Source organism: Lucilia sericata, unplaced genomic scaffold, assembly GCF_015586225.1.
Source record: "Lucilia sericata isolate MDLA Ls3-8-SP2 unplaced genomic scaffold, ASM1558622v1 Contig000002F_arrow, whole genome shotgun sequence".
NCBI classification, from domain to species: Eukaryota; Metazoa; Arthropoda; class Insecta; order Diptera; family Calliphoridae; genus Lucilia; species Lucilia sericata.
In genome coordinates this window covers 172,125-382,634 of record NW_023994043.1, presented here as the reverse complement: position 1 = coordinate 382,634, position 210,510 = coordinate 172,125, and the positions used below count along the sequence as shown (strand labels likewise).

Genomic DNA, 210,510 nt, shown 5'->3' with positions numbered 1-210,510 from the left:
TGCGACCCAGCGGTAAAATACCCATAACGTAAGCGTTTTTTTGTGGCAGTCAGTTGTGATGCTTTCACTTATTCTTCCACTTAGATTTAACATAAAAGTGTCCTAGATTGCCTAATAGGTGTTATTGAAAAAAAATATATTTTTTTTAGTTTTTTATTTATTTAAAAATTATTCAAGTTAATTTAAAAATGATCATCAAATATAGGAAATATTATATGTAATTCAATTAAACTTCAATAAAAATGTACATAATTAAAAAAAATTCACAAGAAAAGAAATAAAATTAATTTATTTTTGTTTCCTTAAAAAAATAAAAACAACATTAAAAAAAATATCGCCAGACTCTATACAATCGTAATCTATTGGATTACTTATAGATTGCACTCTTAGTACTTATGTATATTGCTCACTTAGAATGACATACTGATGTCATCGTGTATTTCACAAGCCGACAAATTATTAATCTCAGGACACGTTATCGCGAATACCAGATGTGATGGAGGAATTCGGATTCAGCGCGGCTCAATGCTTTAGAAAATTGTAACTTGGTCTCAAAGTTTCGACTTTTTTTAAATGTTGTCGACCTGTGTTATCTACATATGTTGAAAATCCAAAAAAAAATTATCTTACACCTTCCATACAAAATTAAGTAACTTTTTGAATAACACTTCAGTATGTTCTACATATATTTGCTATCTGACACCAATTGAAGCGGTCATTTCGAAAAGGACACGAGTCACAAATTATTTTTATAACACCAAAAATTTTATTTCAAAATAACTGTTTATCAACTTTTTTGGTTTCCGTACATCTGTCACAGATTTTCACTGCATGCTTTAAATTTACATATTTCCCAATTAAATGGCAGGATGCAAGGTCATTATTTATACCCAAACCAGAAAACCTAGCTACGCACATATAAGTGCTATCGACCGATAAGCCTTACATCCTTCCTACTCAAATTCTTCGAACGGACAGTCGATACTATGGTTAAAAGCAGTATACCAGACAAAGACCTTAAATATAAGCAGCATGTTAAGTAAAGGGACGATCGATACAACCACGAAGTTGTCAACTACATAGATGAATCCTTCGTTAGCAAACTGTATACAATGGCGGTATGCATTGACATCGAAGGCACCTTCAATAACGTACACACTAATACTCTTATCCAATCCTTAGACCAGTTTTATGTTGAGAGGGTGCTCCGTAACTGGATCAACTACATGCTAAGGAACAGATGGATAAGATGCGAGATGTACGATATAACTATCAGGAAAATGTTATTTCGGAAAATCATATCAGGAAAATGGTATTTCGTGGGTTACCACCTAAGGATCCTAGCCGAAAGGACATAGACCTGACTGCTATTCAGACGATGTTGTAATACTTCTAAGGAGAAAATATCCAAATTACTTATGTAGAAGAGCTAAGGAGGCTCTGAATATGGCCTTGAGATTCGCTCAACCTCAATGTTAACACGGAAATCTGTCCTTTCACGAGGAAGACAAATATTTATAGAGGATAGGATCAAGGGGGCACATCGGTGCTGGGCGATATGTAGGAGACATATACTCAAGAAATGGGGTCTTAGTCCTTTTATGACACATTGGCTTTATAAAAGTGTAATTAGACCACTTTTAGCTTATGCATAAATAATCTGGTGGACTTCTTCGGAAAAAAGTGTAATATCAAACTACTACTGGGAGTTCAGCGCACATGCTGCTGGGGTTTAAGTGGTGCCATAAGTACTAAGTCAACAAATGATCTGAAAGCGTTGCTAGATATTCCACCCATTGAAACATATTTAAGATATGAGGAATGGATCATAACTTTAGACGAACTGGCCATAAGCGGTTATAGGGCACATTATCAAAGTATTCTGGATACATTGGAAGGCTATAACAATCATCGGACATGTCTGATCGCATGCCAGACACAGAATGTGTCTGAAACTTTGAAACACTGATCCCTGATAGAATGTCTTGGTCAAGCGGAACATTACAGCCAATACCCGTAGGAATCCGTTGTTACACGGATGGCTCTAAAGTGGGAAACGGTGGGTAGAACCACAAAAATCCTAAGGTGTGAACCTAATGAGAGCAAGAGTAGAAGCCTTCCCAAAATGAACAGGTCTGAGGTTAGTATGATGGTACGTACTCCGACTGGACACACTGGATTACGGGCACAGTTATTCAAAATTGGACGTGTAGATTCAGACGAATGTAGAGCATGTGGTGAGGACAGTAAAACTCTGGAGCACTTCCTTTGTCGCTATCAGGCATTCGTCGAAGTTAGATCCAAATATCTTGGGAGCGATATTATTCCGGATATAACATTCCTTACGAACACTGATTGGAAAATTATTAGGAACTATGTCCAGAAAACTAAGTTTCTGAACATTGAAATATAATATATTCAGTTAACACAATGTTTATTTTTACCAACAAACATTTTTTCTTCCATGAAAAGGAGCGCCCAACAGGCCCCATAGTCTCAGGTGTATCTCTTCAGATTTGATGTAATATACATCATCCTATCAACCGAACCTAACTTCTATGTTTAACTTTTTTTAGGACCATCGATTTTCTTTTAAACCAAACGCATTTTTTCTTCTAAAATTTTCGTATAGAAGAACCTTTTCGAAATTACTGCTTCAATTGTAGATGCAACTAATCCGAAGCCGGTATTCAATACCTTACATTTGCACAGCGATGACCTAGGCCATACGATAGGTTCAACAAAAAAATTTCCCATGGTGGCTGGGAATCGAAAGGTAGTTACATCATATTTAATAATAAGGATAGTTTTATTCTACAACCACCTTTTTCAGATTAGTCCAATTCTATATGATGAAAATCCCACCTACAACTCGCTCCTTTTTTTTGAAACATCCATGTGTACGGATGTACTTTCATAGATAGTAAAACCGAAATTTCTCGAGAAAACGGATTTGGGAGTACAGTAATCGATATTATCTGGAAGACTAGATATCTTCTCTTACTTAATAGTTTGTTTGTTCATACGTCTATTGCATTCAATCTGAAAGCACTGCATAGTGAAATTTTTTGACCAACAAGTCAGTTGGAATTCAGTTTAGCAATGCAAATAGAGATTAAATGGATGTTGTTCTAAGTAATGTTCTAAAATTCGAACTAATTGAACAAATTTGAAAGCCGATAAAAACAGTTCCTTTGGACCGAAATGGTAGAAATTTGACAGTCTTAAGTACACTTGATGACAGAATTTTCGAACATAATAATATGTTCGAAAATTCGAAGTGATATTCGAAAAATGTCAAGTTTAATAATATTATTACTCGATGTAATGACTTGATTTAAAACACACAAACAAATTCTCATTACTTATATCGTTTTAATTGCGTATCGCTTAACACTACTATACTAAGTTTAAAATTTAAATATATTACTCTATTCATTCATAAAATAATGAGTAAAAGTTCCATTAGTTTATTAAATATTAAAAACTAAATATAAAGCAAGAATTTCACATCACTTCTGGAATCTTCAGATGAAAACTAGAATCCATCAACGTTTCACCAACAACATAAAATCTTATGGGAACAAGTTAAAACTTAAATAAATATTTGTTTTTTGTAAATTTAATTTACAATTCAAACTCACATCAAACCTGTTGTTACAACCAACTCCAAAAGCTCCAACCTCATGAATCAATATTAAAGAATTTATTTTTATTTACACGAAAAAAGCCGGTCTTCTTGACTCCACTACCTAAGTCAACAGACCATGTTCAAAATCATGCGCTCTCGCTAGTTACCACTTCATAATGTCTCTCAGAGTCCGTTAAAGTTTGGACTCTGAGATTGTCTCTGGGGGTCTTAATGAATGAGAACAACTACTGGCGTCAGGTCTGCTACGTCTGCGCAACTTTCATTCAAACATTTATGTTGTGTTCTTGTGTGTGTTTGTTGTTGTTTGGAGCTCTTTGTTTGCGTTTGTGTTGTATGTACATTTCTTTTTTTGGCTATTGATCTTGGTCTTACGGTTTTTATAGAAGAGTGTGTGCAGGTTTGTGTGCGAGTATCTGTGAGTGTGTTTTAGCCATTTCAAGCTGCTCTTAACCATGCACTTTCTTGTTTTTATGTCTGCTAAAAGTCTATAACTTTATACTGTTGACTGACTGACTTACGGACTATTTGCTTGTTTGGCTTTTTTGTTGTTGGTGTTTTTTTCTTCTTGTTACAATAGAGGCCGAGATACTAAAGCTAAGAAGAACAACGGTGACAAGCAGCAACAACAACGACAACATCAAAGTATACACACGTACATAGATACTTTAACATACAGAGACAGAAACAGTAGCAGTTTTAAATACTTCTTTCTTGTATAGTTTGGTCTGATGTAGACAGTGAAGAATGGTTAAAAATCTTTTAGACCACAAACTAGGCGAATCAGTACGTTACATACTCTTAAAGCGTTTACTTCGTATCAACGGATAAATTAGGAAAAATTCAAATTAAAAAGAAACGGTAAACTATATGTTAATACAAAATGTAAACACAGCTTCATTTCAAGTAATTCTAATCAAATGATACATACCAACAATAAAAGTACGAAAGGATTTTATTTGTTTTTATCATTTATAAAAATAATAAAATACAAAAGCAAATAAAAGTGTGTTTGTGTTTTTGTGTGTGGATTGTGATCGGTGCCATTTAAGTGCAAATGCAAACAAAACTTAGATACAAATAAATATTTTATCATAAATAGAATCTCTAAAATGTCATATTTAATGCATGAATTGATTGATAAATAAATGTTAACATCAATATTTGATTTATAACAAATAAAACAAGAATAAATTTAAAAAATAACTTAATAAATAAATCTAAAAAATACTAACTTTCTCATAGACAGAATAAATTAAAAAAATCTTCCAAAAGCAGAAGATCGCCACAGGATATAAAATGTATGTATTTAAATGAACATGGATATATATTTTTATTAAATACACATATAATAAAAACATATAAATAAATAAATAAATAAATTCCCAAAAATAGTAAAACAAAAGGGCACTTAGTAAAAATCAACTCAATTTTTAATGGTAAAATTTTAGCATTTACATACTATAACTCTGGTTACGAAAAAAATGTGTCGACTATTACTGGAAAATTGACTCAAGACTAAATTACTTCTATTGCATAGTATAATACCATTATAAAGTACAGAAGAGAATTAGAGTATTAAAATCAATTCTCTCTTCCTGCTGGTTACTTGGGTCACTAAATTGAATTCGCTCTAAATTACAAAGGATACGTAAGTCTCAAATGTCACAAATATATGTACATATGTATATAAACTGAAACTGAATACCAGTAGAACTATTTCCGGCAATATTTAGTATAAAGAATAATTTATTTTTTAAACTTAGAATTATTCTAAACTTGTTTAAAAAACGTACATAAATTGCACTAAAAGTAAATAAAAAGGACCCGATATATTTTTTCATATTAGATCTCGATGAACCCAGAAATATTTAAATAATCTCTTTATAAAGAAATTTTCAATATTTATATTTCAATTGTAAAGTGTTTATTAGGTATTGACCCTATTTTATGGTCGATCCTAATTGCTTTTAAAGTAATAGATTTCAAATGAAAATTGGAAAATATTTGTATGTGTATTAAAACAACAAAAAATCTTTTTTTAAATTCTATGTAGACTCAAAAACTAATAGGAAGCTACATATGTACATTAGGGTGTCCCGTGGAATACCTTTCAAACGATACGTACTTAGTACATTAATACAAGAAAAATACAAAGCATCTTTTTCAATGAGTCTCCTACCAGCGATTGAAAATCCTGAGTACAATATATTTCGAAATCTTTTCGAAATGGGTATCAAAATTTCCTTAATTTTGAGCTTATCACGAGAACAATAATTACAATTTGTTTATATTTCTGGTCAGCAAAATTACTTTTACTGCATAATAAGGGGCATATAAATTCCAAAATGATCTAAAAAAAAGTTCTGAAATGGACCAAACCTATTGTCAAACAATTTTTCTAATATTTTTTTGTATAAACTATAAGTATTGAAATTTTTGACATCTATTTCGATAAAAGACGAAAAAAATGTGCCTCTCAAACCCACTAAAAATCATTTTGTGGACCAAAAATACTCTAATTACATAATTTTAAAAATTATATTAATTAATTTATCGAATGCTTTAAGAATTTTTTCCGGTTATGTTCTGTTTAAAAAATTAAAAAATTTGTTTCAAAAATTACCTGTTATGAATGAAATATACAAAAATATGCTCTAAAAAGTCGATACCAAAATTAGTTAAATTGTCTGAAATGGATAAAAAAAACTCATGTAACAACACGTCGCGCAGCAAAAGATACGTTATTGTATACTTTAGGATGTTCTGGCAATAACCCAGCAACAAAAATAAGGCAAAAGATGTAAAACTATCACCACAAATAACTACATACTGTCTGAATTACATAGAATGAGTAACAACTTACAAATAACATATTATGTAAGTACTTACTTTTCAGCCAACAAAAGAAAAAAATATTTTTTTGTGAAAACTAAAAATAGACACACGCCCACTGCGTAGACTATTTTTTTATCAGAAACAAAACTACTTACTTAACTACCTATTGGTAGGCGATCGTAGTAATAGTTACCTATCTCTCTATTGACCTAAAATGCTAATGTGTAAAATGCACTTTTACCATTTTAACCTCTCACTATTTAATTTGCTGGGATACTTGAAGTATTTTCAATTTTGGTGAAAAAACCAATGAATTTTACTTTAGCTTGTCATTGAACGGGTGTTGTTCGTTTTTGACAAATTCGAATAAAATCTAATCTTATTTTAGAATCATTAAAATAACACGCTTATTAAATATCATTGGTTTTTCAACAGTGACAATTCTACATCTTTTTCCTAACCCTAAAATATCTGGGTTTATATTTAAAGGAATTCTTGGATTATAGATGCGAAAAATATGTAATCACATTTTTAGATGTAAAGTATGATATTTTTTGAAGGCCTCATGAGGAGTGTTTTATTTAACTATTTATAAGATAGCTGAAATCGTTACCGATATTAATACGTCCTTTTATCAAAAGGCAACAAATTTCATTCCGATAACGTTAAATTAACTCAGGTATTGATTCTGAGTTCAACGATAGTTCCAAAAGTTGATTAAATGAATTAACATCGAAATGTAAATTAATTACTACTTCAAATTTCGTAACAAAATTTCAGAAATAATTATTTATAAACCAATGCTTTTGCAGAATATATTCATACATACGTACTATGTATGTATTACAAATGATTTAAAGAAACATTTCTTGACTATTTGGTAAAAAAAATTAATGCTTAAACAATTTAAAAATCTGGACCATAAGATACATACATACTTAAGTATATGTTATGTTTAAAAACAAATTGTGTTAAATATTATTATTACTCTTTTTTTATACAACTCGTTTATTTTCATGTTCAAAAGTTTCACTTTGCAAAACTCATTTAAACGTTAATGTGGTACATTATAGTAAGTGTTAATTTTGCTATGAGTTCTTACTATAAAACATACACACATATATTTGTATGTACAAATGTATGTGCATACATATAAATCCCACTACGAAATGCTCTAATTATTATTTTATATTCTATTCTATTTAATTATTTATCACAAATAAAGTGCTTCTTCGAAATAAGTAACGAATAGTATGTTGAACAGACATGTTATACCCGTATCTTCGTTGTTACTTAAATTGACTGTATTAAATCCAAAAGATTAAATAAATACATAATATGTACCTCTTATTCATCATTACATACACGGATTGGCTAAAGTTTGTCATGTAAAGAGTAATTATAAAATGTGGTTTAATTCATAACTGCAACGATTAATTTAATCCACAAAATAGGTACAATTGAAAAATAAAAAACTACAAAAAGTAAATCTTAAACATTTACAATATCATCCCAATAAAAACGTTTATTACCATGTAAGGGGTTAAAATGCTAAAATTTACTTATACAATAGCATTTTAAGTCATTACTTTAACACGGTGATGTCATTGGAGGCAAGTACTTACCACAAACAATTATAAGTAATTAGAAAAATTTAGTCATTGTAAATCGCATGAAAAAACGTATACAGCTTCTATATCTTCACTGGCAAGATGACTAATGAATTAGAAAGTATTTATATAACAAATTATCAGTAAGACCTTATTAGATTACTTCTATGTAATCCAGACGATATGTAGTAGTCATTGAAAAGTATGTTGTTTGGTAAGTAATTACAATTGAAAGTCGTTACCTAGTTTTTGCTGGGATAATTTATATTATAATTCAAATGTTAAGATAAATGCAACTTATAAATTTATATCGAATTACATCACTAATATTAATAACATGCATTTGATTAAAATACATTCTCTTTAAAATTTGTAAATTGCTTCCAATAAAAGTAACTTTTGTAACCTACTGTACCTGTTTTAAGACATTGAATTATTTATCTGTTTTTGTTCTTAATATTGTACAAGTATTTAGATCTTGTAAAACAATACATTATACAATTACTTCAACAAATAATTCAGGTAACATTATTATTTGGTATTTACAAGTTTCAAATGGAACAAAACGGTTTATAAAATCTTACATGAGTTTTATAATTTATCTCTTTTCTAAAATACTTTTAATAATAAACTCACTGGAACTCCATAAGATTTTTTCACATACACATGTACATACTGTTTATCTGCACAATTTTAATGACAGTGAAATATATTTATACATACATAAATATGTATGTATGTACATATGTATGTAGTATGTATATTGCACTAAATGTAATGTTAACCAGTTTTTTAAAGAGTGTTTTAAATAAGGGCATTTGAATTCCTTTTTCATTTTGATTTAGCTCATGGTATACATTTTTGTATAGAATTGTTAGAAATACACACAAATTTTTTATCAGACCTCGAGAACTATTATATTAAATGTGTCAAGAATTGTTAGTTCTTGAAAGAAAGAAAGCGGTTATATTGATGTTCTTATATTCTCACAATAACTTTTATCAAACTTCCAATTTTTCACATTTTCCCTATGAATATACTTTTTGAATTGTTTAAAAATCAGCTGTAGTTATTGAGATATTATCCGTTGAATTTGACGGAAGGACAGACATCGTTAAGTCGAATCAGAAAGAGATTTTGAGTCGATTGGAACATCCTCGGATAGGTGTGGATACAATATTTTTGTTCGTTACAAAGCATTATACCATCCTCACTTAGTAGTGTAGGGTATAAATAGCATGAATATACCGAAAACCTGGAGTTTTCAAGCTTTAGATAAAGATATCTTAAAGTATAAAGAAGATATGTCAGATGTTAATCCTTAATTTTAAAGCTGGCGTACAACATTTTATAAATGAAGTTGGCGCTCTTATAATGTCTCAAAAAGCGCAATTTTTTTTTCAATGTTCAGTATACGATATCTCAAATCCCAGATTCGGATTCAGCGCTAAATCCTTTAGAAACATCTAACTTGGTCTCAGGGTTTGGACATTTTAAAAATTTTGTCGACCTGTGTAATTAATCCAATTACTAAATACTTATGTATATGTAACTCAAGTACTTAGTAAGTATTCGTGTATCGTTTCCCTTAGCTAAACTTTTATTTCAATGACATCTTAACATTTTTTAATCCACACGATATATTCCATGAATTATATTCTTTTATAACTCTGTCTATAAATGATCCATAGCAGTAGAATAACTAAAAGAATGGCTCAGGTGCACACATTTATAACGATGTAAACGTTTTTAGTAGCGGCGCTTAATAACAAAACTGTTTAAAGACATAAACACAGATTTATGATTTCCTTCTGTGATGACTTTTAGTGTCATTAGTGACTATTAAAATAAATATATCTATCTACAGAATCGCAGTTTGTTGTCGTTTTTATAAATATGTAGATATATTTTTAATTGATAAAAAAATGCTCATGCATCTAGTAGATCTGCCCTTAAAAATTTGATTTGCTTTTGGTGATTTGAGTGAACCTTTCAATGAAAGTTTAAAGTCGAACAGATAACAAATCCCATTTAGAAACAAAACTACTTTTACTATTTCTTCATAATTATTTACTTAATTTAAAAACTTTAAATCGATTTCAGGTACATACAAAATTGGGCATATCTAAGAAAAATATGTTTTGAGGACAGGTCTAATACATACATAGAAAAATACACACACTTTATTCTAGAAAATCTTAGAATCTGTTGCCTTCCATAAATTTGTTGGATTGGATTTTATAAAAATAGAGAGTCTTTCAACTGACTATGTATTTAGTAAGTTTGTGTATTTTAAGTAAAAATACATAGATATGTATATGTATGTATGTACAAGTCTTATATATGTATGTCTACATTTCATTGTTGTAAAATATTAGTAACCAGTGTTACCAGGAAATTTGTAAAAAAGTAAAGCTATATTTCTTTTTTGCTTTACTGTAGATCCGGTGTAATTAATAAAAGTTCTAAAGGTCCCTAAAGTTCTTATTATGTTCCAATCGTTTATGGACAAATTGCAGATGAATATTTTGTTAGTCATGTGGACAAATTTTGTTAATTTTTATTATCAAATCACTATCTGAATAACTATCTTAGTCAATTAAGACGAATTCGCCTGTAAACTTCCAGTTCGAAATTTTTAAAGCATTCTATATATGTATATAGTTGGAATTAGTCTATTATCAGTCAGTATTAATATATATTGACCTGATATTATGCATATACACTTTTCGAAAAAGTTCATCTCATCATTTAAATCAGAGAATTAATTCGCAGCTAGCTCAAACCTCAATATATAGAAGTGTTGCGATAGCAACACTGCACAGTGGTATAGGAAAAAAAAAAGAGGGAAATAATTCGGTAACTTCTAAACGGTTAATCCGATTTTAATGAAATTTGGTGTGCACAAAGAGGAGGTGTTGTCGAGTTTAGGTTTTGAATTTGGACCTTATAGGCCAACCAGGGGCCCGGCGGGGGGTCATCAAATTAGGACACCTCGGCTATGTTAAATTTTTAAAACGATCCTATTTCTTCATTTGAGTTCCGATTTAAAAAAAATTTCGTATATAGAATCTCCTCATCGAGCACTATAAAAAATGTCGTCGTAGCAGTAAATTATCTCTTATAGTTTAGGAGATATTCGCATTTGAATATTAAAATTTTAAAATTTTTACCGTCCTTACTTTAGTTTTTTTGATAATAGCAGGTCCAAATATTTCCGATTTTCGCCATTTTTTTTATTTGCTTAACAACAAGTTTATATACCAAGCAGTGAAAGAATTATGTAAAAATCATGACTGAGTCCAAAGTTATAGGCATTTAAATTTAAAAAATTAAAAAAAGGCGATTTTTTGTCATTTTTTTGGGAAAAAAGTATCTTTTTCTTTTTAAGTTATCTAAAAAGTTTCTAAGAAGATGTATATAGAATTTATAGTTTTTGGAAAGCTGACTTTACATAAAATACGATAAATGAAACAAAACCTAAAAATTTTTGATACCGAGGGGACCAGGTCCATCCAAAAAAACCCTATTTTTTATGGAAAATTAAATTTTGAGCAAAAATTCTCAAATCGCATAGTCGATATCAAATTATGGTGACCTGTTTTATATGACCCAATATGTTCTTAATCATTTTGTAACGGGTTTCGATAACCCCGCCCCTGGTATGGATATAATAGGCAAAAAACCAAAAAATCCCATTTTTGGGATTTTTTAAAACTTTTTTGGGAATTCCGGGATTTCTAATAAGAAAATTCGAAATTTTTATTTAATTTTGGATTTTGAGTAAAAAAATCTACCTAACTGTAAAATTTCATCAAAAAATATTCATAAATAAAATTTTTATTGCAATTTGAAAAATTTGTATTTTCGCAAAAACTGAATAAAAAACATTTTTTAATTTTTTTTTAAAAAAAGTATTCCGCGAATTTTTTAATTTTCAAAAATTATATACAGTTTTGAAAAATAGACAAAATTACCTTTCCATTGATATATAACATGCCTACCTAATGTTTTTTAAGTGACAAATTAATTAGGGAAAACTCAACATCTTTTAGAAAATTTACCTAGCACTATTATTTTCATCCATATATGTAACAAATTTAAGAGTTAACCTTATGGATGAAAATAATAGTGCAAATTTTCTAAAAGATGTTGAGTTTTCCCTAATTAATTTGTCACTTAAAAAACATTAGGTAGGCATGTTATATATCAATGGAAAGGTAATTTTGTCTATTTTTCAAAACTGTATATAATTTTTGAAAATTAAAAAATTCGCGGAATACTTTTTTTAAAAAAAATTAAAAAATGTTTTTTATTCAGTTTTTGCGAAGATACAAATTTTTCTAATTGCAATAAAAATTTTATTTATGAATATTTTTTGATGAAATTTTACAGTTAGGTAGATTTTTTTACTTAAAATCCAAAATTAAATCAAAATTTCGAATTTTCTTATTAGAAATCCCGGAATTCCCAAAAAAGTTTTAAAAAATCCCAAAAATGGGATTTTTTAGTTTTTTGCCTATTATATCCATACCAGGGGCGGGGTTATCGAAACCCGTTACAAAATGATTAAGAACATATTGGGTCATATAAAACAGGTCACTATAATTTGATATCGACTATGTTTGCTCAAAATTTAATTTTCCATAAAAAATAGGGTTTTTTTGGATGGACCTGGTCCCCTCGGTATCAAAAATTTTTAGGTTTTGTTTCATTTATCGTACTTTATGTAAAGTCAGCTTTCCAAAAAGTATAAATTCTATATACATCTTCTTAGAAACTTTTTAGATAACTTAAAAAGAAAAAGATACTTTTTTCCCAAAAAAATGACAAAAAATCGCCTTTTTTTAATTTTTTAAATTTAAATGCCTATAACTTTGGACTCAGTCATGATTTTTACATAATTCTTTCACTGCTTGGTATATAAACTTGTTGTTAAGCAAATAAAAAAAAATGGCGAAAATCGGAAATATTTGGACCTGCTATTATCAAAAAAACTAAAGTAAGGACGGTAAAAATTTTAAAATTTTAATATTCAAATGCGAATATCTCCTAAACTATAAGAGATAATTTACTGCTACGACATTTTTTATAGTGCTCGATGAGGAGATTCTATATACGAATTTTTTTTTAAATCGGAACTCAAATGAAGAAATAGGATCGTTTTAAAAATTTAACATAGCCGAGGTGTCCTAATTTGATGACCCCCCGCCGGGCCCCTGGTTGGCCTATAAGGTCCAAATTCAAAACCTAAAATCGGATTAACCGTTTAGAAGTTACCGAATTATTTCCCTCTTTTTTTTTTTTCCTATACCACTGTGCACTGTTTGTAAATAACCAACCTACAGGCCAAGTGATATTAAAACTTCTTTTTTTTTTGTTAGTCGTTGTCGCTTTTTTCTGTAAAACTATTTTCTCGTTGTTGATTTTTTTATTGCAGTTTTGAACTTGTTTTCTTCTTGTACTTGTTCTACTTGTTACTTTTTTATTCTTATGATCATTTTTTTCTTTTGGTATTTGTTGGGTTAGTTGGTGTTGTTTTGTTATGTTTGTGCCAACAATTGTTTGTTTGTAAGTTAAGCTTTTTTAAAAGCAGCACTTGTTCTTTTAGTTTTTATTTTTAATTTTCCAAACTTACTTTTTTAAAGTAAATACTGCGCACATATAAAAATACATATGTACATATACATATGTATGCATATACACTTGTGTTCTTATAATTAAAACATTAAAAACATTTTTATTAAAATACCCTTAATAAGATAATTGATGTAAATTGTATCAACGCATTCCATTTGCTACATCTACAAATTGTATTATCAAAACTAATTTTGAGACATTATTTTTCTGGATTTTTCATATAAAATTTATTCAACTCCAGCTAATTCTTTATGTTAAGAAGTCTATTTATTACACCCTGTTACAATTTTGAAACACGATGTACTCGTAAACCCACAGTCCATGTGTAGCAATTCTGTTTACTCAGTTTTTTTCACAATCTGCTCCTTTATAGCTTTAAAATGACTTTAAAGTTAAAATGTCGTATAATTTCAGTAATATACATTAGGGTAATAGCCATAGCTGCCAAATTTGACGATTTATCGCCATTTTGACGATTCTTCGTTTCAAAAATAGCAAAGTGACGATTTGACGATTTTTTCCTTGAAACTGACGATTTTTTAAAAATTAAAAATATTAAGGATTTTATATATTTTTTTTTATTTTACAGTGAAAAAAGGAAATTAATATTAAACTTAAACTAAAATAGAATTTATATTATAATGAAAACTAGAAATTAAATTCTAGAAGAGCTATTATGAAACATTCTAAGCCGATAAAGTGTGTTTTGATTTTTAAGCTCTCAAAGCTTAAACATATTTTACATCTAAATGTGTATGCTATGCACATTATTTCTTATAACTTTTGAAGAGATCAACAGATCTGAACCAAATTTTCACACTGTATAAGTTAAATCCAGTACAAACAAGTTTTGTAAAAGAACTAAATTATACGAAGAAATCTCACCAAGTTTAATCTTTTTATATCTACCCAGCAAAAAATAGTGCTTCCTCGGAAGATTTGTAAGGCAGAGAGCAGTTGTTACTGCTTGGGATTCCTCTCGTAGAGGCTCTGCCTAAGGAATCCAAAATGTGCATATTTCATACTGTTGAAATTGCGCTGATTTCAGTGAATTAATATTATTTTTCAACACTGAACATTGATTTAAATTTAGAAAGATGCAAAAATTAAGTGACTTTAGAGCTGTTGAGAAGCAATAGAGGAAGGAGTTAAAGATGCAGTAGTTATATTTATTGCTTCCAAATCAAGAATATTTTTTGCTGGGTAAGTACTTGCTTACAGAAAACTTTAAAAAATTTTACAAACAGTTTTTTGCTTAAAAAGATTAAAATATTCCTTGTGCACCAAAACAAGCAATATTGTGATGCAACAAAATTTGAGAAATTTAAGGAAAAAGATGAACAAGTTTCTATACCTAAAAACTATATGTGTACACTATGTAAATTTTAGCAGTATTTATGTTTGATATTTTTAAAAATGCCAGAACATTGAAAACATTATGAGAACATTAGAAAAGAATTAACATTACTGTCGAATATTCTTCAAAACTCAAAGTTTATTGAATTTTGAGCAATAATATTCCGTATTTTTCGAATTTTACATAAATATGTATTAATATTATAAATTTTTTAATATATTTCATCTTAAAATATTACAATATTTTTAATTTTTTTATACAAATTTTAAGCTTTTCATATTCTCCGATTTTTTTGACGACTTCTTAAAACCAAAATGACGATTATTTAAAAATTTATCGGGAAATTGACGATTTTTTCAAAAATTAATCTGACAGCCCTGGTAATAGCTTTTATATGATTTTTTTCAAATTGGCCTTATCCATTTGACATAGGGTATAAAAACGTATATCTCTATTTTCGAGCGGTAAAAAAAATGTATATTATTATAAAGCAGAGATTCTCAACTTTAATGTCATATCAAAATTCACATGATAATACCACTAGACAACACTGAAAATGCCTTTTATATAAAAATAACTGATTCCTATGTATTTCCACCCGCTGAGTTTAAAAATTGTTATGAAAATTTCCGGTGAGGTCTAGTTTTCGAGATATTGTGGTTTGTGTAAAAACGTTATTTAAGACATTTGTTGGTATTTTTTACTTAAATTCTCAGAACCAGACCAATAATCATAGAGTTGTTCAACAACATGGTAATCGAGTATAATCATGTTGACAGTTATTGGAGGATACCTTGGATGTCCTGCAGCGAATTTGAAAGTTGTACTTTTTTTGTTTTATCCTTATAACTTTAATTTAAGTTAAATGAGTTTGATTTCTTTTTACAATATAGTACCAACACATAACAATATTTTTAAATAGCAATTGGAAATTCAGTGAAATATTATTTTAAATAATTTCGTGAATTTTGAATAATGTGTTTTTTTATTTTTAACAATATATGTTCTTCTTACATCATGATACATAAAACATATATACAAATATGAAACTTAGGAAGCAATAAGATCCTCACAAACACCATGACAAGCACTTACAAACTATATTTTTTAAAACAAAGGACATCGCATTTATCCAATTCACTATCGGTATCGTATTGCATATGTCATTAATATTTCGCAGACAAAATTTTTAGACACTTAAACAGAAGAATATCGAAAACTTACGGCATACACGTATTGTGAATTGTGTAATATTTTGAATTCATGAGTATGTAAAAATAACAAACAAAAGTTGAATTCAATCCCAAATATTTCACTGCGAATTTTGACTGAAAAATGGTATTATTGGTTTGTGTTGTTAGTATTTTATGGAAAAACTCAAATGAATTTAGCCCAAATTATTATTATAAGAATAAAACAAAAAAACGGCTCAATTTTCGACTTCCTTGCAAGGCAATCTAGTTATACTGCAATAACTGTCATCATGATTATACTCTTTAGAAAGATAAAAACTATGGAATTTAGTTCCAGTTCTGCAAAATTCCAAAAAAATGGCGTAAACAATGTTCAAAAACAATATATCAAGGCTTAAAAGTAAGTACTTACGTATGTAACTACTTGTAAGACATTAGTGGACTCCTACTAAGTAATACAGACGTTGTTGAGTAAGTACAAGTCATTACCAAGTTTTTGCTTGAAATAGAACTACATATATCTACATTTTATAGTAACATAATTATATAACCACAACTATACAAAAAATTAAATGAATGTTTTAATAATATTGCTTACTATCAAGGAATGTGTACCATTGCCTTTACGTTTCCTAACTCTAAAAAAGATTTTTTAGAGTTAGGAAACGTAAAGGCAACATGTTTCTAGAATAAATTTTTTAATTTTATATGTATGTATGTGTAGCTATGTTATATGTACATGCATACATATGTATATGAATTTTTTTTCTTATGAGAACTCTATATTTGACAAGAGCTTGAGTAACTTCAGAAAGTCTTAAAATTTGTTTGTATGAAGCTTACTTCCTAAGTATTTTTGAAATATTGACGTATTTTTCTAAAATTTGAATTTAATTTTGGGAAACCTTCTCAAAGAATTACAGAAACATGTGTGTATCACTTCCTTGTTTGTTCGTTGTTTTAAACAAACACCTCTTATTGTGTGTCTTTTAATTAAAGACAAGTTTTATATATCTACTTTTTTATTTGAAAAACGCATACACTGTAATTACTGCATTTATACTGCTACCATGTTGTTGTATTATAAGTTGTTTTCGAGCTATAGTGCATTATTTTTCCTCGACACTAATATTTTTATATCTCAATATAGATTATACTGATAACAAACAAATGCTTAAAGATTGTTATATGTTTTATCTCAGAATCACTCTATAGCCCATAGTGCAATGTCTGCCTATCCATAATTTTAGATCGCAGATCATAATTATGAATAAAATTTGTAATGTATCTTAGGAAGAAAAGTTGTGACATAATACATATCGCACACCATATTTATGGTGACCTTAATAATAATAGTAGGGAGAATTCAAAATTAGTTCAAACAAATTAAAAATAATCGCACATAAATGTTTCATACGACACTAAAAGCGCCTTGCAATGAACACCTTTCATATGATATCAAAATTGAGTATAGCTTCTTTACAAAAAAAAAAAAAAATATATAAAAATTCAAACAGGACTTTTTTCAGTAAAAAAATTTTCATTGTCAGTGGCAACATGAGCAACTTTCATATATAATTTAAATAGCTGGCATTTTGCGTGTTGGTAAAAGTCATTATACATATATCAAGTGTAAATTAATTCAATTTAAAATCTGAACATTTATTTTATATAGTATTTACTTACACTTATTTTATATACTTGAAATTTTACTATTTTCTCAGGATATTAAAATTAATTTGAATTGAAAACAAACAGAAAAATAAGGGAAAATGTAATAGTTCCGTTACAAAGATTTTTCTACTAAATTTTCCAAATAAAATATACAAACAATAACTTCAATCCCAAAGCAATCTCCCCATCAACTAAATCCATTGGTTAATACAATGGATGTGTGTTGGTAAAAAAAGAAGGAAACATATTTTGTTTCTACATTTTGAAAATATTCTTTACAATATTTTCCCACAATCTTTTGATATAACGTATTTAGCACAATGGTTGTGCCACTATAATGTTGTTATTGTTATTCTTTGGGAAATGTTTGTTTACTATAAACACATATTTTAGAAAGTAGCCAGTTTCCATTATACTAAGTATATGTATGAGTATGTACATTAGGGACATAACTATTTATATGCAGTTTTTGTGGATACCTAAATTTACATGACGTAACTGTGTGGGTTATATGATTTTTTTTAAGTAGTAAGTCGGCTTTTTTATTACTCATGATTTTGAAAAAATTTTAAATTTGATCTATAAACCTCCAGACAATCGGTCCATAATAGACCATTGTTACATTAAAACAAAAAAGTGCATATTATTCGGTGGGAGCAATTTCTAACTATATTAATACAAAAGTACATACATTAATAGATGTTTGTGAACGATTTATGATTTGTTTGTATTATCGATAAATCTGATATTTTAGCAATGATTCGCAAATTTAAGGAAGTAATTTCTTGTTTAAAAATGTTGTTCTGAGCGACCGAGAATTTTGCACTTTTTCAACCTATTATGTTCGTATTTCCACTATTGTTTTTTATTTGCTATTTTCATTGATTCATCTTAACAATATATCAACACATTTTTATGCTTAAATAAAAATTCCATAGAATATTTCTAATGTTAAGTTTTTTCCTTTTCTCCATTTTCCTTAAATTTATCGATATTTTCGCATCTTGCTTCTTAGAATATTTTGTGAATATATGCCCAGCAAAAACTAGGTAATGGCTTTAAATTGTAATTACTTACCTAACAAAATACCTTTCAATGACTACTACATATTGTCTGGATTACATAGAAGTAGTCGAATAAGGTCTTACTAATAATGTGTTACATAAATACTTTCTAATTCATTAGTCATCTTGCCAATGAAGATATAGAAGTTGTGTACGGGGTTTCATGCGTTTTACAATGACTACTTTTTCTAATTACTTGTAATTGTTTGTTGTAAGTACTTGCCCACAGTGGGGCAGAATGGAAATTTTTTGGAAATAAATCTGGCATTTCTAAACGGCTGATCCGATCGGGATAAAATTTGGTGTGAGCGTAGCCAAGGAGTATTCGAGTTTAAGTTTTGAAGATGAACCCTGCAGATGCCCCAGGGACGGCGCTGTGGCGGCTCAAAGTAGGGTACCTACGACATGTAAAATTTTTAAACTCGTGCCATTTTTTTGTTTTTCACCCAAATACAAAGATTTTTATATTTTGTGAAAGCGCTCGACGAGATCTTGAAAAAACATGCTTGGACATACTACTTATCTCTTATAATATCCGAGTTATAGGCATTTAAAAATTTAGTGATACAAAATTTACCATACCTTGGTCCGCCTTTTTTTGAATACCGGGCGTAATTTTGGACCAAATGGACTCAATTTTTTCTTGTTAGTTAGACAACAAAATTTCCAATAATATACAAAAAATTTCAGATCAATATCGTTTACAGATCCAAAAATATACGTTTTTTAATTTAAAAATTCAAAAAATTTTAGATTTTTGGCGTTTTTTTGCCAAAAATGTGTCTTAACTCTTTTATTAATAAAATAAAATTTTTATTAAGAACATATAACAATTTTATAGTTTTCTAAAAGGTATCTTTACGCAGAACGCTTTGGCGTAAAAAACTTGTCCTATTTTTTGAAAATGTTGCCACTGCGTCCTTCCGAATATGACCTATATTTTATCAAAACTTCAACTTTGGGCGACATGTTCTAAAATCCCAAAGCTGGGATCAGAAAACTGAAAGCAGTTTTGGAAACCTCAATATGTTTTCTATTTACTCCAAAAGTATTTTCCCAGCCCTGAAAGAAATGTGGACCCTATGGGCAAAAAAGTAAAAAATCCCATTTTTGGGATTTTCATTCCTATTTTTGGGAATTGCGGGATGCCCTTTGACCTTTTCAATTTTTTTTTTGCATATTCTTATTTGAAATGACAAATTTAACAAGCGTTGAAAATTTCATTGAGTTTTGTTCATAAATAAAGATTTTGTCATATATTACATATTTGTTTAATTTCTAAAACTATGATTTATATCAAAATTTTAATAGGATCGCAGATAGCTACAACAATTTAGTCCATATTTATCCCTTAATATCATTTTTTAGTTAGATATGGAAATTCTCGACCCTTTACAAAAAATTTCAAGCCAATATCTCAATTACATTCAAAAATATGTTCATTTAAACCTGTGTCCTTTAATTTCATCTTTTTCATATTTTAGTATTAAGTATGACAGAACATACATTTGGTGTTGAATAAAATATTTGGACAATTTTTAAAAATTATTTAGTTAATTATTTTATTATAATATTGTATATAAAATAAAAAAATTATAATTTTATTATGAGCCACGCACAACAACACCTAAATCACCCCACACAAATTACCTTTCCCGCCCACCGAAATATAAAACACAATTTAATACAATATCATCAGTTAGTATAATAGCTTTTTTTATTTGAACTGTTTATCTTAAACATAATACAATTAATTCTTACAACCTACTTATATAGTTAATTCCTAACACTACTTATTTTCTATAAAATAATCTGTCATATCGGTATACATATCCAGAAGGTAATATAAGTCCTTTAAATCTTCCTTGTTTTGAGATGATAGAGTTTCATAACAAATCCATCTTTTTCGCATAGTTGAAAGAACAGGATCAGAAGATAGAAGTAAACTATTAAAAATATCTTCATTCTGTGATTGCCTGGAGCATTTTCTTGAGCTGAATAGTTGAACATGCTTAAAATCTCGATTCCTCGCTTCCTGGGCTTCTTCTGTTAACTCTCCAAGTGGAAGAATATTCGATTCAATTATTATTTGACCATGACACAATACTTTGTGTACTGTTGGTGTTAGTTCCCGCCTTGGATACAGAGATACAAGTAATTTAGAAATTTCAGATGTGTATTCCCCAAATTGATTTTCATTAATTTTATGTTTACTATTCAGTGCCATTAAAATAGTTTTAACTCTTCGAAGCAACTCCTTGTCGATTCCAGTTATTTTTGAAGTAATTTCAAAATCACGAAAAAACCTTCTCGACGTATTACCGTCATTTGTACTACCGCAACTTGAAAGTGGTTTGTCGATGTTTAATCCCATCTGAACTTTAAATTCTTCTTGGATTATGCTTTTTTCCGCAGCTCTCAGTTCTTTCAATTCTTCATTATTTTTTGTTGATTTAGTAGGATAGTTTGTTTTTTTTTTCCTGGATCGCCTTGTATGATGGTAATATATTGTGTCCTTTTTCATGCAGAGCTTTCCTTAATATTTGGTACTTATTTCGACTGAGACCCAGTTCCAACATAAGCGCTATTGCTTCCTCTTCAGTAAAATTTGATTATGATGTTGGAGTTGGTATACTTTCCACAATTCGCTTAAGTCGTTTTGGTGATGCATTAGGAAGAATAGTTGCAATATGTACGACATCCATATGTTGGTTTTCCTTTTTCAGCATTTCGTTAAATGTATCAGCAATTTCCTCATTTGAGATTGAAAAAAGTTTTTGTGTGACCCTCTTTTTTTTTACCTTGAACATAAGTCTTCGTATGACTTGCAAAGCGCTCCTGTTGATGTGTTGTAAGTTGAGATTTCCGTAGTAGTTTCCATCCAACTACAAAATTTTAATCGAAATTTCTTTTGATTTCCATCCACAGACTTACTTTTTACATCAAAAAGTTTTAAAAAGTTTTCAATTTTTGATATGCCTGTTTTGTCTACTTTTCTACTATATGTAGTTTTTATATAATTTGAAATGTCTTCAATTCTTTCTGGCCCTTTTGAAGATATACTCCATAAAACGGAACACAACTCTTCGTACTTTAATGTAATCTTCATTGTAGATTTATTAAATATGGTACTTAAAATCTGAGAAGTTTACTTATATACCAATTCTTGTCATTTCCGATACAGCTATTCCAAAGTAAAAAATTACGAATTGTCTACCTATTAACATTTAGGACTATATTACTATAACCTGTAATTCAGTCATTGATATTTCTTATTAGTGAATGAATCGAAATTATCATTACCTGTATATTTTTACCTACATGATCATAAACGAAACAGAACGAAATGATCTGTCGAAAAAATTTAGGTAAAAAATGGTTATAAATTTTTGAAAATTCAAGCATAATAGGACCTTTCAATTATAAGGATAAGCAAACAAATAGAAAATAGGTAAATATAAGATTTAAATATGTGCTGTCATACTTAATACTAAAATATGAAAAAGATGAAATTAAAGGACACAGGTTTAAATGAACATATTTTTGAATGTAATTGAGATATTGGCTTGAAATTTTTTGTAAAGGGTCGAGAATTTCCATATCTAACTAAAAAATGATATTAAGGGATAAATATGGACTAAATTGTTGTAGCTATCTGCGATCCTATTAAAATTTTGATATAAATCATAGTTTTAGAAATTAAACAAATATGTAATATATGACAAAATCTTTATTTATGAACAAAACTCAATGAAATTTTCAACGCTTGTTAAATTTGTCATTTCAAATAAGAATATGCAAAAAAAAAATTGAAAAGGTCAAAGGGCATCCCGCAATTCCCAAAAATAGGAATGAAAATCCCAAAAATGGGATTTTTTACTTTTTTGCCCATAGGGTCCACATTTCTTTCAGGGCTGGGAAAATACTTTTGGAGTAAATAGAAAACATATTGAGGTTTCCAAAACTGCTTTCAGTTTTCTGATCCCAGCTTTGGGATTTTAGAACATGTCGCCCAAAGTTGAAGTTTTGATAAAAGATAGGTCATATTCGGAAGGACGCAGTGGCAGCATTTTCAAAAAATAGGACAAGTTTTTTACGCCAAAGCGTTCTGCGTAAAGATACCTTTTAGAAAACTATAAAATTGTTATATGTTCTTAATAAAAATTTTATTTTATTAATAAAAGAGTTAAGACACATTTTTGGCAAAAAAACGCCAAAAATCTAAAATTTTTTGAATTTTTAAATTAAAAAACGTATATTTTTGGATCTGTAAACGATATTGATCTGAAATTTTTTGTATATTATTGGAAATTTTGTTGTCTAACTAACAAGAAAAAATTGAGTCCATTTGGTCCAAAATTACGCCCGGTATTCAAAAAAAGGCGGACCAAGGTATGGTAAATTTTGTATCACTAAATTTTTAAATGCCTATAACTCGGATATTATAAGAGATAAGTAGTATGTCCAAGCATGTTTTTTCAAGATCTCGTCGAGCGCTTTCACAAAATATAAAAATCTTTGTATTTGGGTGAAAAACAAAAAAATGGCACGAGTTTAAAAATTTTACATGTCGTAGGTACCCTACTTTGAGCCGCCACAGCGCCGTCCCTGGGGCATCTGCAGGGTTCATCTTCAAAACTTAAACTCGAATACTCCTTGGCTTCGCTCACGCCAAATTTTATCCCGATCGGATCAGCCGTTTAGAAATGCCAGATTTATTTCCAAAAAATTTCCATTCTGCCCCACTGTGTTGCCTCTAATTACATCACCGTGTTAAAATAATGACTTAAAATTCTATTGTGTAAGTAAATTTTAGCATTTTAACTCCTTACATGGTAATGAAAGTTTTTACTGGGTGTGTATAATATATATACAAACGTATTTGTTTGTCCATGTTTAAAAGTTACACGAAATGGAAACCAGTAATTTTGATAAGATCATTCAATTAAGAAAAACAATGGTACTAACCAATCACATGATATTTAGCTATTTTTACAGGAAAATATATTTGTCTAATTCACACATATGTATATATATTTGCCCAATCCGAACATGCAATTCCACAAATTCCCCGAATTTCTTGTAAAGAAATAAATAATAAGAGGACCCAAATGACTCTAAAAGGATGAAATATATTAAATACCCAATCGAATCAGATATCAATTTAGAACCTTTTAAACATTTTAAAGTACTAACACTATAAAAATAAAAAATATAACACATAAAAAGTATAGTTTTAAAGTTGCTTGAGATACAAACCAAAAAATGAAGAACCAAAACCATATTGTACTCAGCAGTAAAATGTTGAAATACTTTTTGCATTTCCCAGCAGTTTTACAAGATTTCAAAGTATCCCTTTTAGCTGGCTTAGTGTTTCATTACTTAATCAATTACAAATACTTATAAGTAAGTAAGTGGTGGTTAAAGGACTGATGTAAGGTAAAGTCAATATTTCGGGATAAGTTCGGTGCTGTTGCCGATACCCCACAGAGGAGTGACTGTGGGACTAAGCGTTGGAAATGAGTTCGTGTTAATTGTATATGATACGGGATGAATGTGGGGTGTGTGTCGTATGTTTTTTTCTTATGAATGTGTCGAATTAATAAGAAGTTTGCTGGGTTGTATGATGATGGATGAAAGGTATCGTATACAAATGATACCATTGAATTTTCCTTCCTTGTCCAGATATGTTCAGAGTAAACTCTGTTCATATCAGAATTACCACAGTGTGTCACTGTGAGTAAGAACAAAGTCTCTGCTTATTTGATGGATTCGTACTTCGATCTACCGGTTACGTCTCTAGGTGCTGTTGCCGAATCTACAGAGGCCATCCCATCTGCGTGGTTTTAAACGGAAGTGATGTTTTACATCTCGGAAGTTAAGCAACGGGGCAGCAATGGTCAGAGATTAGATAGCTAAAGTACTCGAGCAAAGTGCTTGTACATGGACCGACTTAGCCATCCCATCTGCGTGGTTTTAAACGGAAGTGATGTTTTACATCTCGGAAGTTAAGCAACGGGGCAGCAATGGTCAGAGATTAGATAGCTAAAGTACTCGAGCAAAGTGCTTGTACATGGACCGACTTAGCCATCCCATCTGCGTGGTTTTAAACGGAAGTGATGTTTTACATCTCGGAAGTTAAGCAACGGGCAGCAATGGTCAGAGATTAGATAGCTAAAGTACTCGAGCAAAGTGCTTGTACATGGACCGGCTTAGCCAAAAATTGCCACCTGATTTCTTCATTGAAGATTGAAGGGGCGGTGGTGAGTCGTCACAAAGCTCACCCAGTGGATGAAAATGACCACCGTGAGATAGGCTAACACGGTAGGTCCTCACGTAAAGCACTTCGGCATTTCTTGTCCCTTAGTAGTGAAGTGAGATTATAATTTGTGACTAATACACGTATACATATGTATACATGTTAAAAAACCAACTAACAAAGCTAATTCCGTTAGAAGCAGTAACCTCAAATGGTTACCCCGAATTGCAGGGTTGTATTTATATCTATGTATCCGTATGAATATGTATTGATGTTGTTAATACGTAAGTTGTAGATTCTGGATTCTATATTGTGTGTGTATGTGAGTTATTTTTTCTTGTTGGTTGGTTGCTCTTGCTTGGTGCAAGTGCAACTTACAATACGTCAACAGCAACAACAACAAGGGACCGACCAGCAGCAGATACAAAAACAAATGCAATGCAACAAGAGTTGATGTAGCAACAACATGTGCTCACCACCATCACTACCACCACTTTGTTGTTTATTTAATAAATTCAATTTAAACATTGACCCAATAATGCAAAAAAGGCTTTACTTCTGTTTGTATTGGTTTATGAAAGTACCAATCTGTATTGTAGTATATACGGGTGTGTATGTATGTCTATTTGTTCGAAATAGTATTCCAACAGTTTTACAAATAATGTATCCCTTATAGGCAATGTTTTTTTTTTTTTTCAAATTTGTAACTACTTGATTGATTCGAAATATTGAATTATTTGACACTTATATTTTCTTTTAACTGCGAAGAACACTATCATTACTTTAGTGTCCCCAAGTAAACTAGACAGAAGTTATTCTGAATCTTTTTTCCTGTATTATATCTTAGAAAGTGGTTATTCATTTAGTAACTGAACGTTATTAATATATGTACAGTTAAATATAATCGCAGTTAATACAGTAGTTACAGGATATGTAAAATTAATAGTTCGGGACAGCCATCCTGAATTGCAGGGTATTATATTTTCAAAAATATTTGTATGCAAGTATGTTTGTGTTTTATATTAAACAATGTTTTTCAATACAATAAGAAAAACCAAAATGAAAAACACACAAGTGGGAATATATTCCAATGTTATTTTTTTCCATCGTGTTTATATTTTATTATTTTATATATTTTTTAAATTTTTCTTTAAAAAGTATGTCAGTAAATGTTTATTTTATTAAATCAAAAAGATAAAAGCGGATTTGAAATGGCCACACAAAAGAAGATCATATTATACTTACCACACACTCATATCCAATGCTGGTTAAAAATAAAATAAAAAAAGAATACTTAAACAAGAATAGTCAAAAGAATATTTAAGTGTCTCAGAATGAATTAAAGACAACAACAACATCAATTTACTTAAATTTTTAAACAATTTTTCTTTCGATACAAAGTTAAAGACTTAAAAAGTGATTTTAAGTGCAACACTCTAGAGCTGGAATCATCTTATAAAAGGCCAAGTTAATAATACATATACTAACCTCATAACTTATTACTTGCAATATTCTTACAAAAAGATACTTTTTTAGTTGTTTTAACTGACTTTTAAATGCTTAATGAAGTTATTTGTGAAGTTGCACACAATTGAGTTAATACCTTTGCACTTGTTTGTATTAATACAAACATACTTACATATGTACATACATTATTCATCCACGTAAATTCATACCAACGTCCATACATACAATTTTCGATGTTGCACTTACTTAATTTGCACAAAATTAACTGTTGTATGAGTGAGTATTAAAATAAATAATATTGTATAGTATTTCCCAAGATTAAAAAAATAACGTTGCACTGCTACTGGATTCCATTAAAACAATAAAAAGAAAATTGCAAAATTCCTTGTTTTGTAGTTTTTTTTTTTTTTGTTGTTTTTAATGAATTCAATTCAGCAGTTTTCACACCAAACAATGTATGAACTTTTGAATAGTTTGTGATGAATAATAATACAATTAAATTCATTTGATTTCAAGTCTTTGAAGTTAAATAGTTTTCTTGGCTCACCCACCGCCAGCTTAGAGAATGTACAACTTTTCAAGTATTTGTTGCATGTGTGATGTTTTGAAATTGGCTGCTTAAACGTTGAATATTTGCGGGGAAGTTCACGAAAGAAGTAGTTGTAAAAGGTTTACTACTATATATATATGTATGTACTTACGAACATTATTATGTTGATCGATTGATAAGACTCAAAAATAAAAACTATTATAGAGCATCATCTAACAATATAAATAAATAACTAAAAGTCGGGAATTTTTTTTAAATTTAATTTAATTTTTTATTTTCAAAATTAACCTAGCCTTTTGGCCATAATCGGTTAAAAATTTCTACTTAAAATTTAATGAGTTAATTCAAGTCAAAATCAAAACTTGTATATCGCTTAATCTTTGTCGTACGAATTTAGATGTTTTTACTAATTTTGTAGAGAATACATTTTCCAATATTTTGTAAAAGGTCATTTTCACGAGTCGTTACTTGTTTTCGAATTATGGAAAAAACCCGGTAGAAAAGTACCGAAATTGATACAATTTATTTCTATGGAATTTTTTTAAATTTTGATGATATTGATATTGATCTATATAAACATTTAAATAATGGCTTAAATGGCTTTTTTTAATTTAAAATTAATTGCTTCTCATGAATTGCTATAGTTCGCTTGTTTTTCAATATTTTAAACTTTTTTGGTTATTATTTGTAAACATTGAATTTAAAAGAAAATATAAAAATTTGTGTATTTGTTGTCTTAGTTCTTGACTTATAGTCGTCGGAAATAGAAATATTTTAGCATTAAACGTTGATTTTACCAAAATTGATTAGTACCTTGTAATCACTTACCTATTAACATGCTTTTCAATGACTACTACTTTAAAATCTTTAAAAAAGTGCAAAATTTTGGAAGGACTTAGATTTAAATGTTTATATTTTTGAATCTAAAAACAAAACACGCATTTAAACATTTTACATGTTGAAGGTATCCTACTTTGAGCCCCCATATCGCCGCCCCTACTCCTTGGCTACGCCCGTGTAAAATTTTATCCCGATCATTCTAGCCGTTTATAAATGCCACAGTTATTTCCAGAAAATGTCCATTCTGCCCCACTGTGATGGGAGGTACCGTGGACATTGGACCGATTTTGCTCAAAATTGAAATTTTACCATATCTTTATGATATAATGTGGTTCGGTTTGACAACATAGCGTCGTCACATTGGTAACACATTATTATTTTTTTGATTTGATAACGTCGTGTATTTTGTATATTTTTGCTGTTGATTTGACAACTATCCGCACATACTTTGACAACGGATGTTATTAACACTTTGGTGTCAATTTGGTACCAGGCGTGTATTATTTCCCCCTATTCTTGCATAAATAAGAAGAAAATACACATTTAATGTATCTTGTCCACGAGTCCTTATAAAGCACAATAAAAAACATGCATTTGCATATTTTGGTTTCCCTGCTTATTACAATACATATTAAAATTAAAAAAATATTTTGAACATTATTATTAACAAACTAATTATTTTTTTTTTTATTTTCAGGTGCGTTTATTAAATAAATTAGTATTTAATTACAATCGTAAGTAATTTTAAAGTAAAATTAAGAAAAATAAAGATATTTTCCAATTGTTCGAAAGAATCTGCTATAATAAAAAAATTAATAATTTGGTCCATGAATCAGAACAAAATTTGATTTTCAGAAACAAAATATTTATACATAAAATCAATTTCGAATGCTTTCAAGGTTCATATTGCGTGTCTGTTGCTATAAAAAATAATTAAATGGCAAATTTATTTACTTTTTAATTCTTTATAAAGCAGAGCATGCAAATGCTGAATGTCACATATAAAAAGCAATTTCTTTCAACATGCATGTTTTTGTTGTATCCATTATTAAAAATGAAAAATGATAACAAATCGTAAATAAGAATAAAATTATAGCCACTGCATTATAATCATTGTGTTACAATTTGTTTTTCATTTGTGTTCCACATACATACATAGGTGTTTTATACATTTTTGATGCTAATCGTGATTATTATAATTTTGTTGCAAATGTTGTTGATGATAATGATGTTTGTTAATTAAAAAAAAAAAACTAAAAAATAACTATTTTTTATATGGCATATTGTAGAGTTTTTTTAGAAGGTACTTGTACCAACCATTAAGTACAAATTTACGTTTTATTACCATTGTCGAGAAGAACATGATGCCAACAATGGTAGTGATTATAATTAAAAATAAAATAGGAAAAAAGCAAAACCGTACAACTAAAAAGTCTTGCATAGTTTTACAGAGTAATTTTGGCATTTTAATTAATTATCGAATTAAAACACAACTACAATAAAATTAAAAAAAAAAAACTGAAAAAAAAAAAAAAACAATAGAACCACTCTGTACTTCCAGCAAGTATAATAAAGTTAATGGAAACGGTGGCATCAAAAATTTAAAACAAAAAATTTTGTTTATCTTTACAACTTTAAGTAGATTTTTAATTTATTATTGCGCTAAATAAAATATGCAAACGAAAAAAAACAACAAGAGAAAAATTATGGCAATTTTACGTTGTAATCCAGACTTTTTCTCCATAAGTTTTGTAATAAAAATTATTTATTTCAAAATAACACAAACTATGACAATAATTTTTATGGTCTCTTGCCTCTATACAACAAAACTTTAACATCTTATGCAGTTTTGTTGAGAAAATTTAGATCTGTTTTCGATACCTATTATTTAAATTATGTAGATTTTTAATATAATGGCTCAGAGTCCTCAAATGAATTTATGAACTAATTAACGTCTTTATAAAAAAACGGAAGTAAATTGAAATCATGGACGGATCTTTGTCATTTTTAATAGGGTTCGTCCTTGAAATAAAAAAGGTGTGTGTACCGTTCAAAGTTCTCTGAACTCTAATATATCGACACACATTTAACAATATTGTCTATTCTATATTCTTGCAATTTCCAAAACATGCGATTTTTTTATAATTTATACTATAAAATTAGACTCTTTTGGAATATCAAATGTCTTTAAGTTTAGAAACATCGCAGCAAATACATAATTATTTATTTACATATTATATGTGTGTCATAGCAATATACTTAATATGAATTGTTAATCGAATACATATAGAAATTTGCACTAACCTGTAAACGTAACGAGTAATACAGGGTTTTTCTAGAAATTTTGAAGAGAAACCCATTAAATCCACTTGCAAAGTAAAACGTTAAGCTAAACTCCATAATAAGAAATTAAAATTTATGAGAGCATCATCCGACTTTGTGAAAATACACACTATGCATGAATAATGGTGGGGAAAACGTCAACAATCTAAAAGAAAAAGTTACTTACTTGTAAGTATTCTGACTGACAGACAGCAAGACAATGTGGCTGAGAAACAGACAGACAGACAGACAGACAGACAGCCTGAGAGAAACATAATATGCATTAAAGCGAAAGTATTATTTATTTACTTTATACAAAAGAAAAAAGTTTAAATAAAAACATAAATAATAAAAAACAAATAAAGGTGAAAAGAATTTTAAACTTGAGGGAAGAATGTAAATCAAAAAAGAAGGTGGTGCTTATTAAACAATTCATTAAAAGAAAACAATAACAGAAACCAAATAAAAACAAAAGAAAAGAAAGAAAGAAATAAGAAAAGAGAAGGTGGTCTATAGGACGCCTTAAAAATAATGATAAATTATGAGATAAGTAATAATAAATCACAAATGTTTCAAATAATTATACATAATACATTTTTTTTAAGGAGAATCATTAAAACCAACAAAACCACTTATTTCCAACACCACCGCCACAATACATTTTAGCCAAATTATGTGGTATAAGTTTTTAAATCGATATTCACATTTACGGCTAAATTCACTTAATCAAAGAGAACATCCAATTTATGGTGAGTGTATTTGGCAGGTTACTTTCCTACGGTACAATGAAAATTACAAGACCACTAAAGCCCCCTTCACACGAGCACACAAGTAATATGATCTGTCAAAATTTTGTGTAGAAGAGAACGGATGGGATCGTCTAAACGCAATATGTAACGAAATCATCACACATTGAAAGAAAATGGGAAGGATGGAAAATTTGACAGTCGTATGGCTCTCTTCATTTTTTTAAATGATTCAAAAAAAAAAGCAAGTCGCATTAGATTAGGGATGTATTTTTATATAAACACATACAAAAAAATGAAACAACTGTTTCCATCTTACTTTGTTATTGTTTTATACTAAAAAATATAAATCATACGACTTTTATTCTCTTTTTTGTCATACGGATGGAATTTCATTTTACTTTTTCATTAGATTTGTCGTACGTAAAGTATGATCGCCTGAAGGGCCTTTAAATAATATTATAAAACTTAGAGCGACATTTTATTTTTTGCTATTAATAAAAATTTACATGATTTCTATAAGTAAAGTAAATCTGTTGCAATTCGCTATCTAACATTATTTAAAATCGTCTTCTCGGGTCCCATATTTTAGGATTATCTATATATATAAAAATGAACGTGCGTTTGTATATTTGTTTGTTTGGACTTCATAGGCAGCTAAACGGCTGAACCAATTTTTCTAAAATTTTCACAGTGTCTTCCTGTATGTCTGGAAGGAACTATAGGCTACTTTTTACTTCAAAATGTTAAGTGGGCCACGTGCCACGCCCACATTCAAAATAAGTATTAAAAGTCGCATATCTAAAAAACTGCAAGAGATGGAGTCCTCAAAGTTTGTATGGACAACTTAGACATTCATAGCAATATTTTTGGATAAAATGGGCGGAATGGTGGTCGTGGCACCTTCCATATGAAGAAAATCTTAAATAAGTATATGTGAGAAATTATAACAGATAAAGTCCTCAAATTTTGTCGGAACCACTTTAGTGTCAATATGATTATTTAAGGAAAAAGGGGGCGTACTAGCAGTAGGGGAAGGTGCCACGTCCCCATATGAATTAAATACAAAAATTCGCTTATCTGGGAAACTATTAGAGTTAGAACCTTCAAATTTTGCACGAAGAACTTTAGCATCCATGCAAACTATTAGAGCCAAAATTCTCAAATTTTGCAAGAACAACTTTCACATCCATGTAAATACCTAAAATCTTAAAATTTTGCACGGAGAAATTTAACATTTATTTGAACATTTTGGGGAAAATGGCCGGACATTCATTAGGAATCTCCCATATGAAATAAGTAGAAAAAATCTTATGTCTGGGAAACTATTAGCGCAAAAATCCTTTGACATCAATGTGCACATTTGGGTAATATATTGGTGGACTAGCAAATTGGAACCTCTCATATGAATTAAATAAAAAATTCATATATCTGAGAAACTTTAAGAGCTAGAAAATTTCAAAAATACAAAATACAAAATTTCGTACATCTAAGAACCTATTATACTATTCAAATTTTTCGTAGGTTACATTAAAATCTAAATTAACGTTTGGAAAAATTGGCGAACTTGGCATCTCCAAAATGTAAAAAATATATCTGGAAAACTGTTTTTTTTATATGTATATGTACATTGATTTTAGGGTAGCAAAGAACACTGGGTATAGCTAGTTAGCTATAATCCAAAGATGAACACTATTGAAAATGGTTGAATTTAGTAACTGATTTCACCTTAAATTCGGACTTCCATTCAAACTAAGTATTAAGCTTCCAATTATATTAATATAACAGACATTTGAATTTAACTATATTTATGAGATTTGGTATTGTTATTTCAGAAAAATATTTGTTAAACACCTATACATTCTATTCAACACTCATAAATCTTGAAAGTCTTTGAAAAAATTTTGTGTTGACTTACCCCCCGATATCGTAATTTTTATCGGTGCATGTTTTAATATTTTTAAAAAATGTGAATTATATTGGAGCATAATGGAACCATATTTTTAAAAAAAAATGTAAATGGAGCAAATTTAACAACGTACATATATGTATATAAGTACATGTTATTACTTACGCGATATTTTATGTATTTATCAAGACAATTAATTGTTTGATAATAGCTGATATTTCATTGCATTGATAGCATGGATAAATATCTAATATCAAGTTTTAATGCTTTGTGTTTTCCTCTGGCCACTGTTTATTGTCTCGATATAAAACGGCGTAAATATGAAATGTACACAATTTATGCTACATTAGATTAAAAGTTTAAGGTCGCATTTACAAAAGTTAGTTATCGCCAAATATTGACAAAATATAATTAGACTTTTATGTGTGTATATAGGATGTTGACGATTTACAAAATTAGTTTTAAAATATACAAATTTAGTTGTACAGAATTTTACATATGTATGTATATATACATACATTAGAGGCGTCCAAAAATATAAATGTTGCTTGGATGGGACTCATTTTGTTCATTAGCGTCGAAAAATTTAACCAAATCAGATAACGGGAACCCGTGAAAAGTGTAAAATTGGGTAAATAATAGGACTTTTTTAATTTCTTCAAAAATGCATCCTGGGTATTGCAAATGTGCATACAGACATAGAGGAGCTTCAATCATTGTTTTCCGACTTTGATATTAGACTCATTTGACAACTAACAGAGAAAATAGGCCGAATTTTGGATAAAGATTATTAGTTTAAAAAATGTTTATAAAGAAGTTGCTTTAGTTTTTGCCAATTCAATATGAATTTCTTTCTGTGTATTTAAATGATATTTAACGAAAAAAATTTGGAAAATTTTATTACATATTTTTTAGTCAAAAATATAGAATACCTTAAATAAAAAACAAGTAAGAAATTATAGTCGGGCGAGGCCGACCATATAATACCCTACACCTTTGACAAAAATATAATGTGATTTAGTTGCCATAATAAAGCATTTAAGTTGAATTGTACCTTGCCTTAGATATACATACTTAAGCCGTTTATTGTTGAGTAAAATTGTGGACATTTAAGTGAAATTTTGATGGGGGCTTTTCATAGGGGCTAGGGTCATATGAGAACCTATTATTATGGAATTCGTGGGGGTCATCAAGTCTTGTATACAACTTGGTTATTGCAGCTTTTTGTCGAGATATGAGTATATTAAACATAATTATGAACTTAAAAGCCCTATTCGTCGGGTTCAGTTGTATGGGGGCTAGGTGAAATAATGGACCGATGTAAACCATTTTCAACAGGCTTCATCTACGGTACCATAAAAGATCATGTGCCAAATTTCATTGAATTATCTCCAAAATTGCGACCTGTAGTTTGATTACAAGTTTTAAAAGCCCTATTCGAGGGGTTCAGTTGTATGGGGGCTAAGTGAAATAATGGACCGATGTAAACCATTTTCAACAGGCTTCGTCTACGATACCATAAAAGATCATGTGCCAAATTTCATTGAATTATCTCCAAAATTGCGACCTGTAGTTTGATTACAAGTTTTAAAAGCCCTATTCGAGGGGTTCAGTTGTATGGGGGCTAGGTGAAATAATGGACCGATGTAAACCATTTTCAACAGGCTTCATCTACGGTACCATAAAAGATCATGTGATAAATTTCATTGAATTATCTACAAAAATTGCGACCTGTAGTTTGATTACAAATTTTAAAAGCCCTATTCGGCGGGTTCAGTTGTATGGGGGCTAGGTGAAATAATGGACCGATGTAAACCATTTTCAATAGGCTTCGTCCCTGGGACAATAGAAGATCATGTACCAAATTTCATTGAATTACCTCCAAAATTGCGACCTGTAGTTTGATTACAAATTTTAAAAGCCCTATTCGAGGGGTTCAGTTATATGGGGGCTAGGTGAAATAATGGACCGATGTAAACCATTTTCAATAGGCTTCGACCCTGGGACAATAGAAGATCATGTGCCAAATTTCATTGAATTATCTCCAAAATTGCGACCTGTAGTTTGATTACAAGTTTTAAAAGCCCTATTCGAGGGGTTCAGTTGTATGGGGGCTAGGTGAAATAATGGACCGATGTAAACCATTTTCAATAGGCTTCGTCCCTGGGACAATAGAAGATCATGAACCAAATTTCATTGAATTATCTTCAAAATTGCGACCTGTAGTTTGATTACAAGGATTACAAACCCTATTGGGGGGTTCAGTTGTATGGGGGCTAGGTGAAATAATGGACCGATCTTCACCATTTTCAATAGGCATCGTCCCTGGGACAATAGAAGATCATGTACCAAATTTCATTGAATTATCTTCAAAATTGCGACCTGTAGTTTGATTACAAAGTTTACATGGACGGACGGACAGACGGACGGACATAGCTAAATCGACTCAGAAACTGATTCTGAGCCGATTGGTATACTTTAAAGTGGTATAGGACCAATATTATTGTGCGTTACAAACATCAGCACAAACCCAATATACCCTCCCCACTAAAGTGGTGTAGGGTATAACAAATTTAAAATATGTATCTTCAGCGTGGAAAATTGTATAAACAATTCCACATTAATACAACATCAGTTGCTTTAGTTTCGGGCACAAGTGTACATGTACCTTCTTCCAATCCATAAACGCACTTACGTCTACCCATGGGAAAATTAATTGTAGGATTGTCCGAAAATTTAACACACTAAGGATAACAAAGTCCTCTTTGAGATTTTCATGATTTTTTCCAATACTCCTTCCAAAGGATATATATGAAATTTTGGAATTATAATAAAGGTCCTTGACGCTTTCATTGAATTTCAGAAGTTTTTGTGTAACAGCATTTCATTTTATTTGGGAACATAGACATCTTATTCTTCCTCATTTTTAGTGGAATTTGTTAAAATACATTATATAAAATTCATATTAATTTGGTCATCACCTGTTCAAAACGAAACTTATTGTGTACATTAGTTGGCTTTTATACGCATGGTTACATCTTATTCATTGTACAAACTTGTATATTCGTATATATAAATGTTTTAATGAACAAAATGTACATAAATATTTTATGAATTAATGAATGAGTTTGTGAATGTTTGTATAATGCTGTTGTATATGTATGTTTGTCTTAGTATAAGATCATTAAAATTGTATGTGGTATCGTTTTAATTAGTATAAGTAATCATTAAGTGTCGCTGGCGCTGATACTAATGCTAATGATAATAATGATGACAATGACGATTATAAAAATAATGATTGACAATAATTGTAATAATGGGGAAGCTGACTTGGCATAAGTATTTGTTGTGATAGTAAAAAATCTGGCAGTTTGAAATATAATTTATAAACTTGAAGAAAAAAACAAATAATTTTACTTTATTACAATTAAAAATTACTATAGATACCTTTGTATTTATGATCTATAAATGTAAGCATTTTCGTATATATGTATGTATGTGTGGTATGGAAATTGTATTAAAAGTGTGTCATAATAAATGAAACCTTTCTTGGGGAAGGCAACAATTCAACAACTTCTCGTATTATATTGCAATTTTCTTTGACCTCAAAAGTAATGACCAATATTTTATTATTGTTGTTATTATTGTTTTCCTTTCTTTACTACTTACAAATTTACCACATTTTGCTTTTATTTAACTTTTTTTTGTTGTTTTCATTTTATGTTGTCTTTACAACTTGTGAAAGTGAAATAAATCCCAGCATAATAATAATGGTTAAAACAAAAGAATTAAAAACTGTAATAACAATAAAATTATCAACCTCTCAATACACTCGTAATTCATGCATGAAAATCGGTTAAAGTGTCAGTAGGTTCTTCTTTACTAGATAAAAAATGGCTTTAAAATAAAACACATTCATATAAACGTGTGTTCATAATAAATAATCACAAAGCTGTCATACACAAATACATACATATGTATATACCCAGCTAGCATTTATTTAAATTTTGATCACATACGAGTCATTTATTACTCTTCTGCTCTCATTTTCAGATCATAAATGATACTTTCGTCGGGAGAAAACGGTACCCTATCCGCTAAAAGAATCTTTTATGAGCATTCCTTCTGATCAGTTCCGACTCATTTTTGATTTTTCTAAGTCATTTTTGAGTCGAATTACTGGTCCTTTTTGAGTATTTTTCGAATCATATATTAGTATTTTTTTATTCTTTTCTAAATCATTTTTGTCTATTACAAATACAATAATTCAGAAAATTTGAAGATTTGAAAATAAATTTATAAACAATCATACATATTTCAACATCTGGATGATCTATTTATGATAGCTGCACATTTTGTTAATGCTTTTCTAATAAATCACATTTTAATCATTAGTAGTTACGAATCATTTTTGAGCCGTTTTTAAGGGTACAAAAACAATTACATAACAATTTTAAATCTTCCAAATGCTTGAAATATGATCACAAAATAAGTTCGAAAACGATCATATTTTAAACACCGGAATGATCAATTTATGATTGCTATTTTGCTGTTGTTTTTCAAATAATCAGTTTTTAATCATATATCGGGATCATTTTCGAATTATTTTTAAAGCGCGCAAATTATTAATCACTTTTAGAGCATCTTGACTCCTTTTGAAAAGACTCAGTTTTCTGATTAATCATCCAACAGTCTTACAAATGCTAGTTGGGTATACATTCATCTGTACGTATACTGAGATACTCAAACTCACACAATTTAAGTCAAAAATCAATTAAATGTTCATCGTTCGAATGAACAATAAAAAAAGTAAAAAAAAACGCACAATTTACAAAAGACAATCTTCACACATAAAGTATCACTGAGTAACGATGACATTGCAATTTTTAGCATTATTTCATCGGTATGTTTAAGTAAAATTTTTAATACATCACGCTCAGACACATGTATACATTGACATACAGACATGTCAAAGAATTATTTCCACATTCGTGTTTTTTTTGAAGTCATTACTTTTTATAACCTACGGCAATATAGTGGGGAATGGTTGAAATCAGTCCATTATTTCGCTTAGCCCTCATATAACCGTACCCCCAGAATAGGGCTTTTGAGCTTATAATTATGTTAAATATTGTAGAATCTCTAAAAAATCGGCAAATTTTAGTTTTATATAAATTTAAATGATATAAATCATTTGACCCTAGCCCCCATACAAAATTTGTACCGATAGGACCATATTAACCTTTGCTGGCATAGACAATCACTTTTTTTGCATCAAATTGTTAAAATATTTCAGAATTAAGGTAAAATGCTTTATTATTAAAAAAATAATCCACATTTTTAACATACTTACTGTTGTAGGCTATCATGCCCGATTATACATTCTTATTTGTTTTTACTCCTGGACCTAAAGTATATAAAGAGGACCCTGAGTTAATTGTGAACCTATCCCTTGAGTTGCAGCAATCATGATATTAGCAATTTGTATTTAAGACTGATTATTTATGGTTACATTGAGGAATTTTCTAAAATATCATGTTCAGAGATTTTTAACTAAACTATTGATATTTTTATTAATTCAAAATTACTGACTTAAAGGAGCTTAAAGATACGATAAATCGGTTGATACGCATACCTCATGATTTTGGAGGTGTTTGGAAAATTTCAGAAACAGATTCTTGTTTTATCACTTCCCAGAAATGTCTACTTTAGTTTATTTTGTATAACTGTATAATGCTTAGTCCATTAAATAAAAAATCACATGTGTGTTATTTATAAATACTTTCAATAACTGAATATAATTGATTTACTAAGTAATATTGCTCATTTGCTACAAGAATGTCACAGTACATTTCCAATAATAAATTTTTTAAAGAGAAGGGTTATGAATCCAATAACACGTCATGTAAATATTACAATGTTATCAGGTTAGTATTTTTGTTTCAATATAATTATATGTATTTAGAATTTGATTTGATACTTTCACAATTTCATATATTTACACGACCAATTAACAGATTTAAAGTTTATGAGAGCATTTAAAAAAATCTAGATTTATAATTTCATTTCATCAATCTTTTACCTAAATATGTATATTTTTGTTACTTTGATTTAAGCTTTAACAATTATTTGTGAGTTTTTGTTTGTGTTCACACACAAGTACCTCTTAAAAACCTTTCATGTTTCTTTTCATACCCGCATAACAAAATTATGATTTTTTCTGAGGCTATAAAAATGTTTTGGTTTTTACACATATAATTTTATTATATTTTTTTTTAGCTGGCTTTAAGCAAATAACAGCAACTGTATGACATTAATCTGATTACTATGTAGTACTTCACTGAGAATCTTTTTTTGTAAATCATCATATTAATCAAAATAAAAGTGAAATATGCTTTAAGCATATTTAAACTTTCCTTTTCAACAAAGCTATACACACAAGTGGCACACGATCCACATCACAAAAGCAACAAAAAGAAACTATTTAACTATTCATTGATGATGGCAAAAATAAAATCATTGTTGTTTTTATGTTTTTGTATGGACAACAGATAACGATATACATACTTTAATGAATTTTTATTAAATATCAAATGAATTATTTTTAAAATTAAACTTAAATTGTGATTGTTTACGATGCTTATTTGATAAATTAATATTTCTAAACTTACCCAATAAGCACTCAAAAATTTTAAATTCAAGTGCTTGAAATTTTAATTCAATTTTAATTCCAGTTTAATTTTCAAGTAAAAGTCAAATAATGTTTTCAAACCAAATTTTCATGTCAAACTTGAAAATAAATTAAAAATATTAATAATAAAAATGTTCATATTTTTACTTCAATAATAATAAATTAAAAATATTAATAATAAAAATGTTCATATTTTTACTTCAATGCAACAAAATAGAACAAGCCTTGAATTAAACTGTAGTAACATTATAATGTTCGACTTGAATTCAAGTTTCCTTTTCACTGGAGAATGCTATTGAATTAAAGTGTAATGCAAGTGTATCTCAACACTTGAAATTTGAATGCTTGACTGGAATTAAATTTGATTTACACTTGAATTCCAGCAAAAATGCTTATTGGGTAAACATAGTACATACATGCATATGATCAATATAAAAATATCTTAGAAAATAATTTTATCATACTATAAGCTAATTTGGATTTTTATATCCTCCACAACAATCGGTGGTGATAGAGAGTATATCGTCACCTTAAACGCAAACGGCCCTATCTAACATTTTTAAAATTTTACAGGAGAAGCATAAAACTATTTAAATTGAAAAGTGTGTTTCTATCAGCGCGATTTATTTGTAGTAAATAAACAAATTGTTTAATAGTGAAACGTATCATTTGTTATGATAGTTGACAATGGCGTATATAAAAATGAATAAATTGGACTTTTTACCTTTAATATTTAAATATTTTTAGATAGGGCCTTTTGATTTTTGTCAATAAAATCGATAATTATGGTCGCAGCAGTTTAATTTTTGGTGTGGACATTTGTTTTGATGCAATACATTAGAACCTACAATGAAATCGATTTTGAATTTTTGGTTAGTTAGGGCCATTTGCGTTTCAGGTGACGATATATAAGTTTGTCATTCCGTGTGTAACACCAAGAAATATTCATCTGAGACCCAACAAAATATATATATTCCTGGTGCTTATCAAATTCTGAGTCGATATAGCTATGTCCGTCTGTCTGTCTGTGTCTGTCTGTCTGCTTAAAACACGCTCACATTAAAACAAAGCAAAGAATTAAACCAAATTCACCAAAAATATTCATTGTTGTCCTAAGCAGTTTGGTATTGAAAATCAGCAAAACCGGTTCACAACGTTAAAAATTTCAGACTACCTCGAAAAAAATTACGTTTCTTGTTCGTAATTTTTAAGTCGTTTTCTCAGAAACTACAAAAGATAATTCGATGAATTTGACACATGCTATTTTTTTACCCAGGGATTAATTTTGTTGAAAATCAAAACAATCGATCCAAAATTTCTCATAGACCCCATACAAAGGTACATATTTCCTGAAAAGGACTTCCTCAAATATATCGATATCAACACAATAACACATATAAATATAATATGAACAGAAATTATACTAGAAACGTAGATTTGTATCGGTCCACAATTCCATATAAGGCCCACTTCCGAAAATCATTCAAACGCGCATATTTTACTGATAAATAAAGTTATCGGGATAAAATTCGAGTTGAATACACACAGAAAAAGGATCGATAAATATGATAAATATTTAGTTATATTAATTAAAATTTTATCGCTGTTATTGAAAGACTGTAAAATTAACTGATTTTCTATATTCAGTACTAAAACAATATAATTATAATCGAATTGTGGTTTTAACAATTTCCAAATCAATAATTTGAATTGAAATTCATTTGTGAATTCAGTAAATGAAACAGACTTTTATTTAGAATTAAAACGTAAGAACTAGGGTTCTATAGTTGAAACGAAAAGTCGACTTTTCGACTTTACGACTTTTTTCATTTAGTTAAAAGTCGACTTTTCCACTATAAGTATTTTATAAATAGTCGACTTTTCGACTTTTCGACTTTTTTCGACTTTTTTCGACTTTTCGATTTTTTCGACTTTTTGACTATTTTCGACTTCTTTTGGCTTTTTTTCGACTATTTTTTGACTTTTTTCGAGTTATATTAGAGAGACTATATTAGAGTTTTTTACTTTTTTCCACTTTTTTAAGATTTTCGACTATTTTTGACTTGTTTCTACAATTTTCGAGTTTTCGACTTTTTTCGACTTTTCGACTTTTTACGACTTTTCGACTTTTTTCGACTCATCGACTTTTTTCGACTTTCAGACTTTTCGACTTTTATTAACAAAGTCGACTTTTCGACTTTTTTCACAGACCATAGTCGAGTTATCGACTTTTTTGGAACAAAATAGTCGACTTCGACTTTTCGACTTTTTTCGACAAAAAGTCGATTGTTCGATTATTCGAAAGTCGATTTATAGAACCCTAGTAAGAACATCAGATATTAGTCGCTGCAACTGAAAAATAGTAGAAAGTAAAAAATATTGAGCACTGCAACCAATTATCAATTGACAAAATTATTTAAAATTGAATAACGGTTAAAGGGACCAAATTCGATGTTCACAACCAATAAATTGGTAATAATAGTTGACGTATACAAAAATAAATAAAATACAAAGAATTTATAATTAAAAAAAACGAATTACATTTAAGGATTCATTAATGCTAGAAAATCGGACAAAAAAGGTAATGTTTAATATATGTTATGTCTTATAATCTATTTTGAGATATTTTCTTATAAGTTTTAATAATTTTATAGCTGCGGAAAGGCGTGGAAAGGTAATACTTCTTTGGACATGTTAGACAGGCAAAAAAAGATGAAAGCAAAATCCTTGGCACATAAACATAGCGTTTATCACCAAATTATCAAAACTAAAGGGGAAAGCTGTATTTTTATATATATATAAGTTTTGTAAGTTTATACAGATTCATATTTTTTGTAAATATTGTAAATAAAATTAAATGTATTTTAAGATACACAAAGTTCACAAATTGGCTTTCAATAAAAAATTATTCAAATACCAATAATTTCAATCCGTATTTCCGAATAATAAACAAAAATAGTTGTGTACACCATATATACAGTAATAGTAACCGAATTTTTCAATAATTACAATCGAATTTTAGTATAGTTGCTAGAACCTACTGAATTCGATTGGAAACAAGTTCGGTTATCATAACGAATCTATTTTCTCTGTGTATGTTTTGTATATGTATAAATCACTCTACCAATTGTTTTCCAAAATCCGTCCATAATTGGTCATAGCTCTCATATTTCATTAACTACCCAGCAAAAATAAAGCGAAGTACTTCCAAAAGAATAACATTTATCACCACTTCAAAAGTAGCAATTAGTGAATAATTTTACCTTCTGTGGAAGTGATGTTTATTGACTTCCAAAGGAGCGAAAATCGGTTCACAAGTTAAAAGTTATGAATAAAAATTTCAGACTATTTTTTCAATGCTGAAGATATTTTTTGTTCTTACATTTTTGTGAGATAAAAAATGTTATTTTTGTGCTTCTGTTTTAAATTTATCTATTACACTTATTACTGTTAATATTATTTAAGTCAAATTAGTTGTATTCCATAATAATACAATTTCACTTCCAAATAACTTCCCAAAAAAGAGCATAAAAATTACTTCTTAAGAATGACTTCAGAAGTAGTGAATTTGGAATCAAATAAAAAGGACATCCCTCCTATGACAAGCCTGTGTTAAAATCATCACTTCTTCAGGTAATTTTCAGTACTTCCATGGAGTAAATTCTACTTATTTTTCGCTTCTTGGAAGTTCTTTTTTTGTCGGGTAATAAAGAATAAAGCTTTTGGAGTAAAATTCGACAGAAATATGTTTTGTATATATATAAATCATTCAGCGAAATTTTTTCGAATCAGTCCACAATTGGTCATAGTTCTCATATAAAGTCCACTTTCGAAAATCACTTAAACGCGCATATTTCATTGATCCGTTATAGGTCGTAGCTCCCATATAAGGCCAACAACATCGTTTAAAAAGTCCATATCCGAAAATCACTTAAAATTAATTTTTTTCCACCTAATCAAAATAAGTTCCACATATCAAAATATGTTCCATATATGTATAAATTACTAAATGATAGTACCCTAACTACGGAAACTACGAGTTATCTAAAAACTAGACAGTTATATGGGTTTTAATAAAATGTAGCGAGCTGGTGGAGGGTATTTAAGATTTAGTATAGCCCAATATAGGACACTAACTTTTTATTTACTAGATTTTATTTAAATATAGTCATACTCGAAGCAAATATAATAAAATCAATTTTTATAAAAAAGTCAATGACTTTCTAAATTAATTTTTTTAATTGTTATTGACTTTTGTTGTAATTTTTTTGAAATTTCATTGTATGTATGTATGTGTGAATTTTTATTAGCTAAAAACATATAAGTTGAAATGTATGTATGTATGTGTACATTAGACTTGCTTACACAATTTTTAAGAGATTTTATTTTCCTCAAAGCTTAATTAGAAATATGGTTGAATATTGAAAAAAAAAATTAGTCATAAAGAAATACAATAAATACCATATGATATTCCATACTAGCTTTGATATTCATGACAAAAATTAAAAAACTACATACCTACATACGTCATATATGTCTCATTTAACTCTAAGTTGTAAATTTTTTATAAATCGGATGTAGAATTTCATCGTGATACTACTGTTTATAACTAATTTATTTACTGCTTCAAATGAAGCCTGATCATTGCTAAAATTGGCAGTAACATTTAGACTTAAAACTAAGTTGTACCGATTTTTGTCGAGATATTAAAACATTTAACACATGAGCTCATAAGCCCTATTCAGAGGGGTTGTATGGGAGATAGTTGAAATAATTGACCGATTTCAACAATTTTCAATAAGATTCCTTGGACCAAGAACAAAATATGTGAAAAATTTTATCAAATTATTTTATCTTGAAAATTGCGACTTGTAGTCTACTCACAATATTCACATGGATACACAGCGGGACAGACGGACGGGCGGACATAGCCGATTGGTATAGGACCATATTTTTGGGTGTTACAAACATCAGTAGCCTCCCCACTATAGTGGTGTAGGGTATACCAAGTAAGAAAGTATATTCGGGCGTTACTGACCATATGATATCTTAGACCAGTTATGATTATTAAGATATTTATTTGTGCTGATATTAGTGTGGAGTGGAATTGTGGACATTCTAGTAATTTCCTGAATGGGACTTTGTATGGAAGCTAGATTTAATTGTGGCTCGATCATTACAATGCAAGGTCATTAAGGCTTGCATAAAACTGAGTTTACATATATCTAACATAATTATGAGCTCAAAAGCCCTTTTCGAGGGGCTAAGTTGTATGAGGGCTAGGTGAAATAATTGACTAATTTTAACAAATACGTTTCGTCCTTGGATCAAAAATGTGTATGTGCCAAATTATATGAAATTATCTTAAAAATTGGGACCTGTAGCTTACGCTCAAGCTTTACATGGACAGCCAGACAGACGGGCGGCATGGCTTAATCGCCTCAGAACATGATTCTAAGAAGATTGGTATACTTAAAGGTGGACGAATATTTTTCTGTGTACAAACATCAGCACAAACACAATATACCCTCCCCACTAAGTGTAGAGTATAATAAATGTGATATACAGTGCTCTAAGAGCAATTGAATGTACTGATCTTTTTTTCTATATTTTCCCATATCAATAAGCATTTTAGAGGTATTCCTACAGCAGATTCTGAAAAATTCTATTTCACAAGTCACTCTAATGTTCAAGTTGTATAAATAAATATATTTATGTATGAATGAATGTGTATATCAAATTTCATTTAGTTTATAGCAAGTAATTTATTTTAATGTCACATGCAAATTTTCTCAAAGTATCATTTGACTGTTAATTCAGATTTTCACAAAAAAAAACAACAAAACTGTCGAATTGAAAAATAAAACATTCATGCCAACATATTTGCAACAAAACAAAAAACGTTAAGCTGTGCGCTTAAATTTTGAGAAAAAAATATTTAAAAAACCAAATTAAAAATCACTAGAATGCAAAAAAAAGCTATTGCACACACAAACATAAAAAACAAAATACTCTCACGGTGTGTGTGAGGTATATTGTAAATTGAATCCATTAAAAATAATTGAACATACAATACGTGCGTATGGATACACACACTCATGTACCTGTGTGTCGCATCCATACAGTAGCATATAGATAGACAGTAGCATACAGATACTAATACGTATACGTATGTACGTGTCCCCGTAAAACATACATACAAACTCTCGATGCGAATAAAGGTTTATGAATATTTCGTTTCTTTTTTTATTAAATTCCGTGTGAAAGTGAATTTCAATGATAAAATAATAGAAATTTAAGAAAGAAAAAAAATTAAATGCCAAATAATAATAAAAATCAGTGAAAACTGTCATCATGCCAAAATGTTGGATGGAATGAAAAGATGAGTAGTTTTTTAAATGCCGTTTATAAAATTAATTTATTTCAATTTGCTATAAAAATATATGTATATGAATGTATTTATTTTTTGCCATACACAAATATCTTTTGTACTTTAAATTAATAGTCTTGATTTTAGTCCATATGTACAAATAAGTAAGGACATACAAACGTATGTATATACATACGTATGCATGTACATGTATGTAGTATGTACATTGTACATATGTGTGGATATTAATTATTGTTTTTTATTCAATACAGAATAATGTAATTAAAATTAAATATTAAATTAAATATTATATAAATTAAATATTAAATATGTTATTGATTATCATGGCTATATGTAATTATTGTCGTAGCTATAATTGGTAAAAATCCTTTCCGAATAACCGCGTTAATAATATACATCTTTGTCTAACGTCTTTTGAAATAACAATTACAATTTTTTACAAATGATTTCCAATTAAAAAAACTTATATGATTCAATTTATACTCAATACAGAATTATATACATAATTTGAATCTTAAAACTGTTTCCTGTTTTTCGACGAATAAGAAACAAATGTAATTGCAGAGTATGAGCAAGTTTGTAAGCCATTATCTTCCTTAACTCCTCTCCTCGTACACACTAAGACTTTCTGCATGAAAACATGCTTAATGTAAACGCATGAGTTCATTTTTATGGACATCCTTGTGTAGGTCCTAGGTCAAATGCTGCATTTGATATGAATAATCAAAAGTAATATTTTAACATTTTGTTAGCAAAAGTGATTTTTGAACATTATGCCATATGGCATAGAATGTATTTAAAGGAAATAAAGAACAAAACTAAAATATAGTTTTTCATTAAATTTTAAAATTTGTTCTTTATTCCATTCTCTCTTTGCCAATCTAACATCCCCCCGGGGCATGTTTCCTTTATGAAAGACCCTCATCTTGGTGTATTGTAATCCCGGAGTAAAGAGCTGCAATCAATACATCTAGTCTACCGGGACTGTAAGCTGGTGACGTCCTCGGCTAGTTCTTGGAATGGTTTGACATTGGGTCGAACCAGAGAACTACATAATCTGGTACTGGGTGGGTGGCTGGTCGGTTGGTTGAGGTTCCTTCGGGATCCACGTAGTGGCTGTGGTTTAAACCCAAATCCGAGGGAAGAGAAATTATCGGTTAATGGACTGGTGCCGAAGTCAACAGAGTCACAGAGGAGTGACAGTGGGACTAAACGTTGGGAATGAGTTGGTATTAATTGTATATGATACAGGATGAATGTGGGGGTATACGAGCCTTTCCAACCCGTATACCTAGAGTGAGTGTGTCGGATGAATGAGAAATGTGGTGGGTTGAATGGTGATGGATGAAAGGTATCTTATACAAGTGATACCATTGAATTTTCCTTCCTTGTCCGGATATGAGAAAACTCTCTTCATACCAGATTTACCACAGTGTGTTCTTTGTGAGTAAGAACAAAGTCCTCTGCTTATTTGATGATTCGTGTTTCGGTCTAACGAAAAACGTCTCTAGGTGCTGTTGCCGACTCAACATGTTCGCTTAACATCAAATTTGGCATTATTTGGTCAGTAGAAGTTTTTTTAGTATTTTTTGAAAAATGTACTTTTTAAAAGTTTGAAGTCCTTTAAATAGGACACAGGATCACGAAATGAAAAACTAAAAACGCAGTTTTTCTACATTAAATTTATAGTTTCAGACGTATATCATCCGGTTCGTGTCTAATTTTGAGTGTCGGACGGTGTTATCTACTAAAGTTAACAACTAAAGATTTTTTTTAATAAAATATATAAAAGTATAAAATGGTATTTTTTTGCCCAGGGCGATCTGCGTAAGGTAAAAAATGGGCAACAATTCAAACGCCGATGTCAGCAAAACCAAAAAAATGTTGTTAACTGATGTATCTTTAAAATGTATTTTACTTATTTATTAAAAAATTATTAAATACACTTCGATAATATGGTTATTTCATTACAATTTATATTTTTTTAAATTCCCGAAAAGCCTATTAACATTACAATACATGTTTATTGATGATTTCCGATACAACATGTTATATCCGATTTCCGATATAAACTCATTAACAAGTACCAGCTGAACAAACAGAATAGTTATTGAGCAAACATTTAAAACTGTGGCCAAGAAATGAAAGTAAGAAAGTAGAACGCCTTAAGAAGAAATTGTCTAAAGTTTAAAGAAATCACATGAAATCATCGAATAAATGACACTAAACGCTGCGATACGGCAATTAAATTTAATTTAAATTTTGAATTCATCGCAAAAGAAGAGACATTTAAGAAATACATTATTAGAGTGAAATTTTATTGCCCATTTGACAACTTGTCCGTCTGTCTGTCCATATGCCTGTATTTAGTTAGTTGTTTATTTTATTACCTTTTGTTTAACTAATAATACTATTAATGCCAAAAAAAAAAATAAGCAAAACAAAATTAAAAAAAAAATATGAATCGACCATAAAAAAAACGCTTATGGCGCTTTACTAAAATCGAAACTTTTTTCGTTTCTATTTTATTGTTATTTGAATTTTGTTATTAAGTATTGTTGTTGATTTTTTGTTTAAATACAAAATAAAATGGAAAATTATATACAAACATATCGACGTGAAAGCAAAGCATTCCCCAATATATTACAACAAAAAAAATGAACAGATGAAACAAAAAGTGAAAAAAAGCAGCTAAACACTAAATTTAACATGGTACCAAAATCGAAAATAAATCACACATTCATTTACTGATCGGGGGTTCTTAAACTTTTTCTCACGAGGTGAATGCGCAGTGGTTGCCATTAAATTGTAAATAGTGTCAATCTGAACATTCCAACAAAATCGAAAATAAATCGCACATTCTTGTGGTTTTTAAATTTATTTCACGAACTCAATCCGCATCGATCTAAATACTTACTCTGTCGCTTTAACTGTGGATCATTCCATCATATTAGACCATGACTACAACGTCCATAAATGTAAAAATATTCTTCAAACTTCATATGAGACCTTGTCGACAATAAATCATTGAGATATCTCGGTTCTAAGATAGAACTATAAATATATATATATTTTTTTATAAATGTATCACTCTGTTAAATGTCTAAATTCAATTTGTGCTCTCACATTAAGCTTTCCGAAAATCACAAATCTGCAGTCTAAATCATATACCGGCGGATAGAGAGGCAGATAAAAAAACCACCACTACACACACACTATTGGCATTTTTTCAATGAAATTGCACTGAAAAAAATATTTGGTTATTTTTAATTTTGAAGATTAAATTGCATTACTGTAAAATGCGAATATTTATAAACAAAATGTAATCAATGTACTTAAGAATGATAATTTCTTCACATAGAAACAACATTTCTACTTAAAATGTACAAAAAAAGTATGAAACAAGATGAACTTATTTACTTTCATTGTTATGCATTCTAGAAAATTATTTAGGGTGTACGTTGTTTTTGTAAATTATGCTCTTGCTTTTGCAAGTTGTTTTTGTTTTTTCAAGTTGTGTTTGCAATTTCTTTAACAAAGCGACATCAACCTGCTTTGTTGAATGCTGCCAAGCAACTAAATAAAATATTTGTATTTTTGATGCTCTTGTTTAGAGGTTCGTATGCGATCGTGTTGTGTACATGTAATTTGCCGAAAATCTTCGTTGTCAGAACAATACTAGCGCCGACGTCTGGTCTAAATTATAAGTCTTAACATTCTTCGGAACGCTTCACAAAATCTCTGGAATGTTATGACGACCCTCATTTGGGAATCCACTCTACTACAATATACATTCCATATATAAATATGTAGATGTGTACATTTATGTATATGAATGTACACATATGTATAAGTTAACGTGTATACAAAACGTGAATTTGATTTTTATTCGTCATCATAATTCTAAGCATGATTGTAAAGAAAGCCGATGAAAACATGCCAAAACACTCACACAAAAAACCATAAAGAAAGAATGAATATCAACATAAAGGGGAGAAAAAAGTAAAACCTAAAAAACTACCTCAACAAACTGAGAAAATGAAATCAAATGATAACTCATACAGCAAAATAGTATGTAGTATAATTGGCAAACTTTTCGTTTCGTTTGTTCTTTTTTTGTGTTTTTTTTTTTTGTTGAACTGCCTGCTCTTGATTTTCTGTTATCGACCAATTTCAATTTTTATTGGTTTAACTGAAACAGAATCAAAAAATGAATAAATACAACAACATTTGTTGTGTGTATGTGTGTGTAAGAGAGTTTGTTTAATGTGTATTTTATTGAAAATGTTTTGAGTGGATTCGTTAAGGAAGTGGGTCACCTAAATATTCACATATTACGGTCTTTTTTAAATCTGTCTGTCAGTCAGTCATCATGTTAGTAAGTTAGTCTGCCATTAGTTAGTTCTTGTTTTGTTGTCAGTTTGGTGTTTTTGATGGTTGTATTACCAACCACTAATTTAACCACTCACCGCCACAAGTCACCCGGCCGGGCCTTTCGATTTTATTTTGCCGCACAGTGTTGCCATATATTAAGATTTAGCACTAACATGTGGAAAATTTCCAAAATTTTTATAAATTTTAATTTATAAAGTTCGTTTCTGATTCCTTCAACAAAAAATTTCACATAATCGTAGAAGGGGATTATCTGATTTTATATTTAGACAATAAACCAGAGGAGTGATTCTTTTATGTATTTAAAATTGTGTGTTCTTATTTAATTAATGAATTTTCACATACAATTTTCACATACAATCCTCATTATAACAATATAATTCTCATTCAGTTAACAATATTTTTTCCATATCACCATGTCAAATTAATTTAGATTCGAAAAGACCCCTTGTCACATAGATCGAACCACCCATTAGAGACCATAAATAAATAATAAACAGATTCTACTGCTGAAGGTACCAAACGCATCCCGTACCCTTGAGATTAAGGTCATTGAATCTGGACACAAATCATCTATATAATTGATCTGGGATCTATAAAACTATTCTTCTTTTACTTGTCCTGCTTCTTTCATAATTTCTAAAAATTCCTTTAAGTTTCTTTTAAATTTAGAAATTTTTAGTCATTAAATTGGGAGATCAAATTGCAAATGTTTATTTGGTAACCCCGCTTGTTTTCAACTATAACTTTGTTCCTCACCTTTCTCATACTCTTGGCCGTTGTTTTTGTCAGCCAAACCCATTTTCTTTTTATGGCGGAAGAAGGTTTTATAATAAAACCAAAAATTTTTATTCAGACAATCGTCATTATCTTCATCGTTATTTACCAACATTTTAAATTGACCGAAATAATAAATACCAACACTAGAACACATACACTTAGGCATACATACATATACAGCTGACCTTAGTCCTACGGGGTTTGTTCGAATTAATACTTATAAATTCTTATATTGGTATAAACAAGTTTTATTATTGTTATTCCAAACATTTTATTTGTAATATTTAATTAGTGTTACATCAAATTGCGTATATCAACCGCGATAATCGAGGATTATTTGTAATTCCGCTGAGTTCTCTGCAAGTTTCTTAATCTTCACTTTTTTGTTCATCAACATTTTTGTTTTTATTATTTATCATGATTATTACCGCTTTTGTGTTTTTGTTTTTAAACGATTAATGATTTGAAATGCTTAAAATAATTTTCATGCCTGAAGTGGAATACACAGATTTTGTTGTATTTCATTGTTTTAATTTTGAACTGAACTCTGCTCCAGTTTGTTTCATTTAAACACGAAGATGCATTTTTAAATTCACTCAATAACCCTGAAGTACGTATTTTGTTGTTGCTTTTGATCTGGTAAATTTCTAGCCATAATTTTTGTTATTAACTACGGTTAAGATGCACAACAGCAACAACAACAAAATCAACTACAAGTACAACAGAAGCAGCAGCAACAACAATAAGAGCAACGACCACAACAGTTAATAGCATTTATTTCTTAAATCGTTTTCCATGAGATTCAACGCCAAAAGACATACAACACAACCAACCATTAAGTTATTGGTAGATAAATGAATGAACTAACGAATGAATGGATGAGTGCATGAATTGCACTTTTACACTGCAGATGCAGAAGATTCTGCTTTGGACGCTGTTGCTCTTGCTGCTGCTATTACAAATGAAAATTTGCTGCAATGTGCTGGGTAATGATGGTTGCTGCTTTTTGATTCTTTTCATTGTCTGCTCCGTTTAACTGCACATTGCTTTTCCGTTTGTTGCGGTCACAACCGTATTTCCCATTTAACATTTACTGGCCGAAATCGTGTTTTGCTGTAAAATATTTTGGCCGTACGAAATACATTTAGTTTTTTTCCACTTAAAAAAAAACATAATAACAGCAACAATTTTAAATAAACTGATGTTTGTATATGTCCAATATCTGAGCGTGTGTGTGTGAAAATCTGTGTACAGAAGTATTCTCGAAATCGTAATTCTTTTGGGGGCTTTCGTGGTGCTTAATTTTGTAATTTAATGTAGTCTTAACATTTAGCAAACCGTTAAGAAAACATGTCTTGGTTGTTTTTTATTTTTGTTTCTTCTTCTTAATTACGAATAAGCCAAACAATCATGTATTTTCCGGTAAGTATTAAGGTATTATAATCATTTATATTTTACACCGTTTGCAAAATATTTTTTGTTGAAAAATAAATTTAAATAAATGTTTGTACGTACTTTTTGTCTTAATGTTTTTTTCACTTTGTTCAAATATTTGACGAAAAATACCCCACACTACTATAGTGTTATGCGTTTGTGCCGAAGTTTGTAACACTAAAAATATTGGTCCTACACTTTAAAGTACAGCAATCGGCTCAGAATCATACAACCAGACCCCTCGAATAGGGCATTGAAGTACATGTTCTAGTATCTCTATAACAATAGTTTTATATATGTTTAAATAAAACTGATGATTTTCGTAATGATCAGGACTCATTTGATCCTAGTCCCCATACGAAGTCTCCGTCAGAAAATGACCTGAAAGTCATTATAAATATTAATATCACAATGAAATCTATCAACATTTATTAGGACAGGGATAGTTCCGAAACCTAGACTAGGTTTTTTAACCGGAGTTAGTGTGTTTAGTTCTCAATGAAAGGAAATAGGAATAATTGATTTTAATGTTATCAGTGTTGCCAGGTTAGCCTTTTTACAGCTAAATTTAGCCTTTTTATACCCACCATCAAAAAAGATGGGGGGTATATTGATTTTGTCATTCCGTTTGTAACACATCGAAATATTGGTCATAGGCCCACAAAAGTATATATATTCTGGGTCCTCATTAAATTCTAAGACGGTCTAGCCATGTCTGTCCGTCCGTCTGTCTGTCTGTCTGTCTGTCTGTGGAAAGCACGATAGAGTCCGAATGGAAAGAGTTAGAGGGTTGAAATTTCACATAAATATTTCTTATAGGTAAGGTTTGTTTGGTATTGAAAATGGGCAATATCGGTCCACGTTTTAGAATAGCCCCCATACAAGTGGCCCCTCGAAAAGCAGCTTTAACAGCCATAACTTGTTTAAAAATACGAATATAGCGATGAAATTCGACATAAGTAAGTTTCTTATGATCCAAAATCACTATGCAAAATTTTATGAGGGTCGGTCTATAATTGACCCTACCCCCCATATAAAGTCCCCTTCAGAAAATGACTTTAACGCTCATTACTGGCTTAAAAATACTAGTATATAGATGAAATTCGACATAAGTAAGTTTCATACGAGTCAAAATCTATCTAAAAAATTTTATGAGGATCGGTCCATGATTGACCCAACCCCCCATATAAGGTCCCCTATAGAAAATTACTTTAACGCTTATAACTGGCCTAAATATACGTGTATATAGATGAAATTCGACATAAGTAAGTTTCATTCGAGTCAAACGAGGTTTGATGGTGGGTATATAAGATTCGACATAGCCGAATATAACACTCTTACTTGTTATTTATCATTTAGCCTCGAAATTTATGTTTTAGCTTCTGGCTTTTTCTAGCACAGAGAACACAGATTCATTGTGACTACCGAATTTGTTTCCAATCGAATTCAGTCGGTTCTCACAACTATGCCATAATTCGATTGTAATTACTGTAAAATTCGTTTACTATTACTGAATATATGGTGTACACAACTATTTTAAATTATTATTCGGTAATCTGGATTGAAATTATCGGTATACGCAACTGAAATATTATTTATTGAAAACCAATTTGTGGATTATGTGTATTTTAAAATAAATTTTATTTTGTTTAAAACATTTACAATAAAATATGAATATGTATGTATGTATGTATGTAAATACAAACTTATAAATATAAACCAGCAACATTTCCCTTCTTGTTTTGAGATTTTGATGGTATGTACTTGGGATTTTGCTCTTCATACTGTCCAACATTTCCAAAGCTACCTTTCCACGCTTTTCCGCTGCTGTAAAATGATTAAAAATTATTGAAAATAACCACAATAGATTTTAAGATATATAATGGACTAAACATTACCTTTTTTTATCAGCATTAAGTTATCTTCAAATGTAATTAGATATTTTTTAAAATTGTAAATTCGTTTTATTTTATTTATTTTTGTTAACGTCAACTATAATTATCAAATAATCGGTTGTGAACACCGAATTTGGTTCCTTTAACCGCAATAGTTTTTTAAATAATTTTCCCAATTGATAATTGGTTGCAATGATCAATATTTTTTACTTTCTACTGATTTTCGGTTACAGCGACTAATATTTGACGTTCTAAAGTTTTAATCCTAAATAAAATTCGGCTGCATTTACTGAATTAACAAAAGAATTTAATAACCGATACAATTCAGTTCAAATTATTGATTTGGAAATTGTTAAAACCACAATTCGATTATTATTATGGTCGTTTAATACTGAGTATAGAAAATCGGTTAATTATACAGTTTTTCAATAACAGCGATACAATTTTAATTAATTTAACTAAATATTTATCATGGTAACCGATTTCCAATCGATCTGTTTTCTGTGTGAGCGTTTTTCCATTTTCTTATTTAGCCTTAATAGGACTAAATAAGAAATAACTACACCTAATTAATACCGTTAGGCACTTAAATTTAATATGATTAATGCGCGCACATAGACTATTTAAAAAACTTAAAAAAATAAAAAAACGCAAGATTTTGGTTACATTTGTTTACAACTGTATATATTTGCACCTAAAAGTACTAATGAAATTATTATAAGATTTTTTAAATGTCCAAAGTCTTGTGACTCTTGTTTATAAAGGATGGCTCTGTAAGTTATGAACAGTTTTGAAATTTATGAAAAAACTCTGGTAAATTTCAAAGCATTTTTTTAATTTTTAAAATTTTAAATGTTCATAAAGTTTAGAGATAATAAGCTTGTGGTCTGAAATTATGGACATACATGTGTTTTGGTATATTATACCGAAATGTATCAAAACATTTACTTATTTCAAAAGATTAACGCAAATACGAGGCATTTTAATTCAGTTTCATCGATTCTTAAAAATATTTGATTTTGCTCATGCATATATTCTTACATTTATTGTTGACTAATGTGCTAATGTTTGTAACGTCTACAAATAATGGTCACATACACAGAAAAAAAATTCTTAAAACATAGATAAAACATAGATTTATAGTTTATTTAAACCTCAGAAGTATAATTTAATAAATATATTTTTATTTTATTTCAGATTTATGTTAACATGTTATAATCTCTCCGGAAATATTTCCTAATTAAGGTGTGTATTTTAAAATAATTATGAATTATGTTGTATTTATTGTATTATATTTTCCATCAAAATATTTTAAAACAAATAAGAAAGTATAGTCCATGTGATACCCTACACCGGATATAAGTACATGTATTTTAAATCTGATTTTTTTTTATAAAAAGAAGTATTTATGTAAAGTTTTGCTTAATTCCGATATGTTTAAGTATTTTTTTGATGAAAACCAGATTTTCTGAGAGGGGCTTTGAAATGGGGCCGATCTTTTTAAAAATTGTGTAGAGATTTATGTTTGTAGGAAAAATTAAATTTTATGAAACGAACGATCAATACAATAGGCGTCCTTGTTACCGGTAATTTGGGTACAAGATTATACAAGGATAGCTACATTTTAATATTATTATTTTTGTGCGTTACAAACTTCAGCACTCCACACTAAAAGGGCGTTCACACGATCACACTTTACGTACGTAAAGTCTAATGAAAAAGTAAAACAAGTCGGACGGAGCCGACTATATGACACCCTACACCAGTGATTATATTAAAAATGTTGATTATTTTTAATAGTATTTATTTTCATTTTTACCTTAATTCAGAAATATTTTAACAATTTGTTGACAAAAGAGCGTTTTTCAAAAAGAGGGGTGTAATGGGGACAGGAGAACTACGTTCTCCTTTACGCAAAATTTAACAGATATCTTATTTTTGCGATAGTGTAAAGGCACCTTTAGAAGTATCCTTTAATACTTTTCATCATTTGAAGCATGGATGCGAATAAGGGCGTAAGACCACTTTGCCCAAATCGCGGTTTTTGACATTTAGTGTTCAATTGATACATACTTACATCTATTCATGGAGAGATTTTTTGAAAAATCCAATTTTTTTCGACAATATATATTTAGCTTTAAAAGAAGGATTTTTGTAATTTAATTTTTTGTTTGAGGTAAACAAATATCAGAATTATCAAGTATTTTTTCGTAAAAATCGTATACATAAATATTTATTCTAATCGCATCATATTTACAGAATAGGAGGAATACATTTCAATTCCATGAATTCCTTTGTAAGATTGCAAAAAATATTATTTTAACATTAATTTCAACATAGACATCAAAAAGGGCATATATCCCTTAGTTTTAAGTTAAGAAGTTTTTCGTCCTTAAAAGGCATTATTGTAATACTAGTTACTATAGTTGTCATTGTCCAAATAGGAAAATGGTGTTTTCATTTTTTATCCTTTAATAATTTAAAAGGATAATCAAGGACGTCCTTGAAACTTTAGCAAATTATACTCTGGTCTCTAATGTTGTCCAAGTTTTTTCCAATTTAGTTAATAATAAGTATATGAAAAAATCACTTCTTTCTGAACATATTCAACAAAAATATATGGATATATGCCCTTTTTCCATTTTAGAAAAATTTCAAGTGTCGATTTTTGAAAGTTGTGGCTTAATTTTTTTACTGAAAATTTTCAGAGGGATAGCTATAAATTATATCTGAGGATATATTTAAAAAAAAATATGAAAAATATACGATTTTAAGGTTTTATGATTTTTTTTGTACTCTCCTGTATAATTTCCCAAATGGTTTATAAGCCCTTATTCGGCACCATGCTTCATTTAAGTATATTCGCTGAAGGCTATCGGATGTATTTAAAACATTTTCCGGTCAAATCCCCAACACGCAAAGTTTTATCTCCAATGACTCTACCTCATTGGAAAATTTGGGTATTATTTATATGAAAAATTGTATTTATCTATTGACAAAACATTTACGTACTAAAATAGTTTTTTCCTAAAGGATAATAAGGTATTACTGTACACATAGTATGTGCGAAAAAAATATTTATAATGAAAAACTTAAATTATTTGTTTTAAGTACAACTTAAAATATTTGATCCGTATATTTTTCGAATATACATACATATGTATGTATATGTACTTATATATGTATGTATATTTTAATATTGTGCATCCACAGAATAAAAAAAAGAATCAACTAAACCACACCACATTTAAGCCAAAACTATTTTAGAAATTTCAATTACATTAAACGGCAAAAGAATGCATTTGATCAACTGCCAAATTGTGAAGCAAAAATAACAAAATAACATATGCAGTCTTGTTTATTACTGTTACCAAAAACACTGGAAAAAATTATATTGTATAACTTATTTTAGTCTTCCATCCGATCAGCTTTTCTAAATATTATATTAAAAAAAATTGCAAAATTTCATTTTATTAAAGTATCCAGGTTTGAAGCTGTAAATGATGAATAGTCATTTTAATCCATTATTTGGAAATAAAGTTTTGGTATATTTAGATGTTTATTATTATTATTATTATTATTATTATTATTATTATTATTATTATTATTATTATTATTATTATTATTATTATTATTATTATTATTATTATTATTATTATTATTATTATTATTATTATTATTATTATTATTATTATTATTATTATTATTATTATTATTATTATTATTATTATTTGATATTGCAGTGTATTTATCCATGTGATATTATAGTTTGACATATACAATGTGTTGTATTCTTAATTTTTTTTTTCAACAGATTTCACATGTTGTATATACATGAACGTAAATGTGGTTTACATATACATACATAAACGTGTAGGTAAGTTAGGGTTATAATCAAATTTAGTTCTAACTGTTCTATCAGTTTCTTCAAGACATTTTAAAACGAAAGCCTTACCTAGGATTTTAAATATTTCCAAGCTTAGTTTAGGATCAATTTCATATTTTCTATCATAGTAGAGAAGTTATCCCCCTAATATAAATGAGTATATATATATTTATAGATTTTAAATGTGTATATATATTTTTAATCGCAATAAAACATTTTATATAAAAATTTTCCAATTGTTTAAGTAAAAATCCACATATAAGTAAATACATATGTATTTACAGTAGACTAAATAGTAATGGAACTATTGTGTAAAATCATTTGTTTGGTAAATTCCAATAAATAATAAAAAATATGGGCCGTTCTAAAGTCTTTCATTTAGTTTTATCTATTTTCCAAAAATGTCTGCTTCTTACTTTCGATTTGAAAGGGGAAAATTTAATCTATATTTAGGTAAAAAAAAAAATTATTAACATTTTCTAGCTAAATCTGGTTTCATTTTTCAAATCTCATTTATACTTTTAAAATTTTTTTAAACAAATCAAGGGATTTGAAAAATTAAACCAGTTTCACCTAGTAGAAGTTAATATGTTTCTCATCTAATATTCGTAAAAACATGAGTTTTAAATTTTGCGTTAACAACAAAAAAATTGATTTTACACCGAAAATAATTTGGATTATGTCAGTCTTGTAGCAAATAAGAGATACATATATCCACAATTTAGAGTTTAACCTTACATTCTCGATGAAAAGTACAACCATTTTTATATATGTATTTTGATTCAAAATAGTTTATCGGTTAAACACATTAGGTTAATTTTTCTCCAAATAGTCTAAAACTTACTAGGAAATATTTGTTCCAAAAATTTTTTTATCCGTGAACGAATTAGCAAATATTAACCAAACATTTTTGACCTTTGGAAAATATATTAGGAAAATTTTGATATGATGCTAACCCGTCCTAGTGTAATTTTTATAGTTAACAGTTTGTTTCTTTTATACAAAGTTTAAAGTTTTGTGTAACAGAATTTATTGTCATTTGTACCAATTGACATCACATCCACTGTAAACCTGCATTTGTGAGTGTGCAATTGTAGTATAAATTTGAGAACATGTTTGAATTTATAAAATACATTTTTTTTTGTTGTATACATATTTCCATGTTGCATGAAATAAATGTTTTTTCATATCATTTTACTTTTTTTCTGCATTCTGTTCCTAAACAAATATGTATAATCAAAAATATACAAATGTGTTATACTTATTCGTAAATGTAGTATGTGGAATAGATATTTTACAATAAATTTATATACATTTATTATCCTTGTATTTTTTTTTCTGTATATATATAAGTAAGTATAAAAAAAATTAAGCTGAAAATATATGCATGGGTCTATAAATGCATAATGTTGGCAATTGTAGTAAAAATGTAGGTCCTTGCCAAAACAAGCAAATTGTGGGTTTTCTTAAAATACAAGTGAACATAAAATAAATAAATACATATGTATATAGATAAAAATGCTTTAACAACCTGGTCGAATCTGAAGTACTCTTAGTGGAAGTATCTCTTCATATACAATATTTTAAAAACATACTGAATGCATTTTTGAAAATATATCATAGTTTAGGAAGTTAATTATAAATTATTTCATTCAAATTTAAACAAGTTCAATGTTATGGACATAGTGACACTTTTAAAAGTAACGTAACAGTCATGGCTACTGTGACACTTTTAATAAAGAAAAAGGATAAATAATTATTTGCTTGTCTTGAGCGTGGTGTCAACGTTTCAATCCGTAGGGGAATGTTCAATATGTCTTAACGATACACATACATATAAAATATATATGCATATAGATGTTTAAAATTTTGCAATGTGTGCTGATTTTTAAAATATTTGAGTTTATATGAGAGGAAATTGATGTAGAGTGGCTTTATTGCAGAACTACGATTGAATAGTTTGTTAAAAACAGATTAAATTGTTTGCATTTCGAACAAATATAAAAATAAACTTAAATAAAGATTTAAATAGTTTATCATTATTATTTTTATGTACTACTTACTAAGTTATGAAAATGTGGCAATTATGATAATTATATTTAGCTAATTTAGTATTCTGACTTTTTAGGCTGAAACCGAACAAAGTATATCAAACTCTAATCCCGTCTGTCTATATAAAACACATCCACTTTATAACAAAGGAATAAATTAACATTTTGTTATGAAATGATTAGAAGTAGTCTAATAAGGTCATTAATAATATGTTTAATAAATAATTTCTAATTTATTAGTCATCTTCTGAGTGAAGCTTTGGAAGCTGTATACATCTTTTGATACGATTTTTCCAATTACCTACTTGTGAGCGATTGCTTTCAAAGTAGGTAATTCACTTTCAAAGTCTAAAGAGGAAGTATTGTCGAGATTAAACTTTGAATTTGTATCTTTGAATCGGGTAAAGATGTCGCCCAAGTAGTGTATGGAAATACTTTTATTTTTAAAATGAATTTACATATAATGTAAGTTTTTACACATGTATGTACATCAAAATATATACATGCAAATGTATGTACATATATAGTATGTTTAAAATATACGAGTGAATAAAAAAGTCAAATACTTAATATAATTTTTCTAATAATCTGCAACATTTATGAATCCAAAAATTTTAAAACAAGCTCTTTTCAACATTATTTTCTTAAAAAAAATGTGACAATATTCCCTAAGGCGAAACAAGAAAAAAATCATAAAAAATCATATATAAAATATTGTCCATAAACATTTTGGGAACATAAAGTTTTTAAGAAAAGAATAAATTCATAAATAATTTATATCTTGGGAAAACGATGTTTTTTTATAGAACAATAACCATTCAACCAAATAAATTCTTTCACAAGTTTAAGAAAATCCTAATGTGTCAAAATAAATACATACGACATACATTTATGATAAATAATTATGTAATATGTATATACATATGTACGTATGTATTATTTAATATTGACAAGAAAGTTTAATCTTTTTTTTTTTTCATTTTCTATAGTTTCAACAGTATAAATGTGAACATGTTGATCATCTGTTGTTGTTTTATTACCCAATGTAACTAGAGTGTACAATTTTAATATGACTTCTAGGCCGTTTAAAAAGCTACTGGTGTATAATTTAATAAATCGTGTTATTATTTCTATTGCTAAATTATGCAATATTATATTGTATTAGAGAGTTGCCAAGAGCTACTGAGGAGTCTAAAAGAAAACGGCTTCAAAAACAAGGGACAAATAACAAGACTAAATCTATTTTATGTATGTATATTAGGGGGTCCCGTGGACCACGTTTTTATAGAACTACCTTTTAAACGATGCGTAATCATGCGGTTGATAACACCGTTATATACTTTAAAAAATATATATAAAAGATATATTAAATAGAGACTGAAGAGATGAACATTGTGTTCTCCATTTTTCTCATCGGGTCAAATTTCTTGTTAAAGTTTCAGAGTATATGCGATTTTTAAAAATATTAAAGTAGGTAGTAATCTCACCAATATAATTTATGAATTGTTTTGAGACTTCCAAGATCAAAATGAATGAAATGTTTCTTCAAAAATTTTGTCCTGAAAATTTCTCAGAATTTAATACCAATCAGAATTAATTACGTAATTTGCTTACTTTTAATAAGAAATGACACCTCTATCTTCTTTTGAACAAAAAATATTGTTTTTCAACTAATGTTAACAAATATCTTTCTAATAAATTTGGCTTGTTTCTAAATTTAACGAAAAAATAATAATATTTATATTTCGAATGCAGAAAAAATGAATGAATTCAAACTTGAAGAGATCATTTTAGCGTAGTTGTTTTTCGCACTGGGTAAAACTAGTAAAAAATAAAAGAGAGAAATCTAGCCTCGAAAAGGCTGAACTGCCCATCAGTTCGACAAAGAGTCAATGCATACGAAAAAGACAGTAATTTCCACTAATAGTTAATCACCTGGATGATCGTAATTCGTATGTTTTGGGTCATTCGTCACGAATGTACCCTTTGTAATCGAGAATGAAGACAGTCGTCACTTTAGTGCAGACGTCGGCGCTAGTATTGTTCTGACAACGAAGATTTTCGGCAAATTACATGTACACAACACGATCGCATACGAACCTCTAAACAAGAGCATCAAAAATACAAATATTTTATTTAGTTGCTTGGCAGCATTCAACAAAGCAGGTTGATGTCGCTTTGTTAAAGAAATTGCAAACACAACTTGAAAAAACAAAAACAACTTGCAAAAGCAAGAGCATAATTTACAAAAACAACGTACACCCTAAATAATTTTCTAGAATGCATAACAATGAAAGTAAATAAGTTCATCTTGTTTCATACTTTTTTTGTACATTTTAAGTAGAAATGTTGTTTCTATGTGAAGAAATTATCATTCTTAAGTACATTGATTACATTTTGTTTATAAATATTCGCATTTTACAGTAATGCAATTTAATCTTCAAAATTAAAAATAACCAAATATTTTTTTCAGTGCAATTTCATTGAAAAAATGCCAATAGTGTGTGTGTAGTGGTGGTTTTTTTATCTGCCTCTCTATCCGCCGGTATATGCTTTAGTGTCCTCTTTGTAAGCGGGAGCGGAGACAGTCGTCTCTTTACTGTCCTCAAGTAACCTAGAGATTATACTCTTAAAAGTTGTTTTTTTTTTGTTGTACTTCCGAAAGTAGCTATTTTACCCATCTTTTGGAGAAATGATTGTTACTTTCTACTAATGTGCCACCATCTGGTTGACTCAAATTTATATCTTTCGGGTCAATCGTCACATTATTGTCCCATAGTATTCTAGAGAGTAGACACTTGAAATTTTTAAATTTTAGTTCCATTAATATCTTACCACCTCCAATTCGTATGTTTTTGGTCTTTCGTCACAAATAAACTCTTTGTAAACGAGAATGAAGACAGTCGTCACTTTAGTATACCCTTTGTAAGCGAGAGCGGAGGCAATCGTCTCTTTACTGTATCTTTGTAGGGTGTTGAGTGACGATTGACTTCCTCGTAGGACAAGCCCATGTTAAAATGGTTGGTCACCTGGGTAGTCAGGTGGCTAGGGGCCACCACAAGTGGTAGGTTAAGTGGTCAGTTCGGGACTGTCCCGTCGAACTGCTGGGTGGCAACTCTTACACATACATATATGTACATATTTATACATATTCAAACACAATTGTTAGGGCTTTTATTTAATTATTTATTTAGAAAGACACGCACTTATTTTTATCAATGTGTAAATTTCTAGTTCGATTGTATTTTGTATTTGAGAGTTTGTGCTGTGTTTGTATTGATGTTTGGTATTTTTGTAATTTCTCGTGGGAGAACTTAAAAAAGGATATCGAGTACGCACATACATACATATGTATGTAAATATCTACAAATAGATACAAATATTTTGTTTATAATATAATTGTATCATTTGCGAAAAGAAGATCATAAGTCGAAATTTTCAGTCATATGTACATATGTCTTCCTCGTTAAGGCATGAATCAGCACAATATTTCTAGACACTATGACTCTATCACCTAAATGGCTAGCACGAAATAGTCGAAATATCGTATATAACAAAAAGAGTCATACAACGACATAAAACAAACAAGCTAGTTTTTTCAAAAGTAACATATTTTTTTAAGTTTTGACACTCTTGCTGCAAATGAGCGATAAGAATATATTATACAAGCATTTGTTTTTATATGTAAAGTGAGTGTGTAATGTTTTTGTCTTCACTTTTCAATTCATTTAAACTTTTTCTATATTCATAATAGTCTGTCTCCTCGGTGTGAAAAAAATACTTACAAAAATAAAAAAATACACAAACTTCTTTATTCTTTCAACAATCATCAAATTTATGTGTAATGTGCGTTAAAGGACATACGTACTACGTTCCTGCAGTTCGGAATGCCTTTCTCGAACTGTGTAGTCATTTTATTAGATATTAATTTATGTCTCGGTTTCGATTACAAAATTGCTTCTAATGAATCCAATAACTACATTTTAAATACAGTAAAGCTTTACTGTAACTTCTTTCTAGATTTGTTAGTAGTAATAAAGTAAATGCTTTACAATAAGGTTTCCCATAGTTTTTTGCTTCTATCCCTGACCGTTCGTGAGCTGGACCGATTTTAATAAAGGTATTTTTTTAATTTGCAATTTTCAAAAAGTAGATAAAATTTCTTTACTAAGCTCGTTGAACCTAAATAGTGACAATTTAGTTCATGTATTCAAAGCTCCAATATGCTGGCTGGGATGTATTAAAATATCAATAGAATTTTTTGATATTTGACAATTCGAACAACAATTGATTCAGAAGAAAAAAGATTTCATACAATAGAAAAAGTGAGTAAATAAAATATTTACACTCGAATAAATGTAAATTCAAATCATAATTTAAATAGAAATCATAGATTCATTTTTTTTTTTTTGTTGCTTTCATTAAACAAAGAAATAAACCGAAGCGTTCAATTTAATGGATTGTCTACGAATCATGAAATATAAGTTCGGGGACTAATAAAACAATGAAAAATTGTGTCATATCCTGATTATATTTTCTCCAGTTGTTGAAATGCTACTGGTAATCCCCCTATGCTTGCCCATTACTCTGTTGAAAACATGATAGAAATCGAAAAGATAATGGAAAATATCCACACACATTCTCTGTTAATCGGTTAAATAAAGAAAGCAAACTGTAAGACTACTAAACGCTCTAAAAAGGATTTAAGTTCTCAATATATGTGCACAAAAATAAGCAAAAGAGGTTGAAACATTATATAAGTTAGGTGTGAAACTAAATCCATTATTGTATTCAAAATGCAGCCATAAGTAAATTTGGTTCGATTTAATTATAAATTATCATAGGATATTGAAATTTGGTCAATATATTACGAATAATCTTCTTCCATAATTTTAGATACATTGAATAGTAGTGCATATAAAACAACTCTATCCTACAGCTCCATTTATATAAAGAATAAATAGAAATATTTAACATATTTCTTCTGTAGCACTATATATAAATATGTAGTTTCCTGTATCTTATACTTAGTATATAAGAATCAAATGTATGTATGAATGTAGATAATATACACACTTACATACATATGTATATAAGAATATAAGAATTCATGCAACAAAGACATAACATTCTTAGTAAAAGTTTATATTCTTATTTTAAAATACATAGATACGAGTATAAGAATGTACATTAGTCTACCACCGTTTTAAAAGATATTTTTAAAAATTAAGTCTTTTTAATTCAGTAGGTCAAATTTAGTTATTTTTTATACAAAATTTGAAACCATTTGATAATAGGAAGAATTATTTTTAAACTTTTGAAACATATTTGCGATTAAAGGAGTTTAATTTTGAGTCTTACGACGATATTTATAAGGTCATTAGTGGTTTAGTAAGCACTTTTTCCATGCAAGACAGTTATAATCAGAAAATTATATTCTCAAAAAAATCAGCTGTAGATTTTACGCATTATAAAATGTTGACTAAAACCTAATAAGACCCATTCGAGTTAAATTTTTTTTAGAGCAACTCTACTATGTACCGTAAGAGAAAATCTACTACCAAAGTAATGGCTACACAAATAAATATTACTACAGTTTGATATAAAATCTCTAGATACCTTCTTTTAAGTAAGTATATTTGCTTTGTTCTCCTAATAGTCGTCTTGGTAGGGAGTAGAAATTATTTGTATGTGGTAGTTTTGTGTCAGCAACTCTTAAAATTGCAATTGCAACTTGGGCATCAGTATGAACATACAAATGTATGTATTTATTTATGTACATATATGCATTTACTTGTATGAATGTATTTCAGTATGATCTTGAACATATACATAATATATGTACATAAGTAGCAGTATTTGGCAAGAAAACTTGAAAAAACCTTAAAAGCAAATAAAATTATTGTTGCGAAATCAACGAAGACTCTAGTTATTATGTGTGTATGGGTTTTCTAAGATAAGGCTGCACAGTTTAGTAAGTGTAAGATTGTGCACAGTTTTGTCGTTGACAAATACCTTTTGGGAAACATGTTCCAGTGAAATGTGTGAAAAAGGAAACTAGCCAACAGAGCAGGGTTTGAGAACACGTATTAAAATTTTAACTTCCAAAAATATTTATACTGACAAACACGTACTTACCAATTTGCTTTTTCTTAAAGGTCTATTAGTATTTTTTTTTAACAATAAACTGTCTTTTAAAAAATGCATTATGTAGCATATAAAATATTCTATTAACTAATTTTTTAATGACACCGAAATTATCATGACATAACAGAGCATCAAATCTTGATACAAGACATTTTTTAACAAACTGTTGTGCTGTTTAGGCCTTTAGTGCACACGACGAACCATAAAAAACATGTACATATTTGCATATTTCCCCGATTATAACTATGTACGTCACGTATTTATTTCTTTTGCAAATTGCTTATAATATATTACTTAAAAAGTCCACACAAAAATATTAAGAATCACAATCTTACATCTTACATTTTCTCTGCTATCAAAAAAGTTCCCGCGCCAAACGAGTTGAAATTTGTCCCATTTTTAATTTTTTCGGAATTTTGATCATATCTCCCATACATATGGATCGATTTTACTGGTTTTAAATAGAAACATTTTTAATAGCACATCTAATCTAAGATTTGAACTCATATCTCAGATATCTGGAACCTTCAAAAAACATATTTTAATAAGCGGACGGACATACATTTGGTTTGAAAGATTTATTAGTATTTCCCCTTACGTGGTAATAGGTAAAATTTTTGTATAAAATTAGTCATGACTCTATTGTAGAACATCTTGAAATCTTAATATTGATACAAGTGTTTTTCGAAAGTAAATCCTACACAAAACCCATACTACATATGCCAACTCAGCTCATAAACCTTTCACCCGTATTTTCCTAGTTTTTATCCTCTGAGAGCTGGTTCTGAAAAAGTTAATTGAGGAGGTTTTGAACATAATTACTTAGCTATACGCCCTTGATGTTTTCACCAAATTCTATATATTTCAAAAATTTTACGATTAAAACCATTAATAAGAAATAACCATTATTTACAATATCATTAGATTCACTCAACCACAAAAATTGTTATACAAAATTGTTTCAATATACAGTGACTGTCATTAATATTCGGTTTTTACATTTCCGTTTTTTCTGTTCTTAATTTTTAAATAAAAATTAAGGTATTTAAAAAAAAATATTTTGTACTTATTGTTGTACATATTAAGAGCTTTTTATGCGTACCAAATTTTTCATATACATCGATTAAATATAATAAAAAAAATTAATAACATGGAATATTACATAAATCTATGCTTCATTAATAGTCGGTTTTTTCTTCTTACGAAAAAATTAATCGCTGCAACTGTCCAAAAATTGTGTAAATAATGGGCGAATTTATATTAAAATGTTCAAATAAGCTCATGTATCACGTGGAATCATTTTATAAACGTTTTTTTTTTTTTATAAAAAAAACAATCGGTCGTAAGGGAAAAAAAATCATCTTTAGAAAAAAGATTAAATTGTACTTTTGCATTATGAAAATGAAAAAAAAAAAACCTATAAAAATATTGGTGAAATATTAAATATGAAGCAAAATTAAATATGACAGATATAGAAGAGTGTCTAAACTTAGAAAAAGCAAGACAAATCCGCGTTAAGGGTGCCTAAAATTGTTTCTGAAGTAAAAGAGTAATTAATAAAGACTGTTTCAGAAACAACAATTCATCGAATGTTTTAAAATCGGGGATATAATGGCCGAGTGTCTAGTAAGAAACCTATAGTAAATAATAAGGAAACGTACTAACTAAAATTTGTGAATGAACGTTTCAAAAAAAGATTTAATTTGGTGGGACGACGTTATATTTCTTTGATATATTTCAAATGTCGGAAGAACAATGGTGTGTCGGAAACCAAATGAAGAGCTGAATGGAAAAAACGTTACTTACATAGTAAAACACGGAGGAGGTCATGCGATAGTTTGGGGCTCTATATTAACAAATAGAGTCGGAAACCTAGCTTTTATCGACATTAACATAAACAAAGATTTGTAATTGACTATTTTGAGGGATAATTTAAAGCAATCAGCAGAAAATACGGAAATTGAATGAACATTTACATTATACCAAGTTAACGACCCTAAAAATCAAAGGCATGTTGTCTTTGAATGGTTGTTTTATAATTGTCCAAAAGTGATTGAAACACTAGCCCAATCTCCCAACATGAATTCCATAGAAAATTTATAGAAGCATTTAGAATGGAAAAGTCGTACAAGTCCAATTTCTTTTAAAAATGAACCCAAACAAAGACTACAAGAGGAATGGGATAAAATCAGGGTAGATTATTTAAAAATATTATCTCTAATATGCCAAACCGTCTATTTGAAGTTGTATAAAATAATGGCTAATCTACCTGATAATAGTTTTATTTTTAAAATCATATTTTAACAAATTAACTAACAAGTTAGGAAAAAACCCGAATATTAATGGCGCATAAATGAATGTAATATTCCATGTTTTTAAATTTTTTTTATAATAATTAATGGATGTATATAAAAAATTTGGTATGTATAAAAAGCTCTTAATATGTGCAACAATAAGTACAATTTTTTTTAAATACCTTAATTTTTTTTTCAAAAAAATTAAGAACAGAAAAAACGGAAATGTAAAAACCGAATATTAATGACAGTCACTGTACATACCTGTAACAATTTTATAATTTTTTTTGTTGTAACAAAAATCCTCAAATTTAAAATATTATTTTTCACTGTTTAAATTTCAATTACTTTTTTTAGTTGGCACCAGTTGTTGCCTTAAGATTGCACAAAGCTTTTACACAGAGATATAAATTTGTTCCCAGTAACATCTGTGGATGTTTATGAATTGTCTGCGAGGAGATACTTAGATAGTTTTCCTTTTAGTTTTTTGGTTTGCTGACCCTAATTGAAGTTTTTTTACAAAAATTATGTTTTACTCCTGCTGTTTTGCTAATAACTTAAATGCAGACGCATTATATGATCTACGAAATTTATTTCTAAGCGTTTTTTAATGCACTTTGAACTTTTTGTTATTGTTGTTGCAAACAAATTTCCTCTGGGTTTTATATTCAAAATTTACTTTTCGTTTCTTTCGTTTTTTCTCTATTTTATTTTTGGTTTTGTTTTTTAAAAATGAAAATGCATTTAGTGCCATATTTTCCTGAATGAATGTACCACAAGAAAAAAACAGAAGAAGAAAAACTGAACTCTTAAGAAAAAAATCTAACAAACCACACTTTATTCACAAGGCTTATGTATTTTATCTTTTACTTTCTTTTGACCACTTGACTAAGAGTTTCAGTATGACAAATCCGCTTAAGTACATTATATTTTTGTTAGTTTTTTGTTTAATTTCCTATTCTTTCAAATCTTTTTATATGCATATTGACTGGATGAGTAGTTGTTGGCCGAACATCTTTCTTTGTCACATTAGAGGCCGGCCATGGTCGGTTCATGCATTTCCAAGAAGTACCCGTATAGTGTTTTTGCTTAAATGTCTGACCACTTGTCTCTGTCCTCTTATTGCAATTGTTGCTTCAAAAGTTTATATTTTCTTGTATTTTTTTCTTCACAACTGGTTGATGTTGAAGGCACTGTAAAAACTGTTTGCGTTGTAAGTGTGCTGATATATGGTAGGTAGGTAGGTAGGTTGATAGGAGGATGTATACTACATCAAATCCGAAGAAATACACCTAGGCCACTATCGGGCCTGTTGTGCGCTCCAATTCAAGAAAAAAAAAAAAAAAAAAAAAAATTGTTCACTGAATGTATTATTTTTCCATGTTCAGAAACTCAGTTTCCTGGACGTAATTCCTAAGAATCTTCCAATCGGTGTTGGTTAAGAATGTTATTTCTGGAATAACATCACTTCCAAGATACTTGGATCTAACTTCGACGAATGCCTGACAATGGCAAAGAAAGTGCTCCAGAGTTTCACTGTCCTCTCCACATGCTCTACATTCGTCTGAATTCGCACGTCCAATTTTGTATAGATGTGCTCGTAATCCTGTGTGTCCACTGAGAATACGTACCATCATACTAACCTCAGACTTGCTCATTTTGAGAAGATTTCTCGTCTTGCTCTCATCTGCTGATATATAGATATTAGTTTTTTTTATATTTGTATGCACCTGTATTGTGGCAACTGTTAACTAAGAATAAAATTTTTCTTTGAGCGTCCTTAAGAACTTCACATTTATTATGCGGTCTTAGTCGGTTGCATTAATTTTCCCAACCAAAAAGAAATAAAGAACTTTTAAAACAGATTTCTTCAAGAAAGTTAATGTTTAAATAAAGTGTTGAGTATTTAAAAAAAAGTATTTTTAAATGTTCAAGGTAAATTTAAGGTTTTTATTTACTTACATACATACCATATGTATGTAACAATTGAAAGGAAATAGAAAATAAATTGCCACAGTTTTAGGTTTTTATGTTTGTATGTGTATATGAATTCATGTTCATTTTTACTTTAAATGTCAACGCTATTACTTTACAAACATGTTAAAATTTCAAATACATATTTATAGAACTAGAATAAAAAAAAACCCTCATAGTAGAAAATATTTGTAATAAATTTTGATTGGTCAGGGTAAATGGCATAAATCAATTTTTGGCTTTGGTTGACATGAGAAACGATTAAATTAAATGTTAGCAAAAAATAGTTTTCGTGTTTTATGTACATATATATGCATGTATGTATGTATGTACATTAAAGTGCTCCAAGCTTATATGTCAGAAATTTTTATTTTTTTTTTCGAAAACATATTTTATATTTTTTTTATAATTAAGACATATTTTTATAATATTACAAAAAATATGTTTTTCCCGAAATTCCGTTAATTCAAATCACAGTTACAACTATAAGAGAAATTGACCTACTTTTTAGTGTTTTATTTCCCAATCAATTGTTAACAAATACCTTTAAAACTTTAATATTTGTTTAACAAAGTTAAAAAACAAAAGTTGGAAACTGCCGTTTAAAAAAAATCTACTTTTTTGTTGTTCAAAAAATATTTTCATATTTTTGAAACCTTAATTCTGTGTACATTATTGAATATTTTCATTTTAAATAAAATGGGTAAATTTTAGCAAAAACTGAAGAAATCAAATTTCCCCTTGGAAATGCAACTTAAAGCTTCATAGTTTTATAACTTATAGAACAATACTCTGAATGAGGGCTAAGGTAAAAATTCGAATCATCATTTTGTTGGAGCACTCTAATTTACATAGTGTACGTATCGCGATAAAAAGATCATAACTCAAAAAATTGGAATAACGTACTGCAACCGTAAAAAAAATATTTAATATATAAATTTGCATAGAATGTAGTGAAAGTATTGTAGTCAGTCATGCCTGGTTACACCGAAAGACCCAGTAAATATAGTATTAATATGAAATTATGTAGTTTATAAATCGGCCGATATATCTGTGGCAAAAATCTGTATCAAAATGTTTCTGATTACAAAACATTAAGGGAATACGAGACATTTTAAAACAAACTTTTAAAATTGGATTGTTCTTATGTAGCCTTGTGTGACCAAATGTGGCTTGATATTTCCCAAACTTTATATGATATACTTTCTGAGCATATAACATATATAATATGATATTTGAATCAAATTTAATCGAATTATCTTTAAAATTGCAACCTACTATGTAGTTATATACAAGATTTAATTGAACAGACAGAATGGCATACTCCTGATTAAAAAATTTTGTCATTAAAATAAAAATTCGCTATTCTTGGAACGTTCGTTTATAATATAGATATTTTTTCATTGTATGGTTCACAATAAAAAATCAAAACATTAAATTAAAATACACACCGAAGAGTTCAAGAAAAGTTATTGAGAACATGGGTGTCATAAAAAATCATTGATACTTACATAACTGATTGTTAATTTTAACATTTCTAGAAATGTTTAGGTGTTAACGTTTTACCTCTTTTACAAATTTATAACATTATCTTAAATTTTAAATCGTAATATATCAAAAAATGTTTATGTTACATACTTCAGGATATTTCTACATACATCCATTATTGTTAAGATATAACACAGAATGGATGTTGTAACTCAACATACAAATAGTATATATATTTTTTGACATTTACCTAGTAATCCATCATTTGTAAAGATAATGCGACAAAAATTTTCACAAAAAATAAAAAGTCCACAATTTGTTTTTTTTTCAAACCAGAAAAATATGGATGCTATACTTGCCAAACAGATTAAGTGCTTTAAATGATAAAAATACAAACAATGCTTTTTATACCCTACACCACTATAATGGGGAGGGTATTATACGTTTGTGCTGATGTTTGTAACGCACAAAAATATTGATCATCGGTATGAAAATCACTTTCTGAGTCGATTAAGACATGTCCGTCCGTCCGTCTGACTTTCAAGATATTTTGATAAAATTTTGTCACAAGGACGATGCCAATTGAAAATGGTTGAAATCGGTCCATTATTTCACTTAGCCCCCTACAATCTGACTTTCCGATTTGGGGTTTTTAACTCATAACTAAATATACTACTATACTAAAATTACAACTATGTTTTATATAGGCATAAATCCATTTTTATAACGATCGGCCGTCGTTTGACCCCAGCCCCCATACAAACCCCCTCTAAAAATAACTTAAGCGTACAAAAATTTACTTATAATCATTAGTATAGTATATAAATACATCCCTCCTCCCAATTTGTTGATAATCGGCCCATATTTGACTCTAACTCCCTTATAAAGCATCTTTTAGAATTTTTGTTTTTCATCAATAAATTGCTTAAATACATCGGAATTAAGGTTACATTCAACATAAAAGTTTCTTTATGAAAAATACTACTTGTTATTTAATAGCATTGAGTTAAACGATAAGTTATTATCAAACATTATTGTGTAGCTGAGTTGAAAGTTTTTACGTGCACATTTGTATAAGGTCTCTAAAAATAGAAAATTACTAATATTTTAGTAAAGTAAGAAAGTAATACAAAAATATTTAGCAACAAACCAACAAATTAGAGTATTAACTCTATTTAATTTAATAGAATGAAAATTTCCACAGGTTTTAAGTTCATAACAATTAATATGTACATACATATGTACTATGTTTGATCCAAAGGACATAAGATATACATACATATATAAAAAAATGAAGCAATATTTTTAAGATGGCAGTTATAACATCCTAAAAAAGCAATATACTATTTTTTATAAAAAGCAAGACAGCTGAAGGATAGAAGTTATTTTTGCCTTCCTGTTTTACACTCTAAAAAGGAATTTAACTAAAATAAAAAAACATCAGTTCTTTTTTGAAAATAAGCATTTTAGACTCGTTAGCAATGTTGCTGCACAATAACAAAAAAGAACTCAAACTTTACAACTCAAAAGCACTAAAGACAAAAATTGGATAAATAAATACTAGACTGAATTGAATACAGTTAAAGTCAACAACAATTCAGCCAACAAACAGCCGAAACATCTAAAATAAATCCTTGTGTGGCAATATTAGTGTGAATAAGAGTAGTCCATCCCAGTAGGTCAAGGTGGTTGTTCCGAAGTAGAGATTGTTTCAGAATTAGCTTTATCACACATATCATTCTAACTTGACGATGCAATAAATTAATCTGGTTTATTTAATAACAACTTTCTAATGTATAGTACGAAAAATAAAGGTTTGATGTGACTTCTTATTAGATTACTTACATACACTAATATGTGATTGAAGTAGAGATTGTCTTTCTCATTACAAAGAATGCATAGGAGTTAAGTGCTTCAAAAATAAATAAATTGTATTCAACCATTGGGCATTGCGAAACAATTACTTTCAAAAATTGGCTGACTCCTGGCAAAACTACTGGGTAGTCCATATGTGTATGAACACAAGTGTGTAAAAGAAAAAAAGCAAACAAACTTAAGCTTAAGAGAAAAGTAAACATGGTAAAGAAATAAAGAAAGAAAGGATAATAAATTTTGGTAAACAAAAATAAAAAGAAGATTTTGAAATCGGTCAAGGAGAAAAACGCATTCAACCATTTTTTCACACACTCATGAATAAGAGGATATCAATGTTATCATACGCTTCCTATATGTAAGTTTGTATTTTTGTGTTGCTCATACAACATACACACACAACGCCAAACGCTTGTACATGTGATGTACATCCGCGTTAATGCATTTGTGGCCAAAAATGTAGATTTACAAGTATTCAAAAAAAACTTTTACCCCGGTATACATAAGGTATACATATTTACCTCTTATACATAGGTTTTAAATACAAATTTCCTATTATAATATTATTAATCATTTATGAATCAATCACCTATTATTGTTACCAAAAATAAACTGTTATACCTACTATTCTATCCACCTCTGTATGGCTATATTCTAGTTCAACATACAACGTCTAACGACAATCAAATGATCGGTAACAACAACTAAATAAATCGTCAAATTTCAACACATTTTGTGCATTCCTCTTAAATTTCAAACTAACTTTGTACATATGTATATGTATGTGATATTCTCCATTAGGAGAAAAATGCCTTCTAATTTGTTTATTATAAATGTTAACAATTCCAAAATACTTATTTTTCCTCTGTTTTTAAGAAACAATAGCAAATTTTTGACACCGCCTAATTCATAAAATCAAAACTATGAATTAAATTTTTAAAAATTTTAAAATTTTTTATGAAAACACTTTACTGCAGGAAAATTAGGCAAAAAAATGAGCAATCTGGGGAATTTTAGATAGCTAAATGAAAATTGACACATAGCTTCCCCTTAGCATAATTTGTAAGGATTTAAAAGTCACCGAAAATATCTTGTGCGCTAAGAGAGATATTGGATGCCAAAGGTTACAAAAAATAGTTTTTGCCGAATATCTAGCTTAGTATGCGTCGGACGCATTGTAATGTTATTATAATTTATATAGAGAATTGAATTTTCTACATTTTGATTGAAAAATATTTTTGCGTATCATTCGTTGTTTTCGAGCTATAGTGCATTATTTTTCCATTGCACTAATATTTTCAAATCTTAATATAGATTGTACTAATAACAAATTAGTCATAATATTTACGTCACTCATAAGCAGTTAATACATGCTTATACATTATTACACGTTTTATCTCAAATTCGCTCTATGACCCATAGTGCAATGTCTGCCTATCCATAATTTCAGATAGTATCACAAAAATTGGTGGTGACAATCCACATATTTAGAGTAATATTTCCACCGAATTTTATTAAAATCAGACTACATCTTCACATCTTCAATTTTTGAATTTTCAAAAGAGTAAAAACACTGTAGTTTTAATTAATATTGGAATCAAATTAAGGTCGGTTTTTTATATTAGAGTTAGTTGAAGTCGTAGTCTGATTTCCATGAAATTTGGTGGAAATATATTTCTGACTTTGTAGACTTTGTCCCCTAATATTTTTCAAATTATATTCATAATTCTGATAATTGACCCCATCGGAAATTTCGGATAGACGGACATTGCACTATGGGCCAGAGAGTGATGCTGTGATAAAGGATATAACAGAAATTAATTATGTACTTTAGCTAATATTAGAAAGAAAAAATTTTACATTATTTATATTGCAGTTAAAAATATTAAGATTTTAAAATGTCATTGTAATGAAAAAATAATGCACTATAGCTCGAAAACAAAAAATGTTATGCGAAAATATTCCGCAACCAAAATGTAGGAAATTCAATTCTCTCTTTTAATCCCTTACTAATTATGCTAAGGAGAAGCTTATTTTCATTTAGCTATCTAAAATTCCGCAGCAAAACCCGTATTTTCCTGGGCTACTTCAGAACTTGACAATATTAACGCCCACACAACTACAAGCTTTCCATTTTTTCATCTCTTAACCACCACATTAGATCCATTTACAAAAACATATGTATGCGTTACATACATTCGTAACGAACACTCAAACCTTGTTCATACTTACAAACTTATAAAGTGTCAACATAACAAAAATATCACCAATTCATTCATTTATGAAATTAAATAATTTATCTATTTTTTGTTTTGTTAAAGGATTACTTTTTGTAGCTTATAATTTATTTCCTGCCCCAAACAAGCATTAAATTTGTTATGTCCAGCTGCTGATACAGAAATGGTAGATGTCTTTGTTTAACATTCTAGGTCACTGTACCCCTAGAATATCGTGTATGTGTGGAAAGTACCACATAAGTATAAAAGAATGTTTAGAATTATTTATATGTATGTAGACCTTTGAAACTGTTATTTACTACAATGTATTTAAATAATTTAGAAAATGTTAGCTTCTACAGAATAAAAAACCGCTGCCTTCTACTACATAGAAACAGAACTTCTTAAAGGTACCTTAATAATTCTTACTATAAAGTTATTGCCAATTTTAAAGTTTTAATAAAAAATGGCTAAAGTTCGAAATTCGTCAACATTTATATGAACATTTTAACAATTAAATATATTTGAAGCATAATGTTGAGTTCTTTTCCAAATAGTCATGATTGGAAAAAAATGTAGGTCCTTTTTTATTTCATATTTTTTACTGTTATTTTTCATTTAGTTATTCACAGTTCCGTGCAACATTTGTGTGTATGCATACAGTTATGTGAATGTTAAAAATGAAGAATAAAAAATATTGTATAATGTTATCGTACAATTGAACTTATTTATGAAACAAATATACATTTAAATTTATGTATTGGGGAAATCCTATTTGCACTTTGGCAACAGCGAACCTTTTTATCTCACAAATATTTTTTAAATCGATTTTTACCTTACCTTAACAACCTCAAATTGACACTAGACTACATGCACTGATAAAAATTTAATATCAAATCATATGCGCAATTTAATAGTGTCACTATTTGATTGATTTCATCAAATCAATCAGTATGTCATACATATGCGACATTATAGATAAATTACCAAACATTTTATTAATTTTAATTCGAAACAATATACATAAATATAAAAACATATAAAAAATAAATAAATATTTTTAAAAGAAAATAATATTTATTTAGGTATTTATTGAGTTAATACTAGATTAAAATTTTTAAAAATTTATTTAGGCACAACTTCGCCTAAATATACAAATTGAAAACAATAAAAAGAAGTAGAAAAAAAATAAATATTATTCATAATGAATTTAATGTGAACAAGACCCATCCATAAAAGAAACATGTATTTTAACAAGTTTACCAAAATATCCATTAAATGTATTCTGTACATTTTTTTAAATTAAGCAATTTGTTTCTTTCTCTGCAGGTTTGCATGAAGTCCGGTTATTTATAAATTTTAATATTATTTAAATCTGTATGTAAAATTTTTTATGTGATGGCTGGTTGTGTCATCAGTGTAAAATATGTTTGCTTTGTTATCGATATTGTATCTGTTAATTTGTATGTATAAAGCTTATAATTTTCTCCCAAAGACAATTAATTAATAAATATTGCATAAATGGCTAAAAATGATATTATGCAAAAATTAAAAAAAAAATAAAAAAAAATTATTTAAAATTTTTAGAAAACTTACTACTTAAACAGTCTTGATGTGAATATTTCGTCATTATTTGTAATTACAAAAATCTTTACGCAAAGTTTTAGTTATTCAATTTATCACGCTTTATAGAGTGAAATTTTCAGTCAATACACATTTTCCAATCTTTTATAAATTTTAAAGTTTAAAATGATTTAAAAACGTTTCCTGGATTTTTACAGTTCTTCCTAAGAGGAAAAATTGTTCCTAAGTTTTGAAATTTTCAAGCTAAAGTAATTTGTTCCCTTAGTACGAATTATTAAACCGGTCCTTAAAAACAAGCTTTTTCTGGGCAATTAATAGTACAATTTTTCTAGGAATTTGAATAATAAATACTAGCGACTTCTGATTAAAAGTCTTTGTACAAATTTAAGTCTTAGTTTGCATAATAAAATTTTCATTCAGCATTTTTCCCCTTTTGAAAACATGCCTATTTGCACAGATAGGCATTTTTGTTCAACAAATTTTTGTTTTGATTGCATTGATTTCTACGAATAAAGAATTTTGATGTACAGCCAAGTCTCCTACGAACTAAGAAGAGAAATCTCACTCAATAAAAACGAGTTGCAAATTACCCTGTAATTAAATATTGTTGTTTGGAATGATTGCATTGTGTTTGATTTTTTTCTTTATTACTGGATTTGCTGCACAACCACACGTATACTTAATATTGAAAGTTTATAAATCAATACTCATACGTCCCGCAAAACACTACTACTAAGAGTTCTGTTAAAAATTAGCACAAATTATTATTTACTTTTTCATATTTTTTAACATTGACAGAGAAATTAAATTCCTTTATTTTCCCAAACCTTTAATTTAATTAAAGTAAAAATTTTAATGAAACAAAATATATTATTGGGGATAAGCATTTAGCCGTTTGTTTATCCGGAAAAAATTCCTAACATTTTTGAAAAATTAAAAATTTTATAGTAAATTATATTTATAAACTCAATGAGAATTAAAAAATTGTCTACAGTCATTAAAGTTTTAAGTTTATGTTATTTCATAAAACACTAGTTCCATTTTGTTCTTCTTAGTAGAAAAATAATTCATCATCTAACAACTCTAATCATTAAATGTCCATGTATTAATTGTCATATAAACTTTTTGTATTTTTAGATAAAAAAGAGACATAATTTTGTTCCTCATTGGTGTAAAAATTTTATTATGTAAGTACATATTCTTATTATTTATTAAAAAAAATAGTATAAATTATGTAACATATTGATTACATTTATATTAAACATTCTTAACAGTCTATGTTATGACAGCTTTGCTTTTCTAGCTTTTTTCATTTTTTAGTTATATGACTTACAAAAAAAATGCTATCATCGTTTAAATATCTTCGTACATACTTTAAAAATTCGTTTTAATAATATTGTTGATAAAAAAGATTTAATCCCCAGGTTTTAAAATATCGTAATATAAGAATGTTTTCCTTTTCCATTTTTATAGACATTTATAGAAAGAAAGAAAAAAAAAAAACAATTTCTAAAGAATCTAAGAATTATAGTTGTAAGACCTCATACTGACACAGATTTATTCACTTGCCTAGAAGTACACCCAAGTATTTTACTTCAAATCATTAAATTTACAACATCTTTATCATTTCTTGTCATCTTCAACTCAAATTCGAAAAACGTCGAACATTTTGCAGATTTGCCAACAAAATCTATTTGTATATACATACATACATATCTTGTATCTTACATACATATAAATATGTATGTAAGTTAGTATGTATGTATGTACGTTTTAATATAAATCTACTGCGTTTTATAACAACACGTTCATTTAAATACAACCTGACAACGAAAAACTTTTAGCACTTAGTTACTCGTACACACTTCCTTAACACGTTTTGTATTTAACACCTGAAAAGTTTCATGATTTTAATTTGATGCATTTATTTGTCAATCGACATTGTTCAAGCAAATACAGACGCACTCTTGTACACACGGTTTAATTCTAAAAAGAAAAATAAGAAACTGAGCATTTTCCATTGGAGATGAAAGAAAAATATCTTTACTTTGGTTTCCTACTGAAACATTTGCATAATTTTTACTTGCACCTTAGCCAGTTTAAGGTTTCTAGAAAAAATTATTTTCTCTGAAATACAAAACCTTTGGGTATACAATACTTCCATCGAAATATTTAATTAAAACTTACAGTTGCAAGAAATTTGTACTGGCTGTAACTTAATTCCTACAATTTCAATTATGAAATTGTTGCCATACCCTACTGTAAATCTTTCGTAATATAAATACATATAAGTATATCGAATAATTTCAGAACAATTCATAATAAAAATTAATCGATCTCTCAAATTGCCAATCTAAATGTATTCAGGTCCGAAGCATACATGACATATATAGATCCACCTTCAAAAAGCCACTTCAAATAAACTTTTATTTGGTATAGGATTCCACATTATCAGTCCTATCTTATCGACAATATTTTACTAACTTATTTTAAATAATGTACATTTGTAATAAAAGAGTTGTATCAATAACTGTTTATAAGATTCTAAAGATAATTTTTTGTAACGGATATTGTGTTATGAAGTAATTCTGAATAAATATTATAGGTTTATTGTCATAACAGCAATAATGAGTAATAAAATTCAAACACGAAATACAAAAGTTTAAATTACAATTTAAATGAAAATATTTTTTGCGGGGTGTGAAAAGTTTTTTAATTTTTGTTAATTAAATGTGACACCTGGCTCACAAATACCAACATGCATGAGCTCAAACATGAAGATTCTTAAATGTTAGGGAGGCACAATTTTAATTAAGCATTAGAATTTGTAAGCCCAAATTTAGACATAAGTTTTAAAATTAAAAATCGCTTTATTTGTTCTAATGTGATTGTTAAACTCATTGTTATAGAGTGGGTTTATAAAATGCGTTCTAAAAAAATTTCGGGCGATAGGACTACCTTAACTAGTGGCATCACAGCTCTGTAGATAAAAGTGGTTTTTGCAAAAATTTTACCATTTAAACAGAAAATAATTGAAATATGTATTTAATTATCGTTCCAATAAGATATAAAACACAAAAATCGGTTAAAATTGGGAAAGTTATTACAAATTCTTCCGATCCTTTAGTGTCACAAAACACTTATCTGTGAAATATTTAAAAATAAATTAACAAATTTTGGGAAATATTCTAATAAAACCATGTCATTACATTCGTATTAACTTAAACGTGAGCTTTTATCCTCGTTAAATAGCGTAAACTGTATTTGGAATATAGTTATAAATGGGAAACCCTTCAAACTGTAGTTTCAAAAATCCAGTTTTAAACTTTTAAAAATTTTGTTAAGCTAATTTTAAAATTTTATGAAAATATCCATGTGACTTATGAACAATAAAGAAGGGATTAAAATAGTAAAGAAATTAGGTCGATATCTCTCACATATTAGCGGTACCTGCGAATTGAATTTTGAGGATTTCTGAGAAAACATTTTTTTGTTAAAATTTTTGGAAAACTGGTTTTATTCTTTACTGTTATCCATTTCATATAAAACTTTTTCAGATAATACAATTTAAGATAATATGACACATATGTACATATATAGAATAATGTTAACCCACAATATAATAAGACATAAGTGAAGGATAAATATTGGGAAATCATCTTGAAACCATAGTGAAATATTATTTTGTTGTTTAACCGATTTAAATGAAACTTAGGATAATGAAGATCCATATTTATGATGACAATAAAAAAATTCAAGTTAACCTTTAAACGTAAGTATATTTTTATAATTATAAATACAATATAAATATTCGTTCTAATTTTGCGAAAAAGTGGTGGATGATAGAAAAAAACAGATTTCAAAATCGGTTTCAGCAGCTAAAAATTGGTTTTAAATTTTTTCACAAACCTTCATTTCGTTGGCGTGTGTTATTATTTAGTACTAATATGTAGTTTTGGATTCTGTAGTTATTACCTTAATATTAGTGTAAAATATTTGTGTTTGAAGCTACTATAATATTAGCATCAACATACATTTATATACATAATATGTACATATATTATATGTAATATATTAGGATTGCACAAAAATATTCGCATAAAATATTATCAATTATCTTTTAAACTCCACATCATTTGATTTTCTCATCTGGATTTAAATTATATTTTAATTTATCAAATTTATGAGAAAATAAAAGTTTTAATGTTAAACTTTGGTTTTAATGTTGACGTTTAAGCTGGATAAAACTGATGAATGACTTTATGACTATAGTTATGTTTAATCCTCATTACGATAAGAATACTATTTTCATTATGTCGGAAATTTTATTTTCATATTTTGTAAGAAAAGCAATAAAAAAATATTAAAGAATTGATTGTTTTTTTTTACAAATCGGCTTTTGTAAATATTTTTGATTTCTTAAATACTTAGTACTAAATTATATTTATTAAAAGATATTAAAGATTTTACTAAAGGCTACAAAGATAAGTAATCATACATATTTCCGGTATGTGTTTCCATAATCTTATTAATCAAAGATTTTCAAAAAATTTAATCTTCAAAAATTTTCCAACAATGAAAAGCAGGATTAATGTATATATTCACACTTGCATGAGGACAACATGCAGGTTTGCTTTTATTACAACATCATTTAAAATTCTCTAATGTGAAAAAATAAAACTTGTACAACTGTTTTTATTGTTCCAACAAACAGTATTAAAAACAACAACAAAGTTGTTAAAATTTTGTCAAAATTAGTTTTTTTCGGTGTCAACATTTTACTGGAAACCCAGTAGTTTTACAATGTATACTTTTAGGTAAAATTTTTCTTGAATTTATATGTAATTGGTTGAATAGAATTTATAAAACTTGTATGTATTTATTTTGAAAACATTGGTAAAGCTTAGAGAAAGATTTTGCTTACTTTATATATCCTAATATAATCTAGCTGGAAGTAATTTTAAATCTATTATATTATCAAAATCTAGTGACCAATCGAAATACAGTATGATTAAAATCAGGGTCCTAAATGACATTAATTCGGAGCAATCACTCCGAATTGCAGGGAATTCTTTATTAGTAAGAGTAACATATTTTTGTATGTATGTACATTAGAGGTGTCCAAAAAGATCAATTTTCCTAAGTTCTAGTTTTAGCCAATTTTACAATTTTAATCTTAACCGACTTGATTAAAATTTTAACCCATTCAATTTTAGACACTATAAAACAAAATTGGACCCATCGGAGAAAAATCGTTATTTTTGGACACTTATAATGTACATAAATAGATAAATATGTATGTACAATGTACATACATATATATAAACTAAAATCTCAGTTTTACGTGTATGTCAAGGGTGATAATTCCATTTAGATTTAATACACAAGGTAAAAATAAAATAAAAAATAATGTTTATCTATTTGAATTATTCCAGGCACACACAACAGTTATTCTTTTTTTGCTAAAGAAAAATATAGCACATTTAATGCTTTCAGCTATAAAAAAAAGAAATACTTCAATTAATAAGTTTGCTTAAACGTATTCTCATACGTATTTTAGTGACACCAATAACAACAAATTGACAGTAGTTATAAATAGTTAGGAGTAAAATCTAAATGTCAAAGTTTTAAGTTTCAGGGATTATTGATGAATTAACATCTGAGTTTGTGTGTGTGTGTGTTATGTATTAGCTTACAGACATAAGTATTTATTTAATAACTTTGATGATTTTATATTACGTGCAAAACAATACATACAAATATGTATTTGTACATACATACACATATGTATACATATGTACATATGTATGTACGTTGGAAGGTTGTTTCAGAAATTAACCTGTAAAGAGAGAAAACTTATTCTTCAAATAAGACATTTTGTATATTAGAAAATTGTTATATTAAAAAATGAATTAATGTAACTGAATAGTCCTCATCAAACATTCTACGCAACAATTGTAATGTCATAAGCCAAAATGTCAGGTTAAAAGACAATACGAAAACTTAGTTAGAACTCATACATACACATGTGTTTGTAATCATGTTTTAATATAATCAAAACATTAATTAACAATTTCATAAAGTATTACGACACAATAAATTCTGCATTTTGTATCGCAAACCCTCACTCGCGTGTAATTTTTTGTAGCTATTTATCATTTCTTACTTTATTCATACTTTCATCAAGTTAATTTATAAATACCTAAGTACATACATTTTAATGTTAAATAACAAGACTTTAATCGTCTTCGTTTATTTTTAAAAAATTAAGGAATAATTAATAATGTTCTTTATCCTTATACATACTTGTTGAATTTATCATATTTTTTATTCCAAAGATTTCAAAGAATACATTTGCTTTCTATATTAGTTGCCCGGAGTTTATACTTTAAAATATGTGTTGTTGATTTTTTTTTTTTGCTGGCAAAACAAATTGAAACAAAAAAGCATGACAAAGGCAGAAATAAAACTTGGGCCCATATGGCTGCCTTCATTATTCTATTCTGTATACAATGCTAGAAACTCATATGTACGTGTGAATGAGTTTTTTTGTTCTTATCAACTAAAACACTCAAATAACAAGAAATATTTAGACAAACTGTAAATATCTAAGTGTTTAAAAGAAAGTACATTAGGGAGTTATTTTATGATTTTTCGTTTTGGGAATTTCCCGGCGACACTTAGACACAAACTTGCCAAACTTTGAAATTAAGTTTGACAATGTATGTAATTCTTAGGAAAATATGAATTTTTAATTGTTTTTCCAACATTCACCACTATAATGGGGTGGGTGTTTTGTGTTTTTTCAGATGTTTTTAACGCATATTGGTCCTTGAAACTAGAACAACTAGCACAAAATTGAAACTAGCGCAACTAAATTAGTACATATATGTATAAAATACACAAAGCGCCTGTCAAACCCTTTAACATTATATCAACATTATATTTAAGATAATTCCTTTATGTGAAATATAAAAAATGGAAATTCTTTAAAAACCTTTTTATCCTTTGAACCAAATATTTGTTTTAAAATGAACAAAGCTTTCGGTAGGAACATCAGCACCAAGATGTATTAATTTACAGGTGAAGTCAATAAGGCAGCTGATTATTTTGTTTATTTACTTTTCCATTTGTTTGTTTCAAATAAATTCAAATAAATTGTTTCGTTAGAAACAAATTTCTTAAAATGTTTGTTTTTTATAATCCGCCAACATTTTTATGCAACAGCACCGAACTTATCACGAATTATAGAATTTAACGTGCATCGGTCTTTTAACCGACATTCTCTTCCCGCGAATTTGAACTTAAACCACTGCCACCACGGGCACACCGAATGTACCTCTCCAATAACTGGGACAAAACAATGTCAAAAACTCTGCCCTGCGGGCTACCGATTCCCGTGGTAACAGATTAATGTCCCGGCAGACTAGATGTACTGGTAGTACTTCATTTCCCCGGAATTGCAATAACACCAAGATGGGATCCTTCATCAAGGTAACATGCCCCCGAGGGATGCAAGTGCGCAGAAAGTTTTAATAGAAGTCAATATGTTCAAGCAGAAATGAAATGTAGATTTCGAAATTTATTGCGCAATAAGCCGCATCCATAGATCTCCTATCTTTTGCAAGACAATTTAATAATTGATTTAAAGCTAACGCTAACTTTAGTGATTCCGAGGTCACGCTTGTGCCGCAGCACCACGCACACGTCACTCAATTCCTTACGAGACCTTCTGTGCGCTCACATCACAGTTATCCAAACATACATTTTATAACAATTATATCCTCATTTTATAATTTTCTTTTTAATATAAGGAAAAATTCAAATTGAATTGTTTTTTTTTAGTTTTATTTCTGACATTTAGAAAATATTTTTACAATATTTTTTGCTTAGTTGTATTTGTTGTAGAATTGGGAATACCTGTAAATGATTATGCCATGATCAGTACCTTATTTTTTTAATACAAATGTACATAAATCATTTTTTAGGATTTATTTCATATGCTTAGGTATAGTATAGTCGGTCTTGGCCAATTGTACTTTATTACTTGGTTAATTTCTTCTCTCAATGAATTACAACAGATTTGTGATCTTCATTCAAACAAATTTCTTCAACCATTACAATTTTGTTTAACTCGTTGACGCTCACCCAAAAAATGATGAATCTACCCAGATGCACACTTACATAATTTTTTTCAAAATTTGAGTACTTCGTTAAATTCCACGAATACTGCCCGAATATAAATTGTAATCAATAATGTTGTTGGTATAATAAAACATATTGTTTTATTGTTTAAATGATGTTGACGGATTAAAAAAAATATTGACAGTAGTTCGTTTATCGTCATCACTGTTATAGTCACATTAGTGACATTGTCAATTTTATTAGATTTAAAGGTCTCTGTCGATCAATTTCATATAAGAAGATTACTTTATAGTCCATTTTTTGATATTATCACTTTTCACATATATGCCATCTATCTATCCCTGGCTATTAAAAGTCCTGTTATATGAAAAAACTTCACGATATTGTCACATACTAATTTTTTTTAAATATAGTAAATTAACTAATAACTATGAAGAAGTTTTTGTTGAAGAAAAACGATTTTCGGTTAAAGAAATTTTAAATACAGTAGATATTTTGCGAGATTTGAGCTTAGAGCTAGATATAAATTCAAATTCTTTATTTGAAAAAAAAAGATGATAAAAGCAACATCTGAAACGAAAAACAGACTAAAATTAATGATTTTTTAAATAATATAAACAATATTTTTATGTAATGAATTTATGAAAATAATATTTATTTCTTTAATAAACATGAATTTTTATACCCACCATCAAAAAATATGGGGTATATTGATTTTGTCATTCCGTTTGTATCACATCGAAATATTGGTCATAGACCCACAAAAGAATATATATTCTGTGTCCTTATTAAATTCTAAGACGATCTAGCCTTGTCTGTCCGTCTGTCTGTTGAAAGCTCGATAGAGGCCGAACAAAAAGAGGTAGAGGGTTTAAAAAGTTGCACAAATATTCCATACAGGTAAGGTTTGTTTGATATTGAAAATGGGCAATATCGGTTAACGTTTTCGGATAGCTCCCATACAAGTGGACCCCACGAAAACAGCTTTAGCTGGCATTAGTGTTTTAAAAATACAACTATAGCGATGAAATCCGACATTAATAAGTCTTGTGCGAGCCAAAACTTCTCTCCCAAATTCTACGAGGATTGGTCCCTAACTGACCCTACCCCCCATATAAGGTCCCCTTCAGAAAATGATTTTAATGCTCATTACTGCCACAAAATAGCGAGTACAGCGATGAAACTTGACATGAACAAGTTGTATGGGAACTGAAATCTTTCTACCGATTTTGATGAAGATGGATCGATAACTAATCCTACCCCCCATTTAAGGACCACTTTAGAAAATTGCTTTAACTTTCATTAATACGATTCAGATTCAGATCGGTCTAATAAGGTCCACTTCACGCTCAATAATGCCTCAAAAGTTCGTACAAATTACAGTAGTTTTACAGGGACTGAAATTTCTCAACTGAATCTCATTATCGGTTTCCTTTTCGGCAATGATTTGATGGTGGGTATATAAGATTCGGCATGGCCGAATATAACACTCTTACTTGTTAATTTTTTTATATTCACAAAAAAAATTAATATATAAGTTTTTCTTTATAAGCACATTGAGGCATATACAAAAAATTTTGTTTATAATCACTTTAGCGATACACTATATGACGGCTATAGACGTCATTTGCATCTACGAGTGAGCGTGCTCGACGTCTATAGCCGTTATTTACGTCAATGTGTTAAAATATTGATTTGGTCTAACGTTTCCTCTTTTCTACATTGATCTAATAAACATAAGTAGTTTTTAAAATTATTTCTTTTTTAGTTTTATTTATTAAGAACTAGTTGGGTTTTTGTTTCTTTTTAAATAAATATTTTTTCCTTCCGTTATATGCAAATTCAAAAAAGGAAAAGAAAATACCCTAATATACCAACATACCAAATATATAATTATACACTTTCATATAAATAAGTATACTTATACTTTAGTATTTATAAAAATGAAACATGAATTGGTGTTAAAGTAGCATTTGCTTATTCTCCTTCCTCCTCCTCTTACTTCCTTTTCTATTAAAGAATTTAAAACAAAAAATATTAAAAAAAAATTGCAACCCCTATTGGAAATTTTTAAGAATTATTTCTTTTATTACTACCTCTTGTTTGTTGGACAAGCTCTAAACAATTGTTCTACAAACAATTTCAAATTACTTCGCTCTATAACAGTAAGTACCAATTCAGTCATGAATGAAGTAATGACCACCCATTACCAAGTAATATATGAAATAACTACTAATCATTACTAAAATTTTATAATTTTCTCCAGGGTTGTTGTTAAAATTAATAAATTTGTATTGTTTAAAAATAATTCCAATGTGTTCCCGAAATTAGATGCGTAACGAGTATTTATAACTTACATGTAATGGCCTCCACTCTAAATATGGGTTGGAAACCATTCTAAATTTGGATTGGAAATCAAAAAAACGTCTTCACGTTGATAGCTTCTTTTTTTGTCTGTACTAGATAAATCATTTCCGATATTGTCATTGGAAATACATTTTCAAGTGGGTATACTAAAACATACTATTTATCATGTGTTTATATGTACATATACATATATATTTAAAATTCTACATGTACATGTGAGTTTGTGATGAGATTTTAAAATGTCTTCCTGGATTTATACAGTGGATTTGTTTTTGCACGTACATATCAAAAATTGTCTTAAATCGATACCACGTAAACAGTCTTCTAAAAATGTATAAAGTTAAAGTTATGATAAATTTTTTAAAGATTTTCATTTTTAAAATCTTTATATTTTTTCCGAAAAAGATTAATGAACATAAATTTTCAGGCCTGTCACAGAATTCCATTCCGATCGAAAGTGGAATTATAACTTGTAAATAAATCGATAAAAACTTAGTTTGTTATATTTTTATGAAAATAGAACACCTACAAAAAGTAGGATTTTATATAAGTTGCAACTTTATGTTAAAATCTCTCATGAAGTGAGTTTTAAGTTTCGACTATTGGGGAAAATGGTAGATACAATTTCACATGTGTATTTAATACATATGTACCATTAAATAAAGTCAAAATATCGTTGGTCTTTAATCGTAGATACATTTAATATCGTTGAGTAATATGACGTGTTATAAACAAACAAATATTATATTATAATATAAGAAAAAACAATAATAATAATTTTGTAACTCGAAATTAATATTCTTCACACGCCCTCGTGTGGTCTTTTTATAATTTTTGTCAGTAAATGTCAACAATCTATGATTTTTGCACACTGAGAATTTTAATAATCTTTTATTATTTTTTTTTAATACTTTTACATAGTTTTTTTTTCTAAGATTTTCAAAATATTATTTCATTTATTTGTTATGTTACAATACAATTACATTTATTTTAGATATTAAATGATAATTTCGTAAAAAATTTAGTATTTGGTATCACTGTAACTACAAAATTCTGTTGTTATAATTTTCTCACAATAAAGTAAAGAAATTAAAAATGTATGACAAAAAGTGTGCACATTACATTATAAAAAAATGAAAAAAGGCCTGAATGTATGAACTTTGACAAGACATAAAAGTATAAAAGAGAAATACCTTTGAGGGATGGAGAAATAATATCCATTTAACAAGATCATGTAACAAAAACATTTTAAAATCATTTAGTAGTGAAACATAAACAAATTATGTATTTGTAAGTGGACAACTATGTAATTATAACATATATATAACATATTTCTTTACCACCAGATTTCTATTGAATTAAAAGTATTCAACTCCATTTTAATTAGAGACCTAAATAAATCTTTAGTTTTGAAAATATTCGCATAATATATTTTCCAATGTATATAACAAATGCTGACACCAAACCATAATGCCCCGTGTAGCTAAAGTATTGTATGTATACAATCTAAATAGAATTGATGGAACAATACAATGTAATGCCATTTTATATAGTGGTTATGGCTCGAAAAAAAAATATTGAATTAGAGATGACAAGGACATGAGAGCAAAACATAATATTAAAGTTGGACTGATACAGAAACAGATACTACGAGAACGTGACATGAATAGTAAAATCTTCAAAAGAATTTTATATAAAACAGTATAAAATAAAAATTGACGAAAAATCAGAAAAAAATCTATGCTATAAACAACAATGAAAGTAAAAAAAAATCATTCAAAAAGTTTCCAACAAAAACTTAATAAATAATAAAAAAACCAACCATCAAATTCACAACAGGATAAACGAAAAGAAATAGACTCTAATCTCAATTGTAATCATAACTTTGTAGGTTTAGATGATTTTTCTTCTTTTTGTCAGATTTGACCTTTAAGTACAAAAAATAAATTGCATTTTATTTCGAATAAAAACCCTACAAACAGTATAAATTGCACAAAAACCAAAAGACAAAGTCCATGTTAGTAATATATTCCCCGATGAACGTTTATAATATAGTGTTCGTACATCTCGTACACAAGTATAAATTCAAACACATCCCCATAAACATCTGTGAATACTAATGGACCATTATCAATAAGAATTGCAATCGATATTGGTTGAATGTTGGATGGTTTAAATGTTAGAATGTATGAGAAATTCTTTCACACTTTCGACCACATTGAAAACTAAATATGTACGTTGAACTATTCACTCACACACGTACAAATGAAATATTGTATTTTAACACCTTAAGGTTGCGATTGACGGAACTTAACACCACCATAATACATCTTGTGTCATTACAAATATAAAGTTTCCTTCCTTTATTTACAAAATTTATAGTTGAGCAATTTTAAGGATCACAGTTTAAACCACAAATTGCCTTAAACATTTAACGAGGCATTTCACACTTGTTAACATAAATTCCTAACAATTTCCTATTTCATCTTATTTCCAAACTTCAATAAATTCGTATAAATGTTGTAGAACTGATTTATTAGTTCTAATACCCATCTCCTCCAGAATTAAGATTAAGTAATTTATACTAATGCTGCAATTTTATGCCTTTTGTTTAAAAGGAAAAGTTCAAAATTAACTAGTCATGTCAGATGATTTTAGAAATTGAGAGCACAAAAATGTTTCAAAAAAATATCTAAAGTTGCGTTTTACTCAGGAATAAACATGGGTTTCTAATCAGTTAATAAATAGTACGGTTCCTGTATAAAATACTTTCAAAAAAAATCTCCAAACAAATATGTTATTGGATGAAATTCACACATATCTCTCCAGGTTGCTTAAACGCTATATACGTCATTATAAAGGCCTCAGCTTGTTTTCTAAATCCACGGAGAAACTTAAAATCGGTTCAGATTCAACTATTAGGCTTATTAAGCAAATTAAAAATAATTAATTAAAAAGACAGACAGATAAAGGGACAAGTTGTACCTATTCACATTATTTGACTTGGACAACGGTGCAAAACTAAAATAAAAAATATGTTATTGGATGAAATTCACACATATCTCTCCAGGTTGCTTAAACGCTATATATGTCTTTATAAAGGCCTCAGCTTCTGCTTTCTAAATCCGCCGAGAAACTTAAAATCAGTTCAGATTCAACTATTAAGCTTATTAAGCAAATTAAAAATAATTAATTAACAAGTAAGAGTGTTATATTCGGCCATGTTATATTCCCACCATCAAATCATCCTTATTAATAAATTTTGATATTATCGATCTATGTTGAATCATATGTTGATATTAATATGAACATCAGGGAAATATTTGGAAGAGGGCCTTTAATAAGGGCATAAGCATGGACCGTGATATTCCCAATTAAAAATATTAATTTTGTTTGATCCAATATTTATAACCATAAACTGTTTTTTTGTAAGAGTGGTTATATGGAGCGTAGAGTCAATTATGGACCTATTCTCGTCGGTTTATACAATAATTGTTTGTATCTAATGTCGCTGTACTCGTATTTTTAATTCAGGTTTAAAGTAATTTTCTAAAGAAAACCGAAAAGGGGGGTTTGATAGTTATCGACCGATCCTCATCAAATTCAATTGAAAAATTTCAGTTTCTATAAAACTACCGTAATTTGGAAGAACTTTTGAGCCATACATGAGCGTTAAAGTGATTTTCTGGAGCGAATCTTATATAAGGGTCAATATTATATTTGTACATAAATTATGTTCGTAAAGAAGTTGTTTATTCAAATTTCATCGCCTAAGTCGTAATTTTAAGCAACTAATGAGAGTTAAAGTAATTTTACTGAAGTGGTCATTTATCGATCCATCTTCATCAATGTCGGTAAGAAGATTTCAGTTCCCATAACATTTGTTTATGTTGAATTGAATATATCTACTAGTATTTTTATGCAGTAATGAGCACTTAAGGAGCACTAATACGCCGATTTTTGTTCATACAAATATTGTTTATGTCGCATTTTTGGCTCAGTAATGAGCTTTAAAGTAATTTTCTAATGGGGACCTTAATAGGGGCATAGAGTAGCGGCTCATACAAAACATGTTTATGTGAAATTTCATCGCTGTAATCGTATTTGAGCGTTACAGCCAGTAACGAGCGTTACAGTCACTATCTGAGGGGGACCTTATATGGAGGGTGGGTCAGTAATGAGCGTTAAAGTAAAAAGTTAAAGGGCTAGGCGAAAACGTGGATCGATATTGCCCACTTTCAATAAGGACTGATCCTTATAAAATTTGATGGAGAGCTTTTGGCTTGCACGAAACTTGTTTATGTATAATTTTACCGCTGCACTCTCATTTTTAAGTCAGTAATGAGCGTTAAAGTCATTGTATAAAGGGGATCTTATTAGGGGGTTAGGGTCAATTATGGACCCATCCTCATAAAATTTAAGAAAATGATTTTAGTTCCTATAAAACTTTTTTATGTCGAATTTTATTGTTATGTATATGCTTCTTAAGGTAGATATGAGCATTAAAGTCCTTTTCTGAAGGGGACCTTATATGGGGTAGGGTCCTTATGAAATTCTACGAAGAGATTTATGTTCCCATAAAATATGTTTATGCTGAATTTCACCGCTATTGATGCTTCTCTTAGCCAGTTATGGGCGATAAAGTCATTTTCTGAAGGGGACATTATATGGGGGGTAGGGTCAGTTATGAGCCTATTCTTATAAAATTTTACGAAGAGATTTATGTTCCCATAAAATATGCTTGTGCCGAATTTCACCGCTATTGATGCTTCTCTTAGCCAGTTATGCGCGATAAAGTCATTTTCTGAAGTAGGGTCAATTGTGGACCGATCTTTATAAAATTTTACGAAGAGATTAACATTCTCATAAAACATGTTTGCGCCGAATTTCACCGCTATTGATGCTTTTCTTAGCCAGTTATGGGCGATAAAGTCATTTTCTGAAGGGGACTTTATATGGGGGGTAGGGTCAATTATGGGCCTATCCTTATAAAATTTTACAAAGAGATTTATGTTCCAATACAACATATTTGTGCCGAATTTCACCGCTATTGACGCTTTTCTTAGCCAGTTATGGGCGATAAAGTCATTTTCTGGAGGGGACTTTATATGGGGGGTAGGGTCAATTATGGGCCTATCCTTATAAAATTTTACGAAGAGATTAACGTTGCCATAAAACATGTTTGTGCTGGATTTCACCGGTATTGATAGTTCTCTTAGCAAGTTATGCGCGATAAAGTCATTTTTTGAAGGGGTCCTTATATGGGGGCTATGCGAAATCGTGGACCGATATTGCCCATTTTCAATACCAAACAAACTGCATCAACTATAAGTATCTATGCAAAATGTCGATAGCTACTTCCATTTGGACTCTATCGTGTTTTCAACAGACAGACAGACAGACGGACGGACATGGCTAGATCGTCTTAGAATTTAATAAGGACCCAGAATATATACTTTTATGGGTCTTAGACGAATATTTCAATGTGTTACAAACGGAATGACAAAAACAATATACCCCCCATCTTTTTTGATGGTGGGTATAAAAAGGGACAAGTTGTACATTATTTGACGCGGAAAGTGAATCTGAGTGACATTAGCCATTTGGTTCTTGTGTTCTACACAAGCACAAACATGGACCTATGTATGTATGGATATTTACAATTAAGTAGAGTAAATAGTCGTCTTAACTAAGAAGTATAGTTATTTAAAACGAAGAAATTATTATTCTTACGTTCATTTTGTGCGTGTTTTTAATGATTTTCATGTTTATTTAACAATCTTCAGACGAAAAACAAAAATTAAGTTAATAAAGTATGTACTTATGTATGTATGTACAATATGTTAGTATGTACTGGTAAATTTTGCTAATATGACCCAATTTTCATTCCACATAATTTGTTTATTAAATCTTTTCGCATCTAATTTGTTACTTCAGTATACATATGTACTGAAACATACATACATAGGTATGTATACATGATTATTTAAAAAAAATCCACATGAATGTATATCTTATTCATATTATTATATTTTTATATTTTTTATTTACTGGTATTAATGTATAATACAATAGCCACACTCACACACACAAATAATTTGAAAATTGTAAAAAAAATATTGAAGAAAATAAAAGAAACCTTTAACTTCCTACATAAATGTTTACTTATATATGAAAGAATATATGAGAATAAGGATTCGAACAATAAGAGGAAACCAACAGATACATTCAGTGAACGAAAGTAGATGCGAATATGTATAAATGAAGTTGGACTGTAATGAGGTTTCTAATGCCACTATAGAATCGCACATTGTGGAGTACGTGACAGTTGGTATGAACGAAGAAAATCTTTTTCGGTTTTCATTTTCAGTAAAAGTTTCTTGCAAAATAAAGTTACCCACACATTACTTAAGAAAACTTTTAACATTTAATGTACATACAACAAAAGTGCCCTAAGTTTTTGGATGTGTATCTACTCTCGTGTATGTCTCTAAAATGTCTTTGTTTTGCAATATAAAATATGTTACATAGTATATGCGAGTGTTAATAGAACAATTTCAAGTATATTCGCATTGTAATATTTAGAATGCCATTTGCAAAAGATAGACAGTATATTAAGTTTGTCATCCTGGTAGTCAGAAGGCTTTTTATGAACATTGCTTAATTTGTTAGAAACAGTTTAATGATCCTATTACCTATATAAATGATCTTCGGGATTATATTAAATAAAATTTTAAAGTAATCAACGCATCATTAGCAAATTCGTTATCCTACTAAATACTCTGTTATTCATTTGTTTAATTCACAATCGGTGTTGTATGGTTGTATCGTGGTATGTCGTAATTTTTTTATTGTTTCAAAAAATTTTATTTGAAAATGTTTTATGACAAACAACGATACGACAATTGCACCAATGTGTGTATATTTATTTAAGCATTTGTTTGTATCTTTAAAAAATACGCGTATAAGATTAAGTCTTTATAATGGTTTGTATGTAGGCTTGAATTGAAAAGTAAACTTTCTGCCTTTATTGTAATATTTTAATCCATTGCCACAATTTTAACCGAATCTAGTTGCACGGATTTTATAATAGATTTAATAACTAAAGATTTAATAGATTTAATAACCGCACCCACGTATACACAGTATTAACACATACATACATACATATGTATGTATGTATATAAATGTATGTACATACATATATACATATGTATGTATGAATGTAATTTGAATTCTTGTGTCTTGTGAAACTGACTCTCTCTCTCTTAAATATTTTAAATCCTTTCTTTTCATATTTGTTCTAGATAAAGAGGTTTTTGAATTTAATTTTGCTTCGAGATTTTCATTCCACTATTCATTCCACTTATTCTATTTTATTCCATTTATTGGCATTTTATTATTAATAGAAGAGAGAACATGACTGTTTTTAATTTGTCCCTTTTTCGATAAAACAATTACCTTTGTCAAATTGTCAACATTCTTTATTTTTTTGAACCTAATGTATTTTCTTACATTCACAGGGTGCATTCAACCAAATATTCACAATGTCTTTGTAGGTGAATACACAACATGCCTTTGTAGATAAAGAGACAAGTGTACACATGTCCTTAATTTTGTTAAGGATATGACACTTGCAAACACTGTTAAATTGTATTTTGCATATACTTATGTACATACATACATATAACTATATTGACTAGTGGTCGGCAATAGGAGAACTGAATACATTTATTTATAAAAAAATATACAGGGAAGAGCTTTTTTTTTTCAAAACAAAAAGCTACTGAAAAGTTGTAATTTTCTAAAAGGGACAATAACTGATTTTTACGTTCCCTAGTATCCATTGTTGACGTCTACTGATTAACACAAATACATAAGTAAACACACATTCATAAGTATGTATGTGTACATACTTGTGCAAATATAAAATGTATTTCTGTTTGTCTTTCATTTGATTTATAATTTATTAAATTGTATTATTAAACACTTTATTTTACCTTTTGTTAAAAATGAATATTTTATGTTGTTACTTGAAGTCCCATTTTAAAATATTTCTTATATTTATTTTGGGTTTTATTTGCATGTGACATCTTTATTGCTCTATTATGTACATAAGTGTATATTCCCTTTAAAATTTTTAAGCTTTATTATGTTTACATTGTTAGTGTTAAGTAGTTTCCTTTGCTAAAATGCACATACAATATAATATTTAGTTAATTTTTCTGAGATGAAATGAACATTAGAATCATTTTATATTATAATATTTTTGTAAAAATTTTTATCGAATAGAGATGTGGTTAAGTGTGATTTTAAGCACATTGTTGACACTTTATAAATTTGATATATAAACTATTATTTCTTTGAGCCTTTACAAAAACATTAATATAAAATTCAATATTAAAGAAACAATGCTGTAAATTGAACTAACATCTTTCTATTGATTTTTTATTTATTTTATTTTTCTGAATGATCTATTGTATTTTATTCGAAATTTTAAAATAATAAATTTGTTTCTTATCAATGGTCAGAGATAAATTGAATACTTTAAAATACATACACACTATATCAAAAACTAAGGAAACAGTATTCCCCGGGGCTACTGTGTCAGTGAACAAGAAAACTAGAATAAGAACAACATAGAAAACTTTCAGAATTATTCTAACATAACTAAATAAAAACGTTGAGTCCCGTATAAATTTTGTAAAAACAATTTTTCAAGTAACGCTATGCTCTACGTTTTCATTTAGATATGACAGAAAGAAGTAATACTAAAGTATATTAATATTTCTGGCAACGTTTGGAGGTACCAGGCAATAGACTTGGCCTAAAAATAAAAATTTTCACATAATAAAATAAGAATAAGAAAAACCCATGGCGATAATCGGTAAGTATTAATGTGTGAGTTATTTGATTTAATTTTCGAATAACGTAGATATTGATAAATTTGCTTTGGTGTATTTCTTTGGATCTAATGTAACAACATACGATCTCCTTTCAACTAACTACTAACTAACTAATCCTAAGAATCAATCATTATCATAAAATTAAATCACTTAAATATCCCATTACCGAGTTTAAAAACTTTTGGAATGTTCAAATTGTATGTATATTCATACTTACATATCCATACACATGTAAGTACTAAGAAAAATAGTTACATTTTATAAAATACGGTAAAACTTGGCTATGATGAACACAAGCAAGAAACAAAACATGTGTATGGTTTGAAATATTTTTTATTGTAGAATAAATAATAAATAGATTTTTATATCTTGCAACAACAGATTTTCAAATAAGAAAGATTCGTTTATAATAAGTTTGCAATAACACAGCTACACTGTATTACCTTTTACATACAATAGATAGATTGATAGATACTCGTAAATATGTGCATATATTCTATAGAAATTTTCTATAGCAGATTTTTTAGAGAAAATATTGTAATTCCAAAGAATACACTCAGGATAATGTTGCAGTAATGCTAATTCATTTTGTCAACCAAAATAATTTTATTTTAAGCAAGTTGTTAAATTGAAAGTCTTGAATAAAAGCCCAAGTTGTCTTATTGTTTTGAAAAAAAAAAAAACAAATTATAAAAAAAATTATGGACTCTACTATACCGAATCTTATAAACCCACCATCAAAGTACATATGATCCGAAAATTTAAAGTGGATTTATTACCATGAGGAGGAAGACAATTTATGAGACCTTATGGAGCAAAATTTATAGAATATAAAAGTTAACAAGTAAGAGAGCTATATTCGGCCACCACCATCAAACTGTATGCCGTAAAAGGAATGCTCTCTTATAAACATCAGGGAGATATTACTCATCAAATTTACTAAAGAGGAACTTATATGAGAGATAGGATAAATTATTGACTGTTTTTCATAATTTTTTTAGACCCATTTTGGATCATATAAAATATGTTTACATCGAATATCAGTTCCCGACACTTTTCGCATTAAGTTCGGTAGGAACATTTACGTTCCTATAAAAGTTTCTAGGTTTTGGCTCGTAAAAAACTTACTTATTTCATACTTCATCTCTCCACTCGTACTTTTAAGCCAGTAATGAGCGTTAAAGTAATTATCTGTAGGGGACCATATATGGGGCTAGGGTCAATTATGGACCGATCCACATAAAATTTGGTAATAAGGTTTCGGCTCAGGGACCTACTTATGTCAAATTTCAATGCTATACTCGTATTTTTAAGCCAAAACTTATGTGTGTCGAATTTCATCGCTATATTCTTATTTTTAAGCCAGTAATGAACGTTATAGTGATTTTCGGAAGGGGACCTTATAAAACTTGGTACGGAGATTTTGGCTTTGGATATTTATGTCGAATTTTATCGCTATACTCGTACTTTTAAAACAGATATGCCCATTAAAGCTGTTTTTCGTGGGTCCACTTGTATGGGGGCTATCCAAACAAACCTTATCTATAGAGAATATTTGTGGAATATTTCGACCCTCTAGCTCACTCCGTTCGGACTCTATCGTGCTTTCAACAGACAGAGGGAAGAACATGTCTAGGTCGTCTTAGAATTTAATAAGGACCCAGAATATATATACTTTAGTGCAACGGTTCCCAAAAGGGGGTCCGCGGACCCCTAGTGGTCCGTAGCAAAATCCTAGGGGGTCCGCGAAGACGAACGAAAAAAATCATGAATAAAAAATATTCTCTATATGTTACAAAATATTCAAAATATCTCCAAATTTTTCATAAATACTAAAATACACAATTTTTATTCAATAATCCCAGATTTGTTGGTGACTCTTTGAATTTTATTGTTTCGGTCGTTTATCAGGATGAAGCTAGGCGCTACAAATTTATTGTTTCACTTTTATAAAGTAAAGTATTACTTGATTTGTAATTTTTATACCCTACACCACTTTAGTGGGGAGGGTATATTGGGTTTGTGCTGATGTTTGTAACGCACAATAATATTGGTCCTTTACCCACTTTAAAGTATACCAATCGGCTCAGAATCATTTTCTGAGTCGATTTAGCTATGTCCGTCCGTCCGTCTGTCCGTCTGTCCGTCCGTCCATGTAAACCTTATAATCAAACTACAGGTCGCAATTTTGAAGATAATTCAATGAAATTTGGTACATGATCTTCTATTGTCCCAGGGACGAAGCCTATTGAAAATGGTTAAGATCGGTTCATTATTTCACCTAGCCCCCATACAACTGAACCCCCCAATAGGGCTTGTAATCCTTGTAATCAAACTACAGGTCGCAATCTTAGAGATAATTCAATGAAATTAGGCACATGATCTTTTATGGTACCGTAGATGAAGCCTGTTGAAAATGGTTTACATCGGTCCATTATTTCACCTAGCCCTCATACAACTGTACCCCTCGAATAGGGCTTTTAAAACTTGTAATCAAACTACAGGTCGCAATTTTGGAGATAATTCAATGAAATTTGGCACATGATCTTTTATGGTACCGTAGATGAAGCCTATTGAAAATGGTTACCATCGGTCCATTATTTCACCTAGCCCCCATACAACTGAACCCCCGAATAGGGCTTTTAAAACTTGTAATCAAACTACAGGTCGCAATTTTGGAGATAATTCAACGAAATTTGCCACATGATCTTTTATGGTACCGTAGACGAAGCCTATTGAAAATGGTTACCATCGGTCCATTATTTCACCTAGCCCCCATACAACTGAACCCCCGAATAGGGCTTTTAAAACTTGTAATCAAACTACAGGTCGCAATTTTGGAGATAATTCAATGAAATTTGGCACATATTCTTTTATGGTACCGTAGATGAAGCCTGTTGAAAATGGTTTACATCGGTCCATTATTTCACCTAGCCCCCATACAACTGAACCCCCGAATAGGGCTTTTAAAACTTGTAATCAAACTACAGGTCGCAATTTTGGAGATAATTCAACGAAATTTGGGCTTTTAAGTTCATAATTATAAATAGGGCTTTTAAGTTCATAATTATGTTTAATATACTCATATCTCGACAAAAAGCTGCAAAAACCAAGTTGTATACAAGACTTGATGACCCCCATGAATTCCATAATAATAGGTTCTCATATGACCCTAGCCCCTATGAAAAGCCCCCATCAAAATTTCACTTAAATGTCCACAATTTTATTCAACAATAAACGGCTTAAGTATGTATATCTAAGGTAAGGTACAATTCAACTTAAATGCTTTATTATGGCAACTAAATCACATTATATTTTTGTCAAAGGTGTAGGGTATTATATGGTCGGCCTCGCCCGACTATAACTTCTTACTTGTTATAAATATATATGTATCGAAATAAATGTTTTTATAGCAGACGGATAATGATTTGCCTTAGAATTAAATACTGATACTGGTATCCCGGAATATGAAGTTAGGTCACATTTCATAATATTTTTTTAAATTGTAAGCAAAAGTGTTAATATAGTTAATTTTAAATATAAATATTCCATTCCAACGTGATACACAGATTTTAACTTCATTTTGTTGTCCAATATTATTAAATCAACATCAGAAAATTCATTGCGTTTTGCGTAAATAGTCAAAACCACGCAGTAAAATAACTCGTAGGTATTTTAAAATTCAAATTTAAGATCCAAATTCACAGTACATTCGCAAAGAGTTCAGGTCATATTTTATGTGGGTAACGCATTCCACATCGAAGAAGTCTAACATTCACATATTTTCCCGAAAACTTAGCTTACATACTCAGCTCACTCCTATGCAATCGCAAAAAATTTAGAAACATGACTCTTTAAGCACATGTCGACAATACTTGTTAAAGAAACCTTTTCTCTACCTTGACGAGAAATGAACATGAAAGCTCTCACGATCATAAAATTAAACATCATGGTAGAAGTCATTCTATATTTAAAACCATGAAAACATCTCCGAAATACTAAATGTTCTCAATGTACGGGAATATTTTATAGGGTTTATGGACCAGGACTAAGACAATTTTCGGACGAACAATTACACAGTGATACAGCAAAAAAATGCAGGGGTTCTCATATACCAATTCCATTTCGTTATAGTCCATAGAGTAGGAATTAATTTTAAATTTTTCCCGATCAATTCGTTTAGTTCCTTTTTAAGAGCAAAAGTTGTGAAAAAGAGCTATTTTTGAAGTTTTAACTTAAAAAAAAATATATGTTTGGTAGTTTGCAACCGATTTTCAAATTGGATATTTTGTTTTAAAGATACAAGTGTTGTCTTTCAACCCAAAAAAAATAAAACCAAAATTTATGATTAATGTCTTGGTTACGGCCATTTAAGTAAAAAAACTCACACTTTTTTCACAATTTTTAATTTTCATACTGCTCTACGTTGGCCATGAAGCAGTAACTTTAGCTTTTATTACATTTGAAAAAAGGCACATTAAGTTGGGTTTCCAATGATGGTCAATTTATGATAATCGATGAAAAAGGTTATGAGTTGTGCTAAGTTTTATAAAAATATAGCATATTTCTTCCATACAAAAACGTTCATGTTTCTGGTTTTCTTTGTAACAAGTTTAAAAAATGTTTATAAACATTTTTATACAAAAATTAATTTGTATGGAGAAAACCAAAAATTCGAGAAACATGCTATTAGAAAAATTGGCATAAATCATCCAGTTTTTCATAGATTTTTATGAAATAACAAGTTTTAGAAACCTTCCTTTATGTGATTCTTCAGGAAAGTAATAAAAGATGAACTCACTGCCTCATGGTCAAAGTAGAGCATGATGAAAATGAAAATTTTTTAAAAAAGTGTGAGTTTTTTTACTTAAACGACCGTAACTCAGACATTTGACCATAAATTTTGGATTTCTTTTTTTGGATTAAAAGACACTTGTATCGGATGAAAACTACTAAACCTATGATTTTTCAAATTTAAAACTTCAAAAATGGCTCTTTTTCGCATCTTTTGCTCTTAAAAAGTAAGTTAACGAAGTGATAGGGGAAAACTAAAAATATATTCGTACTCTATGGACTATAACGAAACAGAATTGGTATATGAGAACGCCTGCATTTTATTTTTCTTCACTTTTGTATCACAGTGTTATTTATAACAATAAGATATTAAAATATGTATGGGGGTCCGTGAAATTAAATAAATTCCTCAAGGGGTCCGCGAAGTAAAAAACGGTGGGAACCGCTGCTTTAGTGGGTCTGTGACTAATATTTCGATGTGTTACAAACGGAATGACAAAATCAATAACCCCCATCTTTGTTGATGGTTTGTATAAAAAGAACAAATAAAATAAAAACAATTGTTTGCATTTCTGTATACTTATTTTTGTGATTAACTGTATCCATTATGTACTTTGTAGGATAAAATATGAATATTTCTCAATGTTTGGGGGAGGTAAAAAAATTAACATTGCATTTTAGTCAATAATACAAAACAATAAACTTAAAACAAAGGTTTATTTTTATATATATACTTTTTATTTTTAATGATGTACTCTGGTATTTTTAAAGATATTTAACAATTTTCCATGAAAAATTCCTCCTATAAATCATTGATAATTTCAAAATAATAAGAGTTAATTTTTCCCTAATGCTAAATACTTGGTCTTAGTTTTTTTTTTTTTTGTTACCAAAATTCATCGAGTGTATTGAATTATTTATAAATCTCAATAACAACGGAGAAATATAAGAAGACATTGTAGTATTTATCAAAACGATTCTGTTTGTGAAGGAAAACAATTGCATTAATGAAAAAAGAAAATCATTTTAAATTGAACGTCAATATTAATGTGACACATGAAAAAGGACTTGCATGTCATGAAAAAAGGTTTTCAAACGTTTGACTTGATAAACGAATGTTGCACAAAGAAAATGGATCCTAAACTAAATAGAATAATGCAAAAATCCAAACCAAAAAAATTATAAACACAATAATATTTTAAACTTTTGTGTCGAAAATTTTTCATTTTCAAAATGCTTTTTCCTTTTTAATACACAATGAGTTTCCTGTCGGTTTTCTTTGTTTTCTTGTATTTAAAATTTTAAATAAAAAGTATGCACATTAGGGTTAATACTTTTTGCAAATTGGAATTCAAGAAATTCTTCAACTAAATTATAAGTTATAATTGTTATGTTTTTCATTTAATTTTTACGAATATCAAAAATACCATTGCAAGGTCTTGTAGGGCGTGAACAGGTGAAAAGAAATATGATATTATTATTTCGCGATCGTGAAATAAGTTCGCGCACCAAAGGCGATGAAGAGTTGTATAAATATCAATTTTTCTAAATGAGAAAAATAAATATTTTAAAATTAAAAAAATTTAATAGTACTAACCTTAGTGCAAATTTCGTCAAAATCGATTTTTTGAGTTGGGTCACTTGACATGAAATTTCCCATATACATAAACAAGTAAATGTGTGTACTATTCCGAATCTTATACACCCACAATCAAAGTGTCAATTTCAAAGGGTATATAGACAAATAGGTAATTTTGTATCGATCCTTTATTCCTTTTCTCATTTTACTTACTTGCTGTATGTCTATTATATTAGTTAATACAACAGGGTCTTAATGCGAGCATTGTTCAAATATATACTAAGTGATACTTATAGATCCATCCTCATAAAATACTGCATAAAGATGTTGGTTCTTATTAAACCTTTTTTGCTAAAACTCTTATAAATAGTACCCTGTTGGCCATGTCTTCAAGACATCATCGATGTTGCGTACAGGACAGTGTTAAATCATAAATGATTTGTTGCCAACAGCCGGAGCAAATCACTGACGACTTTTTCGAACAAAGGGCACTTATTTCGTGTTAATCTGTTAATTCTCGTTCTCTTCTGGAATTCGACAGTTTTCGTCTAAATATTAGCTGAATTGTTTTGGTGATTCTTTGCCATACCAATCTACGTTATGCAACTTTTTCGACCCAACTTTATAAGCACAACTGAATCATGATGTGTTTGTTTTTCTTACATGTCCCTTTTGTTTGTGTTTTTCAATAAAGTTTTAATGAAACAAAAACTTATCAACATTGTCGCTCACATCGCCGTCAATATAAGTTGAAACGCGACAACTTACATGTTGCTGTAGATAATTTCGTCTTGAAAGAAGGTTCAATGACGACAAGTTTAAGACATCGTCGCTCATTTTATTATGAAAAGACGACAAATAGCATGCAGTAGTCGCTCATCTTTTCCTTAAAAATCCTTAATGCAAGACAAGTTCATGAAATTTTCCTTATTATGTCATCTATTAAACTGTCTATTATTATTACTATTAAACTCTAAATACGACAAATTTCATGACTGTGTTATTAAAGTTGTTCTAAACTGGATATTATACAGGACAAATTTGAAAATTCCCTCAAGACAACATCGATGAAAGTGTCGTCAATAACGATCTGGCCAACTGGGACAAATAATAGAATAATGAATAGAATTGTGTGCGTGGTTGTATCAAGCAACGAGCACCCAGCAGTTCGACAAAGAGTCAATGCATCCGAAAAATACATTGATTTCCACAAATGTCTAACCCCCTGGTTGGCTCTAATTCGTCACGGATGTACTCTTTGTGAACGAGTGTGAAGATAACCGTTACTTTAGCGTACCCTTTGTAAACGAGAGAATGGACACTTAAAAATCAAACTTAAGCTTTTTGCCTGTCTCTTCGTAATCTATGGGGTGACGATTGACTTCCTAGTAGGACAAGTACTTGTTCAAATAGCAGTCGGTGGCTAGAAGCCATCATAATTGGTAGGTTAGGTGGTTAGTTTGGGACTGTACCACACTTTAGAATGATTTGTTGCTAGTGATTAAAATAAATCTAATCACAGGGATTTTGAGTTATAACCCTTAATTTACAAAAAAGTTATATGATAAGAGATACATTGGCGTCTTGTAAACTGCCAGAATGTAATGTCATCGTGTATTTATAGTTGTCATTATTGTAATATTTATTCAACATGTTTTTTTGTTTTATTATGTGTTTTTAAGCTCTTTAACATAAATACGGAATTTAAACATTCATGTATGTGTATGTACACAGAAAAAATTAATTTTAAAAAATTTTCAATTAAACGATTAATCAAAAATTTTAAAAGGGTTCAATTCATTTTGTATTTGATTCATAAAAATGTATAATCAAATACATACGTATTTAACAACAACAAAAATAGAAAAAAATAAAAATTTTGTGTACGAAATCAATTATAAATAGTAATTGAATATACAATTTTTGTTATAGGTTGAACTTCAAAAAATAAAATAATTGAAAACGAAGTTTTGGTAATTGAAATCGTTTTTCAGTTTTTTCTGTGTATGTATAAGAATACTAACATAAACATACTTATAATTTTGCCCTTTAATACCCAAACGTCAAGTTGTTAAAAAATCAATGAGGATTCAATTCGATATGATAATTCACTATCAATATACATATGTAAGTAGGAGTGATAGTGTATAGGACGGCCGTTTATGAGGCCTTAAAGTAAGCCACACTTTTATAACTTTTTATAAAACTGTGGTTTTAGAAGTCAAAAATATTTGGAAATAAGACAGAAATTCTGGAATGATTATAAAAGACAAATAAAGGACTAAAAAGTAAAAGCCTTAATATATTTCCGATTGGCATGTGTCTATGCATAAACGTTTTGCTTTGGTAATGTCAATACTTACATATTATAATAATAACAACGGGGAATTTTAGCTTTGTGTGAATATTTGTTGGCAAAATCTATTGTTTCATTTTACTAATGTTGTGTTGATAGACCAAGGATTAAAAGCATTCATCCTTTTACAGGAAAAATCAACGAAAACCAATAAAAAAAATGAATGAAATGGAATTATTGTGGATTGTCTAAAGTGTTCGTTGTTTGACAGTTTTACATACATATGTATGTATGTTCATACATTCATATACATATATGTATGTATGTATATAATGCGTATACGTAACCCTGCAGATCGATAAAGTGTCAACGCATTCGAAAAAGATAGTGATTTCCACTACGTCTAACCACCTGGTTGGCTCTAATTCGTCTTTCGTCAAGGATGTAACCTAGGGTGAAGATAATCATCACTTCAGTGTCCCCTTTGTAAGCGAGAGGGGAGACACTTGACAAGCACTTGTCTTTCTCTTTGTAACTTATTGGGTGACGATTGACTTCCTTGTAGGACAAGCACATGTTAAAATAGCTAGACACCTGGATGGTCGGTGACTAGGTGTAATCCTATGTGGTAGGTTAAATAGGGAGTTCGGGACTGTCCGACCGAATTGCTGGGAAGATTATCTACATACACACAAACAAACATATGCGTGTGTATTCATGAATTCATTTCCAATTTATTTATTTTTTAATCAAACAATATTACAACTTTAGAAACATTTGTATGCGATGAATGCTGATATTACATATACAAATGTTTAAAACTTTACTATAAATATGAAAATATACATATGTACATAGTTTACAACTACATTTCTTGTAGCACTTTAACTAAAATACCCCGAGTACTTACTAAAAATATCCTATCTTTAAAATTTTGATTTACTAACGTTTAGTTTAAAACCAATTTTAGCATATAGAGCGAAAGGAATTGTTCTTTTACTTTTTGGTGAAAGCAAACTAAAGTATTTGTAGTTGTATGCAAGTAAGTACCGTAACATCTTGCAAAACACTTCCATTAGAGAGGCGTAAAATAGCATACTTTTAGGTTTATACGTTAAAATACTACTTACATACCACCATGCTTTCACATAGAAACTAGAAATGCTACTTACACTCGCGTATATTTAGAAACAGCGAAATTGTTTTAACGACAGCGACAACGTTACTCATTTTACCAGATTTCACACATTTTATGGATTATCCCGCACACATTTTATGGATATACCGAATTTTAATCAAAACCTATTGATTTTAAATATTTCAGATCTTAAAGGAAGGATGAGTTTATTGTTTTTATTGTTTTTATCATACACATATTGTGAAGGTCCATCTATGTATGTATATGTTTTTGGCTTAATAATAAAATTTCCCTAAAATATTATCTCTCTGTAGCTAACAGTTTATTATTAGTCATTTGTCTACGACGTAAATCATGGAGGGTGTTCAATATAGTTTTACTTTTGAAGTGATAAAAATTATATTCTATTAGAAGTTTTTCTTATTCTTTTCCGCTGAATATCAATGTGTATTTATTACAATTTTGTTTGGTGTGTTTATTCACATGCACATGTAGACACATAAATATGTATAATAAGAGGTTTATAAAAATGTTTGTTTGTATATTCTAAGCCTCTAAGGAGCCACTTACAAACATACATATTTTGAGCATTTATGAAAGTGATCAAAACTCTTTACAATGAATCTCAACCAACGAAACAGACAAACAAACAACCAAGTACATACGTACTCAAACAATCATCTAAACATCCATAAATACATACAAATGTATCTATCCACTCATCCCCTTTACTGGTATTTAAATTTAAGTATCTATTTGAAGGTATTATTAGTATAATTATGAGAATATTAGCGCATGCAACAGCGCCAAAATTGCAAAATGTCTTCCACATACATAAAGGCCTATATTCATCTACATGACCACGTCAGTAATATTAACAAACAAGTGCATTTTCTTGAATATTAGAAAAAAATGCAAACATAAAGGAATTGTTCTGCGTCTTCGACATCATTTACAAATAGGTATTAAAAAGTTTTTCAAAAATTTATTTATTTGGATTTTACATGCATTAGTTATTTGACATTGACGTGAGTCAAATTTCACTTAAATTTTCAACATTGATATACTTACATATATAATAAACTCTACTGAAAATATTTCTGCACGCATTTCTTTGTTTTACAACAAAAAATTGTAATCCTTACAATTGTACACCATTATTTGTTGTTATGAAATATCAATTAGTTATTTATGGAATTAAATAACATCAAATTTCATTTAATTCTAAAAGCGAAAACAACAATAAAGTTTAAAAACTTTTCCTTTTAATCAATTTAAGTTGATTTTAAAATAAACAAGATTCTGAGTTCAAACACATTATCGTTTCAGGAAATTTCAAAAACACTCAGCAAAACAACCAATTTATGCCTAAAGGTATTTACGACTACTTACTTACCTTTTTGATATACACAGATTCATTCATACTTATTAGTCCTGTACTTGAAGAAAGATATATCGGTTACAAGGATGAGGGCTAAATAGATTTTCTAATTGCTTTTGTAATTTATCGAAATATAGGTACAAATGCAGTATAAACAGAACTAATATTTTAACACGATACATTGTACAATATTCCGTCTAGCTTATAATTTTGCTTTAGATAGTTTAAGAAATTAAATTCCGTAACAATTAGTTTTATATACTAGATCCAAATGAAATCAATTTGTGAAGGGCAGGTTTTATAATAATTTATGTATTTCTCACAGTGATATTAGCAAACATTCATTACGTGCAAGTTATAATATACAATTTATTAATTTACAAAAGTTACAAAAAGTACAAACAAAATTCACTCACAAATAAAAACAATTTCGCTCTCACGCATATTTACGTAGACAGCCAGTCATGCATTGCAAAGGAAAAGGACATAACTCATAGAAAGTAAAAAAGAAAGAGAACAAAAAAACAAACAACAAACTTCGAACATGACCAAAAAAATTAATTGAAATCTTGTCAAATTAACAAATCAATTTGCATTAATGTTAATGTAGTTGTTTTTGTTATTGCTGTTACTGCTGTTACAGTTTGTGGTAATTTAGGTGAAGTCAACAATGTATAGCTTAAGGTCACTCCCCCACTCAAGTTTTCAAATTCGTTCTAATAAAAATGACTAATAAGAATAAAATATAAAATGACAAAATCTCAAACACAAAAATAAAATCTTTTACTGTTATTTAAAGCAATAACAATTTTAGAAAAACATCTATTAGTATGACATGGGGACACTATGGCATAAATAAATGAATCATGATTGATATTAAATAACAGTGGTCTTCTACACAGAAAGAATCTTTCCAAAAAGGAACTTTTTATCATTTGACCCAGCTCACCGAATATTGGCCCCAGGACTTTAAGAATGAACCAAGCTTTCATCTTCGGTGGGATCCGAAACCGGACCACCCTAATGTGTATAAATGTGCTAAATTTGCATATCTAGAAAGTATATTTTTTAAGTTAAATATTTCAGTATCTTATGAGATGTAAATTCCGACTTCGGAAACACATTTGTATGGAAGTTAAGTAAAGTAATAGACCGATTTCAAGTATTTATATAATTTTAAAAATTGAGATAGAAAAACATCATTTACATAAACACGTGGTAGTTAAATCGTCTAAAGTGACTCTAATATACATACATATGTAGCATATACATACATAGTAAATATACATACATGTAGTAAATATACACGTAGTAAATATACATACCCATTTATTTTTTAATTCTTTATTTACGTTGTGATTTCAGTAAGGTGAGTAAATATTTTATACACCCTTCCTACTCACTATTTTTTTAATGGTCGAATAAACGCATTAATTATTAACAATTTCCTTTTTGCATTGTCTTATTTATTTTTTTTTTCTTTTTTCAGTATTTAAAGGAGGACCTCTTCACACAGTTATTGTTCTCTCATATATACATACTTGGAACAAACAAAGAAAGGGTACAAATCCCGGACAAAAAAAGGCACTTTTATAATAAAATCATCCATCAAAGGAATAAAAGAAAATACTTTAAACGAGAAACAAGTTGTTAAGAGATTAGTGGGAGGCAGCGAAAAATATAAAATAAATATATAAATTTTATCGAAAAAAAATAGCCACGTCAAGAAACAAGCTTGTCGACAATAAAAAACATTTTAATTTTTCTACAAGAATTGAGAAAATTTTCCAAAGGTTACAAAATAAAAAAAAAAACAAATAGAATTGAAAGTAAAACAATAAGTACAGAAACGGAAATAAGAAACAGAAAAGGTCAGCAGTAGCTTAACTGTTCTGTCTGTTCTATTTTTGAAAAGAGTTATTGTTTAACAAAAACAGCAATAAACTCGAGCATTAAAGTAAAACAATAGTAGCAACAACAACAACAATGTATTCGATAAAATTTGTTGTAGTATTAGCTGCGTTTGGATTTGTTGTTGGCTTTGCGTGCGCCTATCCTCCAACTTATGCTGATGAACCAACTGCGGTCGATGATAGTGGTGGCAACGATGATGATGGTGGTGGTTACATAATTCCACAGTTCAACCTTCATTATGCTCAACTCCAACAACATGAACAACATCAAAATCAACAAGAACACAAGCAGCAGCAGCAACAACAACAAAAACAAAAATATCCAGATCAAAACCCAAATTTAACTTACTTTACAACATCGAAAACAAGTTCAACATCAACCTCTACATCATCTGGTCCCATATCGGCATCATCAGATGCAATATCCGCAACGTCAACAAAACCATCTTTACAGTCAGCCTATGTTTATAAGGCCGAAGTACCAATACACATTGAACCGGAAACCAACAAGGTTGTCAATGCAGTTAAGTTGGCCAGTGCAACCTCATCAACATCATCATCGCCATCAGCAACATCCTACACAAGCAATACGAACACAAATTCTAACAATAATTCTGAAAAGGATGATGACTTGTCGAAGAAAATTATTGGTTCAAGGTAAGTAATACATATATATATCGTATCAGGAAGTTCTCAATGTTTCACTATATGTTTACGTCTGTCATTCAGCCTATCTGTGTGTATTTTTGGATGCTATTAGAGGAGCCCAAAAAAATGTAGATTATGTTTGGATGGATCTTATTTTGTTCATTAGTTTCTAAAACGTTAAAAGGGCAGATTTAATGTTAAATTTATATATAATACGCAATCATCAACCGGTAAAAAAGTAAACATTAACAAAACATGGATTTTGTAAATGTTCTTCTTGATTTTTATATTAGTAAAATGGTGCGTGGTATTCGATAGAAATACTTTCGATAATCTAGATGCTATAGATCCAAATTTGTGTAGCTAAATTGGTTCATGGTCAAATTTCATTTAAATCGGTTCAATAAGTTGAATAAAGAAAAATGTGAAATTAATAAAATATTTTACCCGATTACATGGAAAATTTTTAATTACTCGATTATTAACCGTCTTAATTAAAACCTCAAATAAGTATTTATCAATACCCTAGTAGGTATGTATGTATGTACATTTGAATTTGTTTCATAAAAACATAAATTTATTAAATATGTAAATGAAAAAATCTGTTGCGCAATTTAAAATTGTTTTCCTTATAAGAAAAGTCATTATTTCGAAAATATATTTGGGTTTATAAAACTAATTTAGATTTTATAGCCACGCCAGTTGTAGTTTTAGGACAGTAAAAAAAGTAAAAATCCTTTTTAAATAATATTATTGGCCAACATGATAATATAATAGTCTTGCGGTATAGATTTGACCCATTTTCATAATTAGCATTAAATGGAAATCATTATTACTTAAGATTCTTAGGAAATGTCTGTTGCTGCTTTCCTTTGTTATTTATTTTTCACATTATTTTTAATTAAATTGATTTTGTTGTAAAAGTTCCTTTTCACACAATCTAGGTCCAGCAACTGTCTTCGGTATACTCAAAGTTTACTTTTGTATAATTAACAACATTTAATGTTCGTTTTCACGTAAAAGGGGTTTTTGTTTATGCTACTTACCACCTTTTTCCTTTATTGCTATTTTAAAGCTTTTTTTGGGGGATTTCTTTTAATGTAAAAAACTCATAAACACACAGATGTACATTCATTTAATGGTATAAACTTATGTATGTATGGATATAATCACAAATAATGTTGGCAATAAGGATCTTCCTATCAGATACATAAAATATGTTATATTTAGTTCGTTGGTCAGCGTTGAACAGATGTTAAGAAATGTTTAATTGTTTTGTATACATACATACATATGTACGAACTTATGTACAATAAATCCATTAAGGAAATTACATTTGCAATACTTACATACATACATACATATTTATTTTAAAATTATAGCCATTCAAATCTGTTTTCTTTTTAATTTTACCACCATTTATTGTTTAAGATTCCTATTTTGTTTGAAAATTAAATTATTCAATGATTTCGGATATGGCCGATTGCAATAATTTATACCTAATTATTGTCTATGTAGAGCGTACACATAGAAAAAGATCTAACTCAAACCAAATTTAATTATTTTTGAAATTTTATTCAGAATGTGTTCTTAAGTCAAATAATTTGTAATTGTATTTCAGAATTTTCCATTTGTATTTAAAATTTTTCAAATTGTAATTCAGAAAATAAAAATTTTACTTCCATTTGTATTTCAGAATTTTCCAATTGTATTTCAGAATATTCTAATAGAATTTTCATGCAATATTTCTGAAATACAAAAGGAAATTTCTGATATACAAATGGATATTTCTGAAATACAAGTAGAAATTTCTGAAATATAACAAGAATTTACTGAAATATAATTAGATATTCCTGAATTATAACTAGATATTTCTGAAATATAATTAGAAAATTCTGAACCATAATTAGAAATTTCTGAAACATAATTAGATATTTCTGAAATACAATTAGAAAGTTCTGAATTAAAACTAGAAATGGTGTAGTACTTAAAAGTGTTATTTCAGATTTTCTAGCTTATACCGTGGTATTTTGAAAGTATGGTTATCTTCTCTGGTAAAAAGTATCAAAACCACTTACTATTTACGTACCTTTTCTTTGTTACCACACAGGTCAGAATTTTTCATAATCAAATATGAATTCATAATTTGTCTAATCTTTCACGGTAAATCGATATGATAGCCAGAAAGAACATTTTTTCAAAAGGTACAAACCAGCATTTTTGTTTGAATCTATTCATACTCATATATTTGAGTGAATCTTATATGTAAATATACATATATATACATACGTTCATGCATGTCTGCTTGGGTAATAGTGTGCGATGATGCAACTGCTATTGCCGTAATACACTTTACCTAAACATCCGAGTAGTATGGAAGTGGGAGTATTGATGCCTTTTTCCAGTAAAACTGGAAAGATTTTTAGCTCTCAAATTTACTCGCATGACTATGCAACATGTAATTTTAAAAAACCAGCGCACATATTCAATGGTGAACTAATGCATGCATCAATTCAATATGCTGCAAGCATTATTAATGAACAAAAATATGAAAAGTAGAGATTTTATCCATACAACATGATTTGTGAAAATCTCTTCCTGGTTAAAAGTAAAATGCATCAATTTTAGAATTTATACAACATTAAATGTTTCAGCGAATACTAAAATCACTTTTGGATAAAATGTTATAAGACAGATTTTTCATACATTAAAATTACATATTATTCCTAAGTGAAATACGTTTTTTTTTAATTCAATGAATTACAACAAAAATATTTTTCGCATTGATACTAGGTATAATTTTATTCAAAGTGTCTATATAATTAATGAATTTTATAATTACTAAGTATTAATATACTTTGTTTTTTTTAGTGTTGTAACATCTGTATCGGTAATTTTGAATGGAAATGAACCAGAATTCACAGATGCATTAGGACAAAAAGTACCTAAACCACAACCATCACTACAAGTTGCTAGCCCTATTGATCTCCTCAATCCCGATCGGTATGAATTCTATACCTTCGATGAACATGGTGAATTGGTAAAACGTCTTATGACTATGGAAGAAATCCAAAGTATTGTTGCAAACGGAGATGGTGAAGGGCCAACAATTATACACCATGGCCCCATTGAGGATCGGGACCCGGAGAAAAATGTTCAAGATATCGTCAATAGTGTACAAAGTGTTCTTAACAAGGAAGTCGAATCTAATAAAAATTCAAGCACAGATAGTTTACCGGTTTTCGATACGCCTGATGTGTCATCATCTTGGTCTATGATATTACCTGCCATTTTTGGTAACACCGGTGGTGTTGATATATTTCCGCAACAGAAACCTCAACAAATTGTCATGACTCCAGATACTGAAATTATCGAAACTTCAACAAAGGAAGCAGCTACCACAACTACCAAGAAGCCTAAACCCAGTAAAAGGAAACCAGGACAAAAACGCAAACCAACAACCTCAACTACTGAAATGACACCTCAAGTAATACAAGAAGAACTTGATTCTCAAGAATCGGTTTATACTGGTATGCAACAGTATCAAAATCTTGCGGCAACTATGCAAAACTATGATGGTTTTTCACAATTGCATATGCAACCTATCTATCACAAACTTCCAGAAATAGAAACTTCAACACGACGAGTATTCATAAACAATCAGGAAGTAGTAAAGAAACCGGATACTATCGTTGAGAATGACGAAGTTATACTAAATGAAAATTTGGCTAAAAAACCAGTATCTGTACAACACAAACCATTACCACCACATCGTATTAAGAAGCCAAATGGGGGTCATACAACTACAAAACGTCCACAAGTGAACAAACAAAAAATTAAGAGAAAACCAACAACAACCACGACTACAACAACACCATTACCAACAACAACAACCACCACTACAACACCTGAACCTACAACAACAACAACTACTACAACACCTGCACCTACAACAACAACTACTACTACTACAACTCCTGCGCCAACTACGACAACAACCACAACTACAACTCCTGCACCAACTACAACTCCTGCACCAACTACAACTCCTGCACCAACTACAACTCCTGCACCAACTACAACTCCTGCCCCCACTACAACTCCAGTTCCTACAACAACTTCACCTCCTTCTTCCACATCTACTACAGCCCCATCAACAACAACCACTGTTGCACCATCAACTACTAAAGCGCCCAAGAAAAAGAAGAAGAAGCCTACTCGCCATCCAGTTCACTCAACCAGCACAACTCCAGATAAACCCCATTTGGTTGGGGAAAAACGGAAACCTTCCCCCAAACCTCACAGGCCAAGGCCAAAACCAGCACAGCAGCATACTAAATATCCTCACGTCACAACATCTTCCGATTTAGCTGCTGAAGGATCCGCTCATCAAGAAGTCACACACAATAAATTCCAACATGTGACATATCACAGACCACGTCCTAAACCAAATAAACCAACTACTACTACAAGCACCACCACCACGACTACTACCACAACAACAACGACTACACCTGTTCCGGAGCCATCGACCACCGTCGTTTTTGCACCTATCCCAATAACATCAACTAATAGCCCAATTGATATGTCACTAATTGTACAAGATTTCTCCGGTTATCAACCAACTCTAAATAATTATGGAGAAGAAATTCTAACTACAAGAATAACAACCACTAAACCTGAATTAGCAACGTCTGCCAATATACCATCCACTTCTGGAACCTCGGGTTATCCTGTACCATCTTACGGTATATCAACTGACGATTCAGAAGACTTTAGCTTTAATCAGTTCAAAAAACAACCGCTACCAGCGTTTGCACTAACGCAACATGGATCCAAGCCTTACGAACAGGATGCACATACTTTACAATCATTTGATCAAATAATGCAAACACTGAAGCAACCCGATCAAATGGCCGAAAAGATAGGAGAAGACATTTCAATTTCTTCAGATAATCCTAACTTAAAGCCTGATAAATATGATAACAGTGAAAATGAAAACAAAAAGGGAGAAATGGCTAACAAGCATATGATTACCATTGATAATTCTATGAAGCCGAAACCATCATCTACGTCAAAACCTTCTAATGAACAATATGGAGACAGCGCTCTCGCTACAACATTGCTAAATTTTGAATCGACTACTGATGTGCATGGTTCCGAAGAAACTACGATAAAATATGAAAACAAGAAAACTGATCGTCCCGCATCATATGTAACAACTAAGATGCCTGAAGAATTTACCACAAACATGTCAACCGAAAAGGATGCAAGTGATGATAATGAAACTACTGAACTTCCCAGCTATACAGCATTTACTGATGCCATCAAAGAATCAACTATTAACACAGAAATTCCAGAAACCACGAATACCTTAGCTGAAAAACAAGTGGAACATACAACAGCATATCCCAAGATACAACAAGATGAAATTCACCACCAAGAATATGAAACATCTGCTTATGGCTCGACAACAAAAATAACCGAGCAATCAACATTTACGTATGGAGAAGAAAATACTGAGGATGAAAACCAAACGACAGAAAACTACACTGACCATCTCAATTCAGAAACTAGACTTCCTGTGATTATGCCACATAATGTAGAAACTATGAGCAATGATGAAAAGGACGTTAGTCGTCCTGTATTAGTAGCTGATCTTAAACCTCAACTCAACATGGAAGTAATCAAACCATCTGAACAAATAACAATGTCCGATTTCCAAACTCAAGCCGCAACTGTGGCTTCAACACTAGTTGACGGTACCAACACCGTAGCATCCGATTACAGCATGATGAACTCTAATGAGACAAAAGATGAAATTGCATTCCTAATGTCGGATGTTATTAAACAAATATCGAACTCCAATGATATTTCTAACACTCAACAAACTAATTCTAATGACAACCGTTATTCAAATCAAGCTCAACTCGATTTATCATTCCTCATGAAACCCACTAAAGAGGTAGCACAAAATCCCAGTTCCATTTCAGCCAATATGGATGGTGACTACAAACAAGATTATAAACCAATTTATGAACGATTTGAAACCACACATACCATTAATCATGGAAATTATAATGTACAAGACGATTCTACTACACATTCCATTACAACACAACTTCCCGATGCAACCACTGTTAAAGATATACAAAATGAAGAATTTGGTACCGACTCTGTAGAAAAAACCACTCAAAGCTACTCAACAGAAACTGAAGAAGAAACAAATACAAATATGGATACAACCAAGGTTGAACATTTAATGTCTACAACAACCGCCTCAGATACACTAGAAGATTATACCACAACAACTGTGCATAAAAACAATGAAGAACACGACGCGACAACTGAATCTCATACTGAAAGCGTTGACAATGCAAACAATGAGAAACTACACCACAAAGAAGAAGATAATAGCAACGACAGCACCTCCACTATTGCTTCTGAAGAAGATTTTACAACTTCCCAAACTCTAACTGAATCTAATGAAGAAACTACATCCAAAATCCCTATTCCATCCCTTCCAGAAATATATGCTCAACAACAACAGAATTTTGAAGTCGAAAGGGAACCATTATTTGAAGCCGATAGCCCTGTAGATACAACAACTCTTATAAACGTATTGTCTGAGGAAACAACATTTTCTTCTAGTGAGGAAAATCAGAGTAATATTTCTGATAAAAAAGAAATACCGAATAAATCATATGAGAGCATTATCGCAAATAATAGTGTTACCGAGAGTTCGGAATATGATTTGAAATCTGAAACTACTACAATAAAGGACTATTTAAGCGAAGATGTTCGAGTGACCACTGAATTATCCAACGAAACAAGTGAAGAAGATAAAATGATTTCAAGCGAAATGGAAACAACAACAATTAAAGATGAATCTTCCGAATACACTAATATCGGACAACAAACAACAAATGCTTTTGAATCAACAACAGCTACAAATGAAATCACCACAACATTCATAGAGCATAATGAATCAGAAACAACTGAGGAGACTGAAGAGAATGCAGCTGCTGAATCACATGTCAATGTCATTGATAACGTAACTGAAAATCTAACTCATAAAGAGAAAATTCTGGAGGAACTCACAGACTCTTTAGAAACCACCACTCAAGTAACAACTTCTAAAGAATCGGAAGCTGATGAAGCTACTACAGTTAAAGCAGATGAAATTTTCAATACTGAAGAAACTAATACCGCTGCATATCAAATGAGTGAAGAAACTTCTGCTGAGCTAAATTCCATGATCTCCGAAGAAGATGAAACTGATGAATCTATTGATGAGGACCCCTATATAAAACTAGGTGAAACGACAACCACTCAAAAACCTGAACTATCTTTGGACGTTGAAACTCAAACATCTGTCGAAAAAATAGTTTCTGATAAAATACCTAGTCTTGAACAGGATATGCCTATGTTAGCACCACCAAAACCAATTCATTCAATAATTGAAAATGATGTTCCTACAGGAACTCAATCAAGTATGTTAATACAAAATTATGGTCAACCATACGAAGAAGCTGACGAAGAGGATGAGGATGATCAAATTGGTTACCAAGTTCCCAAACTACCAAATCCCGTATCAAGTACCACTACGTCCAGAACGACTACAACATCTAGTACAACAACCACTCACAAACCAAAAGTTACAACAACCCGACGTTTGAATACGCTTAAGCCAGTCTCATACTTCAACAAACAACCAGCGTACGCTTTGTATCACGAACCAGTCGAACCGCTCTACAATAAACCTTCCTTGCAGTCATCGTACACACAGCAAAAAGAAAATACACCTCATAAAGTTACCACCTATACCATACCAACACCTCAACAACGTCCTATGCAGAGACCTCCTCAACTGAGCAACTTAATGATATCTTCCACACAGGCCACAAGACCACCAGTCAAACTGGACCCATCACCCAGTAATTCAAAGGGTCTGGAAGCATCCCTGGCAAATTTGGATGAAGATATTTTAGCATTTGCAAAGCTCTGTAATGAATTGGCTTTCAGTTATTGGAAATCGATAACATCAGAAAAAATTAGCTCTGCCAGAAGTTTGGTCATGTCTCCTTTCGCTTTAACTTCCATGCTTTCAATGGTATTCCTAGGGGCTCGTGGCAGTACTTCAGGTGAAATGAATGACGTACTTAAGCTCGACGATATGGTAACATTCAACCCTCACTTAGTTTTTAAAAATATTACCGATTCTGTTGAGAAGGCCATGGATAGTGACATTGCTACAACAGCATTTGTACGAGAAATTTTCAGTGATCGTGCTAATGGTAAAATTTTGCAATTCTTTAAAGAAAAAACGCAACAATTGTATGCCGGCCATGTTGAGGAAGTAAATTTCCATGTCGTTAACGACATCATTCGGAGACGTACAAATCTATTAGTGAAGCGCCACACAATGGGCAAAGTCCTCGAATATTTGCGAACTAACAGTGTATGGGTAAATGGTCCATTGGCTACGATCTCTGCAAATCTCTTCCAAACTGATTGTTCACATGGATCTACACAAGATAAGGATGGGGAAATATTCTTCCAAGTACATCCAACGGTCCGACAAAGACGCCTAGTTCCTATTCCTGCAGTACTTTTTAAGAGCGGCTTTACTGCTGGTTATGAACCCAATTTAGATGCCACTGTTGTGGCCTTTGGACGTATACAGGACACCACTAGCATGATTTATGTTATGCCTGGACATCTAAGTTCTATATCACCATCCGATAACTTGGACCGCCTTGAAAAACAGTTGATGGAAACGGCTATTTCAAAGAATGCCTGGAGTAACTTACTCACCTCGCTAATGGATCGCCCCGGCATGGAAGTACAACTACCAAGATTTTCACATCGATCATTTGTAAATGCCACATTAGGCCTACAAAAAATGGGACTAAAGGGTCTCTTCAAGTCCGACTATGCCGATTTAGGAGGCTTAACGGGTTCATCCAATCGTGACATTTATCTCTCTGACATGATTCAAATAAATACTTTCAGTACATGTGGCGAAGAAAAAATAGCTGATCACCATCACGTGGAAATGTATCCGGCTCCACCATTGCGCAAACGCAATAAAGATGTTGATGCCCATGATGATGACGAACAGGACTCTTCAGAGGCAATTATCGACTTTGGTTCATTAGTTCAAGATTCTGTTTTAGGTCGCGGTTTTTATGATGATTTATTGGATCCCAAATATCTGGAACTTCCACTGCCTTTAAGGCCACGACAAGCACGCGTCCCCGATGCTCCTAGATTACGGTTTGACAAACCATTCCTCTATTTTGTCCGTCACAATCCAACAGGCATGATACTATTCATGGGTCGCTTCAATCCGAGATTATTGCCATGAGCCGTAGTAATTGACTACAAAACTAAATGTAAGCCAAACGTGTAATACTTGTTATTAAAAATTATAGTAAAATTCTGTATTGCTTCTTAGTTACGAATTCTTTTTAATCTCTTGTGGTCAAAAAAATACTAAAAACATACTTTAGTAGTAAATATAAAAAAAACTAAATATTTATTTAAGTTTGTAGTTGTATATTTTGATATTTACTCATGTCACGTATACAAGATATTCATATGCATACATAAATATAATTATTTATGTTTAAAACAATACTATTTTTATCAACATTATTATTATATTATTATTACTATTATAATTTCCTACTTTTATTATTATTATTTTATTTTATAAATGCTTTACCTTAATCACGAGTCATACAAAGGTGTTAAAGTGCCTGAGTCTGTGTGGGAATAAACGAACGCATACTCCGGCATTATTCCTACTTATTTTTTGATGGATTTTGTAATTTGTTGCACGAGTATACAAATGACTGACATCGCTTGTTGATTCAAGATTGACGTATTGCATGCAGTACTTTCATTCAACATACGAATACATACACTAACTGTAATCACGCATATTTACATACATTTGTATATGCATTTGCATGTATACATACATACATACATATATATAAATGTATGTATGTATAAAAGGATACACATTTAAATTGAATTTATCCTTTTTTACGAATACATTGAACGTATCATTTTAATTTTCATTATTAATTTATCTATATGTAGGTATGTAGTATCCCATATACATATGTATATGAGATACTATTTATTTGTTTGCGTACGTATGTAGTTTGTTTAATGATCGATTTTTTGTTTTAATTTAATACTTTTTTACATTTGTAATGTATACAGTACAAGTATACAAACGAATAATTATTTATATACATACATAAATACATACATATACATATGTATCTGTATTTTTATATACTTTTATATACGTATTTGTTAAATAAATAAATCAACAATAAAATTTTAAAAAATACATATTTGTGTGGAAATTATTTTAATTTTTATCCCTTAGATAAAATATTTGGAACTCAAATTGACTAAGTATGAATTTTCAACATAAAATTGATTTGGTAGAACTATCGACAATTTGCTCAATTTTCATGATAGTCTCAGCAAAAACTTACATTGAAAAGGTTAAAATGCTAAAATTTACTTACACAATAGCATTCTAAGTCGTTTTGGGCGAAATTTTTTGATAGACCAAAAACTGCTGAACATATTTCAAATTTGACTTTAGTATACGGTTCTACAGGAAATTTTAGGATATATGTATACTAGGGTTTCAATTATTCGAATAAAAATGTACTATATTTTTATTCGAGTAGTCAATAAAATTTTAAAAATTATTCGATTATTCGAACGAATAACAAATAAAAGTTTCTATTCGAATATTTTAATAAAATACAAATAAAATTTGCCAAACACCTTTAAAATCTTAAGATACGGGTAAAATCGGCTTTCTTAAGTTAATACACTTATAAATCAGTAGCTTGTTGAATCTCAACCTATTTTAAATTTCTCAACGGATTTAAAAGTGGAAACTGTGGCAGCAGTATGTACGCTGAACTCCCTGTTGTAGTTTGATATTTCACTTTTTGTCCAAAGAAATTAACCAGATTATTGAATTAGTCTAATTACACTTTTATAAAACCAATGTGTCGTAGTAGGTCTAAGACCCCATTTCATGCCTGTAGTTCTCCTACATATCGCCGAGCACCGATGTGCCTTTTTGATCCTATTCTTTATGTGGTGTCTTCATTTTAATTTTCGGTGAAGGATTACATATGTCTATCACCGACATAGACAGATACTTAAAGAACCAAATTAATTAATATTTATCTTTTTCACTTATTGCAAACATTTAAAACAATGAAGAGAAACACATTTAAAACTAGAGCCATTTTAGTCAAAAAACTATACATACAATAGATAAATTGTATGAACCCAGCAAAATATTTGCTTACAAATTCACTAGAAAAATCACCAGAATTCATCGAGTAAAGTGCTTACAATTTTACTAGAAAAAGTACTTATTTTTGTTTGAGATGTTCCAAAAGTAAGTCAATATTATTTGGTTGGAAATAAGTTGTTTTTTTAGTAGAGTTATTTATAGAATATTTATGAAAAAATAAAAATAAAAAGTCGACACAGACTGGGGTTGAACTCAATACCTTCCGTTTACCAGTTGGATGCTAACCTCACTACACCACTGCTTAGCTGTTTTATTGTGCGTCAAATAATAGTTTTCACACACAAATACTATTTTATTTTCTGTTTGTCTAAAAATAGATATTTGATATCTTGTGCACAAAAAAAGGAAAAAATGAAAAAGTAACTGTTTTATGTTTGTTTCTTTATTTTGATTTTTTTTAGACTTTACATACAAAGTAAGTCATTAATAAAGTACTTAATGGTAATCATTGTAAGCAAAGATTTTGCTGGGAATAAACCATCTTACATTAAACATCCCATACAACAAGTACATTATACAAAACGTTACACATTAAACAATTTATAAAACAAGTAAGTAGTTTATAATTCCTAACTTGTTTATGTTGAAATATGTATAAGTAGTCAGAGTTTTATGACTAGATGGAGAGCTGATATTGCCGTTCGTGCTGCACTCGTGCATGATACCGAAATACCGCCCGAATCTAACACAATACCTGCTCTAGTAGTGTGAATTTGTAGAATTGCCGATTGTAAGAACGCATTCTTCTTACATTCGTAACTAACTTGTGTAGTATTTGCGATCGTATTCTTAGTCGAAATCAAGAACCTCCGAATTAACGATCACTTCCCGAATAAGCATCATTCAACGATTGCCTCCCGAATAACCATCGTTCAACGATAACTTCCCGAATAACCATCGTACACTTAAGTAGATCATAAGTAGTTTAAGGTTTAAGTAGTTTAAGCTTTGTTCCGAATTACACATCACATTTTAAATATTTGTATTTTCATTTAAAGGAAGCAGACCTTTGAATTGAACCTGGACAGACTGAGTCATACCTCAGCTGGAAAAGTAAACTGCATTACATTATAAACTGCAAAAAGAAGTAAACGTTTTGTTTTAATGATAACGTATGTTTATATTTAGATTTGTTTTTCGAATTATTAACATAATTTCATTGATAGGTATAATAAAATATTCGTAAAATAGCATTCAAATACATATTCGATTAATCGACAAAAATTGTTCTAAATTGGATATTTTTTATTCGTTCGAAGAAAAACAATTTTTTTTCCTCGATTAATCGAATAATTTTAATTCGAATGGCAACCCTAATATATACTCAGTAAAATATTTTCAAATTTTGGTAATGAGTATTGTAGGTAATGTAGTTATTTCACACATTACTTGGTAATGAGTAGTCTTTATTAATAAAATTATTTAATTTTTTTGGATAGGATTTGTAGCTAGATGTATAGAGCGTATGTCTAATAAGGAATTAGTTAATGGTTTTAAACCTAGTCGATATTAGAAGATTTTTAAAGAAATAGTGATTTGTACCTTTGTGTAAAAACTATTCCAAATAGCACGATAAAACAACTTTTTAATGGAGCGTTGGGCAATAGAATAGACCAATAAACACATAAAATAACTGTAAAGCCGGTTTTAAATCCGGAGTGTGTAAAAACTATTCCAAATAGCACGATAAAACAACTTTTTAATGGAGCATTGGGCAATAGAATAGACCAATAAACACATAAAATAACTGTAAAGCCGGTTTTAAATCCGGAATAGTTGGACAAGCACATTTGTAATTAGTTATTTTTTGGTCATCGTCAAACAAAAATAAGTAGTTCTTCACCCAAAAAGAAAGTACTTAAACTTTGCTCCAATATTACTTGCATACTTACCGAGTAAGTAATGATTTTGCCGGGTACTCTTAATTTGACAGAATTTGGATGCACTGTAAATGCATAAGAGCATTAGAAAAATGCAGTTTAAAAAAATAAAAACTTGATTTTATCATTCGTAAATATATTATTTAATTCCCTTAAATAGTAATAAGGTAATAACTTCCCATCAAATAATGTTTTTTTTTTTATTAATTTTTAATTTTTTCTAAAGTGTAAAATCTGAAAATTTTAAGTATCATCTCATCTAAACGGTTAATGATAGAATTTTTGTTTTGCACTACTTTTGTCAGCAAAAAGCATATTTTGATTATGCATAAGAAAAAAGTGCATCTTTGAATAATACTAAATGGAGCATTAGAGAAGTGTGAAATTAACCTCATTCTTATTGATTTTTCTTATAAAATCAATTAAATCAATTTGCAGTTTCGATTAAAATCAGTGGTTTCCGCCTTAGATATACAGGGAAGGAGTTGGAATTTTGAAAAAAATTATTGCAGCAAAAATTATATCAGTGACCACTAGATACAAAAACCTCTAAAAAGTTGTGATATCACAAAAACGGGAAACATTTTGTTTTTTTGAAACGAAGGCTAATACTTATGTATTCTCTAATATCATATACTCACATACAAATATAAATATATACATATGTATGTATGTACATATGTATTTGTAAATAGGTATACATGAATGTGCGTACACGTACATACTTTCTATTTAAAAAATAGGTCATTGTGAAAAAAGTTTCAACTTTTAGAGTTAGCAACTTAATTGAAGCGCATCTAGAAAATTGCAACATCATTAATAACAATAAGTGCAACCAATAAAATCACAATGCAACCATTAGCTAAAAGTAATTTTCAAGTTGTATTTAGTTAAATGCACGAGGGGAGAATAAAAGCATAATGAAAAAAGTGGAATAAAAACGAACACCAAAAGGGATTCCATTTAACCAATAAAAAGAAAGAAAATTATAAATAAACTTCAGGCTTTTAAAAACTCCATTTTAAATCTTTTCATTAATTAATATTAGGTTTGTTCGCGAACTTGATAATTTGCATAAATTATAAAATTCACATTTTTTTCGGATTCCGTTCGCTTACTTTTTTAAAATTCCTGCGTGAGAGGAAAAGAGCGTTAAAAGTGACAAGGATTTTTTAAATTTATGGACAATATTTATACATTAATGGATTTGTTTCATATTCTTGATATGTATGTTTTATTACTGTTTTATAATTTGAAATTTACTTAAGAAATTTGTAAATCAATCTATCATTGAATTTGTAATTAGAAAAATACTAAAATGCATAGATCTATTGAGCAAATTGTGGAACGCCAACATGCATGGACGCAACAAATGTTTGCACAACAACAGCAATTTTTTGCAGAAATTTTATGTCTACAGACTTCAAGCCCAGTAATGAATGTGGCGTCAAATAGTATTGCGATACCGAAGTTCCAAATATTCGATGAAGATTCGAATGACTTTGATACATACAAAAGGCAATTGGAAAATCATTTTAAAGCATATGCTGTTGATGACGATGAGCGGAAGAGATAATTTTTCTTGTCATGGATTGGTGACAACAGTTATGGGAAAAGTGGTTTGGAAAATTTGACATATTCAGATATTGTATCTAAGTTGGATAGTCAGTATAAAAGCAAAGTCCATATAAGCAAAACAAGATACGAATTCTACATAAGAACCAAACGTGAACGTATGGCTAGGGAATGTAAATTTGTATGTATATAAAAGGGAAGATTGTGAATTGATATATAAATTCTATATACTCCAGACGAATCGGTTAAAACTGCTGCATTACAAAAAGGTGAACCGACATTGGAAGAAGTATTGCAGATTGCGGAAACTTTTGATGCCACACAGAAGACCGTCAAAAGCATAAAATCGAATGAAGGTGGTGATAATGATGTTTTTATGATAAAACAAAGCTCAAGAAATCTAAAATATAATCGTAGAATGCAACAACAAACTCGTAAAAACGAAAATCTGAAATCAAGTCGTCAGTGGCCGTCATGTGTTGGATGCTTTAAAAGTTATGATAAGTCAAACTAAGTACAAGTATTTTAAATTGCAATGTTTTTTTCCAGGCAAATAGGACATATTCATTCGGTATGTACACTTAAATCTAATTCTAAAAAGATAATTAATATGGTAGAAAATGTAGTTGATAGTTCTATAGATGAGAATACAACAGTTTTCGCATGTGATACTATTGATATGCGTTAAAATATATAATCAAGATATCAAATTTCATTTTGATACGGATGCTATGCGATTTGTTATTGGTTTAGAGTGTTATAAGTCGTTTAAAAATCCCATTTTGAAACCTACGTCAGCGAAGCTATTTGGTTATGGTAATACTCAAATACCAGTTTTAAGTCCTATCGAAGTAAATGTTCAAATTCAAGATGAATGCAAATGTTTAGATTTTATTGTGGCTGATCCAAATGAGTGCAGCAACCTTTTCGGTTTTGAACTGGTATGATGAGTTTAAAATAGGTCTAATGTTTAAGATTAATGAGAATCCGAATTTGAAAACTATATGAATGCTAGGCTAAAATTTTGTAAACCAAGACCAATTCCATACTCTTTGAATGAAACTTTCAAAAATGTCGTTTAACAAATTTGGGAATATGGAAACCTGTCAAATTTAGTCAATGGGCTTAGCCATTGGTAATAGTACCAAAATCTAATAATAAAATCCGAGTATGTGCTGATTTTAAAATAAGAATTAACAATTCCTACAAAATGGATGTAGAATAGTACCCAATTCCACAAATACGAAACCTGTTTCACAAAATCAAGAATGGTAAATTATTTTCAAAGATAAATTTGTCAGATGCATACATATTTACAAATCGAAATGGAGGAGAATTCAAAGAATCTTCTTGTTGTTAACACTCCATTAGAACTTCTTGAATATCAAAGATTACCATTTAGTGTAGCAAGTGTTTTAGCTACATTTCAGCGTTTAATTGAGCAAAAATTAGTGGTATTCCAGGTTGTATAAACTATTTAGATGCATTGGGAAATTAATTATTATTGTTCTTTTATAAAAAATTACTCAACTATTTCTGGCCCACTTAACTTTTTACGTAAAAAAACTAAAAAATTTTTTGTGGTAATGAACACGAAAAGACTTTTCCGAAATTGAAAAGACAGTTGATTGAAATAGCTCAACTTGCATTTTGACGTATATTTGCCTATAGTACTAGCTATATATGTATCATCATTTGGTATTGGAGCTCTAATTTCGCACATTTATTCCGACTGTTCAGAGCGACCCATGCTTCAAAGACTTTAGATGATCATCAGAAAAAAAGTACTAACGTATAATATGCTTCAAAAACTCGAAAATCCTGTCCTATATATTCTATTAAAATACATAATAAATTAATGCAAAATTATGTCTTATGGGTAAAATATGCGAAAATATGCGCTAATAAATACATGTCAAAATTATTAAATTGTTCTGAAACGTATGAATAAAAAACGTGCACTTGCTTATTTTCCCTGCTTGCGGGATAGCGTCAAGACGTTTCAACTCGGTATTGCCAACTCGTCTAAGACCAAAGGCTTCATAAGCTGTTCAAAAAACGGTAAAATAGGATAAAATTTAGAAAAAAGATTAAAAAGCACCAATTATAATTTTCAATAATAGGGATAAAGGAGCAGAATGTAAAAATAAACAAAATTTCGTTTTTTGAAAAATGTATTTTATTATGAACAAAAACAAAAATAAATTATTTAATTTTAATATAACAATTCATTTAAACATAAATATCAAATAATTTTTCTTTTTTGGGATCGTTTACAAAATGTAAGTACATTAATTTTCAAATAAATCCATATCATCTTCTGTGCAATCATTAGACCACAAAACAGTATTAAAGAAATATTTTGACATCTTGTAAATATCATTACTATTAATTTTATTATAAACATCTGATGGTAGTTGAAAAGTGTTACAACACGCATTTTCAAATTTTAAACCATATTTAATGTGTAACAGAGCACTTACTGAATTTAAGGATAATCGGTTTCTTGTTTTTTTTTTTCATCAAACTAAAAGTCCTTCCTACCTCGGCAATAGAATAAGGCATCGAACGTAAGACAAAATTAGTAAGATCGATAAACGGGTTTTCTTCCAAAGAATTTTTGTGGACTTCAATTCAAAACTCGTCAGTTCTTCGTGTATTTTTCCATTATACCCCATTTACACTACAACGAAATCTAGTTCTTATGAGATTTCGAGCAAATCTAGTTGATTTAACTAGATTTCCCATACAAAAAAAATCTAGTAAAAATAGAAATGATTCCTGCTGAAAATTGCCAGAATCGGTCCATAATTTCATATACCTCCCATACAAAAGTACATATTCCCTGAAAATGAGTTTTTTGTTAATAACTTCCGTCAGAATGTTGATATCTTCACAAAATTCTATAAATTAAAATCTTATGTCAATGGAATTCATTGAGAGAAAAAATTTTCTGGATCGATCCATTATTGGACATAGCTCCCATACAAGGTCCCCTCCCGAAAATCACTTAAACGCACATAACTCCTTACAAAATATTGATATTCATACATTTAGCACAAATATTGCTCTTATATACATAAATTACACTATAAAATTGTTTTACGATCGGTCCATATTTGGTCATAGCTCTCATACTAGGTCCACAATATTCATTGCCAAATAATGATATAGATACACAATTTTGAAATTTTGTCTTTATATACATAATTGGTCATAGCTCCCATACAAGGTCCTTTTACGAAAATCTCTTAAACACACATTACTCATTACCAAATAAAGCTATTGATACAAAATTTGGCACAAATATTAGTTTGGTATACAAAAATTCTATTTCAAGATTTTTTCACGATCGGTCCATAACATGGGTGCGGTCGGTCCCATGCAAGTGTCCCTTCAGAAAATCACTTGAACACACATTACTTATTACTAAACTACGATATAGATACAAAATTTGACTGAAATATAGCTTTTATGTACAGAAATTTTGAAGATTTTTTTTACGATCGGTCTATAATTGGTCATATCTCCCATACTAGGTCCTGCCCTAAAAGCAATTTAACCGTATTTAACTAGTTGCATTATCAATTTGTGTAGAACAAAATTATATATATGTATTTTGAAAATCCTTAAATCTTTCACACACATGCATACATGCACATTATTAAATATCGTTAAAGCATATCTTAGGGCGCTATAAAAATATAAAAGAAAATGGGGTTTGTAATGTTCAATAAATCTTGGAATTGTAACAGATTTAAGCTGTTTAAATCTTGGGGTTTTTCTATTTAAGACATGAGAAAACTTATTTCTAAAAATATTTGATCAGTTAAAAAGTAGCTGGTGGAGAGTATTTAAGATTCGGCTCAGCCGAATATAGCACTCTAACTTGTTTTTGTTGTTATTATTTTATTGCAGAATATTGTTTAAGTTATTTTTAATTATATTAATTATTTATTAAAAAGTTCGCAATTGCGTTTCTTATTTCTTCAGACTTAGGGTTATAATCATAAGTGAAGTTTTCACAATTCGGCTGATCTCTGGTTGTTTCAATATTACAATGCCAGGTCTCATTAAATTTGATAAAATTATTTACGTTATCAATTACCGAGTCGCCGAAATCTTGATTTTAAATGGCCGAATGCATTTTCAACGACCCTACGAGATTATGATAAATTATAATTAAATATTTTTTGTTTCTATGATGCATTGACATGAAATGGATAAGGTTTCATCATGCATGCAGATAGTCGAAAAGCGGAATCGCATATTAATAAAACAGGAATTTCACACCATCAATTGCCTGTTGTTGAAATATTGGATTATATTAATGTGTAAGAATCGATATCTATAGTCAATAACAGCGAGCAAAACAATAGAGTACCACCTCTTGTAATTGAAATAATCACAAGCTTCTGAGGCAGGAGGATGAATCTCAAAATGGCATCCATCTATTTGGATAACGATCAAAGAAATAACGCAAAAAATTAACTGTAGAAACCCAATTGGATTGAAACCGTTCATACATTCCTTTATTTTAGTTTCTTTTATAAGAAGAAGATAAAGGGCTATAGCAATACGTTTTTGAAGTGGGATACAGATTCTAAATTTTGTATCAGTTTTGTTCATGGATGTAAACTTTAAACTAATAATATTTAGATATTATTACCTATACAGTGGTTAAAAGCCAAAGTCGTATATATGCTTGCATGTACCCATTTCATTCTGCTATTTAGCAATTGTGTGAGGTAATACATTTGCATTATATTTTGAAATCTTATATTCAACAAATGCAGACGTTTTTTTTTTTGCAATAAAATAACATTATTTTTGATTATATCGTATTAGGTCTTGATGAAAACAATACTAAATGTCCTATATTTTTCATTTTTGTTTAATAGTAAACTAAATTTGGAAATATAATTATTTTCATTTAAATTTCAGTCAGCTGTTTATACCCTACACCACTTTAGTGGGGAGGGTATATTGGATTCGTCCTAGACCCACCTTAAAGTATACCAATCGGCTTAGAATCGTTTTCTGAGTCGATTAAGCTATGTCCGTCCGTCCGTCTGGCTGGCTGTCCATGTAAACCTTGTGCGCAAGCTACAGGTCGCAATTTTCAAGATAATTGGATGAAATTTGGCACGCACGTTTTATTTGACCCAAGGACGAAGCCTATTGAAAATATTATGAGCTTCTGAGCTCATAATTATGTTAAATATACAGATATATCGATAAATTATGGCACAACTAAGTTTTATAGAAGTCTTGATAACCCTGCCAAATTTCATAAAGATCGGGCCCCATTTGACCCTAGCTCCCATACAAAGTCCCCTTCAGAAAATTACTTGAATGTCCCAAATTAACTTATAAACACAAATATCCCGATGAAATTCACCACAATAAAATATTATGTAAATATAAATATATTCGCAAAATTTTATCGGGCTTGGTCCATATTTGCCCCTAGCCCCCATATAAAGCCTCTTTCAGAAAATTAGTTTTTCATGAATAAATTGCTTAAATGTATCGGAACAAGGGAATATTGATGATAAATGTTTTATTATGAAAAATAAATCACATTTAATATTCATAACTGGTGTAGGGTATCATATGGTCGGCCACGCCCGACTATACTTTCTTACTTGTTTTGTTATTAAAATGAAATCTTGCTGCTATCAAATAAATGCAGTGTAAACGATCTTGATTTTGACCAAGATTTGAAATCTAATCTACTAGATTTCGCTGTAGTGTAAATAAGGTGTTAATGTAGTGTAAGATTATTAAGACATATTTCAATTTTATTTATTTTTTATTTATTACATTAGGATATTTTATAAAATCTATAATTTAATTTGTTCTGCAGATAAATTGATGAATTTTGTCAGAGATATAACTGTTGTGCCAGGATCAACATTATTAAAAAACGGTTCACAATTTCATATACCTCCCATACAAATTAACATATTCCCGGAAATTAATTTTTTGTTAATAACTTCCGTTATAATGCCGATATCTTTATAAATTTAAGTTTTATGTCAATAGAATTCATATAAAGAAACAATTTTCTAAATTGGTCCTTAATTGGTCATAGCTCCCATATAAAGTTTCCTTTCGGAAATCAATTATACGCACATAACTCATTACCATATAACGATATCCATACAAACATTAGCACAAATATTGCTTTTATCTACAGACATCTTACTTTAAATTTTTTCACGATCAGTCCACAATTGGTCAGAGCACAAACATTGCTTTTATATACAGAAATAATACTGTAAAATTTGTTTACGATCGGTCCGTAATTGGCCGTAGCTCCCATACAAGGTCCCATTTTGAGAATCACGCATATAATTAATTACCAAATAAAGATATCCATACAAATAGGCACAAATATTGCTTTTATCTACAGAAATCTTACTATAATTTTTTTCACGACCAGTCCATAATTGGTCATAGATCCCATACGTATATTACTAATTACTAAATAAAGATGTCCATAAAAAATTTGGCACAAATATTTATTGTTGAATTTTGTCAGACATATAGTTTGGGGATCCACTGTGTTGAAAATCGAAATAGGTCCACAATTTCTTGTACCAGCCATAGGGAGTAAAAAAATGATTATTTTTCGCAAAAAAAATTAAATAAAACAAACAGTATTCGAACTTAAAATCTCCGAGTTGCTAGTTCTACGTCATACCCACTATACTATTAACTAGCTTTGTAATCGTTTGCAACTAATGATGTTCGCATAGAAATTTTCTTCTCTTTTTGTGTAAAAAATTGTTGCTAACCCAAGATCAAATAAAATGTGAACATTGAGAAAGTGTAAACTGTTCAATTTTTTATGCTATTCAGCAACATCAGTGTTGATAAATGTTATTCAGCAGCAATGTACGTTGGAGTCTCCTTTAAGTAAACTTGGCATAAAGTAAATATTTAGAAATGATTTTTTTGATAAAAATTTAATATGCCTGGAAAGATAAGACTTTTTCTACATAACGCCATCATTAGTTTTCCCATTTTTATTGTGTAGGCCTTTAGATGATGCAGCAAAGTTTATGTTTTTATGTATATTTTTCTACAATTTTTTTATTCTTTAATACCATAACTTTTTTTGTACGAATCTACCATTTAATACAAATTTCTAAAAATTTTCTTTTTCTGTACCAAATATGTATGAAAAGGTGTTATTTTAAATCATCTTTACAGACAAAGATTTAAATATTAACGACTTTTTAAAATGCTATATTTTATAGATATTTATGTTTTTTTTTTAATTTTTAAAAGTGAAAAAGTACAATTTGGCCACTGATGGCCTCTAAGCGACCATATCCCAAACATACTCTCAATAACAACAAAATTAAAATGTTTGCCTCTTTTTGCCTCTATGGCATTTAGGCTCACTTTTCTAACACTCCATGATATGAAAATATTTACATTTTATTTAAAATTTAATTATTGAATGCGAAATGAATTGATTTAAATAATCTACTGATATTATATATAGTAAAATAATGACTGGACATGCTATTGATTGATGCTTTATTGGTCATTCTTGTAAATAGGTTTTGCAAGAATATTAGACGGAATCTGTTTGTAAAATATGTGTATATGCATATACACATACACATATAAACCACTTACATATTATCATGTTAGCGATTTTTAGTGACAAAATATAGAAAATAAAAGAGCTTTTCGTATAATTCCCTATCCCAAATCCTATATAACTGTAAACAGAACTTTCCCTAAAAAATCTCAAAAATCTTCCCAAAGATGCATTAAATTTAGTCTTCGCGAAAGTAATTAGGATATCTGTAAATGTAATAAAAATATTTCGTAAATAAAATTTTAAAAAATTTTGTTTTTAAATTTTTGCAAAAATATTGCATTTCTTTTTTTACTTCGTATCTAGAGGACTTCCATCGATACCCATAATTTATACCAAAACATTATAGCTTAGTTAATGCCAAGTTTTGTTCAGGGAGACCCCACTGTGGATCGTCTTAGAATTTAATAAGGACCCAGAATATATTTATATACTTTACGACCAATATTTCGATGTGTTACAAAAGGAGTGATAAAATCAATATACCTCCTATCTTTTTTGATGGCGGGAATAAAAATAATACAAAATATTTCCCAACTCTTCTTGTTCTATTGGCACCAAATTTGGCATTGTTTGATGAGTAGAAGTATTTTAAAATATTTTTTGGCAAAAATACTTCTTTAAAACATTGAAGTCCTTGAAAAGGGACACAGTAAATACCGATAAATTAAAAGATATGTAGATGTTGTATATATGGGAAGTTTTTCTTTTAGATTTTAAGAAATCAACTTTATGCATTAAATATTTCTTTCTGTGATATTTTGAAAATTATTTTTTTGGGAATATACATAACTCTAAATATGTGGATTGTGATAAGCAGGGAAACCAAAATGTTCAAAAGCATGTTTTTTATGGTGCGTGGTATTGACTCATGCTCATATACATATATTATTTACATCTTTAATGTCAATTCATCATAATTTTAAATGATTTCACTTTAGTAGCATATTTAAGGCATATTTTCGAGCTTTTAGAGCATATTTTACTTTATAAGTGCATATTTTAATGTTTTGTGATTTAAATGTTATTATTTTTTAAATTTTAATATTCTCAAAACTTTATTTATAAGATTTTTTTAAATTTTGAATAAAAATTCGCTTGTACAGTTTGAAAAAGGCAAAAAATACATTGAAATCCAATGTTATAGTTTTTTATTCGATAAAACATTAATTTCTAAAAATGGACATAAAACCGATAACCTTGAATTTCATTAGATCAATGAATTTTTGTCGTTTAAAAAACTAGTAACGATAACACACCAACGAAATTAAGCTTTATAAAAACTTTTGAAACCAATTCGTCTGATTTTAATGTATTTTTAGTTGAAGAAGAATCAAAAGAAGAAGACAATTGTAAAATTAATATGAAAATTAATGAAAACTTAAATTTAAAATCTTTTGAAGTTGCAAAATTTTTGTGGACTATAAGCGAATTAGGACTATAATCGAATTTCTTTTTAAGCCACTTTATGGACTATAACTGAACCCTGGTATAATACACATTTTGGATTATATACAAAGTACGTACTTTCTTCAATAAAACCACTTTTTTTAAACAAAATAAAAGTTTATTTAAAATATAATCAAATATTGATTTAAATATGTAAAATCAATAGTTTAAACAAAACCTTTACATATTATTATTATTTACTAGATTTGTGTACCCGGCGTTGCCCGGGGTTTTAAGTGGTTTCATAACATTATACTTAAATATTCCCCCGTCAGAGTAAACTAAAAAATCTGCTTTATGTCCATAGATCAATTTCTGAAATTTTTCAACATTCAGAAAGTACGTATTTCCGAAATAAAAAATGTTACTCATTTTACCCCTCAGTAAGAGATTACTTCACACATTTTTTTTTGCCAATTTATAAAGCTAAAAGATTCCAAAATTATAATTCTAATACTATCTAGTTAGGTAAAACTATAATATACATATTTAACATAGGAGAAAGAATAATTCTTGACTTAAAGCATAAAGTGATCATTTTTCACTAACTTCTTCATGTTTCGAAAAATGCTGCAGGTCTCCTTATGAAGAAACTCCTTACAATTTCTTTGTAATCTTTAAAAGCTTTAAAATAAATTTAATTGAATTTGAACAATATTTATAAAAGTATCAGTATCAAAAATACTACCATACCCTCTTTCTCCATTGAATTATTCAAATTTATGTATTTTGTTTAATATATTTTGTATCATTTCAGAAATCGATGTTGTAGAACATTTATTAAGATAATCACGTCAGAGAGGAACCTTTCCATCTTTAATGATGTTTTGTAAAAACATTTGTGAAAAACACATTTTTTGACCGATTACGGAAAAATATTAATAAAAAAGTATATATTTCTCAAATTTCATATAAGTACAAAAAATGCAGCAAAGGAACACATAATTAGCCGATTTTGCCCATTTTGTTTGAATTTCTTTTTCCTTCTTTTTACCCAAGTTTTGGAAAACAATGTAGCCTATCACACCATACACTTATATACCTAACTATGTTTCAAATTTAAAGAAAATCGTCTTTCAAGGACGAATTCTATTGAAAATGGTTTAAATCAGACCTTTATTTCGCATAGTCCTCCTACAATCGCACCCCTAAATATGGGGTTTGAGCTCATAAATATGTTAAATGTTCTTGTGTCACACCAAAAATCGGCAAAACTTAGTTTTATATAAGTTTTAATTACACTGCTGATTTTCGCAATGATCGGTCCTCATTTGATCACATCCCTCATATAAAGTCCCCTTCATAAAATGACTTGATGGTTCAAATTCACTTATAAACACTAATATTACAGCGATATTCTACACAAAAAACTTTATTGTAGACGTAAATCCCTTTACCACTTTACTTTCTTTATAGACGTAAATCCCATTACAAAAATTTATAAGGATAGTCCCATTTACCACCTACCCCCATAAAACCCTCTTTTAGAAAATACCTTTTTTGTCAATAAATTTTTAAAATATTTCTGAATTAAAAAAATGAATTTAAAATAATCAACATTTATAACATAATCACTGGTGTAGGGCATCATATGGTCGGCCATGCCCAACTATAAAGTTTTACTTGTTTATTCATTTGTTTTATTTATTCATTGAAGTAGTTTGAATTGTCTGAAAATATGCATTTATTGAGTCCCTTTACGCAGCAAATACAGATTTCCCTTTCTTACCCGTTTTTTCACCTAAGGCTGGGATTTCTAAATATATGTACATATGTCTGAGACTATCAAAATCATAGTTTACAATATTTTGGCTTCTGAATAGAAAAAAATCGTTCTTAAAGTACAAAAGTACTAATTTTGTCAGATTTTCGCCATTTGGCCTATTTTTTGTCCCATTCCGGTCCAATTTTCACAACGTCTCTTTGCTATTATATATTTCTAACAAATAAATTAGTTTAATCGAAAATGCCTTTGCTTAAGGATAGACAAAATCAGTATTTACTATCGAAAGTAATAATTTTGCTCGTTTTTTACCCATTTTACCCCCTTTTTGCACCCTCCTAGTCCAAGTTCCTATAACACTCTCCAAGTATAGATCTAACTATGTTCCAAATTTGAAGACAATCGGTCCAGCCGTTTAGGCGTGATTGACGAACAAACAAATAAACAAACGAACAGACTTACAAAGAGATTTATAATTGTTCAATTTACAATCGATGTTGTAGCGTTGTATGCGTCGTATGTCAGCAGCTGCTACAATAGTCATAACAATGTTGTTGGTATTTTCTATGCAGAAGCTCTATACAACTCCTACGACAATTTTTCATATGTTTTTCGAATGTTGTAAGAAAGTTTTGTGTTGACAATTGTTTATTTCAACATATAAACAAAAAATTCAAACGATTTTAGCATAAAAAACGATAAAGTGGTAACACTGAAATCAAAAACAAACAGCTGCTTACCAAAACAAAAAAAAAATAAAATTTTATTAAAAATAGTTTATTTATTAGTTTAAAATGTGGAATAAAAAAAATAAAAGAATTGAAAATTCAAAGAAATTAATTTGATCTATTTCGCAAGTTTAATTAATTTAATATTTTTTGATTTTTTTATACTTTCACATTGTAATGTATATTTGTTTTGATTTGATCATAAACTTATGACTTTCTGCAAAGATTTTTTCACAATCACTGTTACTACACTTTAGTAGGTACAATATACAACTTGATTGTGAATTGAACAAATATATATTAGGATTAACTGCTTTTTTCATTTCTAAATTTAAATGAATTATTTTTTTTTAAAGAAATTATATATTTACTTGAATGAACTTTTTTATACTTTTTTAATGCAAATACGTACTTTTATTCAAACGGCTTATCGATTTTCGTATAAGCATCATTGCCAGCTACCGGTTGATATATAATGTCCCCAATTTAAATTAGCGGCTTAGGTGTACTTCATCGATTTATGTTGTGAAAGAAATCCCGCGTATTCAGTCCACGAAAGACCTTGGTCAAAATTTTTTGATGCAAACTAATTCTTTCTATATAAAGATTGATTACTGATAAAATTCAGAATTTAAAACTTGTTTGTAATGCGGGAATTCGCTAAAGTACAAAATTAAAAATTTTAATTTTTTTGTATTCGCCCTAAAATCTTTGCATGGTAATATTTTATCGCGGCTTTATGATTTCAATATGTAAAATTTAAAAGTTTTTCGATTACGCGATATTTTGGGTATATTGAAGTTACGCTGTTAGTGTGCTTCGCGAAAAAGCCATTTTTTTCGAAACTTTCACGTTTGTTTTTCAAATTATTAAGCTTTTCCCGCAGTGATACCTTCTAGAGCACATTTTGGAGATATACATCAAACGACGCCTAATTACAATGTCTGCTTTTTCTCATTTATACATTTTGCATAACCGAAGAGCCGCAAATATTCTATCCAAAAAACTGCAAATTTTGTAAAATTGTATAAATTTGGTTTCAAAACATTGCGACCACGTAATTCTTTACTTATAAATGGCACAACAATTAAATATGGACTATAGTCATTCAACAAGTGTATACAGCTTATATTAGCAAACTTGACTTTATAAGTTGTAAACCGCCCTCATTATATCAAAAAGTTGTAAAAAAACTACTTGGTTTCAATCACATTTTTGAGAAATTTTAACTTTGAGTGTTTATTTCTCCAACATGGAACTACGATCGACCACAAAATTTTATGGACGTATTCTTTCTGGTCTTGTGAATAAAAATTCGTCATCACTTAATTTTCAAAATATTACACGAAAGAAATATTTAAGGCATAAAGTTGATTTCTTAAAATCTAAAACAAAAGAAGAACTTCCCATATATTTTGTTGGGTCTCAGATGAATATTTCTTGGTGTTACACACGGAATGACAAAGTTATATATACCCTCTATCACCACTGATGGTGATGGAGGGTATAAAACACCACCAATTTTCCACATTTTGATATTTTAGTCCGCGAGTCTGTGTACTTGTGTCTCAAATATTAAATTCTTTAATTTTACAGAAGTTAGGAGTATTGACGGTCTCTGCCTCTAGGCTTAAACTTTAAGTTATAAAAGTGCATTCTGGAAACATTTCGGACGATAGGACTACTTTTACTGGTGGTGGGTCATGGCACCACGGCTTTGAAGTGGAAAATGGGTTTTGCACAATTTGACCAGTTAGTTTATATTTTTGGATTATAACAGCAAATAATTCAAATATATGTATATTCAATTATCGCACAAATAAGATAAAAAACACACAAATTGTAAGTTTTTGCAAATTCCTCAGATCATTTAGTGTCACAAAACACAGATAAATATTTAAGAAATGGAAATGTGTAAACAGCTGATACAAAAAAAATTAATACAATTTTTATAAAAACAAACATTAAAATGTTTGATTTATTGATTACAGTACTTTTCGCTTAAAGTCCAAAAACGGATGTAAGCCAAAACAAACATATTCACTTGCTGTTTTTTTTCGAATTTCATGCAAATTATTTGTTCTTAAGTCCACTTCGCATATAGTCCATTTTCGTTTAACTAATATTGTGTAGAAAAAATATATAGTTCACCCTGTTTTTATACCCTAAACCACTTTAGTGGGGAGGGTATATTGGGTTTGTGCTGATGTTTCTAATGCACTAATTATGTTTATATACTCGTATCTCGACAAAAAACTGCAAAACTAAGTACTATAATAGCCTTGATGACCCTCATGAATTTTATAATTATAGGTCACAGACCCCATTCAAAGCCCCCTTCAAAATTTGACTTAAATGTCCACAATTTTATTCAACAAAAAATGTCTTAAGTACAATTCAAGGCAAGGTACAATTCAACTTAAGTGCTTTATTGTGAAAACTAAAGAATTCTTTTAAAAATGTTCAACAATTCGCAATTTATATTTCATATATGTAGATCTGTCTTGTGTTAGATTTAGTCATCCAAAGACTTATGCCCGAATTCAGAAAGTAGAAAACAATTTTTAAAATTTTGTATGAAAACTACTCAGTTTTTGTTAGTGTTTTTCATATAAAATTTTAAATATTGTTTTACATTCTTCTTTCCGAATACGGGCCTTAAAATGGATCTCATACTTTAAGTTTGTTTTTTATTACAATAAGCTTTTAAAGCACTTGAATTACAATTCTAATATATATTATAAATCTCTTTGTAAGTCTGTTCGTTTGTTTATTTGTTTGTTCGTCAATCACGCCTAAACGGCTGGACCGATTGTCTTCAAATTTGGAACATAGTTAGATCTATACTTGGAGAGTGTTATAGGAACTTGGACTAGGAGGGTGCAAAAAGGGGGTAAAATGGGTAAAAAACGAGCAAAATTATTACTTTTGATAGTAAATACTGATTTTGTCTATCCTTAAGCAAAGGCATTTTCGATTAAACTACTTTATTTGTTAGAAATATATAATAGCAAAGAGACGTTGTGAAAATTGGACCGGAATGGGACAAAAAATAGGCCAAATGGCGAAAATCTGACAAAATTAGTACTTTTGTACTTTAAGAAAAAAAAGGTGAAAAAACGGGTAAGAAAGGGAAATCTGTATTTGCTGCGTAAAGGGACTCAATAAATGCATATTTTCAGACAATTCAAACTACCTCAATGAATAAATAAAACAAATGAATAAACAAGTAAAACTTTATAGTTGGGCATGGCCGACCATATGATGCCCTACACCAGTGATTATGTTATAAATGTTGATTATTTTAAATTACTTTTTTTAATTCAGAAATATTTTAAAAATTTATTGACAAAAAAGGGATTTTCTAAAAGAGGGTTTTATGGGGGTAGGTGGTAATTGGGACTATCCTTATAAATTTTTGTAATGGGATTTACGTCTATAATAAAGTTCTTTATGTTAAATTAAATTAAATTTTGGTAAAGGGATTTACGTCTACAATAAAGTTATTTGTGTAGAATATCGCTGTAATATTAGTGTTTATATGTGAATTTGAACCATCAAGTCATTTTATGAAGGGGACTTTATATGAGGGATGTGATCAAATGAGGACCGATCATTGCGAAAATCAGCAGTGTAATTAAAACTTATATAAAACTAAGTTTTGCCGATTTTTGGTGTGACACAAGAACATTTAACATATTTATGAGCTCAAAACCCATATTTAGGGGTGCGATTGTAGAAGGACTATGCGAAATAAAGGTCCGATTTAAACCATTTTCAATAGAATTCGTCCTTGAAAGACGATTTTCTTTAAATTTGAAACATAGTTAGGTATATAAGTGTATGGTGTGATAGGCTACATTGTTTTCCAAAACTTGGGTAAAAAGAAGGAAAAAGAAATTCAAACTAAATGGGCAAAAACGGCTAATTATGTGTTCCTTTGCTGCATTTTTTGTACTTATATGAAATTTGAGAAATATATATTTTTTTATTAATATTTTTCCGTAATCGGTCAAAAAATGTGTTTTTCACAAATGTTTACAAAACATCATTAAAGATGGAAAGGTTCCTCTCTGACGTGATTATCTTAATAAATGTTCTACAACATCGATTTCTGAAATGATACAACATATATATTAAACAAAATACATAAATTTGAATAATTCAATGGAGAAAGAGGGTATGGGTAGTATTTTTGATACTGTGTTGGTACCTTTTATAAATATTGTTCAAATTCAATTAAATTTATTTTAAAGCTTTTAAAGATTACAAAGAAATTGTAAGGAGTTTCTTCATAAGGAGACCTGCAACATTTTTCGAAACATGAAGAAGTTAGTGAAAAATTATCACTTTATGCTTTAAGTCAAGAATTATTCTTTCTCCTATGTTAAATATGTATATTATAGTTTTACCTAACAAGATAGTATTAAAATTATAATTTTGAAATCTTTTAGCTTTATAAATTGGCAAAAATATATATATGTATATATATATATACAGTGGTGGCCATGAGGTTAGCACATTTGGTATCTGTTAAATATAAAATCAAATATTTCCTATAGTTCTTAACTTTTTTAACAAATTCTTTTTTATGCGTAACACATGTCCTTCGAGGATCACGACACATTACATTTTGTTCCACTACTTTGTTGCATGTAGATTTTTTTCTTTCCAAAGTACATCTACCCCCAAAAAAATCTGGACATAAGTTTAGCACAAAATTAAAAAATCATTAAAATATTAAAAATAAAACAAAACAACCGGTTATATTTATCTTATTGCACTTAAGATTTTATATTTTGTGGAATAGTTGCAGATTTTGATAATATCATTCCTCCTCCTGGACATAATCTTCACCAGAACCCTCTAGAAATTTCAGCCCATAAATTGGCAAAATTCTTGGTGATTTCTGCTTTTATTTGTTGGTCCATATTATGTTATATGTTCTCTATTGAATTGGAATCGAGAAAATATACTGGGCACTGCAAACATGACAATCCCGGTCGCTTCCAAGCAGCTCATCTCAGCACTTTTAGCATATTTACGGTCGATGTCGACCAAAAAACGCCATCTTTGTCCTCCGATTTTTTTAATAAAGTATTTAAGATCCTATTTTGATAGTCATACGGATCCACTTCTGCATCCAACATCAATATAGGACCAACAGCATGCCAAGAAAATGCAATGAATACCATGAAATTTCCCCCCATTGTGATATATGATTTCTCTGGAACACTTTAGCTTTATCTGCATGATTGGAGGATACTAGTTGAAGATTAATAGGATCAAATTTGATGGAAAAATGTAATTATGCTGTACTCCAAACATGCAGCAACAACCAAAGTGTACATTTAAAACCATAAAACACAATGGGTGAAATATGACGAATTCGGAGGCGTTTTCCGGGCTAGTGGAGGTTCTATACGCAAGGTGGACGCACAAATGGATCAGTATGACTATCAAAATAGACTCTTAAATATTTTAGTAAAAAAATGAGTGGACAAAAGTTCAGTTAAATGGCGTTTTTTGGTCGACAATGACCCAAAATATGTTAAAAGTACAGAGAGGAGCTTCTTGGAAGCGAGCGAGATTGACATGTTTGCAGCCCCCAGAATAATTTCTAGATCCCAATCCAATAGGGAACATATTAAACGAAATGGTGCAACAAATAAAACACAAATTCCTAAGAATTTTGCCTATTTATGGGCTGAAAGTTAAAATTTATGTCATGAAATTTCTAGTGGGTTCTGGTGAAGATTATGTCCAGGAGAAGAAATGATATTATCAAAATGTGCAACTATTCTACAAAATATAAAATTTTAAGTGAAATTACATAAAATTATCCAGTTTCTTTGCTTTATTTTTAATTTTTTAATGATTTTTTTATTTTGTGCTAAACTTATGTCCAGATTTTTTTTGGGGTAGATGTACTTTGGAAAGAAAGAAATCTATCTGCAACAAAGTAGTGGAACAAAATGTAATGTGTCGTGATCCTCGAAGGACATGTGTTACGCATAAAAAAGAATTTGTTAAAAAAGTTAAGAACTATAGGAAATATTTGATTTTATATTTAACAGATACCAAATGTGCTAACCTCATGGCCACCACTGTATATATATATATATATATATATATATATATATATATATATATATATATATATATATATATATATATATATATATATATATATATATATATATATATATATATATATATATATATCGCGTATATCCGTCTCCGAGCCCCCGTCTTTCGTTATCCTACTTCCGAGGTAGGAGAAGCTGTCGACGTCTTCAATGATCTGCCCTTCTATAGTAAGCGGGTTTGCATTTGTCGTGCCTATTCTCATAAGCTTGGTCTTTCCAATGTTTATTTTCAGACCAACATTAGCGGCATTTTCCTTCAGGCGTTCCAGCTTGGATTTTATATGTACAAAGCTGTGCGCAAAAAAACAGATGTCGTCGGCATACTCAATATCGCCAAGGAAATCGTTGACGCTTCAGCGAATGCCATAAGGTGCCTGATTATTTGTTGTTTCCAAAGCGGAGTCCAGCAGAATTAGGAAGAGGGTGGGCGATAGGATACAACCTTGTTTCACACCTTTGTGGGTCCCAAAGGGAAGGCTTTCCCTTCCGTTAAAGCGAACTGAAATTTAAGGATCCATGCACAGCTCACTGATCAGTGTGACAATTTTCGTGGGTATACCTTTGTTTATAAGAGCAGACCACATAGCGTCCCGAGAGACAGTGTCGAAAGCTCGCTCAAAATCTATGAATAGTAGATATAGGTGTGTGTTAAGCTCCACTGACTGTTCAATGATTATGCGCAAGGTGTTAATGTGGTCGGCACAAGATCGCCCTGGACGGAAACCAGCTTGTTCCTTGCGTAAAATGGAGTCAAGCGCAGGGGAGATGCGTTGGAGTAGTAAACTTGCCATTACTTTGCTAATGGCATTTAGTAATGTTATTCCCCGCCAGTTTTTGCAATGAGTGAGGTCCCCTTTTTTTTGGGATTGTTATCATTATCCCCTCTTTCCATTCAGTGGGGAAGGAGTTCGAATCCCAGGCTTCCCTAATAATAGGCGTTAAGGCTCGGGCGATAGGCTCTGATCCATACCTGAGCAATTCCGCGGGGATGTTATCCGGACCGGCCGCTTTGCCATTCTTAAGCGACTTCAGCACTGATACAATCTCGTCGCAGGAAGGTGGATTCGTAGATATATCCCTTCTCGGATTGCGGCGTACTGCCTGGGTTGCAGTGAACGACTGTATCCCGCATGTTGCTGATCCTCCATTACTAAAAAATTGTCCCAGCGGTCTAATTGATGTTCTGGGTCTGTCAATTCAGCTCCGTTTTCATCTTTAATTGTCGCCGTAGGTCTTATGTTATTGCCACTCATCAGCCTTATGGTCTCGTAAACACCACGTAGATTTCCAGTGTTCACAGCAGTTTCAGCTTGTTCGGCTAGCTTATCAAAGTAATTACATTTATCCCTGCGAACTAACTGTTTGACCAGTGTGGCAGAAGCGCGGTAATTACTTCTGGCTACATCCTTTGCCACGTTTGAACCTGCCCGTAGGAGAGCGTTGCGTAGTTGTTTGCGGTGTTTTATTTCCTCCAGAGCTTCACTGCTTATCAACGGTCTTGGGCACCGGTTTACAAAGCCTATAACGGCGGTAGCTGTTTCCGTGCATGCTGTTGTTATATCGGACCAAGTGTGTATGTTACTACTTTGTAACCTTTCGGTTAAAGCCAACCTATATGCGTGTGCAGTTTCTGGATTCTGCAGTTGTTGCAGGTTAAACTTTGTGCGCTTTGATCGACCTCTATTTACGACCGCTGGGCGAAACCGTAGTGTATCAACTAGTAGCATGTGGTCGCTGTCGATGTCGGCACCGCGTCTAGTTCTCACATCCATTAGAGAGCCCAAGAAAAATTTGCTTACAAGCACATGGTCGATTTGGTTACGCGTGCGTCCATCTGGTGATTCCCATGTGTATTTGTGGATATTTCTATGTAAAAATTTTGTGCCACCAATAAAGAGACGGTTTCTAGCACCGAAATCAACCAGCCTATCGCCGTTGTCATTTCTTGTCTCGCCAAGACCTTGCGAGCCCATTACCGAGGATAGATTATCGTTATTATTGCCCACTTTAGCATTGAAATCGCCTAAGATAAGCTTAATGTCCCCTTTCGGCAGAGACCGAACGATCGAATCAAGTTGGGAGTAGAATTGATCCTTTGCCGCATCGTCATCGGGTTCAGTTGGGGCATAACACTGGACTATAGATATCCTGCGAAATTTGGAGTTAAATCTTACTGTTATGAAGCGCTCGGATATGGTATTATATGACAGAAGTGCACTTTTTGCCCTTGGTGATAGCAGAAGACCGACCCCATTTATCCGGTGTACTGCATTTCCCGAGAAGATAAAATAGTAGCCCCTCTGAAGGTCTATTGTCCCTGTTTGTGGCCATCGTACTTCACTTAACCCAAGTGTGTCAAGGCTGTAGTTTGACATCTCGTTTTGGACTTGATTAAGTCTCGATGGTTCTGAGAGAGTTCTTACGTTCCATGTTCCAATCATAAACCGGGTTCTGAATACATAGGTCGTCATCGGAGGGTTTTCAGTTCTTATATAGCTTGTTAATGTTTCTGTAATCTGGGTTTTTAAAGATGAATGGCTGATTGGGCCATCGCATCCGCACCTAGTAACTGGGGCTGCCAGCAACCCTCTAGGTTAGGGTTTGCCGATGGTAAATCTTTTGAAGACCTTTGGACGCCACCGTCGGCCATTCACTTGGCTCATCCGCTGCCATCCCTATTGCACGGTCCCATCACAATCGTGCAAGGAGAAACACTCCATGTTGAGGTGCCGCAGGTATTTACACCATGCTGCGCATAGGGTTATACCGCCCACGATCGGTCGTCAGAGCCTCGTTAGCGTGACAGAGGACACCAAGTCTCAGGTGGACAGTGGGTGATGTTGACGGTTGAAGAGGATTGGCTATGTGAACAAATTGTGACATTTGTATTCGCATCACTCTCCCATTTGACCTCCGAAGTAATCTCTTACTGAGGGGTAAAATGAGTAACATTTTTTATTTCGGAAATACATACTATGTTATATTATTTAAGTCAACGAAATTTTTATATTTCTGAATGTTGAAAAATTTCAGAAATTGATCTATGGACATAAAGCAGATTTTTTAGTTTACTCTGACGGGGGAATACTTAAGTATAATGTTATGAAACCACTTAAAACCCCGGGCAACGCCGGGTACAAAAATCTAGTTATAGATAAGAAGGGATATGCTAACTACAATAGAAATTTCATCAAAATTTCTTTTTAGCCGAAAACGCGGTGTTTCTTGAGTTACAACATTAATCGGTAGCTAACAATAATGCTAAAAGTTCAATCATGTATATGAAATTTATTTCCAAACTTTATATAGATTTTCATTTTAACGGTTTTTATATTATTTACTCATTTAAATTCAGAAATGGAAGCAGAAGATAATTATAAACAAGCAGTTATTGGCTAACCACAAAAATATTTGCATCAAAGTTTCTCGTGTGTTTTTCTTTTAAGAAAAACTTGTGAAGCACACCCTTCCCGCTAATTAAAATTAATAAAATTATATTCTTTTAGGTTGCTATTAATGAGGTCTATAGCAAAATCTACAAGCCGTTTGAAAAAATACAACCATTTTGGATTTAATGCAATTTTAAAAAAATGCATTCGAATATATACATAAATAAATTAACACCTCATAATTTTTAATCTACCAAATGTAAATGCATAATTTTTTAGTTATTGATTGTAAATTAACGTATTTATTCATCATGTTAAATAGTCTACAAAAAAAATGTGTACTTAGTTTTATAATAAAATATTTTTTGAAGAGGTTGAAAAATTCTTAAAAAGCGATTTATCCACGAATATTTAAAATATTTGGGTTAAATTAATTTTAATTTTGGGTCATTCGTTGTAGGTTATATCCACGCTTATATTTTTGAGTTTTAAACTGTTAACTTTAAACCGCTATAACTTTGGCGGCTTTTGCTAAAAATTATTCACGAGAAGATAATTGTACTTCTAAGATGTTAGACAATGTCCACACAAAATATCGTTGATGTGCTATTAAACAAATTTCATATTTTTTTTTTGAACCCCAAAATCTAAATTAAAAACAGAATTTCCCATATGTATACATATTTATTTTCTTTAATAAATGATCCAATACATTTCAATAGTTCACTTCACAAGAATAAAAAATTGAAAAAAAAAGTATTATCAGGAACAGCATCGAGTCGCGAGTTCTGATTATTTAAAATGGACATTACATAAAAGTTATTTATTTTATAAGTACAATACCTTGTAATAGATAGTACGAAGGGGCATTCATTATCTTAATATTTTTCATTTTTATGTAAAGAAATTGTGTTGCTACAAAAATATTTATACACAATAGCCTACATAGTTCCCGGTATCTTAACATAAACTCTAAACAACTCTAACAAATACAATCACTATGCTATGTAGACATCATACCTATGTATGTATGTATGTACATATCGTCACCTGAAATGCAAAAGGGCGTAACAACACTTAAAAATTTTACAGGTGAGACAAACAACTAAATAAAATGACAACTATTGTTGCTATATGCCAACATAAATAAACACGTTTAAATATGACTGTACCGCCAAACATTATCTACTATGTTACTTTTTAGGACTTTCTGACTTGTGGAAATGACTAATTTGTTGTTACACCTTTTGAATTTCATGTTAATAAAGTCGGAATTTTTGACAATACATAGAGTTGTAATGTATTTTGAAAAAGTCGATTTTAAATATTTTGGTTGTTACGCCTTTTTGCATTTCAGATGATGATATTAGTATGTAGCATGTAGTCCTTGTTTATCCTTTGAAATATTCATAGTATGCCACATTTTTGCCTTCAATTTAACAAACCCAGTATTTCATTGTTGTTTTATTCAGTGCATGTTTTGTTTTATTCTTGTTGTATATTTTTCAATATTTTTATTCCCCTTAGGATTGATTTTGTCGCCGGTGCACCGCGGTTTATTTATAAATGTTTTCAGTAACATCTCTATTTTATCATTGTTTTGAATTTTTAGTACGAAAAACTGCACAGTCTTATTTACCGTTTAAATAATTCCAAGTAGAAACATAAAGTAGGTTTATTTTTTTAAACGACTAGATATTTTTGATTTAAATGGTTTATAAATAATATTTCCCACAAAATTGTTTCTTATTAGCAAATGTTTAATTTTACCTTAATAGTTGTGAAAATTTTGTATTATTTAAATAAATAATCTTAAAAAAAGGTAACATATTGTATATTTCAATAATCGATTACTTTTTTAAGAGTCAGATTTTTAGAACACTAATGCAGTAACTAACTGATTTAACATTGTTTTAAATCAAGTACCGCCATTTTTATGCCATTTGCGATTTGTAACCATTTTAATTTCTCCATGCTCCACGTTGTTTGTGCAAACAAAATTAAAATCAACAAAAATCCCGAAAATAGGATAAATGTTGTTTATATATATGAATGTATGTTTGTAGAGTAGAGTTGGCTAATATATTTTTAAAACTCCACAACTTTCAATCTTAAAATACCAGTGCTACAACTGCTGCAAATGGCACTACACAATTACTTTCCATGTTTGTAAGTAGCTGCATTAGCATTGCCCCTTTTGCTGAAGTAATACTTATTTAGAACTTTTAACTTTTGATACTTTTTTGAGAGAAGTCGCTAATATAAATAAAGTCCAGTACTATATTGCTTTTATTATGAGTTTATTATGTTTTTAAATATGTCAAATGAGTTTGCCAAATTTCGTTTTACCGCTTCTCAAAAAAAAATATTTCCATTTTCGTAAAAATGATTCCAATGGGACCAGGTCCATTCAAAACAATGCCTATTTCTTATGTAAAATTCAAATTTAGGGCCAAAATTATGAAATCTCAAAGTCGATATCAAATTACGGTAACGCATTTTAGAATTTCGAAAAATTACGACAACAGCTCTCCATTTTTTGGATTTTTCAAAACTAAATTCAGAATTTCTTTTTATTTTTACATTTTCAATTGAAAATTCTGTATAACTTTAAAATTTCATTGAAAAAATCAACAAAATATGCAAAATTTTTTAAAAAAGTCTTCTATGATCTTCTTAATGCTAAAACATTTATAAATTTCTAAAAACTAAACTTAATTTCCAATCCTTTGATATATAAAACGTATTCCATGTACATATGTTTCACATGTAAAATTATGGAGGAAATATTTAACAATACTGGGGAGCCTTAAAGTCCGTAAAATATATTTGCTAACTGTTTACTAATCAGATGTAAGCAAAATAAATTGAAAAATCTGCAAAAGTAGAAATTTAAATATAATATATATTTCCTAAAATTTTTAAGTACGATTCTATGTATGTTGGGAATCAGTGGTGAAAGTGGTTGGAGCTCCAATACTTATACAAAAATTCTACTAATACATTCTTTGAGTTAGGTACCGAAGTTGTTTTCTTGGCCAACAATTCAAATGCCAATTTCAGCGAAATCGAAATCAAATTTCAATAAAAGTAACTAGATAACTTTAAGTTTAAATTAAGAAAACACAAATTCATTTGGGAATTTCCACCGAAAAGTATATTTTTTGTCACATCGCATTACGCACATTAATTGACAATAATCTTAGAACCTCTTTATCCTGTGAATAGAGCATTTTGAGCTCTACATAAAAATATAAACAATTTAAAAATATATTTTTATACTCTACACCACTTTATTGGGTTTGTGCTGATGTTTGTAACATACAAAAATATTCTGAGTCGATTAAGCTATGTCCGTCTGTCCGTCCGTCTAGCTGGCTGGCTGGCTGTCCATGTAAACCTTGTGCGCAAGGTACAGGTCGCAATTTTCAAGATAATTGGATAAAATTTGGCACACACTTTTTTTTTTCCCAAGGACGAAGACTATTGAAAATGGTTAAAATCGGTCCATTATTTCACCTAGCCCCCATACAACAGAACCCCCGAAAAGGACTTCTGAGCTCATAATTATATTAAAAATACCTGTATATTGATAAAAAGCGGCACAACTAAGTTTTGTACGAGCCTTGATGACCTTTGATCCTAGCTCATTTGATCCTAGCTCCCATACAAAGTCCCCTTCAGAAAATTACTTGAATGTCCAAAATTAACTTATAAACACAAATATCGCGATGAAATTTAGCACAATAAAATATTATGTAAATATAAATATATTCACAAAATTTTATCGGGCTTGGTCCATATTTGCCCCTAGCCCCCATATAAAGCCTCTTTCAGAAAATTAGTTTTTCATCCATAAATTGCTTAAATGTATCGGAACAAGGGAACATTGAAGATAAATGCTTTATTATGAAAAATAAATCACATTTAATATTCATAACTGGTGTAGGGTATCATATGGTCGGCCACGAGCGACTATACTTTCTTACTTGTTTTCCCTAAATACGTTATGTAACAAAAGTATGCTGTTCGATGGAAATGCCCATATTGAGAATTACAAATTTGAATTTAGAAACTACAAATTCAAATTTAGAAATTTAAATTACATAATATGTATTGAAAAAAGTATATTAATTATTTTTTGCAATTTACCATAGCAGGACCTTTTAGGGCGTAAACAGATGTTAAGGAATATGATATTATTTTTTCACGATCGTGAAAAAAGTTCCCGCTTCAAAATGCATGAAGTTTTGTATAAATATTACATTTTCTAAAGAGAAAATATGTAAACATTTTTGCATTTTTATTATATTATCTTAAAGAGAATATTCTCCTTTAAAGCCCTGCTCTGGAATTTCTAATAAATTGCTATAATATTGCATATTATAGGTTATAGTTATTTGAAATTTATTAAAATATATTTTGTAAAAATAACGAACAAAAACATTTTAGAAATTGCTTTCGGTGCGGGAAGTTTTTTCTCCAAATTGACTCAAAAATATCCATTTATTATCAGAACAGTATTGGCAATAAATTAGTGCCATGGTATTTTGACGCCCAAAAAAAAACGTTATACCCTAATGTACACAGTATGTTTTCCTTGTTACTGTCACATAAGAACCTGGTAGATTGAGGGATCTCTGCCCGTAGAGATATTTTCAAACTTTTTGGTGGTCTATCCTAATAATGTACATGTGTGCATGTATTGAGGTAGAACATAGATACATACATGAATTTCAACTCAGTTACAAAGTACAAATACATTTATTTGTCATTTGCTGGCGTTGTATACTGCAGTTTGTTGGCAACCGAGTAAAATAAGCAACCAGACGACAGCAATTATTTCTCGTTTTGGTAATTAATTTTATTTTTATTTCTTCTACTATTTTCTCTTAAAGTTTTTTCTTTTGTGTTTTGATTTTAATATGAAAATGTACGAATGTGTATTTAGTTAGTTATGTCGGAATGAATTTAGTTTTGTAATACGTTTTTTTCTTTCGTCGTTATTTGTTAAAACAAGGATTTTTGCATTTTAAATGTGTGGCAACCGTTCTCGTAAATGGTGTTGTTTTGAACGAAACTGATAGAAAAATTAAACAGTCATATAGTCGTACAGCTGCAACCAATGTCACTTCTGGCAATGTTTGTCCATGTTATTGTTGCTGAACTCGCTTCTTGTCTCTTTCTCTCAGTTGTGGTCTTATACACTTCACCAGAAAGTTGGAATCACTATATAGTGAAATATATTTAACATCCAACTTTTTGGTGATGGTGTGTGTGATCAGTCGCCAGTACTCTTTCATATTTGCAAAGATTTCTTCCTTGTTCCATGGATTATTTAACTAACAGCCGTTATTTTTTTCTTGTTCACACTGGCACATCCGGCGAAGTTTAACACTGAGGTGGACAGATTGTATTTTTTATGCATTTAATTTGCTAAATTATACTTTTACACTCTTATTCATAAACAATTTCATTTTTTATAAAAAGTTTATTAAACAAAATTTCCATACGAAATTTTATTTATAAATCGTTTATAAAATAAAATTTTCTTTATGAATAAGGAATTTAGTATATAATTCTGGTTGTATACCAAGAATTTAAACCCGTACAATATGAACGAGAAAATCATACATAAACATAGTGATTTATGAAATTTTTTTTGAAGGCGTTATAGAATGAATTTTATTTTCATGATTTTAAATTATTTATCTTGTATTTAAAATTTATATGTATGTACATATGTACTAATTTTCATGCAAACTAAAAAAGTATGTATTTTAGCACGCAATACTATTTATAATTATTTATTACTAACGATTTAACAATACAAAATATAGATTTATTTGGAACTAGATGTTTCGTTGAAAACGCTGCAAAAATGATTGGAGTGCATGATCCATTTAGGCCATGCCCGACTATAAATTCTTACTTGTTTCATATAAATTAGATTATTTTTGGGAATAGTATCAATTTGTTTAGGAAATCTCAGAAAAATATTATGACTGCACTTAAGGTCTAAACAATACAATACTTTTGGTTGAAATGCGACTGAAATCTCGTGTTTAATGTTATGTGAGAGCGATCATCGAATCAATACATCGAACTTGTGCACGAAGTACAAAAGTTGAGAAATATTCCACTTTGGTGTGCGAAAAAGAAGAGGGAGATAAATAAACAAAAAGAAAACTGTTCAAATGATTGTTTTTATTTTTTGTTTAATTGTGATTCGTGTATAAATGTTTCTTATATTAAATTTCATAACTGTTCTTGTATTTTTAAGTCAGCAAAGATCGTTAAAGTAATTTTCTAATGGACCGATCCTGAATAAATTTAGTAGAGAGATTTTAACTTGTATGAAACATATGTGTTTCGATTTTCATCATTTTACTCGTATTTTTAATTCAGTAATGAGCTTTAGTCATTATCTGAAGGAGAGCTTATATGGGGATCAATCATATGCAGATTTTCATAAAAGTCAGTAGAGAGTTTTTGGCTCGCAAGCAACATGGGTCGAATTTCGTTGCTATACAAGTTTTATTTAGCCAACAATGAGCGTTAAAACCATTTTCTGAAGGGGACCTTATATGGGGGGTAGAGTCAATTATGTAGAATTTGGTATAAAGGTTTTGGCTCTCGGGGGAGTTTTCCAGTTTTTCCTACCGAGCGCTCCCCGGGTGGCGTATAGGGGGTGGTGATGGACCATCTGTCCTCTCCCAGCTCCCATTGAATCCTCAGAACAACACCATTATAGATAATCCCAAAAAGGATGATGTAGAGCAAATGGTGAAACAGGTGAGTGATAGCATAGCTAAACTACCTATTAATAAGAAAAGACTATCTGGAGCACAGAGGAATAAGTTAGAAAAGATTCTTCAGGAAATCATAGTTAGTCAATCCAACGACACTCCAAAGGAAAAATCGGACTCTCTCACAAGATCTGAGGCAAAGAGGATCAGGTCTCCCGAGGAGTTGACAACTGAGAATAAACCTAAGAAGAAAAAGAGCTCCCCGTCTTCTAATACACAGTCGAAGCCAAGCCGTACTTCACTCAAAGGAACCTCAAGTCAGGATCCTGCGAGTAAGTGTGACAACGCCAAGATAGATATTCCGAAGACGATCACGTCGGCGAAATCAACCACGCCATCTTACGGCAAAGTTGCCAGAAGAAGACCCCGGGACGATCTCTACTGTGCAGTTTACGATGCCGGTAATCCGACAGGCAAAATTCCAATAGAATATAATAGAAAACCTGGTCAACAATAAAATATTCGACCACGCAATCGCTTCAAAGGGCAAAAAACCAATAGAGAGCGTGAGCTGAGAGTTCAGCATGGGCGTGATGTTGATGAAGTTGGCATCTCACCATTGTGTTAGCACCCTGAAGAACTTAGTGGAAAGTATTCCTCCCCGTGGGACGGCGCTAAGCTGGGACTGGCAAAGAAGAGCGAGCTTCTGGTGCTTTTAAAGTCCACTGTCTATATAAAATGATGCGACAGTAAACTGGCTAATGAACGTACACTAGAAATTCTTGGTGGTCAAAATGTTGAGCTGGCAGCAGAAAAATGGGACGTCTTCTAAAACCTGAGAGAATTTTATTTGTAATACCAGAAATCTATGGCTAATCTTGCCAAGAATAAAGGTAGGGCTTACTTCGCCTCTAAAGCTGTCATATTCAAAATTGGGAAGGTGCCGATTGAAAGGGCAACTACTGATATCGTTGAGGAGTCAAATCCTAAAAGCGAGGAAGTTACCACTAACTCGCCAAAAGAAAGTGCAGCTGTCCTTTCCAAAATTGGGGAGAAGCCGATATAGACACTAAAACACCTAAGACGGTACCCAAAGCATCATTAGCAAGTACTGGTAATTTTGAGAAGTCAAATCCTAAAAGCGAGGAGGAAATCACCCACTCGCCAGAAGACAGAACAGCAGTGCTGTCCAAAACTGGGAAAGTGTCGATTAAAAAGACTGCTCTTCCTATACCTGATAAGGACACCGCAGTGCCATCAATAGTACCAACGAGCGAGGAGTAGATCACTAACTCGCTGGAAGACAGTTTAAATTGAGGTTATCCAAATAAATCTCCATCGGAGCGAGACGGCTATCAACGCTCTGATGGCTAAAATTAACACAGGTAAGATACATATAGCTTTAAACCAGGAACCTTGGACGATTTGCAACAATGTTCCTGGATTAAATCACGTAAATTTACAACTTTTCTACGCTGATGCAGGGTCTCGATCGAGAACATGTATCTTATGTCACAAGAACTTATGTTTTCCCCTCTCAACAGGATTATCCACATTGGATGCAACGGTGCTGAAGCAAGGTCGTAGCAATATACCTTGCTTCTGTTTACTTGCCTTTCGATTATCTGACACTACCACCAACGTCGAATCTGATGAAACTGGTTGAAGAGGCACAAAGGAAAAATAAGAAAATTGTAATAGGCTGTTATGCCAACTCCCACCATTTAGCTTGGGGTAGTACAAACACCAATCGCAGAGGACAAGCCCTCATGGATTTCCTTAATACTAAAGACTTGATCACATTGAACTTAGGTAATAAAGCTAACTTCGTCAATAGAATCAGAGAAGAAGTATTAGATATAACTATATGTTTAGAAGAGCTTATAAACGAAATTCAGGATTGGAGAGTTTCGGACGAGCACTCCTTTTCTGACCATCGGTACATAAGATTCAAAATACTACGGGTGCCACCATAGCCGGTAAAGTTTCGGAATAAGTCTTAAACTAATTGAACAATGTTCGGTTCCTTACTAAAGAACCGTTTATGTCAGGACACTTAACAATGTCGAAATAAGGAGGACATACATAGATACCAAAGTACAAATGCTGACAAGTGCCCTGGTTGAATCGTTCGAGGATAGCTGCCCTCTGAGAAAGCGGAGATCTGTCCAGTAGAAACCCTGGGTATCTGAGGAGAGCAGGAACCTTGGTGAACCTTTTCGCAAACTATTTAACCGGGCACGACGTAAAAAGACCGCAGTATACTGGGATGAGTATTGTAGTAAACTTGGTGAATATAAAAAATTTTTCGAAAAGCCAAACGAGACTCCTGGAAACTTTTCTGTCAACAGGTAGACAGCGTAAATGAAGTATCGAAGATAAAAAAAATTCCTATCCTAAACTCATGTCAAACCGGAATCTATCCAACCGCGAAAGGTATTTCGCGGTATACCACAGGGTGGCATTTTGTCACCTTTACTCTGGGTTACCACGATTAATAGCCTCCTAAGGACCCTAACTGCGAAAGGACTTAGACCTGTCTGCTATGCAGACGATGTCGTAATACTTTTAAAAGGAAAGGATCCAAATTAACTGTGTAGAAGAGCTGAGGAGGCTCTGAACATGGCTTTGAGCGGGGCTCAGCCAAGAGGCTTCAATATTAACCCGGCGAAGACAGAAATCGGCCTTTTCACAAGAAAGACAAAAATTTCTACGTATACTGAACCTTGCTTCCTGGGCAAGAAGATACCAGTGACAGACAAAGTTAAGTACTTAGGTGTAATTTTCGATCGGAAAGTAAAATGGAGACACCACATCGGAGCTGGGCGATATGTAGGAGAACTGTAGTCATGAAATGGGGCGTATGACAAATTGGCTTCATAAAAGTGTAATTAGACCAATCGTAAGTTATGCTTCAATAATCTGGTGGACTGCTTTGGACAAAAAGTGTAATATCAAACTATTGGGAGTTCAGCGTACATGCTGCTTGGGTATAAGTGGTGTCATGTGTACTACTTCAACCAAAGCTCTGGAAGCGTTGCTATATATTCCACCCATTGAAACACATTTAAGATATGAGGCGGCGCTTACAGCCGAACATCTTATTACTTTAGGCGAAGTGGCCAAAAGCGGTTATAGGACACGTCATCAATGTATACTGGACACATTGGAAGGTTATACACAATCATCGGATATGCCTGATCGCATACCAGACACAGAATATGCCGCAAACTTTGAATCGCTGATCCCAGATATAATGTCTTGTCTTGGTCAAGCGGAAAACTAGAGCAAATACCAGTAGGTATCCGTTCTATATTGAAGACCCAGAAACATAACACAAACTTCCAGGCAGAAGTCCGAGCAATAACGAAATGTGTAAATTCAATTAGAATAAATAATGCTCCCACGCCCCTTATTCATCGACAGCCAGAAGGCAATTAGGACGATATCAGGTGATAGAATTAAATCTAAGACCGTATTGGATTATAAGAAAGCTTTAACTGAATACTCTCCCAAAGGTAAGGTTTACATCATATGGTTACCAGGCAACTCGGGAGTAGTCGGCAAGGAAAGGGCGAATGTAATAACTTTAAAGAGAAGTGAGATCGAGGTAGTTAACCTGACGAATGCAAAACCATTTGACGCAACAGAAGCTGAATTAAAAATATGGGTGAGAGAATACCATAAGGCCTCTTGGAATAATGAAACGGTGGGTAGAACCACAAAGATCCTATGGGGTGACCCTGATGAAAACAAGACGAGAAATCTCAAAATGAGCAAGTCTCAAGTTAGTATGATGGTACGTATTCTGAGTGGACACACAGGATTACGAGCACATCTATACAAAATTGGCCGTGCGGATTCAGACGAATGTAGAGCATGTGGAGAGGACAGTGAAACTCTGGAGCACTTTCTTTGCCACTGTCAAGTATTCGTCGAAGTTAGATCCAAGTATCTTGGAAGTGGTGTTATTCCGGAAATCAGAGATGGGAGTAGTGCACTATTTTTTTAGTTAAATCAATATTTCACTAGCACTAAATATTATTTCAAAAAATATATTTTTCACTAATTTTCAGCAGCTTAGTGATAGTGAAGCTTATATTTTTAGCACTAATATTTTTTAGTGATAATTTTATTTTTTTAACTATAACTCAATTGAGTGGTAGTGTAGAAAAAAGCACTACACTCAAATAGTTAAAAATTTGAACAGTAACTAACAAAAGGCTGCAATTATTTTCTTTGCACTAATTTTTTTTAAATGAAAATTAAAGAATTTGTAAGACAATAAATGATTTAATTTTTGTAAAGATACATCTATTAAAATAGAAAATACAGATTTAGATAACCAGTTGCAAAAATGATGTGGTTACTGGATATTTTTTAAGCAATAGATTGGAAATGTAAATAATGAAAGCTTTATTCATTAATAATATTCGTCCAATGAGTTTTTGGTTGACTTGAACCATTTCTAGACTGACCTATTAACTTAAACTTTCAATTGAGTGAAACATTTCTCCGTAGAAAAAAAATAGTGCAGGAATATTTTTTGAACTAAAAATTTAGTGTAAATAATTTATTTCACTAGGCTGTAAAAACAAATATTTTAACTATTTTTAAAATATTTTTAGTTAAAAATTTTAAACAATCACTATCACTATTATTGAGTGAGGCTTATATTTTTCAATTCATCACTAAACTTAAACAAAAGTAGTGAATAATTTTGAACTACCACTAATTATTAGTGATAGTTAAAAATTAGTGCACTACCCCCATCTCTGCCGGAAATAACATTCCTGACTAACACTGATTGGAAAATTCTTAGGAATTACGTCCAGGAAACTAAATTTCTGAACATTGAAAAACAATATACCAGTGAACAATTTTTTTTCATGAAAAGGAGCGCACAACAGGCCCGATAGTGGCCTAGGTGTTTTTCTTTGGATTTGGTGTACTATACATCCTCCTATCAACCTATCCTATCCTAAGAGACTTACATATGCCAAATTTCTATACTCACATTTGTAATCCAGTAATAATCGTTAAAGTCAATTTTTGAAGGGACCCTTATGGGGGTATGGTAAACTATGTACCGATCCACATACAATTTGACAGAGAGATATTGGCTCGCATTAAACTTATGTGTGTCTAATTTCATCTCTATACTCGTAGTTTTAAGCCAGTAATGAGCGTTAAAGTAATTTTCTGAAGGGGAGCTTATATTGGGGGGTAGGGCAAGTTTTGAACCGACCCATATAAAATTTTATAGATAGATTTTGGCTCATATTTTTAAAGTCATTTTTAAACCAGTAATGAACGAATTGACCGTAGCCATCATCAGAAATTGACTATAATTTCTGATGATGGCTGGGGTCAATTATGGACCGATCCTTATAATATTTGGTAGGGACGTTTTAGCTCACAGGAAACTGATTTATGTCGAATTCATCGCTACACTTGTACTTTTAAAACAGATATGACCCTTAAAGCTGTTTTTTGGCGGTCCACTTGTATGTGGGCTATCCGAAAACGTGGACCGCTATTGCTCATTTTCAATACGAAATAAACCTTACCTATAGAGAATATTTGTGGAAAATTTTAATCCTTTAGCTCATTCCGTTTGGACTCTATCGTGCTTTCAACAGACAGACGGACGGACATGGCTAGATCGTCTTAGAATTTAATAAGGACCCAGAATATATATACTTTTGTGGGTCTATGACCAATATTTCGATGTGTCACAAACGGAATGTCAAAATCAATATACCGCCATCATTTTTGATAGTGGGTATAAAAAGTAAGTACTTACATATATAGTTATTTGTAAGTCATTACTAGACTCCTTCTAAGTAATGCATGTAAAAATAATTTTATGAGTAAGTACAAGTTATTACATGTTTTTGCTGTTTTAATCATTATAGCTTATCATTGTAATAAATAAGTTGAAGCTCATACAAAAGCAACCTTCTACATGCTATGCCGTAAGTTCACCATGGATCTCTGGACGTGTGTTTCATCCAGGAACCTTGGATCAACACAGGGGCAATACAAGGGCTCCAACACGATCAAGGTAATCTAGTTAGGAAAAATTGACATATTTACCTATTTTAGAATTCCTACTACAAGACTTTGTAGCGAATAGAGTAAGCATTCCATCGCTGGTAGGGGAACATGATGTTGTCCTAGCCTCTGCTTACCTGCCGTGCGGTGCCAAATCCTGAGGTTACTGAACTGGGTAATCTGCTGCGACGCTAACGCGCATCATACAGTTTGGGGAAGTGCGAACATCAACAAACGGGGTGAGTATCTTCTTGAATTTGTTTGTAATAATAACATTAATATTACTAACAAGAGTAATGAGTCCACTTTTAGAAATGCTATTTGAGAAGAGGTCTTAGATCTCACATTGAGTAGTACTAACTTATCTTATGTTTTTTTATAATTGGCATGTCTCAGAAGAAATAACCATGTCAGATCACCAATACCTGATCTTTGAGATCACAAACTCTTCGAAGAACGTACAACAATTTCGCAATCCCAAAAAGATAAACTGGGAGTTATATCGCTTTCATTTATCCAATTCAATTAATTTCAATATTGAGAAATCGATTTCGAAGCCGATAACTAGAAAAATAACATCAACAACGCCTACATCAAAAGCTGTCAGTTAAAATCTAGGAAGCCAAAAAGGGATACTCCCTGGTGGAACAATTATCTAGAAAAACTGAAGCGTAATGTAAGATGTCTATTTAATTAATTAATTAAAAAAAGTATATTTCTAAGCGAATAGGGAAAAAAATTTACTATTTTTATTAGTACTTTCCACTAAGATAGAATTTATTCCACTTTTGGTACTTTTTCTTTCTTCAAATGATACTTTTTGTATGTTCTATAATATGAATTAAAAACACATGATTATTAAACATACACGGTCCTCATTGAATAAGATTCTTTAAGAGAGAATTTTTAGTATTTTTTATCTCATAAAAAGTACTTTTTGAATTTTTGGTTAACCGGAAAACATGACACACGGTCCTTATTAAATGAGAATTTATTGAGAGAGATTTTTGTACTTTTTCGTTTTTCCGATGGTACTTTTTGATATTTTTACGATATTGAACATAGAAATATAATATTTAAAATGTAGGGACCATAGTGAATGAGAATCTGCTGAAAGGGACTTTTTCATTCATCAAATTAAATTTTTTGAATTGTATATAATATTGAATACAGAAACATAAAATTCTTGATGAAATGAGAATCTATAAGAGGTATTTTATAGTACTTTTTTTCAAATAGTACCTTCGAAATTTTCTATAATGTGGAAGCTAAACGAATGAAACTAATAATATAAGCTTCTTACTGAATGCGAATTTATTCACATGATATTGAACGTAAAAAACTGAAACATTAAAAATATTTTTAATCAATTTCTATCAAAGGCTCCTTGATATTCAAGGTGTTATAACACATCTTATAACACCATTGACCAGGCGCTAGACAGAAAACTAGTACCGGCAGTTATTAAAAACTGGACGCTGAAAATGCTAACATCCAGAGTCATTGGGTTTGACCAATGTGGTATATTGAGAACCATCTGAGGCTGTCCTGAAGGAAGTGTACTATCGCCCCTATTGTGGACCCTGGTTATCGATAGCCTATTGGAAAAACTCAACGATCTGGGTTTCCGAACTTATGGTTACGCTGATGATCTGATTATATCTGTAATTGAATCTGATGACAAAACCATATCGGAAAGAATGGAGTATGCAATTGATCTAACTCTTAAATAATGTAAGAAAAGAGGATTGACAATCAATCCATCTAAGACTATCCTTTTTACCATTTACAAAACGTATGTAGATCTCTTAGACTTGTCGAGCCAGTTCTGAATGGCTCTGTTATTAAATTCTCGGAAAATATCAAATACCGGGGGATCACTCTCGATAAAACCCTGAACTGGAAACTTCACATATCCAATACTATCAACAACGCCACTAGGGCATTGAATGCATCTCAAAGACTTTTTGGTAGAACGTGGGGCTTAAAACCGACAATGATCTTCTGGACCTTTGAAACCATATTAAAGCTCATACTAACCTATGCTGCCTTGGGCTTCGTTAGACAAAATCTATAGTCTCATTTGTGTCTCCATAACATGGGCCATGCACGTCCTACCACTACACATCCTTACAAAGGATGAGGCTTGAAAATCTGCATTTCGCCTATCTGAAATAACCAGTTTAAGGCTGGAAACCTGGTAGGGGAAAAGTGAGTATTATGAATACATTTATGATTGATCCATATACATATATGGATTCCAGACTGTGTATCAACAGTTCTGTGGCAAAATGATATGGCCCAAATTTTCAAAAAGCCATCGCTATGGGTAATTACCTCTCAATCTTTCTGGCAGAAGTCTACACAATTATTATTTGCATTAGAGAATGTCTGAAAAGAAAACTGAGAGACTTAAAAATATTCGTGATGTATATGAAAAAATACATGTCAGCCTAAAATGATCGATTATATGTATGTAAGTATATGCAGTAGTTTTTATAAAATTTAAGATTTAACGTGAGCTTGTTTTACAAAAAAAGACGAACGGGCGGAGACAGTTAAATCGACTTAGACAAGGACCAAGAATATACATATGTATTTATATACATAAATGGGTCTGAGAGGAATAATTGTCAGTGTTATATATGGAATGACAATCATGTATATACCCTATATCACCACAGTTGTAGGTGAAATGTAAAGAAATAATATATTAATCTTTCACTAAAAAATCCAACTCATAAATGGATGTTACTAAACTCTACTTCCATAAATGAGCGATATACATATGTACATATGTATGTATATGATGTATGTATTAGTGCTTGGAAGTGAACAAATATAATATTATGAAGTACATACTTTCTTTTTTTAAACAATTTACAGTCTAGTGCTTAAGCTAGAAATGTTAAGTATGCATAAAACAAAAGACGAGATTGTGGTTGGTTGTTAGTAAAATGCTGCATAAACGACATCTGTGAAATGTCTTTTTTATTTTTAAACCCTGCACGCCTCCTCCTTTTTGCACGGCATCTTTTGTGAATGCTGCAATTTGTCGTTTTTATTTCTTTAGGTTCTGCTTAGTCGCTTTTTTTCTTTCTATGATCTTTTTTATTATTATTTTGTATATTCCACAGATTTTAAGTTAAATTACTTTCTTTGGCTTTGACAAACATTGTGTTTTATTTAAATTATACAAAAAGTTCTATGCAGGTATAAAAATAAAAATTGTATTTGAATGTAAGTAAGTATGTTTATTCTTTGGTAAGTATGTACAGTGTACAATATGTATGTATATGAAAAATGTTTTATTGAAATTGTATTCTTTAACCGGAAGTTGTTCAGGTGTTTAAAATTTTATTACTTCCGTTTTATGAACATTATTTGCATACATGTATGTATTACTGATAAATTTTATATTTATGTATGTATGTATGTATATGTAAATATGTTGTTATATGTTTGAATATCAGAGAATGCATTTTAATGACTCAAATATCATTATGATACCACCGAAATTTAACACTCACGGCTTTAAGGAATAATTACCGGCAAGTTTTTCCAATTAAATTATGAAATCGAATTTTTCCATCGTATTTCCTTATGTTGTATTTGTTTATGTTTAAAAGTAAATTTCAAAAAAATTATGTATAATATTTTTATAAATTATTAAAATTGTTTAATATATAAAAAATCCCGAAATATCGCAGGGTTTGTAAAAACCAGACCTGGGATAAATGCATTAAATGTGTTAATGCATTAACAATTTTTTCTACATTAAAAAAATTAATGTTAATGCAAGTTTATTGCATTAACATTAACATGGGTACATTTAATGCATTAAATTTGCATTAACATTAAATATTTTTAAATTTAATGCATTAATTTTACATTAACATTAAATATTTGTGAAATTAATGCATTAATTTTGCATTAACATTAAATATTTTTGAATTTAATGCATTAATTTTTCATTAACATTAAATAATAAATAATAAAATTAATGCATTAATTTTCCATTAACATTAATGTATAAAATAATTTATAAAAATAAGAATACAGCGCTAAAGACCTCGGTCTAACTAAATTCAAGTAAAATTGAATGTGTTAAAGTCCTTTCTAATAAGTCCTATACTCGATAATACATATTAGAAGAATAGTATCACTTCCCAGATATTCCTTTTTTAGTTTATTTTGTTAAAGTCCTTTCGAATAAGTCCTATACACGATAATACTTATTAGAAGAATAGTATCACTTCCCAGATATTCCTTTTTTAGTTTATTTTGTCTGTGGAATCTTATATAAATATCATATTTAAAACACACAAGTTTGAATGGAATATAGGAGTTATTAGAAAGGACTTTAACCTATTTAATTTTAGTTGTATTTAGTTAGATCGAGGTCTTTTGTGCTGTATTTTTATTTATGTTTATCAATTTTTATATATATTAATGTTAATGGAATATTAATGCATTAATTTTATTGCTTATTTAATGTTAATGTAAAATTAATGCACTAAATTCAGATACATTTAATGTTAATGCAAAATTAATGCATTAATTTCAAAAATATTTAATATTAATGTAAAATTAATGCATTAAATTCAAAAATATTTAATGTTAATGGAAATTTAATGCATTAAATTTTACAAATTTAATGTTAATGCAATATTTTTTACATTAAATTAATTTTCTTTTAATTTAATGTTAATGCAAAATTAATGGAAATCGCCCAGGTCTGGTAAAAACCAGTCCCTATTGGCAATCCTAGTATGTATATGAGGCTATCTTGCAAACGATCCATTATTTTTAATTATAGATTTATAGATAACACTAAGGGAAGCAATTATACCATGATATGAAAATTTCATATAATTTTCAAAACTTAATTAAAATCTATCTTAAGAATTATTTTATAAATAAAATTCATCATATATGTAGTAGGTATAATTGAGAAAACACTTACATCCAAATAATTTTTAGGTTCAAAAATTATATTCTAAATTTAGTTATTTGTTTTTGAGTTGATCATATTTTTAATACAAACTAGAAATTCTAATAAGGTAAATACTCTTTAAAACAATTCTTAAAACTAAAAATTTCTCGAATTTGGCAAACCTTTGTAATTTAATTTTAAACGAAAATAAATTTCACGTTCATTATCTATTTGTCAACGATTTACTGCAAGTAGGTTTATGTTAATTTCAATCTGCATGCAGTGATAAAAATGTTTGCACTCCGCCATGAACAACAATGAACATCAATTTAATGAATTTTTATTATTTATTTTTTATTTCGCTTTGTTGAAATATAAAGGACTTTATCCACATTAGGTGTATACCTCAGGAATACATTCTGTTGTTTCTCATTTACCACTAGCCTGAGGAATTTGTGCGGAATTTAGATGTAGATGAAAATACATAAAAACAGTTAGACATTTAAAACGTTAGTTGTAATTACATTACAACTAACGGAATTAATGCAAAATATTTCAGATAATATTTTAAAAAATTATACATATGTATGTAGGTATGTGTGTAAGTAAAGCTAAAGTAAATCTATAGCTAATCTATCTTGTGGATTTACTGTTTTAATAGATTACTTAATAGAATTATCCAAGCATAATACTATTTATTGTCTCAGATTTTTTAGGAAGTCACAACTATATTCTGTGGCCTATATTAGGTGATACTCCTACTATAGATTCATATGTGTGTATGTATGTATGTATTTATATGTAGTATGTATGTATATGTGGAAGAATTTACACAATGCAATTTATCTGGTAGAATGTAAAATACTTATGTAAAATTGACTGTATAAGTATATGTAGTGAGTTTGTTCAGCATGATGGGCAGCATGATAAATTTCTTGATTAAACACTGTTTACGCAATAACTTTTGGAACTAAGCCTGAAATTGTTTATGAAAAGATTATTACAAATGTTCATAGTAAATTGTGTTGTCTATATGTATATATACATATGTATGTATATATTAGAGTGCACCAGAAAAACACACACAGTTTTCCAAAAATATCACGTCTTCAATGTTGATCTCACTAGGCACTCATACCAGACAGACGGACATACATACATAGAAGCTTCCAAAGTACAAACTTATAATTTGTGAAATACATAATGACAATGATGGGGATATATCCCCATCTTTTGGTAGTATAAACAAACATTGAGTCAAGTTTTACAAAGAATTGAAATGTTTTCGATTCACCAACTTTAAAAACATTATCCAATCGTTATAATGTGCAAAACATGCTTTTGCAATTAAAAAAACGTTTATAGGTGAAGTTTTGCCCTGTAGCTCGATAGCTACTCACAATGTTGGATCACTCTAATGTTCATACCTACATACATATGTATGTATGTAAATGAATATGAATTTTTGCACGCATTCTCACGCAACATGCCAACATTCACACAAACAAACAAATACACACACAATTTCATGAATATAAAATGAAAACAAATGCAACAAGGATATGAAAGTTTGCCTTCTACATATTTTGTATAATGTAAAGATACTCGTACTATATACAATGGATTCTGGTTCGCAGGCAACGTAAACATTCGAATAAAGTAATAAACGAGCGAATAACAATGCACATCACATCATTAACTTTTTGTTCTTCGATTCGTGAGACTGATGATGATGTAGTCAGTCTGTATTTTGTGATTTTAAATGCCAGATTTATAGTGCGTACATAGATACATACAGTAGCGAGCACAAAATGTGCAACGCGTGACTATATGATCTTTGATTTCGTCTGTTTCGAAATAACGGTAATGAATACATCTCTTCTTTTTGGCATTTAGTCTCTTAACTTAGAGCTTCCAAATAAGCAACAAAAAAATATGGTTGTGGTAACCATAATCTAAGAGCAACATATTATGGTTAATGTTAAAACTTATTTTGATCATTATTAGTATCAAAAAATATTATATTATTGTCATTATTAATATAATAAGATATCATATTATGATTAAATATAGTCCAAATATTTCATCATAATATAGTTTTATTTATCATAATATGATGTTGTACCATCATAGTAACCATAGCATCAAGTAATCATATTATGGTTTCATATAATCATATAATGGTTTCAAGTAATCATATTATTGTTTCAAGTAACCATATTATGGTTTCAAGTAATCACATGGCTTCAAGTAACCATATTACGGTTACGTATTAAACATAATATGGTTAATCTAATGTGTTCGGCATAAATTGTAATTATTTTTTTAGTTTTCCTTTAAACAAACACAAAACTTCCAAGCACTGGTATTTACATAAATAAAAATTAATAAATCCACACTTTCATGTGAATATTAAGATAATTTAAAATGTTTTTTTAATTATTAATTTTTTAATGTATTTTTTATGTATTTTATATTTCATTAAATTTTATAATGTTGTCAACGATTATATTTTTAGATATTATTTATTTTCAACAATTATTTTTTCACTTCAGTAGCCGAATTGAAACAATTTAATCACCTGACGGTCTTTAAATGTAGTAGTTTTCCACGGATGACCGCTATCTATTTCCATTCCACTCTTTTTCTCAAGTGAAATCGTGATTCGGAGCGATTTACGCCAAATTTTTCACTTAAAAAAGCGATGCAATTTCTAGCATGGATTCTTATCCCCTGAGCTTTAATAATAGTTAATTTTTTATTAGATGATAATTACTATTATTATAATCCTTGTATTGTATAATTTCTTCAAGAAACTTTCATTAAAAACACAACAAAAACCATAAATTTACTGTTATTTTACTGCGTTTTAGCTTTCAGTAAATAAAAAATATTTAACTTTCTCATATTTGATAGCTATAAGTTCAGAGAATAAACGAGAAAAAGAAGAGATTGATTACCGTTATTTCGAAACAGACGGCAACAAGAAAATCTTTCCCGAATGAGACCAACGGGAAATGAAAGTAGTCCATCTCGTATTCCCCCGTAAAAGGACCTTAAAGTTTAAAGGACATACCATTTCAAAGGATGGAATTCCAAATTTATATAAAAAATTTGGTATTAATATCAAATGAAGCTAAGAATCTCTGCTTGAAAATAATATTATTTTAATTCATCAGGATTAAAAAGAAATGGAAGCTTAAAGAAACTTTGTCACAAAAAAATATTTTAAAAATTTTTGTTTCGAAAATAAGAACTTTTTAAATTTAATTTCTTTTTAGATTTTTTTTCTAAATAAGTCAAATAAATAATATAGGTAGAATGTACAGATTCACAGCATTCATTTGATACTAACATTTGTTTGAAATTGTAAGTCCTTTAAAATTTGAAGTCCTTTTATAAGGACATAAGAATTGATTATAAATTGAATTGCTATAAATCAGAGCAAAGCATTTTCTACGCACGCGTGCTTTTCGATCGTTACTAAATTTACAACAACATACTCACATATATGTGAGTATGATGATTCTAATACGGAATCAAAACTGCTTATTCAATAAAATTTTTTGAATTTATTAGATCGGAAATAAACAGAATTATATCAGATTCTGCAACTGCTACATTGGATCTAGTAATGTCGCCATTAATTCTCTCGCTGGAAAAAGATCTAGCTCTAAAGCTGGAGGTCCACACCTTCGCATTCTACGCGACTGTCAAAAAAGTAGTATCAATATTGTTGTGTACTTCAAGTTACAAGCTCAAAAGCGTAGGATGTCTTGACGCGTAGAATGCTTAAAGTTGATCTACTTTCTACTTTTGTAAGCGTCATAAGCGGCGCACGAACATGTCAGTGGATTTTGACAATTTATATTCTATTTTGAATGTGTATCAATTTTAATAAACTAAAACGAGTTAAATTGTGAAAATATAAATAAAAAAACTGAAAAAAACGCGACGTTCTTTATAAATAAAGCAAAAAATTACGCTTAAGAAGCGCTGCATGCAACTTGATGCGTAGGATGCAAAGAAGGTATAAAAAGCACGCAATGCTTTGACGCGAAAACGCCTAGTGTGAAGAAGATGTATATGGGAAATTCTCTTTCTAATTTACACAGAAAAAAATTACGACAAATCAATTGTCATATTAATTACCAAATTCGTAAATACAATTAATTTTTTAATTAAAAAGGCACCAACAACCAATATTGTAAATACAAAAAATATTTTTGTTATTTAAATTAGTTAACTTTTAACAACATTTTTTAACAACCAATTTGTGAAATAGAATAACATATTTGTTAACAAACAAAAAAATTTTTTTAACAATCATGTTTAAAAATTATTTTGTTGGTAGTTAAATTTGTTTTCTTAGTAATATATTTGTAGTAATTTTTTTATTAAAAATGCAATTCATATGTGGTTTTCATTATTTATTAAGAAAAATACACTTTTAATACACTATTAATACTTTCTTAAGTTAATGCTAGAGAATATAAATGTACGTATAGGCAGTCCACTGCAGGGTATTGAAAACAGCCAAAGGTATCCATAAAAATTGTGAGATTTTATTTTTGGAAAAGTTTTGCCCATGGACACATCACTTGAGTGAATTTGATACTTTTAGCGGATGGCATGTTGCTGGTGTTCCATTAAGCTGGTAGATAGGTCGAAAATGTTTACCAGAACCTTAGTGGGTATTTCAAAGCTGACGGGTACTGAACTTTGGCTAAAATATCTTAGACCATTAAGAGTGTCCAACAAAAAGTGTTCCTAGTTGAATATTAAATATTCGATTTTTTTATCCAATAAAAATGTGACTTTTCACTGTTTGAGTTCCCATCTGAGTTATGTGGAAAAAGAGCTGTTTATTTTTATCAGGCCGTATACAAAAAAAATGACATCTGAATCGTCCCAGTTTCACAGCTCAGTTGAGAACTCATAAAGTGTAAAAGAAATATAAGTGATACTCAAGGAATCATACCTTTATGATTGAATTCAGTTTTGTAGCCATTATACATATACAAGAAGTTTTGTTTGTGGAAACATCACTTAAGTGATATTGGAAAAGATTTTTCTGTGAAGGATGTTCCAAAGGTTATTATTGTTGTTGATACCTATGGGGTGATATGTTGCTGGTGTTCCTATAACGTATAACAGCATTTCAGATTGGCCTTTTTTACCATATCCTTGGAAGATATTAACGGGCGAGGATAATTTATTGTTGACTAGTATTGAAGGTTTCTTACAGAATCTATGACCATTAAAAGTGTCCAACCAATAGAGTTTCTATTAAAATATACATTATTAAATTTAAATGTCCAATAAAAAGTTTTTTTTTTTCACTTTCTGTGTTCTCATCTGAGTTACATATGTGAAAAAAGAGCTGTTTTGTCATCACTACATCTGAAAACCTTGAAATTAAAAGGATATTATGATTTATATCTAAGATAATTTGTAAGCAGATATGAAGTCCGAACGCATCACAGTTGCACAGCTCAGATAAGAACTCATAACGTACATATAAAATAAGTTAATGTGAATCTTATATAATGACTTACCTTGAAGATTACTCCAATTCAGTTTTAAAGACATAACAATAATTTTATAAAATTTAATGAAAGATTTACGAGAAAATAGTTTTTTTTCAGAAAAATATTTTTCATATTTCAAATTGATTTCTTATTTATTTTTGAAATTTCTAAACAACTCATGAAAATTGTCAATATGATAACTTTACAAACATTTTAATAAAAATAATTGTTAATAATTTACTTCCCCATTAACAATTCCATATAATTACTTATTAAAATTTGTAATTTTTTTCTGTGTAGATTTTGAGGTTCAAAAAAATATGAAATTTTTTTAATAGTACATTAACGATATTTTGTGTGGACATTGTCTAACATCTTAGAAGTACAATTATCTTCTCGTGAATAAGTTTTATCAAAAGCCGCCAAAGTTATAGCGGTTTAAAGTTAACAGTTTAAAAAAATTCCCAAAATTACGTTTTACCCGAAACTGAAAAATATAAGAGTGGATATAATCCACAACGAAGGACACAAAATACAAATTAATTTAACCCAAATATTTTATATATTCGTGGATAAATTCGCTTTTTAAGAGTTTTTTCAACCTCTTCAAAAATATTTTTTTATAAAACTAAGTACACATTTTTTATAGACTATTTAACATGATGAATTAATACGTTAATTTACAATCATTAACTATAAAAATTATGCATTTATGTTTGGTAGATTAAAAATTATAAGGTTTTAATTTATTTATGCATATATTCGAATGCATTTTTTTTTAATGGTTGTATTTTTTCAAACGGCTTATAGATTTTGCTATAGACCTCATTAATAGCAACCTAAAGGAATATAATTTTATTAATTTAAATTAGCGGGAAGGGTGTGCTCCATTAATTTTTCTTAAAAAAAATTAAAATATATAAAATTTGGAAATAAATTTCATACACATGACCTAACTTTTTTTAATGCATTTAATGCAAAATCGTACTTTTTTCTAACGGCTTATCGATTTTAGTATAAGCATTATGGTCAGCTACCGATTAATGTTAAGTGTTACCAATTTTAATTAGCGGTTTAGGTGTGCTTCTTCGAATTATCTTGTAACTCAAGAAACACCGCGTTTTCGGCAAAAGAGAAATTTTGATGAAATTTCTTTTGCAGTTAACATATCCCAGCTTATCTACAATTAACTGCTTTTATCATTTTTAAATTTAAATGAATTATTAACGCAAAAAAACCGTTAAAATGAACATCTGTTCGTTTAATTTAAATTTTGTAAAGAATTTATATATTTACATGAATGTACTTTTTTATACTTTTTTAATGCAAAAACGTACTTTTATTCAAACGGCTTATTGATTTTCGTATTAGCATCATTGTCAGCTACCGTTTGATGAATAATGTCCCCAATTTAAATTAGCGGCTTAGGTGTGCTTCATCGATTTTTGTGGTGAAAGAAACCCCGCGTATTCAGTCCACGAAAGGCCTTGATTGAATTTTTTTTTGATGCAAACCAATTCTTTCCATATAAAGATTGATTATTGATAAAATTCAGAATTTAAAATTTGTTTATAATGCGGAAATTTGCTTAAGTAAAAAATTACAAATTTGCTATTTTTTTGTATTCGCTCTAAAATCTTTGCATGGTAATATTTTATCGCGGCTTTATGATTTCAACATGTAAAATTTAAAAGTATTTCGATCACGCGATATTTTGGGTATATTGAAGATACGCTGTTAGTGTGCTTAGCAAGAAAGCCCTTTTTTCGAATTTTTTTTTTTTCCAATATTTAAGCTTCTCCCGCAGTGATACCTTCTAGAGCACATTTTGGAGATATACATCAAACGACGCGTAATTACAAGGTATGTATGTATGTATGTATGTATGTATGTATGTATGTATGTATGTATGTATGTATGTATGTATGTATGTATGTATGTATGTATGTATGTATGTATGTATGTATGTATGTATGTATGTATGTATGTATGTATGTATGTATGTATGTATGTATGTATGTATGTATGTATGTATGTATGTATGTATGTATGTATGTATGTATGTATGTATGTATGGTATGTATGTATGTATGTATGTATGTATGTATGTATGTATGTATGTATGTATGTATGTATGTATGTATGTATGTATGTATGTATGTATGTATGTATGTATGTATGTATGTATGTATGTATGTATGTATGTATGTATGTATGTATGTATGTATGTATGTATGTATGTATGTATGTATGTATGTATGTATGTATGTATGTATGTATGTATGTATGTATGCATTTATGTATGCAAACGGCATCAATTAAAAAAATAATCATAATAATTAACAAGTAAGAGTGTTATATTCGGCTATGCCGAATCTTATATACCCACCATCAAACCTCGTTTGACTCGAATGAAACTTATGTCGTATTTCATCTATACACTCGTATTTTTAGGCCAGTTATAAGCGTTAAAGTCATTTTCTGAAGGGGACCTTATATAGGGGGGTAGGGTCAATTATGGGTCGATCCTCATAAAATTTGGTAGACAGAATTTGGTTCATATTAAATTTATTTCTGTCGAATTTCATCGCTACACTCGTATTTTTAAGCCATTAATGAGCGTTACAGCCATTTTCTGAAGGGGACCTTATATAGGGGGTAGGGTCAATCATGGACCGATCCTCATAAAAATTTTTAAATAGATTTTGACTCGTATGAAACTTACTTATGTCGAATTTCATCTATATACTAGTATTTTTAAGTCAGTAATGAGCGTTAAAGTCATTTTCTGAAGGGGACCTTATATGGGGGGTAGGGTCAATTATGGACCGATCGTCATAAAATTATGCATAGTGATTTTGGATCAAAAGAAACTTACTTATGTCGAATTTCATCGCTATATTCGTATTTTTAAACAAGTTATGACTGTTAAAGCTGCTTTTCGAGGGGCCACTTGTATGGGGGCTATCCGAAAACGTGGACCGATATTGCCCATTTTCAATATCAAACAAACCTTACCTATAAGAAATATTTATGTGAAATTTCAACCCTCTAGCTCTTTCCATTCGGACTCTATCGTGCTCTAAACAGACAGACGGACGGACAGACGGACAGACGGACAGGCATGGCTAGATCGTCTTAGAATTTAATGAGGACCCAGAATATATATACTTTTGTGGGTCTATGACCAATATTTCGATGTGTTACAAATGGAATGACAAAACCAATATACCTCCCATCTTTTTTGATGGTGGGTATAAAAATATAATTAAATTAAAATTTAATTCTGATTAACGTGTTTATTGATGGGAAAAATCTTTTAAATTTAAAATGGAAATCCTCAGATATGGCAAAATCTATTAGGCCAGGAATTTTTATAGGATCAATCAGTTGGCCAATAAGTTGGATGTACAGGAGGAACAATGTCTGAACTATTTGTTCGATCAACTAATTTTTTCCCCTATTGAGTATAGTAATACGCATCGTTTGTTCACGAAACACTCTACTGTGCACCCTAGTGAAGTAAATGATAAAAAATGTGCTAACATTTTTTGTTGTGAAAGTAAAACAAATAACAAATACGGAAATTAAAAGTTATTTCTCTGTATTGGTTGGATGCCATTCATTTGCTTTGTTGTTCTTTTCAATTTCTATGTGCAATTTTAATTATGTCCAACATCCATTAGGAAATTAATTTAGTATTTGTTTTCATGCAATGACATTTTGTTAAAATAAGTTTTTGCTAGTAAATATTTTACCACTCATTAAGTAAAGTAGAGAAAAAAGTCAAAAGTTTGGTTTATTTGAAAACTTGCACGCACTTTATTAACGCCAAAGCTAATTTTGCAATTAAATTCGATTTTTTTTATTTCTTCACACATATGTACGACAATGTACATACATACATACTATATAGCAAATATAGTTGATTGCATTTAAAAATCTGTAAGGTTTGGTGAATATTTAATCCTATTTGTTATCTTATAAATGTAATTTTACATAAATAACTTTTATATGAACTGTCAAGTAAGTATTGTGATATGTAATGTTCGTTTAGCATGTAATATTGATGGATCGTGTTCCATATCCCAGAAAACCCCAAATTTTCTGAAATCCAAAATTCGTATCAATATTTATAACGAATGAAGTGATAAATATTGAACGTGTAGTATGTACTGTGAAATCAATCACGATACATTTGTAAAATTTAAAGGAAATTTGCATTAACACGAAACATGGGTACAGAAAGAATACTTTTAGAAATAATATACATATATTTTTTTAATAAACATTTAATCAAACATACTTAAGTAAATGATAATCTAAAAGAAGGAACTTAGAACTTTTTTAATTTTCTATGGTATCCTTTTATATATGGGCAATATCATGTCAAGTGACCCAACTTAAAGCATCGACTTGGATGAAATTTGCACGAAGGTCTATCATGAACTGCCGGTGTTAGAAGGGGACAAAAAATTGCAAAAAATACTTTCATATATTCAAAAAAAATTAATGTTTTTTATCAAAACGGCCTCATCCATTCCGCCGCAAATGCTTTAAAATTTATGATATTTACAAGCGTTTCACATTTAAGACAGCTGAGAGTATAACAGCCGAATATAATACGGCATCAAACCGTATGCCGTAAAAGGAATGCTCCTCTATAAACATCAGGGTAATATTTGGAATATGGCTTAAGTCAATTATGGACCGAGCTCTTTTGAACTAACAAAATATTAATTTTTAAAAACAATATATTTTTGTTCAATTTTTAAACCGTGGGCGTATGAGTAATTTTCTGAAGAGGACCTTTATATGCGTCAATTATGAACCGATACTCATAAAATTTTGTACATAGATTTCGTTTTGTATAGAACTTGTTTATGTCACATTTCATCGCAATATTAGTATTTTAAATAAGGAAACACGTATTTTAATAACCAAAACTCTTTCCTGAAGGGAACCTTTTAAAGGGGCAAGGGTCAGTTATAGATCAGTCGTCAATTATTGATCTATCCTCATAACTTTTTGTAGACCGATTTTAGTTCATATACAACTTGTTTATCATCGATGTACTCGCATTTTTATGCCAGTAATTAGCGTTAATGTAATTTTCTAAAGGAGACTTATATGCAGGGTAGGGTGAATTACCGGCACATTCCGAATGAAATTCGGTAGCAAGATTAACGTTCGTATAAAAGTTTCTTATGTCGAAGTTCATAACCATTTTTCATAACTCGTATTTTTAAGCCAGCAAAGATCGTTTAAGTCATTTTCTCAAGGGTACCTAATATGGGGGTAGGGTTATGGACCGATCCACATACAATTTGTTAGAGAGATTCTGGCTCGCGAGGAACTTTATCGCTATACTCGTATTTTTTAACCAGTAATAAGAGTCAAAGTCATTTTCTGAAGGGGACCTTGTATGGGCGGTAGGGTCAATAATGGACCGATCCTCACTAAATTTGGTAGAGAGATTTTGGCTCGCATAAAACTTATGTGTGTCGAATTTCGTCATTATATTCATATTTTTAAGCCATTAATGAGCGTTAAAGTAATTTTCAGAGGGGGATCTTATATGGAGGGTAGGGTCATTTATGGGCCGATCCTAAAAAACGTTGGTAGAGAGGTTTTGGTCCGTAAGAAACTTACTTATACCGGATTTCATCGCTATACTCGACCTTACATGGGGAATAGGGTCAATTATGGACCGATCCTCAAAAAATTTGGTAGAAAGATTTTGGCTCATATGAAACTTATTTATGTCGAATTTCAACGCTATACCTTAACAAACAAACCTTAGCAATAGAGAATATTTATGTAAAATTTCAACTGTCTAGCTCCTCCCGTGTGGGCCCTATCGTGATTTCAACACACAGACGGACGGACATGGCTAGATCGTCTTAGAATTTAATAAAGACCCAGAATATATATATACTTTTGCGGCTCTATGACCAATATTTCAATGTGTTACAAACGGAATGACAAAATCAATATACCCCCATCCTTTTTGACGGTGGGTATTAAAATGTGTAATTATTATTTTTATACCCACCATCAAAAAAGATGGGGGGTATGTTGGTTATATACATTTCTTATAGGTAAGGTTTGTTTGGTATTGAAAATGGGCAATATCGGTCCACGTTTTCGGATAGCTCCATACAAGTGGCCCCTTGAAAAGCAGCTTTAACAGTCATAACTTGTTTAAAAATACGAATATAGCGATGAAATTCGAAATAAGTAAGTTTCTTATGATCCAAAATCACTATGCAAAATTTTATGAGGATCGGTCCATAATTGACCCTACCCCCCATATAAGGACCCTTCAGAAAATGACTTCAACGCTCATTACTGACTTAAAAATACTAGTATATAAATGAAATTCGACATAAGTAAATTTCATACGAGCCAAAATCTATCTAAAAAAATTTTATGAGGATCGTCCATGATTGACCCTACCCCCTATATAAGGTCCCCTTCAGAAAATTACTTTAACGCTTATAACTGGCCTAAAAATACGAGTATATAGATGAAATTCGACATAAGTAAGTTTCATTGCAGTCAAACGAGGTTTGATGGCGGGTATATAAGATTCGACATAGCCGAGTATAACACTCTTACTTGTTGATATATATAAGAGTCATCATTTGTCTCAAGGCAAAATTTTATGAGGATCGGTCCATAATTGACCCTACCCCCCATATAAGGACCCTTCAGAAAATGACTTTAACGCTCATTACTGACTTAAAAATACTAATATATATATGAAATTCGACATAAGTAAATTTCATACGAGCCAAAATCTATCTAAAAAATTTTATGAGGATCGGTCCATGATTAACCCTACCCCCTACATAAGGTCCCCTTCAAAAAATGACTGCAACGCTCATTAATGGCTTAAAAATGCGAGTGTAGCGATGAAATTCGACACAAATAAATTTAATATGAACCAAATTCTGTCTACCAAATTTTATGAGGATCGACCCATAAGTGACCCTACCCCCCTATATAAGGTCCCCTTCAGAAATTTACTTTAACGCTTATAACTGGCCTAAAAATACGAGTATATAGATGAAATTCGACATAAGTAAGTTTCATTGGAGTCAAACGAGGTTTGATGGTGGGTATATAAGATTCGGCATAGCCGATTATAACACTCTTACTTGTTGATATATATAAGAGTCATCATTTGTCTCAAGGCGGTTAGATTAAGAAAAATCGGTTTATCCTTCTTTCAACTTTAGTAAATCCAAGCATGTAAATTATACTATAAAAAATTATAACTTTTTTGCTAATGGTTTTCGAAAATCGATTTTCTGCCGAAGTTTTTTGTGCGGGTAGAGTGTTTTCGGTATTATGACATTACACGTTACCACCCTAATAGACATGTGTGTACTTGCCTGTATTCATGTAAATAGAGTAGAGTTTGAAAAATATGGTTTGGAGAACATCATATTGCGGTACGCCATTACATGAAATATCCTCATAAACTTAAACATTTTCAGTGGCTGCAAAACCAGAAACACAAAACGAACACTTGCTATCATACATTTACATATGTATATATTTACAGAGATATTTTGAAGCATACATTTGCATGAACATGCATATGAATGTACAATAGAAAAGGTTGGCAACCGATACGGTTATTAATACCAATACCGATTAAATACCGTTTTAAATTGAATACCGGTATTTATACCGATACCAAAATAAGTAAATATATAAATACGGTATCATTGACTTATCATACCCCGATCAAAAAAAAACTTCCAAAGAAGCAAAAAAGAAATAAAATTTACTCCATGAAAGAACTGAAAGAGTTCTTCAGGTCTCTTTCAGTTCTTTCATGGAGGGCAACTGTCCACCCATAGTATCAGATTATGTGGTACTCTAATCCAACCCCATAAAACTAACTGATGTCCCCATATGAATTAAATAGAAAAATTGGTATAACTGATAAACTATTACAACTAAAATCCTCATGTTTTGCATGAAAACCTTTGACATCCATGTGAACATTTAGGCGGACTTCCAATAGGGGGCTCCGCACCTCCCATTTGAATTAAATTCAAATTTCGTAAATCTCGGAAACTATTAGACTAAATTGGCGAACTTGAAATTGAATAATTTGCGTGGCAAACTCTTATAGTTAGAATCTTCAAAATCGTAAAGTGGGGTTTTTTATTTACATATGTATATTGTTTTTAGGGTAGCAAAGCACACTGGGTAAAATAACTAGTTGTAAATAAAAATAAATAAAAACATGAAAACATTACTTCAATTCTATAAAATTAAGTTTTGTTTTAGATATTGATATAAAAAAGTTTATCTGCATCTGTCTGAATGTTCAGATCACATTTGCTTGTTGTAATAAAATCTGTTTGTTTTATAAGCAAAATAGAGAAATGGCTTACGCTTATTTTTTTTTTTTTTTTTTATTATTGATGCAGACATTTTAGGGGGATTTATTTTTTCTGGAGAAGAAATTTAAATCACAATATTTATCTTTTTTATTCTTTTTATTTATTAGCCTATTGAAAATAACTCCGCACAACAGCATTTTGTACACACGAACCAAACCATATACTACATATGAAAATACAAAATTTATGTTATAAAATTGCATACTCGGTTTTTCATTTTCTGACTTTTTATTTCGAATTATAAACAATTTTGAAAAATATTCAAACTGTTTATCATTTATTATAGCCCACTCAAACTAAACGAAATTAAGTAATTTCCCATACATTTTGTTAATATGAAATCAAGTCATTTTGCTTAATTTCGTTGAAATTACATTGAACATCGCTGTCTTAGAGTAAGAAAAAATAATAAAAATTTCAAAACAATATAAAAACAATCTAATTTAGTGAAAAATTGTTTAAAAATACAATAATATTGATTTTTATAATATTTAATCATTAAAAAAGCTTAAATTTATGCGTAAGAATGGTTTTTGTTGCAAGCAAAATCGGTTCAAGTGTCAATAATACCAGTCTGAACAGATAAGATTTCATTTATAATTTCGAGCCCAAATTACTTAATTTCGACTCGGTCTGAATGATGGGCTATTAGGAAAATTTGAAATTATACGAAATGGATTTATGCTAACATTGCAAAAAATAATTATAATTATAATGCATCATAATTAAATTACACTAGTTCACAAATTAATACTTTTTATTTGCTCATGGAATGAAACACATATTTTTGGAAAGAGCTATATGTCCTATACGTCAAATTTTTGAGATAAAGAGGTCTTAATTTTGCATCATTCTTCAGGGGTGCTGGTAAAATATTTGGAAATGAGTACAGTAGTTTTCGTTTATAGTCATCACTGTTATAGTCACATTAGTGACATTGTCAATTTTATTAGATCAATTTCATATAAAAAGATTACTTTATAGTCCATTTTTTGATATAAGCACTTTTCACATATATGCCATCTATCCGTGGCTATTAAAAGTCATGTTATCCAGCATATTGTCATTAAATGAAGAAGTTTTTGTTGAAGAAAAACAATTTTCGATTAAAGAAATTTTAAATGCATTTTTGCTTAGAGCAAGATATAATTCAAATTTTTTGTTTGAAAAAAAATAGAAGATAAAACTGTAACCAACATCCTCAAACTAAAACAGACTAAAATTGATGATTTTTTTAAATAATATAAACAATATTTCTTTAATGTAATGAATTTATAAAAATTATATTTTTTTCTTTAATAAACATGAATTTTTATACCCACCATCAAAAAAGATGGGAGGTATATTGATTTTGTCATTCCGTTTGTAACACACCGAAATATTGGTCATAAACCCACAAAAGTATATATCGTCACCTAAAACGCAAACGGCCCTATCTAACATTTTTAAAATTTTACAGGAGAAGCAAAAAACTATTTAAATTGAAAAGTTTAAACAAATTATTTTATAGTGAAACGTATCAGTTTTTATGATAGCTAACAATGGCGTATATAAAAATGGATAAATTGGGCTTTTTACCTTTAATATTTAAATGTTTTTGTAGATACTGCCTTTTTTTGTCAATAAAATCGATAATTTTGGTCGGAGGAGTCAATTTTATGTGGACATTTGTTTTGATGCAATATATTAGAATCAACAATAAAATCGATATTGAATTTTTGGTTAGTTAGGGCCGTTTGCGTTTCAGGTGACGATATATTCTGTGTCCTTTTTAAATTCTAAGACGATCTAGCCATGTCTGTCCGTCCTTCTGTCTGTTGAAAGCACGATATAGGCCGAACGGCAAGATTGACCCTACCCCTCGTATAGGGTGCCCTTCAAAAAATGAATTTTATGCTCATTATTTCTCTACCGTATTTTATGTTGGATCGATCCCTAATTGACCCTACCTCATATAAAGTCCCCTTCAGAAAATGACTTTAACGCCCATTACTGGATCAAAAATGCGAGAAATTTTATAAGGATCGATCCATAACTGACCCTACCCCCCATATAAGGTCTCCTTCAGAAAATTATTTTAAAACTCATTGCTGCCACAAAATAGCGAGTACCCACAGCGATGAAATTCGACATGGACAAGTTTTATGGGAACTGAAATCTTTCTACCGATTTTGATGAAGGTGGATCGATAACTAATCCTATAATATATAAGATTCGGCATAGGCGAATATGACACTCTTACTTGTTATTTTTTTATATTCACAAAAAATGAATATATAAGATTTTCTTTTTAAGCACATTGTGGCATATACAAAAAATTTTGTTTATAATCACTTTAGCGATATAGTCCTCAATTTTTGCGCACTTAAAGGTTGTGACTATAAGCGAAAAGTACTGTATTGATTTTGGTGTACTTGCGCCTTTTTTTGGGAACCTAACAATCAACTCAGAAAAAAATTAATTATATAAAATTTCTTAACTCACTTTTTACTAGATTTTTTGTCAGTTTCTTGTTACATTTTTTAGCTCTATATTTGGTTATGTAAGTAGTTAAAGTGTGTGAAGTGATTTAACATAAATAGAAGTTGATTTTTTCATTTTTGACAAAAATTTAAATATAAACGAGTTTCACCAGCTATTGTCCATTAATTCCTATGAGATCTCATAAACATTTTAAAATTTTTTTTTTCAAAAAAACTGAAATTGAAGTTTTGAAGCGGCTGTTGAAAAAATCAAAACTTTTTTGACCATAGCAGAGAACAAGTTTACGTTATATTATAAGGACAAAAACTAATATTCGAGAAATTATAGATATATTATAGATACATTAGGGTGGCCCCAAAATAGAAGTTGCTGATGTTCCCGCCAAAAATAAAAACTTAGTTCATTCTAAGATAATAATTCTCAATCCTTTTTTAATGTTTTTCTGATTTTTCCATATTTCTGTCAAATAATCCATATGCAAATTTGATATCATATAAAAGTCTTAGACAGACGATTTTAATGACACAACACAATTTTGTATACCACTCCTAAATTATTACAAATGTTGTAATATTTCGGAAAATTTTTAGATTTTTAAAAATTTTACATAGAATTACAGTAGGACCTGATTATCCGTGATTCTATTATCCGGCAACATTAACTATCCGGGATAGTAAAAAGAAAAATTTTTACATCGAATTAATTTTTTTTTGGATTGACTTAAAATTTTCTATATCGTTTAACCGTGATTACCTCTATTTTACGTGATTAACATGAAATCTTTATCTACTGTTCACTTTTTTCTGAAAAAATTATTTTTTTTATATTTTTGAAACATAAATGTATATAAAATCCTTGAACTATTTAGTTTTATACATAAATATGTACATATTCATTAATTAATTAATAAAAGTAGGTATTAAAAAACTGGAAGAATTGGTACTCAATTAACGGGGAAAATTGATTACACAGAATGCTTCCGGTCCCGAGCATCACGGAAATCGTATTTAATATAATTAGTTGAAATTATTTCATTAGAAACCTCATGTGAAATTACATTATCTAACGTACTTAATACATATATGTATATCAGTATAAGCGTAATTTTATTAGATTTACATTGATATATAACACTTTATAATTTCATTCTATATATGTACATAAATCAAATTTTTTAGTTTAACTAAAATATTAACACAATTTATCCTAAAAATCTATGTACTTTTTGTTACGCTTGCATTGTTTATAAAGGTTTGTATGTAGTTATTTACATTATTTTTGCAATGTTTTGGTAGCGCACATGGGCTTCGATAAATTTAAATAAAATTCGGTCTGAATTGACAAACGGAAAAAAACCGTTTCGGTAAATTTTATTGAGGATTATTATGTATTAATTTCAACAAATTATTTCATCTGTGTTAAAATGTAAAAAATATGAAAATTTTCCGAAAGTTTTGAAAATTTCTATTTTGCTGTTACGCAAACATTTTTGATATGCCATTGAAAGTGTCTCAAAGACCTTTCTTATGATACCACAGTGGGGCAGAATGGAAATTTTTTGGAAATAAATCTGGCATTTCTAAACGGCTGATCCGATCGGGATAAAATTTGGCGTGAGCGTAGCCAAGGAGTATACGAGTTTAAGTTTTGAAGATGAACCCTGCAGATGCCCCAGGGACGGCGCTGTGGCGGCTCAAAGTAGGGTACCTACGACATGTAAAATTTTTAAACTCGTGCCATTTTTTTGTTTTTCACCCAAATACAAAGATTTTTATATTTTGTGAAAGCGCTCGACGAGATCTTGAAAAAACATGCTTGGACATACTACTTATCTCTTATAATATCCGAGTTATAGGCATTTAAAAATTTAGTGATACAAAATTTACCATACCTTGGTCCGCCTTTTTTGAATACCGGGCGTAATTTTGGACCAAATGGACTCAATTTTTTCTTGTTAGTTAGACAACAAAATTTCCAATAATATACAAAAAATTTCAGATCAATATCGTTTACAGATCCAAAAATATACGTTTTTTAATTGAAAAATTCAAAAAATTTTAGATTTTTGGCGTTTTTTTGCCAAAAATGTGTCTTAACTCTTTTATTAATAAAATAAAATTTTTATTAAGAACATATAACAATTTTATAGTTTTCTAAAAGGTATCTTTACGCAGAACGCTTTGGCGTAAAAAACTTGTCCTATTTTTTGAAAATGTTGCCACTGCGTCCTTCCGAATATGACCTATTTTTTATCAAAACTTCAACTTTGGGCGACATGTTCTAAAATCCCAAAGCTGGGATCAGAAAACTGAAAGCAGTTTTGGAAACCTCAATATGTTTTCTATTTACTCCAAAAGTATTTTCCCAGCCCTGAAAGAAATGTGGACCCTATGGGCAAAAAAGTAAAAAATCCCATTTTTGGGATTTTCATTCCTATTTTTGGGAATTGCGAGATGCCCTTTGACCTTTTCAATTTTTTTTTTTGCATAAATTTTTTTGTTCATAAATAAAGATTTTGTCATATATTACATATTTGTTTAATTTCTAAAACTATGATTTATATCAAAATTTTAATAGGATCGCAGATAGCTACAACAATTTAGTCCATATTTATCCCTTAATATCATTTTTTAGTTAGATATGGTAATTCTCGACCCTTTACAAAAAATTTCAATCCAATATCTCAATTACATTCAAAAATATGTTCATTTAAACCTGTGTCCTTTAATTTCATCTTTTTCATATTTTAGTATTAAGTATGACAGAACATACATTTGGTGTTGAATAAAATATTTGGACAATTTTTAAAAATTATTTAGTTAATTATTTTATTATAATATTGTATATAAAATAAAAAAATATATAATTTTATTATGAGCCACGCACAACATGTCGTAGGTACCCTACTTTGAGCCGCCACAGCGCCGTCCCTGGGGCATCTGCAGGGTTCATCTTCAAAACTTAAACTCGAATACTCCTTGGCTACGCTCACGCCAAATTTTATCCCGATCGGATCAGCCGTTTAGAAATGCCAGATTTATTTCCAAAAAATTTCCATTCTGCCCCACTGTGGATACCAAGAGTATATCGATACCCTATATTCAAAAAGTGCTAAATCAATAAAGTCTAGTTTTCAGGAAAGCAAAAAAACTATTTAATTCGTGAAATATTGCACTAAAATACAATATTTCTTCCATAATATGTTTTTAACATCCTTACTAATTCTTACCTATGAAAAATTTTAATATTTTGCACATTTTAGCGACTTATTTAAGATAGCACTTTTTGGTCGATAAAAAAACAAATATTTGTTCTAAGTTAGCATGTTTTGTTCAAAGAATAGAACAAAAATTTCTTGTAATAATATGCGTTATTTTATAATTTTATGAAATGTTTTTTTAAAGGGGAGTTTTCCTGTTTTTCCTACCGAACGCGTCCCCGGGTGGCGGATAGGGGCCATCTGTCCTCCCCAGTTTTAGTTTGAATCAAGCTGAGGGAGGGCAGATTGTCCACCACCTGGGAATATTATATTCCCCGCGGACCAAAAACTGAAAAAAACAACATGGAAAATAAAAATAAAAAGATGAAAGTTACGGTGCAGGGCCTAAATAACCCAGTACCGGCGGCAAGTGTTGATCCACTCGCGAGTCACGTGTCGTATACTACTACGGAGGTGGGTACCTTGGCCTCCGTGGCGGACAATGCGTCAAGTGTACAGCATATATACATAGGGGTGAAAGAGAAGGATGTACTCGGAGAGAGCTCTAAGCTACCTCAGCCTTTAAATATAGGTGAGGGTTCCGACTCTGAATCCTCAGAAGATAATAACAACACCATTATAGCAAATCCCAAAAAGGATGAAGTAGGGCAAATGGTGAAACAGGTGAGTGATAGCATAGCTAAACTACCTATTACTAAGAAAAGACTATCTGGAGCACAGAGGAGGAAGCTGAAAAAGATGCTTCAGGAAATCATAGTTAGTCAATCCAACGACACTCCAAAGGAAAAATCGGACTCTCTCACAAGATCTGAGGCAAAGAGGATCAGGTCTCCCGAAGAGTTGACAACTGAGAATAAACCAAAGAAGAAAAAGAGCTCCCCGTCTTCTAATACACAGTCGAAGCCAAGCCATACTTCACTCAAAGGAACCTCAAGTCAGAATCCTGAGAGTAAGGGTGACAACGCCAAGATAGATATCCCGAAGACGACCACGTCGGCGAAATCAACCTCGAAGGCAAGGGTATCCCAAAAGAAACCCCGAAAAGCTAGGTAAGATAGGCTTGACAGTGGAAAAGGAAAAGAGCCGCCATCTTACGCCAAAGTTGCTAAAAGAAGACACCGGGACGATCTCTGTTATGCAGTTTACGATGCCGGTAATCCGACAGGCAAAATTCCAATAGACCAACTGAGTAAGGTAGAAGATCTGGTGAACAATAAAATAGTGGACCACGCAATCGCTTCAAATGGCCAACAACCAATAGAGAGCGTGAGCTGTTCAGAATGGGCGTGATGTTGATGAGGTTGGCATCTCACCAATGTGTGAGCACCCTAAAGAACTTGGTGGAAAGTATCCCTCCTCCCTGGGACGGCGCTAAGCTGGGACTGGCAAAGAAGAGCGAGCTTCCGTTGCTCTTAAAGTCCACTGTCTATATAAAAGGATGGGGCAGTAAACTGGCTAATGAACGTATACTGGAAATTCTTGGTGGTCAAAATGCTGAGCTGGCCGTGGAAAAATGGGACGTCTTTTACAGGAAAGAAGAACCTGAGGTAACTTTATTTGTAATAGGTATCGACCAGAAATCTATGGCTAGTCTTGCCAAGAATAAAGGTAGGGCTTACTTCGCCTCTAAAGCTGTCATATTCAAAATTGGGAAGGTGCCGATTGGAAGGGCTGTTACAACAAGCCTTGAAAAGGACACTAAAATACCTAAGACCACAGCATCAGTAGCAACTACTGATAACGTTAAGGAGTCAAATCCTAAAAGCGAGGAAGATACCACTAACTCGCCAAAAGAAGGTGCAGCTGTCCTTTCCAAAATTGGGGAGGTGCCGATTGAAAGGAATGTCAAAACCGGCCCCGATATGGACACTAAAACACCTAAGACAGTACCCAAAGCATCATTAGCAAGTACTGGTAATTTTGAGGAGTCGAATCCTAAAAGCGAGGAGGAAATCACTCACTCGCCAGAAGACAGAACAGCAGTGCTGTTCAAAATTGGGAAAGTGTCGATTAAAAAGACTGCTCTTTCTATGCCTGATAAGGACACCGCAGTGCCATCAATAGTACCCACTGCATCAATAGCCACTTCAGGTTACCCGGAGGAGTCAAATCCAACGAGCGGGGATGTGATCACTAGCTCGCTGGAAGACAGTTTAAATGGATGACAATGATTGAGGTTATCCAAATAAACCTCCATTGGAGCGAGAGAGCTACCAACGCTCTGATGTCTAAAATTAACACAGGTAAGATACATATAGCTTTAATCTAGGAACCTTGGACGATTCGCAACAAGGTTTCTGGATTAAATCACGTAAATTTCCAACTTTTCTACGCTGATACAGGGTCTCGACCGAGAACATGTATCTTATGTCACAAGAATTTATGTTTTCTCCTCTCAACAGGATTATCCACATCGGATGCAACGGTACTGAAGCAAGGTCGTGGCAACATATACCTTGCATCTGTTTACCTGCCTTTCGATTCTCCGACACTACCACCAACGTCGGAGCTGATGAAACTGGTCGAAGACGCACAAAGGCAAAATAAGAAAATTGTAATAGGTTGTGATGCCAACTCCCACCATGTAGCTTGGGGTAGTACAAACACCAATCGCAGGGGACAAGCCCTTATGGATTTCCTTAATACTAAAGACTTGATCACATCGAACTTAGGTAATAAAGCTACCTTCGTCAATAGAATCAGAGAAGAAGTATTATATATAACCATATGTTCAGAAGAGATTATAAACGAAATTCAGGATTGGAGAGTTTCGGACGAGCACTCCTTTTCTGACCATCGGTATATAAGATTCAAAATACTGCAGCCGCCACCAAAGCCCATAAAGTTTCGGAATAAGTCTAAAACTAATTGGACAATGTTCGGTTCCTTACTAAAGAACCGTTTATGTCAGAACACTTTTCAATGTCGAAATAAAGAGGACATAGACGCCAAAGTAGATATACTCACAAGTGCCTTGGTTGAATCGTTCGAGGACTGCTGCCCTCTGCGAGAGCGGAGATCTGCCCAGGAGAAACCCTGGGTAACCGGGGAGATCCGGAACCTTGGTAAGATTCTTCGCAAACTATTTAACCGGGCACTGCGTAAAAAGACAGCAGTATACTGTAAACTTGGTAAATATAAGAAAATTGTTCGTAAAGTCAAACGAGACTCCTGGAAACTTTTCTGTGAACAGGTAGACAGCGTAAATGACGTATCGAAGATAAAAAAATTCCTATCCAAAACTCATGTCCAACCAGAATCTATGGTCGATGATACGGGCAGGAGGCTGGAGGATATGGAGGAGACAATGAAACTCCTAATGGACTCTCATTTTCCACCCGGTATATCGAATTACATAGAAGAACCGATATTGGAGGAAGGGGAGTCTAACACGGAAATTGTAATTACATCTGATATGGTTAAAGGGGCAATCAAGAGCTTCGCTCCCTATAAAGCTGCAGGGCCGGATGGCATTTTCCCGCACTCTTACAGATGGAGGCGGGACTGGTTTCCGTACATCTGTCTCAGATATTCACTGCATGCTTGAAATTCACATATACCCCAATTAAATGGCAGGATGCAAGGGTAATATTTATACCTAAACCAGGGAAACCTAGCTATTCGACACCTAAGTCTTATCAACCGATAAGTCTTACGTCCTTCCTACTTAAAACTTTGGAACGGATAGTTGATAGTATGGTGAAAAGCAGTATACCCGACAAAGACTTAAAATTTAAGCAGCATGCTTATGTAAAGGGACGATCGGTGGAAACCGCTTTAAACGAAGTTGTCCACTACATAGGTTCATCCTTTGATAGCAAACTGTATACCGAGAGGCCTCAATGTTAACCCGGCAAAAACGGAAATCTGTCTTTTCACATGAAAGACAAAAATTTCTTCGTATACTAAACCTTGCTTCCTGGGCAAGAAGATACCAGTGACATACAAAGTTAAGTACTTAGGTGTAATCCTCGACCGGAAATTAAAATGGAGATACCACATAGAGGATAGGATCAACAAGGCACATCGGTGCTGGGCGATATGTAGGAGAACTATAGGCATGAAATGGGGTCTTAGTCCTACTATGACAAATTGGCTTTATAAAAGTGTAATTAGATCAATTCTAGCTTATGCTTCAATAATCTGGTGGACTGCTTTAGACAAAAAGTGCAATATGAAACTACTACAGGGAGTTCAGCGTACATGCTGCTTGGGTATAAGTGGTGCCATGTGTACTACTTCAACCAAGGCTCTGGAAACGTTGCTAGATATTCCACCCATTGAAACATATTTAAGATATGAGGCGGCGCTTACAGCCGAACGGCTCTTTACTTTAGGCGAACTGGCCAAAAGCGGTTATAGGACACGTCATCAATGTATACTGGACACATTGGAAGGTTATACACAATCATCGGACGTGCCTGATCGTATACCAGACACAGAATATGTCGGAAACTTTGACACGCTGATCCCAGATAGAATGTCTTGGTCAAGCGGAACATTAGAGGGTTTCTATATTGAAGACCCAGAAACAGAAATATACCACCGTATACCAAATCATAACACAAGCTTCCAGGCAGAAGTACGAGCAATAACGGAATGCGTAAATTGGATTAGAATAAATAATAGCGCTTAATATATTTACCGACAGCCAGAAGGCAATTAGGGCGATATCAGGCGATAGAACTAAATTTAAGACCGTATTGGATTGTAAGAAAGCTTTAACTGAATACTCTCCCAGAGGTAAGGTTCACATCATATGGGTACCAGCCCACTCGGGAGTAGTCGGCAACGAAAGGGCGAATGTAATAGCTTTAAAGGGAAGGGAGCTCGAGGCTGTTAACCTGACAAACGCAAAACCATTCGACGCAACAAAAGCTGAACTAAAAATATGGGTGAGAGAATCCCATAAGGCCTCTTGGAATAATGAAACAGTGGGTAGAACCACGAAGATCCTATGGGGTGACCCTGATGAGAGCAAGGCGAAAAATCTCCTCAAAATGAGCAATTCTGAGTGGACACACAGGACTACGAGCACATCTATGCAAAATTGGACGTGCGGATTCAGACGAATGTAGAGCATGTGGAGAGGACAGTGAAACTCTGGAGCACTTTCTTTGCCACTGCCAGGCATTCGTCGAAGTTAGATCCAAGTATCTTGGAAGTGAGATTATTCCGGAAATAACATTCCTGACTAACACTGATTGGAAGATTCTTAGGAATTACGTTCAGGAAACTGAGTTTCTGAACACTGAAAAATAATTCTTTCAGTTTTTTTTTGTTCATGATAAGGAGTGCACAACAGGCCCGATAGTAGCCTAGGTGTATTTCTTCGGATTTGATGTAGTATACATCCTCCTATCGACCTACCTACCTACCTACCTTAAAGGGATATAAGTCGAACCAGTAAGTCCAATAAGATGCATTTATACCATTTAAGTAGAAAAACTCATAGCATATCTGCTTGTTTACAATTCCATATTCTCAGTACAAATATTTTGAATATAAAAAGTACCAATATTTTTTGAATAATACTCCATAATTTGCACATTTAAAGACATTTTTATAATCAATATTCTAAATTGGAAACATAGAATATTATAGATCTTAGTGTTATAAACGATTTCTGAAATAACTTTACATTTTTCGGAATAACATTATTTAAAGTCTAAAACTGGCTTTATATACAAATATATAAATGATCATATCTTAAAAACTATACATTCAATTTATTAATCTTCACCTGTTTTGTGTTCAGCATGTTCATCTTGTTAATATACAAAATAAATTTTAAATAAATTTGAAGTTTTGAAAAATGTTGTAAAATTTGTATGGAAGTTAGCACTTATTTTCTTCAATAAATATTTAACTTTGAGATAGCATATAAAAATTGTTGTTAAAAGTTCAAAAATTACTTTTTTGGTTTCAAATTAATACCAGACGTGGATCATGCATTGAGGAATCCTTTTGCATCAAAAACTCACTTTGCCCAAAATTGAGTTCGCACATTTTGAATATAGGGTCATTTCTTTAGAAGAAGAATAAATCATTTCCTTGGAAGAAATATAAAAACCTCATAAAGGACCTTTTTATCCTTTGATCCAGCTCCCCAAATATTGACGCCAGGAGAAAAATTTTGAGAAATGGTATCTTAAAATCAATTAAACTTTCATTTTAGTTGGGAACATTGACACCTTATTTTTCTTCCATTCTTTAAGTATCAAAATTTTGGCTATTTCATCCATACTTGTAATCTGTATCTATATTCACATATGTATTAGTTTTTATACCCTACACCACTTTAGTGGGGAGGGTTTGTGCTGATGTTTGTAACATACAAAAATATTCGTCCTATAAAGTATACCAATCGGCTTAGTATCGTTTTCTGAGTCGATTAAGCTATGTCCGTCCGTTCGTCTGGCTGTCCATGTAAACCTTGTGTGCAAGGTACAGGTCGCAATTTTTAAGATAATTGAATAAATTTGGCACACACTCCTATTGAAAATGGTTAGAATCAGTCCATTACTTCACCTAGCCCCCATACAACAGAACACCACGAAAAGGGCTTCTCATATTTATAGTTATGTTAAATACACCTGTATATCGATAAAAAGCGGCACAAATAAGATTTATACAAGCCTTGATGACCTTGCCAGATTTCATAAAGATCGGACCTCATTTGACCCTAGCTCCCATACAAAGTCCCCTTCCAAAAGTCACTTATAAACACAAACATCGCGATGAAATTCAACACAAATAAATATGTATTATATAAATATAAATATATTCACAACATTTTATCGGGCTTGGTCCATATTTACCCTAGCCCCATATAAAGCCTCTTTCAGAAAATTAGTTTTTCATCCATAAATTGCTTAAATGTATCGAAACAAGGTAATATTGAAGATAAATGCTTTATTATGAAAAATAAATCACATTTAATATTCATAACTGGTGTAGGGTTCCTTACTTGTTTGTTTCTGTTTAAATTACTTGTGTTGTTTTCTCATATCGTGCGAGTACTTTGAGTGAAAATTGAACTTGTATTTTTTAATTGCGACAAAAACAAAATACATGTTTAATTTTAACTCAAAGTATTCGCACGTTATCAGAAAACAATACAACCGTGTATGTACGTACATATGCATCTATTTTCATATTATAGAAACAATTGCATGTTTTCAAAACAAAAATATTGTTTTTATATTTGTTTAAACTCTTCTTAACATTCAAACTTGATGTTTAAACTTTGTGAAAAAAAGAAATGTTAATTGAAAACAATTCTTTCTTTTTCAACAATTCAAACGTAAAAAAGTATCATTCTCTTTGATCAAATTTAACAATGAAAATAGTGGAGAAAAAAATTACTTGTAAGAACAATATTGCCTTTCATTTCCGCTTAGTTTGCGAATTCCCTGAGGCTTTATTCTTGTTGTTTTTGTTCTTGTGCAAATTCGTGCTTAAGGATCATAACATTGAGACAGTCCCTTTGCATTTATACATACACACACAACTATATAGAACCACATCTAGATATATCTTTGTCGGCATGTACGAATCTCAAATGCAGAATCAATTTTTTAAAGTAAATTTCTGTATTTTTTTTTTTTTTTGTTTGTTTGTCTTAAGTTGTCATGTGACAGAGAGTTTTAATGCATTTCGTTTGTAGATGGACTTCAAAATCAAAAAGTTGTCTTTTTGCGCCATTCATATGTGATTGCAATGTGATCCTAGAGGTTATACTTTTATCTCTTGCAATAAAGAAAAAGGTAGATATCCAGGTTTACCCGATTTTTCCGAGTATTTGGCCTTTTTTCCACCTGAATATTCCTGAATATCCTGAATATTTCGGAAAAGCATTAATATATTCAATTCTATTATTAGTTAGTCTTCAGTCCAAAATTCATCCAAAAACGACGGAAAAGCTATTTTTCAAAAAAATTCCTTTAAATACAATATTGTAGAAAAAAAAAAAAAAATATATATATATATATATATATATATATATATATATATATATATATATATATATATATATATATATATATATATATATATATATATATATATATATATATATATATGTATATATATGTACATATATATACATATATTTACTATAATATTGGTATAACTCACAAAACATCGCCTTTGAATGTTTCATGATAATTTTAATACTAAGTTCTTGAATAAGTTTAAACAAAATTGGGGTTTAAAAACTTAAACCTGATGTTAACAATAGATTTCGTGAAAACATGAGTTGTTGTTTTGCAACAAAAAAAATAACTCTCACACCGAAAATAATTGACATTTTTGAAAATAAATAAAAAATATGTATTTGTATATATGAAAGACTTTGGAAACGCACAGATTTTGTAAATCAAAGAGAACTTTTGGGTTTGACATTTATAACTAGGAAAATGTTTACAATATTTGATCAAGATAATAGCACTCCTGTAGTCCGGAGTGAGATAAAATTTTACTACCTTAACACAGTTAATATTTTTCAGACACTATTTGGTGAGACATATTGTCCATAAATATTTTTTACAATGTGTGGCATATAAGATTCGACTCAACAGTAGTTTTGGGTTTCTAATGTTGTTATACTTTTGTTCCTGTACTACCACAATAACGTAATGGTCAACATCGGGTTAGTTTGTGTGATAGAATTAAAAGCACTTTTTAATTAAAAAATCGCCATATTATAAAAACCACAAAATGGTTTGAAAAACTCTCATGTTGTAGAGACAGAAACAAAAACGAAAATATTTTTTGAAATCCTATACAAAAGCTAACAAAATGTGACTATAGGAATAAAAAACAAAACATAGACCAGTACACGCTTAAAATAATGCAAGTCCAACTATATACATACATACATAGTTTGTGGGTGGGTGGTGCTGGTTGAGTGCAACGGAAGCAGTGAGAGAATGAATTTACGAAGGACAAGTCGAATGCAGGAAGTAACAGCCATGTTTATAAACAAACCTACAAACAGTTGGAAATAGAAAAAAAGGTACCCTCTGGCTTTAACTGGTTTCACCGCAATCATATTCCGCAAAAAACATTAACACCAACCAAATGTTTAGAAAACAAGAAGAGAACAGTTTTTAGATTTAATTTCCAAAAATCCTTTTTACTGCAATAAATTGTGTGTAAATGTTTTAACAATTCTTTAAGCATAAAAAATCTGACTTTAGTCGTTTAATCAAAAGGAATGGATATATAAGATCCCTTTCAAAAAATGACTCGTTATGATTCACAACTGTTTTTAAATATAAATATAGTGATAACGAAAATGTTCATAAACAAGTTTTATGAAATGTTCTCTAACAAATTTTATCTTTACGAAAATTACTTTATTATACCCTCCACCACCATCAGTGGTGATAGAGGGTATATATAACTTTGTCATTCCGTGACCAAGAAATATTCATCTGAGACCCAACAAAGTATATATATTCTGGGTCCTTATCAAATTCTGAGTCGATTTAGCTATGACCGTCTGTCTGTGTAAAACACGCTCACGATAAAACGAAGCAATAGAGTTTAACCAAATTCACCCAAAATGTTCTTCATTTTCCTAAGTTGTTTGGTATTGAAAATGATCAAAATCGGTTCACACCGGGAAAAGTTATGAATCAAAATTTAAAATAACCTCGAAAAAATATGCATTTTTTACACATTCTGATGTAATTTTCTCGAAAACTATGCAAGGTAATTCCATGAAAATCACCATACATTCGTTTCTATACAAGATCTTGATCACTGCTGAAAATTGCCAGAATCGGTCCACAATTTCATATACCTCCCATACAAAAGTACATATTCCCGAAAATGGGTTTTTTGTTAATAACTTCCGTCAGAATGTTGATATCTTCACAAAATTTTACAAATTAAAATCCTATATCAATAGAATTCATTCAGAGAAAAAATTTTCTGGATCGGTCCATAATTGGACATAGCTCCCATACAAGGTCCTCTCCCGAAAATCACTTAAACGCTCATAGCTCATTAATAAATTAAGATATCCATATAAAATTTGGTATAAGTATTACTCATATGCACAGAAATGTTACTGTGAAATCTTTTCCCGATCGGTCCATAATTGGTCATAGCTCCTATACAAGGTCCCCTCCCGAAAATCACTTAAACGCGCATAGCTCATTATTAAATTAAGATATCCATATAAAATTTGGTACAAGTATTGTTTCATTCAGAGAAAACATTTTCTGGATCGGTCCATAATTGGACATAGCTCCCATACAAGGTCCTCTCCCGAAAATCACTTAAACGCTCATAGCTCATTAATAAATTAAGATATCCATATAAAATTTGGTATAAGTATTACTCATATGCACAGAAATGTTACTGTGAAATCTTTTTCCGATCGGTCCATAATTGGTCATAGCTCCCATACAAGGTCCCCTCCCGAAAAATTTGGTATAAATATTGCCCATATGCATAGAAATATTACTCTGAAAGTTTTTTCCGATCGGTCCATAATTGGTCATAGCTCCCATACAAGGTTTCCTCCAGAAAATCACTTAGATGAACAATATTCATTACCAAATAATGATATAGATACAGAATTTTGAAATTTTGTCTTTTATAATAGCTCCCATACAAGGTCCTTTTACGAAAATCTCTTAAAAACACATTACTCATTACCAAATTACGATATAGATACAAAATTTGACTGAAATATAGCTTTTATGTACAGAAATTTTGCTTAAAGAATTTTTTACGATCGGTCTATAATTGATCTTATCTCCCATACTAGGAACTGCCCCTAAAATCGCTTTAACCTTATTTAACTATTTGCATTATCAATTTGTGTAGAACACAATTATATATACATATGTATGTATTTTCAAAATCCTTAAATCTTTCACACACATGCATACATGCAAATTATTAAATATTGCTAAGCACTATAAAAATATAAAAGAAAGTGGCGTTTATAATGTTCAATAAATCTTGGAATTGTAATAGATCTAAGCTGTTTAAATCTGGGGATTTTTCTATTTAAGACATGAGAAGACTTATTTCTACAAATATTTGATCAATTAGAAAAGTATTAATATAAAAGTAGCTGGTGGAGGGTATTTAAGATTCGGCTCAGCCGAATATAGCACTCTAACTTGTTTTTTATTAAATATCATAATTTCCAATAAAAATTACTTTAAGAAATGAGTAAATCTTTTTAATTTTTTAGAGCTCGGTCCATAATTGAGCGTATTCTGAAAATCACAATGATGTCTATTTTAAATTCGAATAATATAATTCGGTATAGCCGAATATAATACTCTTACTCATTTAAAATCTATTTGAAGTCAGTAATATTGATGCTTTACCATATGATAACGCCAGAAAATAATTCAATAATTTTTGATTCTAAAGTTAAAGATAGTGATGTGAAAATATTGATTTAATTATTACAAAGTTCTTACATCAGATCCTCAATTAAATTCTAAAGACCTATTACCCTTCGAAAACATTCACTTAATAATTTTCTTCTAAAATACTAGAATAGCATTGTTTAATAAGTTTTCTCATATTACTTGGTCCATTAATACTCTCTATGGAAATATAGAAGTTCAGAAATTAGGAAAATCCTGTCAGCTCTAGAAATAATTAATAATTGACGTTAAATTTAAGTTTATTTGCTTTATCTTTAATGAATCAGTGTTGCGTTAGTACAAAACCAATTATTGTAATCCGTTTTGGCAAATATATGAAATTGCGTCGATAACGTTTTGCGCTAATCATAACTTCTCTAGGAAAACATTTTGTTTTTGAAGCGAAGCTTCGCGAAGCGTAAAGAGCAATCTTCTCACTTAATCTCGCATACATAATTTCATTTGGCTATATAAATTTAAATTTTAGATATTAAAGTATTTTAAGAAACATGATTTATGCGAATTAAAATTGACCTTAGTCCACTGCCAAAAGTAACAGCTAAAACTAGAACAACCACAACAAGAGCAACTACAATGAAAAACACAACCGCTAGATAAAATATGTATAAAATAGCAGATGCAACTAACTTTACCACACATTTTTACATACACATGCACACTTAAGTACAGTGGGGTGGCCCCGTTTTTATGGAAAGAATTTTATAATTTATCGGAAAAATTTTACATTTTTAAAATATATTATTTAATGTAAGTAACTGAAATTAATATTAATGTGTTTATATTTATGCTTTTGTTTTTTAAATCTTAACAATAAAAAAGTCGGAAACAAATATGATTTAATTAAAAAATTCGATTCTGCTTAGGGTTCTACCATTGAGACAAAAAACTACTTTTATCAATTTATGAAAAGTCAACCTTTCAACATTTAAACATTTTTTTCTTTACATTTTATAGGGATGCCAATCCCGATCCCGAAAATACCGGGACTTCTCGGGATTAGGATATCCCGAATCCCGGGATTTGTTACTAAAATTTTTTTTAAATTCTTTTTTGAGCCATAATTCGCTTGACATTTTGAACCTTTTATTTTTTAAAGTGGTATGATACCATATATAGTACATATAAATATATTTTTTCATTTCGTCGTGGACCCAAAGTATACACATTATTTTTCTATAGTAGACTCATTCTATTTAGGCCGCAATTTTGGACCAAAATTAACACAAGAAATCCTAAAAGTACCTCCACTAAAATTCAATTTGATGCCAATATTAATATCAATACATTACAATCAGCTATTTGATGAAATTCATTTTTAAAATAGATTTGAATCTACAAAAAGTAATACAAAAATTTCTGCGGCTTTTCATACAAATTATCATATTTGTTACCCTTCACCTTCGTGAGAAGGGTATATATAAGTTTGTCATTCCGTTTGTAATTTCCAAAATATAATTTTTTTAAATTGATTCTCCTAAATGGAAAGTATTTTGTTGTCTTCGTAGTATTTTGCAAGAAAATAATAAACCATTCCTCGATCGAATTGTTCGAATTCCATCACATACCGGAATATTTATTTTATTTCGGCACAGTCAAATATAAAATTTATTTTTTAAATTATATCTAGAAGGTTTTGCATTTCAAGCTTTCTACAAATCTGAGTGATAACGGTAAAGGTAAATTAAATTGTTCTGAATGAAGTTAACATTTTCCAAAGAAAAAGTTCATTTATGATCTAAATTGATATTCAAAGGGTTGAACGTTATATTTATTATACCCTACACCACTACAGTGGGGAGGGAATTATACATTTGTGCTGATGTTTGTAACGCATAAAAATATTTGTCCTACACCCACCTTAAAGTATACCGATCTACTCAGAATCACTTTCTGAGTCGGCCGTCGTTTGAACCCAGCCCCCATACGAACCCCCCTTTTAAAAATATCTTAAACGTCCAAAAATTTACTTATAACCATTAGTATCGCGATGAGATTGAGCTACCCTTTATATAAAATTACATCCCTCCTCCCAATTTTTTGAGGATCAGCCCATATTTGACCCTAGTTCCCATATAAAGCCTCTTCTAGAAATTTAGTTTTTCATCAATAAATTGCTTAAATACATCGGAATTAAAATAAAATTCAACAAATTTTTTATGAAAAATAAACAATTTTTAAAATATACCCATGGTGTAGGGTATCATATACTTTCCTATTTGTATATTTAGGAAGCATGTATGTAGTTACCAAATCTGAAATTATGATATTCTAACCCCCATTTTCTCATTGTCTGATTATGTTTTATCAAAACGATAAATTGACATTTTACATACAAAAATTATTTTAACCGGCAGTATATCCACCTGTTAAACGATAACCGGAGGTTGAGATATTGGCCCTAAAAGTTTTTATTTAATTTAAATTTATCTTCTGTCGATTAATTTCCACAAGATTAAACAATTTTCTTCACAAACATAAAGATTTAAGATTTTCATGTATAAAATAATAAAATTTATGTAATCCCGAAAAATACCGGGATCCCGAAATATCCCGGGATCCCGGGATTGCAATTTTCAAAATCCCGAATCGTGGGATTTGTAAAAGCCAGTACCGTTTAGCTCCCTAACATTTTACAATTTTGAAATTGTCGATTTTTCAAACTTTCTTCCATATCGACTTTTGAATTTTCTTAATTGCTCGACGTGAAGATGTAAAAATAAGAGTTCGTTACTGTGTAGAATAGAAGATGAAGTAGGAAAGATTATATAAATGTCCATAAGGACTAAGATACCACGAGTCGGCCAGCTGATTTTAAAACCAATCACTATGTTTTAAAACCAATTAATGTTTTCCAGTTTTATACTCGATAATTCCGACAGGTAGTCGAAGTAAGAATTCAAAGCGAATATCTTCCAAGGCAGGACAATGTCGGAGAATGTGGATTCTTCCTCTTCTTCGCCCTAAAGAAGTCTTCCTGCGTAGTTTCCAATTACACAGTGTTCTTCTTCATTATGAATAAAAATATTATTCATGAGAACTAAATTCATTAGTTAATTTGAAGAAATTTCTTCAAAAACAATTAAATTATTCAAATTAACTACATCAATTAGTTATAATGAATAAAAAATATTAGTTAATTTAACTAAAACTTCTTCATATTTACCACCCCTAAACAACGAAACAATATTAGTAAATACGAAGAAATTTCTTCATATTAACAATTTACTAAAATACAAATTTTAAAGAAAGAATCTATAATCTAACGAATAATAAAGAAAAACAAAATTTTATCATATTTACACCCCATTTCGCAGTATTTAGGTAAATTTTTGGTTCTGTGTGGTAGTTATGTTAGTTGGCCATTGTGCCATCTTGGTTGGGAAAGTTCATAGATTCTGTTATCCAGTCGTTATTTGCATGCAATTAGCGGAATGCCGCAAAATATTTCTATGTCCAAATCGGACATTGAGGCTCCTATTTTTGTTAATTCATCAGCTACACAGTTGCAAATCAAATCCCTGTGTCCCGTACCCACTTGAGTACTGCTGTTGAATATCTCACCATCCTGTTTAAGGATGCCCGGCATTCCTGTACTAATGTGGATGTAGTACATAAACCAATTAGGGATTTGGTCAGTATACATTTTAATATCTTTGTCTGATATTCTGAGATACCAAAGCCAATTTCCTGCTTTCTCATAAAGGTGAGAGTTTAATCCCGGTCTGTCGTTGAAGCGTGAAGTTATCGATCTTGTATTTCCCAGTAAAAATACAAGGTCTGTTTTGCCCGCGCTTATACTTAATCCACTGTCGATACTTCGTCGATATCAGCCGCGTGGGCTTGTACTTCAGGGAGTTTTCTGATAAGAGTATGACCTCATTTCTTGAGGTGTGCCCCTGTTGGACATTCTTTGGATTCATGCCGTTCCCATATTGGATCGGACCTGTTGGAACAGGTACTTTACAAACCTAATCATTGATATGTCAATATCAAGCTCTTTCAAAGCTAATATGATGTCAGATTTAACACTGTTAAAGACTTCTTATATTTCCAGAAAGGCCACTAATGTGTATTCTCCAAATTTAAGGGGTTTTTACATATGTATATATATATATATACAGTGACATACATATATAGGTCAAAACTGTTTATCGTGCATTGTATCATGTCCTTATCCATAATAATTCCGGTTTGGGGCTTGACTGTAAGTTCGTGGACTTTCCATTGTGTTTGTCAATGATAAGTTGCCTTAAAGCTATGATACACGGTTGTCAGATCTTACAACGTTGTCAGTAAACAATCGTGTGAACTTACAATTTTTCTTGCAAGCAGTGTTGCCACTTTGGTTATTATTAACCAAAATTGGTTATTTTTATTTGCATGTGTTAGGGATGACAAACGGGACTGGCTTTTAGAGATCTCGGTATTCGAGATTTTGAAAATTGCAATCCCGGGATTTATCGGGATTTCGGGATTACATAAATTTAATTATTTTATTCCTACATTCTTACCGATATACCTAGTAAGTAAAATTGTTTCTACAGCACCTTTCTAGCTGGAACACAAGTGAATCAAAAAGTATCTACAACAACTTTTTAGGTTAAGAAGTATCTAAATATGTATATTTTTCAAAAAATGCTACCCAAATACATGTATCTACAAATTCATTCATAAGTATAAGGCCATTCCAATTATCGCTAGATCATGATCCTAATTTTAAGCAATAAATTTTGCTTAAAATTCATCTAAACATTGAAAAAATGTTGATCCAAAAAATATTTTTCAATAATGAAAAATTTTTTGTTGATTAAATTATTTTAATTTTTTGTTCTCATATACAATGTTAATCACAAGTATATTAAGATGTAATGCAAAAAAAATTTATTTAATTTACAAAAACAACAACAAAATGCATTTTTCAATAAACTTTTTTATTTTTATAAATATTTTTACGAGGTTTTAGAAAAGATTAAGTAAGAAACATATGCGCCCTTACTTGAGATAACTTCGAAAATTCGAGGTGATAAAGAGTTATTAATATTCTTAAGTAATGACAAGGAAATTTCGGTCCAAGCCTTTTTAATTCCTTTAATTTAGGCTTCTTTTGTGCTATACTGTCTGCCCGACCTATACACTTTACGAGAAAGAATATCCGAAACATTTTCAATAATAAATAGGTGAGAATATTATGGAGGCTACTCCAAAATTTTTGCATTCTGGCATCGAATCCATCCATTTACAGCCCTGGCGGTATGGATCGGGGCATTATATTTTTGAAATATTTACGGCAAGGGTTCAAAGATATCCGAAAATGTGAAAAAGCTGTTTCCAGTATGGCATTACAATTATTACAATTCCTACTAGATGAGAGAAATTGAAGCTCACATGTTTCATAATACGAAATTGCCCCCCAATACATCCAACATCCTCCACAGCAATGCAGACAACTCAGGTAGAGCTCTTAAATTCAAAAATCATAAAAATAATTAATTTATCGATCTGGACCTTCTAAATTAAACTTTTTTCATCTGAAAAAAACAAGATGTTTATATTGCTTTTTATAACCATATGTTCATGTGCAAACTGAAGTGGGGTTTTCATTACGAGTGGCTTTTATTATTTTTTTAATATTGTTAAAGCCTTGGCTCTTCTTACAACACGTTTTACTGCAGCTAGGCTTGCTGTAACACCCACTTTTTATTATATTTTTGCTGCAGAATCACTTGACTTGGTGCCAGATTTTATGAAATCTCTACGTTTATTAATGTTTTCTTAATATTCAGACTGTTTTCTTATAAATTTGCGAATAACATTCTGAATTTGCCCATTTTTTTTTTTTTTTTTTGTCAAATTCCTGTGATTTTGGACAGCTTCCAAAAAGGCAAAAATTTTGGCATTTTATTCTTCAGTCAATAGCTTACCGCGGCCTATTTTTTTAAAAATATATGTCAATATTCACAGACACCAGAATATGAATGGATTTTTTCCACTGCTAGAAGTAAACTGATTTTATTCTGAATGAACCTAATCAAGTGAAACAAAAAAATATAGCTAAAAAACTGAGTATGTTAGAAAAAAATTTCTAAAAATCAACTATCAGGTATTTCGCTAATTTTTGTCTTACTAGTGATACCTAAGACATCATGTTATTATCTAAAATTATAAAATTACTAATTAGTCCTTTACTTTTTGCAAATAATAAATTTGAATGTGAACAAAACAGTGAACCTATTTAAAATCAGCAAAATCCGTCCATAAACAACGGAGATATAAGCAAAAATCCGAGACCACCTCTGAAAATTTCATAAAAAATAAGCAACAACACTGCTTATTCATTGCGTTGTGTATTTTGTTTTTTTTTTTTTTTTTTGGAGTATTTCGTTTCGTATGTTTGGATGGCTGTGTGTTTCATTCATTGCCTTGTGTATTTTGTTTTTTGTGTGTTTATTTCGTTTAGCGTTGTTGTTGTTAATTATGTTTTGCTATTGCTATAACAATGATATAGTCGGGAAAATGAAATAAATTAAAATTTTATAAAATTTTTATTTTTTAAATACACTATGGTGAAGGGTATATAAGATTCAGCACAGTCGAATATAGCACTCTTACTTGTTTTTAAATGTGCTCCTTTGAAATTTTGAAGTCTTTTTACAAGGGAACGAAGTTTTGCTTCACTTAATCTCTATTTTCAGAACTATATTAGCTGATTCGTGTCTAATTTTGAGTGTCGGACGGTGTTTTTAAATGTGTTCCTTCGAAATTTTGAAGTCTTTTTGCAAGGGAACGAAGTTTTGCTTCACTTAATCTCTATTTTCATAACTATATTAGCTGATTCTATATTAGAACTATATTAGCTGATTTGTGTCTAATTTTGAGTGTCGGACGGTGTTTTCAAGTATTTCGCTAATATAGCGGATTATTATATGGGCACATAGGTATAGACAAGTGTATGAATGAGATCCAGAAACACTATTGGTTTATGAATATGAGGGAGAAACTTAATAAATTCATTAGAAACTGTTTAAAATGCATATACTACTCGACACCACCTAGTAAGAATGAAAGAAACCTATACAATATCGAGAAAACACCTATCCCGTTCGATACACTACATATTGATCACTTTGGTCCGCTGCCATCAATAAATTCAAAAAGAAAACATTTTTTAGTGGTGATAGATGCTTTTACAAAATTTGTAAAATTGTATGCAGTTAACTCGCCAGGGACAAAAGAGGCTTGTACAGAAATACTTCGAATATTATAGCCGACCAAGACGAATAATAAGTGATAGAGGAACATGCTTTACATCAAATGAATTTGAACGGTTTATTACTGAACATAATATTACACATGTAAAGATTTCGGTAGGGTCCCCACAGTCAAATGGTCAGGTAGAGAGGGTAAATCGCGATATAAGGGCGATGTTGGCTAAGATGACCGAACCCATTGAACACTCTGATTGGGTGAATAAATTATCTCGGGTGGAATTTGCCATTAATAATACTGTTCACTGCACTACGAAGCAATCACCCAGTAGGATGTTATTCGGGACTGAACAGAGAGGTGAGATTATAGACGAGCTAACTGAATATATTCAAGTAACTTACAATAACGAGAGCACAGATGTAGATTCTATAAGGAAAACGGCATCCGAGACTATCGGTAAATCTCAAACGTACAACTTAAATTATTTTAACAAACATCACAAACCAGCGAAATTTTTTAAAGAAGGAGACTATGTAGTACTCAAAAACGTTGACACAACTGTCGGGGTAAATAAGAAATTTTTACCGAAGTATCGTGGACCATATATTATTCGGAAACAACTGGGTAATGATCGATATGAAATTTCAGATGTAGAAAATTGTCAAATTACTCAGATGCCATATGTAGGAATTGTAGATGCTAGCAGACTAAAACAGTGGTTGGAACCAATACATGAATTAAATGAGACTTCATCGGACTCTGAAGGCAACACTTCCGAGTACGAAAATTATGAATTTTTAGAGGAGGAGATTTAAACTTATTGTAAACATTATACTATAATTATAAGTGACAATCGGGGTCGATTGTGTTGTCAGGTCGGCCGAGATTGTAATGATATCAGAGATGGCACAGAGATGCTATGCGATCTGGCAACACTCCCCGGACTGCAGCCAACTTCAGGGGGCATTGCAACTACAGCTAGGCTAAGGATAAAAATGCATTTCCGGCATTCTTAAATAAAACGTGGTAAAGAACATTGCATTTGCAATTTTAGTATATAAACAAAAAAAAAGACAAATTTTTGCAAAAAAGATTTATATTGGAAATAGGTTTAACCGGAAAAAATTAGAATAAAATGTCTACCCAAACACAAGCAAGAAGAAATATGAGAAATGTAATAATTTACACTGTAATTCAAAATAATGCAAAAAGATTCATGAAGATAAATAACTTAAAATTACGCCAATACAAGTGAATACTTTAAAATGTTGTATTCTAGAATATTTTTCTGGAACCCAATGCTTTTTTAAATTCGAGGTGATAGAAATAATTCAAGAGATTACATATATTTTTACAAATACGTTCAGTACGCTATTTTACAAACTAATACTTTTTGTTTGCTCATGGAATGAAACATATAATTTTGGAAAAGGCTATGTATGACTGTTAATTAACAAATTTTATTTTTTCCTATACGAAATAAAGAGGTTTTAATTTTTATCATTCTTCAGGAGTTCTTGTTAATTTATTGAAAATAAGTATTGAAAAAAATCAATAATATATAATTAAGACTTTCTCATCCTACTTTCTGTTCTTTTTATTTTTACCAAATTTTTAGTAATTTTGTTGTCACGTTTTTTTTTTTTTTTAATTAAAAAAAATACATAAATTTCGAAAATATTATTGACAATTTATTCCAGAATTATAAACTTACGGATTTGAATATATCTCTCAATTCATTTCATACATTCTCATATATATTTTTCCGAAAAAATCTTGGAAGTATGAGTTATAAACCTGACATCTATTCACCGAGATTTAAAATTATTTCAACGGAATTTTCAATATTTTTGTGACATGAAAACCATTTTTAAAGTGTTTTGAGGAAGACAAATAAAATTGTTTATATAAAAAAAGTAAAACTAGAAATATTATACTTTTCCTTTCGAAAACACATATAGGTTTTATACCATGAGCAACTAGTGTAATTAATAGAGTTTTAATGTAATTTTTGCATTCAGAAATATTTATTTAGTTAGAGACATTACATATTGCTAAATTTACAAAAATTTTGAAATAATTTTTAGCATTTCTGTTTATCTTAATACCACGGAACTTAATTTTTAACCTACTCCACTATACTACGTTTGAGTACACTAATCGGTTAAGAATCATTTTCTGAATCGATTAAGCCATGTAAGTCTGACCGTCTGGTAGAGGTTGAAATTTTCAAAACAATAAGCACGTATGCTTTTTGATCCAATGACAAAACCTTTTAAAAATGGTTAAAGTCCGTCCTTTATTTTACCTACCCCCATACATATACAAATGTATAAAGCCTTTCTCAGAAAATTAGTTTAAATATATCGGAACCAAGGTTCAATTCAACATAAATGCTTTATTACGAAAAATAAATCAAATTTTATACTCATATGGTCAACCACGGCAGAATATACTTTCTTACTTGATATAAATTACAATGAATTTCAGTTACAAATTAATATGAATTGTTCATAAAAACACTTAAAAAATTTTAGCATTTTTTTGGCATTTTAAAATCAATTTAGCATTTTTTCTAGCATCATTTTGGATGGGATTTAGCCGCAACCTTTTTTGAGACCTGGTCACACTGGCCGCGTGGGCTTGTACTTCAGGGAGTTTTCTGATAAGAGTATGACACTGTTAAAGACTTATTATATTTCCAGAAAGGCCACTAATGTGTATTCTCCAAATTTAAGGGGTTTTTACATATATATATATATATATATATATATATATATATTTATATATATATCCTACTGTGAGTTTAAGGCCATCTATGCTGATAAGAGTGATGGGTTTATTGATACTTTGATGTGATTGTCTAAGTTTTTAAGTAGAAAGGATGATAAACCTTTATTATTGAGTGTCGGACGGTGTTTTCAAGTATTTCGCGATCGACACAACTGTTTCGTTGTGTAATAACGACCATATTTTTGTTAAATTTTTTTGTACATGAGTCACCCAGTATTGAACAGCTGATTCTGTAATATTTTTGACATTTCTTCACTTTTGTACCTTGACCAGAGACTTGCGCCGATTCGGCTTAAGCCGACTAAGCCTAGCCGCCGAACGAAATGTCAAAGCCGCCGCCGCCGAAAATTTTTCAGCTTAATACGGCTTGAAAATTTCGCCATATTTTGTACAATTTACAGAATACTTTCGCTAAATTTGTGGAATTTTACAATATAAAATTAATTTGTTTTCATTTAAGCAAGTTTTCTTTTATTTAATAAAAAGCCGCTCATTGAAATTTGGCCGGTGTAGAACTTTGCTCAACGTTCGATGTATATGCTTCGCCTCAGATATTTTCGTGTTTTCGCGCCTAATTCGAGTCGCTGCTTTGACTTCAAACCAGCTTCGTTGACGTCAACGGAGCTACACCTTTTTACATTGCTGGTATGTCATACCGTAAAGGCACTGTTGCCAACTTTTTTCCCAAAAATATCGCTAAAGTCGACTGAAAAATAGCTAGAAATTAGCTAAATTCAAGACATTTTGAAAAATTTAGCGATAAATCGTCAAAATAATATTTATTATATGATTCTGAAAAGAAATAGCTAAAAAACTAGCTAAATTTTTCAGATTTTTTATATTATTCTAAAAAGTCAGCGATTTATCGCTAAAATCTATATACATACGTAGGAATGGGATAGTGAAACAAACACATCTTATAACAAACACATAAGAGAATACGCCCTATACGCCTTAGAAATGTTGTAAATTTTTAGGACTTTATGGATCGATCCTTTCGTCACTTATTTCCAATGTTCACTAATTTTTAGAATTATGGTAAATTTTATTATCATATCACTCATTTACTAAAAGACTAGAATAATTAAATATTCGTTTTTTAATTGAGTACAACAAAATATACCCCTTTTAAAGTTTTTCGTATAACTTTACCTGTACGCACAAATATTTGCTCCTAATTATGTTCTTCAGAACATTCAAAATAAGTATAATACACACAGCTAAAACTCAAATAATTTACATTGAATACATATTTTTATATACATACATATATGTAAATATCATAGTCATTCGTAGCAACTTTTAAGCGATATTATCAAAATATAAATGAATAAAAAATGCCTTAAAATCTAAAGAAAAATCGCTAGATTTCCCGCTAATAGCTAAATCATATTTTTCCCCGCAAAATGGGATTAAAAATCGCTAGATTTGACGAGAAAATAGCTAAATTGGCAACAGTGCGTAAAGGGCTACGGTATCGAACATGTGTATTTCAAATGGGAAGTGCAGTTGATGTCAATTCTGCCGACTGCGAAAAGAAATTCTGCTAGAATTTTTCGCGCCAAACTGTTTTCTGCATTTTTTATTTGCCAAAAAAAATCTGTTGTTGTGTGTGTGCGAAAATCTAAAATGACAGAAATGATATTCTTTAAATAAAAAAATAATTTTTTACTAAAAATTAAAATTAATAAGATTGTATGCTATACTACTATACCGAGGGTCATTGTACAAAGAAACAGCAAGTGTTGGGTTGAATTTAGTTAAATTGTTAATAATTATATGAGTTTGTTTTCGTTTAATACCCAAAAATGTTTATCGAAATCTATATTTGGCATATTTGTGAGATCTAGAAGATTAAAAAATGTATGTAATGGTGTTAATTAATTATTTATTTACCTATAAAGAACGTCTTTCTTTTCAAGAAAGAGGAGGCATTGATGGTCTCCTGGAAGAATGCCCACAAGAGAGTGGCAATTGTATACCTCCCTAGTAGCCCAGGTGGGTGGTGGTCGGTCGGCTAGTGGTGGCATGGTATATTATCACCTAGAGGCAATGGAAGGAAGCTGATTGCCGTATTCAGGGAGTATCCTTGAGATACTTACTTATTATTATACCATTGATCTTAGCAGAATCACTACCATACACCCATAATAGAGCGCGATGTCTGTCAGGTGTGCCTTTCAGTGAAGCTCTTGTTGTCTCCAAACACTATGGTGGCCGAATATTTACAAGAAACAATTGTTAAGCCGTCTTTTATACAAATTTATAGCTTTGTAGAGAATGTCTTCACGGACCTAGAGGATAGAACCTGGCTAGGTATGTAGATGTTGTTTGGGCAAAATATTGGTACTAACCATTGTGGGCTTTAAGTCGACTTTAGATCCCTTATAGTTGTCACACTATACCAAATAAGCATTCTTGCTGGAATTAAAGTTTAAAACAAGTTTAATTCCAGTCAAACATTCAATTTTCAAGTGTTGAAATTCACTTTCATTACACTTTAATTCAATAGAATTCTCCAGTGAAAACGAAACTTGAATTCAAGTCGAACATTAGAATCTTTTTACAGTATAATTCAATGCACGAAATCTATATATGTACATACATACGTACATATATAAAATTCTAACGTTACTGACTGACTGATTCATCATCGCACAGCCTAAACGGTTTTAGCTAAAGAGCTGAAATTTGGACAGGAGGTTGGTCTCCCACCAAATAGATCCCCTAAAAACGGGTAAATTCGGTAACCTCATATCTCCTAAACTATAAGAGATACAAAAACAGTTTAAAGCTTATCGTCATTCATTTAAAAAATAAGCGTACAGGTGTCTGGTACTTTTTTCAAATTCGGCTCCTTTGGGGAATAAACGGGTAGAAACTGTAATTTGGTACTTCTTTTGCACCCCATGTATCTTTTAAACCAGAGAACATTCAAAAAATATTTTTGAATCCTTCATAACTTGACGAACAAATAAAAATATGAATTTAGTACTTTTTGGATATTCGGACGTTTAAGGGGTGAAAATTGTACCTATTTTTGGTACTTTTTTATAAAACATTGTTTTTGGCAAAGAATAATAAGAAGTTGGACTATGACATTGTTTTACAACAATAACATTTCCTTCTCTTCACAGACGAGTTCTGTGTAAATTCAACACACTTGTGAGAACTCAATTCTCTCACAATACTTCAAAACTTTTTCGCGAAAATACAGGGATAATAGGACTTGAACGATGTTTTTTCACAAACAGACAACTATTTTTTAATTTTTTACACAATTTTATCACATTTAGGGCGAGTTTTTCTGATAAAGATAATCTTCATTCTTTGGTTAAACCTGGTTTATTATATGTTTCGTGTTTTTCAGTTATCAGTAAAGTTACATATTATCTTAGTTTAACTGAGTGTAATTGGCCAATTAAACTCAAGTTATAAGTGAGAAAACACAATTAACAAAAACAATAAAACAATGATTTCGGAAGAACAAAAACTTAATATTTTAAGTAAATTGCAATTTTCTGATCTGTTTTGTTTTATTTATTATTGTTTTAAATGTTTATTTAACATTTTTCCAAAATTTTCTATTTTACAAAAGTATTGTTTGCAAAAAACAGCTGTTCATTGTTTATGTTTTTGAGTAAAAACTTGGCAATACTAACAAAGTTAACTGAGCTTAAATCTAAAACTGAAAAACACAATCATCGGTTAAAGTCCGCCTAAATTTGTTCCGAGTTTAATCTAACAGCAAGTTAAGCCTAGTTTAACTAAGGAGTAAGAAACCCGCCCTTAACAATCCGAAATATTTTTATTTTTCACAAACTAAAAAAAATTTTTTTAATTTTTTTGACAATTAATTTTTGTGTGTTGAAATTAAAATTGACAAAAAAAAGGCGCAATTTACATGAAGACTTTTCAGACGTCTGTTTTTTCCAATTCTCTTTTGAGAATCTTCCAAAAAATCATGAACATTTATACGGTGATTTTTTACATGCAACTATGCATGTCTTTCTTTGATGTTTAATTGTATAATCCTTTTTAATTACTTATTCGTAATAAAAATAAAATGAAATTTTTAACATAAAAACCATTTAATTTGATTTAAAAAAATTTAATAACACGCTATAGTATTTTTTAAAGCAAATTTTAATGTTTTCATGTAAAAAAAAGACATAATTATTTTTTTACACGAGCATAATATCAACAGTACGAATGAGTTTAAAGAGGAATGTCAAAAACAATCATGAAAATCCCAAATCATATTTGTTTTCTTACCCCCCATTCTTCTCTACCCCGCTCACCACCAATCATCGACAAACATGAAAACAGACGTCTGGGCAAACATGAAAAAAATCATCGTGTAAATTGGGTGAAAGTTGTATATTTTGGTATTCAAAATGAAAAAAATATTTAAAAT

At 30.2% G+C, this 210,510-nt stretch overlaps 2 protein-coding genes across 3 annotated transcripts; one reads left to right on the top strand and one right to left on the bottom strand.

The window, feature by feature from the left end:
- The first annotated feature begins 4,446 nt into the window (after nucleotides 1-4,446).
- On the top strand, nucleotides 4,447-121,745 carry LOC119613553 (mucin-5AC). 2 transcript variants are annotated; one of them, XM_037969611.1, is made up of 5 exons: nucleotides 4,447-4,510; nucleotides 55,899-55,946; nucleotides 79,351-79,400; nucleotides 110,309-111,389; nucleotides 114,252-121,745. In XM_037969611.1, exons 4-5 carry the CDS (start codon nucleotides 110,806-110,808, stop codon nucleotides 120,748-120,750), a joined length of 7,083 nt encoding a protein of 2,360 aa, XP_037825539.1. In that variant the 5' UTR covers nucleotides 4,447-4,510; nucleotides 55,899-55,946; nucleotides 79,351-79,400; nucleotides 110,309-110,805; the 3' UTR covers nucleotides 120,751-121,745. The 2 variants fall into 2 exon arrangements, with proteins under 2 accessions (XP_037825539.1, XP_037825603.1); XM_037969675.1 differs by lacking the exon at nucleotides 4,447-4,510 and adding an exon at nucleotides 5,151-5,300 and having other exon boundaries at nucleotides 114,252-121,723.
- A 12,260-nt stretch (nucleotides 121,746-134,005) lies between these two features.
- LOC119614755 lies at nucleotides 134,006-145,603 on the bottom strand. The gene is made up of 2 exons (XM_037970896.1): nucleotides 144,975-145,603; nucleotides 134,006-134,033 (listed from the first exon to the last, which is right to left on the bottom strand). The coding sequence occupies exons 1-2, from the start codon at nucleotides 145,601-145,603 to the stop codon at nucleotides 134,006-134,008; spliced, it is 657 nt and encodes a 218-aa protein (XP_037826824.1).
- Nucleotides 145,604-210,510: the final 64,907 nt, after the last annotated feature.

Coding starts and splice junctions, on each gene's coding strand:
- LOC119613553 (XM_037969611.1), top strand. CDS start 110,806: ATGTATTCGATAAAATTTGTTGTAGTATTAGCTGCGTTTGGATTTGTT. Junction 111,390..114,251: donor AAGAAAATTATTGGTTCAAG/GTAAGTAATACA, acceptor TGTTTTTTTTAG/TGTTGTAACATCTGTATCGG.
- LOC119614755 (XM_037970896.1), bottom strand. CDS start 145,603: ATGCTACTAGTTGATACACTACGGTTTCGCCCAGCGGTCGTAAATAGA. Junction 134,034..144,974: donor CGTTCACTGCAACCCAGGCA/GTACGCCGCAAT, acceptor TTACATTTACAG/ATATCCTAATTACTTTCGCG.